Source organism: Lonchura striata, chromosome 10, assembly GCF_050655825.1.
Source record: "Lonchura striata isolate lonStrDom1 chromosome 10, ASM5065582v1, whole genome shotgun sequence".
NCBI lineage: Eukaryota > Metazoa > Chordata > Aves > Passeriformes > Estrildidae > Lonchura > Lonchura striata.
In genome coordinates this window covers 19,625,628-19,913,985 of record NC_140712.1, presented here as the reverse complement: position 1 = coordinate 19,913,985, position 288,358 = coordinate 19,625,628, and the positions used below count along the sequence as shown (strand labels likewise).

At 41.3% G+C, this 288,358-nt stretch overlaps 1 protein-coding gene and 1 long non-coding RNA gene across 15 annotated transcripts; both read right to left on the bottom strand.

Annotated features, from left to right (window-relative positions):
- Positions 1-28,087: 28,087 nt before the first annotated feature.
- On the bottom strand, positions 28,088-87,383 carry LOC110474476 (uncharacterized). Its single transcript, XR_002466077.3, has 10 exons — positions 84,009-87,383; positions 79,214-79,256; positions 74,156-74,433; positions 62,866-71,717; positions 55,960-56,056; positions 48,070-48,295; positions 47,006-47,096; positions 36,021-36,139; positions 34,934-35,242; positions 28,088-33,486 (listed from the first exon to the last, which is right to left on the bottom strand). It is a non-coding gene; the product is annotated as an uncharacterized LOC110474476 (long non-coding RNA).
- Positions 87,384-142,338: 54,955 nt separating this feature from the next.
- MCTP2 (multiple C2 and transmembrane domain containing 2) lies at positions 142,339-270,574 on the bottom strand. 14 transcript variants are annotated; one of them, XM_085588906.1, is made up of 27 exons: positions 270,033-270,574; positions 266,438-266,691; positions 264,942-265,384; positions 264,275-264,306; positions 262,575-262,653; positions 245,017-245,114; positions 243,644-244,237; positions 238,422-238,484; positions 237,217-237,325; positions 225,968-226,110; positions 225,091-225,167; positions 223,866-223,977; positions 221,928-221,963; positions 213,427-213,591; positions 211,959-212,089; positions 205,331-205,517; positions 204,467-204,560; positions 200,664-200,766; positions 198,893-198,995; positions 189,827-189,928; positions 188,813-188,887; positions 187,918-188,037; positions 164,806-164,928; positions 161,907-161,948; positions 151,672-151,781; positions 149,232-149,341; positions 144,563-146,889 (listed from the first exon to the last, which is right to left on the bottom strand). In XM_085588906.1, exons 7-27 carry the CDS (start codon positions 244,172-244,174, stop codon positions 146,579-146,581), a joined length of 2,847 nt encoding a protein of 948 aa, XP_085445032.1. In that variant the 5' UTR covers positions 244,175-244,237; positions 245,017-245,114; positions 262,575-262,653; positions 264,275-264,306; positions 264,942-265,384; positions 266,438-266,691; positions 270,033-270,574; the 3' UTR covers positions 144,563-146,578. The 14 variants fall into 14 exon arrangements, with proteins under 14 accessions (XP_085445040.1, XP_085445029.1, XP_085445032.1 ...); XM_085588907.1 differs by having other exon boundaries at positions 265,332-265,384; XM_085588905.1 differs by having other exon boundaries at positions 264,275-265,384.
- Between the last annotated feature and the right edge of the window lie 17,784 nt (positions 270,575-288,358).

Sequence of the window (288,358 nt, the reverse complement as noted above, 5' to 3'; positions counted from 1 at the left end):
AAAAATTTAAAATGTCATAAATTGAAAGAATATTTTAAAAATATGTCATCTAACTTCTCAGAAAAGTGTTGTGAAAGTGACTTTATTTTTTATTTTGCTGAAATAACAAAGAGTCATTCAAATGGATAACATGGTTTGAATTGTTAATATTTCTCAACCAGGGAGAAGATATTAAGTGGACCACTGGGTGACATTAAGAAGGGGTCACCAGTGACTATATCCATAGTTTAATCAGTTTACCCTTACTATAAATATTATGCTGATAAGGATGTTTATAAGAAATACACTTGCTCAAAGTGTGAAGGTTAAACACATGCTGTTCCCTTTGTAGGGTTAAAAGTAGTGAAGTTTCAGCTAAGTGACAATAAGATATATAAAAGACAGCAAGGGAGACAAAGAGAAGAAAAAAACACTGTGTTTCCAAAGCTGCACCTAGAAATAATCAAAAAAATGCAGAGAAATAAAACAATTTGTTTCAAAAGAATTTATATTTTTTTTTTATTTAACCAATTACTTTTTTAAAAAAAAAATATATAAAGCACCTATATTAAATAGCTTTGAAAACAGATATATTTTCTATAAACTGTGAGGAGTTCATAGGAGGCTAATGATAATCATTCTCTATTTGATCACTTCCTTTGTTCATCCATCCATCTTTTAGTGAACTGGCTTTGTTTACAAAATTAAAAAAAAACAACTCAAAATTGACTGAATTCAGATTTTTTTTTCCCCTCTCAGACTCTATTTCCTCAGTCTCTGCCTGGAGCTACAAGCTGAGCCAGGAAGGTGGTGTGAAACTAGTGAAGTATCAGAGAGGAACAGTGAAATGTAGATCCTGGATTGTTTTAATAGGGCACTTGGGAGATGAAGAAGGGCAGAAAGTGGGGGGAGTGTACATAACTGAAACAAAACTTCAAAATACAGGAGAAGCCCTGATATATACTCAGCAGCACACAGCCTTGCTATCACAGATGTCTAAAATCTTTCATATGAAAACAGTTTTATATGGTCAGAGCTTATCTAGATGTGTTCAGTTCTCACATTTGCTCCATGAGTGTCAACCCAGGAAAAAACCTGTTGGCTAATTAGAACAGAACCTGAATTCAGTATTTGTTTGCCCCACTACATCTCACAGGGTTTTGGAAGTCAGAATTTGCAGAATCCTTGGCCACACTCCTGTGTTAAACCCCTGCACAACCCCCTGCAAATCCCACAAGGGAGCCACTGTGCTTCCAGCTGACATCCATTTCCACCCCCAGGACTTATGGAATGTTCCAGAGTATTTAGGTGATTTTCTATGTGTTTCATCAACCTAAGGAGGTATTAGACAGGAATTTTTTTGCTGTTTGAGAAGATGAATAGATGACCAGAAATAATTATTCCATCATTTCCTACTGGTCGGAATTGGTAGTTGGTTAATTATTCAACAGTCCCTGGTGTTGCTGCCAAACCCATGCTTTTTTCTCAGAAGAAGCAGACAAGCTTGTTAGAGCAGCTTTCTTTGGACTGGCACTTTTATGTTGATATGGGGTTTATTGAGATGCCAGCACTTTAATTTTAGTTTATTTCTTTATTCTCTTGTCTCTTATTTCCATCATTAAAAATGTACAATTTTCCCTGCATATTTGTGTTATAGCTAAGCTACATTCATATTACCTTTGTTATAGTGTGCCATTCTTTTGCAGAAATTATATGCAGGGTTTAATGTCTTAGTGGAATTCTAGAATTAATGTGTGCCTCTTTCCTGGTACCGTATGTTGCTGTTTTCCACTCGTATGGAAATGCAGGTAATCTTATGCCCTCCGTGACATGGGCAAGTGCTTTACAAAAATGCATCTTTGACTGTTATCTTTCACACTTTAACATGACCAAAGAGTGAGGCTCTTAACCAGTAGGCCTTGTACTACTTTGGGATTGGACAAAAGGCAGGAGTCTTGTGATAGTAGTATCCATTTATGAGTTTGTATTATCATTTCATAAGGCAAAACAGAAGGTGATATAAGCCCACTGCCATTCCTTAGTTTTTGACGGAACATATTCATCAAAAAAGCATGCAGTCCCCTGAGCTTGCAGCCATATGCTACAGGAAAATGTCACCAGTTAAAGATGTATTCATTTGCTGTTTTGAAAACTCTGTTTGATATTCATGCATTCCAAGTGTTTTGACCTAGATTTCTGTAGAGGCATTAGATCCAGTACTGAACAGGAAGCTAGACAGCTGTTGCTTGTGTAGTCAAAGGAAGAATTTAAAGTAAGAGGGGGGGGAAAAAAAGAATAAAAAAATGAAAACATTTATTAATGCATGCCAACATTTTGCGCAGCCAATATGTTTAATACTAGATTAACTAATATAAGCATATGGAGATGCATTTGTTGCAAAGCTTTAAAGAAAAGAACAAAGAAAAAAGTTGGATGTATCTAAAGTTCACAGAGAATAGAATTTGCACTTTATCCTATAAATGAAAGCCTGGTGAAATGGCAACATACTTTAATTATAAGCTACTTGCTAATGTCACAACATTTAAGTTTGGAGGCCTATATTGTAGTACAAACCTCTCAGTGAATGCCTTACTTAATCTAGAAACCTACAGGTAATAATAATACTTCCTGAATTTAGCTGCAGTCTATTTTGCACTGACGTTGTATAAGCAGTTTGCTTGTTGTAATTTTAGGTTCCTTCCCTGTAAATCCAAGTACAAAACAGATATAATGTAATGTACACATCTAATTATTAAATGCTGGCATTCATTCTACAGCTATGTCAAAGTCTCTGCATTTTGTAATTCCTGAGTTTATACTGATACAGTTAATCTGATGCATATAGGTCCTTGGCCATTGGGTAACAACTGTTAAATAGCATGGGAAACAAATGTTCTCTTTGAGAGGACCTTATGGGGGAATTCATCTAATCCAGCTTTAACCAGCCAAAATTTAGATGTCAAAGCTACTTGTCCAGGTTGTCTCTTCATAGCTCTTCATAGCACCTACTGCAGATGTCTTTCTTGGGCTGGGCTGGAAAGGAGCCTGTTTCTTTCCTTTGACTGTCAAGGGGATTTGGCTGATTTGTCCAGATCAGGTGCCAAACCTTAAGACAGCTACAGACAAGACATTCTCCTTTAGCAGTAATAAACAAGCCCAAGTCTTTTTTAAGTATTAGTGGAAAAATTTTTAGCTATTACATTCAAGCATTTAACTTTTACATTCTCAATGTGTTACCGATTTCAGCATTTTCTGGCAATGGATTTTATACCAAGCCAGTTCAAAAATAGAGAAAAAAAGTGCAGATATTTCTCCAACCTGAAAACGGTCTTCATTTTCCCAGTGAAAAAAACAAAGATGGATTTTTTTTCTCAATTTCTCTTTTGCTAGGTGTTTATCAAATGCATTTTACCTTATGGTTTATTTATAAACAGTTTAATTTCATTCTTCACAAAGGTGTGGAATTGGTTATTTATTCATTTACTCATTTATGACTGGGTGAATTAAACTTTTTAAACTAGGGAAAAATGAATGAAGAATAGTGAAGAAATGATGCTGCAGTTCACAATTAATAAAACACCATGTCTAGATGTCATGCAACTGAATTCTTCAATATCTCTATGAATAGTCAGGGTACTCAAGGAGGCCTGTTGACAACTAAAAACCTGGATATTTCATGAGGTTGTTGAGCTACTCACACACAAATAAATATATGCATTTGGTCTCAAATGATGTCCCAAATAAATGTCCAGTGTCTGGGTTTGGATGTGCTGTAGATGGTGCAGCCTCTCCCCCATTAGATGTATGCCCAGGAGGTGGTGACCTCCTTGCACTCTTAGAAGCCACTTAAGGGAAAAAGACTTTTTGGGATCACCAGTCATCAAATATGATCCCACAAGTGGGCAGAAACATCATGCTACAATCCCAGAAAATGGAGTAACACAATGAAGATAGTTAAGAAAGGCTGTGGGAAGATAATGGCTGTGAGGGGATGGGTTGAACAGTGATGAGAAACATAAGCTTTGGTGGTTGGGATTGCAGGATTTTGCAACCAGAGTAAAAAGAACAAGAAAAGTCATAAATGCTTCCTTTCCTGTTGATTTATGAAAAAGTATCTTTCTGGCTGCTGGAGAAATTTCTCCTGTGAAGTAATCAGTGAAGCACTGGACTTTTTGTCAACTGTGTAACATCTGTGTAACATCTCTGTATACAGTCCTTATTTCCACAGAAGTATATTGAAAATTTGTTCCATGCAATCCTGTTCAGTGGTGATTACTGTTGACAGTGGAGTTAGTTTGATACTTTCCTTTCCCAGATCAATCAACAAAGTTTGAGGTTTTTCTAAGCCTAGCTGACCTACTGGACTAGGTTGGGTGCACAAAAGAAATGTTTGGTTAGTTTGACATATGGTCAGCTTTGACACCCACACAAATGTGCATGAATTCAGTTCTGTCTGGATCATCTAGGCACAGGACCAGGATAAAGCTTGAGCACATTTGTCTGGTAATAAGATGTTTCAATCCTTCCACCCTTGCTTTCCCAGTCAGAAGACACTTTGCATCTTAAAATGACATATTTTCAAATTTTATAGTCTACTTTTGCAAGATCCTTCCATATGGTTAACGTTAAAATTCACAGAGGCTATAGATAGCTGGGCCAGTCTTTGTATTTATCCAAAATGTGCCTGGTTAGGGAACACTACCCCTGTACAACAAAACAGAAACAAATAATTGGTTAGTTCTTTGCTAATAGCATACCTGACACAAAATGTCTTGTTATCCAGCCTGAACCACTTAGGAATTAGCAGTTGCATACTGTGCTATAGGCAGTTTGAACAGATGGATTTAGAACTGGAGACTCAAATATATCCCTTTTTGGAATTTGTCTGCCTAATTTACTCATGTTACTGTTACAGAGATACCAAGATAGCTGCTGCTACTGCTCTGCACTGTATTTACTCGGCTGCATTGCCACACAGAAATGTGATTCATAGACTCACAGGAATTGCAGATGGAAGAGCCATATTAGATCATTCAACCCATCTCCCTGCTGATGCAGAATTGCTCGCTACAGCTACAGTGCATTTTCTAGTGGTTTGTCTGGTCTAGATGTAAAAGTCCTCTGACATGGGACTTCCACTGCTTCCCTTGGGAAACTACTCCACCGTTCATCTTTCAAAATTGACACTGTCAGAGACAGGCTGGAGAACTAGAGGGACCATTGACCTGTAGTCAGCCAGGAATTCCTCCCTTCCTAATCACTAGATGACCCTGCATGAAGATGCTGCACCACCAAAATCTCACAGTGCTTGTGGATGTGTCACAGATTTACAGTAATGGACATTTTGTCTTCTCATTTGCAAGATGCACTTTGCTTTTCCAAACCTGCCAACTTCTGCTCCCTTTTTTATCCCAATCCCTCTGGTGCATCTGCCAGCCCCTAATGAGCAATGGCTTGATGCTAATAATCCATCTGAACAACCTCAGTTCCTGTCTGGATCCCTGCACTTCTCATGTAAAGTTCAAGCTTTTCATGCTCACAGATTCCTGGCCAGTTTTCAGTGCAGGACTTTTCCCTTCTCATACCAATGCTATTGTCCTTCTGGTTGCTTCTTTACTGCTACAGTAGCCTTTGGTTTATTCCATAAGAGTAAGACAAAGTAATTTTCAGTTTTCATCTTGTTCAGAAAAAGTCTGGGCAAGGAGGTGGGAACTGTTGTCAATCAACACCAGCAAACAATTTCTCAGAATATCAGAAAACCAAGAAATTAGGGGTTGGGGGGAGGAAAGACTTGTTGATTGAACAAAACATTGCACTTAAAAATGTGAGTACACTGTAAGAATGTAAATAAGTAAAGGAAATATTAGAAATGGACTTTTGAGCATCTCTTGTAAGAATAGTTTATTTCTCTGACTTCTTTATGTAAGGAGAAAAAAAGAAGAATAAAAGTACAGGGAGGCAGTTCAGTTATCTGTATGTATACTGGCTTTTCGTTCAGCATCTCTCTTAAACAAGGTGGTATGACTATCTCCCAGCCTTCCTGATTATCTACTTTCATTATGACTTACAAGGCAGGCAGTATTGAAAGATTTCATTGAAATCAGTGGGCTCTCTGCTGAAAAAGTTCAGATTTCTCTACAGTTCAGGAACAAATAGGAAATGGAGACTGGAGGAAAAAAACTTAAAAAATGAAGAACAATCAAAATTTACACAATATAAAATATACATATCTTTTTTGGTCAATTATACTTTTTTCTCATGTTCTGAGCCAGAACTGGATACACCAAATACCAAGTAAAGGGGCAGTTATGTCAGTAATTCTAACCCATCTGGAAGCAATAACTAGAGTCAATCACAGAGTAAATCCTTATCTGATGAGATTTCCAGCCCAATTCTTTTAGACACCAGAGGTTCAGATAGTTCAGATAAGGTTTGGCAGCTGAATTGGTATTTGTCCCAAGCAAACCTCCAGAGGTTCACCAGTCACTGGCAATAAATGAAAGTCTTTATCAGGTGATGGTTGTTTTGTGGTCAGCATGTGATAAATTGGTGGTGCCAGCCCAGGTCCTAGGAGACAAATGTCTCTGTCCAAATGCCATCTCCAGCCTATTCAAAACCCCAGCAAAGGCACTGGCACCTGAAGGTTTTAACGAGCCCTCCTCTAAAGGGCGGGTGGCTTTTGCTTTTGCCCTGAGGTAGAGTGGGAACCCATCTGCTTTCAAGGGCAGCAGCTCCAGCACGTTCATTCTCTGGAGCAAAAGGCTCTTTGAAGGAGACATCAGTGGAGAAAACAAGCTGCTTGGGATGCAATACACACTGTGAGATCCACATCCATTCCATCTCTTCCCCATTAGCTTCTTTGCCTGCTATGCCAGGTGTTCTCATTAGCCATATGTATAAATATTTGTCTAAATTTTTTTTTTTTAATCATTCTGGTACTGTATGTATAGGAAGAAGTGAAGTCAGTCTGTTTGTGAAAATCAATGTTTTAAGATTTTCTCTTGGCTGCTGGTAGCTGGGGCCTCTTTAATAACCCCTGTTGCACTTGGCTGTTATCTCAGAGCCCCTTTCCCAACTACTAGAAATCAAATTAGAAAAAAAAAGAAAGGATATGGATGAGATATTGACCTTCCACATGTTGTACATTTTACCAATAAGTATTAATGACAAAGGCACTAAGGAGTGTAATCTCCCATCAATGAATCAATACAAATCCCATTAACACTCGATGAGGGGATAAGATAGACTTCAAGAGTTACACACTTACTCTTTGTGTAGGACTCCCTCTAAAGGCTCTGAAAGTCCTTTTTGCCTCAGGATCACCAGTATATTGTGGGTTTAGTGAAACGAACAGTTTGCAAAAGGCCAGGAAACTCAGCTGAACACACCTTAAAAATTCCAAATCTGCTCCATACAAAAATTGATTGCTTATTTGATGTGTGTCAATTCTTTTAGAATCTGAAAACTAAGAAGCCTATGACATCAGCTGTTCAAGTTGCCAGCAAGATCAAAAAACAACAACAAAACAAAAAGAAGAAATTAACCAGAGACAATTAAACAGTTTCAAACTTCTTAGAAATACAAGTTATCAGTTTTTAATCAGCTGTCTCCCAGCTTTCTCACTTTGTGCTTTAACTTGTCCCTCCGGTTTCACAAATGATATCAACATTATATGTAAAGATCCACCCTTGACCTCTTCCCTTGTAGATCTACAATCATCTGCAATAGTGATTTAACTCACAGTCCCTGCACTGTGCAATTTCTGCATCTGCTAAAGCAAAAAACTGGAGCTAAACTTCATGGGAACTTGCAAGAGACTTGAGTACATGGATTTAGCTCACTGAAGATAGGCAAGGATAAATTAGTTAAAGAAAGCACTGATGTTACTCAGGGTAATTGGTTTAGCCATTAGACCTACTGGGCAACTTTAAAAAGTTCTTGAAATGCTTTTGACTCCAACACTGTGGTGGGAATAAGAGGAAAGTTTCTTACATATATCTAAATCCTCTGGGCAACATTTTCATACCAAACAGTCTTAATTTAGGCTGATAAATCAGAGGAAAAAAAAAGAAAAATCAAATTCTGAGCTGTACGTTTTGATTTGGAAGGATCTTTTGTTTTTTTCTGTCCTGAAGTACTTGGTGGGGTTTGGTGGGGAAATGTTCAAAGCCTCTGAGAGTAATTTGTACTGAATATTAATTTGAGGAAGGGGGCTTTGAAAGGTTTTCCATAAATCAACAGCAAATTTAGGTGCCACTGTATCAGTGAATTGAATAAAGTAGTTTTCCTTAGTCTTCTACTTACCTTTCTTCCTCCACTCTCTTGTTGTATTTATGTCTCTCTGAAAATCTGGGAAAAAAACCCTGCCTGCAATTCCATTCCTTACTCTGTTTTTGCAATTAGATGTGCAGTGTGTGTTACCAGTATCCTGGGAAGACAACCAGGCTGCCTGCCTCCTTCCTGGTTGCTCTGAATTGCTCCAGCCAGCAAAGAAAACATTGTGGGACTTTGTTCAGAACAGTAAGAAACTAAATATTTATCTTCCCTCTTATAATTCATGCAGCATGGGATTAATATGGAAAGTACCAAGTCTGAAAGGTCAAGTGAGCTTCCAAACAGTGTTTCACAATGATATATCATTGCACTTTACCATGTCCTGCTTTCTAGAAAATGAAACACCAGTAGCAGTGATGCACCTAAAGAAATTATCTGAACTGTGCCATGGTCCAGTTTCAGTTATGTATTTGTAGGTTTTATTTAAATTTGAAGTAGAAATCATTATCTTTGCTGAAAAATTTAAATCTGTGTTGGTACCAAGAGAGTCTACACTTGTGCAAGTTTTGCAGGCACCTGCTGATGTTTCAATTATTCAATGGACTGGCTATGGTATGGAGATTTTATGGTAGTGGGATTTTCTGGTGTTGGACCAAGTCAACACAGCCAAAATTCCTACCTCCCACCTGGAGCAGGCCAAGGAGTAAAACTGTTGACAATTCCTGGCTTTCCTCTCAGACATACAGTAGTAAAAACATTGTCCTTTCCCATGACAGACTTTTAGGCTGGACAATTTCCCTTTCTCCAAGCTGCTGGAGTCACAATTTTCATATTTATACTCAAAGGACATTCCCTGAAATTTCAACAATCCTTGTGCCATTCCCTTTGTATGGCCATTATTACAGAAACTTCAAGTGAGGCCAGTGCAAGCCACCAGCCAGGCTGCAAAATACAAAAATAAAAGGGGTCGATCTCTGGAAATTTCAGTTTTCTTTAGGCTTAAGTTGGTTGAATCAGATAATATCAGTCCTTACTATGTCCTTTAAATTATTCACTTAACTGTGCTCTTCTTCTGAGGCTGGAAAAAACCCTGTCCACAGCATTGCATCACGGGTCAGAACAGCACTCTAGTTTCTACTCAAAAGATATTTTAAGTGCCTTGCTTAAGTTGAGTGATCCCAGTGGATGTAGTGTGTTCTCCACTTCTTGAAGCCTTCAAATCAGGAGTGCATGCCTTTCTGAAAGATATCATTTAGCACAAAATTATTTATTAGCCCCACTACAGTGGGAAATGAGTGAAATACTACGACTGGAATTATGAAGCCGCTTAGCATAGGTGACCTGATGACCCTCCCTGGTTTTAAAAATCTAACAGCTTAGCCAAGGATCTGAGAAGTGAATACAGCTTTTTTATAGGCATGATGTAAACAAGTTTATGTGGATGTTTTGTGAACCAGGACTCACTGAGGTTTTGCTAGGTCAGATTTGAAGCACTTTAGATCATAAGGCCATTTCTTCATTAGTACAGAAGTCATAAAAGAATAATTAAAATAATAATAATACCATAGGTGAGAGCTAAATAAAGCAGTGGCTCAAATCCCTCAAATGTCACATTCTTTGGAAGAAGAAAAGTGGAAAATTATAGATATATGGCCAGAAAAAAGGGAGGGGACATGAATCAGAACTATCAGCCATCAAAATCTTCTGGTTTGCAGATAAGAGGGGAATGAAAGACTTCCTGCACGAGGGAGCAGAGGCCTGGGGGCCAGAGCCAGCTGGGAAATGCCTAATGCTGTTTATAGAAACCCTGGCAAATAAACAGCTCCTGCCTGGCCCAAAAGTCATAAAAAGCAAAGGGACGGTGCTGGTCCCGACCCCTCTGTGCCTGCCTGGCCTGACAGATTTAACAAGTCCAGCAGTCACATCAAAAACACCCAGAGTCTTTAGATGAATGAGCTGTTTGTTTTTCTTCCCGATGGCTTGATAAGAGGTCACAGGATGTGTTCAATTTATTTTCTTTTTTTTTTCTCTCTCTCTCTTTTTTTTTTTTCTTTTTTTAATATATAATGAAACAATAGGTTAAGAGAAAAGCCCCAACCCAGTCCCAATAGGTCTCTCCGTCCCCCGTGCTGCTCCATTTCCTGCCTTTTTTCGAAGCAGACATCCCGCTTTTGTTTTCCTCCGGCCCGGCCAGCGCGTGTCGGCGTGGCGGCCACCAAACAAATGGGTTTTGGCCAGTGTCACCTCCTCGCCCCCGCCTGCCCTCCCACCACCGCTCGCCCACGGCCGGCGGCTTCCTGAGGCCCAGCGGGCGCTGCCGACGCTTCGCCGGCCTCGCAGGAAGAGATGGCGCGGCCTTGGCGGAAGGGACGGGAAATCCCTGCAGCCGCCCGATTGCATGCCCGGCCATGCGGCGCACGGCGAGGGAGCCTTCCTGTTGTTGGCCCGGCCGTGGTTCTCGCCCTGACGCGGCGAGGCCGTGGCACGCCGGCTCCCACACGCACGCCGGGGGAAGTGCTGGGAGCTGGAGATAAGCGCTCCTGCTGCTGCTGCTGCTGCGGCTGCCACCCGGCTCCGCCGCCGCGGTGAAAGTGCGAAATAAGGGCCAAGGCGCCTGGGAGATTTGCTGCGCTCCACCAGAACCTGGAAGGGGACATTGGGTGTCTCCAACTATGGTTTTTGGGAAGGGCAGGAACCTAGCAGATCGCTGGACAGGAGAAAGAAAATGCGCTGGGAACCACCAGCCTCTCAGGAGAGGTGTGGATGAAGGATGCTCAGGGTCAGGTGTTGAAGTTTTCACAGCCCTTGCCAATCTGCCAGCCTGTCCAAAAACTGGGATTGTTTCAGGTGTATATGAATTCTGTGGTTTTCAGGGAGTTTGGTAATATGACAACAGGCCTTCTCAAAGGAAATGTGTCCCTAATCACAATAAACAGGACTGGAATTCAAAAAGTAACAACTGCACTAATTTCTTTTAAAGTTCATACACACCCTATTGTGCCCAGAAGGAGTTGAACAGAAGTGGGAAAAGCAAATTTTCCCTTCTGGTTGGAGCTGCCCAGAAAGAAGGACGATGGCATATGCAGGTGTTGGCAGACCCCAGACACTGTGTGAGGCATCTTCAGGGATGAGCTGCTCCTGTCTGGAACTTTTTCCATGTCAGCCCAACTTCTGATTTTGGTCTAAAATTGTAAAAATTGAAAAAAATTTGCATCTTTTAAACTGCTCATTAAGGTTTTCAATTTTCCACCTACCACCTGATGACCTCTTTATAAATCCCTATGTATGAGTGACCTTTTCTTATGCACAGAGAATGCAAAGCTCATCCACCAGGCAGTGCATGAGTTAAAAATATATTCATATAGACAAATTTGAACACTAAAATAAAATTGTCTTCCTGAGGTCATTGTCTCTGTAGACCAAATTGAGGGAGGAAGTGCAGGAATGTGATGCTGATTAAGATACCACATGCTGGGCAGGTATCAGTTTAAACACTTTAGACTGTTACCTGCTCAGCAGGGGAGACCTGAATCCACATTTGATGATTAGACCATATTTATGTCTCAGCTCAGCGAGTTTCTATACATTGGCCTGATGAGCAGAGTGTATAAAACTCACACTGGTGTCTCCATATTCATCAGAGGCGTGAAAAAAGTAAAAGTTTCCCAGGTATGTCAGATTTCTGCATATGTGGGCGTCCAGGGCCCATTTACCCCAGACTGTATTATAGGGAAATGAGATTCCACTCAGTCTGCCCCTTTTCACATTTGGGATGAATCATGCAGCAAACTGAGTCATCTCAAATTAATACTCATTCACACATGCACAGGCAACAAAACCAATAATGTGCTGCCTGAAGAAGGGGGTTTCTAGCACATGGAAACTGCAGATATAAAGACGAACACAAATATATGCACATCTATCTATAACCTCGACATGCACACCTATATGGGACCTATGTATAAATGTTTTGCAACTTTGCATGACAAGCAGTAGCTGTGTTACTTCACATGGTATTTGAAGGTCTCAAATTCTGATTAGCATTCTTGATGGGTTCTTTCAGCATGGTTTACTCAGGAAGCCAGGCTTATGCAATCACAGTCTGTGTATGTGTGTACGCGTCTGTCACCATTAGACATCAGATAATTTACACAAGAGAGAGGCATTATGAATGTCCCTAGACCAGGAAAAGCTTCCTGGAGAAATAGCTGCTGTCAGTGTTTTCACCTTAAAGAAACAGAGTGAACCCAGCTACGAGACATGCCTCCACTAAAAATCTTCTTTAGGCTATATTAAATCCTGTACTCGTGGAACTGTTTGCTCCATATCTAAAGAATTATTATGAATAAGGAGTCACCAAAGAAGGAAAATGCTTCTCATATTTCTTATTAATCTGCTATATTTTTCACTGCAGGAGATGCACTTTTAAAGGTTCTATTTTTCAGCTTACAAAATTCTTCTCTTGGCTATACACAAGTAGGTTTGCAGCTTTGGGCAGAGTTCAGCTTTCAGGATATTGCACTCGCACATGACCCAAACCATCTCACATGACACAGGGACTAATATTTCTATTTGGGAGTTAAAGCTGCCTTCCAAATGTTCATGAGTGATGAGAGGAGACTTTAGCCCACATGCTCTGTAAAATAGAATTCCAGATTAAGGTCTGATTAGCACAACTTCTGCTGGTGGACCTGAGTGCTCCTTCAGCAACAGCCCATGAAGATTAAGCCCCATAAGGCCCAATTATGAATTTAGGATTTAATATGGTATTAAATATAGGACAGTGGTTTAATTTCTTTTCCTGGTGTTCCATGTTTTGGGGATTATTATATATATATATATATATATATATATATATATATATATATACATAACCTTGGCACTGGTGTTCACACAAAAAACAGCTAATTGGGCTGTGCTGTTGCTTACACAGAAAATCCAAATCAAACAGCTGTGATTGCACCTGGAGAAGTTCTGGCTCCTGCCAAAATCCATCTCTGGGTTGGAGAGTTTCTCTAGTACCCCGTTAGGCATTTGTGCCCATGTACCCACTGCCTTAGCTCATTGTTACAGTTGGATCACAGACAATTTACTGGGGTTCTTTTGGGACAAATAATCCAGGGATATGGAGAAACCAGAAAGAGGAAGGGAATTACGGTTTGAATTGCTGATATTTCTAAAGGAAAAACAGCAGTTGCCATGACAATGAAAATGTGAAATATTCAAAGAGGTCAAAATTAAAATACATGATTTACTCTTCACAAAGAAAGTGCTACACACACACACATAGCTTGTGGATTTTAGTTTTTCAGATTCAATTTTGAATTTTTTTTCTTTTACATTGAAGAGACCATCTCTTGGAGAATCCCTCACTGTTAATACACCTTCAAACTGACCTCTGCTGTGAAACCCATTTCTGAAATAGGTTACTAGTAATTTCTAGAAAATTAGAAAAATGTGCCAAACATCTCTAGTCCATCTTTACATGTGTGACTTAATGAGTGAACAGGCCTGGAGACATGGAAAATCCCTAGCTGGGAAAAGATGAGAGCATTTTGCTTCTGGAATACCAATATGTTGACAAACAGATGTTTTGGGAAGGACAGACCAACAATCAGTGCTTTGTGTTTCTTTCTTTTCAGATTCTCTGGAAGAGGGAGGCTGATTTGTTTTTTTGTTTTTGTTTTAGTTTTAGCACCCCTGTAGCATATTTCCTATATAGCCACCTTGGCACCTCCTTTCTCCTTACTTTATGCTTCTATAAGGAAGACTAGCTTGTACCAGAAGATTGACTCTGTATCTATATAAAAAAACTGTTCACAGGCTCCATCCACAAAATTTCAAATTTGACCAAAAAATCCAATACTTTTTGGAATACTCAAGATACAAAACCAGATCTTATTTTCCTCCTTGTAGTAGCATACTAAAATGAAAGAAAATATTGCCATTAAAACCAAAACGAAATTAAAAAAACCCAACAAAATACCCAGAAACTCCTCCTTCCAGGCTGGGACTGATCTCTGTTTATCTTGGGGGTTGCAGACTGGCAGGAGAACCTGCCATCTGAGCATGGCACGTGCCAAGTTCTCCTTGCAGCTGAGTCCTTGTGCTGTAATTTACTTTCCATGGAACAGGGAAGTATCCAGAAGGATCGGTGAGGTGTAAACCTTAAAGTGTACAAGGCCTCATTTGTTCTGAGCTAATAATGTTGTTACTCGTGTGTCTTAGGTTGGAGATGTCCACTGAAGAGCAGCCAAGTCTCTGCTACCTTCACCCTCAGTCATTGTTCCAGGCATAGCGGACAGCAGTGTTTTTGTCCTCAGGACCATCAAGAACAGGGCACTTCAGGAATTCACAAAATCAATAAAGAGTAAAACCATGTGTGAGTGGGAAAAGGGAGGAGAAAGGTCAGCAGAGGGACCAGCCTACCTAATGTCTGGGGCTTGTTCAGTGTAGGGTGGGTGGACTGGGGCAAGGTTTTCTCAGAAGCTTTCCATTTACTGAAATAGGTTGAAGAGGTTGAGGTTGAGCCACTTAAAATCAGGTTAGTTTTAGTTCTTTTGCTGTGCTTGCTCAGGAAATGTCACCAGTGACCCTTAACCTGCAGTGTATTTTGAAGAGGATAGATTCTGCTCTCTGTGGTGCTGCTGGAAGTCCCAATTGCATTAATTGTGCCAGATTCCCTTTGCCCAGACCCTTACCAAAATGTACATGCATTTCATTCACTGTCATGGGTAAAACCCAATAGCATTAAAAAGCAATGATTTTGTCTGTTCAGCCTTTTTTTTTTTTTTCAGTCATGTAGAAGGCTGATTCCTTTTATTAAGAAGGTAACAATTTGCCACTAGAAACCTTTGAACCATTCATTTAAATTCCTGAATTTGGGGCAAAATATTATGTGCACAACAGATTCATCTCTCCTTATCTCTATAGCCTGAAGTATTCCAAGAGTTACCTGCTGTACAGTGCATATCTCATTGCAGTACATAGGCTCTGAAGTGTGCCAAGTAATAAGCTATAAAGAGAGAAGCAGGACTCAAGCAACACAAGGATGCAAAGCAATATTTTCTCTTGACACCCAAGGTCATGGCATAAAGAAACGTGGAACAAGGGAGCGTCAATTTTCATTGGAGAACAGGGTACAGTGCTGCTGTACCAAGCTAACAGAAATAAATTAATGTGATGGAAAACTTAGGGTATCCTCTTAAAATGTGTTTATAAATGTGTGAGTGTGCATGCAGGGAGATGATGCTGCATTGCTCTGTGTATTTTCATGGATAGCAGAAACAGGCAGCTCAGACTTAAAAAGAAACACTTTTTAAAGATAATCTACTCTGTATATACTATAAATACCAACACACAGTTTTGCAAGGAACTCTGGGTTAAAGAGCTGAGAGGGAAAAGTATGGTTTGCTGCCCAGTGAATTACTCATCAATACAGTCTCAACTTGTTTGCAATTCCTAACCAAAATATTTACCCAATGATAATTTTCTAAAATTGATTATACTTATACCTGGGCCCCTGTAAAGCTGAAAAAACTATTGTTGCATTCTTCATTCTCTTGACTCCAAGGTAGGAACTACCTGTGTATAGGGAAATAGAAGAAATATTGTTTATCTGGCTATAAAGTGGAAATAAGGAGTAAACACAGAATAATAGTTGGGTTTCTGATTGTTCTGTGCCCAATTTGTCCTGTGAAAGCAATGGAAAATCTTCTACTGGTGTAGGAAGGGTTTATATCAGTTCTTTAGACATTATCAATCCATCCAGAAGGATTCATAGCATTCACTCTATGGCTCAAACTTACTTTAATTCTTTACCTAACATTTCTGAAATGCAGACTGTAAGGGAGCATTTCTTTATAGTTAGGAAAGCACACGGTGCTTAATTTTAATGGAAAACTCTTTTTTAAACACAGAAGGATCCTGCTGTGTTTGACAAATATGTTCCAGAAAGAAGCTCAATCTAGATGTTATGTGTAACTTTATCTTATTCCCTTTTGAGCACTACTGTTCTTGCAAAGTGATCTCTCAACTGCCCAAAGTCATTACACTTTTTCCCTTTCACATTGTACCTCTGTAAATGTCAGGCATAACTACATTTTTATTTGCAGAGATACCACTGCTATGAATGAGTAAAAATTTCCTGCTCCCCCGCCTCCTTCTCTTTACCCTGTGCGCTTTCTGCTAATATGATTTGTTGAACAAATTGTTCCATTAATCTGGGGCTGTTTGACAGAGTGAGAAAATAAGTGCCAAAGTGAGAAGATTCACAAGAATCGGAAATCTCAGTCCCTCTTTCTCAAGGTAAATAGTTATTATATCAGGGTGTCAGACTGGTGAAATGGATGTACTTTCATTCTCAGTTTGTAAATGTCACTTTTCCTCAGCCCATCAGGGTGACAAATGAGGTGTGGGTTACAGTAAGAGTTCATTCCTTGACAAAGTTCTTGCTGGCTTATTTCAACGGGAAGGTAACCTCCCCTTTCTGCCCCCCACCCAAAAAGCAGGGGGAGGGGGACACCTCTTCAGTCAGGAGAGAAACAAAAAACAAGGCAACTTGGGCTTGAGTAACGCCCAAATTCCTCCCATTTGCTGCTAAAACATGGTGGAGGTTTCTTCAAAAAACAAGTCACTTTGTTTGCTTTCCTACTCTCTTCTTGCTTGTTGTTTTTAGCAAAGACCCATATGACATACTTTTACTGGTGCTTATGTCAATATTTATTGAACAAGTGGTCAAGAGAGGCCACTTTCTAAGCCCTGTGCTATCTGCTTGTTAATTACCACACTGCAATGCGTTAATGAAGAAGAACACCCACCTCTTCTGACAGGTAATTGATAAGAGATCAGGAGGCCCAATGACTGAGGAGGAACACGAAATGGCTTCTTTGATTGCCCCAAAGATCACAACTAGCAAGGAGCTCACATGGCTCCTGGGGAAGCACAGTGACAGGGAGAAGAGAAAAAGATTATCTAAACAATTTGAGCACCAGGTCTTTGTGATTTCGGAGTCTCTGATTACCCTCAGGAAAATAAGATTTGCAGTAGCTCATGAAATGCCTTCCAAGGCTGAACCATTATCTTCAGGACATAGACTGTGGGTTTTTTTCCTAATGGTTAAGTAACCATGAAAGAAACCTGTTCCTGCCAGAATTTGCCATAGTGGTAATTCAGAAAGATATTTGTTTGATGGCTTCAACTCTTTTTTTCAGCTTGTAGCAGCTCTTAACTTTTAGAATTATCAGGTCACTCAATTTGGGTTCTCATATTGAGAATGGTTTGTGACTTTACTGTGCTTGGTGCTCATGAACAAAACTGTTTTGAACCAAAAACATGTGATTTTGCAAGAAAATCAGGAGAAAAAAAGCAGGAAAAAAGTAAACGTGGATGGATTTTTTTTTCTTTTAGTTTCAAAATTAAATAAAATTTTCTTTAAAAATTAGGAAAACAAGCAAGCTGAATGGAAAAACCAGAAACAATCAGCAGACCCCACTTGTATTTTCTCAGAAGCTTATCAAAAGCAATATGTTTCCAAGCAACATTTTGCTTTTAGTGAATCAGCATTTTCTGATGAAAATACATTTTATTGCAAAATGTCTTCTCCATTGGCACATAATCCTGCACATGTCATAAGAAATGAAAAGGGTTGAGGGTAAATGGGAACAGGGACCTCCAGATCTGGATCTACTGCTTGAACTGAAAGGCTCCTAAATGAACAGCTATTATAGACTCCTGTGCGTGCTCAAACCCTCAGAGGGAGATATTAATTAAATGCATGTAGCATGTTTCTTTTCCTGACTGATAAAATGTCAGGCTTTGAATTAGCTTGACGATGACAATGCTTATGATTCAGAAATGGAAATTTGCTTTTCATTATTAAGAAAACCACTGTACTCCAACAGTCACTTGAAAGAATCTATTTCTACCAACACGTCTGCTGTTAAATTCCCATGCTAGAATATTGTTAGAAATTAACATTAAAATGGAGACTACACATAATCAAGAAAAAAATCTAATTTTTCCTCTGTGTGTGCATTTCCAATATATTTATCTCTGTAAAATCCAAGTAGCAGATAATAGTGAATTTTGTATGACATCATATGCATTTCAAACAGATCACAGTTTCATCACCATATGATTATCTTTTCCTAACAAATCAGGGACTAAAAGGCCATACTGAAAATAGAAATTTCAAAAAGTAATAGCAGAGTGAATAAAAAAAACAAATCACTTCATACTGCGACTTTATTTTTTCTTTAAAATGTTCTTCTCTTTTTCTCATCAAGCTTGCTCCTGCAGATAAATTGTTCTTTGAAGACCTATTTTCTCTAGTACTGGCTAAAATAAGCAGAACAGTTACAGTCAACAGTATTCTGCCCACTTTGCCAGAGCCTTCATAATTTATGTCTAACCTGGATAGGAAAAGCCCTTATAAATTTCAACAAATGTCTCATTAATTAACACCCCATCTCCCTAAGCCACAGAGCAGCTGGTGAAAGGAATTGTGTAGGTTGATTCTGTAGATATAAACTAGGTCAACAAGAGGGATCCATACTCACTATTGCAAGCTGATATTTCTCTGGAGGGTATTAATAGTTTCTCAGATCTTTCAGCTTAGGCTCATAACTATACAAAGTCAACAGTATAAAGCTGCTCAGCCTATGTACTTAAATTAAATAAAAATAAAATAAAAAAACCCACAATGCATTACAAGGTTTCTTTGCAATGGGTCAATTCCTGAAATCCTTCCTTAGGCCTTTAGCCAAGACAATGGGAGGCTTTCTATTGATTTAAATGAACTTTGTATTCCAAATTTTTTCAGGTTAGTACTTGATCATGCAAATTCTTTACTGATTACCCTATATATTCATGGAGAGTCTAAAGTCCTTAGTCAGACAACTCTTTCTTCTTGCCTGCATGATAAATTATCTAGAGACCATTGTTCTCTGCTCATTTCTAAATACTCCTTTAGCCTATTCAGCATGCTAATTTTAGGGTAATTTATTTTTTCTATAACTGTGCATAACTTTAATAAAATTAAATTAAAAATATAAGGCTGGACAGCAAGGAATTAATATTACAGGTCTATCTAATGCAAGGACTGAATACAAGGTGGAAAAACGAGAGGAAGAAAATGCCTGAGAAGCATTTCCCTTGCTATAGATGTCTTGCATACGAAAACCTTGTCTGAAGTCATCTGAGGAGGCAGACAGGCAATTTTCACCTATTCTTAGTGCTAGTATATACTATATCATGATGGGATGCAGGGAAATGAGAGGAGAATGCAGTGGCTAGCAGGGAAAGATTAGCATACAAAATTTAAGCAGGATCTGATAGCAGGAGGAGGGAGTCAATGGGTAGGCAGAGCAGAGGAAGACTTTTCCACGCTGGCAGACTCATTTCCAAAAGGTGCAGAACCAGGAGTGCAAGACCAAAATAAACGATAGCAAGAGGGTAGGCATTTATCAGAAAAGAGGGAGAGCAAGTAAGGGATGCAGTAGGATGTGAAAACAGCAAAGCAGTCAGGAGTGAAGCCATAAAGCTCCTCGGAGGAGATAATCCTGCCTCTAGTGAAGTCAATGGGAGTTTTGCCATTGACTTCAACAGGGTCAGGATTTCACCCAGGGAGTGTTAATATGATGTGGAAAGAGATAGGAAGACTGGGGAGATACTCAAGAGAGACAGCAACATGGTCATAGCATATAACATTAGCATATTAATGGCTATGGCTGTTTTATTTTACAGCTCTGTATGAAGCATAGAGACTATAGGAACTTTAAGAATACTAATATGTCCCTCATTATTAATGAATGCAATGTCAGGAATCCTCCAAATACAGATCCCCCACCCACCCTTACCTCCCCTTGCAATATTTCATGAAGGAGCTGGAGTCAGACTAATTTTGGTATTAAAAAAGTCAGAAGAAATATCATTATGTCCAGTAAGCCAAATTTATTGATTGAATCCAAGCTGACCACAAAATTTAATTGCAGGTCCTGAGTTACTTGAGGTTAGGAAAAGTTACATTATAGTTTCTGAGTTAAGCTAAATAGATCAAGACTTTTTGTCTTGTAAAAGAACAACCTAGAAGAGGGATAAGGAGGTCAGAGATAGGTCTTTAACATACTGACTGGCCTGGAAATGGCAAATAGATAATGAATGTTCACTGTCTCTAGTAATGCAAGATTCAAAAGTCATCAAAGGAAGCTAGCACGGGGTACATTCAAAATGAACAAGACTTCTGTCTTTGTAGCACAATGGCAACTTGCAAATTCCTTGCAAAAAGATTTAGGGGTGGTTGTATAGCTTCAAAAACAATCTATGGGGAAATTCATGGAAGAAAAACACATTGAGTGCTATTCAATGCATAGGAGAGATTTTTTTTTAAGGAGTTTCTGGGCCATGGGGATTTTTTTTCTGAAAAATAGCACAGAAGTTTAGAAAAAATATGTTTGCATTGTTCCCAAGATATCTGCTTATATCCAAATCCAGAGAGCACAAAGGTTTATACAACTCTTAGGTCCAACATGGTGCAGCGATTCTCTATTCTAAGGCAACAGAGGTAAATTTATTTACATAAAGTCTACATTTCTATTTTTTCCATTTTCTTATTCAAATATTCCGGGAGTACCGGGTGAGGGATAAAACTGACTGCAGGTAAAGTTTGGGTTTGTCCGAATAACTCCACTGGGCAGCTCTGGAGGGTTTAGCTCTGCCACTGCTCACTAAAAGGAGACAAGGGTGCCAAGAAATCAGCAGCTTTTTTGGCTGGGATTTTGCCTTCTACTGGAAATTCACTTAGGAGCTAATCCAAAGCCAACTAAGTCAATGAAAAACTCCCATTAATTTTAATGGGTTTGGGATCAGGCCCTTAAATCATATGTAGGCAGCTAAATCTGCCAGTCCTTTAAAGCTGCATAAATTTACCTGCTATTCCCCAAAGCACAACTGCATCCCTCCAACACCTGTCTGACAGAACTATTGCATATAATAAGAAAACCTTCCAGAATCACAAGTAAGCTGTGAACACCAGCCTGCCACCAATCTCTTCTGAAGCTGAGGTAGTTAGTACCTGAGACTGCTAAAAAACCATAATCAGGGATGGGGCTGAGATATGAAATACAAGCATTCCATCTGCTTAAGCTGAGCAGCTCACAAAACATTAGCCAACTGCTAAGTTGCTGCTTTTCTACAAACTGAGTCATCCTCATCACACATTACACTGGGTTTTAAATGATTGACAGGAAAAAAAGCTAAGAGAAGCAGCTATTTCTTTACATTTAGCTGGTTTGTCAGGGCATTTGAAAACTTCTGGATTAAGGTGAAAATGCTTAAGGATTAAGTGGGGAGTGAAGGGAAAGGGAATGAAAACATTTTAGTGCTGTGAATTTAGAAGTCAAGCAGACACGCTCAGGAGAGCTAGCAAGACCTTTACCAATATGCTGTATCTAATCAACAATATCATTTAGAGTTTTCCACTTTATGGAGGAGAAAAAAAGTAATGTTTGAAGGTTTCTTTTGCCAGCACTCTATCTCATCAGGGCCTTAATATACTCAGCGTGTGTTTTGCAAAATGAGATTTTGCAAAAATCAGGGTCACCCCTTGCACCCAGGCAAGAGGTATTAAAAGATATTCATCTTTACAAAGAGTGTCCTGAAATGATGGAAATAACTATAAGTCTCAAGAACTTTGGAGAGAGTTACCAGAGGTTCAATCACACCAGACAGTTGTGAACCATAACAAGAGATGTCTGGGAATGTATTATTCAGATGGAAGTGCTGATATTGACAATATTCACATTTAAAAGACTATTGTGAATTGTTTTAATGCTCCTCATCACATGAAAAACAGAGAAAAAAGAGGTACCTTTCTGTACTCCTAATTTCTTTGCACTGTGGTAGGCAAATGGTGGCTTGAGGGGGTCAGGAAATAATGATTTAATTCTTTGGCCTATTGCAAGTCTCTGGTAATGCTTTGAGTATTTGGTTTTCTGTGTTTATTTCCCCATATAATGAATGTTTTTGGGCAAGAAATTTAAAAAAGAGAGAGTTTTTACAGAGTATTGGATAATTCTATCACATAGCAGGAGATTAAAACATCTTCCACTAGCTGTGGAAGCTTGGTTTGGAGGACTATAGGAAAAATTAGGGAAGTTTTTCAAATGCTTGAAGTAAGTTTAAAGACCCCAGAGAGGAAAAAGGCAAGTAGGAAGAACAAGAAGATTTAACATTATCACTTGTAGGAAGCTGTTTCTTTTGCAGAGACCCCCAGAGCAGAAAAAAAAAAGGAAATAGTGAATCATTAATTCTCAGCTCAGTTGTTTTCTTTCATGTTTGCTATTCATAGTAAGTATTTTATGCCCATTCTGGGACTGCAAACGTTTATATACACAATAGCAGCAGCATCAACATCATCATAACTGAATAATTTATATTTTAAAAAAAAACCTTGCATATTTTATAAAACAGTATACAGGTATCACTGCATTTCCTCATGTAAAGGTCCACAGCAAATCCCTGCCTAGAAAATGTCCCAGTGTTTACGGGAAAAAAATTGTACTTAGCTAAAGACAATTACCACCTATAAATAAAAACTCTGAGGTAATTTCAGTTTATTGGAAAGGATTGATTCATGTAACACACAAAAGTAGCAGTTATGATTCAGGTATCTCTGATTATTTCTGATTTTTTTTCCTGGGGCAATATTTGAAGCTACCAGGCAGCTCAGATTTGGGGTGGTGTGGCTGCTAACACCAGGTTCCAAGGAGCAGTGCTGATTTCCTTTCTGCTCCTCGCAGCCTCGCATGGCCCATGGCCCAGTTATTTCAAGGGTCTCACTGGCAATTCTACTCTCAAGGCAGAGATGTAGAAATATGCTTTAAGGAAGATGAACCCTACCCTGAGGATGTCCCAGAGATGGCATGATCACTCTGAAACCTGCTTCCCTTCAAGCCCAAGACAACAAAAATTCCCTGGCTCATCTCTGACCAACACGAGCTTATGGGTGCACCATTGCAACAGCATCCTCCATTGAGCACCAGTACAGGGTCTGCTTTTTCACAAGAGAGGATACAGAAATTACACTGATTCTTCTTCCCCAAAAAAAGCCCATCCTGATATCTGTGTATGTCAATGAGTTTGTTGGATTTAATATTTTCAGGTACCTGCTTAAAATAAGAGGGGCAAAAAAAGCCCATACTAGGGGCTTGAAATATTACATAAACTGGATTTACTAATCATCCAGTCTGCAGCCTTCCAAGCCCTGTAAAGTACATGTAGGCTAACATTATTAAATCCCACTTAAAAATAGGTTGGTTTTGTTAAGTGTGGCATGATTTTTACTGGGCGTTCTGCCTCCTGGATTCTGGACCTCGGGAAGCACATGTAGGCACACATGTAGCTTGCTGATGCAGCCGCCTGGCTGCAACCCTCCATTAGGTTCTTAGCCATTCCCACTTATTAGTAGAGAGGATTTTTTTAATTTTAATCTGCACATGCATTTAATTTTACATAAAAATGCATGCATAATTAGGCATAGCAACGATGAAACATTCCCATTTGGAAATGTCCTGCCCAAACCCACACAATTCAGTGTCACATTTGGTACCAAGGTTTTTTAGTACATGACAGTCCATTATCCATTAGTTTTGAATCTCTTCTGTTAAATGCCTTGTTTCGGTTAGAAACTGCACAGTAGGAAATTAAAACATGTTGATAGATTGGAAAGTTATTAAGCTTCCTTACAGTGTTAAACAAGAATTTACAAGAATTCACTCTCCAGATTTATCAGGGATATATTTACAGTACTTGAGTAAGTGTGAATATTACTCACTGGAGATATTTAGTCACATACTGTATCTCTCTGAAGGGAGACCATATTGCATTAAATGTCTCCACCATGTTCTGTAATTTGAAAGATAAATCCTTGAGTGCTGATTAGTCATATATTGATACAGAACATCTATTATTTTGGGTCTATAAGAAGATTTTCATCTCTGTAATATTAATTTCTTGGCTATCATCATGCTTTTTCTTAGCAACCATCTTTCATTATCATAACTCAGGCCACTCGATATTGTTAAATTTCCTCATGTACAGTGCCAGAAATGGCATTGCAGGTGGGGGAGGTAAATCTTACTTAAATTAAATGGTTTGGTGTGGGCTTAAAACAAGAGCAGATATTGCTAAGGTTTTGTGTGAAGTTTTTCCAGTGACACATTTTGTGGCATTAAGGAAAAAGCTCAGACTCACAGGGACTCCATTTCTACATCGGAAAACTGGGCTGTAATGTAATTTCCCAGTGACATGGAGGCATGTTGTTTTTATTCCCAAATTATTATGTAATATATTAGTTAAAATAGGGTCCAATTGCTAAAATCAAAAATAGTATTTAGCACCTCGACTCCCACTGAATTCAAGTATCTGACTCTGCTTGGGTATCTGGTAAGGAAAAAAAAAAAAAAGGGTCCTCTGTCTTGCATGTGTATTTCTGTCTAGTTATGAAATACAGGCAGCAATGGTGACCAGAATAAAACTTCAATTTACCAAAATAAAAGATAAAATAATTTTGATTGTTCTGTAGGTAGTGAGAAATATCAACTATCTCTGATACACATGGGCTTTACTCAAAGCCAAAATAGCTCTCATAGTCCCATAGCCCAAAGTTAGGAGCAATTTTTAAGCATTGATTTTTGACTAACCATCAGTATAGCACTAGATTTTTCAATCCTTAAATCACAGCTGGGAATGGTATTCTCAAAATACTAAGGTTGAGTAAGAATCAAACAAAGTTCCATGGAAAGTTACTTTTCACAATGCAATATTGTTCCTATACATTAGAGAAATATCAGCTCTCCTCGTCTGTCTTCAGCCCACTTGTCAGGAAAAAAAATTGTCTTGTTTTCAGGTTTTCTCTTTTTTTTTTTTTTTTCCTTTCCATTAAAAAGCAAATAAACAAGATCCCCAGAAAAATAACTGCCCACTAACAAAATATACACAGGGACCCTAATTTACTTCTCTCCAACATAAATATTTTGCAAGTCTTTTAGCAAGAGGAAGATTTTATATTTTTTTATCCTAGACAACAAACACAGCCAAGGTATTTGGTGCCAGATGCCCTGATACTGCCCTCCTAACACCTCTCAGCTGTGAGACAGAGGGACTCAGACCCAGGATCTCATCCCTGTGCCTCCCCAACCCTCGTCTCTCCGAGGCAGAAACCATCACCACAGCGTAGCCAGCCCCACGTCCTTTGTGATCAGAGAAGCTGCTCTAACACCAGCAATTAATTTCTCCTATTGGGACATCAGGGGCTTCAAACAGTCCACAAGCACGGCAAAATAGATGGCAAGACTCCAATTTTCTTCCATGAACTTTCTAGGTCAGAAATCAGGTTTTAAGGGCACAGGAGATCATACTGTCTGGCTTGCTGTATAATCCTGGAAAAGAGACCTGTCCTAGGCTGACCAGCTTGTGAATCGAGGCCACTGTTTTTCTTTAGTTGGCCCTGCAGAAAAAATAGATTTGTCTTTGGGCTGAATGCTCAGAATTCTTATGGAAATAAAAAGGTGAAAAAAGGGAATGGAAACAAAAAGAAAAGGGAAATGGAGGGAGAAGGGAAAGGGAAAGGGAAAAGGGAAGGAGAAGGTGAAGGGGAAGAAAAGGGGGAAGGAAAAGCTGCTGTGTTAAACGCAGCTGGATATAAGCCTGCCATAATTTCACACACAATCTAAACCTTTCCTCCCTCAGCTCGACCAGACTCCTGTAGTTCACGAAATGTTATCACAAGCAAGTTGAGCTGGCTGCACACTCACGGCCCTAGGAGCATTCAGACCAGTATGAGACAAACCAGCTGTGCCAAATCCTGAGCTGAAGCACTGCCATGAGGTTCATCTGGTTTAGATCAAAGGGCTGTAGGGCGACTCTCATCAGAAAGTGCTGGGAATAGGAGACCTTAAACCTTTTGATTCCCGCAGTCCCTCAACCTCCAGATAAATTAAAATATTTAATCAAAATCTAATGGCAGTGATCTTGTTTGTAGAAATGCTTTATTATCCCGTGCATTTTAACCACAATCTGCCTGGTTCCTAATGCGACCTAAAGAACTAGTCGGCATTTATTACAAATGCAAGGCAGAAAGCTTCTGGCTCAGCAATTAATCACTGACATGGAGGAATTTCTTCTCTCCAGGTGGGGAACCCATCCAAAAACTAAGAAAAATAATCGGGCTAATTAATTCTTATCTGCAAAGAGCAATTAGATAAATGACCTAAAAACAGGCCTGTCACCCCTAGTGAGGTGCTCAGCTTCTAAATAGAATAATGTCTCTTTGCCAGGCCATCTCTGCAGTGAAATGGAGATCACAGGGAGGAAGGGGGAAAGATGGCATGTGGGGAGGGAATGGACTGATAGGGGAGTAGGTTAATTAGAGCTGAGACCAGCCATTGATATAGAAAAAAATTAAACAAAAGCTTTGCACTTGGGTAGATTTGCTATGATCCCATCACCTTCACAGCTCTGCCTTTGTGCAGCCAGAGGTACTAAAGAGAGTGAAGCCACGTCTCCAAGCTACTTTTGAAGAGGAAAACCACTCACCAGGCTTGTCCACCACTGCATTGCATTTCACCTTGGTGAGTGGCATCCCTGACATAGCATTCTTATTAACTCTGAACTGTGTGTCTGTGGCATGGAATGATGGTGCCAAAGTGAGATGCAGAGTGCTCTGCTTCAATTAGTTTGATCCAGCAGACTTATTCAGGTTTAGTTAGGAAATTTGCAATGCAAAAACCTTCAGGAGTGAGCCAAATTAATCTAAGCAGCACAAGTGAGAAGGCAGCAAGAGTATTTCCACAGTGGACCTTTGGTCATCTCTGTACCCCCAACAAAATCTTGCTGTCCTTTCAGACGTCTCATAGTCAGGCAAAAACCAGGAGGGTAATCAAAAGAGGAGAGAGAGGGCTTTGGGACACATTAGGATAATATTAAGAAATTTTTTTTGCTTTCTTGTTCACAAATAAGTTCCTCGCTCAGTAGCACAAGGTATCTTTTCCCTGATCCTGCTGTTCTGATCACTTATGTCATGACACCATGGCGTGTCCGATGGCAGGAGACAAAGGGACACATTGAAGTAATTGATTCAGGCTTATTGAAGTATTTACAGAAATAAGCCTAAATGACCAGACATAAACTACTATAGCAGTCAGATTAAAACAATCCACTCCAGTTATAGTTAATCAGGGCTTTAGCCTCCAAGGAACTGATTTGAGACTAACAAAGTGTTTTCCAGCTCCCAAACCCCATGCCAATCACGTTACTCCTGCCTTGGAGCTGTTAACAATACCAAATACAAAAGTAAATGCAAGTCTGCAGATAGTTTTACTGTTTCCAAGATCCAAAGCTTCTTACAGTAAAAAAGAAAGACTAAAAAAAATTACTATCCCCAGGGCTGCAGATGCTGGTAAGAGACCTTTGTCTCTGTCTGAAACCTTGTGTGACCAAGGTTCTTATAATTTATACAAAGCAGATGCCTGCTTAAATGCTTTACTCAAAGCTGTCATGGCCTCTACATCCAAGCAGTTAACAATAAATTACAAGGACTAATGGATTAGATTAAGATGCATGAAAACATTGTATATATTCTGAAGAATGATACTTCACCTACCAAAAAAAAAAAAAAAACTACCAGAAAAGAAACCCACCCCTGTGAATGTTTGGAAAGGAGAAGAGATATATATTCCAGTTTAGTACTTTGCTGCTTGCCTTGGCTGAAATGCGGCGGCACAACAAAAGCAACCATCTGTGTTTAAACACAAAGGAAGAGACAAGCAAGTCTGTGTCAGTTTAAATTTATATTTTCCCTCAATGATGCTAATGTGAGTTTTAAGGCAGAGCAGAGCCCACAGGATGCCTAAGGATGTTTCTGGAAGATGAATGCATGTGTGGAAGATGGACAGCTCAGGTCCAGGTGTGAGCTTCTGCAGGACTGGGGTTGTTCTGGGGAGAGGGTTTGCTGCTGGAGTACGATTCCTTCCTGAGCTTGTGTCCACTTCATAAACTTTGCCTCAATTCAGAGAATAAAGATGAATAAGTTTCAGTTTGCTCTTTTTGTTGCATATATTAAAATGGACAAGGCTCCAGGCACAGGCTGTTGAGGGGGGTAATTGGAAGATTGCTCTAATAAATATCCTTTCTTCATTGTTTGAGAAGATGCAGGAGAGTTCTCAAGAACTGGAAACTCAGACATAGCTGCAGTCTAGAGTGGATACTTGCTAATACTGCTGCATAATAGAAGTGCTGGGAGAATCTGAAAATAAAACAGGAAAAAATGAAATTTGCAGGCCAATTGGTGTTTTCAGATACAGTATCTTTACAAGAAATGCCAGTGGCAAATTATCCAAACTTCAGAATAGAAGGATGGAATTATACAAATCAACACAGATTCACCAATAATTTAATTGAATTGAGTAAAGAAAAAAATCAAAGTCTGAAACATTCAAACTGCAGTTTTCCTGCCAAAGTCCTCCCCTTTTATTTCTGAGACAACTTTGGCTCTATCAAGAGCCAAACCAAGGCTCATTCTTATCTTATCTAGAGTAAGCTGACTGCACCATATTGGTAATATTCATGCCCATAGTAAAACTGGAGCTACAAAAAGCTGAAAAATTTGGGGGCAGCTGGCACATCAATGTCCCCAACCCACCGCAAATATCTGCAAGGGCTGTTTCCTCTATATGCATCCTGTACAAGGATTGAGAGTCATGAGAAATATTCTTTTTTTTTTTTATCTTTCAACCAACTCACTTATGTTTAATTTATACAGAAGTAGGTACAGCCTCCTTCAGCACCAGAGCATTAGGGTGTTTTTAATGAATAACTTACAAGAAACAGTCACCTGCTAACAGGTCAGCCTCCCTTTTGTGTTTCAGTCTAGTTTCATTAGTAAAGAAAAAAGGGCCTTTGATTGGATTAATGGAAATAGAACCACAGGGTTTAAATTATAAAGTATCCAGTGGTTATTTCTAGTAGCTCCTACTTTTAACTGGGATCATGATTTTTATCATCTCAGGCTCAAAGCTTTTGTATTTGACTGCCTTGGACTGCAACATGGAAAGGTTTTGCTTTAGCAGAAATCACATTTCATCTTTCTCTCTTTAGTGATGCAGCTAAACAGCCTCTGGCTTTAAGGCTATCACCCCTACTTGATCCCTGAGCTGCTGGGCTTGCTCTCAACAGAAACTTCTGAGCAGGCTCCCTTTGGTTGTTTGCTTTTTTCTCCCCTCCACTCTCCTCCTCCTCCTCATATCCCTGCACCACCACCTTCCAGCGAGAGGCTATTTTTATTTATGTATTTATTTCTTTCCATTGAAACTGCAATATCTGGAGGTGGCTACAGGCAGGACACAGAGCCATATGCTCTGCCTAACTTATATAAACAGCGTCCTGGGTGACAGCCTTTCCTGGCCCATCTGCAGCTGCCAGGGAATCCATTATTTTTCTGGTCCCTGGGGAGAAAAAGTTCTTGAGCATCATTACTCCTAGGCAAATGTAACTGACTCTACCATGCACCCTAATTTGCTTGCCATAATTATAGGTCGCTCACCCCCCTTTGCTATTTATAAACCTTTTTTATTTATTTTTTGTACTTATCAATAATGAATGGAGGCTAGTGAATCATGGGGCTGTAAATTTGAATATTATGAAAATGCTAATAACAAGGTATCATAGGCAGCAGCACCCAGGTCTTATCAGCTGGTCAGATGCTCTATTAAGCAGCCAGTGAGGAGTTCAAGCAAATTGGTTATGTTAACGTCCTGTAGTACTTGGGGAAGATGAGGAGTTAGCAATTAATTTTTGTTCCCTTCTTCTTCCCAGGCTGCAAGCCGACAAGGCAAATTTATATTCCTCCTATTCTATGGGACCCCAGCTTGCAAGAGGGGCAAGGTGAAAATGCAAGAGGCTACCAAGAGCTTTCTGAGATCTAATTGAATGGTGCAACTGAAAAAGCTGCTGGGAGGGCAAACGGCTGAGCAAGGAACAAATAAAGAAATATATAAATAAGCAAACAAGCCCCAAAACAATGGGAATGAGGCATTCTCCCCCATTCATTCAGCTGACAGTGCTTTTGCAACTTAAACCTGTTTTATTAATTATGTTTGACATTTCCTTAATTAGTTTCATTTACATCCCATCAGCCCCTACCAGACGATTGCCCCATACATCATTTCACCAGAGGACTGAGATGCCTACAGAATTACAAAAACACCCCCCTCACTGCAACCCTCAGTAACTCATCACTGTATATTTCACAGATTTTGAGAATTAATCTTTTCACCTCCTATTTCTCTTAAAAAAATATATGGACATTTCATCTTTTTTTTAAATTATTATTAATTTTTAAAAGGAATATGATGTGGGACTAAATTTCTAGTTTCCTTCCATACATATAGTTTGCTTTGTTTCACAGTTCTTGTGTATCCTGACATTGACAAAATATGGACTCTAGTGAAGGATCCAATTCCATGGACTCTGCCTTGACTCCAGAGCCCTGCTAGTAACCCCAGTGCTTTTCCCAGTTAGCTCTAGAAACTCAGAATATTTTAATTTATGGAGCAATCCTTGCGCCCCATATGCAGGTTTCCATATATTGATTAATTTCTACAGGAGCCACGACAGACTTTTTACAACTTTAGTAAGAATGAAAGGATTTTTTTTTGTTGTTGTTGTTTCATGCCATTGCTCAGAGCTCTGGCGTGTTTGTCCTACCTCTCTCTCCATCCCCTCCAGGGGCTGGTGCGTGCGCTGTCACTCTGCACATCGAGCAGCCAGACACAGGACTGGCATTAGAGGCAGGCATTTTAAAAGTACGCACTATTTGAAAATCAGCTTTGTGCAAAGAGCAGAGCACCTCACAGCTTAGCACGAGGAGCATTTCTTTCTGTCTGGGAGCTGCACAGCCAAAATCAGGCGGTGCTGCCTGAGGAAATCCAATCTCCTGGCGGAGCAGAGCCCTGCGTGCCCGACCTGGAGCCACCTGGCAGGAGGCTGGCGCTGCTGGGGCTGTCAGATGTCTGGTGCAGAACGGGGCTCTGCTGCCCAGCACTCGGCACACGGCGACTGCCTGATCCTGGCTGGGGTGAAGTGACAACCTGTTTTTGCTAATCCCAGAACGTGCTACCCGGAGCTGTCATTTCAGAGTCATCACGCGCTCTGTTGATATCGCTGAAGTTAATCATGCAGAAGGAAAAAGCTTGTATTAAAGCAGATAATTATTCCCCAATTCCTTAATAATACATGCAAAGGAAAGTGATTCTTATTGTCTTGGCAGACTGTGATATTTCAGCACATTTTTTGTTCAATATTGATGCCCAGGTATCTTTCCTCCTTTGCACCACCTGGGTCAGGATTGTTACAGTGTCTGAGAGGTTTTTTTACTGTGAACTGCTACACCTTATACTCAGCCCATACTTACATTGTAACATTGGCACAGTGGGAGCTAATTGACATAAGTAACCAGGTTATCTTGATTGATTTGAGAAGTTCATCCAATTAAAAAGGCAGCTGAGGAGATGTTGTCCCTATCCAACCACCCACCCTTGCAAGGGCTGTCCAGATCTGTGGTAACAGCAGTGCAGGGATCTGCCAGCTCAAGCCCTCCCAATACAAATACCAGATGGACTTATAAGCCCCAATAAAAGAAATATTAATACAACATATGGAAATATATTCACTAAAAGAAACAGACTCAAAGAAATATTGATGTGCTTGCTTTCTCAGTGGGACTCATTTGCTAGGGCAGAGTTTGCTGCAGTCTCTTAACCACATTCTCAGCCCTTTTGGCTCTGGGGCCAGGTCACGTGAAGCCAGGCAGATATTTCTGAGCTTTCAACAGGATCCAGATGTCACAGATGCTCCTAGTGCTCTGTCCTCTCCAACCTTCACATGGATGGCCCTAGCCTGGGTTATAACCAACTGCCTCCTCAAATTAAGTCTGCCCAAAACTTTAAGCCTTCACTTTAATAAAATTCTCTCAGCCCTCAACCTTCGGAGGGGAGGCAGAGGGGAGAAGATGGGGGAATAACGTTCTCGTTTCACCACAGAGGTTATTACATCTGTGCTTTGGGAAGCAACAGACATCAGGGCTAGAGTTCCACAGTTGGACTAGACATAGAGAAAAAATCTTGCAATTTGTTCTGAAACCAGAGAAATTTCATCCTGTTTTGGAAGCCTTCCAGGTAAAAGCCATGTCTGGGACCCTCTCCAGATTTTCTGCAAAGCACTGGCTGTTTCATTTCCAGATCATTTCAACCCTCAAGATCAAAGGGAGCCTGATTTTAAAAGCAGGAATTAAGTACTGGTGAAGAAGAAGAAGGCAGTTTTAACTTCGCTGTAACCATACACACAATTCACAGAGGAGTTTCATCAAAAAGTTTGGGGGGTGCTGGCTTTGTTTTGTTGTTTGCTTCTTGCTTCATTCCTTTCCTTGTTCTCTCTTATCTGTGATCCAAGCATTTCCCCAAGACACTGCAAGAATATGGGTGTGAGAGGAATATGAAGCAGATTGTAGGGAAAAGGCTGATAAGTCCATTCAAAATTTGCTGGTGTTTTTCTTTCTCAAGAATTCAGCTCAGAAGCTGTTCAGAGGAAATTTGGAGAGATGAAGATGGGGGGTGAAATGCACATCCCTGTGGGACCACAAACAGCCCTGGGTGTTGTTCTTTGGGCTCTGGCTTCATAAAGTGGTTCTTTTTGAGCAAGGTTTGCTCCTTTTTAATAATGTCCTCTTCTGTCATTGATGCTTTTTCATGGCAGGTTAACCTCAAAGGGTTTAGATCATTTCCCAGCTTTCTTGTTTGGATTCCACTACAAACACACGAACACACACCCCAGACCCTCCAGTTCAATTGTGAATAGGTAAAAACCTCTGCTAAAGTAGTTTGGTAGATTTATCAGCTGCTGCTGGGGCTTCAGATTTATCTCAAATAGCATCAAATGACCAAAAAAGAAAAAAAAAATCAAAATATTTTTCTGTCACATGCTGTCATACATTGTCAGGGAACCTTGTGCTGTAGCTGCAGTGAAGTTGAATCTGATTAAAAGATCAGCAAACAAGGCAGGTTGAGGGGAATTTGATCTCATCATTGCTATGCCTGGAAATACCTGTCATCTTCTAGGTTGTCCTGCACTGTGACACTCTTTCTTATCCAGTTTGCCAATGGACATTCATGGTGACATTCTCTGCAAGCAAAAAAGGGGAAAATAAAAAGGAAAAAGAGGGATTTGAACCATACCAATTTTATTTTCAAGTTCTGTATTTTTATTCCTCTGAGATCAAGTCTAAACATAAATACCAATTATCAGAGCTACAGACAAATGAATAATTTGTTGTAAAACAATCCTGATTTATTCAAATGAGAGTAGAGGTGAAATTAGAGCTATGCAGGATATTATGTTAAAAAGCACACGCACACAAAAAGAAAACAAAATGTCTAATTTTAACATAGTGTTGTTATCTGTGATTAATGATTTCCGTGGGTGTATAACTCTTATGCAAAAATGCCATGTAATCATGTACATATTTGATTAAATAGCTTAATTTGTGTTCATTTAAAAAAAAAATAAAATAAAGCCAAATAAGCTAGATAATGAGTGGGCGTGTTGTAGGAAAAGCAGATGGGATTTGAGGCACTAGCTGTGTTCAAAGGAAGCCACCAATTTCACTTCAAGAATATTTGCGTATGAAAGCTGATATTTTCTAGAAACATTCATGAGTAGAACACAGAGGGAAATTTTGCCAAATTCTGCTGTTTTTAATGAAGGCAAGCGGGGGGGAAAAAAAAGTTCAGCTGAGCCCAGTTAAATTCCCACTCCATAGGAAGAGCATCTTTATTTATTTATTTTTCTATATTTACTGGCAATGTTTTCTTTCTCTGAGTCAATTATACCTAAAGCATCCTTTTGTTTACTTCTGAGCCTCTGACAACAACCTCCCCTTTCTTTGCCTTCACCTGTGGAATTAAATACTTACTTTTCATCACACAGTAAAAAAGACACCTCCCCAGACTGGAAATAATGGGATTCTTTGGTGGTAAAGCTGTGTAAATCACAGTGTCAAATGAATGGACAAAGCTTTAATGGGGCTAATAAACACGTCCCTCTGTATTGAGCAAGGGGACTTTTTATGAAAATGATCAAATAAAGTAATAAAAAAGAAGGGGCTTCCCCTCTGGGTTTATGAGCTCTCTTGTTACACATCATGTATGACACACTGACTGGCAGAATATATGATGGACTGTCATACATTGCAGAATGACTTCAATTAGGATGATAAGATGACAAGTTCCCATAGTTCATATCTGGGTTGGCTGTGAGGGTTTTTTTTCAACGGGGCTCTTACTTTGACCTCTTTCTTTCTAATGTTTGATATGAAATTTAAAGGGCCGGTTGAGGTCATAGGAGACAAAATATGACTTATGTCAGGGGAGGGAGAGGAAGGCCACTTGTTTCTTTGTTTTCTCTTATATCCATGGGTAGGATCCTGTAATTCAGCGTCTGACTCACTATTGAAAATAATTAATGCCAACAGTTCAACCCACACTCATAACTCCAGAATTATAAACCAACACGTACAGCCTGCCACTCAAAACTGACTGCAAAAATCACTGTAAACCCCCCAAAAACCTACCAGCAAATCTGGAGGCACATCCAACAAGATGACACATGATCCAACATCCACGAGTGTCACTTATTTGCTTTATACTGACCAGTCCTGCATGTGGAATCACACGGAAATGTCTGTATTTCTGCAGGGTTAAGACTGATTTGGACCCATAAAGACACACTGGAAGAAGCAGAAAGCTGAGATAATTTGCATTTCTGGGATTTTCCAGCCAAAACCTTGATTTGAATCACTCTATTTGGCTGATATAGGTAGGAAACTTGAAGGGGTTGTGCCTGAGATGGATGGTGAGGCAATGCTGTCAGCACTTTAAACCTTAGGGAAGAAGAAAAAAAAGGTATAAATTAGGAAGTACTTAGAATTTATGGACAGTTTTGAGGGTCTGAAAAACTTCACATGTTAAAAGAATAACCCCAAAAACAGCTGGTGTAAAAGCCCTCCTTTTAGGGCTATTTTAGGGTTTTTTAAAGGACCATGTTCCAATGGTCATCAAGACCAAATATTGCTCTTGTAAGACCTACATATAATGCTACTGGGTCAGGCTCAATCTCAGACTGCTTCTTCTGTGGCAGGTATAAAACAGACAGAATGAAGATGGAAAGCTGTTCATCCTCAGCAGGGCTAAGCAAGCTCCCTGATATTGCTGATGCTGAGGACCATCATCTGCCTGACCCCAGGGATGCTCCCTGGCTGGACAGCATCTCCTCACCCACTCAGCCTCTGACATTTTACATGGTTGCATGATTTGAAGCAGCCCACCAACCTGGAAAAGGAAAATGCTTTCCAATGGAAGATCGCATATTTTCCAGGTGGCCTATTCTGCGGATTCAGCGTTATTACAGAGGATTTGCCTTTAAGTCAAAAAATTGCTTGTGTACGAGTCTCAAAAGCGAATCAGTAAGTGGAAGGAGTGGGATAATGGAGGCACTTATCTCTGCACAAAGGCACAAGTTTGATTTGCATAGATCCTGGCAGGAGTGACTCTGACTTTGAAGAATGGCACATGTCATGGAACGGCCACAGCAAAGATTGTAACTCAAACACATTGGAAAAGAAAAGCCTCCCTGGGTAGAAACTGAATAGCAAAACTCACTTCACTTCTCCTTAGCTCTGAAAAGCCACAAATATCAGGAGGTTCCAGAAAGAATTTCCTGGCATCTACTCCTTGGGATAAATCGAGGTCTAAATCTAGGCTAATGTGCCCAGAAGCGCCTGTTGAAGGAAAAAGAGAAGGAGAAAAGAAAGGAATAAATGGGGAAAATTCAGCTGAGTTTAATCTGAAGAGTATATCCATCACCAAAAATGATACAAATCAGCTATTACTGGATCATGCAAAGGCAACTCCACTACCTGTGATCCTTCCTTCGCTTTCTAAACCTCTTTTCAGCCCAGCCTAATGAATTGTCAGAACTGTCAGACAGCTCCAAGGAATGACAAATGTCTATGATTTGCTGCTGCTACTTTGCTGAAAACACCTGATGTATATAGTCCTGAAATCCTCTGGTTTGTATTAAAGGCAAGTGTAAGCTGAAGGAATTGGTGTACATGTGGAGTTATTTTCTTTCCTTTTATATAAATGTAGCTTAACAAAAATAATATGATAAAAGAAAGTTCAGACTGAACATTAAAGTACTCCTAAATCAGGAAATGTAAAAAAAATAAAGCAGAAAATACAGGCTCAACCATGGCCCATTTTGAATATTTTACAATCCCATATTTAATTATATTACTTAATATTGTACATAATAGCTTTCTGTGACCTGATATAAAGCTTACAATGATATATCTCCATACTTGCTTTATGTTTTCTTAATCAGAATTATAGATAATGCAACACAAAGCATTCTAACTCCACAAAGAAATTGTTTGACACACAATAAGATCAGTCAAATAATTAATCTGACAAATATCAGAGTTTGAGTTAAACAGGCTCCAAACATTTATTAACTTGCAGCCAGATTCTGTGAACATTTGTCATTGACTTAAATGGGTCTAAGATTTCACTTCTTGACGAGTGACAGGCCCTGATGGGTATTTAGTAATTTCTGCTATACCAGATTGGCACTGTACTTAATACATTTGCTAATTCTGTCATAGAACTTACTCTCTATAACATTCCCCTGCATCTTCCCTAAAGAAACTCTTGTGAATCTGTCCCTTCAATAACACATACACAAAAAACATAGCTTTGAAAAACAGACAGTACTAGTCTTGCCTAATTAGTCACTTGTCCAGCACTGTAATGCATCTAGAAAAGGTTCCAATTGACTGGGAGAATAATTTTTGCTGGTTCAATGCTTGTTGGATATTTTCACAACAATCACTTTGTTTATATGACTTTACAGGAAGAAGAGAGAGAGACAACCGTGGCACTACCCGTGAAGGTAACAGACACTGAGAGGCTGATCTGAGTAAGGTTGGGAGTGTCACAAATTGTGTTTCTCAGCTGAAAGACTGGAGACAAAACACTGAGGTTGCAGCAAGCTGAACCAACTGTGCAGGAACCAAGTAGAGCTGATCCTTCCTCTCACTGTCACAACCTGTCTGTGACAGGTTTACTGCCACAGACTGAGCTGCCTGGGAAGAGAGTCCAGACTCAAAACACTGCTAAAAGTAGGAATCTGAATCAGAAACATGAGGACATTTTGCCATATTTCTTTAGACCACCTCATTTCCACATTGGAAAGAAAAATCTACCACTGTTTGTAGATTAAAAGGCAATGCCAACCACCCCCCTGCAAGTGTGCACAGTGATCTCCATGAATGGTAGAGCCAAGGGTGATGCTTTAAAGATGGAAAATGAGGTTGAGCTAGGTCTTGATGTTTTATCAACTTCATTAATGCGTCAGGCTCTCTGCAAGCCAAGAGCATCCTCAAGTCTTATTTCCCAATGAATCAGGCCTAGTCCAAAAAGAAAATACTTACCCAGCCCTTGTAAGTCTAATTAAAGGGAGGGGTGGGAGAAAAAAAACAACAAAAAAAACCTACAACATTTGAATTGATTAATTGACTCACATGAAAGGCTGTAAAATGGAAGGCCCCTGTGCTGTGTGTCTTATAATAAAGCTCCCCTGGCACACGCTTGCACAGCTGCTACCTTGGTGTGGATGTCTGCAGATGATACAACATTGCCATCTCTCTGGATATCATCCCAACCAACACATTCCTCCTCAAACCACTCCTTTGAGCCATTCCTGTGAGCCAGACAGGGAACTGCGGCTCAGAGAATGCAGATAAAGACCTGCAAGGCATCAAGCTTGCTGGCACCTATTGAAGTCCAGAGCAATCAAGCCTCTAAAGGGGGGTCAAGCACTGGAGAATTTCATCTAGGACGCTTTGCCCTCTGTGGTCAGCTCCAATTAATCAGGGCATGGAAAACAGGTCCCCACATATTAAGTGGCTGTCTAAATACTGGCATCCTGCCTCCTCTCCCTTATGAGCAGATGTGGGTTTGGGCCAAGCCTGCCTGAGTGAAGGTATTGGGCTGTCATCCCCCGTGCTGTCACGTCAAAGGACGTTGATGGGACTGTGTGAGGATCTCCCAGAGCATCAGTGCTGCTGGATAACAAAGGGAGGCTGGTGCTTTCTCAGCAATCAGAGATGAGCTCCCAAAAGCAGCCTCAGCAAAGGGCAGGAGGAAGCTCTGAAACACTGCTGGTCCCATAGATGCGCTGCAAATGAAGATGTGTATACCCAGGCAGCAGGAATAATGAGAAATGTATGCCAAGGAGATTACTGGGTTTCTCTGTTAGATTAACTCTAGTTTGACAGTGGTTCGGTTTGGGAAATCCTCTATGATTTAAGAATAAGAATTCTTCTCTAAGTGGCCTAAAACTCGCTGCTATATCATCACTTGCTGTTGTCAAATAAATAATCATGCGAAATCAGCTGCAGAGAAAAGTCTGCTGTAGAAGAGAGTTCATGCATGACATATGATATATCTTTTCACAGGGACAGATACATCTTTCTTACAGCCAGCATGCAGCTTCCTTCACTGCACCTTCCCTCCCATCCAAATCACCTCAAATAAATGTGAGTTCTGCTGTGTTCACAGTAATTCCTTCATTTTTAAACACATAATGGAAATGTATAACTAGTCCTCATAAAAATTTATATCTCAATTCGTCCCTTTAATTTATAACAGGCCCTCCAGGCAGTTATTATTCAAACATTAATAAAATGCCTATGGATCACCAAAAGCATCAATTTTCAGATCCACCTCCCCTCCTATTTGTACATATATAAAGCCAGATTAGAGTTAATGCCACTTCTGTGTCTAACAACAATTACGCCTTTAATAAGATAGGAACAAATGATATATTATCTTAATCATGTTAGGAATTTGAGTTCTTTCCATGAAACAAAGTTGAATTTTTTATGCCCTTTGTGACAATTGTTACTTAACAGCCTATGTGTTTGGATATTGCAGTTTATGCAAATGTTCATGTTCTATAAATTTTAGATTTATCTCAATTTATCATTCCACATGTTCTAATATACAGACATTATGGTTTAGCATCTGACTCTGCACACAGTCTAAAATATGATTAGAATACCTTTCACTTATTTATAACATGGAAAAAAGCATGGAGCTGGAGGGGGCGGGGGGGGGGGGGGGATAGCTGTTTTAGAGGAAAGATCCTCCACTTCCATAAATCCATGTACTGTGCAGAGCTGCAAAAGCCATCTTGGAATTTGGTCTGCCATTAACTAACAGCTGAATTTCAAAGGAGTGAGGTTTTTAAGGGAACTCTTCATTCTGTTCTCTAAAATCAGTCACAAGTTCATTGTATATCACACTTTAACAACTCTTACTCAGGAGAGTAATTATAACTAATATGAGCTTTCCCATAGAGAGACAAGGAGACAACTTGCATGCACAACTGTTTTTGGATTGAAGCCATTTTAGAGGATCATTAGGATCGTAAAGATTTGTAGGAAAGAAAGCCCTGGTATTTTTCATTTTTCTGCTGGGAGATGTAAAGCTCCTTGAATTTGGAGAGGAGAGCAAGAAAAGTACATCTTAGGCCATAGTTTCATTCTGCAAAAATCACTACAGTTGGATTGACCTCAAAGAAACAATAGAAAATTATGTAATCTGAGAAGCTGGACCTTTGCACAGACATGAAAAATAATAAAGAAAATACAAAAGACCCCCCTACAAAAAAAAAAAAAACCAAACAAACAAACAACAAAAAAAAAACCTAACTACACTCCGATTTGAGGTCCAAAGCAGGTTAAATTTACTCTTAGACTTCATCCACAGGAACTCACAGTGATGTTTCAAGTGGGTGCTGAGCTAAGGGGAATTTCCAGGAATGGAGCTGCTGTTGTGGTTTCTTCACACCAACACAGAGAATGGGCAGGAATTCAGCTGTACCATCTCGCCTTCATGATGGAACCTGTGTTGCACCCAGGCTTCAGCTGTCCAGGAAATCTGTGTCCTTCAGAGAGCTGGCAGCATTGACCTGGAGGGTTTTGTGGCGTGTCTCCCCACCCCTGCCAGCGGGAAATTCCCGTTTGTGCACCGAGGGGTCTCTGCATTTCCTGGGCAGTGGAGAAAAAGCTGATGGAGATCCAGGGAGGGACCAAAACTAAAGTGAACCCCATTAAGACAGGAACTGCCTTCCTGTGTGTTTCATTATTAATACTGAGTTCAATTACTCTGATTTCTTCTGTTGATGAATTAGTAGCACCAGAATCAAGTCCCTGGCTGATACCCATTTGTCTTTGCTTATAAGTGCTAATGTGATCCTGTTCCTTTAAAATCAAACCCCTGCTTCAGTCACTTTACATCTTTGCAACACTAACTGTCTTTTCGCTAATTGGTTCTGTGTAAATGAAACAAGCTGAAAAACACTGTGGCATCAATAAATATTAATAAGTTATTGTTTGTTTTCTTTACCTTGCTTATGAATTCATACAAAGACAGTGCTAAGACATTAACTCCAGTCTATTAATTGCCACCTGATAATTGCCACCTGATACTTTTCTCCTGGATAATTAGGTACCCATTAGTTCTAATCAAGTAGTTACTTAATTATTGCAGTAATTAGTCTAATGGACTAGCAAATTGAAGCTTTATCACTTTTGGATACTTAATGTTCCTGACAGAGTACTTCACAAGTGTCAGGGTTCCTGATTCAGCAACCTGCCATTGATGAACCCCCTGCTGCCATCTCCACCCACCCACGCTGCTCCCCGGACACACACAGCACAAGTTGGGTGTGTGAAGCCAGAGGCAACGTAAATTTGAGCCCCTGTTCCTTCTGGTTCCCCTTCCCACCCCTGCCTATGCCTCCCCTCCTGTGCTCTTACTGTTCAGCTCATTCCACGCCAAAAGAACTTTGTTGGGAAATTAAATAACATCTTGGCATGGAGATCATATGCATTAGGCTGCACAGCAGCGTGAGTCAAAGGAAGGAGCTAATGTTGGCAGGTGTGGGAAGAAAAAAGCAACTGTGAGGGGAGAAATAATAAGGAGTGTTCATGAATACTCATATACAGCCCTGCTTGGAAAGGGAAAGGAAGAGGAGCAAAGCAGACTGGTGGTAAATGAAGGCATGGCTCCAAGGGCTGGGACTGGTAATAGGTCTCTCCTTCATCTCCAAATTGGAGGTGCAAATATAACAAGGATTTTTAGTGAATATACAATGAATATACAAATACGGAAAGTATTTTTTATTCTGCCCATGGCCTCTGTATCCCAGAACTGGTGAGCAAGAGGCCATTTCTCTGCCCCATAGTTTTATTGTTAATATCACAGTTCTAACTAGGCTCTCAATCCCACGGTTCTACAACATTCCACTGAGAAATGCCATCCTCACCCCTGTACTCTATGTCCTCATCCAAGCATTGTCTTGTGCACTGTGCTTGCTTTTGAATATTGTGCTTGAGAAGGATACAACATGCACAGACATTTAGAAACATTAAATGTGAATTTATCTCTCCCACTGATCATCTGATGCAGATTCTCTCCTGTTTCTTCATGTCAGATTTGTATCAGAATTGATCATCAAACCCTTTGGCAAGTGTCATCTGTCCCAGACGCTGCAACGTGTAACATATAAGCATTCATTGTACTGGGAAGGGGAAAAAAAGATTGATCCTGACCAGAAATAAAGAGGCTAATTCCATTCAATAAAAGCTTGACAACTTGCTAATGATTAAACTACTTCACATATGTGGTAAGATTATGTATTCTGAAATAGATGTATTTATCTGTCTTGATCAAATAGCTCCTGTTTCCATTGCTGCTAACAGCAGAGCACAGTCTCAGATATTACCCAGAGAAACAGGCTCTGGAACATGCCCTGGGTGGGTCCTGCTGGAGCCTGCTGGGTTTCCAAACAACCAGGAACCTTTTATGGATGGCAAGGTACAGGTTGGTGGCACTGAGGAGAAATTAGTGGTGTTCACCTGGGTTTTGACCTACTATGGAATTGGAACAAGGGCAAGTTGTGGGTCAGATGTCTCTTATGTGTCAAAAGCTGTGTAATTTATAATTTAGGTTACCACACAGAGATCAGAGTCCCCTAGACTACCATTTAATCCATACTCACAGACCAAATTAAACCCTACATCCTCATAAAATAAGGAACTTATTTTACTTATTGACCTATCCTCTGTATGTTCATTTTATCAGAGCTGACAAGCCAACAGTTTTCAGGGAAAACAAGTAATTTAGTAACTTCATCTCTCCTAATTCTTCTCACTGCATAAAAAGCAGTGTCCTTTTACAGTTGCTTTGCATTCTTACCCGAAATATGATAGAAAATGACAGAGGTCACTGGCTCCTGAGTTTTCTGCCACAGCTCCACATGCATCCATCACAAGCAGCTGGGGATGTCATTTCCTCTGAAGTTACTCTTGAGGTAACAGTCAATAAAACCTCATGCTGCTGCTGGAAAATCCTGTCACAAAACTGCTTAAACACCTGTGTGGGGCCACTGAGCAATAACAATCCCATGCACTGAAAGCAAAATTAGGCAAAGCATATTTGGCCCATTAAGAAAACATATTGCTTGAAATTACAACGCCCCAGGATGCCTAGATCTTGCTTGTGGTGCTGGCTCCAGAGGAGAGGGCTCCCAGCTCTGTTCAGCAAGGGACATTTATTAACCTGATTTCAGTGGTTGAGAACACTGTCTCTGTCAAAAAAATCTGGCAGAGAAGTTTTTGGTGGTGAGAAGCAGCAACATCCTTGTCCATCAATAGCCCTAAGTTGTAACTGATGCTAAGACAATAAGAAAAGCCACCTGAGGAAGGCAGAAAACTTTGGAAAATCAGCAGTGCTGGATGCATCTGGGCTCCTGAGTACTGCAGGCACCCGAGACCATACACATGTCCCTCAGCATGCAGATGAGAGCAGGGAAACACTGACAGCCTCATCTGATTTCCCCAAATTACTTGCATTTCTTTGTCCCGCTGGAAACAACCTTGGTGCAGAGCAGCTCCTCCATGGGTGCTGCCCATGACCTGGCACTCAGGGGACCATCACAGGGGTCTCACCCAAACTGTGCCAGCTCTGAGGCTGAGCAGAGACTGTCTGTCTCCAGCACTATCGATCCTGCACAAGCACTAAATTCATTTTAAGGATGCTGAGAGACAGCAAGCAAACTATACGTGACAGATGTTAGTCACATCGCTTAATGTACTACTCGGAGGTGTTCAGATGCTCTCGTGATGAGGGTGCAAATAAAATCAAGGCAGAATAGAGTGAAACAGGCTAAAAAGATTTTTCATTTTGGAAATCTAAAAAAGGTGGGGGGTTTAGCTTGAGGAGGAGTAAATTTCACAGTATTTTTCCCTCTGGATCTGACTTCGAAGCAGACTTTTAGAATTCTTTAGAAATTACACTGCAACCAGCAAATTGGAAGGCAAACCAAGAATACCTTTTATGTTGAAAATACCAGGAAAAACAGTCCAATGGCTATTGAGAAAGATGCAGAACTCATCAAGGCCAAATTGTTCAGAAATCTTATGAAAGAGGAAAAAAACCCAAAATAATAAAGCGAGATCTTTCTTACCCTTTCCCCACTTCTCTCTGTGCTGTTTCCAGCACTTCAGTTCACAGGCTCAGTTGCAATCAATTTTAGCTTGCAACAATTCAGCAGTTTAAGATCTCCATAACAGTTTAGACCACCGCTGTTCAATGGGCTGCACTGCTTTTGGAAAAGCCTGAGCTGTGCTGAGGAGGAGAGTAAGTGCAAAAGGAAGGAAGAATCAGGGAGGCAAGCTGCTTCCAATTTGTCTATCCAGAATCCAAGATCTTTTTATGGAGTGTGGGTTATTATTGGAAAGATCTTAATCTTCACCTCTTTGAGACACTCTCTGAGTGCTTCCTTTATGAGTTTTGTCATTTTCTTGCTTGGAACACATGGAACAAATGCCAGCCTACAGGATACAGGGGATAAGGCAAGATCAAAGACAACCATTCAGCTTTCTGCCACTGAATAAAGCAGGGCTATTTGCCTGGTTGGGAAAGTCAGTAGCAAAGTATCTACGGGGTGACCACTAAGTGTTTCCTCATGAGAACCTCTGGTGAACACCAAATGCAAAACACCTTTCACAAAGGTAATGGGGATTTTGCTTAAGAGAGGCCCCTTGAAGTATTGGTGAGGGGTAACTGAGTCATGAACAGTCTGGCCCTTGCTCCCTTCTTCTGATGGCCACGAGCAGCCACATCCTGGGAAGAGTTTGGCACCCAAGAGATTCAGTGGCAAAAAGCCACTCAAGAAGCAATGGCTGCAAGCAGAATCTGAGGAAAGCAGAGTGATTAATTACTTTGGAAAGACACTCCAAGCCATAATTTCATCCAAGCCATAATTTCAGCCTTCTGGCCATAACCAGGCAGAGAGCAGGGAGCAGCAGCATGAGCAGCAAGGATAGAAAAAGCACAGCCATGCTAATCTGAACCAGCTCCCTAGAAACAGTCTGGGGGTGTTGGATGGCCACTCATTTTCCACTTTAGAGCAGCGAGTTTCCTGCTTTCCTGCTCACCCTCCTCTCCTCATCTACATCATCCTGGTGTGGAACTGAGATGGTCTGAGGGTACCAGTAAAGACAGAAGGACTGATCACTCTGAAATTTGGCTCTATGGGTGTCTGGAACCCTGGATTTGGGGTTCTTTGCTTTCTGTTGTGTTTTGGAGGTTTTTTACAGGTTGTTCTCAGCTGCCTGTCAGACGGGGCCATGATGAAACCCAACATCTTGCAGAGACATAAAATGGAAAACAGGCAACTCATCAGAAAAGTAGCAGCTGTTTTACACCATCACTAAGCAAAATCATCATACACTAAAAACTAGATTTAGCAGTTTAAAAGAGCTACTAACGCAAAATTAGCTGGAGACAACAGCGTGGTTTTGTAACTGACAGTGCTTCACTCCAACACCCTAATTCATGCAAAAACAACTTAGGAAACATTAAACGGCTGATGCTTTTGGAAAGGGGAAGAGCATCCACTTTCAATGGCTGCTTAGGAAGAACATGCAGATTTATTACATCATCTTTTTTCCTTTTACAAATTTTAAATAAGAATTGTGTCAAAACTGCCACCTCTTAAATAACAACGATGCTATAGTCCTCCTGACAGAGGGAGATACCAGCTTTTATTGGCAAGTCATTTGTATTTATGGCAGGCTGAAAGTCAGTAAAAAGGTTGTGCAGAACTTTAACGGTGAATGAGATGGAATAAGAAGGCCTTGAGCACTTTGGATCATCAAATACTTCAATAACTGGATATGGCTGTTCATACAACCATAAATTCATACACATAGAGAGGATATAAAGACACAATTGCCATATGAATGGAGTTTCTGTTGCCTTCTGGAAGCTCATGTGTGTGTGTGATCTGCTCTAGGTACAGGTGCCACACAAGCTTTCCTTTGGCCCAGCTGTGTTTCCCATTGAGGATGAAAATTTCCCTGTGTTGTAGAAACATCCTTCCCATAACCAACACATCTTATGAGAATTAGAAATCTGCCTGGCAAGAGATTCAGCTGATCACTCTACTACCAAATGATATGTGGCTTGGCTGGAGGTCTGTCATCTTGTAACAGTGAAGGGGTGAGTCCTGATTGCTTGGGCCCAGATTTAATTTGTCTGTACAATTACTAAGATAAGAACTGGGTTTATTTTCCCATGAAGTGGCTGCCCTACTCTGGCTGAGGTGCTTCCATATCTCCCATATTGTCAAGTCCCTTCATCTGTGTGATCTGACCCTGCCTGTCTTAGGGGATTCTCCCATCAAGTCCCATCAAAATCCTGCCTGAGGGAAGAATTCAGGGCTGGATACAGAGTGAAAAAGGAATAAACTTTTAGCTGAGGTCTGGCTATTTGTTCTGCACAGACAATCTCTGGCCCTGAAGAAGCCTTTTGTTACCTAAAAAATTGTGAGGGTGGGAGCATAAAAAGTGCCCTGTATTTCAAGGGTATTTTTATTTAGATGCTACTCTTCAAAAGACTATATATAGCAGTAAGAGTCTAGTGCAATCTAAAGTTTGAAAAGTTGCAGACTCTTGCAGACAGTCTGATGGATCTAAATTTTTCAGCTAAACAACATCTATGCTCTTGACCTGAGACCTAGATTTCACATTTCAGGAATTAAATGAGCATCATTTTCTAAAAGACATTAGACCAAGGCTGGGCTATCCAAAGGATGGCTTCACGATTTAGATGAAGATGTTGTCATGTCAAGGAGACTTAAAAGCTGACATATCTTTTTTTTTCTATTGAAAAGCCAGACCTAGTTTGTTATACCACATTGTAGCTTCTTATATGCAGGAGACAAAGGAAAAGTGGAGGTTGTTCTGGATTTAACATCTCTTAGAGGATTCTCTGCAGTAACAGGGCATAAGACTCAGTGCCCCTGATGATCTGGCCTTGCCTTATATTACTCTGTTTGAAATTCATCCTCAGACTGAGCCAAAACCCTGCCAAAATAGAAAGGAAATATTTGTGACCTCTGCCAAACTGTGAATCTTCTGTGTCTAAGATAACTAAGATGCTTTGATTAGACTGGAGGAGCTTATCCTGAAGAAAGGGGAGTGGGAAATGGAAGGAAAGCTATTCCTTACCTGATGCTGAAGAATTGAGGTGTGTGTCTGAGTACTCATTCTCCTTCCATGCAGAAATCCTCTTTTCTCAGGAAGGTGTTGAACACAGAACCTGCTTTTAAAAAATAAATTTAAAAAAAAAAAAAAAAAAGCCAGTAAAGGACATCTTTCTCCCTTGAAAGAGCTGTATTCAACCTCAAGGAATTGGAGCCCTCATTTTTCTTTGTCTGCAAACAGAAAAACTCAGCTTGTGGATCACAGGTACATCCCAAAGTGGGATCCTCTGGAATCTGGGCAGCCCCTAAAGCCACCCAGATATGCCAGATCTGCCACTGCTGCAGCCCTGGGGGGATGGAGAAAGAACCTCCTGGCAAGCAAGGCACAGAGCCAGAGGAGAGATTGACTGATCTTGTTTTAGATCAGATGGATGGCTCCAAGTGACCTGTAAAGACACTCCCTGAGCCCTGAGCCACAGCATTAAGAGCCAAGACACCACTAGCACTCCTGAAGTAGTTATTAGTGACTGAAGTAGCACTTGTCAACTGCAACTTCAGTTTCAAGTAATAGTTTAACAGCATCAACTAGAAGAAAGGTTATATCTCAACGTGTCTGGTGTGCTGCTGACACTTAAAGGAAATAATTGGTAGACTTAGAGCAGGGGCAGATGCCAGTGGTAGAACAGGGAAGGAGGTGGGTACTCAAAACAAAACTTCAACAGTATCATGTGATACAAGAGCCAGGAATCCATCCTAAACCATGGCATAAAAAGCATCAGGAAGCTGCAACCCAGCCCGTGGAAAGAGCTCTGTTCATCCCAGCTGAGATTTTTAAAGTTGCAGTTTGCAGCCCTGTCCTAGCAAGAGGAAAGAAAACTTGTTGCCCCTTGAAGCTGCTGGCCAGCCTTTTGGAAAGCACATGTAGTATGATCTCCATCTGATTTTTGGCTTCAGGACAGCCCAAGAGAGAAAGTTTATGTGTGTGTGTGTGTGTGTGTGTGTGTGTGTGTGTGTGTGTGTGTGTGTATTCATGTGTACTGTGGAGAAGACATGAAATAGTGTAGAATGAAGGGCAGAGTCACATCTTACCTGTACTTGGGCTCTGTGATGCTAAAATAGAGGAATTAGCATGCAAATCCAGGAATCCTCTGGCCGTCATCACCTTTCAATTAGCTGCATTTGATTTTGGTGGGTGCTGAAGGATTGTGTCAGCAGGTGAGGTGGATGTCTGAAGGGTGCTCTGGCTGCCACGGGCAGGAGGGTGTTCTGTGTGTGCAAGTTTTTGCCTTGTGCTGGTGGCTGGAATGATGCTGGCCTGCCAAAATAAAAGCACTGCTGTCACTCACTGGCCAGAGGAATGGATTCTGGTCCTGGTGACCCTACATTTCTGCCAACATTGGTGCAACAAGCACAGAATTGTAGAGTATCCCCAGTGGGAAGGGACCCACAAGGACCATGGAAGTCCAACTCCTATTTGATCCACCACTTATCAAGGCCAAAGCATGAGTGTCTCAAATACATAGTTTGGAACTGCTTTTCTGGTTCCTGTCCCGTTCTGCTGCCCTACTGCCATTAAATAACCATTTTCTAATTTATGTTACTGATTACCAGCATTGCACGAGGCATCTCTCAGTCCTCATCACTGAGGTTTGGGAGCTGCTGTACTTGGTGCTGCTGAGATAAAAAATCTTGCTCTTGTCCCAGGAAATGCTCAGACAAAACCAAGAGACGAGGAACTGGCAAAAGAACAGGAGAAACAGCAGGAGAAGATGCACCACCATGAAATGCAGCTGCATCCAGGGAAGAGAAGAAGACTTCTCTCTGTCATGGGGAGACAGTGTGTCTGTCCTAGCCAGCCAGCCTGGCAGGGTGTGCAGGATTCTGGTCCTTGGCTGCCCCTCTGACCTTCTCCTGACTGTGACCAGCAGTGTCTCATCAGAGCAAGCTAAAGAATGAGGCAGAAAAATGCCTTCAAAGGATTAACTTGCATTTGTTAAAACAGCAGGACTACCATGGATGAATATCTTCCTTCCAAGAAGGAAACCAAAACAGCAATACATTGATCACACTGATATGCTGGAGAAATTACATTTCCAGAGTAATTTGGAAAAACACATGTGATTCAATTTGTCCAGAAAAAATAAAGAATGTTTCCACAGATAAAATCCAAGTAATTCTAAACCTCTGTAAGAGTTTCATATGTGTGGAGCACCAGTAAATTCAGCATCTTTTCTATTTGTTATAACTGAAACTCAGAAAGACATAGATACATTCTGTAGGTAATAAATTAGAGGGAGGTGAGCTATATGAAAAAATTCCTTACGTTTGGAGCCTTAGTAACAAATATGAGCTCCAGATCATGATAGGAAAAAAAAAAAAAAAGAGAGAGAGGCAAAGGTGCTAGATTTTGTGGGGAGGAAACTGGAAATTCACGGTCAGCTTAAGATGACAGCTCACCACAAGTGAGTAAAAGCCAAGGGCACTGCATGAAGTTTCAGTTTTGGACAAAAAGAAACAAGTCCAGAGTAGACTTGTGAGTCATTGTCAGAGCATGGATGCTTGAGTTTGGATATGCAGATCAGGTTGCCAAGAGAAAGGTGGGGGAGCAGAATGGAAGAGAATAAGAATTTTTATTTGTGAAGCCAACATGAAATTGTAGGGTGGGGAAATTATGAAGAGCCTGGAGTCAACCAGAGCAGCATCAATAGAAGACTGAGACCTGGGTGCTCAGAAACAGAATTTATTCCAAAAGCAAGGAAAAATAAGAGAAGAATTTAAGCTGCTGTTAATGACAACAAAATATTTAACTGTGATAAGAATAACAATGGAACTCTGAGTTATACACATCTGTTTCTTTGGGTTGGATTATCTTAAGAGGGAACATGCCAAAAAAGCTTAAAAGACCCCTGCCACCTTTGGCACCTAGCTCAAATCAGGCCTGCACATCCACCCTGTGTCTCACTGAGACTGAGAGCTTCTGTCCTTGAAATGTTAAACTCATTATCTAGTACGTGTGGATGGTCTTGTGTATCACAGACCCAGGGAGAAATTTGACATCAGCATGTCACAGGGAGGAGAGAAAAACCCAACTCCTGAGAAATGCTGAGAGTGTGTGTAGTTTTGGCAGAGGATACCAGCCAGACATGTCAGCTGATAGCATCCATAGAGCTGGAAGACTGAAAATGAACTGCAGTACAACAAACACAGATTTCACAACTGAAAGCAGCACACTGACATTTATATTAGTTCTGTTTGACATGACCTGATGAGCTTGGCTGGAGCACAGCCTGTCACAGCAGCCACTGTCCACCCACTGCTGGTCCAGCCCTCCAGCCCCCCTACCCTGTGCCTTCCTCACCCTCCTGGAACAAAAGGACATCGTACCCATGCTGGTGCTCTTTCTTGGAAGGTCAGTTCCAAATGCTTGGCTCATGGGTGGAGGCAGGACTTTTACCTTGTTCTGACTGAGGGGACCTTGTGGCAGACCATGCCCACCAGTGAAAGTCAGGAGGGCTTGACAAGCTCCATCTAGGGAAGAAACGTGGTGGGGTCAGCAGAGGTTCCCCTCCTCCAGGCTGTTCTGCACTGGCCAGAGTGACTCCTTTGACTTTGGTGGAGTTACCTTGATTTTCCAGAAGGAAGTCCATCCCCATAAATTCCATCTGGTTTATGGCTTTGCGTAGAAGAGAAAGGGAACTTCAGACCTGCAGTCCCCAGGGCTACTTTGGGGGCTGACTGTCAAGGTGTGTTTTTTATTGTGTGTACTGCTTGTCTGATGATAGGAACTAAATTGAGAAGAGGCTCATTTCTCACAGGCCACTGAGCAACCAGAATGTGCTAACTGTCATACGTAGGAAGCACTCAGGTGTCGGGATTGTCAAGAGAGAAAGTGCAGTGCTTTTTATTAACTGCAAGAGCAATCAGCTCTGTCTGGGTCTGCTCAGTCTTGTGGAAACACATAGTTCACACTGGGCAATGCTCAGAGGCTTAACACAGGTATCAACACGGTGCCTGCGGTAATAACTTCACATCTGAGCTGTTGCATTACAGACTGCTGCATAGTCACAACTGTACTTGTGGTAGTCTGATCCCTCAAAGGCATTTGCCAAGCCTGAATAGGCTGAAAATTGCACTACTCGACTGCATATTTAAAATGGATTTTGTCTTGCCCTCTCAGGTCTTGTGTCTGTATGCAAAGGCTGTGTGCACCCCTCTGCCTGGTGTGGTCCCTGCTCAGGGGCTGCCTGTGATGCCTCATCCTCAGGTCTGAGCAAATGCAGCTGCTTCCAGGGCTTTGGAACAGAGCCATACAGCCAGGCAGGGTGGTGCATGGCAGAGGAGCCCTAAAAAGAAAGAGGGTGATGAATATTCAAGGTCAGATCTGAAAGGGCTTTGAGCAACCTGGTCTAGTGTGAGATGTCCCCTCTGCTCACTGTCTGTCTGCTCATGGAGTAGATGATCTTAAGCATCCCTTCCAACCCAACCTATTCCATGTTTCTGTGAAGATGATGTCAAGACACTTGAAACCTCTTTTTCCTCAAATTAAGTTCAGGTCCACTGAGTCCTTCCCTGGAGGATATGAAAATACCCTCAGATTTCAAGGGGAATTCAATCTGATCTTGATTTGAATTTGTCTAACTTGAATTGAACTAAAACTGGGTTAGATTCAAACACAATTTAAAAAAAAAATCAAATTACACATTTGAAAAGTGTTTCTAGCAGCAGCATCAGTGCCGCTTAATGGTGGCAAAAGGGTCAGATGTGGTCCAGGTTTCATTTGCATCCTGACACTGTGTCACTGATGGACTCTGTGAGAGGAGCTCAGGGACTTTCTTTTCTCAGATGGGGCATCTCCAAACATGACCCAAAGCCATGATCACAAGCAGATCCCCACAGCATGCATAGGAAAGAGGTCAAATATCTCTGAAATCCCTAAATTGCCTCCACACTGCCTGGAGCTTATCAGAAACAGTATAAAAGGTTCAATCTCTGTCAAAGAGTCCCTACATCCATAAGACCTGCTACATCCCAGGAAGCTCCAGAAGTGGGGGAAATCTCTAACCTGTTGCCTCTGCTGGGAGTTTTCTGCCTGAAGTGATGGGTCTATTACATTTCCCTAGCACAAAATCAGCTCACAATTAAATATATATGTGTGGGCAAAGTTCCAATCTGTTTACTTCCCCGCTCTACCCAGGGAGAGCCCTGAGAACAGCATTAAAACAAGAGGCCAGCTGGGCCAACAGAAATGTTCACGGCTGGCTGCAGTGCAGCACTTAGTTGCAAACACAGAAAATAGCCCACTACATCAGAGAGAGAAAAATGAAATACACGAGGCACGCTGCAGTGCCTGAGCAGCTCCCTTTCCACATGGCCAGGGGTGCCTGGTGTCCCTCCCCGGTGCCTCCAGGGTTCAACGCTGCCTCGTGGTGCTCGGGGAGATGCCCAGCCCCAGAGCCATGCAGTCCCCTGGGTTACGGGGTGGGCTGCACCTTTGGAGGACAGGCAAAGTGACACATCCTGTCACCAGAGCAGGGTGGGTCAGCTGCACAGCAGCCTGTGCCCTTAGCAGGTGCTTCAATGTCAAAGGTATTAAAGCTGGTTATTTTCAGCGCTGTGCCAAGTGCCGTGCAGGCTTGTTCCTCCCCTACCCCCATTCTAATTAAATTTATAGGCAGCAACTATGAGCTGGGCTAAGAGCGGAGCTGTCAAGTTAAGAGAGAAGCACCAGCACTGCAAAACCCTCCAGCTGGAAAGACAGAGTTTCTGGTGGTTGCTGTATTTTCTGGAAATTATCTCTCCAGTCTCATCTCTCATGTATTTCCCCACATATCTCATCTCCCCCTCTGTCTCTCACACACCCAGGTGCACGCACACACGCAGAGGCACGTGCCCACTCTCTGAGTTATGTGCTGTTTGCTCAATTTGGTGGATTACCCCTGTCTTTACAGGAATATATACAATATAGCTGAGGGCTCTATCCTTCTGCCAGCTACATCAGCATAAGGCAGGCTGTTACAGCAGTGAAAATGCCTCATTTAACCCTAGACACAGGCAATTCTGATTTTCAGAAGTGCTGGTGAGAACAGCAGGTTTGCAGCTCTCAACTGATGGTCCTGTGACTGCGTGGTGCAAAGTTGCCCCAGAGTTTGCACCTCATCCACCACCAGAAGACTTGTTAGAGAAGTGCTATGGGCATGTCCTGGATAAACTGAGGCAATCTTGGTCACTGTTCCAAGATTAATTTCTCCAGCAAGGCAAAAAACTGAGATCTTCACATGTGAACATTTCCTACAGCTTTCAGCTTTACATAAGACCATGCCTGCAGCCCTCAGCATCTCAGAGGAACTCTTTGACTTTGTTTGAGTAGTGCCTCCAGAGACAACAGCACCTTAAGGGATGAGGCAGCCCCAGGACCTACAGATGCTCTTTTTTCCCCTCTTGAATTGTTCTGCAGGGCTTCCCCTGACCTAGACTGGGAGAGGTGATAAGATTGCAGCCAGCAGCAAAATGGCAGCATGCCAAACAAATATATTTTCTGCAGCCCTTCTGAGGGTCATGTTACTTCAAACTACAGTGTGTTCTTACCTGCACACATGTGGAGTGCATTGGATGGTCCCTGTGTGGCACAGAAGGATGCTCATTCAGTTCATTTCCCTCTGGCCACATCGGAGGAGGACAATTCCAATAAAGCTATCCCATCCAGAGGTTGCACACGAAATCACCAGGGAAGGCAGCTTGGTGGAGGGTTTCAATGTGCTGTTGTACACATTGCATCTGGTTTTGAAGCCACTTAAATAAACTGGAGGATGATGTGATACTGATTGCTACATCTCCTGGATGAGATGTTGCATTGCAAAGCCCAAACCTGATCCCCAGAGCTTTTCAGAAGAAAAACTACCTCAACCATTCTACTACCACTGTAATTCCCAAGATAGTTTTCAAAATTGAGAAAAAAAATAATCAGACAAAGATGAGGTGAAGGAAAGGTAAGAGATTGAAGGACAAAAATAATTATTTTTGGTAGAGCAGGGAACCTGCAAGAGGTACTGAATGTCCACAAAGAATGGAAGATGGAGCTCTTTCAAAGTCAGGCATTAAATTTTCCCTGTTACTATTTGCTGGTTTTGTCAAAGAAAAAAAAGAACAAACTAAAATAAACTATACAAAACTTCATGGCTGATGATGTTTCAAAATCTTTCTCTAGGTGCTGGGGGTGGGTGACAGAGAAGATCAGGTACTTGTGATGCCTTGACACCATCTTTAAATAAAATCTAAGGAGTGGGACTGGGTGCAGTTTAGGTCTCCTCATGAATGGCTTAAGTTTTAAGATGTTTTGAGATGTAACCTGGAAAACTTGGCATCCCTTTATTGTCCACAGAGAGGATAATTAACACTGTAAAATGCAGCAGGTGATGTGTACCCTTCTGATGTCAGGGGCCCATTTTAAGGTCAGTGATTGAAATGCTCTGCTGGAATCAACTGAGCCTTTGTATCTTGTCCTAGGATTTTACTCAGACCATGAACACTCATTAGTTTAAAAGAAGATAGAATTACCCATCCAAGCTCACCATCTTCCATTTCCTCCTAACCTTGCTCACCTAAGTAGGTGGCAGTGAGTGTGTTTGCTAACTGGTGATAAGCTGATTGATAAACCTTCATCAGCATAACTTTTAGGGGAAAAAAGTAAAGTTATTAATGAGTTGATCTTTCACTTCACCATGAGGTAATTTTATACTAACTTAACTTGGCCAATTTATTAGGGTTGGAAAGGAGAAAGAGAGAGAGCTTGTATTCCTTTGAACTCGTACTGCAGCAGAGGCAAACAAATGGGAAATTTCTGAATGTACTCATATTTTAAAATCCACATTAATTATAAATCCACTTATTCTTTGTAAAGGCAGGGTCTGCAGCCTGGTTGGGGGAGGGAATAGGGGGTCATGTATAAATTGTCTCCCAAGGACCCCACTGAAATTTCCATAGCATTCGCCATATGACACTGATGTGTGAAAATTGACATGAAGATTTGAAAATTGGGACCGAGGGAGACCAAGCATAAAATAACTTCAATTTTGCTCTCTCTCTGTCTCTCAGAGGAATAGTGCAGTGGACTGACCAACACAACACAAACAAGTGAAGGGGAGAGAAAAAAATATTCAGGGAGAAGGATAGTAGTTATTAAAGAGAAAACACACTCCTCACTCACTGAGAGAAAGGATGATCAATGGATTTAGTCACAGAGAAATTCAAGCAGAAAATTGCTGCTGTTTTTTATCTAAGAGGCAGAAAGTTTAACCAAACCAGAATCCTCTCAACTCACATCCAAGGCAAACACAGTGAAGAAAACCATTGTGTTTTAGAACAGTGGGAGAATTCTCTTTGTGTGTTTATGTGTAAATTTTTGCTTGTAATTTTACAAGAGTTATGATGCCAAATAAACTGTAAGGTAGAATCCTCACCTCCAGAAAAGAGCTACATTTTATCCTATCTATTCTTTCACTCTTTTTATGCTTCTGAATGTGGTTTTCTAGAACTAAGTTTTGTTATTTTGTAGCCTCCTGCTAACACTTGTGTACACCAAACCCAGATTTAGAACTGGTTCCTTATGTCTCCCAATAAATAGATCATTTTCCAAAGGCAGAAGGTACCAAAACATCACTGGCCTATGGAAATAACACCAAAGTTCCTCTCCCGAATTATAGCTGCTCTTCAGGAAATAGACATCCATAATTTTCTTAGCACTGACTAGATATTCAATAGCTCACATCTTTGGGTTATTGGTCAAAATGTTAACAGGTGAGAAACTCACTTTGGACTCAGCAGGACAACCCAGATCTCCCAGATCTGCGATGTTGCACTGCAGACAAATACCTGCCCTACCTGCAAAACCATGGGGGGTGTGGAGAACTGGATTTTCCATAACCTTGGTCTGAAAATTCCACATCTGATCTGCTCTACTTTATAGAGACTCTCAACACTCACCATTATCAGGAGCTCTGGAGAAGAGCCCAGCTGCTACTGCTGCTGTTTCTCTTTTGGGTCACAAGTTGTTTGCTGGTCCCTGTTATGCCAAAGACACCTGCAAGGCAATGGAAGTGCAAGTCTGTACTTTCTGCATCATATGTGGATAGAGATAGAGATGAGACAGGCATGCAGACCACAGCTTCAGCTTTAAAACTACCCATGCTCCAGCTGCTGCAAGTCCTGAGGTCATTCTCAGGCTGACAGGATGCACTGTGCAATCCTGAACACTCAGTGCTCTCCCCCCTGACTATTTTTCTGGGGATTACTTACTTTATTTTATTTAGCTTTGTGGCACACAAGGTTCCTTGTGCTTGCTGATATGATGATCTACAAGAGCAGCGTTCACATGCTATGGATCTCATTTATTACGAAGTGAAGTATATAATAATGAAAAATAGCTGCAGCTATTCCTCCTCTCTCCAGGGTATCCCAGCACCCTTATGGATGACCGCACACACAGTCAGCTCCAGAGAACAAATGGAGGGGAAATGGCAGCACACAGCTCCGAGCTGGAGGACTGAGTGCCTTTGGTCTGGAGCACGTTTGATCCATAGCTCCTGTTGAAGGCACATTACGGAGGGTACTGAAAAAAATATATTTTTTGCAACAGCGTGCCTAGATGTGGAGCAGATTGGCCTTGTAGGAACCGGGGAGCGGGGAGAGAGGAGAATTCTCTATTACAGCAGCCCGTAGGAAGCATTTGTCAATAAACACCTTGAGGATTTTTCTATAGAGTCCAAAGCAAAATGCCCCACGATTCGCAGTCAAACACAAGAGCTGCCCATCATTGACTCTTAATGCTCTGCTGAGCATGAAAACAACAGCATGGAGACAATATGAAAAGGCCTTGCAGGTAATTTCACAGGGTAACAAGAAATGCCAGGCTTATTGTAATTACTGGCACTGGCGACAACGGAGTTAGTTTCATTTAAATGCTGGGACCTTTAGGGCAGCTTCTGTGCTTCACACGCCACCTGGATTTTACAAATTTGGTGCTTTGACTCATCTGATGTAGTTACATAAAATTAGGTGATTTGAGCTGCACTCAAAATGTGCTTTTGAACTTCTTTCTACAACTAGGAAAACTAGGATATTACATTTAAATTAAAAAATAAAAAAATTGGAAATTTACTAGGTGATCACCTGATTCCAGCGTCTGAGGCTTTAAGGAAAATAATGAGAAAACTACAAGAATTCACAATACTAGAACAATAACAATGATGATGATATTAATAATGGTTTATTATCATGTAAATAGAAAATAGAATGCAAGGACACAGTATCTAATGATTTCATTACTTTCTTTTACAGCCTGTTGCAATACACTGGCCATAAGGCAGTATTGACTTGAACTAGAGTTCTGCTATGTGTCTTTTATTGAAATACTTACATTTCTTTGTACAGTGCCTGACTATGGCAAGGTTGATGCCATCTCCCTTTTAATGAACTCATATCATTAAGTTACTTCTAATTTACAAAACTCTGTGATCAGAATACGGCTCAACACTTCCATTAACACTTTTAAATCACTCAGGAAATAATTCTAACAATTATTTCTTCACTCCAATAATAAAACTAATACTTATAATGTCTATGCTTCCTGGGTTTTATTGCAAATACTCTTTAAAGGGCCTGAATTTTTCACCTTTATAACTCCCTTAGTTTGTATGATCTCTTTGGTAAAAACCCACTCATTCCAATACAAAGGTGATTTAAAAAAGATTTTATTTCCTTATTTATGTATAATCACAGCACAGATTACATCAAATGCTTTACAATGTACGTATAAAACACTCCTGGCTGGTTTCACGCACTTGGGAGATAGTCATCTCCCTGTGAAGTTTGAGATGAAATATTCAAATAAGAAGAAAATAAAAAGGATAACACCCACCTTAAAAAGGTCTTCAGAAGCCTGCTGGGCAGAATTTGAGGAGGAAAGATAGGAACGATATAATGCCATTTTTGAGAAGGGATGGAAGAATCACCTCCATTACTACCATGGAGAAATGTTTTCAAGGTTACTTTTAACTCCAGAGCAATAGTAGCAAACACTTTGCAAGCTGTCCTGAAGATTTTAACTAGAAAAGTGATATTCACAGAAGCAAAAAAGACAGTTATAGGCCATTGGGTGCAGTGTAATTGGCACTTGGCCCCAGACACAGAGGCTGGAAGCTCTCTCTGAGTTTGACACAGGGCATATATTGAAGTTGGAGGCAGTTTAGTGAAAGCTCATTTTCTTGGACTATATAGTTCTGTCAAAATGGAAGTGCTTCACAAACAGCTTCAGAAATAAAGATGGAAGAATAAAGTTCCTACAATTCTGAAATGTCCACGTTTAACAGTTTGGAAATAGAGTTTGAGGTTTGTGTTTAGTTTTTATATATGTGCATTTTAAATAGTTTAATACCTATATATGTGAAACCCCCACAGTTTTAGACCTACAAATATGTAATTTTATATATCTGGTTTATATATATGTGCAAATATATACAGGTGTATATAAATATCTTTTCCTTTATTGGAATTTTTGGAATTAGATTTTTTTCCTTATTGGAATATTTCCCTTATTATAAAATTGTTTTAAAAGCTGAAAAGCAAAATAAAACATGGTTTGTAAAATGGATAATCCAAAACGTCAAACATCTCAGAGGGGAAAGGGGATTAACCTCAATTTTTTTTTATAAGTGCTGATCTACATTGGATTAATCAGACTTTTCCATTTGAAAGCAGAAAGTGAAGTAAGAAATTGTCTGATTAATCTTAAGGTAGATGTCACGGGTAAAATCAACTACGTGTAGAGAAGAAACAGCCCTTCTTGGCTTGTAGGCATCACTTTTTTTTTACAGACAGACAAGGCTTCTTAAGGACATTCTTGATATCGTAATACCTCAATCTTGTTCAGTGTCATTTCTGAATGAGACCATTGTTGAGGCAACAGTGAGTTGCATAGCTCCATCAACCTTCTTTAATTTGCTTGGAGATTATGGGAAAACCTCTATAAATCAGTTTTATGACCTCATGAAAAACTTACAGTTGTATGGCATCACTTGCATGAATTATGAGATAGCCACAAAAAGGACCAAAGATGTCAAGGACACCAAAGTGAAGCTTTATGTACCCTGGGACATGGCAGCACATGTCACAAATCTACACTTGGTAGAAATACCAAAGGCAGACGTGGAAGCTTAAACTCTCTGTGCCTCCTAAGCATGAAACAGGACTTGAAAAGGGTAGGAAAGAATTGTTAAAATAATCTTCATGAGAGTCATTAGTCTGAAGATGTAACAATTTAATTCTTCATTAGCATTAAAAAAAAAAAAAGAACCAGAATGTGCACAGAAAAAAATATGCTTAATGAGAAAAGAATGCAGGTCAAATACTCTTTTTCTTATTCAAATAAAAAGTTTACATAATGTCTTTTGTTAGGCACTTTATACAGTCTGAATATGCTGCAGCTGTAGCCACATATTCAGTATGTTCACAAAATAGACCTCTAGTTGCTCTTTCCTGGAGTTCCTTCTGCTTTAACATTACATCTCAATGTTTTTTTCATATTTGTCAAAGCCTAATCCAATCATCACTGAACTTTATGTTGCTTCATGCTACTGTAAACCTAAAGAAAAGCCTGAATTTTGCAAATTGAGTTGAAAGCCTGGGAGAGCACCTGGGGGTCAGACTCTTTGTAATGTTAACAGCAGAGACAGCCATACATACCCTGACTATTAGTTAGGTGCTTCCATCAACACTGAAACATTTCATAGCATCAAACTGATTTTGACACTGCTCCTTTTTGGAAGAAAACTAGAAAAAAGGTCCTGACTGTGCTAAAGTACCCATGCCAACTTTTTGAGGGGGACACAACAATATTTGACTTTACATTTTAATTTTCTATCATATAATAGAGAATTATTTTTAAAAAATTAACCCAAGTAAAATATTCTGGTTTTGTCAAAATATTTCTTTCTTTTATTGACACTAAATAAATCTTATGATGTTTCCTGGCATGAGTACTGAATGTTTCCATTGTCACTCCATCCAGAAGGAGCCAGGCTCCCAAATCTCATCCTCTCTGTGTTAAATGAAATGTTTATCCTTCACCAAGAATTGATCAGCCTAAACATAATCCAAATAAGATTTGCCAGGATAGAGGAGGCTGAAGGACCTGGGCTCAGCCAGAGTGAGCCCTGGCCAGGCTGGTGTCCTCTCACTTTCCCTGTGTCCCTGCAGCCTTGTTCTCGGGGAGGGGACACCAATGCAGCTCTGCAGCACCTATGGAGGGAGAATATTGCTGGTGCTGTGTTGGCTGTGCCCTGCAGCCACTGCAGCTGGGGCTGACACTATCTGCTCTCCCCCTGTTTAATTCCCACCTTCTCCCCTTTCTGTCCTCCCTTCAGATTTCCCTGGGACTGCTCTTATAGAGCCAGGCAGACTTTCAGTCCAGGAGAGCAGCAGACTCTGAATACAAGATATCTGTGCCTAGTGTTGTAAACTAAATGGTCCCATTTTCTATTTTAACAGGGCTCAGTGTCTCTCTTTGGAACAGAGAGCTGAGATGGAGAGATAGACTTTGCCTTCCTCCCCTCCCCTGGCCCTCTCAGCTTGATGTTCCTACTAATTCTCTCACTCAGGTCCTGCTGTTTGAGTCTCTTCTCTCTTTTTTCCCCTCTGCCATTATTTCGGGTGGCTACTCATCCCATTTGACTCCCCCCAGGGTGTCACCAGGCTGCTGCCAAAAGCTCTTCTGTTTCCTCTCCTGTTGTGTTCACTCTTTCTCTTTTTTTAACTTTTAATCTCAGCCCTCGGTGAGGTGTGCTGAGCAGTCATGATGAAGCTTTCAGGATGTTAGAAAGTAAACTGCTGGAAGAGGTCAGCAAGAGCAGAAACCAATAAAGCACCAGAAGGAAGTTTGATATGTACGAACAAAGCAATTGGTAATGATGTGAAATAGTTGGGTCAAACAAGGGCTGTGCACAAATGAAAAGATTCACCTCCAAACACCTGAAAAGTTTACCTAACCTGCTTCTCCTTGACAGGAGCTGGTCTGTTGCTGTGAACCATTGCTAACAGCTTTATACCCTGCTTTATTTGCACGTCTCAACACCCACATGAGCATCTGGCCATCAGCAGCAGGGTGGATTCTTTCTTCAAAAGAAACTCCTTAAATCCTATAAGCCTCATGTTTCCTTTTCTTTTCTATTCATTGCTGCTTATTATGTGAAAGGTGTGATTTCAGGCTGTTCCCAATACCCTCTCTTAGCACCAGCAAAAACATTGAATTCAAAAGGGTGGCCTCTGATATATGGGATTGCTCAGTGTAAAGGTGGCCTTGTCGAGCTCCTACTTAGTCAGAGAGCAATCAGATACTACAGCTCCTACTAGAGAGGCAAAATTCCCAATTTTCCAGGCAGGGGAGGTTCACTTACAAGTGGAAGATGCTTTTTTAAAATTATTTCATGTCTGAATTCCACAGAATGACCCAGGAAAAGGTAAGGGGAAAACAAATAAACAAACAAACAAACAAACAAACAGAGATATTGAAAGTAAAAAGAAAAGTTCCATTCAGATTAACCCATTTTCATAAAAAACCAAAGTTTTTTAAAATAGATAGTGAAAACCAATAGCAATAGGAGACATTTTGGCCAAAGAATTTTCAGACTTGCATTTTAGACAATTCTGCCATATCCATTCTTTGCCCAGAGCTGTCAATGGAGAAAGAGTTGTGCCTGCTTACAGCTTTAATCCTTCTTTCCTCCCTTCTGAGAGGCCAGCACTGCAAGAGGGGATGTATTTTCCCTCCTTTTACACTTGCAAGTCAAGGCCCTTTTCTGGCTTTGCTCTTGGTACAGCTCAGGGAAAATATTTTAATGAAATTTTCTCAGAAAGTAAAGAAGTCCCTGTTGGTCCCTGCTGTCTCTGTGTCATTGCTGACCTCCTCAGAGAAAGTGTTCTGGCATTTCCACAATGGCTGAGGTACACTGACCTGAAAGGAACAAAATTCTGAGAGCTGGGCTCAGATGGCAAATTGGACAGGACTTTTCCCTTCTCTGGGAAGGCAGGCAGCCTTCCAGCTGCAGCCTGGGCCACTTCAGAGCAGACCTGGAGGGCACTTTCCTAGACCTCAATGAGAGCAGCCTTTATTAAAAGGAGAATTATAATATTAATAGGAGAATTATTTTGCTGCTAATGACAAAGAACTCAGTTTCTTCATACTTGGACACAGTTATATTCCCAACTATGCCAATCTCAATATTATCTCAGATGGATACTTGTTCCCAAGAGGCCCTTAGGGGAGTGACCTTATGTCCCTCTACCTTTGATAAACCACTGCCTGCATGCATATAAATCAATTAACACCATCAGCTTATGCTAATTTTGAATTTAGATGGCATGCTGGAAATAAACAGGGGTGTTTATGCCTGTCTATAAAGAGACCACAATAACAATCTTCCTTCTTCCCCGATGTACACACAGAAATACACCCACACCCAGTGCACACACACATCAGGATCCAGCAAAACCCCAACTTCAAGGAGCCTTCATTTAGCTGCTTGTGCTCTCTGTTTTCTAGGGCAATTTGGACAAACAGAGCAGCCAAAATAACACCATGCAACATATAAATATCCCTTGTCAGCCATTTGCTTTCTGGTTTGCTGCTGTGTCATTCCCATTCCTGCTTTTGTTGTTGCCCTAGTATTGCTTTCTTTAATTTAAGGTACTCTGAGGGATGTGATGGGGAAGAAAAAAGACATTTAAAAGTGGAAAAAAATTATTCATGAATACAGGTTCCTTTTTATCATAGCCTGACTACCCACAAGAAACGGCACATCACAGCTTCCCCCCACCCCACCACAGAGCATGACTTACTGGTATTAATGGTCAAGAGCCATGCCTGAAGTGTTGGGTCCAGACAACAGCAGCTGGGAACACATCCAGGAGGGAGACAGAGCCTCAGGACACAGAGGATGATCATAGGAGCCCCAACAGCTTTTGTGATCAGACCAAATGATAATTTCCCTCTTCACCTCTCCCCTGGCAGTCTGGTAAAGGATTCATAGATGGTGGCCAAGCCACAGCAAGCAGACACCCAAGGAGCTTTAAGGTCCTCCAAACTCATCAGCAAAAGCTCCTTGTGCTTCCTTCTGAAGGACTTTTCCCTGCCCAGGCTCTGTCTGTGTCTGGACAATGAGTGGAGTATGAGGGTGCTATTTGTAGAGCAAAACACATCAGTATATGACATGTTTTAGTGCAAGACATGCAGAGCTGTGTGCTGAGAATCTATTCTCTGCCATTGACTTATCTCCGTGATAAACATATTCATGAACTAGGGGTAATTTTTATCTCTGATTAAAGCTGTAAGCAGGCACAACTCTTTCTCCGTTGACAGCTCTGGGCAAGGAATGGATATGGCAGAATTGTCTAAAATACAAGTCAAGTTAATTTCCTTGGATCCTGCAGTTCTCATCAACATGGGCATTTTCTGACGATCTGATTTACTTACCAGCAGTGCCCAGCCTCCTATGCCAAGGCAAAGAAAAACAGAGGACATATGCTGAAAAATTTGTAACATGGTCCCCTAATCAAGGGCTGGCTCCATCCTGTATCCTGTTATAAATTGTAATCTACATTGTGTCTACTGTACACATGTCATTATTCTTTCCTCCACTATGCCTGATTGCATTTAAATACTTTTTTTAAGTCATTATTGGTTCTCCTATCATTCATATGTAGCTTGGTTTGGTGGTTCTCTCCTTTTCTTTTTAGCAGAGAGACGCAAGGTTACTTTTATTCCTCATATCCGAGGAGTCAATTAATTTCCAGCATCCCCCAATGCCATCCCAATAAATAGAGGCTGCTCCAGCTGTATTTCCTTCCACAGGGAGACGAGGATGTTGAGCCAGTTCTGAATCCAGTCTTAGCTCTGCTCCATGGTTGAGATATTCAGAGGATGGTCTCAGCTGAAGCCTGTTCACCAGATTACTGTGTGTGCTGCTTTCCTTTTTGCTTTTCTATTACACTCATAGTATCTGTGTTTCACTTTCACTCCCAGCCCATGGGACCCCATTTTTGAGCAGTATTACAATGACAATATCCATGGTTGGAGAGGGAAAGTTGAGGGGGGGTTTTATTTTTAGTGGGTTTTTAGTTATTTTTAATATTTTTGCCATAGACTGCTATTTTTTCCCTTTCTGTAGACTCCTTACTTCCTCCTTATAAATCCACAAAATACCCTTAAAATTATTCATCTTTCATTTAAAACTGCTGGGGGCTAAAGTGGCCCCTGTGCAGTCTGGAGTGAGGAATTAAAACACCACAGCAGCTTTCATGGGAACAGGTGTCCTAAAAAGAGAGACGGGCACAGGCACGCCCTGGGCACAGCCCCTCCATAAATAAGAGAACTCCAGCCCTCTTAAATATCCTCAGTAAGCCTCCCTAAGAGTTTTAGGGAGACATCATATTCCTTTAAAACTGGGTAATCAAGCAGCTTCCTTGCTGCTTGGGGGCAGAGCGGCATTGCCAGCGTCAGGCACACACAGACGAGTGGTTTTTAGGGTGGCAAAGCGATGGAGAAGCAGCGTTTAGGCTGGTCTCTGCCCTTATACCGCTCTGTGCTCTGTGCCTTGTCCTGGCTTTGCCAGACTGCCACCTTTCAGTGTGGGGGGAGGCGGGGCTGTGCAGGTGGTGGCTGTCCCCAGGACAGGCAGAGGGATGTGGCTGGAAGCTGGCCCAGCCCCGGCTCTGCTTTGTGCCATCCCAGCTGGTGGCACTGGCACTGCATCATCCCTGCAGGGCCGGGCAGGGGCCTTGACGCTGGCAAAGGGGGTGGGCAGGGATCAAGATCCAGTCAAGGTCAGCAACACCAGCAGAGATGCGAAGGGGGAGATGCATCACGGGCAGCGGGGAGCCGGCTCCATGCTGAGCCCAGGAGCAGCTCGGGGAGGATGCTGTGAATCTGGCACTACCCAGCTACAGACACAAAATTGGGCTTTTCTCTCCTTGAAAAACAGGGAGGAAATAAGGCATCCTTCAGGCAGCAAAGCGCTGTTCAGGTCAGGCTTCTAGAGAAGAGTGTGCTAAACTGGAAGGCAAAGAGGTCTGACATGGGCAAAAAACACACAATGAAGGACAAAGTGCAAAATCTTGCTGGCCAATGTCAAGAAAACCCTCTGTTAGTGAATCTAATAGGCGTGTGACACACACTTGGTGGTAGTGGTTGAGCCTTCCCATCTGGCACTACTGATTAATCAAGTGCCTCTAAACCGAGGAAACCTCCAAAAATATCCATCGACAAGAGCTGAGAGTGTGAGAGAAAGTAAGACAACTCCAACTGTGTCGGCAGAGGCTGTGCTTGATGCTAACAGGTGGTGACGAACACTGCGTGATTTAGAGCTCAGAGGGGAATAGGAATCTGAAAGATCAAGTATCATTCCAAAGCACTGACAGACTTTGGGATCTGAACCTTCAGGCTTGAGGTCTTCCAGGACAGAGCAGAACATGAAAATGGGGAGAGGAAATGGAGAAATCAGCTCCAGTTCAGCATTTCCTGCCTTCAAGAACTCTTCATTGTAAATAGCTAAAAAAAGAGATTTGTAGTTCACCTGATATGCTGACATTATTGAGAATGCAGAACAATACAAAGTCTGCTTTTGTTCAGATCTTAGAGCAGCGTTCAGACCCCATTCTTTGCTATCAGTACTACCTTGCATCCTTTACACATTAAGTGGCAGTGACACCTGCACCAATACCCTACACAAATGTTGATTGGCAGGATGAAGACTGGAAAAAGTAGGATCTACAAGTGATTTATGAATGCAATTCAGTGGCTCTTGTTTATAAACAGCCTGGTTTGCTTAACTGCTGTATGCATCATTCCTGCAAAGATACACACAGGTCTCAGGTGCTCTGCACGCAGCAAGAAGTCTGCAAGGCACCAAGGAAGTGAAGGTGCATAGGTGGAGTAAATGAAATAGAAACTCTTGAGAAGAAAAAATTCATTTCCCTGAAGTTGCAAGACTGAAGTTTAGCAATGGAAGGAATTCACTGGCCTGGCAAGTCTGGATGCTGCCAGAGAAAAGCACTTTGGAACTGCCTTAGCCCTATCCCCAATATCCTTGGCAGTAACACACCCTTTTCTTCTCTTCAGGCACAGAGCTACCTTGAAAACAGTTTATCCCTCTTACATCCAGTATTAATCAATAATATTAACCAGCCAAAGCTTTGCTACTGAACCCAAATAAAATGTGATTGGAATTTGTGCTGATGAAGATCTGGTGAGGGAACTGCACAGAGAAGAGAAAGATTTGTTTTCTTTTTCCATTGTGTCAGAATGAGCCCTATGAAAAGAGGACGGTGCAGCTTTAATAATAAAAAAAAATGAAAGAAGGAGAGGAAGAAAAAAAGAAAGAAAGGTGCCTCAGTTGTCTCGGCAGCTGATCAACAAAGGAGCAGTCGTGAGCTGTAACCTCTTGGAGCTGCAGTCTGGAACATGACACATGTCAGGCTATGATAAATGGTGCGGAGTGTGTGCAATTTCAAGCGCAATGCCCTTGAGATGCTCAGGACCCCGATCGCAAATGTTATTGTTAAATTAAACCTTAAAGGAAGGATTGGGAAGGGGAGGGGTGGGTTTGTGTGTGTGTGTGTGTGTATGTGTGTATGTGTGTATTTATTTATATATATATCTATATATATATATGGATGTATGAAATGCACAGAAGAGAAGGGGGAAATGGTGAGGTGAGGAGAGAAAAACTTTATATTTCTTTTAATTGAATTGTGCATCTTCTAGGTCTGGTTGAGCTATGGGAGAACTTCAGGCGGGGTTTTTCTATCCTACAGGCATTTTATTACTTTTGCTCCATCACAATTTGATAGCTAGAGATCAGCTAAAGTAGGCAGGTGCAAGATTGGAAAACAGGTATATAAATAAATAAACACATGCCACAGATGTGCAGTTTCTCTAGCTCAAGTGCTCTGCGTCCAGGTACCTTTGAATCCAAATGAGTGAAGTTTCAGAGAGAACTGATCTTTTCAGAGAGCTGATTTTTTGGGAGCTGCTGGTCTCTGAGGGCTTTTTTGTTAGTTGTGTTGTTGTTTGATGGTGTGTGTTTGTTCTTTCTGAGACAAATACTCACACTTAAAAGCTGCTCTGAGAAAGAGGCAACATTTACATCCACATCCCACTGTGAGGAGAGCAGGGACTGAATTTTGCAAGTCCTCCAGGCAGATTTCATCCCCCTCCTGCAAGAATGGCCCTAACATGCAGCTCATTGCTTCTGTGGTGTCAGTGTCCTTTCCCTGTGGTTTTGGAATGGGAGTGGGAACAGGGGCAGTGAACAGTGTTTTAGACAAGCAATTGCAGTAAAGTGAGTGGTCATGGGGTATGGAACATTGAGTAAGAAACAAAGCAACCTTTCCCACGTGCTGAATAACCTTTTGCCAGGAGAGGTGGCAGGGAGAGCTCCACAAGGCTTACCCTCTGAATTGTGCTTCAGGTGGGTGCTGTGGAGAGCAGGGACTGGATCTCCTGGGTTCCCATCTCTGCAGCTTCCAGCTCCCTCTGAAGAGATGAGAACCAACATGCTCCTACCTTGAGGTTGTCTCTGGTCACTCTGGACCTGCTCTTGAATCTGTTCCTCTTTCCTATTCTACATCTTCCATCTTTTCCATGTGCAGAGGAGCCTCCAGTTTGAAACTCACACAGATTCCTCAGAAGTCCTCTCCTTACTTTCTCCCTCTCCACCCTCCCTCCCCCACCATGTCCATGCTGAGTGCAGTTCGTGTAGGTAGTGCAGGAAACACAGTGGAGAAGGGAGCTGTGTAAACGAGGGGGAGGACACGGAGTGGGTGAGGTACGGGGTGGGAAGCTGGAAAGTGTTCAAGGGGAAATGCTTGCATGGCTCGCATAATTGAAGGGAAGAAAGAAGCAATGAGAAGCAAAAACCCTCCACTGGAAAAGGAGATGGGAAAAGCCTTTAAATCATGATGGAAAGTAAACTCAAACAAACAGTAAAAGGTAACAAAGGACTAGCAGTGACTCATTTAGCAAGATATATTGTTTGTTCTAATTTTTACCATCTACTTATTGCTCCTGGTTGCCTCCATAGTGACTCATTGTCCATTAAAACATTCAGAGTGTCATGACAGCATTAAAACCAAGGCTCAGATTTGGGAAATATAACATATTCAAAGAACATATTAGATACCAAAGTACTAAGATTATTATTTTTAGATGCATCTTATGAACATCCTACATCTTGTTTTGTACTTTTTGGCTACTGTTGCCTAGCGTCCAGGAAAACTCACGTCCTTTTTCGGTTCTTTGGAACATTTTCCCCATGTTTCTTGTTATTAAAGAAAATAAACATTAGACAAAAGCGGACTTTATTGTATCTATAAATAATTTAATGCAGATGGATTCATGGAAAATACCAGCAGGCAGATTTCCAGAGAGAAAGAAAGAAAGGGAATGGTCTAAGGTTAGATGGTGAGGAAACAGAGAGAGTGAAGCAGCAAGAAACTACAAGATGTGATGAGTAGACACAAACAAGAAGGGAACTAATAAAGGGTAGCTGAACATAAAGATGCCTTGGGAAGATGACTCCTGCTCTTTAAAAAGAGATTATCCTTTAGTAATGAGCTTCCTGCTACCAAGGAAAAGAAGGCATTTGCTCAGTGTCTTGGGAGGGTACCACAGACTTATATTTAATCATCTCTCATACTGACGTGTTACTAACTTTTCCTTTTGGGGACAGGTGGCAGGTGATGACAATGTTGAGATGATATTTAATGATGTATCCCTCCTTTATGACCTATCACAGTATCCTGTGGACTTAGAAGCCTGTGTGGATGGATGCCTGAAAACTTGATGATACTCAGTGTTGTGTCTCATCCTAGAAGAATGCCTGTTGCATTAGAACGTGGGAAGTTATATGAAATGAACATTGAAAAAAAGTTTGGCCTGTAGGTAGGAGGAGCTGGTGAAGAAATTAGTGGTGGGAAAGAAAAAGGGCATTTTTGGGGGAATGGAGCAGCTTTGCTTGATTGCAAACAGCTGTTTCTAAGCCACCAATATTTGCTGATGTTGCACCAGAAAAGCCTTCCTTAAGGTGCTGCTTCTGCCAGGCAAAGTGGAATAAAAGCCAGTTAAGAACTCAGCTGGAGCCATTGAAGCAAACATGAAGCAAAAACCCTCCCTGCACCTTGTAAGACACACGAGGCCTCTTTGTCCAGTCACAGCTTGGACAGGGATTGTATTTTTGTGATCTATATTGGCTTTTGTATCCATGCATAACCAAAAGGCAATGGGTACTGAAGTGGAAGACAGAGGAGCTGTAAACCAGGTCTGTGACAAGAGCTGAACGTGTCTTTGCTCCCTAGGAGTGCTTTTGGGAGAGGTGTTGCAGCACTGAGCTATCTTCTGCAAACACAGGACACCAGGGGAGGGAGACAGGAAGGTTTCCAGGGAAGAGAACCACCCACCCACAGGTGGGAAGAAAGGTTTACTTCAGACATTAGAGAAACAGAAGCAGAAGCAAAGGGAGAAATCTTCTTCTTGCCATTCTGCTGCTTTGCCACATGCTGGGGGAGCAGCACATTGTTCTCCAGCTGAACAATGCCCAGTTCCCACCACGTGCAAAGGGAAAAGAATGTGAGCTTTGCTTTGCTTTATTATCAACTTGTGCAGTGCAGAGATAACTGCACAGGCTGCTCGGTCCCCGAAAAGCAAAGATGAATTTTGATCAAAATTGGATTACAGGGCATTTCATTTTTACTTAAGAATGGTTCTGAATTGGTTTCCCATTTACTCAATATCCACAAAAATAACAAAATAAAAACTGTCAAGACAGAATAATGCTGCTGAAAAGAAAAAATAAAGCTCAAAAATTTGCGAAAAAATAATTGGACTGAAACAGCTCCAAGTCAGATTAACATTAAATCTTCTTAAGAATGATGAAGGCTCTTGCAACCAAAGGCAAGATATTTCATTAGGCTGAATCTGCATATTTAATTCTCAGCATGCCAATTTAATGTAATATTTTTTTTGGTTATCAGGGATCGTTCTTTCGTGATACATAATAATGACATTGCGTTTGGCTTAAAAGTAGAAGTCCACAATCAAGGCAATCACAGACTATTAAATGCTCAGTCAAATCCCAATCAAATTTTGTTCAAATGGGTTAAAGGGAGATGATCAGAGCTGCCAATCCCAAAATACAGCCCAGCCCTTCAGCCCATCCTGTGGCCAAAGGAATAGTACTCTCTTGACTTCAGCAGACTCTATGATGGAAAATATTTCTGTCCAAAACAAAATTGGCCTGTAATCTGGGTAAGCTATTCAGAGCAAACAGTGGCAAATTTAGCCTTTTCTCCTGTTCACAAATCATCCATGTACGGACTTTGTTGTTTTAATGCCTTTGCATGTATTTGCCTGACAAACACTAAATATAGAAATAGCTCAGCAGCCTGGTGACATTGATTATATCTTGTATTATCTATGGTAGATTGTGGTATATGACTGGTCCTTTAGGTTACACTGCAATTTAGCCATAGAGCAAATATGTTAAAATACCAGTGTAAAATGTACTAAATCAGATCCTCATGAATTTTAAAGCCTGGAGTCTGAAGCTCTTCCTCAATCTGTTTACCAAATCAGTGTGGCTGCTCTCAAATTAAAGTGCAGTGCCCCATAAGCAAGATCAGGCTTATGAGCCATCATAAACTCACTCTGCACTTGTAAATGGCAGCTGATTCAGCTGTAACCTGAAAGCAGCTTTTGGGACCAGAGCATTAAGCATTTCCAAAAGTTTCTTACCATTGTCAGCCTTCTAGACTCTCAAAATCATCCAGCGTGCCAGGCTATGGGTTCTGAGTTGAGTGAAGTGCCTGTCCTCAGCAGCATATATTGAAATGCAACAGCAATGTTCCCTTTGTTTCAAAATGTTTGTTTTATAACACACGCTTGTAAATGTGTGTGTTTGTGAAGGGATTGATTGAAAATAAGGTCACAATACTGAAAAAAAAAAAATCTGCCTTTTTGCCAAACAATGTAGAAATGTTGCATGTGAGGGTCAGATACAGAGGCAAATTCCATTTAAAGGGTTCGAGGCTCAGTGTGATGGCACAGAGACCAATGTCAGTGTTTCCTACTCTGAGCCAGATTTTGTCAGAAATTGTTGCTCAAGGACCTCAGGTGTCATCTCTCCATGGAGGACATAATGTACATCTTATGGTTTAGTCTTTTCTCTGCTGCCAAAAGGGCAGAGCCAGGGCTGCAAATGTCTCCAAAACCAGACTAGAGAGGACTGTAGCCTACCTGTAGGCACAGGCTGCCCAGAGAAACTGTGGATGCCACATTCCTGACCGTGTTCAAGGCCAGGTTGGACGGGGCTCTGAGCAATCTGGTCTTGTGGAAGGTGTCCCTGCCAATTCCAGGGGGTTGGGCTGGGTGATTTTTGGAGGTCGCTTTGAACTCAGACCTCTCTGAGAGTTGACTGAAGGATATCCATACATTCCTTATGCCCTGAGTGGATATTCAGCCAAGAGAATACTTGTTCTATAGGTACACAAAACTTATTTATTACCTGTGAGAGATGTGATCCTCAAGTATGTGCCAGGGAAAGGAAAGTATTCCCTGGGTCATGTTGTCTCCTCTTGTCTTGGATGTATTGTAGTATTTCTCTCCAAGAAGAAAACTTTTCTTGCTGATGTGCCAGTCTCTTGGAAAAAAAAAAGAAAAAACCCAAAAAGACAAAAATTCCCCTTCTGCCGACATTCCCTTCCAAGTCTGGGAACCTCTATTGTCTTTTCTCTGGTAATAAATGATAATAATTAAAGGCAAATACACAATAATTAGTCACACTAGGTTTATCCATCTGGCATACCTGTATCTCATCACTGTGTCTTTGAAACAGATGACAAGCACCATATTGCACAACATCCTGCTAATGGGTCTGAGCAGGGAAAAAGAAGGTAAAAGGGTTACCACAAAAAAAAAAATAAAGAAAGTAAAAGAAAAAAAAAAAGGTTAGCAACAGGGACTGGCTGACATTATCAACATTATAGAACATTTTAAAAAATAGTGGTGGCTGACTGTCAAGTTATAAACCACTTAGTGGCAGATGGGTTTTCAACTGGGGGTTAGGAAAACATGGAAATATGCAGCCCTTGGCTTAAACTACCTCCTCCTTAAAATACCTGTACCTGACATACCTACTGTTGAAACAAGGATCACTTCCTGGAAGATTTTAGCTGGGCATGCAGATGAATGAGGAAAACAAGCCATTCTAAAAGCTAAATGAAAATTTCGTTTCATTCTGAGGATAAGACATTATAGACCCAGTAATCAGCTATTTTGGTCCCTCTTCTCTGGGTTGATTGATGCACACCAGGAGTCTCTCCATTGCTATCAGGGCTGCCTGAGAGAAGGCAGAGAAAAATTAATACAGCAAAGAATTTTCAACAAATATTTACTTATTTTTTAAAAAAATGATCATAAAAGTCTGGCATTTGATTTCTGGGAACTTGTGAGAAGCAGAGATTTACTTGTATAAATAATCACAGGGAGCCAATTTCAGTCACATGCATTCAGATTTCGATTAAACCTCCACAAGTGCTTCAACTCCTTTTCAAAGAAAAAGCAGACCCTGGCATGCTCTGAGAGCTGATTGTCTGGTTGTAATGATTTTTGGGTTGCAGTGTAGACGTGCCCAAGACACCCTCTGTGGAGCTGGGCCCAGCTATGTTACCTAGCTGCATAAAAACAAAGAAAGCAAACAAAGGCAGTGCCTGACCAAAAGCCTCCACAACCTTGGTGTAAGATGAGCATTAAGCACAAAAGTGATCTTGTACTTCCCCAGGTCTAACCTTCCTGAACCTTGCTGAGCTGATAGCTGAAAGCTACCAGATGGCACTCTCTAAAGCAATAATATTTTTTTAAAGTATAATAGATTATCATAGATTTATAATAGATTCTGAGGTGGAAAAAAAAAGTCATTTTTTAATTTACACCCACTACTCATCCAAGCTTCATGGCAAAATCTTCCTTCACAAATATCAAGCTGCCCTGTCACTCATACTCTGTGAAGATTTGTATCTGGCTGGGATTTAGGGAACATCTCAGTTCTGCCTTTGCGATGAAGGTGCATCTTCTTTAGGTGTTACTGAGCTGAAGCTCACCACAAGTCAGGGGTGGCTGATGTGATGCCAGAAGCTGTACTGTTTTCTGTCGAACATCCCAATCTCAGGAAGAGAAGAACCATGACCCTGGCCAAACTTCTGTGCACTCAGAAAATGCAGCTAGGTGTTTGTTAAAATGGTAATGGCAAATTGGTTAATTTTCATGTTGTTCTTGTGCATTAGGATCCCTGATCATAAGGAAGATAAAGAAAATAATGGAAAGGGTGAAGGGAGGTTCTACAGGTGATGCTCCCCTAACACCTCATACTAACTCTATCCCTGACCATATTGACATAGGGAATGCATCATTACCTGAATTGGGAGAACTGTTTTATATATATATATATACACCTGGAGCTTATCTTGCGCAACTTTGCCTCTCAGAAGCATTTCAGCCAAGCTAAGCCCACTGGCATACATCACACACAACAAGCTGTGATGCTTTTGCAATAGTCTAGAAATGCAAAAAAAAATTGTATTGGTCTGCAAATGAATTGACAAACTCAATCTGGGAAGAGCCATGAGGCTCTAGGATGGGAAACTTATATAAAACCAGAGCAAAACCATGGAGTTTGTCATTAATTCCTCCTAGGTAAATTAACTGGGGACAAGTTTTTCAAGATACTTCCTGTACATATTTTCTATACAAAGAGACCTTCTCTTGTTTGTTTCTCTCTTCCTCTGGACAGTCCCTAGTGATGATTTTCACAGCTCTTATGGAAGCAGCTCATTGTTCTGCAGAGACTTAATTAAAGTGTACTTCCATGTGAAATTAGGCTATTGTATTTATTTAATCTTTATGGTAATTGCTGTAGAAGGGCTGTGACTGTCTGCATCCTACTCTCACACCCACGTCCCTCCCCACCCCACGGCCACCGCTCCCCGAAGGAAATGGCAAGTTGTTCTGCCCTGCTTGAACTCCTCATCTGCTCAAGTGATGCATTTGAACTTTAACCCACAGACAGCAATATTTGCTCACCATGCCAGCGTCGTTCACAGGCTTAAGGTGTGCTGGAAATGCTCTGCAGAGAGAAACGGGTTTGTGGTTTTCTTCTCCCAGGTATCAGCTGATACTGCATTGACTTCTTACAGCTGTACTGACTTATTAGCAGAGCTCATGTGGTATTTCACACTTTCTGTGCCAGTCCACGGGTCTTTCCTAGGCTGAATTTCATCTTGAAACTATGCACTCCATTGTCATGGGAAAGCTTTTTCTCCAAATTAAAAATTAAAGGTCTGTGACTCCACCTTAATCACCTGAAATGTTAAAAATACAATGCCAATGAACATACAATTACCAGGTATCATTTATGTCCCAGTATTATCCAAGGAAAGTGTAAAATAAAGCTCTGGCACTTGATTTCTATTGTTGGCGGTAGGAGGAACTGTTTCAATTTGTTTTCAGAACATTTCTACAGTGAGATGGGTCTGTTTTCCAAAGAGATGTTGGTAAATTGAAAACAACATCAGGTTGCCTTGACTCCACTGTGCCTGGAAACAGATGAGTAGAGTTGCAGCAAGGAATAAAAATCAAATAAATGTAATTAAAGCCTCCAAATGGTGTGATGCCAGTATGATTGGCATATTTTATTTTGTCCTCAAAGACTGAGCTCCCAAAAAGGTTTGTCCTGAGATGCACCAGCAGACAGGTGATCCAGCCCCCTCTCAGACCATACCTAAAGTTCAAGTCTGACTCAAGAGAGTCACATCACAGGAAGAGGAAAATTGAGGTCTCTGGCTCATCACTGTAAAGATAAAATTGTATTTTCTGTCATACTCTAACATCCTGTTTAAATTACTATTGCTGCAATCCTCTCACATACAGAGAGAGGATTCATATTTAATATATTTTTTTCAGATTGGTTGAATAAAACACAAGAATCCAGCTTTTCATAAATCAGTTGTCTGAAGGACAGATTATAATCCAAAGCATTTCCAGAAATTCTCTCATCTGTCTTCTGCCAGGTGTGTATTTTATGCAATTGATAACCTCCACTTTGTTTCCATATGAACTGTCTATTCTCTTTCATTCTGTCCCACAGGGCTCCGTGCTGGCCCTGGTGCTTCTGAAGCTCTGAATTGGCTTCCTCTTCTAAATCAGCATGAGGAGTGAATTATTATTGCAACATCACATCACTATCACTCAGATTCACTTTGATTTATCTGCAGGCTGATCCCAACAGCCCAGCTCTGCTTTCTTGCTGGGTTGATGCAGCTATTGTTTCAAATCTGGTGGTAGAGGCACTGTATCTGTGCTCTTTCTTTGCAGTTTGCCTTTCTGGGTGGTGGGCTGTGTAACTCCATCCTGACATAAGGGACACGTCCACCACTTTGGAAGAAGATATGAGAAACCACTCACTAGGCAAAAATGGAATAATTCATCTCCACTGCACTGCAAAAGCTTTAACCTAATCCTTTGGGCACAGAGAATTGCTTCAACTCGAGGTTTTATAGCCATTCAAAACTTTTTTAGTGTTAACCCTGACTATTCCTCTTCTCCATGTAACTATCTGATGGCTGTACAGACCCCCACTGAAATCTGACTCTGGGGAAATCTTCCCACAAAATTAACTTTTCTGACACTCTAATACCTGAACTAGTATTTCTTATTCTGTTTCATTTTTTGTTGCAATGACAACAAGAAGGTAAAGAAAGGATGATTCATAACTTTTGAAGAGGCGTAATATTCAAATATCTGGAACCTCTAGTTGGGGTTTGAGGATGACCCTTCATAGGTGCTGTGTTTGCATGTCAAATGAGGCATATTCCAGTCTGAGAGGTCTTCCCCCTTTAGGAAAACACCAGATTTAGTAGGTACCTAAAACAACCAAGGGTGTTCAAAAATGAGTAATCTGTTCTTTTGCTTGCTTTTCCCTGGAGAAGACTCAGTTTTTAGGTAAAAGGAATCTAGGGTATTGTTTGTGGGACTTCAATTTGTCTTGGTTTTGCTCCATAGCTGTGACCTCAGCTATCTGCAATCTGTTCCTACACATTCCTACACATTCCCCCTTGTGCAGGTCTAGAAAATGGGGGCAGGAGCTCAGCAACTCAAATGAGTTTCCACCTGCAGCCCCTCCCGAGTTTATCTCCTTAGACCTCCACCCTATTTGGAATTCCTTCTTTTCTACAATGCCTCCTCTCCTCAGAGAATTGCTCTTTTATTGAGCTTATTTTTGGACTCCAAAGGTGCTGTCAGAAAAGGCAGAGATGACAGTTCTCTTTGATGCAAACTGGGTAATACCACTGCACTTGTTGGCGTGCTGCACCTACAGGAGTGTAGGGAATGCATTTGAGGGGATGTTTGATCTTCCATGACTATCTCTTACAATCCCTGTTTTTATATGGTTTATATACACTCCACGTCTGTCCAGGCACTGCAGCACCAAGGACTGATCTCAAACAGAGCATGTGTTTAAACTGGCCAGTGTTATCTTCCAAACCCTGAAAAATCCATGGGGCCACACCTTACAGGGCCTAAAGGAAAGAAACAAGGAAAACAAAACAAAAAGCCCAGTGACTATGAACGGGCAGAAACTTCAGCTCCATTATCACTCCCCTTCATCTGCTCAAAAACCCTCACTGCAGGGGTTGTCATGGTGATGCAGGTTTGACCTCTCACTTTTTACTCTTCCAGGAGCTAAAAAGGTAAAAATGAGCCATTCTGTCTCGAATGAAAATCAACCTTCCTCAGTCAAAGGACGCCAAATTGCTTTTTCCCTTTGTCAAACCCGAATGTTTCCATAGGCGACACAGAAATATATAAATAACCAGCACCAGCATCAAGGAGCACCCGTGGGATGTGGCAGTGGCCTTGGTGGACGGGGCTCAGCACGAAGGGTCCATCCCTAAGTTTTCTGGAAGTCACAAGGTGCCACATGCCACAGTCCCCCTTTGCTGCCTCATTCTGTCTCTACAGCCAGATCCTCACTCAGCCACTTCAGCGTGGGGTTCGTGCTTGTGGCAGCTCTAGGGCAGAAAAATCAAATTATTGATTGAACTGTGCAGCAGCCTCATAAGGCATTATTAGCAGCCTGCTATAAGCAGGACCAGAAAGGGTAAAACCATTTATTTTTATTAATATTCTTGAGAGCTGGGCTTTAGCAAACCCGCCATTTCCCTGGGCTGGCAGCAAAGTCCTTGCACCGTCTCCTTGTCCCTGGATGAAGCTGGCAATGCACATGGAGGTCCTTCTGTTTGTCTGAGGGGTGGCCTCATGTATTGGGATAGAGCCCTTGTCTGAACCACCAGCAGAAGTAATCCCCTCCTGTCAATTACTATTGAATCTAAGTCCTCTGCTTTGATAACCAAATCCTTCCCTACTTGCTCATTCCTCCCATCCAGGCTCTCCTCCCACCACTTTCACACAGTGCCAGGGTAGCTTGACATGTGAAACCAGCATGACTTCAAATCAAATATTCGGGTTAACTACAAGCTGGCCTTGAATGAAGCATTTGAAGAACCTCTGATGCTAATTCCCTGATGCTTAACACGGTTCCATCAAATCTCTTCCTGCATGAGACTCTCTCCACCAGTTCTACCTTAAACAAGAGCTACTGAATTTATTTGACAAAATCAAAACAACTTAAGGTATATATATAAATACACACACACACACATACATATATATTGCATGTGTGTGTGTATTTATATATGTCATATATATATATAAAGTGCCAGCCTTAAAATCCTACTAAACTGCAACTGAAGTCTGGAGTCATCTAAAGTTCAAATATTTCCCATGATTTCTGTATGGCAGGTTCTGAGAACAAGTGTTTTTGGATGGTGTAGCAATATGTCAGAGCACCAGACAACAGGAATTCAGCTGCTCTCCAAATATCATTGTCCTCAAACCAGGGACCATCTCTCTGAAGATCCTTCACTCCCACATCCTTGTTTCCACTTCTCCCTCCTCGCGGATAAATCTTTAGAAAAATGTGTTCAACAGACAGGGTCTGACAGTCCTTCCTCCCACCCCATGTGCACTCACCAACCCTCAGACACACTCCAGTGCCCTCGAAGGTTTTGTGCCTGAACCCCTGAGGTGTTTCAACAGAATGGAGGCACTTCTGCCTCCCATACACTCCAGAAGCAGAGCTGTGCTGAACACCAAGTGCCTCCAGGCCCAAGACTATCTCTCAGACCCAGCCATGGGACCTTCTTAGACCTTCCCTTTTTCTACTTTGCAAATCAGCCATACACTCATTGAGGCACCAGGGTCTCCTCCTTTCCCACCATTTCAGTGAGTAACTTCAAGTGTTTTGAGAGCTGAACATGGGCAGCCCCTGCCATGACCCACCCTTCTCCTTTGCCAGCCTGCCTGGGGGGTGTAACACCTTCCCTCTCATCCACACAGCAGCCTGGACTGTCCTTGTCACAGGGCTCTTGCTGCACCTCTTGCTCATTTCTGGAAACAGCCACAGACTTTCCCTTCAAATCCATCCAGCCCTAGCAGTGACCAGAGTCACCATGACCTCCTGATCCATTCAGAGGAGGCATCTCATGAAGGGAAACAGCAGATTGCTTCAGATGATGCCCTGAATTATGAAAACAGACAGTATTAGTGACAACACTTCAAGAGTACCTTGTGGAAGGGCATTCCACAGGTTAATTATATAAAGTTTTATATTATATATATAAAATATATATTTATATATATATTATATATAGTATATATTATATAGAGTTTTCCTTTACAACAGTACAGCCCAGTGAGTCTGACTGGCCTCTATAAAAGGTCACTGTCATATCCCACACAAGTCATTTCTCTAGCACAAACAGGCATTCTCTAAGAGTAAGCTTCACAGGGAAAAAATACATATTTTCTCAGACATACCCTTTTGTCTTAATTTCTGTTATGCCAAAAGTAAATGCACCTGTATTTAGACTTCCTTTGGGGTGAGAGGGATTGAAACAGTGCCCTGATCCTATTATTTTTGTAACACTTTGGATATAAGTGATGGGATGTTACAAAGGTGCTAATTTCTGTATATTTATGCTCAGAATTTCAGCCCTGAAATAGAAATGTAAAGGAACTTACCACCACTTTTTCTCTCTGTGTGTTATCCTGCATTTTCCACAGCCTGAAATATAGAAGTTATTAGATAAATGACTGCCAGTAGAATGCTATAGCTGCAATGTAAACTATGAAGACAAAATCCATAACAACAACAACAAAAAAAATAAAGTCTCACTCAGAGAAAAGTTCTGCTTTTCACATTTAAATGTACTAGTTATCAGTTATTCCTGTTCACAGAGCATTAAAATACATGTTGTTTCCTAAGCACTGGTGCAGCTCTAACTAGACTCAAGCTTGGAGCTAAAATAGAACATTTTTTACCAAGCAGTATAATGTAAAACTGTTGTCTAAACATCTCTCCTCCTTACTAGGTCTCTCTACATTTTTCTCCAGAGAATCCTGCTTTTTTTTTATAGCACCATCATTTATATCTTTGTTTATTAGTGGAATGAACTTGTCAGTAATTCTCTTCCCACCAGCCAACCTTTGTCCCAGCTCCCTACGTGCTCATCTCTCCAGCTTGGATCAGACACAATGGAGAGAGCTGCTGCCAAAGTCGTTTCAACATCATCAGCTGCTCAGCCCGCTGTGGGGCAAGGAGGTCACCCCTGGATCCTCGCCGGTGGCCTCCGAGCCCAGGGCCACTGTGGGACCCGTGGACACTGACCAGGCTGCAGTGGTCAGCCAGTGGCTCTGGTGCTCACAAGTGGCACTGTGAGGTGAAGGGATCTTGCAGGGAGCCCTGAACACTCAGCCACGGACCCAGCACAGGCATGGAGTGGGAAGAGGTGGCTCATGGAATTCCCAGGACAGGCAGATTCCTTCATGTGGAGTTCCATACTGGGCTGTAAGGTGCTGCCATGATGCTGGAAGCAACTTTAATGCCCCAAACCCCTAAGATATGAGGGTGATTCTCAAATTCCAGGACTCATCTTCTGATTTTACCACTCTAATTCACCAGTTTAACCCAGACACTGCCTGGACACATCCTACAGATGCTCCGCCCTTCAAAAAGACAAAGTTTATCTCCCCCCAATATTTTGCTTTTAACTTAAAACTTCTGCTTTCACGGCTGCAAGGATACTTGAGTCTGACTTTGAGTCCTGCCAGAGATTTCCTTCTGTGGTTTTTAGGTAAACCAGCTGGGGAAATTAGTGACAAATAAACTTTTGCCTTAAGTTGGAGCAGACGAGCAGCAGAGCCCCTGTGAACAGTTCCTCACCAACGTGGGGATTCGCTGTGGGTTGAGAAGTTGCTGCATGTCAGCTGATCCATGGCAACTGTCTGTCCATGGCAAATGTGAGATAATTTAAGGGAGTTTAATCCTTTTTCTTTGCCAGTCCACATGATGAGTTCGTGCGGGGTGGTTGGTACACAGTAAATTCACACCGTAATTTACTGTGCACTAATTTCCCAAAGCTTTTAATTTCACAGTGTCTCAGTTTCCTCATCTGTAAAAGAGAGATAATAAATACTTCCCTTTCTGGCAGGAGTGCTCGAGATCCTTCAGCAGTAAACATAAAAGGAAACATTTTTAAATAGTTACTTACAGAAACTTAATTTTTAGTGTAAACAGTTATTTGTGTCTGATCTTATACTACAACAGCATGAGACTACATGTAGGAGCAAATAAAATTTGAAAAGTAAATAACTTCTGTTAAAAACAACAAGGATACTGACCATAATATTATTTATATACAGCTGGAATTGCAAATATTTTATTAAAGCTTTCTGTTTCAATCCATCTGTGATTCCTTATAAAGAAAAACTAACATTATTCATTTGCCATAAAGATGCACTAGGCTGTTTTCTTTAAAAAGAAGCAACATGTGTCAGGAAGGCCTAAACCTTGTATTTCTCAGGAGGCCCTAAAACTTCTTTTAGAGGGAGTGATGCATGATCAGACCCAGAAAACAGTGTGGTTTTATTTCAGATTTTTCTAGACTGTAATAGCCCAAGGGTATGTGCTATAAACTGGAGGAGTTGAAGGAGACCTGTTTTTAAGAGGAACATGGTTTCTGTTTCTGATTGGAATGTTTGTTTTAAACTTTTCTTTTAGGGGAACATTTCCAAACTAGTTGCAGTTTCAATGATGACTATATTCACATCACAATCCCAGTCCCTGGGAGTTGTCCTATTCTTCCTGGTGCAGCTGAGACTTCAAGAAAGGGAAATTTGCCTTTAAAATTTATTATTCATGCTGAAATTATGCATATAGTTCTAAAACCTAAAGACTGTGGAGGTCAGGAAGCAAAATGAAAATCAGGAACTTTTTTTCATTAGCATCCATATACTGAAAATTAATATTAACATATAAAAAGGAAACACTTGAAATTTGTGTATATCGATATAGGACTCTTTTTTTCCCCCTCAGCTGCTGAAGGAAACTTTTAGATCTGCTCCTGCTCTAGTAACAAAGCAGTTTAAATTGAAAACGCTTTCCATTTCTTCCTTTTCTAATTCTTCAGGTATTTCTGAGTGCTATTTCACCAGGCAAAGAACAGCTAATTCCAATCAGCGGTTGCCTCCTTGAGAGAGTTACAACGAGGTGCAATCAGCTCTGCTCCGTTCCGTGGTATTCAACTGCCATCCACTGGAGGAGAGAGGCAGAGGCAGGAGCTCTTCTCAACTATTTAAGTCACAGCAAAAATAAAAAAGAAAGTACGAACTTGGGTCGCACTTTCCTTACTTATCTGTTCTCTTGCCTCTCCCTAATGTGAAGAACAATTGAAGTTAATAAGCCAAAGAAAATACAGCTGACAAGAAAATCCTATCACTTTCTCGACCAAGCGAATGCAGTAGTGACTGTCCTTAAGCACTGTCTATAAATCCAGTAATTCTTAGTAGCCATATGAAGAGAAAGAAAAGTAAAGGAGTGAAGGAAAACTACGATTTTAAGATCCGGTCTAGGGCAAGTAAGGATGCTTAGAGCACAGTCTTTTACACTAGAAAGCACACAGGAATCTCCTTTAGTATGCTTATGTAAATGTTAAATTCTCAAAATATCACTGATTAAATAGAAAACACTTACAATAAAAGTCTCTAATTTTTGACTGCAACAAGAGTAGCAGCAGAAAATGGGCTTGCTGCAGCCAAGGGATCTTGTCCATCTGCCCAGCATTTTGATGCCTCAGCTGACTTGAATTAGGAGAGAATAACTTGGAAGATTTTTGAGTGTATCCAGCCCCAAGTTAAGAGAGTCCTCTGAAGCAGTGACTTATATTGCTTAAGATCATGCAGGGAGCTCCCGGTTGTGCTCCTGATGGCTTTATTAGAAACACAGTGGTGGATCTGTGCGATATAAAAACCATCCAGGGGAGAGCTTCAACACCTGACCTCTGCAAGGCACAGAAATATTTGGGTGCGAGGGGGATAAAAAAAAATAGCTGTGAGTGCTTGACCGTTCCTGGTACCTCCTGTCACCATGCCCTTTCCCCCCAAGGACGCACCTCCCATGCAACACATGTTGGAATGAACTTCTGCTCCTCGGAAAACGGGATGACACAGTTCCCCGTGTGTGCACTTCCCGTAGATTCCTGCAGCTCCACACTGAAGGATGCTGTGCTGTGAGGTTGAGATCCTTGGTACCCTGAGACCGAGCTTTTTGTTCCTGGTGAGGCCCTTGACAGCTGAGATGGGCGGCTCTTGTTTGATTGTCGCTCTCCATCACGCTCAGGGGAAGCAGGGCTGGAAAGATGGGCAGGAATATCCTTCACTGCCTTCCCTTCTGCAGGAGCCTGACTTGTGCTTGACTCGTGTTCTGCAAACGCCGCAGTCCTTGCGCAGACAAAATCCTACCAACTCGGAGGTTTAGTTTGCCTGGCTAAAGGTTGCAGGATTTGACCTCTGGAAGCTCATGCTAAGTCCTCACAGCTCTGATTTTGAGTTTAAGCTTTGGCCTGGAATAACAATGACTGTGAGGGAAGCAATAGGTTATGAGCTGGGTTAAATGATACCTGCTTCTTGCCAGAAAGTCTAACTGTATTCAAGCAACTTCTGTCCTCATTTTCCTTTAAATAAATATATAAAGATGTTCCAACTTCCTATCTGAGCTGCAATAATGAAAATCATGTGCACATTAATTTGTACGGGGGTCACCGAGTCTCCCCAGCTCAACGGTTTTCAAACAGAGTGCGTAGTAAGCCCATAAAACATTTATTTTTCATAATTTATGAAGCATTACATATTGTGAGTCCACAATGCCAGCTGACGTAATACGTGATAAATTTGAAATAACAAAACATTTCTCATGTATTTTCCTCCTGATGTGACAATGTGGGACATAAATTTAAAAGAAAGTTCCCTTAGAAGACAAAAGCAAGGCAAAAGAAAAGACTGCTCTTAAATCAATAAATACTTATATTACACCAATTTATTGAGCCATTTCCCCACTCCAAGGCTGTGGCTCCCAGCTTTTTGAAGCTACCCCTGCTTCAAAGCTGGAATGAAAGGCTGCTGGGGTGGGTCACTTGTGCCCCCCACGAGTCAAGGGGGTGGCAGCGATGCCGCAGCTGCCAGTGCTGCCCTGTCCTTCCACAGCCACCAGCACGGGCTCCCAGCACAGCTGCTCCCTGTCCTGAGCCTGGAAAAATCTACCCAGGAATGATGACAGGCAGCAGGGCACAAAATCAATACCGTGTAAAGGTAATTTTCCTCCGTAACAATTATCATCTCTGTATTCCCAGGAAGAGTAGCAGTGAAAGGCTTTGCACTTTTGAAGATAACTTTCTAGTGCTAATTTAGCAGGCATGCAAATATGTAATTGCAGGATTATAATACAGAGCACAGAGCACTGCTGAAAACACTTAAAACTCACCTACGTGGCTCTGAAAGCCAGCTGATAAATTCTCATATTACAGGAAACACCTTAAGGGCTGAAGGTTGAGATTCTCAGCATCTGTAAAATTGCCAAGTGACTCCTACCAAGCACTGAGTACCTGGTGCTGAGCACGATTTGGTTTCATTTTGTTTTGTTCAATTCAGTGCACCAAAGCAATATCTGCTTCAAGAAAATGCTGCAATCCAAGGAAGTGAAAAAATGTGAAAGTTATTTGAATGCATGACGCAGAACAGGAGTGAAGGACGGAGCAGGGCAAAGAGGTTCAGGGACTTTGTCTGGTGTCAGTACTCTGTTTTAGAAATAAACACAAAAATATTTAAAGATTGTGAAAAGGCGGCTTTGCGATAAAATAATGATCTTTCCTTTTAAGTTCAGCTTTTATATTCGTAGAGATTGATTAAACTTTACACCAGAAGCCCAAATGAGAGGGGAAAAAAATTAAAATTCATATGAAAAATACTCAGCGGGAATGATGTGAAGTTCAGTGTGTTGGAAGTCACTTTTCCCAGGAAAAGACAGCACATCCACCACAGCCAGACATGCAGGGACATCTACTGGCAGAGCAGCCAGACCTGGCCTTGATGAGTACAAAAATCTCGTTTTACACAAGAAAACCCATCAGTTTTAGTGACAGCAGAAGGTTTTGGCTGATCTAGTTAGAGGAACGTGTACAGAAAAGGGAGAAAAAGCTACTGGCTTGTCCCAGGGGTGAAATTAAGAATTTGCACAACACATCTCAGAGTGGGGTGTCCTTAGCTCAGCAACCCTGGCTGCAAACCACCCCCATGGTGGGGGTGCTGGACACACAGTCAATCTCACCCTTCCCAACACTTTTCCTGCACCCCTCTCCTGCCAGTGTGGCCCTGAGCACAGGGGAACCAAGGCTCAGGTCTCACCACAGAGTTCTCCTGCATTAGCCTCGGGGACAGCAGTGAGGCTTGGCTGCTGTTTCCTCCCCCTACCCCAGGCAGAACATTCCCAGAAGTAAAAGGCTCCTTGCCTCCTCTCTGCCCTTTAATATAACCACAGGAGACAAGACACATTTAATCCCTTCTGGAAAGAGATGTACATCAGACTGATGAAATAGAGCAGGAACCAGCCTGACCCCAACATTTGGAACACTGGCTACCCTTCTTGAGACAGGGTGAGGACCACAAGCCAGGCAGCCTTACTGTAAAGAGATAAGAAGTGTTTGTTTTTCTCATCTCCAGATCAAGACAAATTTCTCAACTCCTTGTAGGAGTCCTGATTCTATAACTCATAAATGGAAATATCTCCCCACCCCCACCCATGGCGTCTTCTCCTCATACTGTTTTCTGCCCTCAGGGTATCTGTTCTATACTTCCAAAAAAAGTCCATCTGGTTATTTTACTGTAACACACTTACCAGAACTGTAAGTTCATAGAAAAAACATTTGAAAAGGACCTCTGGAGGTTTCTAGGCCAGCCTCCTTCTTCTTGGAGCTTCATTAACATCAACACCAGACCAGACCGGGGATGTTTTTTGTGTAGGTGATCCCTGAAAGTCACCAAGGAGAGAAATCCCACCACTGCCACGAATGACATGCCCTAGGGTGGTGCTGCATTCCAGGTAAAGAAGTTTAATTCTAGTTTTAGACATAAGACATTAGTCTTGAAGTGAAACACTCATCCATACTAGCTGAACCTTGTTCAGCAATATTGAAGTTCCAGCTTTTACTTGGATTTCAAAACCACCCTTTGGGTTATTTGCATTACAATTTTAGTTCAAACCATACTTCCCTCCAGCACAGACCCTCAGAAAGGCCACAACTGGACAAAATTCAGATTTCTACTACACCTCCACCAAGCAATGTGGGAATAAAAAGGTTGAGAGGGGTTGACAGATCAGGCAGGAGAGCTGGGAAGCAAGGGAGCATAGTGATGTACACTGACAATGACACAGAGACCTAAGATGGGACTCTTATAAATACCATGGTCATGTGCTGCCTTTAAGTCCCATTTCATCCACCCTAAATATACTCACTTTTACTTTGATTACATAGGGCTTTCAGCATTTTTAGGCTCTTCCCAAAAGCAGCTGCTAAAATCCAACTAAGTGTTTCTTTAGAAGTAAAGCACCTACAAAATCTTTCACTTAGCTGACATTATGAAATCAGAAAATGATACATTACGGTTGCATTCCTTACAGTTTTATACTTCATTTAAAACATTTCACCTGCTTTTATTTTTTTTTTTCTTTCCTTTTTTCCCCAGTCATTACACAATATCTGAAAGATAAGAGAGGGAAATCATTTTGTTACTTTAAATACTTATCTCAAGCTCTCATTTTGAGTACATTGAATACATGTACTGTGCTAAAAAATGCACAAGGGAAAAAATTCCAAGGATACAGCTAAGAGATTGTGAGAAGAAAAAAAATCAGAAAACAACAACAGCAGATCATAGAAGAAGAAGTGTCTAAAAAAATGAGAAACAACAAAAAAAGGGACAGAGCTATAGCATGGTAGAAGAAAAAAATAAATATACCACATAATTTATTGCAGGGAGAGTTCTGAAGAAAATGTCTTGTGAAATAAATATAATGCTCATGAGGACAAGAGATCTCATTCATATCCAATCTGTCTTGTGTAAAGAACTAGGCAATAATGTTCAAGTAAGTGAGTCACTGTGAGCTCTCCCAGTTCGGCTGAAGATTGCTCAATAGAAATAATAACAAGCCTCAGAAAAAAGACAGTGTAAGTACAGGTGGGAAAGGGAGACAAACTCAGAGCAATAAGTACATACAAAATATCGAGATTGCTGCACAAAGTAAAGGCATGATATGTGTCATTCTCTTCCTTCCAGACTATTCCTTCTGTGCCAGTGAAGCTCTGTGCCCAGGCTGACAGCTTCCCTCTGCCCGTGCTTGAGACAGCACAGATGTGAGCAAGTTTCATAAAGGGTGATTTATTTATGGATCCAGAGCCAGGGGCTTCTCAGTAAAGGATCTTCAACTCCATATTCTGTTCCTCATAATGAGCCATGGATGCCCAAGTCCCAGAAAATATCACGTGCCCTCTGATGCCACCACTGTCCTGTTGGCAGAGGATCTGGTGAGGATCAGGAAGGTGGTAGCTCAGGATGCAGACACTTTGGTAAATTAGAATGACATATAATTGCCATGAATTAGCTACATTTAACCTTTATAAAGGGGGATAGTCTTTTATATCCATGTGGTCTTCCACAGACAGACTGAGGGTATTTGAAGTCATGGCCAAGTGGGCAACCCTGGCAGTGCAAACTGCTCTTGGACACATCAGGAGAGCTCTGAACTGACACATCCTAGGGAGAGACTGGCTTGGGCAGGACAGGAACAGCATCACACAGCCCTGGGACTGTCCAAGCACTGCTGGCACAGTCACCTGCCAAAGGCAGGAGGGCCTGCCTGTGTGAGAACAGAGGGCACAGCCACCCTGCTCCCCTGCAAGCTGGCCCTGCCTGCCAGGAGCACGGCTGGATCCTCACAGAGCCCACAGCCCCCATCTGGGCACCTTGTGCAGGCAGAGGAGAAGAAACAGGAACCTTCAGAGAGTGATTCATCGTGCTCTAAAATCTGAGCCTTGTGGGAATGCTTCAAAACACACAAGTTCATTTCCTCCCAAAATGCAGCAAAACTGGATGGGTTTTTTTTTCCTTAACTGCTTCTGTCCTCACAGGTCTCTCAAAAAAAGTTTAAGAAAAAAAAAGAAAAAAAATTGGATTAGATACTTTTGATGTAAACCTGCTTTGGCAGGTGTGAGGTGGGAAGGGAGAGGGGTTTAACAGGATGGCAGAAAGATCCACTGATGAGTGCATCTGAATAGGGCTTTTTCCAGCCCAGGATTACAGGTTCAGTGAAGAGATCTCCTTGCTGCTTTTTGCTGCTACAAGTATTTGCATAGCCAGGCTAAAATACAGTAGGAAAATTGTTTTGTCTGGTATTGCTTCCACTTCTTCCTCAGTTATTGGAGGTGAGGCAGCAAGGAGACAGCAGCATGTGAAAGTCAGCTGTGGGGAGAGGCAGAGAGGATGCAGGGGATGGGACAGTACTGAGAGGGGAAGGGCACCAGTATCCAGTTATTGGACATCTGCAGTGAAACCATCTTCACCCCCAGAGCAAAACACCACTGGAGTACAGCTCTGCCTGCCAGGTGGTCCAGTTTGTCCAGGAGCTCCCAGCAGGAGCCTGAGTTGCAAATTTAAACTCTACAAATTTCTGATAGACCAAACTATTTACAGAGAAAAAGGCTATCGACTCACATTTGGAAAAATGTCCTCTTGTCTGCACAACTCTACATTTTTCAATCTAAATTTGGAGGTTTGGCTACTGTGATTTTTCAGGGTATGAGATGTGGGTGGGTATTTTTGTACAAGATAATGTATATCCAAAATGATACAGACTGTTGCTAGAGCCAGAAAAAAGTTACAATGTCAGAATTGCGAGGAGATCAAAATATGCCTTTTAAAGACTATGAAATAGAGAACAACAACACCATCTAAGTGACCTGACCGAGGTTAGAGCATGAGTCACTTACGGAGGCAGGTGGGGAACTTGCTTCTGTGATCCAAGTCAGAAGCACTTGGAACTCACTCACTGTAAAAAAAATCTCAACAAGGAGGGTCCTGGGGGTTAAAAAAACCAGAATGGAATGATTTACCATGGTTTATGGGTACAAACAATGGCTTAAATGGACACCCTGATGTCTCTGAAGCACTTGTTAGCCAGGGAATGCATTTACAGCTGTGCATCAGCAAACAGAACTACAGAAGCACTGGACTTTTTAAATATAATTAATTAATTATTTTCCCTTCTATAATTCTATAAGATCATCCATCCTGCTCTCCAACCATTGCAAATGTTTCTCTGGCAGTGGATACATTGCTGTGCTCTACAAACAAACTTTGGCTGGTCTTATTATAAATTCCAAGTATTAGGGGACATACAGTCAGTTGGTGTTGTATTGTAACATCTCAATGGAAGTCAATGGAACTACAAAACTACACAATAGTCAAGGAATTACCTGAAGATATTAAAATCATCAGCCTGACTCTTGATATCATGGAATTAAATGAAAGAGAGGATAAGCATTTTTGAGGTCTTGTTATAAAAGAATATCCCACCATCACCAAGTGACATGAATGCAGGCTGAAGAGCCAAAAAACACTGCAGAAAAAGAAAAGTCTTGAAATTCATTTTAAACATTCTGATTATTCCAGCCTGACTTCATGCTTTTAGAGAGCTCTGTGATGACAATACAAACAGTAGCTCATTTCTCAATCAAATTCCACCCACATCAGTGTGTCACACTTGTGCCTGATGAGCAGGAAAGGGGTAGTGGTGGGGTGCTACATACCCAGGGGCATGTAGATACACAGAAATACAGATACTGCAAGTCTCTTTTCAAGCTTTTTAGTGCCTGCTCTAGTCCTAGATACAGGGCTGGGCTGGCAGCAAAGCAGATTACCAATATTGTTGATAACAATACCAGAACCTTCTGAAATTTCAGAGGGGAAATGTTTACAACTCGCACATTTAATTACACTTTCTGATATGTCTCCGAAATAAATTCAGTGCCTGTGATGATTTCTGTCTTAACAGTGGGCAATTTGAGGCTGACTGACCTGATGTGCCCCCAGCCACCTTCTGTGACTGCTGGGACTGAGCTCTGAGTCCCCCTCCCCTCACACAGTCACACAATGCTCTTTTCCGGGCCATAATTGCCACATCAGTAACGATGAGAAGATTTTATTTGACTGAAAGGCTGCTGTAAGTGCCCAGCCTGCAGGTTACATCTCACCTGCAGGAACTTGGGGGCTGTACAGACATTCGATTTCATGATTCATTTAAGGCGATACGAAATGTTGCTTTGAAGCTCGCCCCCCCTCCCCGTTCCCTCTGCACATCCAGTGACTGCACAGCGAGGGGAATTATGCTCAGCATGTCAGTGGACAGAGATGGTTTGTAAAAGCTGATAAGCCTCGTTAGGGTTTGCAACTTTGTATGAACTTCAGTGATAAATACTGCGTTCGTGAAATGCCAAATACTGCTGGAATGTTGGCGTGAGCACGACAGAGATTACAGCTAATGTGGGAGCGTGTAGGTACTCTGAGCAGGAAATTACAGGCATGGTGTGCAGCCACCTTCTGTGGAAAGCACTGGGCTATGAGGCAGGGGTGTTTCCTACAGCACAGTACACAGGAATAGATAGAATACATAGATCTAACAGCTTGGAGTGAAATTAATGAGGTGGGGATGATATGACAAGGATCCTGAATGGATACAGAAGGAAGACACAATATTTGTCAATATTTGTTCATGGCTCTTACTCATGGGTTACCTGCTCTGGTGAGGTACATACCCAGCCAATGGCTAATGGCTGGAGAGACTCCTTTTACCTTCATTTAAACAAAAAAATTACAACTCCCATCAAGAGCAAACTTTCAAATTGTCTTCCTTTCTTTTATTTTCCTACACGATCAAAAGGAATTTCAGAATGATGTCCCGCACTCAGATGAAAGCAAAGTTTGATGTTCTGAAGTGCTAAACTTTTCCGCTTTGACCTGCACGATTGAGATGAAGGAGAAATTTGTCTGTAGTAATTAACATGACAAATAACTGTGAATGGGAACTTGCTGTTCTGAATGACAGCGTTGTCTTCTGCTTCAGAGTGAGAAACCCAGGGCCAGGATCCTGGGGATCTGTCCCTTGCTTCCATCTGACTCATAACAGGTTTGAAAATCTGTCTCTCACCTGATGGAGGCAAGAATAGAGGGTGGTGTGCTGCAGGAGGACAGCACCTTCGCATGCATCCTGCTACATGCTGCAAGATATTTCAGGGATGGGGGGAGAAGAGCTGATTGCCCAGAAAAAGAATAATCACCAGTGATTAAAGGTATTTCATGAGCCCTGCCTTTCATGCTGACAGTTCTGCTATAATCATTCCCAGCATACTGCTCTGCTTCTGTGCGTATTCATCTGTTGCCAATTGCCTTGTAGTTACTTTGTGAGCATGTTAGTTGGGGACTCTTCTCTTGTTCTTTGTTTTCACAGCCCTCAAACACAAGCGATCCTATGAGCAGGATCCTGGATGCTTTGAGGCACCTAATAAATAATTGCTAGCATTCCAATACCTGAACTATGCTTTGCAGTATCAGGAAGCCTGTACAGCAAGGAGATAACTGATATTAGCTAATTGTTATTGCGTGGCTTTCAGGCAATAGATTATGGAGTTTTTCTTTGTTTTCAAGTGGGCTGCTTTTCGCCTTTTTTTTTTTAATTATTATATGAAAATGCAATGCATTTTATCATTAATTTGATAGTGGATGCCTCCAGCATATCTCCAGCAGAGAATCCTAAAACTTTCCAAGCCACAGAAAGAGATTGAATTGGGTTAAGCTGTATTATCAGTGTGGAGGGGGACGTGTCGTGCTGTCTATGCTACACACACTCTGCACAAGGCATTTATATCTTCAGACATATCATTTTGGCTTTGCTCATCAGATCAGCATTATCTACAGGAGACACTCCTCAGAAATGCAGCGATCCTCACCTCATTCATTTCTCCTTTCTGCTGGCTCGTGCCTGGTGGGAAGCAAGCAGCTCCTGAAACCCTGCCCCGAGCTGCTGGTAGCAGCAGTGGCTGTAGAGCCATGTGGGAGGAGAATCATCCTCACCCTTCCCAATTAAAACTTCATCACCAGCACCAAGATAACAATGCAACAGAAAAACACTGAATGCTGTTCTCACTGGTAACCGACATGACCTCCCAGCTCAAAAAACCCAGTGCCCTCTTCTTCTCCTGCTATTCCCCTGCAGCCTCACCCACGGCGCCCATCAAACAATCAGTCACAGACCCCATCTGTCAACACGGGGTCTGCAGTTCATGGAATCTGCCCGACCATGGTGTTCTATTACTGAGACTCTCTGTAAACAGAGGTGCTTTGAATGACTTGTCGTCTCTTACAAATTGCACGGGGAGAATGAAGGCTACAGGACTGAGTGACATAATTGTAAGACAAAAATTACAAAGGCTCTTCTTTCACTTACCCTGGCAGTCTTAGAACTGAGCTAGACTTTCACACGCAGTGCCAGGGCCGATCAAAGCTGCCTTGAAAAGTTTTTTCTTGTTTTCTGGTGGGTTTTTTTTTTGGCTTTTTGTTTGTTTTTTGAGGTTTTTTTCTAGGAATCCTTGATGCTAAGTAAATTTGCATCAGGGTTGCTTTGTACATCACAGTCCTGTGTATTGTGATGGCCAAGTGTTCCCCCTCCAATGGCAGTTACTGACCGTGATGCTTAGCATGAAACTTGACAAAATACAAACTCTTAACATTATATCCTGTTGTTTGTTTGTATTTTGTGTGTACACCTTCTCACTTACATGTCTTCCACCTCTTTCTTCATCTCATCCTTTAAACAAAATTTACAGTACCTTGAGGCTCATGTCTGAAGATCCTGGGGAAACCTCTGCTCTCATATTCAGCCAAACCAGCCACATCCTGTTGAAGAAGCTCTTCTGTATCCCAGTCCTGTCCCTGGGAAGCAAAGGTCATGGTTAGACTAAGTGTCCAGATGTCAGAACAAAGGGACCACATTTGTTTAATGGATTATGGAGTCCAGAGAGATATTTGGGATCTAGTGATACTTCCAGTGGGTCATGTGTTCCATGTATTTATCATGTTTTCCATCTAAACAACATAGAGTCTAGTCAGATGCCATTGTGATGGGTGGCTGATAGCTGTGTGTAATAAATATTTTTTAAAAAGCAGAAATCAGTTACATTACCAAAAAATGAGTCTGGTTTCTAGGATGCTTTTTGTGTCCTTATGTGTAATTCTGTAAAAACTTTTTTGTTCACATGAAAAAGATTTGAGACTTCTGTAAAGTAGAAATCAGTACCACCAAAGACTTAATTATATAATGTAACATTCTCGAAGCCCTCACATTAGCTCACTGATGCTTAGTGAAAAAAGCATTACCTAGCAACAGTCACTTACAAATCACAGGAAAAGTAATGGAGATTATATGCTATACCACTCCATAGAGTCAAAATTGTTAGCAGGATGTGTTTGCCCTTTCATTTCATGTGGAAAACTCCATTGTCTATAGGCGTGAGGATGTAAGGGATGCACTTCAGGAGGAAAACAGGCCTGTTTATCCATCATTAAAAAGTAATCTTTAAATGAAGCCCAAAGATGGAGCAAGACACATTAATGTGGCCAGAGAAAGCAAACTACAACACAGACACTAGAAAAATTACCTCTAGTTTTCTTTCTCTTCAAAGAAATTGCTCTTGATATGTCATTCACTCTCAAGTGCTTAATTAAAAAGATTAACCCATTTTTAAGTGCTGACAGGCTTGAGTTCCCCAGCACCAGTGTCCTGCATCTGACTCAGACAAGTTACATCAAGGTGTTCAGCAGTTCCTCAGCCACCAAGATTTGGTGGACATTGCCTCTGTATTTTGTTTCCATCTCACTTCTGTGCACCACAGTGGCAAAAACTCTTAGAAACTGCAGGAGAAATACATTGGTATTTAAGAGACAGAGTTATTAGAACCAGCTCCATATTGCAAATGCAGCTAGCAAAGAGAGAGATGGGTTTTATTCCGAATTATGCTTTGTTAACAAGTTGTTAACTAAGTTCTCACTCCAGAATATTTAGAGCCAGCTAAATAATATGTGTCAAATCATTGATCTGACAAGTTTCACAACTTTTTTTTTTCCACTTTAAATTTCAAATATCTATTCAAAAAATAGCATGTTCAGTTTTTTCGCTCAGTTTTAATTACTGGCGACAGCAGGGGAGGGAGAAAGAACAAAGCTGAATGCACAGATCCCAGAGGGAGTTTGCCATCTCTGACCATTAGGGGAAAAGAGAAAAAACAGGATCTTTTCACTTGGAAACTGAGCCCACTTAGTGTGGAGGTCCTGGGAAGAGAGGAAACACAGAGTCCTCCCAGTGGAAGAATCCTCCTTTGCTGTCACTTTGTTGATCATTCCTGTAGGCGGCTGCTATGGCACAAGAGCTGGTACAACAGCACTGTTGGGCTGAGGCAGGAGCTCTGCAAGGGTGCAATGTTTGTTGAGTTGGGAATTATACAGCTGGCACTGGGGACAAAGGGAAAAGTTACAGCACAGAGCTCTGCTCATTATACAGAAAACTGTTCAGAGACAGGTGGCTTCAAAGGATTGTGATTCTGAGGGATGAAACTTTGCCTTTTGTGTGTGTGTGTGTGTGTGTGTGTGTGTGTGTGTGTGTGTGTGTACAGGCACACGCGTCGATGAAGATTTGTCTCAAAAAGCAATGAAAGTGTTTCTGGTTTCCCTGGGCAGTGCTCAGGCAGTCAGCTGTGGCTCAGAGCAGGCATGTGTGGAGAGAGACCCCCATCTCCCCTCATCTCACTCTCAGTCCAGGATTTTGATGATGAAGTCAAAAGCAATGTCCGTGAGACTGCACTCGAGATTATGCTTTGGGACTCCTCTCATATCACAGAGGGAGTAGCAGGATTTCTATCTAGACCTGGTAAATAAAGATGTATTTTCTAAGTGAAATACCTTAATCTATCTAGCCTAATCCAACTAAAAGCCCATCAGTGGGCACAGCCCATTAGCAGATCCAGCTGGAGAGAAGTTTAGGCAAGGCCATAACTTGCATATCAGTAAAGACTTGTGCTCTGTGACAGTCTTCTTTTCCACTTTTGGAGATCTCAGACCAAACAGGGCTGCTGTGGATATGAGGCTGCTCAGTGCATGTTCAAGTAGCACAACTGGATTCCTACCAGCTCCAGTAATTATCAGGTATACACGAAAGAGCCAATCAAGCACCCAAAAGGACAGGCTGCCCTCTGCTCCCCCCGGGTGCAGCTGGCTCCTTATTTCAAGCACAATCTTAAATTACAAGGAAAAAGGATTTGCTGCAGAAGCAATGTTGTTTGGTATCAAAAAAGATTCCTCCTTCCTTCTGCCACCTCCCCCCATCTGCTTTTCATGTTTTATACAAAACTTGCTGCTCTGAACACTCCTGGATTTTCTCCCCTTCTAATAATAAAGAAGCGAATCTGATGTCTCCCACTGATGGCTTTCTAACCTTCAAAAGCATGTGTTTATCATGAGTTTCAGCTATCCAAAATAGTTTTGACCTGAGGTTACCATGCAGGCTCAGCCTGCTTCGAAGCGGGTTAAATGGATGATAAGCAAACATTTCATTACAGACCCTTAGTTGTTGTAAGGATGTGCAAATCCCTGAGAAAGATTTTCAGCATATCCTCCTGAGCAGTGTGGGGCTTTGGACCTGGGAGGTTCACTCAATCAGAGCCCTGCTGTCACTTTGCAAATATCTCCGCTGACTGTGCCCTGCATCATCACTTTGTGAGGCCCTGGGTGAGCCACGGGGCTGGGGAGAGATTCCTCCCACCTGATGCACTGAGAGGGATGAGATTTTTAAGTCTTAATTGAAAACACTCTCTTTTTTTGCTGTCCTCCTCTGGTTTCTGTCTGAGCAGAGGAGTGTGGAGAGGTGCTGATGGAGAGTTGGGTGGCCCTGGGGGAGATCAATCCTCCTCCCAGCCCTTTCCTGCTGCCTCATGTCTCAGAGCCACATGCATCCAGCAGTTCCAAACCTCCTGCCAAAACTATTTTGAGCAGCACTATTGCTGGGTGACCTGTGTGAAGTGAAAATGGTCCAGTGTGGACATCACACAGCCTCATCCCACCAGAAGGCAAACCAGCCCTGCTCAGAAAGCAATGGTTATTCTGCATCTTCCTCAGAATCAGAGATGGCAGCTCTAGTGCCTAAGCATACCCCAGACCCAGAAAGGCACATCTACAAAGCACCAGGTACTTTGCCTCTCTCAGCTCTGTCTCTTTCCTAATTTAATCCACACAACAGCAGCCCTTTATGAGTCACCACTTGCTTTAATCCTGAGCAGGATTCACAGCCCCCGCTGCCCAGCCAAGGGCCATGCCCCATTTTCTTTATTCTTGTCTCTCTTCTACACACATCCAGCTAAAATGTTCTCAGTGAGAGAGCCTGGGCTGGTTAAGGACAGAGAAAGGTGAAGCCTGGGAGAAAATTCACAGTGTGCACCCAAAGTGGGCACATCTCATGTCTCTGCTTCCAGCAGCACAGGGGATGGAGGAGTTCAGGGCACCGTGTGCTTGCTCCATGTGCTCCAGGTTCATTCTCCAGCAAGTGGATTGTTGATCTCAGTTAAGTTTCTGATAAATGCATGAAATATATTGCACTGTTGGGGATGGAGCTTCCCAAATCTCTAATTCCAGCCTACCTGCACCAAGGAAATCAGTACCTCTGCTCTGAAACTGCATGAGTGACATGCTGACATAGCTAAGCTAAGTTTCATCTGTCCTCAGCTGGTCTCCAGAATTAGTTTCCTTCCGTTCCAATCATTCCTGGTGTTGGGCTGTACACATCAGTGTTCAGTACAGCCCCTTATTTCTATGGCATTGCTGGGATTAGCATGGATTTACCTATTTGTTAAAAGAAAAGTGTGCAGGAATACGTCTAATTATGCTTTGCTAAGTATGAAATGTCCTTCTATTTAGCAGATGCTTGGGCCCTACTTTGACCTAACACTGAGTGTTTCAAGTAAACTGCCAGCAGCCCCGTCAAACTGTTGTGGGTAATTTGGAGTATGAAATGTGTTAAATTATTCAAAGAGCTGAATAAGCATAAACAGGCAGTACAACAGGAGAGATATGCATACCCAGCGATGCTGGTGTGACATTTAATACATCATATTAGCACTCCTGTTAGTACAAAGAGCTGGATGCCTAGCACAGCAGCTTGCAAATTCACAGGCAGAGCACAGCCTAGCTGCATTTTGTCCCCCATATAGCCTTCCTTCAATGGTTTTCCTTTGAAAAGCAAAATACTGCTTGTCTATAACCAAAGGTGAAAGTTGGGAAGTAAAATTTGATTCCTTCCTGAAATGCAAAGTGCATGAGGTCCATCTAACCCAGCTCTGCTTCATGCTGGTGTCAATCATCCTGCTGAGAGCAACTGTCTGATTTAGAACAGTGGTGCAAAGACAATCAGAATTGGGTTTAAAATTCCCTGATGCTGGAAAGTGGAGTCCAAGACAGACAGACCCTGCTTAGTAATAGAGCTGAAGCAGCAGAGAACACACACAGGATCACAACACATGTCTAGCTCAGAAATACATATAAAACTCCATGTCCTAGTAAAAGCTGACACTAATTCAACACAAAACCCTGCCTTTTACCTACTGTGGAAGCAGTCCATTATTTCTTATCCTTCAAAACAAAGAGTGTTTTCAGGTTATGGAGTATTTCTGAGTTCTCCAGAGATTACACTTCAGGGGATGAATGAGATGCTTCTGTAGTCAGGATTTCGTGATGGTGAGCAGCAAGGGGGAGGTGATTCTACTTTGAAAGCTTTTTCCAATTCTCAGAAAAGAAAAAAAAAATCCAATCTGTGCTGTGGAGAAGTTTGGGCCTGGCAACCCAATCTTTACTGCTTGGTTTGTCAATGAAAATAAAAATAAAACTTAAAAAAAAGTCCATACAGCCAACTCGTAACAAATAAATGGAATGATCTCTCCTGAGAGCAGATGGAAGCCCCACTGATGGAGGTAAAGTAGCCTGGACAAAGCACTCATGGATGTGAAAATACTGTCAGCAGCATGCCTGGATCAGCAAGGGATGGACTAGCTGACCTTAAAGGCTTTTCCTTTTCCTTTCATTTCCCCCCTTTTTCTTTTTTTGTTTTCCTACCATTTTAAGTAAGGGGCTGTGGGGCAGTAGAATTCCCTTGTGCCAGGGGGAATTCCGATTTTAAGTGGTTCTGGAGATAATTTGCTGACTAGCATAGTGCCACTAGTTTTGTCCCATTTGCTTTATGCTAACATTTGATTTTAACATTCTCTTAGAAGGTGAGAAGAGACATTGGTACATTTTTTTTCACACTCCTTTGGGACAAATACATTGCAGGGTGTCTTTTGGCTCTCCTCTTCCTTGCTTCCAAACTCCATTTAGTGATAACATGGTATTGATGAGTCTAACTTCATGAAAAATATTTACTAGCTTTGCTATTATGAGTGCTGAGTGATACTAAAAGGAGCATAGCTCAGTTTTCAGATGGTGAAGGGGAGCTTGTAATATAGGCACTTGGAAAAACTCCATTTGAATTTATAATCTGAGCCAATTTTTGTTCCTTTTGGAGTGAACCACAGAAAAAATATTAAATGTCAACTTGCCAAAATCATGACCTCTGCCTATAAACACAATGGAGATGGACAAACATTGTGTGGGGAAATGTCAATTAAAATTCAAATCTTAATATAAATTTGGGGTTTGCAAATACTTCAAGACATAACATTTGCCTGTTTCCCTAGGAAAATGTATCAGTTATTTAGGAGTGGTTGTGAGAAGCCAGCTTAAATTCCTAACAAGACTATCAGTTCAAGAAATATGAATCTAAACATCAAGTTCACTGAGTCAGGCAGCAAAACCAAACCAATCTCTGGATCCAAACTGAACCAACATCTAGAACCACCTACCGAAATTATGTGAGAACCATTTGAAATTATGAGTTGATACTAAGAGTTTTTTGCCTTCTCATAAATATCTCAAAAGCAAAAAGGGTGGGGGAAGAAAGTCTGTATTCTCCATTTCCTCTGTTGCTTACACCAGTCTTTCTGATTTAGGGAGGATCACTTCTCTGAGCCAGCTCCTCTTCCTCATAAGGCAGCTGGGAAGAGGGAAACGTAGGCTGAGTCTATATTTGTATTTCTGTTTGGATTAGAAATGTGCTTTTATCTCCCAGTCACCCCCACAGTCTGCACTGTGGTGCATGTTACACAAGGTCAGATAAAAATAACAAAACTTGAGCCGAAACTGTTGAAGGAAATTCATTTTATGGGACCATAGTGGAGGAAGCAAAAACCAAATCATCCCAAAAATGTGTATAGCACAGAAATCAGGCCCACAGCATCAGCTATGGCCCTCCTTGGAGTAGCTCATAAGATGATGGATGATTTACTGATATCAATGCCATCACAAGGGAGGCAAAACCATCTGGGGAAAACTGGGAAAGGCAGCGAGACCATCTAGGGCTAGCTGTCATAGCTTGGGAGCCAAAGTGAACTTCAAGGTTCATCCACTTCCTAGCACCTCAGCAATAAAAATAAATCCTATTAACTTCCATCCCAATTGAATTCTTGTTCAACACTGCCACAGTAGCCAGCTCTTATTAGAGAGAGGGCACGTCAAGAGCCTGCGCTCAATCCCTGCTCCCAGCTCTGCGTGGCACCAACATCCTCTGGTAGTGAGAGACTCAACAGGCTGGTGAGATCCTAGAAATTGAACTGGTTCAAAGAGGCTGGAGAACATTTTTCTGACTCTAGCTGCCTGCACACAGGAGCTGAGTCCCTTTTCCTTGCTGACTTCACGTGCAACAAATCCACTGCATAAAGGCGCAAGGTATTTATTAAGAAATAAGTAAGTGCAGATTAGTTCCTTCTAAACATTTGAAGCTACCTACTGAACTAGATTTGGCAATAAAAGCTAAAGCCAAAAAACTTGAAAAACTTCATTAAGAGAGAAAAAAATAACTTTAATGGTCATTGCTATGGTTTAAATTAGAAGAATTGGGAGGGTGAGGAGAGATTACTTTGAAGTGCCTTCATCCTCCAAGGAATACGACTGTTGATGCAGTGTTTTACTGATGTTCATGCTCACAAGCCCAACTATTTTTGAGTCACCTGGAACTGGTTTCAAATTTTAAATATTGCAGTCTAGAAATCTTATTTCATCTAACCTGCAGCTTTCTTAGTTCTTCTAAATGACTTCTACAACTCTGCAGGGCTTTGTTTTGGCTTGGGTTTTTTCTTCATTTTTTGGTATATGTGTGTGTTATTTTTCAAAAAAGTTCTTCCTGCAAAGTACCTCCTCAAAGCAAAAGTCCCCACCCTTTTTAATTTTTTTCTCTTAGATATTAACATATTTGTGTCATTCTTGTGCATGCTACATGAAATATGATCAAAGAGAAGTCACAGAGCTAAAAAAAAAGTTAACTTTTCTGCCTGCTTTACTTATGTAGTAGATTTTGCAGTTTCTCTGCAATAGCCAAGCTGCACTTACTGTTTTCTTTACTTTCCAATTGCTGATGTCAGTGATGCCTTCATACACACTTCATCTAGCCTAGAAGAGTGCAAGAAGAGCCAAAGCTCAAAAAAAAAATACTGAAAGCTTTCATAATAGCCTTTATCCAGCAAGTTTTAAAGAGGGCTCATTTTGCACTTTCCCTGTATTTAATGAAAACAATTTCAAAGTTGAATTGTTCTCAAACACTTTCAGTTTTGTTTTCTTACTCTCATTCTCCTTTCTTCTTCCCCATCACTGAATGAACTCAATAGCAGTAGAAAGCCAAAATACTCAATCATTGTGCCCTTTCAATGGGCCATAATGATACTGAGGCTGCATAGAGTATTAAGCAATACAGTGTGAATAAACCTCTCTTTTTATATAATAATCTGGATTTTACAGGTCCTTCCTGGGAAAACCATACACTCATCTGTGTAAGTTTTCCACAGGAGCATACAGAGATGTTACCATTTGCCAGAACTTTCTCATTTTAGTCCTAGAACTGTCATTGTCAAACCAATCCTGTGTTTCTAAATGACTGAGAGGTAGCAAGAATCCATACTGAAAGCTCTCCAGGGCTGTTAGAAGGTTTGTGTGTTTGTAACAGCACATCTATCTAACCTGCAATGGTCTGCTCACTTAAGAACACTAACTGGTAGAGATAAGCACAGGTTTCCAGTTTCTTACCTGCAGGGCAGTGGTTGGGTGGTTTATAGGCAAGATGACCTCAGGTTGTCGCCAACTTTGTCCTGTTATTCTGGGTGCTCACATAAATGTCTGAAGTTGTACATGTCATATTAGCAGCCACCTGAAGGCTGGATGTGCTATCCATTCTCCTCCTGCACAGGAGTGGGGGAGAAAGCAGTGGGAGCACATCCAGTGCTTTCAGGAAGTGCTAAAGGGGAAAGAGGAGAACAAAGCGAGCAACACAGTGACTTCATTAATAGATTTTCATGCACTACATCAGTTTGTCCTCAAGAATCAAGAAGAAAAAAAATCTGAGTCCATGAGCATCATGCAGAAATAGTGCAGACTAGCTAAAGGGATTCTTGATAATTTTAAAGATATTTTGTATAGTCTATTTAGATTATTTAAGAGTTTTCACTAAAGAAAATGAACTGCCTTACCTGATGTGTGATGTTTTCTGATTCTTCACTATTCCTCTGTCCATCCATCCCACCTGTCATGGCAGTGTGGTTGTGTTAGATCACTTCTACATCCAATGCAAAGTTGTTGAATACAGAAAAAAAATACAAAATCAGGACAATCAGGGTAAGCTGAGCCCCCTGAAACCAGCAGCTGGAGGATTTTGTGTTGCTTTCAAGCCCAAGGCAGAGTTAATTTTTTTTTCCTGCTATAATCTGGCCAGGATCACATCAGGCTCTGGTGGCACTTCAGTATCATCACACCACAAATGGGTGACCCTGAGGTGATACAGTTTTACAGCAGGGTGCAAGGAAAAGAGTGGATCTGACTTCAGGGTTTTGCAGCTTTGACACTTAGATCAACCCCCACTCTATTAATAAATGAAAGTTTACCTACAAGAAGACACACCCCACACTTAGTATACTGAGTGTCTGCTTTGCTAATCAAAATTAAAAAGTACTTGTGATTAATTTGGAAAAATAGCATCAGGCAGGTGACTATGGCATCTGCTTGACATATTTCCCATTCCTTTTCTATCACATGATGAAGATTCTCTGTACGAGTAAAGCAAGGTATTATAAATTCAATATCCAAATTTTCCACCACGCCAGCAATTGTTTTAAGCCTGCTTCTTGTGCCTTTTATCTCTCTTACAAATCTTGAAGGGAATCGGATTCATCATTACACAAATGGCCTTTATTTCTGGCTGTTAAAAACCTGATGATAAGCAACATTTCCAAGGAAGAAAAAGCAGTCAATTTCCGAAGCATGTGCAGAGTTAATGTCTGCAGTAATTGCGACTAAGTACGGTAGAGCAGAGATGCTCTGCCAGCTGGAGCCAGGGATTAAAAAGGAAACATCTGTGCTGAGATTATAGGAACAGAGGAAGCTGTGGGAAGGAAGGAAACAAGAATGCCCATGTAGGTCCACCTACCTCATTTGAACTTCTCCTTTTCCCCATGGTTTTGTTTTCCTCTCACTAAATTCTGTGTATTTACCACCATGAGTGCAAAGAAAAGCCTGTCTGATTTCTCTGCTGTTTGACCTTTCCTTTAGACCATCCTCATGGCCACCCATCTTACCAGAATGAGTCTTAAGAGCAGGAGTTGGGCACAGCCTTAGAACTGAGCGTTTTCTGAAGTGATTTGATGAGCAAGGACACCTTTTGAGCATTATGACTTGAGATAAAATTTTGGGCCTCAACCAACAAACTACTTACAAAGGAACTAACTTTAGGCAGACAAGAAACTCCCTTAGGCTCAGTGGGACTATGCACAAACTTAAATTTACATGAGTTTAATTATTCAGCTAGACTAGGAGCTAAACAAGCAGGAAGACTACAGTCCAATAGCAAAGTATTGCCCATTATATCAGAATCAAAATGCATCAGTGTACATATTGAATACTGACTGTATGCTTAATTCTGCATCCAATAAAATATGCTGAATGTAATGAAAGTTGTGTTCTTTTCATGTATCAGAATTTTAAAACCTGTCCTTCCTTTAGGAATTTTTCCCCCTCATTCTTACTTAAATAGTGAATGAAAGCTACAGGAGATGCATTCCAATAAAATAATAAAAAACTCTGGTGGCTAGGTAATATGTTAAAGAATATGAGACACACTTAAAGCAATTTTTAAAACACAGCAAGGAGAAATGTCTATACATGCACAGGCACACATTTAGCTAGTCAGCTTAAATTCTAATGAAATATTTTATATTGCTTTTATCCCTCCCAGTACTGAAGATTTACAAGTTTGCAGCAGATTTGCAGAAATTGCCCTTTGTGCAGGAAGGTCAAAAAGAGATTAGAGAACTCTTCACATTCACAATATTTTGTTTTATTTTTATTTCTACTCCAATTGCCTTTGAACTCGTGTTCCTCTGGTGAGGTGAAAACTCAGGAGTGAAGGAATTGAAGGTGGGGAGAAGGAGGGAGGAGAGGAGGAAGAAAAGCTAGAAGGGAATTACTCCTTTCAAAAATAAATCAATCAATAGAAAAAGCACAGAAGTATTACTTAAAAAAAAAAAAAAAAAATTCCCAGAGCCAGCACACACACTCCATTTCTACTAATTGGATTGTGATGTGTTTGCCTTTAATATGTGCAGCCAGCCCCTATGCCCTGCCTTGTGCACATGTCATGTCCTTTCAGCATCAGCAGCCACTGGCCTGATTCTCAGTCCTTGATAACATGTTCCCAAGGAGTATCGTGTAACGAGGGGGAATGCACAGGGAGAGGTGGGGGAGAGCAGCCCAGGCCTGCACAAGCCATTGCTGGCCTTGCTGAAATCCTACAGACAATTCTCTCCTAATTGCTGACCCTTCCCTTTGGCTCCAATTCTTTGTTTCTTGTTGATATGTCCAGGAAAGGCCACATCAAACAAAAGGATGTGTTCGAGCACGGTTTTCCCTTAATCCGTTCTTCTTCTTTCTCCCTCACCCTGCTTTCAGCAGATTTTCAATATCATTAATGTCTCTGAGTATTTGCATTTTGTTGTTCTTGTTTAGAAAGGGAGGAGCTGTCAGAGACCACAAAAACTGTATTGGGTTCAAACCACAGAAGTCTGAAATGCTGCAATAGCATTGATGAAATCCTAAAAGACAGTGGAAGAGCACGATGGGCAAGGAGAGGACACTTGCTTGCTCCATCCTCTCTCAAAGTTCCCTCTTGCTACTACACCTTTAGACTCAATATTTTATCTATTTACTTTAAGCAATTTGCTGAAATAACTTGCAAAGGTCCCCTTTGCCTACCTGGTGGGACAACGCATCTTCCATAGAGGAGCCCCCTGTGTTACATGGGTGCCAGAAAAATCAGAAGAAATTTATGAGCTGCACTGCCATAATATTTTCCTTTCTTTTCACTCACTAACTCTGTAAAAGGCATTATAGAAAACTTTAGATGCAAGTATTTTGCTAGTTCCTTGAGAAGCAGGTCAGCCATTTAACTCTACTGCTCTTTTAGTGAGATTGCCCAGACAGAACATTCAAAATAAAGAATTTTGAAAATAATTCGCTTCCACCATCTCTAAAAGTGAAATACACTTGAATAACATTGACCTTCTTTTAAAGTGTGTAGATGCTTCTGCACAGGTTAAATGTCAGATTAAAACCTACATGGACTTTTTGACTGGCATGTGAGCAGAAATCAGACAAGACCCAGACACCACAAAACAGACTTTGCACTTATTCTGGGACCACATCTGAGTGCCTGATCATTTTGCCTGATTTTTTTCCATTTGATTTATAAAAAGAGAGCAGTGAAGTTGGGCTGGGATACATCAGACTGCAAATTACTCTGGACTTTGAGGTCTCACTGGTTGACTCTCCAGGGCTTATCTGAACTAAGTGCACATTGGGTTTGCTCAATGGAACCTTCTCCTAAATGTAGTTTCTCACCAGGTTCCTGATGTGTCCATACTGGTGTAAATAAGAGATACCTTCTGGTTCAGTGGAGATACAAGTGTGCCTGCAAAGTTACTCAGTCAACATCTCCCATGTTCACTTTCTGCTTTAAAGTGAGCTAGAGGACTTTTTGGTCTCGTTATTTCCTGAAATCTGAGATCCTGAGTGATGCTTTGCCTTTAATATTAACTGAAAAACAGTTAATAAAAGCAAACTTTCATCCCGTGGGGACCAAAAGAGAAATCAGATTCACAAATCCAAACTAGAAAAGTGAATATACTGCCTTCCTTATTTTAAGTCACAACAAATACCAAACTCTTTATATTCCATCTCCTTAAAAAAGGCCCTATGGCACTATTCCTTGTTGCACAGGTGATAGTGTGCAGTGGGGTAACACAGAGATCAGCCTGCCTTTCCTGTTTTGGATCCTCAGCTATCCCAGATCACCAGCTAGGTGATGGGTACCTGCCCTTGGCATCTTTCATTGTGTTATCTCTTAAAAACAAAAGCCCAGCAGCAGCAGCATCAGCTTTAAAATTTTGTGAAAAGACATCTGCTGATGACCATCTCTTTGGGCAAGAGCTGGTAATCCAAAGCCTTCAACTAATGACAAACACTACAGAGAATAAAAGGGTGCCAGCAGAGACCATTTCAAATAAAACCAATGCAAGCTTAAAATATTGGGATATGGCATATGGGAACTCAGTATTTACTCACTTTCCTTAAAGAAATACTAATAACAATAAAAACCCCAAATCATAAAGAGCTCCAGGAAAAAAAAATAAATAAAAGCAAAAAAAAACCCCACATGAAACCACCACCAAACTAAACCAAACAAAACACCAAAAAACAAACCTATATCCTTAAAACACTATGGATCCTGGCTGATGCACCTTAGTTCCCCCCTTGATCTGTGTATGATTAGTAGATGTGCACATCCTGAACTCTGAAACCTCTCCTACACCCTAATTGTGTGTTCCTTCATGCTCCATCCCAGTTTTGCTGCTGTGGGTTTCAGTGGCACTGGCACAAGCTGCTGGCAATCCCTGTACCTGCAAGCTGAGCCTGTGCTGAGCCATGCACCAGTAAGTTGTGCAGCTTACCAGCATGTTACTGCAAGCAAAACCCTGTAATGCAGCAGCTTGGCAAGGGAATAGTTTCCCTTTTATCTCTTATTAAAGGGGATCAGGTGTTTGCCCATGAGAGCTGCACTCTGAGCGACATGATTCTTTTTTTTTTTTCCCCTGGAATATGCCCATAAACTAGATATGTGTCTGTTTAAATAAGCATAAAATTATGAGTATCCTGCAGCAAAAATGAGACAGCAGCGTTCAGGAGTAATGTGGATAAAAAAGATCATTCTTTTCCCCTTCCATGACTTTGGGCGTGAACTTTGAGCCTATGGAGAATTTTCAAGGACACAGAAGAAGGGTCCCTTCAGCTGACAAAGCCTTTTTAGAATAAGCTTTTCAATGTATTTGATTGAGAAGCAGCAGTATAAAAGCTGTGATCTGTATTTATGTGCACAGATAACTCTCAGTATGCTGGCAGCTCGCTGTGTTGAGGAGCAGCGTCTCCCTCAGGTTTGCCATAGACCTTCCACTTCTCCAGACAACAGAGAGGACTTTACTGCTCTCTGAGTTGACACCAAAGAGCTTTATTAGTTGCACTGACTGCAGGATTCTCCTGTTCTTGAGCCTTCTTATTTTAAAGCCTTTCATTTCCCAAGACAGCTGAAAGGTGTCCCTTCAAGGATTTTGCTTTTTTGATTTATACTTTTATACACTCAAATCTCAATCGAGATATCCCAGGCTCATTCCACTTCTGACCTCATGCTATCAAACTGGCCTGACCCTCCATCTCTCAGGCCTGGGCTGGATTCCAGCCCAGTTTATGGAAGCACTGGGGCAGAGCTGCCAAGCAACCCATCAACCCAATCCCAGGGAGACACTTCACCCAGAGCCACTGCTGGCCACGTGAGCCCGCTCCACTCTCCACCCTCTGAACTCCTGACTCCTGCCTTGTTTTTCACCAAGGGTTCGTCCTGGGTTCACTTTGTTTTTCTGAGAAAACCCTGACCAAGCTGAGCATGGCGATCCCACAGATGGCATGGAAGTGGATGACATGGGGATGAGAACTGCAGACAATGCTGAGAATTGTCTATTTTGTTTTTTTCTTTCTTTTGCTTTTTGTGTTTTTTTTTTTGGTGTTTTTTTTTTTTTTTTTTTTTAAAGCAGCAATTTCAGCTAGGAGTGAGCTTGTTGGCAGTGAGTTCGAGTTCCTGAGAGCCAAGGCACCTGCTTCTGGTCATTGTTCTCCATCCACCACACCTGTAAGTGTGAGGATATCCAGGTATTCGATAAGCCCCAACCTCAGCCAAGACGATCCAGCCTGCAGACAGGCTACACCCAGGGGATGACACTTTTGTGTCACAAATCTGCAAGTGAAACACACCCAAATGAAATAAATACCTCCACATTACATCATCACGCTTTTTTTTAACTTTAAAAGAAAGGGAAAAAAGGAGATGCTTTACTGGAATAACCTTACTGTCAGTATCAGACTGGAAAAATGCAGCTGCTGCATAAACCTCTTGCTGAAAATCCTTTCACTGTCCGAAAGCCCCTGTTCTGCACAATATATTTCTCTTAAATTAACACCTTAAAAAAAATCAGTAGAAGTAAGAGAAAAGCAGCTCTTATTCAGGAGAAACTGAGGCAATTCAAGCCAGTATAGGCTGGATTAGCTTCCAGCATAGAAGCCATTTAAATAAACCTCTAAACAGTCCTTAGTACTTGCTTAAATAATAAAGGGGAGAAAAATAGAGGTTTTAAAGCTGGAGGTCTATAAAATCTCTATTCCTGTCCTATTCAAGAGCCACCCTTAGCTGCTGCTGATGAGAGCAAAATTGGGAGCAAATAATACTACCATCTTGCTTCCTCAATAATGCCTTTAAAACATATAAGTGCCAGTTGAATTAGCCTATTTATAAGACTTCTTTTTTCCCCCTGACTGTAAACTCCTAATGACTCTCCGTTACACAATGCAATTCAATATGACTCAAGCTTCCAGGGGTCTTGATCCCCTCTAGATAGTGTACCACAAAAGTGATTTATAAACTACAGTCTGAGAAAGTCACAGAGACTGAAGTGATTTGAGAAAATAGTTCAGGCTTGTAAGTGAATACAAGTGCTATGAATTCCAATGACAGAATAATACCCCCTCCCCAAATCTTTTTTTAGCTCATTTCATACAACAGAGAGAAAGGTAGTGTTGAAGGAAAGAGGGGAAAGGAATAGAAAGCCCAAAGGGGATAAGAAAATTGAGAGCTGTATGGTGAGGGCTAATCAGGCACACACTAAAGTACGATATTTATTTTTTTTTTTTTAGTATGCAGAAGTGTAATGAGAGCCTGTTTGCATTGCAGATCATATCTCTGAAACCAAGCAATTTTGAATGGAGCACTCTGGCTGGAGGAGGCAGGGAAAGAGCTAATGAAAGCAGAGACCACTGATAAGCTGAACTCAGATATCAGGTGTATCATTGGAGGAGCAAAATACATATTTCTCACCCTTCCTTCCCACCAAACAAGTGGGCAGCAAACCTAGGTTCTTGTATTTTACTTCTCAAGAAGGACTCTGTATCTCAAAAGTTATTATTTTGGATTGAGCGGGGGGGGGAAAACAGAAAGAATCCCAGAGCACACAGATCCTTCTCACAACACAGATTTTCCTACCCGTATTTCAAAAGGGGCTGTTATTTTGGAGTCTGTTCCCTTCCCCCTCCCCTTATCGCCTCTCCCAGTCTTTCATATTGAGGCGTTTGGTCTAAAGACAACCAGGGAGCTAAATATATATTAATTAGAACTCTTGAGGCTGCCATCAATGAGATACAATTATCCCAAACTGTTGCTATTACAGGCTCTGATAGCTTCATTTAAATTCCTGAATAAAACATGAAATATCTTTAATGAGAAATGAATATAGTTGTCAGGAGGGAGTAGTTGTGATATTGTTACTAGTTGAGATATAGGAGATGAAGACATAATATGAATACCTCCAAATTTATATAAAAATGATGGCTGTTAGCAAAAGACAGATACTCCTTCAGAGACTTCATTTGGGCTGCATATCAAAAAAACATGGAAAATAGCAACATATCTCTTGCAAGGAAACTCTGCTATCCAAAAGGCAGCTGGGACTGCTGTCATGCTGCAAACCATATCAGCTACAAGGTGTAAAACGGGTCTAAAAAAATCTTTACCATTAAGGGAAATATAAACAAATCATGTGAAGCCCAGTGAGATATTTCTTTTGTCTTGTTACTCAGTGGCTGACCAGGGGGCTCAGTGTGGAAAACTCCCACACACAACCACACACTCAGTTGTTTTTCTTACTTTTTTTGTCTTTTTTTTTTTTATTTTTAAGACAAATGCCAATGAGGGAGCAGAGACACGGTTCTCTCCCTTTCAAGGCAACTGAAAGGCACAAGGGCAGGCTAGCAAAGAGCAGCTCTTTAAATCACACTGTCAGGGAGAGAGGAGCTGCAGCACCTCTTCATTCCTCCACAGCTGCCTGATGGACTGCACCAGATGTACTAAAAATTCACCCCTAAGCTGCAGCCGAGGTTTCCTCATCTGCTGTTACTTTACTGCATTTAATGACTCTCTCCTCCTTTCCACACTTGTGTATTTGTCCCTTTTTTCCTTAAAGTGAGATCTCCTGTATATTTTAGATTTTTCATGCAGGAGAATTTCTGAAATAGCTCATAGAGAAGGGGCAGCTCTGACTCCACCACTGAAGTCCCTCACTTTCCTTGGTTCCACCAGATGACAAAGCTCTCCCACTCTGGTATCACTCCTGGAAAACAATGGCTCCTGGGGTGGAGCACAGCAGCTATTTAACATCATGTACCATCACTTACACTTCAGTGTAGGTCGCAAACTGGAGATGATTACCATACTAATTGAAAAGGCATGGGAAACATTAAGGAAGCAGAACATAATTATCCAAACTGGAAATTGTCAGGTCGTTCCCATTCTTGAAGGATCCTCTAGTGACCACAGAGAATGGTCAGGACCTCAATTTAAAGTCTCAGCACAAGTTTGCATCAAGCTTTTTTACATTAAATCAATTAATATGCATGTCTTGACTATTATTTTTGAGATACTTGTAGTGTCTCTGTTTCTTCTACAAGCATTGGTGTTGCCTATATTCTCTAGACACAGAGAGAAAATTATCTCAGGGATACAATTCAATTTCTCTTAATCAACACCTCTTTGCTTCATTGAGTAGAGCATGCTTAATCCATTTAGAGTTAGTTGTCAAGGAACACGCAGTCTAATTAATATTTTCCTGAAGATGTTCATACATGACAGTATAATAAATTAAACAAAGAAAGTGAAGGATTGAAGAGGTCTTAAGTGCCTCTTTCAGACTGGACCAGAAGGGAGACCTCCATGGATTCTGTTTTTTTTCCACGCAAGGTAAGACCTTATAAGAAGTAAAAGGAATTCATATAACCAATATATCTTCTATTCTTGGAAGCTCTCAGGGGTAAGTATGCTGCAGTTATGTCCATGAATTGCTGTGCCTCAAAACATGCTCTTCCAGAAATGGATCAACAATTACTGGCAGATTCGTGGGATGAGAGAAGAGCATCCCAATCTACTGCAAAGCTTATTCTGTCCTTACACTTGCTGTATTTGTGATTTTGAAGGCTCACAAGCTGACATGTATGTATTCACACCCCACAGTAAGAAAATGGTTATAATTCAACACTCCAAACCTGGCCACCAAGTACCTTGGAAGCAGAGTGGTGCAGCCACAGGACCAAGAGTACAACACAACTTCAACTGCAACACAACCAAGAGTAAATACAAATACCTGAATGTCAACCTGAATATTTATGCCACGTTCACATATGTTAGATTTATATGAATAACAACCATTAATGGATCAAAAGCCAGCTCTAAGGTGAAATATTATAACCCAAAAGCAAATAGGTTGTATTAACAAGCAAGTCCTCTTCCTTTATAGCAATTTTGGGGTCCCCTTGAGATAGTCAAGCCTGCTGAAGCAAATACTCACCCCTGACTGCATAAGTCATCCTCAAGGAACAGAATTAAGGGCCTCAGAGCCTGACACTGTGAACATCAAGTGCAATTTACAGCCCTAGAATCAATGGTACCAGAGCGATATCCAATTATACTCATTTTATTTATGTAGTTTATTTCCTCCAAAAATTAATTTTATGTTCCAAAAAATTGCTGGATTAATAGCCCTAGTAACTGAAGCCATCCATCAACACAAAATATACAAGGCAAACAGTGACTCTGCAGATTTTATGTTTCATTTAAAGCAGGACTTGGCCAGAGCACGTTTGGAGAGTGACAAGAACATTCAGAGACCTGTTCAATATTTTCACCCTTTTCTGAGATGACATCTACGGTGCCAGCCAGCTATGACCAGCTGCAGTGGTGTTATTTCTGATGGGAAAAGGCATTTTTTCCAGGAGGCAGCTGACAGCAATGACTTTTTGACTGGCCCCTTCCAGTTGCTCAAATCTTAAGCTGTGTTTAAATGGCAAAAAACAAGGAAGAAAAAAGATTTGTGTTACCCAAAAGATGGATGTTTACTTCAAAATCACAAGTTATTTTCTCTCTACACTAGATTTAACCCAAACTCTCCTTTTTTTTCCTCATCCCAGCACTGCTGTGTTTAGGTCCTGGCAGCTTTTGTCCATATTCCTGCTACATCCTGGGCAAGTCAGGGAAGTTTTCTGGGAGAAAGAAACATGAAGATGAGAAAGAAAAGAGAAGCCAGGCTGTGGCACTGTGATCTCAAGCGTGCTGACAGATAAAAGCTAAGATACATATGCTGCATGCACAGCAGCAAATCTGAGAGTTTACCATTGGATGTGGTGACAATAATTTATGTTATTTGTACCAAAATCTTGTCTTCAGTGCTCCCCCAAACTCAGATTTCACTTTCCACACCCATTGCAACCTCTCCCAGATTCACCCCTTGTCCCTGGGGCTCTCTGGTACCAGTGGGAGGGGGCAGAGTGCTCAGATAAGACACCCACTTTTGGCCCCATCTCAGCAAGATGTTGTTTTTCCCCTCTTTTCTTCCACTGTTCTCTTAATTCTTAAAATAAAATCCCTTCTGACTGAAGGTACCAGTTTGTTCCTATATCCTGAGAAGCCTAACAACAAAGCACTTGGAATTACTTATTGTTATGGCTTGGGGACAAGATTACATCTCTAAGTTTATAAAGCAGCAGCTACATTTGCCACTAAATACAAATGATTTTAATAATCAGCATTATATTTGCTTCCTTCAGCAGGGTGCCTTGTCATTACTTTAACGATAATAATACTCGCTTTTCATTTGCTAAGTGTTATTATGATTATTATTCAGAAGCTTTACTATAATTAACTAACTGAGCCTCACAACACCCCTGTGAGTCAGGTAAAGAATTATGACTCCTTGCTTTTTTTACCTGGAATTGCTGCAACAGGAACAGAGAGGAGAATTAAAACCAACAGTTCTTACCTCAAAATCCCATACACAACCCATACCCTGAATTCCCTGCCTGCAGTTCACCATCTAGTGATGCTGTCAATTCAAATTCTCCAAGATGACATTTTGGAGAGGCAAGAAAAAAAAGAAGGAGAAGGAAAAAGAGACGTAGCAATCCCTAACAACGCTGAGACACTTTGCTCTCTGCAGCTTTAACAACCTCCTCCGGCAGCTCCCGCTCCCGGGTGGTGTCAGTTCCCAAATCCTGAGCACTCGTGTTCAGTGCATGCATTACACACATCTGTATCTATACAGGCGACAGCTTCTGTCTATAATAGCCACCTGTGAGACCAGGGGAGGGGCATTAAAAATTAAAGAACTGCAGAGTAGATTGGAAGCCAGTCTTGGGTTTTATAGAGAGGGAAGCATTTGACAGGTGGTCTCTGCAAAAGAAGTGGCCTTAGAGACACATTTCTCTTGATTTTATTTTTTAATTAACTTTTATTCTCAGTATTATCGTGTCCTCCCCACACACACACACTTCCTTCACTTCTCTTTTTCAGCCTGGAATGCTGATTAACTCACCAGACTCTCACCACAGTGCAATTATAGGTACCTTCAGTGTTGAAATCCAGCAGGAACATTTTAAATATCTTTTCATCTATCTACATCCTGATGCCATCCATCTACCCAACAAGCCCAAACACCCTGACAACCACACATAGTCAAACTGCAGTGCTTATCATCAAATTAAGGCAAGTGGCTTATCCTGTAACTCTCTGTACTGACTGTCCAGAAAAGCCTGTAATTACAGGGCTGCTCGGTGATGAGCAATCCAAGCCCTGGGTCAAGCATGTGCCTGTTAAGCTCTTCCACATGTGCCATTCAGACCCTTCCTGTTTGGGTTTCATGTACTGGTTCTGCACCTCTCCCCTCACATAAAACCAGATGACCTCAGAGAGACCAGAAGGGCCATCTCCATCACTGTCTGCGGGGTGGACTTCACCTCCTGCCATAAAAACGCTTCCTCACCTTCCCTCCTGCTCACCCCTCACATTCCTGCTTTCAAGTTAATTGCAATAACACATCTGCAGCCCAACAACAGAACCCAGTGCATCCCCTCCAGGCCCCCCCTGCCCTCTCCACCCCCACCCCAGCCCCGCTTTGCTTCATTGACTCCTCCAAACCCACCGCATTTCGACAGGAGCACTTAACCTTCTGCAGAATATCTTTATGCTCCATTTTCCTTTCCATTAGGAAGGAGATGAAAGCAAGCAGAGGATGCTTTTGTACAGCTGCTGCTGCTGCCAGCAGATGTGCTCTCCCAAGCCTGTATGTGCTTGAATATTTTGGGGTGTGAGGGGTTTTGGTGTGGAAGGGATGTTAGGAGGAAGCTTAAACAACGCTGAGTTTAAGCCAAATGCAATGACTTACACCCAAATCAGAGTCACTTCTATTCATGCTGTCCTCCACGTCCTTGCCAGAGACTTTGCTAACCAGAACTGCTGCACTTGCTGTACTTTGAGTTTGATTTTCCAATTTCTAAATGCATGAAAACTGAGACTAACCGTAGTTAGTCTTTACCACCTGAGGAAAAGATCTGTTATGAACCTCCTAAGCTTTACCATGGTATTCACTTTTTTTACCAAATGAAAAATCACTTCTTAGCTTTTCTTCATAATTATTAATTCATGGCAACAATAGAAATATATCCATGTGTATATATACATAATATACATATACATATATATATATATATATATATACATACATATACACACATGCACACACACACACACACACAGATATATATATATAAACCCTCTTTCTAAATAACTTTTAGAAAGATAAAAACAACTCTTAGGAGCTTCTACACAGAGAGAAGAATATCCTGCTCAAGTGACTGATGAGCACCAGTAAATTTTTGTTCATGTGTGCTCCTGAAAGACCCTGTTGCATCCCATTGAGAACCAGTTCTGAGTTAAAGCTTGGAAAGCTCCAAGTGCAGGAAAACTGGCTCTAATAAAACTGTCCAGGTTGTGTCCTCCCAGGAGTCATTTCACCCACCAAAAATGCAAGCACATCTGGGGTAGGGAGCAGCTGAGTATAAATATAATATAGAGGGAAATGATGAGTCTTTTCTGCACCTGAACTGCCGAATGCATTTCAGGAAGATCCTGTTTGGAAGTTGTTCAGTCCCATGTCTACTCTTGCTTGTTTGCCATGCTTTAAAGCATGCCTGGATGTGACCTCTCTTTTTTATCTCAGGTTGGAGGAAGGAGAATCATGTGGGGATGGGCAGGATCTAAGTTTCCCCAGCTCAATCCTTAGCTCTGCACAGTCTTTGTGGATTTCTTGGGGCAAGTCAGTTAAACTCAATTTCCCATCTCCAAACTCACTTCTGGGGCAGGGAGGAGCAGAGAGGAGCCACTTCACCAGAGCAGCAGCAAACACCATTGTGATAATGGACTGTAAGGAAAGTGTCCCTCACTCCCTAATAACCAGTCCAAGCCAGACTGAGGTGGTGGTAATGAAGCTGTAGCACACCCAGGCTTTGGGGAGGGCATGTTCTGGTTATAGATTTCAAGCAGAAGCTGTCTTGCAGCAGGGCATGGGGGGACTGTAGCAAGCAGGGTAGTCAAAGACCCCTCAAAAATCACTTTTGTGTCTTGGCCAGCTCCAACAACAGCAATCACTCTTCCCTCCTTAGTGCCATCAGGACCAGATCAAAGCTACATGAATCTCTGTCATTCTGTCCCTTCCCTTATTGAACCAGAGGCTCAGCCTTACCAGTCTCATTGTATTAGTTTGATAAACCACCCATTTACCTATAATTCAATGGACTGTAAAAATCCTTGTGGCTATTGCACAATAAGGAAAGTAAATAATAATATGCCTTAACAAGCATCAGTCGAAATAACCAGGATTTGATGGACCCAGCGATAAACAGCAGATTTACTTCCCCGGGAATGCAGACAAACTAATCAGATTTGGTTGGCAGCTATGAAAACACAACTGATGGGAGGCTCAGCACCAGCTCACACAATCCCCTCCGTCCCTGCGAACGCAGAGGGGCATGAAAGGAACTGACATTAAAAAGATATCGTATCCTCATGTCCCTGTGCTGGATGCAATGCCCTGGCATGCTGACAGCTGGCTGGCAGCTTTCCATCCCTGGGAAGGGGGATCCTGGTCTGCACAGCCCAGACAGCAGTTTAACCCCAGGGTCAGAGGCCAGTCAGGCGTTATCTACCGACTGGGCGCATTTCCTCCGCATCTGTGGCTTCAATATTCCCGAAAAAGACACTGACAGGAGGATGAAAGCTAATGGGAGCTCCTCTGGTATTTAGAAATTTAAAGGCCTACATTCATTTTTAATGACCCTGGAAACTCAAAAATAAATAAATAAATAAATACCTAAAAACAAACAAACAAATAGTCAAAAGCAATTTATGTTTTGTGAGAGGAAGGAAATTACTCCCAGCCTGCCTTCCCTACCTGTTTTTTTCAGGACTTCTGGCTGTTGGATGAGAGGAGAATTGCTGTGTGCTTTGTTAACTAAAACCTAATTTTCAGGATAACATTCTGACTACGAGATGAATCGTACAGCTGTGCCTTGCATGTACACCATTAAGCTTTTATTGCACAGAAAATAATTCCTACCTTAGCAAGGTAAAAACCATCATTATCTCCTCCCTGTTCTTCTGCACAGGTAGATTTTGACAGACCCCTTGTCAGTCTGCATGAGGCATAGGGCCAGTTTTTGAGCTAAGCTCTTATTTGGTACATCTCTGTGATGTTTTAAAGCCACTCTTGCTTTCCAGCTGTCTTGGAGGTGCCAGTGCTGTATAAATTGGAGCAGCCCCTAAATCCGATCACATTTATGGTGCCTGCAAAAGCAACAGGGAGCTGCTCCAACACCTCATCAGCAGGCAAGCAGACGGGATCCCTGATTGTGTCCCATCTGCCAGGCACCAGGGTGGAGAGGGCAGAGATGTCCCCAGAGCCCTCCTGCTCTGCTAGGGACATTCTGCTGGGGGGTGTCCCAGCTACCAGCCCTCCCACCGGGGTGAGACCTTTGTGGCAGCAAGAGCCACCAAGCAGCTGCTGATGCTGCCACAGACCAGAGGGCCAAGGTGTGTCAAGAAGGATAAAATAAAGCCTTTTCCCGTTACCCAGGTGGAGTTGAGCTCTTTTTATTGATTATGCTACAGCATTAGTTCTAGAGGAATGCAGCTGAGGATGGAGACAAGATGACTGTCTCCAGTGGACGACGCTCCAATGTGTTTAGGTGTACTGCAATTTCATCTTTTTTCTTTTGTTGTCTTTTATGATGATGAAATCCAAACACTACATGATTGGGCACTATTAATGAACCAAATAGCTTTTCCCATGTGCTTGATTATTATACAGACCTCACCACAAAAATAGTGACCGAAAGACACGTCAGAAGGACCTTTTTTGCCAATTCTTATGAGTCACTGATATTTACTGTCTCCTTCCCAGCCGTATCACAAAACCATCTCTACAATTAATATCTTTACTGGCATCCTCTGTGGAGTGGTAGCCAACACCAACATAGCCTCTGCATTTTAAAGGTGACAGAGATGGATGAGGTCATTTTCCCATCCCTCATGTCATTTCCCTCTCTGTCTACAAGGGTGCTCCTTGGGAGAATATCCTAATGGAGGGTTTGTCTAGACTAGCCTTTAATTGACTCTAGCACAGGACTTCCTCCATTTCTCCAGGGAGATCATTCCACCACCCGACAGCCCTCACTGCCAGGAAATACTTCCTGATATTCACCCCACCAGCTCCTTCCTCAGTGTTATCCCTGGAGCTGTGCTCAGATAATGTTACGCACAACCAAAGCCGTGGACCCCACCCCTCTCACCAGGGTATTCTCACATGGACCACACTTCCAACAGGCCTGATAACTTTCTGCTTGTCAACTTTTTTCCTTTCAAAGCCCTCGATCAACATAATTATTTCAGTTTTCTCTTGGCTGCACATTAATTTGATTAGTTTATGGAAAGGAGTTTTGATAGCAGTGGCAGAGGAAATACCACTTTTTGGGTAGCCATTATAAACAGCCAAATGTTTTTAATTTACAACAGGGACAAAAAGGTGCTTGTGTGTATTCTTCAACGAATTCCAAATTCAGAGTGCAGAACAATGACTTTTCCAAATGATTGTTTAAAAAGAAATCAGTTTAGATTAATTTACTGCCAGAGCAATCACATAAAGAGTGAAGAACACATTAATAAGGCAGTAATATATATATTAATAATGAGTAAATCGATTGTTACAGGCTGTTCAATACTGTGCTTATTAGCCAGGTTTATATTCATCTACACTACTAGAACTGATGAGCTTTAAATAATCTATAACATGTTATTCATGACTTGGGCATTCTTCTCTATTAATAATTTACTAACAGTTTATAAACTATTCATAATTGCATTCTTCATCTCAAAATATGATCTTTGATCTAAAAGTGAATTATGACTTAGGACAGTCTCCACTGGTCTCACCTTACCACGCACAGGGGAACCACCCTGGAGCTGCTGGAGCACCACCTGAGCAATTCTCACAGTCCCCACCACTTGCTTCAACTCGTGTTGTGGCTCCTAGGAAACCTGATAGGCAACACAAATCTGATTTGTAATTTCAAAACTCAGTAGCAAAAGATGCTTAGAGCATGGCTAATGCTCTCATTGCATTTGCAAATCCCTTTTCATCTGCTGGTTTGGAAACATATGAGGAAGAAAAGGCTGAGGGGCTCGCCTAGACTACCATCCAGGTATTATTACTATTATCATTATTATTATTATCATCATTGTGGACATGAGACTTGTATTCATCTTACCAACTCTGTTGAGGCACAGAAACAAACCCTGCTCTGCTTGGAGCACAAGTTGTGCAGAAAATGGCTGAAGAGATGCCAAGAAGAAATGGTGTTTTAAGATTTGCCAACAAGCAAAGGTCAACAACCAAAGCACATCTGTATTGTTCCAAAGATTCACCAAGTCCTAGAAAGAGTGTTGCCAAACGCTTGGAAAAAAGTAATCCAATGTGTGCCAACAAAGGAAAGAAAGAGTCTGGCTTATTGGTCATTCAGGGAATGGCTAGCCTGTGTTAGGAGAGGTGTTTTTGATACAAAGCTATCAAAGCTAAAAGATTTGATAAAATCTTGTGGAAATATTTAATCTATTTCTGGTATTCAAGAACGGACAACTTACTGGGACAAGTGCAGAGTAGGGTATAAATATGTGATAGGAATGCACTGGCTCCCTCATGGAGAGGTTAAGGGAATTTGTCTTATTTAAACATCTAAAGATTGAAAAGAGCTTATGATGATTCTTCTTCAATGCATTCAGGATTCAGGATGGTGAGACCAGGGGAAGAGTAGAGAAAGATTATGTAATTTGAAGGACACCATTTGAACTAGATCAGTTAATTATAGATCAACCAAGAATAATCTCACCATGAAAATAAAACAACACAAGTATTTATTATTTGAGTACTGAAACTCCGTTATCATTTTCTAAAATTAAACAGAAGGGAATTGGAACTGAAATTTGATAAGCCTTTGGAAGAGGCTGTATTGTCAAGGAGACATGAATCCTGCATGTCAGTATAACCCCAAAGGGCTGAAAGGAGACTGGATTCTTTATTTGCATTGTATGTATCTTATGCATTGGATTTCTGTGGTTACTTCTGGAGAGCAAAAAGGATTTATCCTCTCCTCACCCTTTTTGTCTTCTGACAGGCCTGTGGGGTTTGTCTGGGTCCAGTTTGTGCATTTCTTTGAGCCCAAATTGCTGATCAGCCATCATAATAAACAGGATGTAGAAAGATGCAGTGATATACTTACAGATCCACATGTCCCCAGCTTAGATGGAGGCTGAAACTGATGGATGAACTCTTGAGAGAGGAATAAAGTTTCCTGAATATACCTAGATGACATAAACATGCTTTATTTCTTTAGATAACTCAATAGCACAATATATGAGTGATGGGGCAAAATAGAAAATGGAAAGAAAATTCTTCTGGGTATTTGTAGTACCTAGATTTGATTTTGAACTCAATCCCCACATGCTTGCTAGATGGTCTGTCTTAGTTTGTGTCTGAATGACCTTTGAAGGCTTGAATATCCTGGACCCCTCAGAATCAAGTTTGGGGCTGACATCCTCCCTCTCTGGAGGAAAAATAATTTCAGAAAGAGCTGGAACAGAAGAAAGATTTGTTATGGCTTGTAGATTGGGTGATTTATCCAGTTTGGAAACAGCGACAAAAGCACTATCTCCTGTTTCCCCAGAATAAGTCTGAATGGTGGAGAAAATTAGCCACCTTTTTTCAATTCTTTTTTCCCCTTAATTATTATTATTGCCAGCTCAGCTCCATCATTTGACTACACTTAGGAGCTTAATTTTTTTTTTTTTTTTTTTTTTTTTTTACCCAGCAAAGTACTTTCCAACAATACTTATTAATTTTGCTGGAGGAGTGGCCCAAGTAACTGGAGTATTCTCCTGTTCTGTCCTCCCACACACAACTCAATCTTCTCCCGTGCTCGTGGAGGAACAGCAGCCTCCTCTTTCATGCGTCTGTGCTAAAAGTGGAAAGAGAATTTGACTTAAAGGTGCACTGACAACTGGTTTAAAATCTTGAGTTAATTTGGTGTCAAAGTAATTTTTTTAATAAAACTTGGGGGTTTCGTTAGAGTGACGAGAGAGTGAGAGATTTGTTAAATTAAGAGAATTCATTATTCCCAGCCATTACTGAAAATACAAACACAACCTGGTTGCGTTAGAGCAAGTGAAATTGATTTTAAACAAAACTGAACCTGACCATTTGTGTTTCACTGCCTGCTCTGCAGCAATGACAGCCACCCTTCTCCAAGGTGGGCTGGCCTCTCCAAACTTCTCTTCTTTGACAGAATTAAGTATTAATCTGGCCACTTTTAGAGAAAGCTGAATGATAACCCTTTTGCTCAGACTGTCTCAGCTGATTAAGTCTTGTTTCCAAAGTGATTGCGAAGACAGAGGAGGGTGACAAGCTTTTGTCTTGCTGAGATCTTCATGTTCAAAGTCTGCAAATTCTCATCCCTCTCTTACCACTCCTGTTTCTCCATTTAAGCAGACACAAACCTAAACAACAAACCTGAAATTTAGGAATTGAACAGAAAGCTCTAGCTTTTCTCTTCCCCAAAGCCTTCCTAAATATTTCTGGCATGCTTTTCTTAATCTGCCACTTGACGCTATTCCTTTCCTGCTAAAAGGATACAGGTTTTATTGTTGTTTGTTTTTCATGAAAAACATACTATGAGGTCTATTTGCATAGAGAACCAACACAGCAGTAAAGGCAGAGTGGGGGGTTGCTAAATGTTGATGAGAGCTGAGGCATATTAACCAGGTATGAATATGCTGCTCTATTCTCTGGCTTTGAAATCATTGCTAACAGGCTTCAAACCTGCTCTCTCACGGCCCATAAAATAGACAGAGAGGTGCAGAGGAATGTAATTAACTCCTCACTGGCTCTTCCTTGCCTCTGTAACTGCATAAGGAAGGATGGTGTGAGACTGATTCAGTTATTCCATTAAAAACAAAAGAGATGGTGAAATGAAACCTTTCCTGGCAGGTGTTTCCAGCCCCAGAGTGCCCCTTCAGACCACACAGAGACACAATTCCTGCTCAGGGGGTGCTGTGAGGCAGCAGTGGAGAGGCAGCAGCAATGTGGGGTGTGTGGGACGTGCAGGACAAAACCCTGGCTTGGTAACACTACCAGCACCTTATCCATTTCTCCTCAGCCTCCTCCTGCACAAAAAGAAAGAGATGGTCAAGAGGTGTTATCCAAGGCCATGTAAAGAGCAGTCAGAGGAATCTAGAGCTTTGAGGATGGCTTAGTTTGAGTTCATGGCACTCTGCTGGCATAACAACAAATTCAGTGGCCATCGCATCAAAAGAGTTCCAAGGCATCCTGAGACCTTCATCAAGGCCAGGCTTGCCCCTGACAGAAGTGAGAGCTATGCTCCTCACCTGTGACACTTCTCACAAGCAGATACAATCACTCCTGGTAGAGAATTTCACAAAATATTTTCCATTGGGCACCAGCACCTTTTTAAATATTAACTGGTGAGATCTGCTGGCTGCCTCTCTGGAATTGCCATCTCTGGTCCTTGTGATCCCAGTGTGGCAGCAGAAGTCAGCAGCCAAGCCCTGCCTCTCAGCAAGCGGCTTGCAGATGTGGATTTTAATTAAAAATATTTAATTTTCAGCTCTGAGTTCCATTTGCTCTACCTGGCATTACAGTTGGTGGTGCTCATCACACAGACCGCTGCAGTGTTGCTATGAGGAATGCTCCACCCTGTAGCAGCTCCATCAAATGGCCCTGCTGAGCCCTATTTTGTGTTCAGCCATAACAACCAAAATAGAGCTGAAAAAATGAAAATAATTTGTGCCTCACAACCTACCTTATACTGAAACAATTCCCTCAGAGATCAGCAATATGGAAAAAGTACCTTTCTAGTCCCACCAAGACATATCCCTGTAGAATCTCTTTATTGTTTTTCATCTGCAGGAGGCTGAAAACTCTAGGCATTGCTCACTTCTAGGGGAAAAAAAGTTAAATTTAAATTGGCACCTCAGGCTTGTATCACATTCACAACTATCTCCAAAGCTCACCTCGTCCTGTGGCCATTCTTTCTTGAGATGAGATGCTGCATTCCCAGAGCTCCTGCATTTTCCCAGGATGGACCTCATGCGGTCCAGTGGGACCTTACATAGCTCCTTCATTGTCCTATTTTCCTTGTACAAAGAAGTTCAGACAGTTGTTCAGTGAAAAGTTGCTGTTTCACTTTTTATTACTCATCACTTAATTTACCTCTTTTCAAGTTATTTAGTGAGTAGCTTTAACTTTATAAATATTTTCACTAGTACGTTTCTACATCTACAGACATGTAATCCTTAACTGAACATTGTTCAACAGGAGTTAGTGCAGGTCTTACTCATAAAAAACATTCTACCTTTGTCCTCTGATTGCCCCCTGCAAACAACATAGACAGCATTCTTCCATAGATAAACACTTCTTCAGAATTCAGCAGGGAATTTTCAGGATTTTGAAAATTCTGCATTATGGTCGATATATAACTGAAAACCTATTTTGAGTTTACTGTTTAGGTCCCAGGTTTTTAGGGAAGCATGTGGAAAAAAAGAAAGTAAGAAAACAGCTGAAGGGAAAATTAGCTTCCCTATATTAAATATCCAAATATAAATATACTTTGAGGACTTTGAGGAATTTATAATTATTATTAATTTTGATTATGGGAAATATTTTGAAATATTATTGCAGGTTTTATGTCCTGTTTTACCTCCAGTTAGAAGGTTTATGAGAGAAATAAGGAATCCTACACCCTCTAAAGAAATTCCTGTTACAGGCCATGTCCAAGTCAGTGACTGCAGAGCCAGGGAGAGCTCATCCCCAGAGAAAGACTTTGTGAACTGTTTGTGGGAAGGACAGTACGTGGTTGTATGGCACCTGATGCAAGGGAGGCATGACATATGACCCTTACTGCAAACGGAAAAATAAACATCAACAAGACAGATTGAAGAACACATCAGAAACAGTAAAAATAAAGTTAAAAATAATCTCTGATAACATTTAGCCCGGAGTGCTTTTCGCTTTGTTATTCTATATTGACAATCCCACCTACAAACGGGTCTCTAAGACTTTTTGACTTGTAGACAGGCTGGTTTGCTCTGCAGACCCCAATGTAACCATTGTCACCCATGGGAGGGCCCCAGGGCTTTGACTATGCTGCATCTTTGGGGACGGATCAAATGGCTCCCAGACGAGAACAGAACCAGACATTTTCTAACCAAATCCCTCTCAGGTCACTGAGCAATGCTCTGGTGGCTCTGCCTTGCCAGCAAATGCCCACGCTGAGGCACGTCAATGAGCAGCTTTGCCTGAGGAACCTTCCAGCCTCCTCCAGGCTTTCTGTGCTGATGGCAGGAGGGACGTGTGCCCTGCTTTGGCCAGTGCCAGCACGGGCCAGCGAGCCCGTGAGAAACCCCTGACACAGGCTGAGATCCCAGTCTGTGAACTGGGGCACTGGCAGCACAGCACACACTGAGGTTTTGACCCACCAAAACCACTGCTGAGGTGGTGAGGATGTGAGTGGAACTTCCACTACTTGAGGAAATTAGAGAAGGTGCAGCTGGCTGAGGGAGAGCAAAGGAGGAGCAGAAAAGCTCCCCCAGTTGCCACAGCTCCACAGTCACTGCTGTGAGCACTACCAGCCATGGCAGGGCACAAACACAAGTCTGAAGGAGTTTCAAACTGGGCTTGGGGGTGAATTGTACCAGCCTGTTGCTGCTCTGAAGCCCCAGACACCAGAGCCCCTGTGTCAAATGTTGTAAAGCCAAAACAAAGCCCAGTCCCTGGTTACAACAATTTACAGCCTTGGGACATGCAATTACTCATTCAGATGAAGCTTTGTGTCAAGAGCTACCAGTTTACAAGACAATTGGGTATTGCTGCAGATGACTGCCACAGCAAGGACGTTTAGGAAATCTCTCAAAATCACCCTGTGAGTGCTGCCATAGGATCCAGAGCACAGCTGCTTCATCACTCTGTTCCAGGCTGTCATGTCGAAGGATAGCAGAATAATGTCAAGTAGTTGTTTCTGCTCCATGGAAATGAGCTGAGTTACCTCTAAAGGGAGACAAATCTCTTCTACAGCTGAAGCAGACAGGTTTTGCAGGACTCGAAACCCTCATCCCCAACCATCTCACGTGACTGAACACTGGAAGTTACATGTCCCATGCTCCACACTACAGGATGCCACAAAGACCCTCTGGCAACCACTGCTAGCTTTTCTTTCCTTGTGTCTTCAGGAGTCCACTAAAAGTGATGGATTGGGTGGGCAAAGCTTGTCAAAGGACACTCTGGATGTCAGACACTTTCCTATCCCTTCAAAGTAGCTCCAGAACATAAGCAAAGATGAACTGCCCAAGTCCCTCTATATGAAAGTCTCCAGGCTGATTCCCAAAGATCCTTGAAGCAGTCAAAGAGAAGTATTCCAAGGTGTCAGATGTATAAAAATATGTCAGAGCAAGAACATTCAGGCTTTGCCTGCCTCATCACAGCCAGTGATTTCAGCATCCCTCCTTCCTCACCACCCATGGCATGAGGAACAGACCACGTACCCAGCAAAGCCAGGAAAGGGCAGCCCCTCTCCAAATCCAAGCAGTTTTACCAACCCCAGTCAGAAATGGCATGAGCTGATGGTAATGGTGTTCTGCATGAACTCGTTCTCCAAACAAGGACCAGCTTGTCATCACACAGAAATGGGAAAAGGCTCAACCTTTCCTGCCCTTTCTGCATATAACAATTCCTCCTTTCAGGGGGGAATGGCTTGAAAGCTCCAGTTATCGAAGCCTGTTCTCCACAGAGTGACACCTCCAGATCCAGACTCCTCCTCTCCCTTTTTTAGACTATGAACAAGTCCTTGGTGTTTTGGCCAGGCCCTCTCCAATGCAGCTTCTGTCTTTAGAAAAAGAAAAAAAAACCCAAAAAACGGGGAGGGGGGTTAAAAAAAGAAAAATCTGTGCTTTTTTTGGGAAAGTTCTGCAAATATTGTATGCCTTTATTTTTTCTTTCTATTTTTTATATTTTTTGCCCTTCTTACATTCACACAAGCAAAACAACAAGAGGGTCCTCTGATGAATGTGGCAGATCGCCATGGTTACGGTTCAGAGATGCAGCAAAAAGCAATTATGGTGGGACAGAGTAGAGAAAAAAAGGAACAAAAAAAAAAAAAAAAAAAAAGAAGAGAGAAATGCACCTCTTTGTCAGAATTTCAGAACAGCTGTAATAACACTTCTGCACCCCAACCACTGCAAAGTAACTGAAATATTGTGGCATGCTAAATGCCAACGCATTAAATACCAGGATTTCAATGTCACATTATTTAAAAAGACAGGAAGCATTAATTTCCAGCTGCACTTTCAGCTTGTTAAGTCATCTAGGGGGAATAGGGAAAAAGGAGCAAGTCCATGGCACAGGGCCTCACATTTTGAGGTGTGAAATAAAACACTGTTCAGCAAGGCAGCGGAATGCACTTGTAACAGATTTAATCTGACAGCAGCTGCGGTTTCCTATTTAAGCTTTGTGTGATTTATTTTTCCCCTTGGTGTTGGAGCTCCTGGAAGAGGCAGCAATGCTCTCCTGACCTTTCCCAGTCGGAGGATCTCAGAACTCTTCACCCCCATGCACTCAGGGGAGCTGGGCTCTCCCTGTCCTCACAGAGTGGGTGAGACTTGCTCAGGTCTGACCTACCAAGGGCCACAGGTGGTTTGGCTTGGTTTGGGCTTCTGCAGTGACTGGAAAAAGAAGGAAATTCTCCTTTTACATGCTGTTGTTTTAATATTATACTGGAAATATAAACTGCATGTCACAAGTTGGGATTATGTGTTCCTAGCATTTATTTCTCTGCAGCTAATAAAAGAGTAAGATTCACCTGTGCTCTCTCTCACTTGTACTCAATCTTGATGGTTCCCATCATTGGTCTTACAGATCTATTTTTGGTGATAACAGCAGCATAAAATATTTCCCTTCCTTTTCATACCTGTTGCATACTGCAGCCTCCAGCTGTGTTCTTGTCTTCCAGGCTATGAATCACACCAGAGATGAGATCCTGCTGAATTTTACACCATGGGAAGAGGCATAAGGTGAGAAATTACTAAAATGGATCTATCTCTCATCCTGTTCACCAAGATGTTCTGCAAATTTTAGTGCCAAAGGGTAGAGGGAATCATGAAAGGGACAAATGGTGCTGTGTTTGGTACACTTTGGGAGCAACAAAAACAAAGGATGGACAGAGTAATACAACAATGAACAGACAAAGCAGCCCAAACAGAACAAAAAATAAACACTTCACAGGTTATTTACCTCTTTTCTGAGTGTTTCCCTCCAGATTTGTTTCCTGTTTCTTCACAGAAAAGAGCTCTCAGGTTAAATATCCTAATTCCAGCTTTCTTCCATCTGATCACAAGAGCAAGCTCCTCCATCAAGACATCATTGATTCAGTCAATGGACTGAGGTAAAAATTAGGTTTCCCCACCATGGCAGAGGTCCACTGTTCCTCTCTTCTTCTTTCTGTTATATTATGCCCAGCAAAATTGAAGCTCCAGACTTGCTTCCTCACAAAAGAAATCTGAGAAAACCTGTGCATGAGAAGAAGACTAAATTTGAAGGAAAATGAAGTATTGCCAAGTCTTGTGGTTATATATCACAAGTCTATTGATATTTTGACTTTTTTAATTGCTTTTTAGAGTGCTGTCTTCTAAAATCAAAAATCATCATGAACCTCTTACGAGAACAGCGGAGAAATCATGAATAATAGAAAGAAGGGACTGCTAAAGGTTTAGTAGTGAGAAGGAACCTAAAAAAAACTCAGAGCTTGAAATCCTGTTGCTTTTTAAAAGCAATTAATGATTTAGACAAACCTGTTGCAACTTCTCAACACATGTATACATCATGTTAGATAATGTATTTAGGAAGAACTGGGGTTTCACAAAAAAATTGTCATAGGAGAAAAGCTCTGTGGAGTGAATCTGAGATTGCAGATCATGCCTTTTCTGACGTCTGCAAGAGCAGAGGTCTCAAGGGCTAAACCAAGCCCCAAAGTGAATACTCCTCTAAATGCAGCATTTGGATGCACAGGGAGGCTGTGGTGTCTCAGAGAATTCCACTGCTAATGCATCTCAAGGCTTTTGTTCTCTCAGAACTGGAAATGTAAATCTGAAAACAGAAAAATTTACCTCCAGTTTAATTTTGTATTGAAAAAAAATATTAACAGCCTCAGTTTCCCTAGGCAACTCAAAAAAAAATGTGGTGTTTAAACCCATCAAAGCATTTTCCTACACATAAAATTGAAAAAGAAAACAAAAGGCCATTGGAAACTCTTTTCCAATTAAATTTAATTTTGGTCCAGAATCACTTCAATTGTTAAACTCTCAGAGGAATTATCAGCAACCCACACTCCACGAAGGTGGGATTGACCTTTCCCTTGACAATTCACACCTTTGGAGATTTGGTTTCCAATTAATTTTCTCTTTTCTCAGAGCAGTTCCAAAATCAGTTCTAAAATCAGTTCCAAACCCAGCCTAAGCAGTGGGGCAGGCTGGTTGTCTCTCAGCCAGCCTGGGGCTTCAAGAACGTGGTACATGGGCAGCAAACATCAGAGACGAAGCCAGAGATGAGGTACCAAGCAGGAAGGGTGGCAAGACAGGTGAAACAAGCTCAGTTTCTATGTGAGACTTCAGGTGAAAGCAGAGACTGTTTGCAGAAATGTGTCAAATTATGAGGAAAAAAAAAATGGGGAAAAATAAAAGGCTGGAAGTATAAACTGTTTTAGGAGTTTCAAAATCCACTTCTCTTTCCAAGAGAGGTTAGAGAGCAAAGCCTGGAAACCTGAAAAGTGAGTAATTTAGGGAGCTCTGGTTTTGAACATGGTGATGCTCAGCCCCTGAACCAACCATGGAGAGCTCCAAGAGGGAAGGACCATTAAGGTGAATGAATGCCAAGCTGCAGCTGCAGACCCAGGCCTGCAAGGGGCTGAGCTCCCCCAAACCAGCAGGATCTACAAGCACATGGAGCCATTTCTATCAAACACCCCGTGCCCAAATGGGGAACTCCCTAGGGATGGAAAGATCAGAACAACCAAAAGTGCCCCAACCCTCTGCAGCAGTGAGTGAGAGCCATTGCCAAGGCATCCTTTGTGCACTTGACATTTATATGAGAGAAGATAAAAGAAGGAAATTTAAAACAAAGATTTCATTGCAGATTGCTACTTTCTCATTGCTTTATTATTTGTTATTTGCACATGTCAGATAACTGGACTTGCAAATAGCCTTAATTAGAAATGCAGATTACACTGGGCCAGAGCACAGTGGACACTTTCACTCCAGCAATCCTGCTGAGAAAACACATGACCAGTTTGCTAAGAAACAGACTGAAAGTCAAAGTTAGCTTCATTTTTAGTCTGTGGCCTGCTCATAATCCAGCAGCTGTGAATAATTCTTCATCCTTAAAGAATTTAATTGAAGAACTGTGTTTCCAGTAGAAACTCCCACTCAAAGAGATCTCCTTGTGGTGGTTGTATGTGTTGAGGTAGAATCAGACATGATCAATCCTGAACTTGAGAGCTGCAACCAGAAAACCAGTGTGTTGTCTCAGACCTGACAACAGGCACCAATACTTGAGAGCTTGTCTCCCACAACTGAGAGTAGCATGTCAAATAAAAGGTATTAACTTTCCTCACATCCCTTGGCTTACTTGTTTACTAACACTCCTCCTAAGAGTGGGACTTCTCCCTCTGAACTTGATGATACATCTAAGTATGATTACACAAAAGCTACCAGTTACTGGAATAAATGGTCGTTTAAAATCCTTCTGGCCATTTGATGTTTTGCAGGTGATTTCTTTGAGATTGGCTCATTGCTTCTTTTGATTTTAGCAATGCCTAAAATCCTCCATGTATTACTCAAGTTGTAACTTTTCCCAGCTGCTGCTTTGCAATCATTACCAAGTTCAGAGGCAAGCAAAAATGGGAAAAAATAAGGGATGGAAATAAGATGTTTCATGTCATCACACACACTTCATTATACAGGATCCTCACTACCAGGATGAAATCTCCAGTCCATCACCTGCTTCCAGGCAGAGCTCTTGGCTGTTCTACTCCTGGGCATCAGGTGACAGAGCTGCAAGGTAGGTCCACAAGACAATGAAGTCCAGCTAAACCTGAAGACCAAATCTGGAAAAATAGCACTAATAAAGAGCCTGTAGAAATATGTCTTTAAAAACAAACAAACAAACAAACAAAAAACAAACAAACAAAAAATCTTTGGATATGGATATGGGGGATATTTTTGCTGTTTTTAATGTGTGTACTAAGGTGTCTATCTGTTGTAACTTTGTTCAGCATTCACTGAAGAAATGTAAATATTTCACTAAAGACAAAGATAAAAAGTATGTAATGGGTTTCAAATAAACCATTAAACATGTGAACCTGGAAGGAAATATAGATGTACATTAAAAAAAATTGGTGTGAAGATCAAGACTGTTCTCACAGACTCACATTTATACAGAAATCTTCATCTCCACTGGCAATGTTTTATGGGTTTGTAAGTGGCCAAAAAAAAAAAAAAAAAAAGAAAGAATCAGCACTCTGCTCAAAAGGATGCTATCACAGTTACAGAAGGCCACAACTTGATCCCTGGACATGTCACAGCTGTCTTGTGTGGCCTGGGCAATCTGGTCAGATCCATTTCAAGAGGAATTAACCCTGCTGTATCTCCAGCTCCTCAGACAGATATTACAGCCCACACTGAGTTCCCACAGCAGAGGTGTAGACAATGTTTTGACGCTCTCAAGTAAGACTAAAATTCAGGGGAGACCTGGTATTCTGAGTTTATCTAATTTGCACTTGAGTTGATATAATTTTGCAGTCATGAATCAGAGTTTTAAATGTAATGGACTGAATTTTAGACCTGAACCTGGTCAATCACACCTTGTAAATGTGTCATTTAATGCAACAACTGCGAGAAGAGTTGGCAGGTGGACAGAGGGTGAGAAGAGAATTAGCAAGCCTTCTAAAAAAAGAAAAGGTACAAGACTTTCAGCACAGAAAAGAGAGCTGTGAGAGAAAGCTCAAGGATCCAAATTGGCCTTCATGCTCCAAAATACATCCCCTTCCACAAGGCTTTGAAGGAAATTTCTGACTTTGAAACTCTCCTCACTTATTTATTATCTACATTTTTTAGTCCAGGGAGGTCTGTTGAGAGGATGTGCTTGCTCCAGAGCTTGGAAAGGAAAGAACAGAGCAGGAGAAGGGAGTGCAGCGAGCACTGGAAATGCACATTTGAAATGTCATTGAAATCCTGACCTTTCTGACAGCTCCTGCTGCCCCTCGGAGCCGTGCCAGGGCCAGGACCAGCACCTTTCAGCCTCTGCACCGCCTGCAGCACAGCACCAACTTCTTATCATCACTGGCTTCTGTTTTTCTGCATCACCATGGCACCTGGGCAGATATTTTTAGGGGGGAGTGCAGGTAGAGAAAGAACCTCAGCTGCAGAGCTGCTCAGTTTAGCTTAAATGGAACTGGTCTTGTTTATTATAACTCAGTTTCAATCCAAAATCCATCAACAACTCAACTACCCCTCTCTGCTAAGTCAAAAAGTAAGGGGTTAAACATTTCTTCCCCTCAAGTCAATGAAAAAACTCTTTCTGCCTATGGTGGGAGTAAAATGCCATTAAAGTTTTCTAATACTGCTTCTAAGAAAAGGTTTGGGTGGGAAGGATAATTGTTGAGATTTTTTTTTCTGTGATATCTTACATTGACTTGCTGTCAGAACTATTGCACTGTTACAAAATATTTTCCAAAGTCTTGCAATAAACTGTAGCTGGGGATGTAAATAAAACATATAACTAAGTTTGTGACTTTCCAATTTAGAAATGCCATGAAGGCCTCAGCATTTCAGAGAAATGTATAAATTTGTACCACAGCACTTATTATCAGGTTATGAACTGATTTTATCTTTATAAGTATCTCCAATGTATATACTCTACTAAATTTCACAAATTATCAGGTCTAGGTGAGGGTTTTAAACAATGTTTTTTAGATATTTCGAGTCACTTCAGTTGCTGCAGTGGTGCTGATGCATCTTGGGTGTTTTATAGCATCAATTTTACAAGGAGAGAATTTCATGAGAAATGAGGAAATTTTAGACACTTGGAAAATATGAGTAGCCCCAAGTTAACATCAGTGTCAGAAACATGACTTCAAAAATGTACTCAAGAAATTAAAATCTCCACTAGTAAGAGTCCAATGGATATTACATGAAATGCAAGTGGAATTGGCTATGAACAGCTGCAGAACTTCTTTACCTCAGGGTCCAGGACCATGACATTTCAATTTGCTCATGAAAATCTATCAGGACAAGGTCTCCATGGGACACCATTTAGCATTTTCAAATGTTCATTTGACAAAGTTCTGAAAAATACTTTCCAAGCTTAGTCAACTGAATGTGTAGAGGAAAAATCTAAATTACACTCTAATAACTATTAATTTCAATGGACTGTGCCAGCAAACCTGCAGAGTTCTCTCTTTGAACAGGACCACGAGATAGTGGTGGTGGTAGTCATCCTGGCTGGTGATCAGTAATTCTCTTTTCCTCCTATCTGGGAGTATCCAGACCCATTTCTTTTCCAGGAGCTGTGCAGATCTCTGAAGTCTCCTCTGCCACCATCCCTGCTCCCAACATGACCCTGCAAATGAGCCCCAGCAAACATCCAAGTACGCAACTCAAGCAGGCAGACAACATCATCCTATGCAGAAACTCTAATTTCAAGGGAATGTTGAGTTTCTCCCAGCAGGAGATGCAAAACTCTTCTCTCAGCTACCAGCCACATTAATTCTACCATGCTAGAAAATCCTCCATTAGCTTCATAAATAAGAATTAACCAACACTAAACTATCATACCCCTGTGCGTTAATATCTTTAAAATACACATGATTTTGGCTATCTTCCTGTCCCTAATCTTATATTTACTTCTAAGCTGTGATTTCAGTGTTTCAATAATTCACAAGGAAACCCAAAGTAAATCTGAGGTTTCAAACAAATTATATTATTGCATTAGTGGCATCTGTAAAAGTTTATTTTCAGCAAGATGAAAATCCAAGCATTCTTTCCCTTAGGTCTCAGTGAAGCAGGAAAGAAAGTTTACAATAATGAAGCATTTCTGCTTCAGTGTGGCTTTTCCAAAACCCCAACAACTGATATAAGGCACCTGGCCATGGATTGCCCAAGGCATCAAAGTTTCACTTCTAAAAATGAACATTAAATGTCAAAGCCACTTGATGAGGCAACTTTTTCAAATTTCCAGTCTAATATAGAACTCTGTCATTAAGGTGGCACACTTGCATAAATTTGCTCCCTAAATATTATAACCATAACAGGTATGCAGTTCTTTTTTCAGAAAGGTGACCTCAGTTGGACGACTTTTCAAAGTGTACATTCAAGCTTGTAATTCAGATATTCATGGACTTGATCTAGTGGTTGGAGTAGATGAAATAACCCTTAAACAGTAAAGGACAGTGCAAAAAACCAAAACAAAGACAAAAACCTAAAAAAACCAAACACAAGATTCAAACAACAGGTTCTGTTACCAAGGAGAAAATATTTTTTCTCCCCATTTCACACAAAGCCAGATGTGAATGTGTTAGGGATGCTGAGAAAGGAATATTGGGTGGCAACCATCCTTAACTACGCTGGACTTGAAAAACTGGAGCAGAAAAACAGAATGAATCTAATTTTTGGCAGCCCTATGGGACTGTGTCTCCCTAAAGCTTCCTGTCCCCAGCCCTGACCTCCTCAGGGGTTTCCATTCATTTGGAAATCATGGCTAAAACAAGTGCTCGGCGCTGTAGTTTCAGCACAGAACATTAGTGATGTTTCAGTTCACCAGGCTGCATTTTGGTGGCTGTGATGGCTGGGGAGGGAACCACTGGAGCCCTCCAAAGGTTAGTCACCCTCAGCTCCAAAGGATGGGAATTCATTTCTCAGCAGCATTGCTTGAGAGAAAGTTTTGCCCCATGAAGTCAGTTGTTGGATTTTCAGACAACAGGCTCCCCACCTGGGAGGGCAGCTGCTCTCAGCACTGGTATTTTGCTCTCAGCACTGGTATTTTAACTTGTGGAGGATGGAAAACATGCTAGCATAGAGTTTGTTTTGGCCCCACAATATAGGGATGGCTGAGCTCTGCGTCCAGCAGAAGATTGTTGTTCCAACAATGGAAAGCGGAAGGGGGGAAAGAGATGAACTCAGAGCAGGCAGCACAGCAAAGCCAAAACACACACTGCAGACATTTCTGCTGTGGTGGGATACACAGGTTAAGCCAAGTCAATGCTCTGCAAGTCTAAAAACTCACACTCCAACAAGCATCTGCCCTCGGTAGACCTGGGCAGAGCAGAGGTTTTTACTCTGGCAAAGCGACCAGTTGAGGCGAAGTGTGAGGTTTTTAATAAGTTGCTCCTAGGAAGATTTAATATCATACCTCCTCCTCTGCTGCATTCCCCTCTCACAGCCTACCCCTCCCAGGAGGCTGTGCAGAGTTAAATCATTTGGCTGCGAGACAAAGGAAGAGGAGGGTAAAGAGCAACTGAAGGAGCAGAAGATGAGAGGTGAGAAGACAACAGAGACAGAGGAGAATTCTCTCCCAGGGATGCAAGAGAGCTGCTGAGGGCAAAGATGGCAGAGAGATCACACAGGAGAAGCCACTGGCATTAGCAGGTTGTCCTCCCCCAACTCCACACCTCAGCCACAACACGAGGATGTCTGCAGCAAGGCCCTCTGGAAAACAGGCACTCACCTGTTGCAAAACCAGAGGAGCTGCTTGTGGCTCACCTGGCTCTGGCAGTGGGAGCAAATCCAGGTGAGTGCAGCCCTGACAGATTGCAGGGGGTGTCAATGGCCAGGGGCTGTGTCCAGCTGCTGGCTCAGCTGCAGGCAGGGGAGGATTGTTGTCAAAGCAGCCCCACCGAGCAGGTCAGCACCCCTGAGCATCTGCCTGCCCCATTCCCCCGTGCAAGCACAGAACAGCAGTGCCCTTGGACTAGGGTATCCAACCTCTCCCTTCCCTAGCTGAAGCTCAAGAGAGATAATTAAAGCAGAACAGTGGGGTTTTTTCCCTTCTTCCTCTTCTAAACAAAGGGTGTGAGTTGAGCCTTAGAAATATAAATTTATTCACCCCAAACACAGAGGACAGGACTGTGTGCATTAGCACTGCACGTACTCTGGATTTTATACCTCACTTCCTTCTTTGTCTTTGCTCCCTCTCTCTCTCTCCTTCCATCCTTTCCACTGAAATCAGCCCTCCTTCTCCCCCCTCTCTCAGAACCTTCACTTTGTCCTCCATGCTGTTACCAAACCTGATCCAACATCCCAGCATCAGCTGAGCACTCAAATATACAACTGTGAATTGGATGCAAACTCAAGCCTGGGAATTCTGCATATCCTCCATGTATTTAGCTTGTATAAACAGCAGTAGATATTTCTGTCCCTTCTACACAAGCACACACATGCTCCTGCTGCTCTCAACCCTACAGGCATTCCCCAAAAGCCATCTAAAAACTATTGCAAATGCAACACCGCATGATGGCTTCTAAAAAATTAAAAAAAAAAGGAGTAAATAAAATAAAACACTAATTAAAATAAAATAAAATAAAATAAAATAAAATAAAATAAAATAAAATAAAATAGTCAAGACCTGGTGTACCTCCAGAGAGGAAAGCATCAGATCTCAGTTGGTAAATAAGATGTTACTGTGAAGCTTGTAAAGCCAACGTTATTTCTTCTTTGTAAAGGCTCTACCTGCATAACATGAAGGGGGCTCAGTGACAGACACATTAAAACACCATTAAACTGTGAAATAGAACACAGTGTGAAAATAGATTTAACCTTCACAGCATATTGATCTCTACCCCGCGCCGTGCCTAAGTTCTTGGACAACTGTTTTATAATAGGTTTTACTTATTTTCCTGTTGCTATTCTGACTTCCTCAGAGGAGGGTGTTATTTCTAAAAGCTCCTGACAGCTAAGGGAAAAGTGGGCTTGTTTCTTAGTCATCGCTCAGTGCTCAAGCCTTGCTGCTGCCAGCTGCTCCATAAACAGAAATCAGTTTTGTGCAAGTGAAGGATGGGTCTGGGCAGCAGTGATTGCAGTGGGATGGGAGGAGGAGGAAGGGGAAGCGGAAAGGGAAGAGGAGACGGGCTGTGTGCAAGGACTCTGCTGAACAAAACTCTGCAGGATGCAGGCAACCAGGCTGAACCCGAAATGCCTCCTGGAAAGGACAGTGCCAAGATTTATTTAAGCGTGCAGGGACACGAATTCTGTTTGAGAAGATAGGTAAAATAATTGTGCACACATCTGCATATTCAGACGGGAAATCCTTCTGATGAATTGGCTGACGCGGATCACGCTGCTGCCAGCCAGTCCTTAGACTTTCACTGGGAGACAGGGATTTCTCACAGTGATGAGTTATGCCACAGGACCTCTGACCTGCCCGTCACCTCCCTCTGACCGTTCATCCATCTCCCAGAGCCTTATGCTAAGAGTTCAAACCCTTTCAAATGGCCAGGTATTTTTCTTTTTCACATCAGTTCAACAAAAATGTTCCACCCATCTCTCCACTAGGATTTCCTTTCTGACCACCCCAAAATAAACTCAGCCGGAACATAGGACAGATAATGTCCAGCCACTTCCTGTAGCCCTGAACAAGGGTTTTGTAACATCCATGCAGAAAGCAGATAAATTTTTGGGGGTGTGGAAGGGTTGTATTTACGGAAATATTTCTGATGCCTTCCCCACTGTGGTCATCTGGCAAATTCTGGCTTGGCCGGAGGTCTCTAAACACATGTGAAAGGGAGGCTGAGCCCATCCATCAGATATCCCTGACATGCTGCATAGAAATCAAACCCCTACCCTGGCTGCTGGGCACGGCTGAAGCACCCCTGGAGCAGAGTGTTGGATCCGTGTAGCCAGACCTTGCCAGTAAATTAGCACCATACCAGACACGTTTGCACACACAGTTCATGGGCAATTTGCAAATTATCTGTGAGGCGGCCGTGCAACTGCCACAGAGGTCACCACTCAGCAAGGCTGTCCAGGGCTAATTTCAGAAAAACGGCATTGACTTCAGCAGGACTGGGATGGTGCTCACTGAATTTAAGGCAAATGCCCACTGAAAATCTCAGGATACTTCCCCCTCTGGTTAAATCATCCAGTTTTCCATGATACTGAGCATTTCAGTGTAGCATGGATGCCAACCATTCCCTAAAAAATCTGCAGTCAACCATAATGTATGACAATGTTAAATTTATCTCATACACCTGAACTCTAATAACAAGGGTAACAAGTGGACAAACTCACAATCTGGCAATAGGAAGAATTATTTCTCATCAAAATTTCTGAGGCTTTTACAGGAATGTCCTGTTTTGAATTACCTTAATCCAAGTCACGCTGTGTTGATGGAAATGACTGAACATGTGAGAAAACAGTAAATAATTTTGGAAAGAGATTCCCTGTGAAGAAGCCTAACACTCTGCATGTGCAGTAGAAAAGTTGCCAAAAACTCACTCCACAGACCCCTCACTTTCTGAGCACGTTCATACCTTGCACCCAGGCACTGCCTCTGGTGGGAAGCAGCCCTGCAGAGCTTCAGAGGACAAACAAAATCCCTCAGGGCTCCTTCCCTCTGGGGAAGGAGGGAGCTGGCAAGTGGAAAATGGGTAAGAGTGACTTTTCTGTTGCATGGGGTAAGCCAGGAACAAGTGCTGGAATCATCCAGGCTCTGCTGGCACAAGCAGAACAATGCTGCCCTTTCTACTCTTAGAGCTCAATGCTGCAGTGGAGGACAGAACAAGCCCCTACTGCAGAATGTGACCTGTGCAGGAGCTCTCTCCTGACTGATTCTATGGAAAGAGGTTCATTCAGAGTGTTCTCAGCAAGCTTTTAACCTAGAAATTTTCAGAAGCCTCCAGATCTTCTGTGCTGCCCCATGCTAACCCTGGGCAGACGGGTTTTGGCTGCCTGACAGGAGCTGCATCACATCATGCTCTGGGCACAGGCACCTTCTGCTGGTTTGTGATGCAGTAAACTCACATAGTGTGGGTCTTCATAGGTCTAAATTAAAGTATTTCCTCTCTCCTCTAGAGGATCTGGGCATGGGGTCTCCTAATCCTAACACTAGCAGAATCATTTCCATGGAACACTGTGTTACTGTGAGGAATCCTCTTTCAGGGCATCACCATCCTCTCAGCCTTAGGGGCACCTAGTATATCAGCAGCAAATTTGGCCACAGTTTATCCCTTTCACACAGTTTTGAAGACTGATACAAAACCTTTGAGCTCCACAGGCATTTGATTTCAGTGCACTTCAGGTGCAGCTCATGAAGAACACTACTTTAGTACAGCATTGCAAGTGCAAAACCTCAACTGGTCATTGCTTTTTCATGCAGGGAAGTGGTTATATTTACCTACAGGAATCCTGACACTGCTTCTTTTCCCTGAGAGGAATCTACTCTTTCTCTGTGCTTTAGAGAGGGCAAACACACTCTCACCAGCACAGCAGCAGAAGTTGTTTCTATTTTTGATGATGCTGGGTCAGAAGGACAAACAATTCAGCTGTTTGACTTAAGTGCGGGGGGAAAAGAAGATTTTCACCTTTCTCTATGCTTCATCCATTCATGGACATTCCCATTCTGCTTACAGAAATTCTCCAGAAGCTTCTGTCTCACTAAACAGTGTCTTAAACAGCCCACAGCTCCTATGGATCACAGGAGGGTGGTACAACCAGTTTGCCCCACAAGCAGGACAAAATGTAAAAACAATGCAAAAGGAAGTGGACAGCTGAGACTAGGAAAGCCTGAATCAAAATAATCCAGGCTGTTTTTTCTGCCACATACTTGCTCTGTGACCATGGGCAAATGCTCCTTCAGGAAATGGCTCAAGTTTCTCCACTTTCCCTCTGGCCTTCTGATCAAAATACCAAAATCTTCAGGGTAGCACCTGAAGTTTACTCATTGTGTTTGGATCTCAAAGTTTAATCAATTAATAAACCCATTTAACAAACCCATTTAACTGGAATCTCAAGTGCAAAGCCTGAGATGCAAACATGGCATTCAAAACCGTATTTTGAAGTAACACATGGCTATGGAAAGATGATGATAATTGTGACTGCTTACATCAAATGGTATTGCCCAAATTGGTATCATATCCTGCTCAAAAGGTCTGAACAGAAATGTCTGGGCCATCACGGTAGAGTTAAAAACAAGCCCATCGAAAATGGATAAACAATTAAAAATGTATTGAAAGAAAAAAGAAAAAAGAGAAATCATTCCTAATTAATTCCAGTGCCCTGTACAACCCCAGACTATTTGTAATCCTACAGGGAACATCTTTATTGATCTGGGGGACGCTGCAGCAGACTTCTGATGCTTATCTCAGCATAAAAATAGGCTCTTGTGATGAGCAGTGATTTAATTACATGACAATCACTGCTAACAATGCATGGTGAATACCAAAAATATGCAGAGCAAGAGTGGCAGTGATAAATGCAAGGGAATGGCATTGACTTTCAGTAAAGTCGTCTATTGCCAGAGCTGGAGGGAGACTTCACCCCCCTCCCAGCCCTTCTTCTCAGGTTGTAGCTGCTGTGTGGCTGCAGATACTCACTCTGGAACAAGCCGACCATGGGCAGACAGAAGATGGAGGGAGAAAGCAGCCAGCCATGATCAAAGCAAAATTTAGCACACAAGTCACTGAATCTAACAGGCTTTTTTTGTCTGTAGGAACATATGCTCTTTCCACTGTGCATCTCCTCTTGAAAATGAGGATGAGAGATATTCTTCACTTTGGGAGGTGGCAGTACTGAGCAAATGAAAAATATGTGGTTTAGCTGTGTACAGATTCAGGCCCATAAAATCAATTGCCCTATCCCCATATATGAAAACCCACACATGACTATCACCTTATATGAAACCCAGACCCACACACCAAAGCAGCACAAAATCAAAAAAAGAAAAAAATAGAAAGCTAAAACCCAAGGTATCATGATAGTGAGAGATCAAAGACCAGTCAAATCCCATGTTCCACATACAGCAGCTAGGATAGAAGTAGCAGCATTTGCTCAAGAAACAGAAATAATTTGATTTGTTTCTTTTCACGTGATCTCATTGAAAAAAAATACCGAGGGTAGAAATAAATAGTGTCACTAAGACACTCCCCCTTATATTTGCTTGTTATTTACTGAGTGTGAAATTGAAGTACTCATCGGCATCTCTGAAGGTGCTGTAACATTACTGGCGAGCAGACTTTCCACTGAAGGCATTTAGGTCCTTTGGGACTGAAGGAGAATCAAGGCTGATTGTGCTTTTGGAAGTGGCAGACCCAAGTCCTTCGGTTTTATCACCTTCAGTTTGTAAATGACACTTCAACATTTAAAGTTTTATCCCATCATAAGAGTAACTTACCAAAATACGGAGATTTAGAGCAAAAAAATTCCTTCTTTCATCTGCTCAAAGTCTGGTCACAACAAATCCAGCACAGAGGAGAGATTCCCAGCAAAGCAGTCCCTAGGTTCCCTAGCATAGGCTCCTTACCCAAACACATCCATCTACGCCCCAAACCACTATGGGCTGGTGGTTGGGGGAAAAGAGTGACTGAAAGTCACTCTTTAAATGTGCTGGCTGAGCCATCCTAGCAGACAATAATTAAGAGTGAGAAGCAAGATCTGTTGATCATCTAAACATGACCCTCTAAGACCCAGAACTGGATGCATGTACCCTGTCCATGAGACTGCCTCACATTCCTTCTGCAAGTCCTCAAAAGTTTAGATGGCTGGTTGCACTAGGACATCAGCACAAATTTTACACCAAGTCTTCCAGCTTTTACTTTCTTCCCCTGCAAGAGGCACACCATCATGTTCAGCCACGAGGGAATTTGCAGGTGTTCAATCCAACATGCAGGAACTGACTGGCAATGTTCATTAACGTAAAATTTAACAAGAATCACCAGCCCTCAGGTTAAAGCCACGCTGAGAATTTGAACTTGTGCCTGCCCAGGTGCTGGTGCTGTTGCAAACACTGAGATCTGGATGCCATCTCCTGCTTCCCCATGCTCAGTTTCATGATTTATGTCAAATGAGCACATCTTTCATACAAAACAAAATAATCCCCTCAATTCTCATGAAATGCTGTCTTGTTCTCAGTCAAAGCATCACAGAGAAAAGTAGATTGGAAATGCTATAATGTCAATGTCTTTATTCACTCCAACGCTATTTCTAAATTAATCATAAATATATCCTTTGCTCACATTTTCCTTGAATTACTCAATTACTGCTGAGGGTCTTCCCTTCCGAAAAACTCCCAGGCAGATACTTTGTCCCAAAATCATATTTTACCTGAGTTAATTTACCCAAATTCGAGAATGACTAAAGCACTCTTATCTGCAACAAATCAACAATAATTTGGACCATCTCAGCTTCCTTCTGAGTTAGCAACTCTTAGGATGCAGAGGAGCAGATATTCTTATCAAGCCTCTGTGAGATTTACAGGGATAGATACATCAGGGCCCTGACACAGATAACACACAATATTAAAATCAGAACAGGATTCACAAGTAACACATGGCATAGTCTCTAAAGCCAAAGCTAACACTTCCAAAACAGTCTATCAGCTTAGTTAAAGGATGGAAAATCTAAAGGTTAAAGTTTGGTTAGAATGTATTTTGTCAATCTTTCAATTAAGGTATCAGAGAAGCCAAACTCCATCCTGGTGTGAACCTACTGGTCTGATGGGAAAATAACTCCAGTCCCACTTATGGCAATGCCTGCAGAATCAGGCCCACCAAATTAAAAATATAAAATAAAACATAGCCCCATATAGAGCACAGGAAATTAAAAAGCAAGCCTCTGTTTCCTAGTGAGACAGCCCAGTTCAGGGAGTTGTTGTACTCTTACCCCAGGCAGGGAATTAGCAGCAGCCAGTTTAATTTCTAGGGGAGAACCTTGCCCAGGGATGCTGGTCTGCTGGGCAGGGCTCCCCAGTGAGATCCCTGGGTGGCAGGACAAAGCCTGAGCTCTCCTCTGCTTTGTGGCTGGCTCAGGAGGTGACTGAGGGGGAAGCAGAGCTGTGGCTGAAGGTTAAAATCAGAGACTTTCAAGCAGAGAAAAAGGAAAGGTGTGTGGCATTTCCAGCTGTGCTTTACTCAGTTATTTGCTTGCTTCCCACAAAGTGTGTTTCAGTGACTGACTTTTACTAACAATCATCCATAGGGAAGCCAAGTCCTCAGTCCTAGTCATGAATATTCCAAAAAACCAAACCTTCAGCAGCACCTCATGTTTGGACAAATGTGAGTGAATATTGCACTTGCACATACATGTCAAACCCAGTTATCCATACACTGCATCATTAGTGGACATGCTTCATGTTCCCTTATCTCCACAATTCAACAATCAAAAAAATCCAGTGTTAGGCTGGAACTTCTGAATGCTTTCTGCTCTTAGAGACTTTAGACTGCAAATGCCCTGAAACAAGTACCTTGAAGTAAAAATGTAATTTTTTAATTTCACTTATACATTAAATAGATTAAAAATGTAAAACCTGAAAATTTGCATGGGGAAATGAACACAGAGGGATAGTCTTGCTTTAAAAATCTAATTACAAATCTGAATATCAGAGTTTGATAAGTGGAATGTGCAGTAAGAATACATAACACTCCTTTTCTTGAAGTAGAGCCTAAGAAATCCCACTAAAGAGTTGTAGGCAGGTGAGATGAGGCTTCACCTCATTTCCTGCTGCAACAGGAGATGCACTTACACTCCATGCAAACTCCAGTGTGAATTGTTACACTGCACTGCCAAGGGATGTCCTTGCTTACCTAGTCAGATACTAAATGTCATAGCACAGCATTTTGCAAAGAATGTGAAACATATATCCTAATCCAGACAAATTAAAAGCATCAGCTTAACCTCAAATGTTTATTGCATTTAAAACAGCATTTATCAAAACAAAGAGCTCATCACAACATATATAGGTACTGGGCCATCCAAATCCCTTCATTTGGTATGTCTCCAGCAAAACAATTAACACAAATTATTCTGCAACCCAACATATGTACACCAAAAAAAAAAAAAAAAAAAAAAAAGAAAGAAAGAAAAGAAAAAAAAAAGGAAAAAGAAAAAGGTATCACCCTGTATCCTGAACAGAAATCAATTCCACGTGGAAAAACCCAAAGAAAAACCTCCCAAACTACTAAGGTATCAATCTGAATTTCTGAATAAATAAACAGTTTTTCCTGCAGTTGAATGTTTTCACTCAAATCAGCGATCAGATCCCACACGCCTGCTTAAATATGCCTGACTTTGGTCCTTACAAAATGACAAGATTACAGTATGATAAACCAGATGATAGTTTGAAGCGAGACAATGAGGCATTGTTTACAGAGAAGATTGAGAAACTGGTTTAACAAAAGGGTTCCGTGGACATCTATTGTATGTACAAGAAGGAGATTTACTGGAGATTTTGTAATTTCTACAAGGCTCTTTCCAACCAGCTTCATTAAGTTGAAGTAAATCAAATCATGCAGAGATCTGGCTCAGCCAGAGAGACATGCCGGGAAAGATACAAAATGAAGAAGAACAGACGCGAGATGATAAGCTTTAGAATCTTTGGCATTTTTCATAAACATTTTCAAGGTTTTTAAATCTGTATATTCACCCATTTTCCCCCACACACTCGCCTATAAATACATTATACATGTACTCTTTATATACAACTCTGTATATGCATGGGTACACAAGCACACGTGCAAACAAAAAGGCATTTTTGTGGCTTTTTAAACCAGGATAATCTTTCCTCAATCCTTCCATTTGCAGCTACACACAGCTTTGCATAAGCAAAATACATTCTTTAGCCAATCAAGTGTATGAAAATGTGCCTGTCCTTATTCAAAGGCACAGTGGGACTTCAAAAAATAAACTTATGAAAAACTACTGAATCGGGCTAATAACCCAGTGGAAGATACTCTGCTGTTAGTTTTCCTTCTTCAAATTCCTGGAACAAGCCCACAAGATTGTGCTATAGAGCCACACACACAACTCCATCTGGATCACCAATCCATAAGAAAGTTTTAACCATTTTACTTTTTATTAGATGACTCAAAGATTTTTTTTTTTTTTAAATAATCCTATATCTCAGGTTTCTGTATGTCTTTGTACTGTCAATTACCCCAGGGAATGCTGGTGGTAATCCCTGCCTGGGAATCACAAGGAACAAATCCAGCTCTCGTGCTACCAATGACTTGTGGTGACAAGTCACTCCCAAAATGTCCCACAGCACCTAAAGGACCGAGGGCTGCAGTATCACCAAAATTAAGCAGGTTTTACATGATTCTGTGTTTTAGTTTCCCCAGTCAAACAACCTGACTAATGCTGGTTTTCTGAAATACATAAAGCAAATGCACAATTGCTAAAAGATTGGTAAGCAAGCAAAAAATCACATTCTCCACAGAACACAAAATGAGGTCCTTTCTTCTGTCTTTCCATTGCCATTTCCACTTGACTTCACTTTTGGGTCCTCTCCTTGTGAACCACCAGGAAAGACTGCAAGAAGATATCAGTGGTAGACCAAAGCCTGCACACTCTTGCACAACCACTTCTTTGGGCACGTGCTCTCTTTCTGCACAAGCATTTGTCTCTTTAAGGCTATAAAGTGTTGTTTTGTTTATTTTTTTTCCTCTAGGATCTGTAGTGTTGACCCCTCTGGATTTAGACAGGAAAACAACAGCTATGCTGAAAATATCTGATGAGATAGAATTATAAAAAGCAAGCCAACAGAGTCTTTTCAGGTCACTGAGTTAGCCTTTTCTCTTAATCCTTTCATGGCATAAGGTTTTCATGCATCCATTGCCAGCAATGGATCTCTGATAATTCCAGTATACAAAGAGTTAACCACAGGCTGGGCTTTAAAAAAAAAAAAAAATAAGAAAAGGGAAAAAAAAAAGGAAAAAGGAGAACCCACAAGTGCTGGATGAAATACTGAGATACTGTTGGAGCTCCTAGCTCTTTCTGCTAATTATGATAAAAAACTTTTTAAAATGTACACTGCTTGAACAGAAGATGGGTATCAAAGACTCGTTAATTCAGAGCTTAAACCTTTCTAGGCACAGTGATTTAACTCAGAAAAGAATAGCTTTCATATCTTAATGTAAATCTGTTGGATATGTTAAAAACTGGTTCAGAGCATCTCCTCACATCAGCTCAGCTGATCTGCTACACTGCAGAATTATCTGTTCCTACATAACACAGGGAGTGCTGCCACATCCAGCCTTGTCTCTGCAATCAAAGGGGAAAAAAAAAAAAGAAAAAGAAAAGGTGCAGTTGCACCATCCTCTCCCATTCTCCTCCCCATACCACAAAATAATTCACATTTCACCTTGCTCTTTTTTGGGGTTCCGTGCCAAAAAGACAACCCAGGAAAGAAACCCAAGATAGGTGTTTATCAAAAACCACATCTTCCAAGGAAGAGAAAGTCCATGGCAGTGACTCTAGTGTTGATCTGGAGCAAGGAGGGGAGGGGTACAGAGTGTGCACACGTGTGCAGGGAGGGAGGTGCTGCATTCCCAATCCCTGCTGCATCCTAGAGCGCGCTCCGCTTCTTCCTGATGGGGCTGGAGCTGCTGGATGGTTTCAATTCAGCCTGCTGCACCTGTAAAAACAAACAGGCATGACGTTTGCACTTAGGTAACTCTAGCCCACTGCAGTGTGTGTTAATGGCTCCCCCAGGACAAGCCCAGGGAAACTAAGGAAGGTTCAAAAGTAATGAATCATTTTCTAAACACAGGAACATGGGGGATTAATTGCAGGAAGGATTTGAGAAGTCATGCATCATTTCTTGAAACAAAAATATTAAAAGCAGATTTTTTCTAATGAGGTACATGGGGTTCTACCTGATTTCAGCAATCTTTTGGGTTTGTTTTGGTTTGGGAGTTGTTTTCCTTATCTTTCTGGCATTAACCTATTAGTTTAATAAACTTCTCTCAGGAGTCTCAATTCAAGTGGATCCCAATAGACAGTAAGATGACAGTTGTCAAAACCATACACAGACCCTGGGATGCTGAAATACTTAATTTCAAAAAAGGAAAGTATTCTCCCAAACAGAACCTGGACAAAGCTACCTCCACCATTCAAAACAAATTAATACACAATATAATGATTAAAACATGTGTGGTGAACTGTCAAGGATGGTGTAACCTCCAAATTGTCTGTTGTGTGAGACAAAAGTATTCCCACTGAAATCATGGGGAAAATTTGGCTGAAAGTGCCATCTTTGTCACTCCTCCTCTGTCTTTTGTCCAACACATGTGGTTGTAAATGGGTACTGTACAGACAGGAGTAATTTCTAATTCACTGCAACACCCCAGTGAAATGCTGATGCATTGATAGCACATAAAACAAAGCAGACAGAAGGACTTGGAGCTTCCGTGGATGACTTGTCCCTAAAATGTGTGGCTGTCACTATTTTCAGCACAGGTGGAAAACTCCAAGGTTTGCCCCATCCAGGGAACTTTTATCATTCCTCCCATAGAAAGTGGTGATCATTTTCCTTGGAGAGCTCAAAGGATCCCAATATGATAGAAACCACTCAAGGAAATGTTGTAAGTATAAATGTTAAATAAAGCATAAATAGAAAAGCAGCTTATCTTTAAACATAAACACTTAAAGGGCATATGCAAACCATCACTGCAAATCCAGTGGCCTCTACAAGAGCAATGACGACAAATAAAAATACACTGAAGCTTAATGGTTCTATGATTGCTTAGTATTTTTCCTCCCACCAGTCCATGGTGAGATTTCTTTCCAGTTATTAATGCTGCCACCAACCAGTCTGGTGGCCTCTTGAGATAAATGTCACCAGAAGCTTTTTCCAACTTTGCTTCAACCAGATGTCTCAACACTGCACGTGAGCAATTCAGTTTCTGTCTCCAACAGCACAAAGTCACTACAGGTGAGACTGTGATCCCCTTAAAGTCACTACAGGTGAGACTGTGATCCCTTATTCCCAGTGAGCAGCACCTACAGGGAAAGTGCCACAATTCACAGAGAAAGGTACGATGTCAGAGGGATCCTGGGCATCAGGATCAGGGCCTGGGGACACAGATTCCAGTTAGTGAAAACAAAAGAATGAATCCTTTATAGTGTGTGGCTTCATTACCCAGCAAGACTATTTTCCCTCCTCCAAGAGAAATAAACAGATCTTGACATTCGAAAGGATTTATTGTTCAAATAATTTCCAGGAAGATAGGCGAGATTGCTGAAGACAATGTTGTTGTTTCAAAGAAATGGGAGAAGAGACAAGACTTGACTGAAACTGAGGGAGGATAGATTCCGGTTAGATTAAAACTTATAATTCCATAATGGTAGAAGATTGATCTGATCGACTGTAGAGTATTTTAAACACATGTCAGGGTTTTCTTTAAAGAAAAAGATGAGCAGGGCATTGTCCAAGGGAGGCCTGGAGCTCAAGCACAATGTCACAGAAATAATTCCCCCCATTCCTCCCCCTATCTTGAGAAAAAGGAGAATTCAGCAAATCCTTTTGGATGGTTATCTCTATCAAAGAGACTATTTTTCTCCTCCCTCTGTACAAATACCGGAGCAGAAAGGTGACGAAAACCATAGCTCAGTAACCACGCTGAGTGATTTTCCAGATCATTTTTAAGTAGGTCTTTTCAGGATAATTTTTCCGCAATCATTTTATCCTTCTGACAAAAGATTTTGGCTCCCCTCTCTTCTAATACTCTCTCCCCCTCCCTTTGTGGATTTTCCCCAGATTCCTTATCTGTGTTATTCAAAAGCCTTTGGCATTGTATTCCCAAACGGAGCATCCAGCCGCTCTCAGTGTCACTCCTTGCCTCTGTTGGCCGTGGCCATTCATTACTTACCTTTTGAACATCAGATGGTACCCTGGAGAGGAAATCTAGTAGCTCATTATTGTCGATGGCATAGGGATTTCTAAGCTTCTTAGTAAATTTATTTATGCCTAGGATAAAAAAAAAAAAATTAAAAAAAAATCAAGGCAAACAAAATAATACAAGCCTTTTCTACTCCCTTCCTCTAAATTCGTTCAGGCAAGGTGAAAAAGGGAAAGGGAATTCACAAGTAAAAATTAGTGTGAAAACAGTGCCTCAGACTTAAAGCCACACACATGTTCCCTGTCACGTGGAATCACTCACAAGTGCTTCCTGGAGGAAGTAGAGGACATTATGGATAAAGGCATTTCTCTACTTTGGAGATCGTGGGCCGCCAACAATGTGGTGAAAAGAGATTGAAGCAAGAATTCATAGTGGGGGATACTACAGGGAGAATACACACACTGAAAACCAAGTGTGATGTTAAATCTGCTACCCTACATGACCAACTGGAAGGGTATGAAAGTAATTGGGAAAAAGACTTTTTTTCTTTCTATCCCTACAGAAAATTAAAGCTTCCCTTCCCCATCCCTCATGGCTTATCCCATTTTTGCAGAGCCACACTGGCCAAACTGCCCATATTATGATACTGTGGGACAATGTAAAGCCTTATTACAAGATTTACTTTAGTTTGATCTTTGTGTGAATAATTAGGCTTAACTGCAGAAATAGCAGTCCATCTCCACGGACTTAGTAAAGCTTCAGCTGGCAGAGGTGGTCCCTAGTCTGGACAGAAGATCCATGGGACTGTAATGTTCATTTTATTGTGAAGTTCATAAGGTCTTCTGGGTGAAGAAAATCAGCAAACCCATTTTAAAGAATAGCAAAAAAATTCAAATGTTGGTTGCCTCTGAGGATCATAATACAGCATTCAATTCCATCATGCCCCTGTACAAAATCTCATAGTGGTTTCCCTGAAAGTGATTTCAAATGTGCTGGCTGCTCCAGCCTTCTCCTCTCCCTGAAATGTACCTGCTTCACATTGGAGATGCAGCTTTTAAGCCATATACTTGTAGCAAAATGACAACACAATTTTCTGTGTACCTGATTTTTAAAAAACAGAAAATACCATAAGGTCTTTTGAGGCCCTGCCACAGGGTAGTTGTTTAACATGTATCATATTTGAAGGCCCTGTCACTCTAGATGATGTTGAACGGATGTATAGTTTTCATGTACTCGCCATGTCTTCCATACAAGAACAACAATATTTTGTTACTGAACTTTTTACTCCCAGCAATTTCTCCCCTTTCTTTTTGCCCTTTCTTTTGTTTGATTTAATCCTTTATTTCTTTGTTGCTGTTGCCCAAGAATGGCTGGTTTTTTAATGCCACCTTCTCATTCCCTCCCTTTTGCTACACCCAAGACAGCAGCTGATGGCTCAGCCCCAGGGGTGACGGGGGTCCCTACAAGGGTCCCTAAAACTCAGAGCTAGATCAGGGCTGAGATTATGCAGGTCAGTGAGGATTTATCTACACTATGTTCTCCACACCTTTCTACCTCAAGGCTGAGATAAAAGCTAGCACCCTAAATAAGACAGGAGGCCATTAGGAGATGTAGAAAGTGTTTGGCACCTGGAATCATAAAATTGTTTGGAGGATGTCTTAAAAGCCATCTCAATCCAGCCCCCTGCCACAGGCAGGACATCTTCCACTCGACCAGACTGTTCCAAGCCCTGTCCAACCAATCCTTGGATACTTCCAGGGATGGGGCTTCTCTGTGCACACTGTGACAGAGCCTCACCACCCTCACAAGAAATAATTTCTTCCTCATATCTAATCTAGACCTGCCCTCTTTGTGTTTAAAGCCAGTCCCCTTAGTCCTATGCCCTTGAATGCCATCTCCTGTGAAAAATGATCTCACATTTCTTCATAACACCACCAGGAAAGTTTTACTTTTTAAAAGCTCCTCTTTTAGTTCATTATGTATCTTCATACAAATACTTTCTGTACTTTCTGACCCATGACAAAAGGAGATGCTCAATGTTTCCCACTGGGCACAGCCTGTCCTGACTGCCAGGATACTCAGACCCAAAAGGCTCCCAGGGTCCAAATCTACATGGTCCAGCTCTGCAAACACATCTTGTCCACTTCCTACCATTTCCCAGCTGGAGGGTTCCAACACCAGGAATCTAATTACTTTCCTGCAGAAGAATAATAATACTGAAAGTAGCTTATCTAGGCTAATGTTCTTCTTGTGGTGCTGTTGGAAACTTATAAAGAACCCTAAGAAAAGCAAATTATCGGATAACCCGGGGGGGAAATGGTAATTTTAAGAAGTTCATAACATCTTTATTCACCACTAAGCAACAGCACTTGTTTGTCTGTGTAACAGGTCGTTTAAAGCTTGTTTGATTTCACTCTGTAGACGTATATTGTATTTATCTCATAGAAATGAGACACAGTGGAGTACTTACCCCAGATTAAAACAATGTACCTCAGTGGTATAAAATACAAAATAACTGTTGCTGCTGCCAGGACCAAGCAAGCCAGGACAGAGAGGAAAGGCACCGTCCAGTTGAATGTGCTGAAAGGAAAAAACACAATCCCTCTCAACATTTCTGTTCTTGGACACCGTCTGTGCTCTGCTACCCAATAATAATTTAATAACCCCTTTGCAGTGCTCAGTGCAGTCAGATATGCTGTAAATGGCAGGCCCTTTGGAAGGTGGATAAGTACATTCCTACATCTGGATGCTAGAATGACTGAGGAAGGTATCTGAGAGGCAGGTATCACAATAAGGAAAGAGAAGAGGAGCCCTGGGGAGCTCAGTGAAGTTGTCAGACATGTAAGTGAGTTGGTTTTTCGCATTTTTTGCTTCTTCTTCTATGTGTGGCACTTGTTGCACATCTCTGCTGGCCAGTCAGCTCTCTGTTATTGATGAGCAGATTATCTGATCTGGAGATGGGGCTGAGCCATCTCCACTGGGTCACAGTGGAGGTGACACGAGGTGTGTGTCCAGTGCACAACCCAGGCGTGGCAGGTAGCCAGAGTCAAACCCAGCAAATAACTTGCATTGGATTAATTGGGATGCCAAACTGTGAAAAAGCACTTCGACTAATTTCTCTGTATAACATTAGCACCATAGTATTCTATAAATATCTGTCTACATATATATACATTTTGTCCTGCATCTTTACATTTTCAGCAATTCTTTACTACACTGAGCATAGAAGGCTGGCTTGGATAAGCTGTAATAACCTAGCAGCAGCCCAAGCTTCTTCCAACAATCCACATTGGATTTTTCCCAAGAGGAGCACTCTTGAAAGGCTCAGTTACTACAGCATTTTAGACTTTGGGCACACTGTAGTGAAAAACAGGATTTTATTTCACTCAGACCTCTCTCATCTGCAAGCCAATGATGGACTGAAGGTGAGAAGACAGTGCTACCACATCTATGAAATGACTTTGTCCCCCTATGATGCTCTAAGACATAACCCTATGCCCTGCACCAAATGCTGAGACACCTGGACTACAAGGATGCCCATTAGTCCACAGGTGGATTTATGGATCTGGGCATCTCTGTTTCACACAATCTGCCTGCTAACTTCATCATATCACAATGATGGGGAGTAGGAAGAAGAGAGAATGAATCTGGACCACTTATCAGGCTATAAAACAAGACAAACTTCCCTTGACAGATAAAATTAATAGGACGCTTCAAGAATTACATTTAAGCTTCAATAGACGTATTAAATATTAAGTAAAAATAGGTGGGAGAGGACCCATCATTATCAATCAATGTAGCTTAAGTTAAAGCAAAAAAAAAAAATAGCAAAACAGCTCAATTGAGTTGAACTATGAAAACTCCCTGTGATTGTGTAACTGGAGTGACAGACGGAAACTGTAGCACAATTCAGTCTGTCACTTACAAAAAAAACTTTGATAGCAATTTTTTAATGGCACATCACTGCTGAGCTACAACAGAATCCTTCTGAAATTACATTGGGCATCCACATTAATACCCAACGTATTCTTTAAGACCATTGTTACCAAAATGAATACAAGAATTAATAGTGTTTAAGTGCTTTGAGTCTTCCTGCCATGCAGCTGGGCAGAACAGTGCCCTGTTCATGGACTGGAATACATCTTTGGGCCACTTCCACCCCAGCTGGGGTGTCCAGCATAGCACATGTGGTTGCTGTATTTTTAGCTTGAACCCAGCTCCTCATTAAAGTGAGGCTCGGTCACAAACCATCACTTTGTGTTCAAAACAGACAACAATATGGATCAATTAAGCTCCAACAAAGACTGAGTTATAAAAGGTCTGTGTGTGTTTGTGTGTGGGATTTTCTTTTTTTTTTTTTCAGGCTCTTCACCTCCCTCCTTTGTGAGGTCAGGAATACCCTCCCTTTGGGCTTCCTCGAGGCACCAGCAGGAAGCAGACAGCTCAAAATGGCAAAGACAGAAGAAGATCAATGTGTTGGCCAGGGACACAAGTGACTGGTAACCCCAAGAGCCAGGTCAGGATGGAGAGGGCGTGGGAAAGGCAACACTGACCATCAGTGCCCACTTTTTGTGGTGGCACTGCAAAGAAGTGCCTGATGCTTCTGGGACCACATCTTCAAGCAGTATCTGTGGCACCCATGACTCCCCACCCCATCACAAACAAGCAAGACCAGAAATTCAGGCAAATATGAAAGCTAAATTAGTAAGGAACACTGCTTCTCCTTTTCTCTATGCTCTGCAAAGATTTTCTGGAAAAAAAGACCAAGAGAAGAAGCAGTGGTGGCACTAGCCAGTTTATCCTGCTGCACCTTGCAGCCATTTTTGGAGCAAGACAATTATTTCACCTTCATCCTCCTGGTTCTGCTTCATTTCAAATCATGGTCAAGGAAGAAAAAATTATTTACTTACTTTTTAATCCTCTCTCCAAACGATGCTATTTCTTCCAGGATGCTTTGAACAGCTATGATGATCTCCTGGACCATGTGGATTCTCTCAATTAGCCCCTTTTTCTCAGATTCCTAATCAAAAGAAACCAGAAAACAAAAACTTTTAATAAATTGCTAGGGTGTTAAAATACACATGGTGAAGCTGAGATTTCCAGCACTGCTGATCCATCCATGACCTCAGGTATTTCACTGAAGGAAGGACAGAACAAACACCCTGGGTTTATCACACAGAACCAACATTATTTGTATAAATCCCTGTATTTTCTTCCTTTTCCTCAGCACATGGGCAGAGGTTTCTTCATCTTCTAACACAACTTGACTGCAGGATCTCAACCAGGATTTCACACAATTGGATGCCGAGGCACTGAGCACCCCTGGTGCAGAGTGCTAGCTGCTCAGTGCTCCTCAAGAACAAAAAATATTCTTGTGCAGAACTTCTAAATATCACATTTCTGAGTTTTGTAGGCCCCCCACAGCCATGCTGGTTTTTGTATATAAATTAGCAGCAAGATAGTGAATGCAATATTTTTTGAGCATTCTCTATATAGAGACTTATTCTTTTACTGGGAAAAAAAAAAAAAAGGATCAAAGGAAAAAATGTCATTTTCCTTTTGCAGCGGCCATCTCAACTTCATTTCTTACTGCTTATTTTAGGCAACAACATTACAGGACATTACTACACATGTGCAGAAATAAAAAGGAAGCACAGAATGAATTAAAAATCAAAATTACTTAAATCAGGCTTGAAAACCAGTATACAATTATCAGCATTCAGCATTTCTTTGCCAGCAATCTCACACACATACGGGCATGCAAATTGGCGTGGTTGCAGATATTCTCGCAAGAAATCAGCAAAACATTCACTTATTACAAAATGCAGAACCCTGGACACTGATTTTACATCACATTTTAGACACTTAAAAATCAGTCCAATTTAGGAAAAAAAAAATAAAACAACAAAAAGCAAGCCAACAAAAACATTTTAAGCTGTTTTAACCAATCTGTTCCCAAGGAAGGGAGATGATGGCAAAGAGCATTTTGTATCCCTGCTCTCCATGGCCCACACCAGTCAAGGTAGAGGAAATTGGTTGGCAATGAGCAAGGGCCAGAGATTTTTGCCTCAGCACTGCTGCAATTCTGCCTGTGTTGTCATCCACATTCCTCCTCCATGCAGGACAGGGACAGAGATTATTTAAAGTCACACAAGGCCACAGAGGTGAGGGCTCTTGCTCCAGCATTTTGGCACTACCATGCTGGGAGAGGGTTTGTATGGGGCTGAGACAGGGCACCACTCTGCAGAGGGTGCTGGAATAACCTGTGACCCATCCCAGGATGCTGAGAGGCAGGCATGGGAATACAGCCCTTACACCACTTCCAATTACTTGCTGCCCATTTCTCTTCCCAGCAATTTTTGAGTTTAAAAAGCCAGCCAAAACCACCATGGAGTTATCAAGCTCCAGACATTTGAATATTTGCCTTTAGGTTGCAAGTCAGTGCACAATGAATAGAAGCAGCATTTTAAATAATCACACATTTGGGTGTGAAAATGAGTATTTTTACATTAATAAAACAACCAACAAAAATTAAACCCTTGGGGTGTGAAATAACCCCATAACAAAATAAATAAATAAATAGTCAGTTTATGTGAAAATAGCACCAAAAAGTCATTTTCACACAGCTCCAGTTATAATCTCGTTAGGCTCAAATGTAAATGACACATTGAAATTATATTTAACTATTTCCTCACTGGAATGGCACAAAGTCCTTTAGCCATAGCTGGCTTTTTTCCCACCAAACTTGCAAGCAGAAGTTGAGGAGCAGCTCATGGAAAACCAGACAGTGGGAATTTCATTCTGTCCAAATTCAGGCAGAGGGGTAAGGAAACCACTTAAATAAAGTGATATTGCAGGGCAAGCCTGCTCTTGCTGCCCAGAGCTGCAAGGCAGATCATCTGCCAGCTCTGCCTGCATCATGCTGACTTCATTTACACGTCCTCGATGGAGCTCAGAGATGTGGTGATAACACAGTTTAACCAACACAACACAACACAACTCCTGCTGCAGCCACGAAGCAGAGCCAGAAATTAAACCAGAAACTGCCAGTCCCTAAGTTACCACAAGTGCACGCCCATGCTCACCTGGCTGCATGCTAAAATCACCCCTGGACAACAATGCTTTCAATTTCTGATGCAAAATATGGCCAACCAATGCAAAGACAGAGACAAACTGGGATTAGAAAACCTTGTAAATAAAACCAGTTATTCAAGAGGAAAAATAGGCTGCATCTCTCTGTATGTACAATGGGCATAATTGTTTGAAAGTCCTGGGAATTTGTCAATGTCATTTCTTGGTTATTGTTGTTTAGTTCTGGAAACCTGAAGTCTAAACACATGGACAGGATTATTAGGTCACTGGTTAAGCAACAGAGAAGCAGACAAATGAAGTACAACAAATGGGATTTTCCAAATTATTTAGGTTTTGGAGTGTTGTTTATGCTGTGTGAAGCCAGCACCTCAGAAAACACTGTCAGAAGCAGTAAGAGTCCATCAGGATGACAGCCTGGGCCCTATTTATTAGGAAATGGGCAACTGTCATAAAGAGAGTTGTATTTGGACCTGCCATGTGTCGTTGTGGGGTTTTTTACATGGAAAATGTAAAGAAAGAATCCAAAATACGTCTTCCACTAAACACACTTCCTCATCCATGCCAGGTCCCACCACCCAGACAATTATTCTCCATCCTCTCCAGGTGTCATGCCTTTCTGATTTCTTCTGGACTCCATGTATCATACTGCTTGAAAACTGGATTTGGATACCAATAGTTTAAGATCGCAGCTCAGAAGCTTTTGCATGAATTGAAAACAAAATATCGTGCCTGTTTCTGGCATTATTTCCCTAAAACCAGTTGTGATAACTTCCATTAATTCAAGGCCTTTGTCTCCTTTTTTTCTTAGCTGATTACAGCACTGTGGGTGGACCAAAACTAGTCTTCAGCCTCTGGGAAAGAATTAACTCCATCAAAATGAATTTACAACTGAGAATTAATTATATAATCAGTGTGTTACTTCAACTCTTCCTTGCATATTTTGATTTAAGAATCCTTCATTTCTACATTAATTGCCTGAACAAAATCACAAAAGGGGGTTTACAAAAGATTAAGCATGTCAGGGGAGGCGGGGAAAAAACCCAACACCAAGCAAGACCCAGCAATTTCAGAAATTAAGTTTTTTATCTCCAGCTGACATACATCAACTTGAACTCAGAAATGAAGACATCAAATCTCTGCTGTACTGCAAGATTCTCCTAGATTTTTCTATTTCTCAAATATGTAACAGTTAAACAGGACATATAAACACACTTAAAGAGCTACCACAGCTCTGGGATCTCCCTTCCCCAGAAGGAACTTATGCTGCTCTGAGACATTCAGGGTCAGTTGCAAAAGAAACCTTCACACAACCACAGCATGGAGGGGCTTCCAACGCTGAAGACTTTAAAGGAGTGGGAGTATGGGGCAGACCAGGACAGGACGTCCCCAGCACTCACACAGCAATTCACAATGGGTGAGCTGCAGCAGTCAGAGCTGGTCTTGCAAGGGAAAATCCTAAGAGTTATGGGGGAAGACACTGAAGGCAAAATTCTTCACTCATCTGCTCTGGAACAAAGGCCAAATGCCACCCATTAGTGCTTCTTCTCCAGCCAAGCATCCATTACTGAATTCAAAGCTTGGATGGTGGAGATCCCCTAACTTCTTTTGATCATTTGTTTCAATGATTAATAGCTTTCATCTTTACAGAAAGCTGTTTCCTATTTTTTAAATCTATCCTTCAAATATTTTTTCCTCTGGATACATCCAAAACAGCAAGCAACATTCCAAATGCACAGACAATTTTTGCTGTTGTTCTCTAAGTGTATTTCTGATGTATATTGCAAGTATCATATGCACACAAGGCTGGAAGCCATGGGTAAGTTCTACATAATACTTGCTCACTTGGATTTCATAGAAAACACTTGCAGAGAAAAATCTTGCATGCAAGTTTCAAACAAGTGGTATTCATCAGCAGATTTCTGGCATGCCAAGGGAAACTCAATATATAAAGCTGAGGAACACTTGGGGGCAAAGATGAGGAAAAGGGGAGGAGAAAACATAAATATGGATTAATGAAAAGGAGGAAGAAAACAGGATACAGGCAGCTCAGTCAGGAATGAAAATCCTGAATCTCTTCAGGGATTGGAAGAATTAGTCTGCCTAGCCCTGGGCTGGCCTAACTTTCAGGATTAGCTTTCTTACAGTAGCTGTCTCATTATGCTACTGCTGCTACAAGCACATTAGGGTGATGTTTTACCAGGATTTATCTAATGTACCAGTTATTAATTCTTCAGTGTATTAGCAACAAACAAGATTGATGGAAAGGGAAAAGAAAGGAAAATAGCTCAGGCATGCATTCTTTTTTGCTCCACTATTATTCTGCTTAAAAAAAAAAAAAAAAACAACAAAAAACATGCTGTAGTTATTTAAGGAAAAGCAGAGTTAGGCAAAGTTGGATTTCATTTGCAACTTGCTCTCTGCTGGACTACAAAACTCAGACCTTACCGGTGTCCAGCAAAAGCTGTGCCAAAAAACATCTTAGGGCCAAAACACTTGTCCATTAAGAACTTCTGACACCAAAAGGATTTTATTGGGTATAAACAGCAGCCCACTGGCCTCTATTGTCAGCAGGGAACCCTCCACTGACACTCCAGTCTAGCAGCAGAAAGAAGCTCCTGTGGGAGGTGGCAGCCATGGAGTGACAGACAGAGTCTTGGTAGCTAAAATGAAATGAATTCCAGGCAGAGCTTTGCAAACAGTCACCACAGCAACCTTGAACTGGCTCCTGCCTTTGGTGGGAGCCAAAGGCTGCTGAGAGGAGCCCAGCAATCTTCCTTGCTGAGTCGCTGCCCTGCCCTGAGCTGCAGAGTCTGCTCGGGTGCAGGAGAGCTCCAGGCACTTCCAGGAGGATGGACACGCCGAGGGGACGGCTGCCAAACTCTGAGCAACTGCCTCGTGCAGTCCTGAAACTGTGCATCACAGGATCTTTTTGTTTATTAACACCACGCTGCAAATGTGCCTGCCTGTGGAAATTTAGCGAATCTGAGTGTACTTGAAATAATTACCAAATAGAGGAAATGCAACACATACAGGTCAATTTATGCTCTCAGTTAAAAAAGGTGTGAAATCTGGAATAATTCCACCAGAGCCAATAGAATCACTTCAGACTGGTATGAAGGAGAGCAGCATCAGTCTTAAAAGGACACATTTGGAAAGCAATAGCACATCATCCTACAGCTCAGGCTGGGGAACATTCCCTGAAGGGCCAAGATGACCACTCCATGCCTTGTCCAGCACTTTCTCTGCCTGCATTAGACGAATTTCATCCGTTCACAAAGGACCAGCAAAAGTCTCCTAAGCCAAGCCCAAGAAAAACCTTATGTGAAAAACCCTAGCTCACAATTCAGTTTCTTTCTCTATGCACAGGCATGAAATGCAGGGGGCTTAAGAAGCATTTTCTGTACATGCTCACATTTTCATAGGTGTGTAAAGTAACCCAAAGTGCACTGGTATTGCCACAAGTTTTCAAGCATCACAACAAAATAAAACACAATTCAGGTGAGGAACGCATGCTTAAGAAGCAACAAGAATCAATCCTGAATGGAGATAAAAAGTCATCAGTCATCTTTGATTTAAAAACCAGAAAGGGAAAGAAAATTAATTTTGTCAAAATAAATGTTTTCTCCTGGAAACACATGAGACTTAAGAACAATCACATCGTTATTAGACTTAAAACTACTGGATCATCATCTATAATCTAGGTAATGATCTTCAGCAATTTGGGGTACAGGAGAAGGAGGTATCTATTCATATATTCATATATCTGGCCAATCCAAAATAACAACAATTTAAATAGTTGGAATTTTTAAGGGAGGAGAACTCCCTGAGGCTCATCTGCTAGGTCCAGTGACCTGCCTAGTGCTACTTAATATTTCTCCAGAGATTTAGAGAAATTGCAGTGTTGGCTTTTACCTACATTTAGGTAGGTAATTCTCTTTAAGAGGGAGAATTCTGGAGTGCCATAGGGCTGCTAAGGTTTCTCTGTGTTTCTCTGTGAGGATATCTAAAAGTCCTCTGCAAGAACCTCCTTTCAACCACGCATAAATCTATAAATGAGTGGCTCCTGGCACTGATATAAGAACTGTGCCAATTTATGGGATGCCTACAGATAAGACCAGCCCTAGACAATGCTGCTGTGCAAATAAGATTTAACAAGAGTCCAAGAAACTTCCAGTTCCTTGTACAAAGAAAGCTCCCAGGAAAAGAGCAAAGCAAAACCAAAGCAACCCCTGGGTCTTCCTGCCAATAGTTTTGTGGAGGACATGGATGCTCCTTGTCAGTCTGAACATACCCTGTGTATAATGGGGCATTTTCAAGTCCTTACCATCATTTCTCTTCAGCAATCTTAATGGGGGATGTTGAAATATTATATTGCAATTGTTGTATTGAAGAGAAAAAGAAAAAACTAATGAAATTATTTATACTTCCAGGGAAGAAAACAATGAGATGATATTGTCTTGAATGACCTTTCCTAAGTATGGGGATATAGCATCTTACACAATAGACTCTTGGTTCATGTTTCAATTACTGACCTTTACTGCGGAGAAAATTAATGCAATTTTCATCGTAATCCACCCGTACAAATAAGATCCATACGGAAGGTTTCCACATGCTGAATCTAACTCAAATGGAAAATGTCAGCTCTTTGCTACTGGATGAATTTGACTTTAATTTGTTCGGCTGAAGTCTTTTTGAATTGTGTTCATAAAATTTGTATATCTTCAGTACCAATTTTTGACAGAGAATTTCCTACATTAAAGACATTGAATTTTTATTCTTTGGTGATTTTTTGCAAATTCCTTCTTTTTTTTTTCCCAATACATGAGACTCTAAACATTTCTTGGAAGTTGCCAAATAACTTGGCTTAAAGCCACAGGATCATTTGATTCTTCCCTGTTACATTGCACGAGCCAAACAGGACTACACTGTCTCACCACAGGACAAAAAACTCTTAAAAAAAACCCTAAAAGACCAACAAAAAACCCTACACATGAATTGTTGTTGATTTAGATTTGTCTCTGATTTTCTTTTTGAATCAAAAGAAAATAGTAGTAAATTAAGCTTTGTCTGTGGTGGAGGTGTAAACTTTTATTCAGACAATGGAGAAGACTCCAAGGCTCTTTTCAGTCAGATTGTGCCATGACATAATCTGTCACAGGGTAACTGTCTGCTCTTGAAACTCTACAGTCATTATCAGAAATGAGAAAAAAAAAAAAAAATAGAAATGGTCAACAATCAGACAGCTTCAACTGAGTTGCATGCAGCTTGTCTATACCTTCCTACTGGCAGACCAAAGATGCTCCAGTGATGTAATTTTAAAACAATCTCTCCTCAGCCTGACAGAGCCCAGAGCTGACAGGACACAGCCTGAACTCCGTGTCCAAGATGGCACAAATCCGAGAAGGCATTTATCCATGGAAGAGCTGTTGCCAAAGGGACAGAGCACTGCTATCTTTTACAGCCCTCCGTGCTGGTATGTGGGGAGGGCAGAGTGGGAGAGGATGGGGGAGGCAGCAATTAAGCCCTGTCATTTAAGACAGATAGTCTAGGTGGAGGGAGTTAATCTGCTCTTGGGTTTTTGAACTAAGTGTCTGTGTATTTATAATTTGTAAACAGTTCATCTCTTCGAGGGTGTGTTACAATTCCCAGAAGCACGGTCTGTTATGTCTAACAGGCAGCAGAACCCAGAAGGGCTCTGTGTGCAAGTATTTTGATACAGCAGGATGACAGGAAACAGAAACAGTGACCTCGTACCACAACCCAACTAGCAGATTTCAACTTTGGGAGCTCTTGTATTAGGGAGGAAAAAAAAATACACAGACTTCTTTTTAAAGTAGACTTGTCTGTTTAAATGTTGACATTGCCATGAGATAGTGTCATAAAATTACATTTTTCTTACACTCCCCAGAGAGCACTGGCCACCCTCAGACTTGGAAAAGTGTCTTAGAATGTACTTAATGTAATTAAAGATGTACCTAATGTACTTAAAGATGCAAGTCATGGGAGTGCAAGCGTGGCCCATCACTGCTGCACACAAGGGGGTACACACAAGGCACAGGAAACATTAAGGCAATTCTGCACAGCACTGGCCATGGGACAAATGTAGGGGCTGGCAATTGTCTCTTCTGGCAACCCTCTGCCAGAATTCCATCCATAACAACTGTAATGCTGGGATGTAAAGTGTTATCTTCATGAGAAAGCCTGCTGGGGGTATCTGCTGTGAGAGGCTTTAGCCAGTGCTAGCAGCTTTCTGTGTCAGAGTCCTGGAGTGAGTGTGGAATGGAGAGAGAGGCATCCCATTACAAAATGGTAGGGCCAAACCATCAGCAGCTCAACACTGACTCCCAGGAGTTTTACCAAACCTGCACGTTTTGTTAAAATAAACCAAAAAAGGGAATGACAGTGAAGCTGTTTGGGGGGGAGACAAAAACCCACATTGAAGTGACCCAGCTGTATTTGTACAGAGAGAACCGAGTCACTGGATTTAAATGTAGGGTAAATGTAACCTAGAATATCTTAGCAGCAATGAATCTATTGCACACAGGAAACAGAGTATTTGATACCTATTCAATACAATCCCTTTTCCCACCTCAGCAATTGCAAGGGAAAAAATAGGAGTATTAAAATAGAAAAAAAGTAAATGGGATTGTTCCAGTTAATAAATTGCACCTTTAGGCATCACACAAATAATATTTGCAAGTGTCTAGAACCAAGTGCCCACTAAATAGAAATTATTGACTTCTACAGATACACAGTATTCTTTTGAAAAAGATGAAACTTTCATTTAGCAGCTTCTGATGAGTTTCAGATATTGGTCCATTCAGCTGACAAATTTTATGATGCAAGGAATAAATTATAAATGAGAACATTTAAACAACTACTGTGTGTTACAAGAAACCTGTAATTCAGCTGGATTGCCTAAACTTCACTTTGTAACTTTGATGGATTTCTGGTTGCTCATTAAAATATAAGCACAGCAAAAGAGTAAGTTGAATTTAAATCATTATTCCCATCAATTAGTCTGCTGAGCTTCAATCCTAGGGTCTGTGACTGAGAAGAGTTAAGGTGCACTTGCTAGCTGCATTATTGATTTGGTTCTTAATGATCAACAATTTCACTGTAGCATTTTTTAGAACATAGAATATTCAAGAAGAGTCTTATTAACTTAGTATGCAATTTGAAAGTTTCACATCCCCTCATGAACATTTTCTTCCTAACAGCTAATGTTCCTTTGCATGCTGTTGCTCGTTAAATAATTCCTCACCTTTTAGCTTTAAAGTATTTATAGATTATCAGATCCTCCTTCACTTACTTATGTTTTTTCAAGCTGTATACATTAAGTTCTCTTAATCTTTCTTCATATGTCATGCCCTCTAATCCTTTTATCATTTGTCACTGTGGTTTGATAAACTTGGAAAAAAATCCAATGAATTTTTCAGAGTGAGAAGAATGAGTAAGTATGTTCCAATAAAATAAATAACAGACTTTGCCAATTCCAATTCTTTCCACATTTCAGCTGCTGAACTAAAACTGCTTTTTTTCCCAGGCTCTGAAAGAAATGTTGAGAAAATTCTAACCAGCCCTCCACAAATCACACCAGTTCTGGCCTACTGAAGTGGAAATGCCATATTGTTTGGGGAAAGCCATTAGTAGGGAATGTCAACCAGCAGCGAGGTGGGACTACACATCCTTGTGTAGATGTTTGTACCTCGTCCTCCACACACACCCCTGCAGAAGCACATTCATGAGCGTGTGCCCACTGCAAGGCCAGGCACAACCTGGGGCTGCTCAGAGTCAGTTCTTGTTCAGGTGTCACACAGGTGAGACTGGGATGTCACACAGGTGAGACTGGGATGTCACACACAGGTACTGCCACTGTGGGACGTGACACGAACCAACCCCTTCCTACTTTCAAATCTGCCAAGCAGCAAACTGCTGACAACTGTTTTCCCAGTTAACACAGACAATAACTGAAGATTTTGGAGAGATTATTTGTTTGTGTTCTCCCAATTTCCCTCTGATTCTAGCCAACACAACTGTGAGATATGCTCACCTTATCATCTTCATCCTCGTCTTCATCCAAGCCCATAAGCTCCTGCAGAAGCAGATGTCCATATTACAAAACACAACACTTATTTTTTTAGTGACAGGCAATGTTCAAAAAGCTTATGATACTCCCACAAAGTTTCACTATACAATTTTCTCCCACTTCTATTGAAAGTCATTTAAAAACCCCACCACTTTCTCCTTTCCAAAACAGTGTTTTATATTCAAGGACCTTTCTTTTTTGTGGTATTCTGAACAAAGCATGCAATACCCTATACAAATTTTAAGTCTAAATAAAGCATTAGTGGCTGTGTCCAGTATTCTGAAGGCGACAGCCTTTCAAACACATTGCCAACTTTTACTATCTGTAAACAGCTTTGTTCTCAGTCTTGCAAATGAACCAACTGGTATGTCAAGGCTGAGGACTCTATACTCAACTTGTTCCATCTCCACTGCCACAATGACTGTTCCCTCCCTTTAGGGCCATTACTGAAACATTAGACCTTAGAAAACACATTAGTATGAACATAATCAATCTCACATAGAATCCCAGTCAGATTTCTATGCAGCATTATTTCCTCCCTTTAACTTCTGTGCTGACAGGTAGGACAGAAAACAAAAGACTTGGCGAAGGCTTGGAATTAGGAGCACTTGGCTTTCAATTCAGGTATTTAATAAACTGAGCCTTTAACAGGGTCCTCCAGGTTTTTTTCTTGGTTATTTAATAGCTACATTTGAATCTGTGTACTACAAGTTTAAATACAGCAGACATGCAAAGAATGTGAAGAATCACAATAAAAAGATGTTTTGAATTTAGGGTTTCTTAGGGGGTTGGGTGTTTCTCTTTTGGGGTTTTTAAATTTCTTTTTTTTTTTTTTTTTTTCCTCTGAATAGCAGTTTCATCTAGCACATAAAAGGTACTGGGAGTTCAGATAGCCAGATTTATTCTTTGGCTCTTTGGAATACCCTGAGCAGCTGAATTAACACTGATCATGGTTTAAATTTCTATAGAAGCTTCCCATCTGTAAATCATAAAACATTTTACCAATATTCACAAATTTAGCCTCCTGGCAAGTGGATCAGGAGTACAAGGTTAATACTGTTATTCACATTTTATAGCACAGAAATCAGAGAGAATTTGAGGTTCACTTTTGCAAAGACTCTTGCATTCCTCTGTATACACAAAATGTGTGTCCTGGCACACAAAAACCAAAGGCAGTGAATATCCAGCCAAGGCCTGAAGAAGCAAAAAACAAATAAATGACTGTGTAAAAAGCATTGGTATTCTGAAGAAAACCTTTTCTCATCTGCAGGACAGATGTGACTGGGGCTAACACCTGATTGTCTATTTTTGACCTACAGATGGTTAGAATCATAGACACACATAAAAAAGGAATCAGGTAATATTAAAGGCACTCTTTGACTACTTGTTCCATATGATCCCAATCCTGCAAAGCACTTTGGCAGACGTGTGATTTTGCTTATGCAAAATGCACCCCTGAATTTCATGGCATGGCACTGCTTACAGGAAAAGAGCCAAATTCCTGACAGACCTTTCTTTAGTTTTACCACAATTAGCTGTATTTTTAGAAATAGCCTTTTAGCAGTGTCCATCTAAATGATGCTCTGCTCAATTTTTCTGTCTCATGTGAGACTCTCTTCACCTGAACATGCAACAAACTCGCCACAGGATGAGGGAAGGGGCTGGAAGGTAATCTCTGTGGGGTTTTTTTTGGTTTTTTTTTTTTTTTTGGTAGGTTATTATTGTTATTTTTTACTGCCTTTTGTATTAAAAACAAAAACATCTGTTTGCCTGGGATTCTCCCACATGGGAAGTTCTGCTGTTCTTGATGAAATCAAGTAGTCACTGAAGACACACAGTATCTTTCTGCATTATTCTGGACTTGGCTGAAACTGAAGAAAGGCATTTATTTTACCATGTTTTCAAATGAAGTATCCCCTGGTCTGGATAATGCAACTTCTCCTGTTTTCTAAGAACCTTTCCACTTGGGAGTAGATGAAAACAAAACCAGGAGCAAATTTTCACACTGAAACTAAGAAACCAGCCATTGAATTCTTTAATTCTAGGATATTATGCCTTTGGGTCAAATCTACTTGACGCATTCAGGTAAAGGTATTCTTCATGGTCAATTATCAACATCAATTATATTTTAATCAAAAGTTAGAAGGAAGCTTTCCTTTGACTTCGATTTCATTACTGCATTTATTTCACTTTTATAAACAGAATATTATGGATATTCATTAATTTACTCTCCTTCCCAGCTCTAATTACCATTGTTAAAGACAGTGGTCAACATCAAAGAATCATTTCATACCCCAACAGTAGCACTTTCTCACACTTGGTGATTATTTCTGTGTTCAAACCTTTCTTTCTCCCAAGTTAAAAACCAAAGCCTACATTTCTGGAGGAACAAAAAACCCATTTGTCTTTTAAGAGCTGAGGACGGGAAAGACGAATAAAAGCTTCTTAAGACCTCAGATCACAGGACAAGTTTTAAAAGAACTACATCCTCTTTTGGATTCTATTGACTTTCCTCTTGTGTGAAACATGAATCATTAGTGTATGCAGAGTGCAATGGCAGGAAGGGAATGGCTTTTAGGAACTTGCTGCTTTGCAAACCTTTTTTAATTCAACTTTAAAAAGTTTGTAGTTATTTAGAAAGTGAAATCCACCTCCACTCTCATCTTCTTCTCCTACTACTCTGAATGGTTTATTGCTTTAATTGAATAATGAAAATTGAGAGGGTTGAGGTTTCTTTTCAGTAACTTTGAAACAAAAGCGTTGTTTAGCTACACAACCAACTTAACACCGTTAGAACGCGTGACACTTTGCTTGGGGCAAACCGGGGCTGCCAGAAATGTTACTCCACTTCCACTCTACTTGCCTGGGCATCCTGGGCATTGTTGACCTTCCCTGTTTTGATGAGGGAGAAGTTGTATGCAAAGAGCACCAGCAAAGCCAGGGGCACCATATACAGCTCCACGGTCCAGACGGTGACAACAAATACCTGGGAGAATACAGACAAGTGTGGAAAGAGACAGACACGTAAGAAAGGCTGTCAGTCACGACCACTCTGCACATTCCTCCTTGAATCTCTGCTAACCTCACTCAGATAATTATTATTATTGTTGTTGTTGCTGCTATTTTGGCAAAGAAATCTGCTCCCTCTGTTCTCTGTGAGTTCATTAGGCTGCTGCTCGTTGGCTTCTCCTCCTCTGTACCTGGGGAAGGAGAAACCATGAACACGAGGTCAGCCCAAGGCTTCTCCACTCTGTCCTGGGACCCCTCCAGCGTGAAAGCCTTTTGTCCTCAGTGCTGGTGTACAACAGATGCATTTAGAGATGCTCCACTCATCAAATTCTAGCTGCCAGGGGGTCTTTCCCAGGTCTTTCCCAGGCTAGGGAAGAGAATTTTCCTCTTGTGCAACAGGAGCCATGGAGCTCCCTTGTCATTCCACAGGGGATGATCAGCAAATGCATCTTCACCATTAATCCACCTATCCTCTTGGCACAGCAGCACAGAGAAAGGACTGTCACCTTGCAGGAGGCAAAGCCTTAGCCTGCACATGATTCATTGTTTTGGAAAGGGATCCAGTCAGTCCAGTCTCCATTCTCATACTCTTACCATTTTTCAGCACAGCATATTCTGATTTCAGTGATTATTTGGAGTCTCTTTTCCTAAAAACCAGTATGAGTCTGTGTGTTTGGACTGGTATCTGACAAAACCCACTAGAAGCAAAACCAGAAGCCAAACTGGAACTGAAAAACACACAAGTAAAATAATAGGGATCTATAAAGCACATAGGATTTTTCAAAAAATTTGCATCAAGCCAAACTGCAATCCTATCTTACAAGTACCAACAACACCTGAACAGACTGCAAACTTGGAGGGGTTGGCAATGCAAAGTTAATAAACTAAATCCAGAACTGCCATAAAATGTATGTTGTGATCCTATTTCCTTTTCTACTCATACATAGTGTTTCCAGAAGAACTGCCTAATGCTGGTAGCAACCTGAAGCTATTTTAAGCAATCTCCTTCAAAGACAAAGCACAAACATATTTTTCTGATTTTTCTTTCCCCAGAAGAAACTGGTTTGATCAGAAACAACATCACATTTTTGGAATAATACAGGTAAATGGAATTGAGTCAGATCTAGTAGAAGTATCTCAAACAACAACAAAGGGAAAACTCTATGGGTGATGAGGAAACTAAATCTCTACCTCCCCTCATCCTTGGCCTGCCAAATACTACATATAAAGACAATGCTGGCAGTTGTAGAATGGGATATTTATGGCAATGTATTTTGTGTTATGGACCTGAAAGTGTAACCACACTGTACCAAAGAAACACTTCCCATTGCATTCAGCAGTGTGAGAATTTACACCCCCACAAGACAGCAGCTGTTTTAACTTTTTAAACAAAAAGACTTGTCTGACATCAGACAAATGGCCAGTTAATACCTACCATGGGCCAAACATAAACCAAGAAACAATGCCTGTATCCATAACCTTGCCCAAACAGCACTTGCATTTTCTGGAGTGCACCTGATTTCATGTTAGCTGTTGCTATGCAAGGAATTAGACTGTCATCCTGTTCTTGGCATTTGTTGGCCTGTAAAGCAATCTTCAAGATATATTCATTTATAAAATGGGCTGACATCCAGGAAATATATCCCCATGGTATTGATTTGCAGCACAGGAATGTAGAAGATGATTTGGGTTTGGGGTTTTTTTTCCCTTTTTTGATCCTGTTGTTTGACATACTAAAAAATTAGAAGTAATAATGATTCACACAGACACATTTCATATGTAAGCAAGGCAACAGAAACACATGAATCCAGGCCTAGAACTGGTACTTGATTTGTCTTATAGGAGTCTTGCATAACTTTAGCTAATAAAACCTTCAATAATTTTGATATTCACAGTTAAAACATCCCCCATAAATGAAAAGCTGTAACCTGAACAAGTTCATCTGAAGCTATTCCAAGTCCCTTGGATGAATATATACTTGAATATATATAAATATATAAGACAAAGTGAAGGTGATAACAGCTTCTGTCCTACCCTAATTTTTACTTCGAAGAACAAGGAACTGTCATTGTACATATCTCCACAGGTATCCTTCTCAGGCACACACAGATTAAAAAAAAAAGACATACATATAAACATACATCCAATCCTTCCATAAATTCTTTTAATAGAATATTCGTTCAAAACATTTGCTTCAGCCCATGGGAATGGGTTGCATTTGCAACCTCCCTGGGGAAGGAGCAAACTCAGTCTTCTCTTGATGCAGCAAAAAGACCCCACCAGCAGCCAGCCAGGCAAAGTCCTACAAGGACTCAATGAAGCTCTTGAAGAACCTCTCTTCATTCACTCAATTGCAGGACTTGACCCAATTTTAGTGCATCTGTCACCATCCTATGTGAACATCACCCTGCTCAGCTGCAAGTGCAACACAACCTTGCAATCACAGGTCATTCAGGCAAGCTACAAAGTCAAGACCTTGGTGATTTTAGATCTTACAGTACATTCTGTGTATTATTAAGTTTCAGACCTCAAATAAAACTTCATTACAAAATCTCACTGTAGGCTCAATGGGTAGCTGAGGCATGCTGCATCCTCCTTTCTAATGCTGACTGGGTAATCAGCTGCTGAGTTATAACTCCGACAGTGAGGCTTTGATAGAGCTCCCACATCTCCTTAACAAGAGCTGCTTTGCTGCCATTGCCACAGTACAGGGAACTTTCATTACTGTGACACGACACAGACACAAGACAAATTGATTTAGCTATTCAGAAATTATTTAGCCTCGGAGGTATGGGAAATGATTGCTGTGAACATACAGTACATAATAAAAGTTCAGAGTGTGTTTATAGAGCGAATAGAAATATTTCTGCTCTTCTAACAGCCTTTTGAGTAGTTCTGCAGCATCAGTTTTCAAAGCAGACCCCAAGCAGGCCCATGTCCTGTTTTATCAACTTTCAGGCAGCTCCCTGACACTGACCACAGCACCAGCAGCCCTGTGACACAGATACCCACTCCCCAAATGACAAAGCCCTCAATCATGCATGTTTTTACTCTCTCAGCAGAGATACTTTATGCCTGGGCAAAGGTCTTAAATTATGCTCCCTTCATTATTTTCTTATCAATATTTTTGTGCCAGAACTCAAGAATGCTTCAGCTGCTGATGTAAATAATGGCTAATGTAAGGAAGAGTATCTTCTTGATTTTTTGTCATCCCCAGTCTGTTTTTGCCTGGTCCATAAACTAGAAAGAGAATGCATTAACAGATTCAGATCACTTTCCCAGTGCCACAGAAGTCAGGGACAGAAACCATGGCCCTGCTTCAAATGATCCAGTTTCAACAAACCATTCCTTTTTTCAATGTTTCTTGTTGTTAGACCAAGTTCTGTCAGACACAATGCATTACATTAATTGCTACTTTTTCTGCTGAGCTACACAGTGTTCATGGGAGAAGTTAAAAGCACAGCAGCCAATTTCTAAACTAAGAATTAAAGTAGTAGAAACGAGTTTTCTACACTACTCCTTTCAATGCAATTTGAGAGTATAAAAGCCTATTATAGAAGTGAGCACTTTAATTCACAGCATTCTAAAACAATGATCAAAATAGAAACAGGAATGGGATAGACGTATCTTGAGGGAAAAAAAAAAAAGAGCTCTTGAAACTAATATTTAGACTAGAGCTCTACCTAGAATACAACAGCAATATCACAGCCTTGGAGAAAGGACCACTTGATTTCAGCTGATTAATGTGTTGCTATTTCAAAGGGCCTAATAACTACAAGTTAAAGCTCTGGAGGTTTGGGAGCCGTTTCATCTGAAAATCATTGAAGAGGGGTCCAACTGTTCCTGTCAAGAAGCATGGAGTTTGAACAACCATGAGAGTGGCCCTTTTGACAGCAGTACAAAAGATGAGAGAAGGCAGTCTCAACTGAAAGTAAAAACAAACCCTTAGAAACACGTTTCAAATCTGGTTTTTCTGCCGCTCTGGTTCCAATTTAGCATCTGACTATTAAGACCAGATTTTAGACGGGTGTCTACTAAAATATGCCCATAAAACATTTGTCACCAGCAAATCCACAGTCATGGGATAGAACAGTTTTAAGAGCCTTAGAAACCCAGCATAAGATAGGATTTTCTGTGTGATTTTTCTACCCAGTAATTACAATTTTTCTAACTGTAAGATTAATAGGCTCTTTTTGACCTGGCAAGCCATTGTGGTGCAGTGAGGGATGCTGTGTTGTGTGACAGAGTAAGTCTTGGACAACACCAGTGATGGGAGGAGAGTGATACATTCCATCAGATGGAAGAAATAAAAGTGAAAGGAGATTAAATGCATGCGAGGAACCTATGGTATAAAGTTATTTTCTTGGACAGTGTTGGCTCCAATGCTAATGAAATGCCTCATCAGCAGAGCTGTGAAAAATATTGTTTGAAACTCTAAGTTTCAAAACACACAATTTAACTGAACTCTAAACTTCTAAGAGCTTCATCAAAAGTTTCCTCACGATTTATAAACACGTTCTGCTGTAACTTGCGAAGGCAGGAGAAAAACTCGGGCTGATACTGGCGTGAACGTCCAAGTTTGGTTTTGAACTAAACTACACTAAGCCAGATCAGTGAACTTGATTTGAAACAGAAAGACGTGTTCTCCCTTATTTACAGGGGAGAAGAATTTTGTATTTTTAACTTATTTCTGGGCTACACACTTTCAAGCTGCCATGTACACACAAATAAACTCCATTAAAAAAAAGAAATTTTTGAGAATAAATAGTCATGGATTAATTCTCTATTCTTTGGGTGTTTCTAAGCTTTCAGTCCCTCTGCTCCAAACAAAATACAGGATATTAGCCAATAGCATAAGATACTGGCTCCCCAAAAGGGCACTCGAATCCCTTGGAGGCAGTAAGCCTGTCAACAACAAATTATATCTGACAGATACTTATTCCTGCCCTTAGACAGGGAGAGTACAAGAGCAGAGGAGAGAATGAACACACTCACAGAGGGCAGTACATTTGTGTATATGTGCATATATAGCTGTGCATATGGAGACATCTCTTCCAGATATGGGCAATATGGATGGAGGAACACAGCAGTGCTGAGCTTCCACTGACAAAAATCAGGTTGCCTGGTGAGGGTCCAGCCTGATTGGAGTGCAGCAATGAGGCTTGTGCTCTTGGGCTGGCTTTGCATGGAATAGTGAGAGTATTAAAAAAAAGAAGTTATTAAAAAGAACGGAAATCATCTTAATGCAGCCCCATCTCAAGGCACAGCAAAAAAAGGCTGAGGAAATCAAGTAGTACATACTTCCCACTAAAATCCTCCACCAAAGATGCATTCCAGAGTCATTGTGACTGAAACTCTCCTTCCCACATCTACCTGATGCTCCCTCACCTCACTGCGTGCTCTTCCCACACTTCACAGCCACGAAACTGGAGCTCAAGGAGGGTCAGTTCTGAGCAGAGTCACTCCCTCATTGCAATGCAGTACTGGAGAACGTGGCAGGAAGAGAAATTACACTTAAATAAACCAGCAGTGGCAGAAGAAACCTATTTACTTTCGATTCAATTTGTTTTTTGTGTCCCCGGCAGAAGAACGGGGAGCATCTCAACGGCAGCGCGGAACGTGCGCTGTATTGAACGGCAACGACCAAAATCAAAAATGACCTGAAGGAAGAGAGGGCTTTAAATATTTATGCCACCTTACAAATCATCTCTGCCTTGCTCCACACACCAGCGTACAACTTACTAATTTTTTAAGGGTGTACCACAAGGCAAAAAGCTCTTTGAAGCAAGTGTGAACACAACCGGAATCCAAAAACAAAGACACAAAAAAATCCACTTAAACATCCCAAAAGCCAAAACAGAATTAAACTGTGCCCCAAAAAACCTCAGTCTGCCTAACATGTGACTGCACAGAAGTAGAAATAAAGGCTACATTTGCACAGTTTGTTACCATGTGCATGAACCTAATGGGTTTTTTCCTCAGGTAATGCTTTGGCTAACAAACAACAAGCCATGGCTGCCCAACCCAGTTGTCTGCATAAGCTAAAAGACACAAAGCCATGTCCTGCTGCCATATCCATATCCCAGCTCTTCTTTTCCCAACTGCATCTTGCTGAGTGAATGGCCTGGGATGAGCTCAAGGAAGAAAAGGGGGGCCCAACTTGCTGGGAAGTACCCAACTGGTGCTTGACAATTTACATCACGTGTGAGGGTTCAACAAGAAAAAGGAGTAAAAGGATAAAGCCTGTGGAGTCAGCATGGTCACAATTTTACCAAATATTAAAAAGCTAAAGAAAAAAAACAATGTTCCCCACTCCCAAAAAAAAAAAAAAGCAAAACCAACAAAAATAGTCCCAAAAACATGCGAAAAAACTCATACTGTTTAAGTCAATATGTGTTAGGGCCTTTTTTGTCATTGCCTGATTTAGACTCTTCAGGGGGATCTCATTTTCTCCGCTGCTGGTAGGAAGTAGAGACTCATTTGTGTTTTAAATGAAAGCTGTGATTCATGTGCAATCACAGGACTCTTAAGAAATAGTGCTTTAAGAAGAAGCATGTTCTGCAAAAGTCGCAGAGAAATCAGAAGAGCTGACAATATTGCAATCTGTTCTCCACCATCCTCTTGGGACACTGCCGTCGGAAACTCCATCAGGGAAGGTTGGGATGCTACACTCAAGACTGCAAACACTTACAAAATGTCCCCACTCTGAGCCTGAATTACTGCTGCCATTAACACGTTCAATGGATTTATCCCCTACCCATAATAATGCCTGAAATCAGAAAGAGATAGCAACAAAACAAAAACTAAGCTAATTTAAAAGCGACAGTTTTCTTGTATTCCGATTATTTTCATTACGCTAATGAGGTTACCCAGCCGAGAAAAGTGGAACCAAGATCCGTGGATATATTTCTGTAATGAGGAGGTCAGGGAAGAGGCACTCAGTCTAAATTTATTTCACTGAACTTACACTTGTAAAGTCTGTGTGCAAGTTAAGATTTCTATATCGCATTCCAGCTATTTGACAATTACCTGGCACATTGGTCAGTGTGGATGGTAATTTCCAACATGAAGGGCTGCATGCCTGGGGTGTCCCCTCTATCCTCTAAAATATGTGCATTTAACCCTCCAAGCCAACACCCATGAGTCCAGTGGTGTCCCTGTCCAATTTTCTTGTGGCTCCCGCTCTATCTCTAATCCCTATAAGAGGTTAAACCAGAATCAGCTCCAACATGAGTTTAGGGTTCTATATTTATGTATGTACAACAGTTTTAGAGTAAAAGATTTCAAATCCTTTTAGGCGGCAGACACTGAAGAAATAGCTGTTTGCCAACATGCTGACTGGTCTAATTTTTCCCTCATGCTTTTATCTAACGTATTTTACATTTCCTGTGCCAAGGAAAATACAGTTAAGACCCTCAAGCAATAAAGCTTAAAATCATAAAGAAAAGAAAAAAAAAACTAAAACAAGTATTACAACAGTTTTCTATGTTTTGGGGTAATCCTCTGGGGATGGGCCAGGGGAATAAATCTGCATGCTGTTTCTAGAGGGGTTACTATCACAGACCAAGGTGACTGGAGAGGATCCCAAAACAAAGAGGGGGCGACATGCAAGTTAAAAATAAATTTGTTGTTTTATATCATAGATAAATTAAATAGTCATTTTTAATTCTAATGTTTTGGTGTGTTTATCAGCAGGGTCATAGCTCTGGAATTATTCTCATACACAAAGTTATAATCTATTTGCAGGGAAGAAAGGCATTATGCAAGTTAAAAGCCTGATCTTATAGTAAATAATTCATCCAAAAAGCATCAGAAAAAAATATTTGTGCTATTTAAAATGAGACCAAAAAAGTAGGCAAATTTTATTTATTCTGGATAAGGTGAACACCTTAAAAGGGTCATGAAAAAAATTATCATTTGCTGAGCTGGTAAATGTCCACTTATTTGGAGATGTATTTGTTAACCTTTTGAGAAACATTAGCAGCAAGGGACAGATGGTGACGTAATTGCTCAGCAGTGGAAGGAGTGGTGGTGGAAGTGCTCCTAAATTTGGGCTCTCAACTGGCTTCCAATTGGTAACAAATGGGAGTCTTAAACGATATGTGTAAACTACTTTAATGACTCCTCCTTCATGTTCATAATGTAAATTAGAGCTGAATGAGTAAAGGAAAAAGGGCTCTCTAATAAAGCAAACGTTAAATTAGACTGTGTTCAGTGAGAATCACACATAAGGTTACTTCCCTGGCATCTCCAGCTATGGTACAGGGAGAAAAAGAAAAAATCAGGTTTGTAGAACCTGGCAGTAAACCCAGTCAAATGAGGAACAGATGATTGTAGCACCATTGGTGCAAAACTGCCTGGTACCCTCTTTTCCGAAACCTCCAGTCCTAAAAACATTTCCAGAAACAGAGCAAAGGAACAAAACAATAATTTGAAAAAATCCCAAACCAGTAAACCAAGACCACAAACCCAGAAATCTAAAAACACCTCTAAAGTACATATAAAGCTGTGAGATTATATTCTTTCAGGGAAGGAATTCCAGATTATTTATCCTCTGTCCTTAAACTCTACCTGGGATTCCCCAGCACAGCCCCATGCCAGAGCCCAGAAATTCTCTTTATCTGCCTGGGGTAGATTTCCCACAGTGAAGAGCAGAAATGCAATCAGAATTGAACCCCAGCCCTCCCCACACCTGACACACACACCCAGGACACCAGGAACAGTGTGATTACACAACACTTAAACAATTCCAGCAGGTTCATCATCTGCAGTGTGACAAAATTGCTGCATTACAGAACAAATGCATGGAGCTGACTGAGGCTCACTGTAATTATACCCTGGATATGTTACCATTGTAAGCTAACAGCAGTGACACACAAAAACACCCCCTGTATATTGACAGCATGACTATGTAATAGAGATTTTCCACCAGCAGACCTGTAGCATCTTCCTTTCCAAAACACAGAATAATCTTGAAAAAAAGAAAAAAAAAATTTAAATCGCAAGACTCCCACAATTTCAGGCAGCTGTTCAGGTAAAACTAAAGCCAGAAGATTGTTTATTTTAATAAAGCTATTATATGTGCAACTCCAAATTAGGAATGGCAGGAGACCGGGGGGTGCCTAAACCATCACCACCTGTTTGCCCTGAAAATCAATTAAAGTCACACTATCACAGCAATCCCTTCCTAGCTAATAAAAGTTATACAGCTTCAACATGCAGCTTTAGGTGCTTTGAGGGAATGTGCCTGAAATCTAAATCCTGAGTCTCACATTACTTCAACACTAAACACAACTCTGAACCACTGTAAAACTTACTTTTTGGGGGTTAGAGAAGGTGTTAAGAGAAAAGAGATCCCCAAATGCTGTTTTGATGCAGTGGTTTGAACTAATAATCAGTAAATTCTAACGATTCAGCCAAGAATATTATATAGAGTTTGAAGTAGGAGAAAACTGAAGTCCTTTATGACACATGCCTGTTCAACATATTCTGTGCTGCAGAACAGATCCAACTTTACAAGTTGAAAGCAAGGGCAGTAGAGACATCCCAAGTGTTTTAGTAATTAAACGAATATGCATAATGAACCATATGCCCAAAGGGCCTGTTCTTCATGTGGGCCAGATTTTTGTTTGAATTTTTAATTTTTATATACAGATGAAACATTTCATGTAATATAGCAACAGTGCAAAGGAACATGCTATGCAGGAAGGGAAGGAGGAACTACCCATCTGAGAACGATCAGAATACACTTGATGAATTCTGCTCCTCAATTTCCGATTCAGAGCCAAGAGGGCTTTAAAAAAAAAAAAAAGAAAGAAAGAAAAAATCTTTTTCTCCTTTGAACAGCTGTATTACTCATCTGCTCAGAGTCTAGAAAAGAGGCATTGAATATATGTATATTTATATAGGTCATATTTATACATTTATGTGTGAAATGGATTCGATGCACCAACACATTTAGATGCTGCAAGACTAGCAAAACACAGACACTATCAAATTGAAAAGCTTCTGATCCACCATAAAAGAAAAAATAACTCCAGGATGGCTCTCTGGTCGGCAGGACCTGTCACATTGTGTGAACTGCAGTGAAACAGGACACACTCACATCTGTCTGTGAAACAGGAACGGGCATTTTGAAAAAGATGGGTCAAATTCCACTCTTGTTACAGTAATGCTACCCTACTGTGAATGTGAGGATACCACAGCCTTGCTGGAGAAATAGTAAATCTCCCAAGTTCTCCTGGGGTGGAGCCATGCTTCTCCTTCGTCAGTAACATTTACCTTTTCTTTCCATTTTTTGCCCTTAAAGTACTTTCCAAGCAAAAGCAGCATCCTTTGCAAATGAAAGTTATTTCAAACATCTACACTGGTTCTAGATATATTTGAAATATCTCTATTTCAAATATTTCTACTTCAAATAATAAACTGGTTCTGACCCACTGGGAAAACTATTTTGCTTCAAAAATCCAGTGACACGACCACACTGACAGGTACTTGCAGTGTGGGCATTCTGGTTCAGAAGCAGAAAAACTTTCCTGCCTTGAGCTTTACCAGCTTTTACCTTTGTTTCAGGTTTTATGGACCAAGTGAACTCAAAGGCTAATCAGACTTAGTGAGGGAGAGGAAAATTTTGGAAGTAAATAGCAGTGTCTCACAGCAGATGAGGTGTGGCACTGCCCTGGGATAAACAAGGACTCGGTCCCACAGAGATGTGCTGGGGAAGCACCAGCCCAGCAACAAGGGATGGAGACCATAACATGAACATTTCCCAGATAAAAGAGTGACTTTTCATCAAATCCAAACTTTTTATGGAACTTCAGGAGCTCCTATAACCAAAAATAAGTGGCTTGGCAATGCAGAAGCAACCCTGGTCTCAGGACTTAAGAGTATTTAAAAGCTGAAATAGGTGTAAATAGCAGCATCCATTGCTCTCAGTCCTCACCTGGGGTCTGTGCTTTTGCCACTGCTGGGTTTGCATGATCTAGTGGTCTCCATGGAAAGACAGATAAACTTCAACAGCTGTCAGAAGACAAAAATTGACAAGGAGCATCACCTTCCCTGACTGTTTAAATCCTTTAAGGAAGTGTTGCAGCAATTAGAGAGGGAGTTTAATCTTTGCAGAGTGCATTAACACTCTCCGACCTCCCAGACAATAGATCAGACCTCAGACACATAATGCTTCCCTAAGGCTTTTTAACAGAGCATTTGATCTCATCCCACTCTGTATCTTACTATAGGTATCCGCGTGTGTGACAGGATTCACTGGGCACTAAAGGACCACTGCCTCTGCCAGTGTTCACACAACTTTCAAAAAAGAAAGCAGGAATTGCTTTCATTGCAATGCATGCTGCTGCAGAAGTACCACTTCCCAGAAGAAGGAGGGGAAAAAAAAAAAAGAGAAAAAGAAACAAAACAAGATTAAAACCATCCAAAGTAGCTCTGCAAAATGTCTTCATTTTTATTAATCTCATATTTCCTTTCTACTGCCACTGTTTATTTCCCATCTTTGGAATATAAATCTATTTTTTGAAAAAAAAAAAAAAAAAAAGCTTAGATTAGTCTCTGTTCACAGAAACAGTTATCTGATAATAATTTCAAAATACTTCATTTCTTAACCCCTGCAGAGGGACTTAAGGGAAAGGGAATTAGGAAGACAGGTCTAGTTTATTAAGGAAATTGAAATATATCACTGCAAATAATTTTCCCAAATGTGTACATGGAAGTATCTGGGGAAGTTTTCTTAACTGCTAGAACAAGTCATCATCTCATTCCTGATGGGCATGTTCAGTTAAAAAAAAAAAAAACTAATATCACTGTATCAATTATGCATTTCCCATTTAATATTCTAAACATTTTAAGAAAATTTGCTTAGTGCAAAATTTTTAATGGAATTAGACTGTCTTGCCATCATGTTCTGACAGAAGCCACATCTCCTATGGCCAGTACATAATGGGAGGGTAAAATCAGCTCACTGGATTCCCACCCACTGCTAAAAAATGGGTGCTGCAGTCTCCCTAAGCACGGGGGGGCTCTCCCCCCCATGCAGTGCATCTGAGGTACCCTTATGGCTAAAAATATTTAGATGAGGCTATTAATGCTTTTCATTACCAGCAGGATTTTGTTTTACTCTTCTAGACCTACAAAAAGTGCCTTTTTGTGGAGTACCCGCATTACAAAAAGGTTTGGCTGCTGTTGAAATGGGTATCTCAAATTTGCCAAGCCAAGTGCATCACAAATGACAAAACGGTCACATATACCCAGTATATTTAAAAACAAGCAAGCCTTCAAAGTCAAAGTGTAATGCAGTTATTTCTAATCTGAACAAACAATAGAATGCCTCTAATGAAAGCTGACAATTGGCTTTGATACAGAGATGTGCTGCTCTTCTCTTCCATTAAAAGATGAAAGCTGAAGGGAAGTACAGAAGACAGCGACTTCTCCCAAAACAAAAGCAGAAAGTTCTGAACCTGAGCTAGCAAAGTAGCTAAAGACTCTTTTAGTGAAGACTTTTGCTCACCTTTGGCACTCATCCCTCAGTAAACATGCTGACTTTACACGGGTAATGCTAAAGGTAAAATAAATCAGCATATTAGACTGGTACAAAACACTACATGTTTTACATATTTATTAACACTTCTCAAAATCACAGCACTACCTTTAAAAAGGAAAAAAGAAAACACACAGAAAACACCAAAAGAAACCAGCTAAGCTTGACTACAGTGTGGATGCCACAATTAAGAATAACAGATTTAATTATCATGAAGTTGTGGGGGAAGAGATCAAAACTCTATTGATGTTATTGGTAGCAGTGCAAACCTTTACTGGGGAAGCAGTCAAATTTATACATAATTAATAGCAAAGATTTTTTTTAAAAATCAGATTTCTGGGATTTTGCAGTCATCCCACTGCTCCACATTTATTTCCAGCTGAATTTTATTTTTTTTTGTGTGTAAGGGACACACCTTGATTTAAAGTATTTTTACTATTACTGCTACCCTCAAACAACCCAAGAACTTTCTGGTTACTTAAGAATTACCTCTAAGTTAAAGCACATCTTAGTTGCTAATAAAGTTAAATGAGAACAGGATTTTTTAAAAAGTGTATTTGCTCTACAGCTTCTCTACTAATCTCTTTTTATTTCAGAACTTGTAAAGAATCCAACTCTTTCTTATTTAAAAGAAAAAAAGAAAAAAAAAAGCCCGACAAGCAAACGCCTTAAGAGAAATCCCTCAAGGTGTATCTGCCTCCCTCATAAAACCAAATGTTGCATTACCTTCAAATAGGAAATTTCTTCCAGTTGTCACGATTTCTGCAACTAGTGTTACATTAGCACTGAGAGAAAGGGTGAATTAAATTAAAAATAAAATAGTTCAAGCAAGAGAAAGAAAACCTGCCAGAAAAATCTGACAAAAGCCTGAATGCCAGAGCTGGCTCATTCCTGAGGGTCCATCGCCATCTACAGGCTTTTCCTCCTCTCAGAAAACATGATTTCTATTCACACAGGGTTTTTGCCCAAAACGAGGATGTAGATTTTTAACTGATATTAAATAACACATGTTTGCTGAAGCTAATGGAGTTACAGTGATTTAATCCACCTACAGATGTGTCTCTACTTATTCCCTCATTTTGGAAGAATAAAAAACTTCCTCTATCTATACTTCAGGGGAATGCAGTGCTGCTCTATAACTGCATTTGTGTTAAAAAAACCCAAAAACCAAAAAAACTACCTTTTTAAAATTAAAAAAAAAAAAATACCCGCACTGATAGGGGTGTTCCACAAATGACATGGGGGATAATAGTGAATGTCTACAATTTTCCTGTAAAACTGAGTGCTTTAAAGTACTTTGTAAGAGGTGTCAGGTCAAAGTAATGTGAATAATGAAACAAACCCAAGCAGATGCTGACTAAAAGAAAATCAATACACCTGTGGATCTGGGGGGGGGAAAAGAGCACACTAAGAATTTTTAATTTTAATGGAATTTTTCTTCCTTATATATACCACCTTTTTCATCCTACATGCCACGGCTTTCCTGCCTTTTTTGTTTGTTTGTTTGGGCTGAGCCGTATGTTTTTCCCATACAGCTTGCAGAGTCTAAATCCATGCCAACTTTGGGAATTTTACAAATAAGCTTCTCAAATTCTGGTATTTCCAATAGTGGTGGGTAAGTAGCTTCTGTCTCACACTCCTGTTTAATGAGTCGCACGCAGATGCAACATTCATTCAACTCAGAATACTAATTTCATCTTTGTTTATGCAATTTCTAGTCTATGAATAAAGTGAATTTTCAGGAAAAGCACCAGGCAAATTGGGAAAATTAAAATGACTGAATCCTGACATGGAAAATCATCTCTTTAGGATCAGATAGGATAGCAAATTATTGCAGATAAATTTCTCTTGGTTTTCAACGTGCCACTCAATTCAGAAGAATTACAAGACAGAATCTTGTGATAAGAATCAAAACTTCAGAAGATGCCCATGAGTTTTAATCTGAAATTCCCCTAAAGAATTTAAGTCTGCAAAAATAAATACAGCACAAGAGAAAATCCAGCTTTCAGGCAGTAAGCATGTCAGCCTTGTCCAGATTTTTCTGTGGCAAACTCCTAAAGTCAGAATAGAGGTTTGTAAGAGAACCATAAAAATCATGAATTAAATTCACTTTTGACATAATCCAAGTTTTGCAATTTTGTTAGGAGTAAAGGAACCAGTGCTGCCTTGTTGGAGAGAGAATTTCACCTTTTCTAAAACAGTTAAATATTAACCAAAACTAGAAAAAAAAATAAAATTAAATGCTAATGCGTGATCACTCTCACAGTTGGGAGAACACATAATATCTGAGGCGTTAGATACAGGAGTTCAGCAGTGTTAAATATACAAATAAACTCAGCAACAGGCAAGAGTATTATTTTACTGTGCTGAGCAAAGCAAAATAAATACAAGGCATGCAAAAATAAATAGGAAAAGTACAAAATAGCACAAAGTCAACAACAATCTTTTGCAAAACTTCAGGACTTTGAAAGACACACAATGTTATAGATGAAGGAAAATTAAAAAAAAAAATTTAAAAAAAAAATTAAAAGGCTTTGTAATTCAAACAGTGAAAGTACAACACAATATAGCAAACTCCAGCCAGACCACAAAGAGGGTTTTGCTCTTCATAAACATCAGATCAGGCAGCTAAAATTATTACCAAAGCTCTCTTGTAACTGTCACCTGTGGTGGGTATAATTACAGGCTACTGCTGCAAGCACGCCCACGTCATATGGCAATAAAAGGACCTACAGCTTGCCAAGACCAGGCAGACAATGGAGAACACACACCACCTGATGAGAGCCCAAAAAGATCAGCCAGGGAGACTAATAAAAATGACAGCTTCGAGACAAATGACAGAGCTTCAACCACCAAAAAAACCCACAAAAAACAACAAAATAAAGAAAAAAAAAAAAGGTGATATCAAATTAGCTGGAAATGCAAGCACTGAGCAGAATTCCACAACAGGTTGCAACTTGAGCACAAAGGGAGGAAGAAGGATTTGTGGATGCCTTTAGTTCAGGTTTTAGCTAGAAAAAGCCCTTTTTCATTTGCCTTTTTTTTTTTTTTTTTTTTTTTAATTAGATAAAACATTTCCACATTTGATGTTGGCTTTGTGGGCTGTCATTTAATAGCCAAAGAGATGAAAACTACATTTCCAATCTGGTTTAGAAGACTGACAGACACATGTATTTATTCAGCTATCTTAGCACCAACACCTTCTAGGGATAAATCCACATACTAGAACAAAGCTGAATTTCTTTCTCCTCACCTTAATTCTCGACTGGATGCCTGCATACACACTCCTGCTGACCAGCTGCACAGGGGCTTATCCTGCATCAGGACTGTTCTTTTACCCAAATACTTGGACCACAGAGTTGAACACACACAGCCAAGGTATTAAAGGGCTTTGTCATCAATTAAAGCCAACAAAATGCAATTAAAGAGTGAGAGGCAGTGATTTAGGTCTCTCTCATTACCAGGGCTGAGAGAATCATTTAGATGTGATGCATTCACATTTTGAGTACATGACACAGAAAAACTCAAAAATATCAGCACAACATAATTTAAGAGGAAAATCCCCAGCCACAAAATCAAGGGAATTCCTATATAGGTAAATGCTTTGTTAAGCACACACAGAGGAAATAACTCCTCAGATGCAAAACATAGTTTTGCTTTTATTTTTATTTTGGAACATTTCACCAATAAGACATAAATCCCCAAAACTCCTGGGCTGGAAACATAAGGCCATCCATCTTTTTTTAGAGTTAAAAAGGATATTTGTACTGGTCTCTGCTCAGCTCCATCTCACCCTGACTCCAAAGCTTCAAACTCTGCTTTTTAAATCTTGTTTATTGTGTTGTCAAGGCTCAAAGTGGTTATTTCCCTATTAACTTTGTCCTTGTTTGTTCTTGCATTTTTGAAAGAGCTGGAAATAACATGTGTTTACTTTGCTGTGTGTCTCTCAGCATCGTCAATATCACTGTTGCTATTCCAGGAATTTTAACTGCTGCACCAAAGCAAAGTCTGGGATCTCGAGCTTAAATTGTATTCCCCCTCAACCACGGAAGAATAATAGTGGAAATGTAAAAATTGGAGGGGGAAAGGGTGAAATCATCCCCTTTAATTGTCTGGAGAAGCCTGTTTCTCATCCGAGCAGCCACTTGTGTCAGGTACCGTGCTCCTGACAGCTTTGCTCCAGAACTGGTGCCTTTGCACAGCCAGGGGCAAGCAGGATGTAAACGTTTCCCCCTTCATTAGGATATAATAATATATCTTCTGTTGGGATATAACAGCCTGAAATAAAAACACACCTCTCCACTCCAGCCTTTCCGTCGGAGTTCGAGACAACGATTTTAAAGCTGTGCCTCTGCCAGGGATTTGCAGAGGGGAAAAGGGGAAGAAATGTTGGGGGCTCTGAAGAATTACTTACTAGATGAAATTCTTGAAAACTGCCTCTTGCTGCTCCTCCAGCATCAGCTCTAGTGGACATGAACGAATTTCTGTAGCAGGGATATTTTACAGCTCCCCTATTTAAATAGAAACTGCCTTCCTTCCTTTGCCGACTGCAAAACACAAGCTGCAAATGGGCTGAGAACAGCCCTTAGCAAAAGCTCTACAGTAAAGCGGATGTAAAGAGCATCTCTTTTACATCAATACTTTTTTCTGTCTTCTTTTTTTTGTAAGTTTTTTCTTCTTCCAAGTTCCCTCTTCAGCGTTTGAAGAATACTCATTCTTCTCTCTTTAGGATTACATCGATTCATTTTATTTAGCTTTTTAATGTGGAGACATTTTAATCTACCATTACTTTAATGCTGTTCCCAAACAGTTTGGGAACAATGATTTATATTTCATCTTCAGCTGTGAGGATTTTAAAAAAAAAAGAGGGGATAGGGGAAGAAAAAAAGACTATACCCTTCTCATCAGTTACACATGTAGTCATGGCAGGGTGGTTTGTGTTTTGTATCAGGGAACTGCTTGTTCAAAATTAGATAATCCACAGGGAAAATAGGAAATATTTTAGGGAAGCTCATGGGAGCACATCTCGCTTCCCCACCCTATAGAAGAGTGAGTTATTACCACCTACTGATAAATACTCAGTGAAATTAAACCTCTCTCCTCTGCTTGGTTGGCCAGAAGTGCAAGAGAGGTTCAGTGACTCAGTCTCTATCTTATTCCATAGCTGCTACTGGTCTCCCTTCTCCACAGACTTCTCATGTTCCCTGTGAAATTTTCATCCCAAGAATTTCCTCTTATTGATCTATAACTCCCCTCCCATCAAGGGAAAAATACAATAAAGTAAATCACTGTGTTGCAAAACAATGCAGGAGTTAAATTGGATGTTTTACCCCTATATTGTTGTCATGTCCAGGGTTGAATTATGCTCAGTACAAACAGGGCTGGAACATTTTGTGCTTTGCTCAGGAAAACTAAACCATAACATGCAGGACACACTTGTCCACATACAGAATGAGAGATTTACCCCAAGTAAACTCCACAAGGCTCCAATTTTGAGTTAACAAATATCTCTCCTGAGGGGATAAAGAACATTTCCCTCTTACTGATAGGCAATTAGCAATTTTAGAGGACACTGTCAACAAGCCAATGGCCTTTTGCCCGTAGTTCATCGCTATAAATACAGCCAGCTCAACAGGGATCAAAAATTGTTCATGTCTAATAAGATGATTGGTATCTTCTCTTTGAGATGAGCTTAGCTGGGCTCAGATCCAGCTCCTGTGTCAGGAGCTGAAGTGCAGAGTGTTCCATCACACTCCCAGCAGAGATGCCCAGAAGTTCACAGGCTGCAGGCTCTGTCCTTTTTCTATTCCTGCCCCAGGTCAGACCTGAAGCAAACTGGCAGAGCAATGCACATCCCTGCAGCCTCACCCAGCCAGCCCTGGGGCTCCTCAGCCTTCCAAAAACTCCCACAGCCCAAGAGGGCAGTGCCCAAAATCAGACATCCTTGAGCTCCCTCTGGGATTAAAGATCTTTGGAGTATCAATGGAGAAGAGTGACAAAATCCCACCTCTGCAGCAAGGGGCACAAAAGTTTACATTTGGGCTGTGCTGCTGCATGCACAACCCCAAGGGCTTCCTCTCTCTTACATCACCCAGCTTCCTGGGAAGCCCAAAGTGCTCCAAAATGACCCCATGCCTGTCATTTTCCCAGCTGTGCACCATTAAATAGCTGCAGGGAGCTTGACCAGAAGCCCCACATTTCCAACACATTATGCTGCATCACCACACACTCCTCCCCTTCCTCCCAGTACTAAGCCACCATAAAATAATTAGTAGACACAGTGCAATGTCACTGCAAAATAAAAAAATACTGCCTGTGCCTGCTGCATTCCTTGTCTGGCTGGTCCCTGCTGCCAGCAAGGGCTGAGCTGGAAAAATCCCTCTCACCTGTCCCCACCCTGGCAGCAGCCTGGATCAGCAAGAATCCTGAACTTGATAGAGTGGGAAATGCTGGCAGTGAAAATGAAGTATTTCTGGCATGGGTGAGTGTGCAGGGACCCTGAAGGAATCCAGCAGCAGCACTACCAGCCACACCAGAGGTGCTCTGGTGGCTGGTTTCCATTCGTTTGCCTGATCCTGTCAACGTCTCTTGCAACTATCATACAAACTTTTAAAAAATATATATATGATAGTAAAAATTCCAGTCAATATATCCTTTTAATTTGCACCAGCTTATATTTTTTTAATGCAATTACTGTAATTTCATTAAATGGCATAATTACCATTAATGCAGAGAAAACTGTCAATAGAAGGTGTAATTATGTTGTATAAAATCACAAGCACAATGTGCAATGATGCATAATTCCTCATGAAAATCATTGTGACTAAAATTAACTTTTAAATATTTAAAAAATACATATAATACAGTAAGAATGATTTGGTTATTACAGACCTCACTTCCACAACCAGCAAAGGGGGAGCAGAGGAGGCAGGGAGTGTTTGCATACAGAAGGAAGGTTCAAAAATTTGGTTTAAATGTGCAACAGGAAGGTAAGAAGACAAGTTTTTGTATGCATGAGTGGGAAAAACAAACAGGTTATAATCAGACATAAAAGCTGAGTTGTGAGCAGAAGATTTCCCCAGGCACACTGCAGGACACAATCCAACTTTTGGATACCAGTAATGCTGTGTGGAAGTGATGTCTCAATGGAGAAAAGTGTGATGAGGAAGGAGAGAAGAGGACCAGGCTAAAAGTACAACACTGAGACTGCAAAATGATAGAAAATTGTCCAAGGTAGGATATGGAGTGTGTCAGGCACGAGAAGGACCATACAGGGATGTACTGGACTATGTGTCCAGGTATCTTCAAAAGAACTTTTTGTGACGTATGCTTCAACCAAAACACAACATACTGGCTTGAATACAGAGGTAACTGTACCAGGATTAAAAAGAAAGGGGTGTTTGAAGGTCTTTTTGGTCTTAAAAATCTACAAATCCCCCCAAACCCTGAACTGATGGAGAAGAATACACAAAGTGTTTAAAAGTATCTCTTGGTATATGAACATTGTCAACTCTACAAGGCAACATTTTTCACATGGGGCAATACTCCTGATATTCCCAGGTGGACACAACCATGTGTAGCCATTTTTCACACCAGATCAGTGAAGAGAGGTAAACTATGAAGAACTCAGAAATCCTGTGTGACCCTTTCCTCTGACCCAGGATGTTTTCTCTAGTTTGTAACACCATTTCCACCAAACCCTGTATGCACATGGCCAACATCACCAAAAGTGAAAATTTGCTCTTCATCTCACCTACCTTTCAACCCTCTTTCCTAAACCTCTAAGCTTGAAAAAGATACTGATTTTACATGTGCTTCAGCAGAGCCCAGTGTCCTCTGTGCCTATACAATTAACTCAGATGAAAAATCATCAGATTAAAAGCACAGAACGCTGATGAAAAATGTGATTACATTTTTATAGCCCAAAAAAATTCATCTACTCACTTGTTCTTGGGACTGTCTCCTCTCACCATTACATCCTAATAAAGAAATTTAGCCTGGGATGATGAATCTTATAAATGAGGAAACAGAGTGAAAGCATTTTTCTCATTCACTCGTGTCCTGCCTGTGCTGTCCTCTGTTTCCTCCCTCTTTACCTGTCCCTCTTTTTCTCTTACACCCCCAAAAGCAGCTGGGTCCTTGTCACACACACAAGCTGTCACACTAATGGGGAGGGAAAACTGAAACGGGAAGGTGAAAGATTCCATGTTCTTGGCTATTGCTGTCCTCTGACAACCTCACAAATATTTTATCTGTATGGCAGTGGGTTTTGTCTGATTGCTGAAGAAAACAAGGCTCTCATGATTACACTGCCTGCTTGTCTTCCTCCTCCTCCTCCCTCACTTCATTCCCCCTTGGAAGAAGGGGCATGGGTTGGTTACCTGTAGAGGAAAACCAAGGGAAATACCAGATCAGAATGGTAATTGCCAGGGGCCTGAGGGACATCATCTGTAAGGCAAAATAATTTTTAAAAACCACATTTTCTAGTTTGAGGGCCTAACTGGCATCGAACCCAATAAAGGGTTTCATGAACACAGTTGAAAAATGGGTAAGGAAGCTTTGTGCATCCTCCTCACCTCATCTTTTAACCAGCACACGAGGAGTGGATTTTCCACACAGACTGGGCAGGGAGGGATGCTGCACCTACCGTGCTCTGTGAGTATTTTCAATACTATGAACACTCACGCTGGAAATAGTGAGAGAGAGATATATAATTAGCATTTCATTTTTAGTGCCAGAGCTGAATTATCTCCATGTGAGAAAAATCAGATAGACTTAAATTTTGGGTTGTAGAAGAAGTCTGTGGTAATTATTCTTAGAGTTGAGTATTTTTATTCCTTTCCCATTACCCACTTCCTTTCAGGAAACCATGAGTATTATGGAATCCAGTAAAGATGCTATCAAACTGTAACTGGCAACCTGCTCATACTCCTTTTCACTGGGAATAAATTCCTTTTTCTGTAGACCCATTTTCCCACCTTCTTACTTTTCTGCCTCTCCACCCCTTCCAAACTTTTCCTAGGTTTGGAAAACTGAACTTGACAGTTGTAACTTCACAAGCACTTTGGTGAAAAAGAGCAATCCTTTTAAATACGTGCTTAGATTCCTGCTGTACAGTGATGGCAGCACATGGACACTGGGATTTTATCCTCTCTTTCCAGCCCCAGCATGAAGGACCATCTGATTCCCTAGGACACAATCACAGAACTCTTTTGTACAGCACTCTTACTTCAGTGAGGTACCAACCATGCTGCTCTCCAGCCATTAACTACATGTAATATGTATAATATAATATCTTCTGAATGAACTTCAAGAAACAGGAAGACAAAAAATTAGAGAGAAAAGACCCTCTTCATCCTACCCACTCATCTGTGTGAGCCATCCCTCTAACCTACAGGGTGAAGACAAATCCTCTGTCCTTGTTCTGAAGCTTCTTTCAATCAGGATTGGTCTACTTTACCCATCTGTGGCAAATACTGAAGTGTTTTCCTTAAAAAATCCTTTAAGCATGTTACAAATTCATAGACGGTAAATGCAGGAGAAAATCTTAGTGATGTGGATGTTGTATTGCTTAATAAACACTCAACTCAAAAACTTCCTTTCTGCATGCTGGACCACCACAAAACGATTTTTGCAACCTTTAATGGCATGCCAAACATTTCAAGCATGAAGAAAATGTCACACTGCAGAATAAAGAGCAGGCAAAATCTTTTCGTGCTTGAGTGGATTATGAGAAAACTGCAAATGGGGTGTTTGCTACCAAGAGGAAAAAGGAGAGAGATGAAAAGTGGGATAGGCAGGTGGAGAAGTTAGTTTTTGGTTTGCAGTGACCAGACTTCTCCTATTTTTTTTCTTTCAAACAATGTATTATTACAGTCAGGAGAATAAATTTGCAACAGGCAATGCCAACACAGGCAGGCAGAGCAGGAATTGATACCCTGCAGTGAAGTGATGCCTCAGTGCAATGGAAGATGGAAGGCACAAAACCCATCAGCTCGCTGCACCACTGAGACCAAAAGCATCTCCCTACATCACACTCTTGGCCACCACCTCCTGCCTTTCCTACCCCACAGCTGCCATGTTTCAAATTAAAAATAATCCAAAATTCCAGGGTCGCCACACATTTACAGCCTGTGCATCACCCACCATGGACATGGGCATCCCCAGAGCTCAGTGCAGGAGGTGAATGCCTCTGCTCCAAGCCAGGAAAGGCTGCTCCTCAACTCTCATTCCCATCCCCACCAGGCCCAGCGTGGCCCAAGCTGCCCTGCAGCCACAAAACAGCAACAACAGGCAAGGAGAAAGGGCTTCGTGCTGGTGGGGAGGAAGGCATGGGAACACTGATGGGCAGGAAGGCACGGGAACACTCCAGATCTTGGATCACTCAGCCCCAGGCAATAAAAGAAGAAATCCACTTACCACAAATGCTATCAGGCTCTTCACCGTGGACTCCCAGAGAAAGCAGCTCCAAAGGAATTGTATTGTATTCCATATTGCCATGGTGATTTTTTTCACGCGATCAACATTTCTTGATAAGATCTGATAAATATTGAGTGGGAGGAGGGGAGGAGAAGAGGAGTTTAATCAAACACACTAATATCCTACTATTGCTTCAGAAAAAGGGATAATTTAGGCTACAAATGTGTGCCAGGGCACATATCACAAATAAAGCCTCTATTTCAGACACATTCGCCAGCTCCTGTCTGCTTTCTGATTACATCCAAACCTTCCAGATTTTCCTCATCTCTTACAAAAAAAAAATTTAAAAAAAGGCACAAACTGATGCCAAAACTAAATAAAACAGTTATACAAACCTACCTTTATCGTCATTCAATTCTTAAAATACATCAATGTCTCAGGGAAAGGGACAGAGAGAATGTAGTCTGCTCCTCTTTTCTACATGTTTTGGACTAGTCCATAGAAATAAATAGGGATTTTTAGACTTATAAGGCCTCTCAATTTTAGAAAGAATAATGGCCATTGTTCTTAAATCCTATGGACTTTTTACATAAGGAATTTAGCTTTTCTTCACAGAGAATAAGGCTCTCATTGAGCTTTAAGTGCTGCGAAGTGTGCAAAATCCACAGCTATCATTTCCCCACTCTGAAGCACAAAGCAGAACTACTGATGCAAGCCAGATCAGAAAGCAATTTCATGTTAACACAAACAAACCTTTTAATATATACAGAAATACACTGAATTTACATGTGTTCAGCATTTTATGCATAAATAGGTTTTGTTCTTGCAACCGTGCTACAGCAATTCAAATCTTTCAGAAACAGATGCAAAAGCTTAGCCCAGACCCAATTTTCACCTTTTTAGAAAATTTGCGGTTCTCCTCAATAAAGCGCTTTTCTCGGGGCTTGAATGTTCTAATACTTGCTTTTATCTAGAAAGAAAAAAATTAATAAAAATGAGACCATGTAGTTTTAAAGGAGTTATTTCATTTTCACAGCACCAGAGCTGCTCAGGAAGATTAGGAAATTCAGCATCTCTCAATCTTTCCAGACTTTGTGTGACATAGGAGTTGCTTTTAATACATATTTGCTACAGTGAGGATGATGAGGCACGGGCACAGGTTGGCCAGAGAGTGTGGATGCCTCATCCCTGAAAACATTCAGGTGGACAGGATTCAGACCAGCCTGGTGTAGGGGAAGGTGCCCCTGCCCATGGCAGGGTGGGGTGAATGAGATGAGCTTTAGGGTCCCTTGGAAACCAAACCATTCCATGATTCCATGCTAAGGAAAATGCAGACAATTTAACTTAGATGAGGCTGGACTCACTTGAGCAGGAGCAGAGCTGTGGCACAGCCCACAATGCCCTTAATAAATAGGAGTTAAACTCAGTAAAAGACTGGAGGGCATGAAGGATTGAGACTGACTCAGCCACCTAAAAACTAAGCACTGTGTCCATGCCTCATTAATTTTCCTGTCAACACCCTGGGAAGAGAACATCCTGGGTCAGCTTTTCAGGGGAGAACTAGGTATTAAAAGTAATGTATAATAAAATGAACCTGAAGCCCTTTTTTGGCTGTTTCAACTGAAGCTGTGGCTGTAGCAATCAGCACCTCCTTCCTAAGGTGGCTTGTGGTTATCTGTCCCTCCAGGAATGCCCCTTCTCTGTCCCATCCACCTGGAGGGGCCACAGCTCAGACAGCCCAAATCTTCTTCACTCACAACATCAAACATCCCTCCACCACCAGATGCAACGGGGACAGGACTTTTCTGGCTTGGCTCCTGGTTTTAAAAGCATCACCCCCACCCTCGTCCTTGCAGATTCGCACTTTTCTTACACCAGTGATAAGCAAAAAGAAAATACTTCAACTTACAGGATTAAATAGGACATCCAGCTCCAAGTAAATTACTCCTTTTGAAGCACGTTCCAAGTCTTTATTCTTCAGTGTGTAACAACTTTGTTTACCGTTTCTAATCTATAGTTTGGGGTAGGGAGGGGAGAAAAAGCATAATATTTTCCTGGCTGTAATCCTGAATACAATTTAAAGACACTGCAAACAAATAAATAAATAATTATAACTCAAGCACAAAAGAATAAAAAATAAAAACTTCTCCCAAACCCTGATAATATACTCGGTGCCTGAAATACAAAACAACTGTTGGATTAGAGACCTATAAATTTACAGATTAAATCTCTTATGGTCCAACTTTAATTTTCAGACCTTGTACTTTATAGTAGAGCATTGCACGCAATAATCAGTCTGAAAATTCTGCCCTGGAAGCCAGTGAGTTGATGAGAAGCAATCAGCCTCTGCTATTACAAGTTTAAAATGGGATTTTTCTTCCAAAGTTTAGGAAAAGAGCCACAAACAACAACTTTACCTACCTATTGCACACTCCAGTACACGAAACCACTTCTTAATGCTTAGTTTATTGCAATGTTATCAAATTATTACCCAGCAAACAAATGCAATCCAAAGAAATGAATCGGCTGAAGTGGAGCGAATGCTAATGTAACAAATGTTCAAAATTAACTAATTCATGTAAAAGACTTCTCCCCCCACATCACCCCTGAATTTCAATACCACTTCTCTACTCTGATCAACCCGTTGGTCCTATCTCATTAAGCATCTATTAAAAAAAAAAAAAAAAAAAAAACCAAAAAAAAAACAAACAGCCCAAAACCAAAATACCTTCCTTGCCATATTGTAAACTATTTGGCTCAAAGCAAAAGCATTCTCTCTTCAAAAATGATGGCAGAAATGTATTTATTACACACAGTGGGATATGTATTGATTAAACATTTGGCTTTTTAGGAAGCAGACCAGTTAATTCTAAACAGCAGTAACACAAAAAAGTGCAGCTTACCAAAAAGCTATATTGAGGGACTGTAATGATCAAAGATTAAAGATAACGGAGGAAATTTGGGGGCATGAAATTGCAACCATATTTAAAATGGCTATTGCTGCTCTGGCATTTAGAAGAGGCACTCATATAAACCATGGTAGAAATAAGTAAGGAAAAAAAAAGGTGTAATAGGAACTAAATGATTTCACAGGACAAGGGAAAGGTCACTTTCTTTCCCAATGTTGCTCCACCCTTTCTATACCAAAACAGCCAAAAAAGGTAGATGGGATTTCTGCCTAAGGACTGCAAGAGAAGAGGGATCTCACAAGGACCAACTTTGTAACCTCAGTGGTGTACAGCCAGGAATTCCAGCTATTTCCTATTTTCTCACCCAAAGCTTTACAGTTACAGAGACCTATGTGGAATTCATTTAATACCAATAAATAAAACCAGTAACACTAAACTGATCACAAAGCACCTCTGCTTTCACCACAAGAGAGCACACACAGTGCTGGGGCTGGCAGCAAATGATGCTGCAGGAAAGGGGCAGGTAAAGAAATATTTTGCAGACCTGCAGACTCAAAGCAGAAGAGATGCCAAAGTGATTAAACACTTTCCTAGGGCCAAATGGACTGGCATCAGAAGGTCCTCAGGCCAACTGCCACATGCAGAATTGTCAACCCATCATAAAGGTTTCTGCTTTCTCACCAATTTGCTTTTCCCCTCTTCAAAAAGAAAAGAAAAAAGGCAAAACAAATTTACTGAATGAAAACGAAATTTTTTTTGGAAAATAGTGATTTTGTTAAATTTTACAAATTAAAGGATAAATTATTTTACTGATGGCAGGAATACTGAGACAGAAGGATTTGGTTTGAGGTCCTGGGTGCAAGCAGCAACAGGTTTAGCCTGAGCTTTGATTCATGGATTCTGCTGTGACAGGATAGAATGGACTTTATTCCCTGTGTGTCTGCAGAGATGCAGATGTCCAGTATATTTCACAATATCCTAATTCTGGATTCCCCATGGTTATTCATTTTGGAGCTGAATTTCTTTGTTTCAGGTATATAAATTTCTCATCACATTTCAGCCAGTTAAACCAGAAGCAACAGCTAGTAGAAAAGCCGCTTTCTGTTCTTTGGGATCTATTTCTTTCTCACATTTTTCAAGAGCATAACCCACAAGGAAAAGAAATGTGACATAGAGCTAAATTGATAGAAAAAAGGAAAAAAATATTTCTGAGTATTTGAGCCTGATACTGTGGTATTCTGCACTCAAAAAAATACTTTGGGGAAAACACTCTCCATTTGAAGAGCTGGAGCTGAATCAAACATTTTGGGTGTGCCTGCAGGTGTTTTCAAACAGTAAGTTTTAAATCACCAACAAGTAATTTCCACCTCTGTATTTGTAAATAGAAGTTGCTTGGGAAACTTCTTGAATGGTGTCATTATTATTGTTGCTGGTATTCTTAAATTGAACAGGGCAGGAAGCAATGCAGTGCAAATAAAGTTTTACAGTCAGATTTATTTGGCATATTTAATTCTAAGTGTAATTCATACAGATATTTTAGCTTCAGACTTTCTTCAGAAGGAAAAAAGCACAAAAGAATGGCAAGCTATGAAATGGCAAGCTATGAAATGGCCTGTCTCCCCTGCATTTTAATATGGATAAAAAGGAAAAAAAAACTGAAAAAAGAAGTCAAAAAAAAGATTCCCTTACAGTTTTGGCACTGTGCTAGGGCAGTGTGGTTCAACAAAAGGTACAGGGTAATTCTAAGAACCATGACTGCATGGGGATCACACTGGTGGCATGTCCCAACTGTGCCCACAGGAAAACATGCAAAAGAGCCTTGAAGACTCCTCATTTTCACTGCATCCTGTTCTTGGGGCAGAGTTCAGATTCTGTTCAGCTTCTCCCCCAACTTGAGAGACAGACAGTTACAATAATTTCATTTTGCATCTATTTCTTTCTGCTCTCTGGGTACTTTCCCCCAGTCTCTGCTGTTCTCAAAGATTGCTTAAATGCTCCCTCCAGGTGTGGAAAAGTGCAGCCAGGGCTGGGGTCATGGGATGAACCTCAATGTCAGAAAGACCAGATTTCTTCTGTCACCCAGACATCTTTTTTCTACAAACTTGATGATGTCACATGGATTTGTCAAAATGAGTAGTTCTGTTATCTGTGTCTCAAACAGCTTAACATCTACTTATGGGAAAAGGAAGGGAAAGGAATATTCAAATTAAATGTGAAAATATCTGCAGGTAAGCACCTTAAAGAGATGTAATCAATATTATTCCTTTATTGATGATGCTTTATATCCTCACTGAGTGCTAATGCCTGCATTCTGAAAGCTTCTTAATAGCTTATTGGGGCTCAACCACCAAGCAAGACTGCCATAACCCTGGGATTAACACAAAGACAGCAGTTCTTACCACACCCACATGAAGTATTTTGCAAGGTCACCATCAGAAAAATAGTCTGGATTCTCATCCTATGGGAATTTCTGATATTTGGGGCATTTCCCTCTTCTGAGCAAACACATAAAGACAAAACCATATCCATATTTTCACAGAAATAACTGTATATTCTATGTCACATCCCTTCTCCATACAGGACCACAAAAAGGAAATTATCAGTTGGAAGAAAAGCTGGAAGTCTTTTCTGCAATAAATATTTCAACCTACAGAGGCACTTGAGGCAGAACACCCCCTGAAGTTGCCTCTGACTGAAGGAAATGTTGAGGTACACAAGACCACCATCCAGTCAAGGTCCAAAGTGCACCAGGTTCCTCTCAAATGAATGAATATATTTGCTAAACTCTTTGCACAGATGTCCCCAGTAAAACAAATGTGACTAAACACAGTATTGATGTAGCCAGCCAATGCTAAATCTATTAAGCAACAACCTTCTGACCGCTTGGGAATTTTAATGAAATAGCAAAAGCCAAGATTGATATGACACAAAACACGGAGAAGACAGGACCCTTACGCAGCAAAGCGTGTTTTTTCATTGCTCTTGTCTTAAAGAAATATGGTTTAGAGGCTTTTTTTTTTACATTGATTTTAAGAAAACTTCACTCTGTATCCAGCTTTGATGCAGATTCAATGTCATATATTGATGGCCTGACAGAAGAACGCTGGGTTAAACCTCTGTACATCAACACCTGTGACGTGTGGAGAGGGTAATGGCCACTCTCCAAGGGTAATTCATCTCAAGCATTTGGGACCTCTGATATTCCTGCTTGAGCTCATTGCTGATGCACAATGTCATCCCATTTGCCCTGCATAACATAAAGCTGTCTTGTAATAGACACACACCTCCCCTTATCAAACAATGCCTTTCCCCAGGAAAAGATGAAAGCAAGCCACGTATTTGATTCATCCGGACATGAATAAAGAGACTTTTGTTCCTCCCCAGTCTTGCCACATGCACCGAACCAATTTTGTACAAAATGCTTGTTCCTTCGCCCCAAAACTCTTTAACCCAAACACTTCACTTTGAACGACCTCCTGTGGGATCCAGAGTGGAATGGAAATTTGGGTTTTTGGCAGAGGACTGCTATCCAAAGACCAAAGAGATATGGAGCTGATGGACTGGAAGAAAGCAGGCAGGGCTTTCCTATGAGGGCTTTGAGCCAGTCTGAGGAGGAGCTGAAAGCCCTGGGAGCACAAGGATCCTAGGTGATACTTGAGACAACATCCCTGTTGGTGCTTTTTCAGTGAGCAGAGTGGCTGGGGGAGAATCTAATGCCAGGAACAAGATGTTGTTGAGGTGGGGAATTTTTCCCCATTCCAAAAATCCTGGTTCATGATCAGGATAAAAGTCAGAACAGACAGCACACTTCACAGCTGCCTCCACTGCATAAACACAGCAATTTCACTTTTCTCAAACTCTAAAACTTTCTCCTGGAAAGGACTGTGCACTCATGGTCAAGTGCTAAGTAAGTGCAATCGTCAGGTGTTTGCTCTCTGAATCCAGGCCATCCTTCAGACAATCAAGCTTGCCAAAGGCACACTCCTTGTTTTCAGTGTATCACTGGCTACTGACCTTGCCTAGCACTTGAGAATATTTCATAGATCTCTTCTTGTTGGCTGGAAAAAAGGGGTGCAGCTGAGGACTACTCTGACCTGATAATCCAGCAGATAAAAAACATTCCATTCTGCGCTACAACTCCTCACTCAAAAGGCCTTTCTACATGAGGATATTTGATATACTCTGCTTTCAAATTCATTGAAGCACACTATATGCTCCCATGTCTCTAATAACTTGCAGCCTTCTAGGAGATAGGAGTCTCTTGAAGCAGAAGAAAAAAGACAGACCCTCACAAAGACACATGGTTGCCTTGACTAAGATCTAGGACACAAAGGAACACAGAGACAGAAAGGACTTCTTTGATAATTAGTTCAAGTCCCCCAGAACCTATAAAACTTCTAAAACCTATCAAACTTCTTTCTTGAAGTAATAAAGTTTTTGCCCTACTTCTCCATTACCCAGGTTCTTCTCCAGTTTTTGGCACAAAAGCTTGCTCAGTTCAGTGCTCATGGGCTTCCCTTTCACTCCCCACACCCCAAAATCTCCCTCCCAGCCCAAGGCTTACTCTATGGGTCACCTCTAGCAAGAGAAGGATCCATTTGCTGGATACTGTGATAGCACTGATCTGTTTCTTTTCTAGTGTAAATTGTGAATGTGGCTGACCAGAGCAGTGCTTGAGATGAGGTCTCACACTTGCTTTAGAGTAATTTGACAAAATGAACAGGAGAAAAAAAGTACAACAGGTTGATCAGCACAGAAAAGTTAAAGCTAAACTAAAAACTTCTCTCCCACTGTCCCCAGATTCAGTTTATTGCTAGGAAAATATGCATTTATCCAATTCTGCTTTATCACATCTACCAGATCATGAAGTTTGCAGCTTTATTCATCATTTGTCACCTTAAAACCCTTTTCAAGCTGCCCAGCTTTTTATTTTTCTTATTTGGTTCCTTCAATAACCCTAGATCACAGTCAAGGATGAACAGAAAGAATACATAATTTCACCATCCCTGGATTTTTGAGTCATAAGGTTATTCCTGTGCTAATGTGATGATGAGGGTGTAGTCATGTTTGCAAAATGCCAGCGTGGCACTACTGAACACATTTAACCCAAAATTTGGTGTCATATTAATTAAACATTTCATATCCCTCCAACACATACTTTATTCAAGGCAATTTTTCATTAAGAAAAGAATCTAGTCATCCATGAACAATTCCTGAAGTAAACTTACTTCATGTGCTGACAGCTCACAAGTCAAACTTGTGCATTTTTAACAGGAAAAAAGAATGGCAAAAGCACATCTATTTTCAAAAGACAATTCAATGCCAGGCAAATATTAGGCCTGATTACATACAGAAATTGAATCTACATGATTATGAGGCTTCCTTGAGTCTTTTGCTTTTGTTCTCTTTTAGTATATTTATCTAAATGGTTCAAAGGATACATTCAAAGTCACAGTCAAAATGACAACATACACTGAAATTCCTATTTGAAGAAAAAGATCTTAGAAAATTACAGTTCTCTGTCTAAGCAGACCAAGTTAATAGGTGCAAAATGTTTTTAATCAGAAGCAGAGATGAGTATATTTACACTAGATTTGACTGAAATAGGAGGCAGAGAAGTTTGGATGGGAAGGAAGAAGATCAGTTGGCAAGGGAAAGCATAAACAATTTTTTTTTTTTTTTTTGGTCCCAAACCTTGGACACAGAAAAACCTACACTGAATAGTTTGGACATTACCACACACATGCACTCCCCTCCTCTGCCTTGTTACATGCTTCCTAAGGGATACTTGACAAATGCCTATAAAATCAACAGAAAATCCAAATCTAACATCTTCTCACTGTGAGCCCACACAGCCTGCTGCCGATCATGCAGGCCATTTGGCAAGCACTGGGTCTGCAGGAGAGCAGCTGCTCCAGCCACTCTCTTCCAGTAACATCAGAGATATGAGGACTTGGGGAGAAATTAACCAAGTGATCAAAAATGGAATAAAAGATGTTAAGAGGTTTTTTCCTCCCTGTAAACATCAAATAATCCTCCATGCCCAACTGACTCTAATATTATTCTAAAATAGAAGATATTGACAACTCAAGCTATGAAAATAGATGAACAGTCTGAAATAACCCCAAAAAGATCACGCAGTCTGAGCCACGGAGGGAAGAACATTGCAAAGCTCACAACAGCATGTGGGCCTCTTAGAGCTCAGTATTTACTCCTCAGATCCTGTATCTTAGGCTCTTCAAATCCCCAAATTTCTGGGGTTCCCCTGTTTCAGACACAGAGTGAACAGCACAGGGTGGATGGAAGCATATACATTTTTGTGAAGAGATTCAGAAGCCACAGTGGTTTTAATTCACCTATACTAGAAATACATTTATTAAGACAAAATCACAACAAAACTGGAGCACATAGACCTTTTTCTTTACCACTGTAAAGCACTCTTTAGTTTGGGATCATATCCTCTAAGTCAGTTCAAGAGTTTTCCATGCAGTTCATTATTTATTTGGAAACACCAAATGTTTCAGTCCCCCTCTCTGATCTTGACTGGTCCCTTACCTAAACTGTGTTGATGCTGCAAGGCTTATATGGCCTGCCTTGATCAGATGGGACCTTTGCTTTCCCTCTAGAAATCTCCAATTTCTCCAGTCTCTGCTGGGACAGAGCCCCACAAATCCATCACTGCCTTTTCCTGCAGCAGCTGACCTCTAAAACTCAAACTCCTGCCTTAACCCTGGAAGATGTGTGGCAGCCTTTCTGCAGAGGTGAATCTGCTTTCACAGGGATGTTTCAAAACAAGACTGCAATTTTGCACTCTGCAGTTTCAATCAGGATCTGCCATCTGCCTATTTGACAGTGCTGTTACCCACAGCATCACACCGAAAGCATCTCACCACATCCTGTGCTGCTGGAATTGGGTTATATATGGAGAGTATAAATGTCATCATGAATACCCTAACTTGAAAGGGACTCACAAGGGTCCTTGAGTCCAACTCCTGCACAGGACAACCCTGAGAATCACACCAGCATGTCTGTACAACAAATCATCACCCCACACTCTTGCACAGGGCTCAACTGCACAAATATCTGTCACAGCATCCCCTCAGCACAGGGAACTCCTGCAGAGCATCACTGCCTCCCAACTGCCAGCAAACCCCATGCTTACAGCTGAACATGTTCACACAACTTGGCTAATTTGACACAAGAGTCCCATGATGCTTCAAGCCTCATCTACTAATTGATTTGATAAATCACAGCCTAGAAAGTTCTTCCTACATGTTACTGTAAAAACTACTAGAATCTTCTGTGACACTGCACATAGACATGGAGCTGTTTATGTCTTCTTGATCTGGTTTAATCACTAATACTGCCAGTCTTGTTTCAAAATTAAATCAGTCTTACCAAACACAAAGCTGTTTTTCCCCATTCCTCTATAAAAGTCTTTTAATGATTCTTTCATGTTCCACTCTCTTTAGCTTGGCCTTTTTTGGCTGTTTCTGAAAAAGCTTCAACTCTCCTTAATCTCCAAAGCAACCACTTTCCCCTGAGCTCGCTTTGTTTCCACTTTTGATTTTGCACTCCCATGGTAGCGCTCACTCCTCACGTATTTGTTTACAGAACAAAAGCCACCAGTCTTTAAAAGCACTGTGGAGTGGAAAACACCCCTTTTAGGTAATTTCATTCAGCTGTGCCAACAACAACAGCTATCTCTAGTCAATCCTACTGCGATGTGCAATTACTTTCTTGGAGTAAAAAGAAGCAAGACAGAACAAGGACATGCTTAAAATGTTACCTTCAGAAGATGATGTGGAAACACACAGAACAACTCAATTATGTTCTCAGACCTACGTGGCACTGATGAAGTACAGACATTTCTACAATTTGCTTTCCAATCAACCACATTTGTACTAAGATGGGTGGACAATGCTCATTACACTAAGGACAACTATAAACACTGCCAACTAAGGCATGTATAGATCACAAAACCTGTTTAAATCTGTGGGGTTTTGTGCTAAGGGGAGAAAAAAAAGCAACTTGTTCCCAGTCAACCATGATATGTGGTAACTTACAGACAGCAAAGGGATGGCAACTTTTCCAAGGAAATCAGGAGGTTTGTCTCCATCTTCATCAAACACTGTCACTTCCAGAACATCGTGAATATCTTTAATAGGGCTGGAACAAAAAAGTGCAGATGCATAAAAAATAATATTCAATACGCATGTACACAGTCTCCTCCACAAAGATCTGAGACTACTGTTTTACTAATTAAGTTTGTATTACCTTGGGGTATATAACTAGCATTTAATTAAATTCCCCCCCAAAATGAATCAAGTGATGGGTGCTCCCCAAGCTTTCCCCTCATGTTTCAGTTGCATAACTAGATGAAGAAACTACCAGACAGTGACTTTTTGGTATTTTTTGTACTGGTGATGCTATCAATGTAAAGCTCAGCTATCCAACAGAGAATGCTGGCAACTGGGAGAGGTCAAGGGCTGAATTCAAACCCAAGGTTTTTTGCATTAAAACTGCACAGTGACACACACAGATAAGTGTGCTTCAGAAAACCTGAATATAATGGGGAAGGCTTTCTAGTGGTATTGAAAGCTCCAGCTAAAATGGACTCATCCACCCAAAACAATCCACACTGCTTCAAAATAAATCTAAATCATCATTAGTTTATAAGAGGCTTAATTAATTTTTTTTAATGGACAAAAATCTAAGGAGGGAGATGAGAGTACCTGACTGGCTCTCCAGATTTGGTGCTTGGATTAGCCAGGCAACATTAGTAAGAAAGTCAGAGAAAGTCCATAGGTGACATTTCTGAGACCCACAGGAAGTACAGACACAAACTTTCTTTTTAAATAAAATAAATTTGGATTGTTATTGGATTTATTTTTCTGGCTGAACATCCGACAAGACTCATCTGCTTGGCACAGTCTCAGAAAAAACAGAGATGAGTGGAAGCTCCTTGAAAACAAAGTATGAGAAAGGACTCCAAGAGACAAGCATTCAGCTGCACCCCTGAATTAAACAGAAATATAGCAAAGTATTTCTAGTCAATAAAATCAGATAGTTTTTCTTGTGTTCTCATCCAGCCTAGTATTTATGAATGTTGCTTTAGCAAAAAGTTAATAATTTTCAAACTGCTCTTCCAGTGGACAGATGCAAATGTCACAAATGCTTCATTGCCAGCCTTTGCACAGACTACTGCAGTCCTGGGAGACATTTATCTCACTCACTTATTCACAAAAGCCTTTGTCAGCATAAAACAAGATTAAAAAATTGGGCTGACTAAAAGCAATACCTAAATTATAACTTTTATTATTAATAAAGTGACAAATAAATGAATACCTTGATTTCCATAAAAAATTCCATCTGATTTGGAGCATTTGACTAGTTTAAATTCAGCAGACAGACCAACACAAACATGAGCTCTAATTCTCTGCTTACTTCAAATTAAGCAAGGATTCTACTAAGGTTCAATGAAACATATTTTATTTTAAGTTATGGAAAATGTAGGCATGAGTATCTGGTCTCAAGTTTCTGCTACATTATCTCTTGGATGAAACTATGACTCCATTATGTCTAGTCATGATTCTTCCTATAAATATCACAGTAATTTTTCTTTTAATGACTTCTATTAATAAACTCCATGCAAGAACTAGTAAAAGGCAAAAGGCTTTAATTAAGTTATATTTGAGATTTCTCCAACATCCTCTCTGACTATGAAAAAAAATGACATATCTTAAACTTGACCTTTTCATTTCCCCAAAGTCAATAGCTTTCCTAGTTAAGCTTCTAAGTGAAGTTGCTGCATGATTTCCAAATCAATCCACTTACAATGTGAAAACTTTGTTCCACTCTGGGTTGAGGTTCTTGTAAACGGTGTGTGTTTGAAGCATGTCATTTCCCAGCTCCAAGACACAGAAAGGATCACTTTTACCTAGGGAAAGGAAAGAAAAATTAAGTGGACCAGTTATGCTATTTAGTATGCAGACTCTTTCTTTGCATTAGGGCTGAGGAAGTGATTGGTTTAATAAAATTACATCCATTAAAGCAACTGCAAAGTGCCCCGTTCTGTTGGAATGACTTGCCAAAAAAAAAACCAGTATCTCTGATCATCTCCAGTTCTGGAAACTCCAACACTTACCTTACAGCTCACTCACTCAGGGGGCTTCACTCTAACACCTGAAACATCAGACCTTCAGTGAATCACCCTTGAAAGATCTGTTCATGGTGCCAATTACTCAGCTGCCCTTGGGAGAGCAGGAGCATTGCTCTGAGCCAGGGAAGGAGTAGTGCTGCAGTCACACTCCCTGTTTTATCCTCTGCTTAGAGCCTGTGGTCTCCTTCAGTTGATTACAGGATTAAGTATCCACATCATGAGAAAAGAAGCACAACACTGACTGAAATCAGAAGCATTTCTTCAATTAGTTCCATGTGAGCAAGTCCTTGAAGCTATGAAGGATCAACACTGTGCCACAGTTGAAACAAAACCCAACATCAACTGGAGAATCCATGCATGATCCAAGTATTGTACTTACAGCAAACAGAGCAAACCCCTCACAACAAAACAAAACAAAACGGCAAAAAAACTCCTCCTCTCTAAAGAAGGATGTCAACATGGAATCTATTAGGTGAACACATGTTCACTAATGTATTTTTTGATCACTCACATTAAATGATTTTGTAGTTTTCCCAACTCATTGCAGCTCAGCAGTTTCCTTTGTGAGAAGAGTGGCCCCTTATCAGCATGTCTGGGTCAGTAACTGAATTAATCTCATCTCCAATGATCATGTACAACTCAGCCACAGACACTCCAGCCTAACTTCTATGTAGGCAAGTAAATATGTCAGCAATGCAGGGATTTAGATATCAGACAAACAAGCTATTTAAGCAAAAGCTGTCCTTTTCTTAATCCTTATTTTCTGTATTATTAATGCAGAGCTTTTAAGGGTCTTACTCTCAGAAGTTTATAAACTAAACAGGAATCTTTTCAGTATGTAAACAGTGGGTATTAACTAGTCAATATTGGTAAAGTTTAAAGACCACGTGTATTACTGGAATCTATTTGTCTTCTCCTTTTCAGCTTACATGCCCATTCCCTGATAAGTGTGGAAAATGCATGTAGCCTTTCAGAGAAACTGCTTGAAATGCAAACTGGTATATGCCAAAAACAATCCCACTGTATAATTTGGTATTCTGAATGCTATTTTTTGGTCAGTGAGCAAATGCAGTGTTTGAGAAGAACTCTCATGCGTACACAGAAAACATCCAACAAAGCAGAAAAAGTCATTTCCACATCAACAGAACTATTATCTAGGAATATAAAAGTATGGAAAGCTCAAACTGGGCTAGCTGTGGGTGAAGAGCTTCTACATATATGATACAGCTGTCTGGAAACCAGCCCAAAAATTTATGTCCAAGAGTAAAATATGGAATCCCAGAACACTCTTTGAAACCAAATCAGATAGTGTGTGTTTTCTGATCACTATTATTACAGCAGGCTAAAAACTTGCAATTAAAATTTATGATGACAACATACAGAAATCTCAATCACACCAAAATCCAATCTTTACAGTGGGAATAAGGTATAAGGTGGCATTACACTCATCATATCCACCCATCTGCAAGATTTGGGGGATTTAAGATTCCTGGCTGCCATGGGAAGGGACAGGGAGGGGACACTACCTGCTCATGCTGCTCCTTTATTAACCCTTGGAAATCTTTGTACCTCTGATTCCCTCTGTGATTTTCCCTTTATTAGATTTTTAGCTGGGACTTTGAATTTACTTTTATCAATAACAATAAATCTGAGCAGTCTCCTTGGCAATGCAGGAAATATGGCACTGCTCTAGGAGGGCTCTATTATGGAAGCCCATAATTGCTGCACTAATCATTTATGAATGGCTCAGAACAGATAATTAATCTTTATGTCTCTCATTTCATGATCAGAAATTATGCTATTTTTACCTAAAATGGCTGCATCCTTTTGCAATTTGGTGGGTCTATTACAGCATAATACTAGGATATTTTCAGCACTGCCATTGAAAAACAATTTGTCATTTGCTTCATGAATCAGGCTCAAAGCCTGGGTTATTTTGAATATAATGACAGACTGAGTAACCTTTTACTTAAGCAGAATTTCATTCTGTGCTATGCACAAGGAATGTGTATCACACACTCTGTATGAAAAGTCTTTGAATTGCAGAATCAAGAACCTGCGTGTCTCTTCCAATGTTCATTATCCACCCACATGCTCCTGTTTGAGTACTGAGGGAGAGGGGGCCAAATCCATCACTGATGCAACTGCTTCAGCATCAGCAAAGTTTTCCAGAGGGTAAATAACCTTCTGGGCTCAGCTCTTTCCACGAATTCTGTCTATATTAAAACTCCACGCATTTCTAGATGAAACTTTTGGCACATGGCAAAGCTGGGGCTGTTCTCCTGTGCTAAACATATCAAATTAAATTAGTCAGCAAGGTGCAGTTACACTCCTAATTCCATATGGACCTCTATATTATGTCAATTTAGATATGCATTTCTTTACAAGTTACTTTTGTTATTGACAAGGTTTTGTTTGTTTTTTGGGTTTTTTTTCAAATTAAGTTCTTCAGTTCTTTAAAGTACTGCTCTCTGCAGTAAACAATTTTTTTTCCCAATTGAGGATTAGCAGTAAATTGAATATAATCCTAAAATAGTACCACAATTAATAGTGGGTTTTCTCCTTTGCTCCTTTTTCAGGAGCAGCATTCTCTTATGTAACAATGCCTTCACAAAAACAAGGGAATGGGGCAAAAATGTTTTCCCTCTACCATCTTTCATGCCTTTATCAACAAGTTATCTTTAAAAAATTACTGTGTCAGCAAATACACAACACACAATGCTGTGCCTGTGAATTATGAGCTGCTGTGAGATAGAGAGGGGAATTAAAAGGTCTCCAGAATCCTGGAGAAGATGATAATAAAAATAATAATATCCAGGCAGTTGCTACAGAGAAGTATCAACCTCCTAGACTTCCCCCAGAGGCACAATATAAAGTTGTGGTTTTAAAAGGTGTTAGTGTCCACTGCTGTCAGGACCAAGCACAACCTGAGGAACAGCTCAGTGGAAAATCCATACTTTTCATGGAGTAAGAGCACCAAAAAGGTCATCCCAAAGTGAAGCCTCAAATAAGCTCAAAGAGAAAGCATCACACTCGCAGCCCCGTTGCTGACAACTTTTCTCTCAGGTGACAGCCTGTGGTGACAAACCCCCACACCCAGCACCACATCAGACTCCCCAACATCTTTCTGTCTTGCCCCAAATTCACAAGACACCTGATAGAACATGGAGAGGCTCTGCTTTGCAGGTACCATCACTGTGTATCAACTCTTACTTTACATATTCCTGATAGAAAAATCACTTAGCATGATATGCTGTCTTAAAGTTATCTGTCAGATTGCTCAGGTCTAATGGGAAATTAAGATATCCATCCACTGGACCTTCCCACACACTTTTGGCAGTCAAAGCCACTTGGTATCTCAGCTCCCTGAGGCAGGTTTCAGTGCTAGAGAGATGATGGGATGATTTAGTTTTCCTTGATCAACTGATCATTTGCAATATATTACAGCATCATATGCTGCAAAACAGAAATAAAATACCTGAAAAATCTGCTGCCATCAGGTCCACTGCTTTTAAAACTTTGACTTGTAAGAAGCCAATGTCCTTTATGTCGCGAAAGGAATTCTTAATACACTGCAAGGAGAAAAGCATAGAGATGTATTTTGCTTGTAATTCAGTAAGACACAGACACTATTGGACCACTAAATAACTTATCACAGAATCAGTTAGGCTGGAAACAACCTCAAAGATCATCCAGTTCAACAACTAACCCTGCACTGCCATGCCCACCACTAAGCCATGTCCCTAAAAGCTACATCTACCCATCTTTTAAATACCTACAGCACTGATGACTCAGCCACTTCTCTGGGCAGCCTGTTCCAGTGCTAAAAACACTTTTGGTGAAGAAGTGTTTCCTAATATCCAATCTAAACCACCCCAGGTACCAATTGAAATACACTTATTCCATCCTGACCAGTTTTTGAGGATGTGGAAGCCATCACAAAGCTTTATCTCCCAACATTTAAAGTCCAGAAAATAACCTTCCCAAAGGAGGGAATAAAGCTAAGTATATTATTATCTCTTCATGATATTCAGTGTCTCATTCCCCATGATACTCTCCTAATACAATTCAAGTTTGCAAAGAACAGCATTGTTTACAACAGTTTAAAACTCAACAAATACAAACAGCCAAATTGCTAGGGTCTATCTGCCCTGCCAATCTCCTTGTCAGTCAACATGCAACTACTCCACTTATTTGTTTTCTTTGGTAGGGGACACGTCGTTACGACTGGAGAATTTCCTTTTTCTGCAATTCTGACTATTTCAAAACAAAAAAAAAAAAAAAAAAAAAAAAAGAGAAAATAAAAAAGAAAATTAAAAAAAATAAAAAAATACAAACTCACATAACGCTGAGAAATCTGTTGCTGCTCACTGGGGTCTGCCAAAGGACAGACACACAGATCAGAGATAGAAACTCCTGTGCATGGGGCAACAGCAATCAGCATCAGCAGGGACCCTGGGTGTTTCTCCAGAGGCAGCTCCAAGCAGTTGGTCTGCTTTGTTGGCAGGGCAGTAATGTCAACATGGCACCTGGAACAATATTGCCACGGGTTAATAAGGGAAAAGAGATGGTAAAAAAAAAAAAATAAAGCAACATTATATTGATTTCAGCAGCAAGCAGGCACCAAAACCTTCTGCTTCTTCAGGATGGAAAGAGTGCAAAAAATTAAAACATCCCAAAATTAAACATGGGAATCCAATTAGGCAGATTCTATTGCACTTACTGTCAGATTTTGCTTTCTGGTTTGTCTACTGGTAAGGGGAGGTAAAACGTTTGGGCTGCAAGTACAGAAGGAAAACTAAACTCTGGCCTGCCTCACTTCCCCTCTAAAATCCCCCAGTGTTTTGTGATAGATTTGAAACACAATTCAATTTCACCTGAGGGAAAGGAAAAGGGGCAAATGCAAAATTTAAAACATTAGCCTAAAATAGATTAGTTGCTTTAAAGTCACATACTCCATTTTATGCTACATTATACTGTATGCCCCAATCTCTTTTACAAGCCTTACAAGAGCTACATTTTCAGTGTACTGTTATATTTCCCAAAGGGAAGGATTGTCTTAAAAGTCCCGTCCTCACCCACTCCTTGCACGTAATATGTATCATTAACCTGATGCTTCCCCCAAAAATAAAAATAAAGAGGATAAAAAAGAAACATTCATAAAGAGACAACAATAAAATATGAGTATGGGCTAAAGCAGAGAGATCACCAGGCAGCCAATTACACATGAAGGGAGTGGTTAAATGCAACAAAAAGTCTAATCACTTGGCTCAGTTAAATGCCTTCTATTTAGAAGTCCAGTAAATGGAGTGGAACTTTCTTGAACCTCCATGAAGCTTGGCTCGTAAGAAGAGGCTGAGCAAAAGTTACAGATGAAAAAGGGCAAAAACCAAAAAAAAAACCAAAACAAACAAACACAAAAAAATAAAAAAAAATAAAAGGAAGGAGAAGGTTTTCTGCCACACTGCAAGAGGAGGAACATTCCTCAAAGGGATGGGCAGTGGCTGATGGAGAGCGAGGGTTTTGCTTCACTTAATGCCTGCCGACAAGTTTTTATTTAAACTAAACTTGTTAAGGTGTTGTCTTAATAGGCTAAAATTCCACAGGGTTCCCCCAGGTGTGTTTCTTCTGGGTAAATGGTGCATGTAGTGTTCCTGATTGATCCCATTCCAGTAGTAGAGCTGGAGCAGTTTATGCCCATCTGCTATAAATTGCATGCTTTCCGCTTCTTAACAGCCTATTTTCTGTGAATGCTAAAGGGGGTGAAAAAAAAAGAGAAAAAAAAAAATCTCAAAACATTTCAGCCTGAGAACACAAGAAACCATGTTATGAAGTAAAAGCCACTGCTCTGATGAGTTTCTAAGCTGTCCAGTAGCTCTGTGTATTAAAACACAACTCCTTAAGCTTCCTCTGACCACAATCAACGGGAATGACTTTGCCTTAAGTGTGCTCTTATCTCTCCACTGCTCTGGAGGTACAACAGGTTTCAGATTTACTCTTATTAACTGCTTTCAAGTGCTTTGACAGAGAAGGAAAATAAACCAGGCAGAGTACCAATACTGCTCGGCACGTAGGCTGCCTCTCAACACCATTTCCAAGTGTGAGAGGTTGCATTTAAAGCTCATTGCTACACCTAGACTCTTCAGAAAAGTATGACAGGAAAAGTTACAGTGGGAAGGAAAACAAAACAACAACAGAGAGAGAGAAAAAGACCTTATTTCTTTCTGAGAAAAAGCCCTTATCACTTCCACACTGGAGGTCAACCTCACCTTGGCTGCATTAACACCACTGTGTCTCAGGCTGCAGCAATTTCAGTGATACTTTGGGTATCAGCACAAAAAGGGGGATGTATCCTTATCTTGGAGTTTAGTTTTTTGTTTTGTTTCTTTTTCTGGATGCAGAAACTGAAGGAAGGAGAGGGGAAATCTCAAGGTCACCCAGCTGCTCTGTGGTTCAGCTGGCAGCAGAGGCCATGTCTCCCACATCAGCATTTCATACACCACCCACTCAATGCAGTCCACAACTGGGAAAAGCTGCAGTTCATTTTCATGTCTAAAACTTTCCATGGAGCAAGACAAAAAACACAACTTGTTCGGACAACAGGGCATCTCCCACCAATAGATAACCTCAAACTCCACTGTATGTCAAAGGCAAAGTTAAATATAATTCTATCTTGTTTTGGCAACTTGGAATTGCTTCTCTTCTTAAAAGAATTTGATTTGCATAAGGTTAAAGAAAAGATGGAGAGCATAAGGGTGTGGGGTTCAGAGGGATGCACATGTGGAGGGGAAAACAGCAGGAGGTGGAGTGTAAATATTTCTTCCTCAAATCATGTCTGATTTCTGTGCAAACTAACTTTCCTTAAAACATCTGTGTTCACTCAAGGTATGCCTATATTTTCTTGTGAGGAGCTGAAAAGAAAATCCACGTTTGCACTGGCAAAATGCTTAAGAAAAAAAAAAAACAACAAAAAAAGACAATTCGTTTCATTTAGGTTATACAATCAGACTGCAGAGAATGCAGCTTGGTAAAACAATTAGACATTCAATTTACTATAGAAATTCAGCAATTTCCACACTAACACTTCTACACTCTTAAAACGAGTCTAATGATTTCCAAACTACTTCCCTCATTCTCGTGAAACAGAAACGTTTCCTTTCCTTCTTTCTCAGCCTTCTATCTGCAAGATCTTACTACACATAATTATGTCACGGAGAGTGGTGAGAGACTCGTGATGGGCACAGAATCAAACTAACAGAGGTAATCCCCTTTTGTTTAAAAGTGGCCTGCTCTGACTGCAAAGGGCAAAACTCTCAGAACATTTGTATTTTAGGTGATACAAGTGATCTCACGAGTTAAATTCTCTACAGTAATCCTGTCTTAGGATACAATAATCCTGCTTGTTGCCATCTTTTGCTGTATTACATATTAAATTCAGACATAATCTTTCACACAAGTGCACAAGCCATAGGGGCTGCATTAAGAATGCATTATGCACAAAACTGTATCACTTTTCTCTCTTTTAACCACAATTAATTAAATGCTTTCCTTCCTCCTCCTGATCAGTATTAAGGTCTACACCTCTGTATTAGCCTCTAGTCCTGTAAAGCTTTAGTTTTCATTTAAGACTATTCTTCTGAGTTAAAGCCCCCACCTGTAGCTTCCTTTCCCCCCATTTTTAAATACATTTTGCAGAGAAATACTACATGAGAACAGTACATAGTAAATATGGGATTAAAATATTTGTTCATCAGGGTACCACATGTTAAAATTTCACTAAAAGGTGCCAAGGCTAGCTTCTTACTAGATATGGGGTTGTGTTTCATTTTCCCAATCACAGTTAATCAAATTATGACAGGAATCTTTAAATATATATAAATACATACGAAAAAATCTGTACACAACAGTGCCAATTTAATCCCTGCAGATTTCTTGAAAGCCCATCACAAAAGAGATCAGAATCATCAGAAAGTACAGAAAGATGTATCTATGGTTAATACTTGAAATTTCAAATGCCAGGTGTCAGGGAGACAACTAATAAGGTCTTATTATGACTTATTCAATGGACAAATTTTGTTTTTTCTGATTCATCCTACAGCCTGGTGAGATTTAAGTGAAGGTTTTGGTTGCAACCATAATGGGGATTTTACTGCTCCATCCCAACAGCACAGCCTTTAAAACACGGGTTGTTTCTTATTGCAAAGACAGTTTCCTGGAGGCATTCATCACAAAGATATTGGATGCACTCCAGTCTCAGAGCTCATGGTCTTACGTTTAGCAATTTTTGTAAAATCTCTTTCTTGAAGTAAATATGTGAAGGAAAACCCTTCAACATTCTGCAGCATCTCTTTTTCCAGCACATATCCCCTAATGCAGAAACACTCTCTAACAACCCGGCATAAACAATTTAACTCAGCCTGGACAAATTCTGCACACGTTAACACCTTTGTTTATTCATATACATTAACATCATCTCCTGTTTATAGCATGCCTCTTCTCCCAAAGGACACAAAAAGCACTCAATAAACATTACGAACAGTCCTGTGCAGACTAAATAGAGGGATTATTTCAGCCAGCACCAAAATGCAGCCAGCGCTCAGTGTCAGAGCCTGCAGCTGAACCACTCAAGGCTGTGGGATTTTAAGTGAGGAAGAGAAATTGGACCCAGCTGAAACTCTGAGGAGACTGCAGGTAGGCTGAATGTAATAATTTAGCTTGTGATGTGCACTGACAGTGAGGGTTTGTTTAGTGATAGAAAGGTGACATGAAATGTTTCCTCACTAATTCAGAAGCAGACAAACACCCCAGGTGGTTGTGTTCAGCACCAGAGGTCCAAGGCATTCCTTATTCTAGGTGTTCCATGCTCTCCACAGACACTTCAGGTCCTATTTCAAGAACAATATTTTGCCTTGAAAACAAATTGTGCCTGGGAGAAGAACCATATTCCAGAGTCTTAAGGCATCCATATTATCTGAAATCCTGGGTCTAAAGGAGTTAACATGAGTCTTTGTGCCACAAAAGTTTATCAGATTTGACTCTGCTGTGAGCACCTCCAACTTCATTTAAAAATTAAAAACATGCATATATTTAAAGGTTTAACCAACGCAGCTGGAGGTTGAACCGGCTGGAAGGGACCATAATGAATTCTGACTCTATTCATAAATTGACCACAAAATTATTAAGTCAGAAAATTTTGTTTTTTCCTTAAAGCCATGCAAATTATTTGAGGGCAGTTGGCTGCACTGCTGTGTGTAATGACCGAATATAACCCACAAACATTTTACTAAAGAATATTTCTTACAATGATGTTGTGAAATCCAGAAATCTCAAAACTCAACTTGGAAATCATGGAGACAATAAACATGGCACCTCATAATGCTGTTTTTCCAACAGAATCCTTCTCCAGATTAGACTGCATCTGAACCCTTCATAAAATATTATTTATAGGGTGCCAAAAAGTTTCTACACTGTAAAAACAATACTTGTTATTATGCACTCGGTGTTTACCTATTCTTGCAAATGCTCTTCAAAACCTAGTGTATTTTTTTCCTGGTTTGATGCTACAGCCAATTTGCTGTGCTTAAGACAACAAAAGCAAAACATTTTTTCTCCACATAGACATAAAAAATAAATTTAAACATGGAATCACAGAATTGTTTGGGTTGGAAGGGATCTTAAAGATAATTTTGTTCCAATCCCCCTGCCATGGGCAGGGACACCTTCCACTAGACCAGGCTACTCTGGGTCCCATCCCATCCAACCTGGCCTTGAGCACTTCCAGGGATTTACCCTGGAAGATCTACCTTTACTTTAAGGTAAATCTACCACACAGACCTCACCAGTGCTGAACAGAATAAGCATTTCACTGATAGTTTTTGCCACACTAAACACCACCTGCCAGAAACCAGTAGAAAAAAAAGTCGGGGGAAGCCGAGGGAAAAATTAAAATAAAGGGGAAAAACCTCAGGAAGAATTGTTCCAGCATCAGAGACTGACCTGAGGCAAGCTGCAAACACTGCTTTATTTCTTAACTCTAAACAGAGTATCAGAAGTAATGGAAGTAACTGTGAGAATGGAAGGAACAGATTCATCTTCAGCCACTTCTCCATGTGATGAGCAACAGCACTCAGCCAGAAAGAATTTCCTGCTCTGCAAAACCACAAACATTTGTAGAGCCAAAGGGCATTGTTCTTCTCAGTGAATAGGCTCAAACTATTTGAATGCCTGAAGTAAGAGAATGTTCTTATGAGTTATTTAGTCAGCACATTGTGAAACCCTGGCCAGGTGAGAGCAGCAAACAACTGCAGGGAGGTTTTCCACCCTCAGGAAATTGAGAGTTGTGGCAATGATCCTGCCAGCAGAGGAGCATGGACAGACCAGAGGGTGTCCAGCAGAGTGTGGTGCTGCTGCCTGTCCACAACAGCACAGATGTTGTTTAGGGAGATGGGTCAGGGAAATGCTGAAAGCCAAAGCAGGGAAGAGAGAGGTACTACTAAGAAAATGACACTGTACAAATTCAGATAGAGTGGAATGGAATTAAAGAATCTTAGAAGAACACAACATTGAAGTGCAAAGAGGAGAAAAGGGACACTACTCTCAAAAGGAGCACAAATCTCTGGGCTGGCACCAGCACAGCACATAAAGATGTGGAGCAATAGCACCACAAAAATACAGAAAAGTCCTGCCTCTTGATGCCACTGAGCTCCCACAGTATCTCAGGTTTTAGAGGCAGCTTGGGTGTCTCTGCATTCAGATTTTGGCTAATCAATTACCTATTAACAGGTTTTAATAAGCATAATGTAAACATAACCTGGACATGACTGGAATAAGGACAGAAAAATACATTATGATGCTGATAATGAAAACAAATTGATTCATTTAAGAAAATAATCAAAATAACTTTATTTTTTGCACTTACCCCATTCTGCCTCCCCCCCCCAAAAATAAAATCTAACTCAAACCCAACTTACGTGCCCAAAAGCTCGTCATGCTTTTTGTTATCCTTTCTCCACACTTCAATGTCCAACATATCCTTCCTGTCAGAGAAGTAGTGAAAATCAAACTGTTCCCTCCACTGAGGATTTGCACTCTTACACAGTGTCTAGAAAACATGCAGTTATAATATTTACTTTTCTTAAACAGTACTTATTTTCACAGTATATCAAAAAGAAAAAAAAAATCAATACTACAGAACAAGGCTGGATGTTAGAGCATCGAGTACTAATGTCATTCCAACCAAAGCTCCCCAGCCCATTACATATAGTCTCATCTTCCTAAATATTCTCTTTCCTCCCTCTCAATAACAATAAATATACAGTTGCCATCTGAATGAATGGCTGGGAAAATTCTAAAATACAAGGTAGACCCCCACCAGCTCCACGGTCATCATTCACCATCACACACTGGAAGAAATCAGGAATAACTCTTTTGAGGACAATCACCTAGAAACAGATTTGAATGAATTAAGGAGCCCAAAGCAGTATTTTTTCACCCTTCTGTATCAAGCAGACAGCTCAGTCTTGCAGATTCACAAAACATCTATGGACCATTACAGACACACATAAAAAAGGGATTGCAATGGGAATAACATCTATTTATTGTAAAGTAACTAAACCATTTGTTATTCTTCAAAACTACTTTTCTAAATAAAAAGCATATCATGACCTTGGTTTGAGGTCTGATGTGAGGGACAGAGTGCGGGTTTCAGATGTGCCTACATCCAAATGTTATGTTCCATGAACTTGCTCTGTACATTTTGTACAGGAGGAGGTTTGTTTTCTCCTCCTCTGCACTTCCAGTTCATGACATGCAGAGCTCTTGCTCTCTCAAAAGAGTATTATTTTAATTATAGCCTTTCTTCTTATTAGACTTTCCAGATGAAATGTACATCTTTGGGAACCTCATCCATTTCTTAGAATCTTAAATAATTGAACTGTATACAGATAAATACAGCCTAGAAGAATAAAAATTAGTATCAGAACCATGGAACATTTTATCTGTCTGGGGGGCAGGTTCTGCAATATGCAACATATTTTTAAAAAAAGTACTTTAAAAGAATAATAATTTCCCCGCACTGGAAACCATTTCAGGTCTGCTTTTCCAGCACTGCAAGTCCAACTTCTGTATTGGCAGAGAACAAAACACATGTGTGATACATGTAGCTTTATTTCATTTCATATTAATGTCAAACATCCATCAACATGATGTGTATGTTAAATGCACAAAACACTGATAACACACAATATTATTAACTTCCTCTTTCTCTACTGGCATCAAAACAGAGCAAAATGTTAATGCTTCTAGTCTGGTCTCCTGATTTTGAACTCACTTATCAAAAAGAGTATCATGAATAATTCCATCTGAGGTAGCAACACCACTAAAAGAAACACCAAGCACCTTATTGACTTCAGACAACTTAAGGAAATCCTTAATACTTACCTTGCTCTTGTATCTTTGATCCCCCAGTTTGAGGAGAATAAAAATCTCTGCCAAGCCCCCTCTGGGCATGTTCTTCCCCTCCAAGAGGGTGATGGTGACCAGCCCGTTCCACAGCTGGTTCTTGCGCAGGGACTCCGAGAGCCGCAGGTTCCGCGTGAAACTCGACTGAAAAGCGAGGCACAACACGGAATGTTTCAAGATCCAAACACATTTTCATGCTCACCTTAACTGTGCTATGAAAGAACACCAGGAGTGTAAGAGACACCATGCTTCCCTAAGGGTAAGCAGGCAATGGAAGGCAGTAGGATGCTATGGATTTTCTGCCCAGTAGTACTACAGTCCCTGTGAAGGGACGGTGCTCAGTGTCACAGTAAAATCAGCAGGGTTTGCTTAAACCACCAGAGAAGTCACCTTCAGCTACCCTGGCTGAGCTCTGCCTAGAGCAGACCTCAAGCACAGAGAGCAGTCTGGTACCTTGGCTCAGGAAAGGCACAGGAGAGCCATGGGGAACAGAACAGGGGAGAAATTAAAGTAAACTCTTAAAACCTCTCCAGCTATGTCCATAAAATGTGGGTCTGTCCTTTCTGGGGAGGCAGACCTGGATCATAAAGCCCACAGCCAGGTGAAAGGCTGAGCAGCATCTTCCACCTCCCCCCATCACTCAGCCACCCGCCTTAGCTCTTTGCTAACTTTGCTGTTCCTGCTTCCAGAAACTGAGCCCACGAATCAAAAATACTGATGCCTGCTGAAAAAACACTGACACCACCAGGCTCTTTCTCTGGAGTTATGGTTACCTGGTAGCCACATTTGTTACCTTCGCAGCTTCATCTTGTGCAGCACGGCTGCGCTAACAGTTTGCTAACTGGCAATATTTTATTGGACAGAGGATGATTAAATAGGCCTTTATTTGGGGGGAGTGAGCTGGAAACATTAAAACTCAAGGCTATACCCTTCTTCCTGCAGTAAAAATCCTGCCATATTTTATTCTCCTGCAGCAACTTTTAACTCGCCACACTTTGGAGCTTCAATCATGTCATGTACAGGTGGGAGCAAGACGGAGGAGAAGATTTCACAAGTCACTTTAAAACAGGACGTGTTAGCTTTAAAAGCAAGTAAGAAAAGTTGTTGCTAAATAAAACGATTGCAAAAGCACCTGATGTCTGAAGATTACTTTTTATGGATCAATTACCCGGCAACAAAATTCTTAAATCATAGGTGGTGAACTCACAAATTTTTTACTTGCTTTTTACTGGTTAAAATACCGAATTCTGAATCCCACAAGCATATTAATATACTTCTATTTAAACACCCTGTTTGGCTTTCCTGGCGCAATGGGTAAAAATTCCTACCTTTAAAAAGAAAACGAGATTTTGATTCATAAATCCAGCTGCAGTGTAATTTCTTTTCTCTTCTTTTTTTTTTTTTTTTTTTTAAAGTTCGTCTTTTGGGCCAAAAAGCTAAAGCATGACTGTTCCCATGGACATACTTCAAAGTCCCAGCAGATATACTCCTCCCTAAACACTGCAACTATTTCAAAATCCTTTTTATAAAAAAGGGAGTAATGTCCACAAGGGATCAAAGGGCATTCTACAGTCTGGCAATCGCCTTAGAAAAATGGCAGTGCTTCCATGAAATATGCCCTAAAATAATTTTGCAGCTTGGTATGTCCTAATTTCGAATTGGATGTTTATCTTGGAAAGGCTTCTATCTAACTTGTCCATAAAACAGCTCCACTTAGCTCTATGAGCCCTGTGAAAATGGAATCCAAAGCTGGCTATTAAGGGGGCCTGGAGATTGCTTCCATATGGCGTAACAGCATGGGAGTGGAGGGCTAAGGCCTACAGCAGGCGCTGCTTGGCTTGAGCTCCCCATCTATCCATGGACACTCATTGCATTACACCATAACATCTGGATTATTGCTTGTAATGTCCCTGGGAAATATCCACTTCCCATCAAAGCCTTTATCTATCTCGCTTGTACTTTGAACATTTTAGTATTTAACATAGTCATGTTTGATGTGATGTACTCTGCTGCTTTAGGAGCAAGGATTTTTCCCTCCCCCTCCTGCTCCTTCCTTGGAGGAGGAAGAGGTATTTGATGTTAGTTCACAAAAAAAAAAATTAAAAAAAATAAAAAACAGATGAAGTTTATAATCCACGTTACAATTTCTTTTAAAAACAAAGCATCCAGCTCTCTTCAAAGCTTCCAGGCTGAACACAAAAGACAGTTGTTATCACTCAGTTTTCAAATCAAACTTGGATTCTTTTCTTTTTTTCATCCAGGCCAGTATTTCAGGGAGTCACTCAGCGTTGGGGACCTTCCTACCCCAGCTCTACAGCACACATAACCCCACCCTTGTAGCTGCTGACTTGACAGTTCAAAGGAGTGTTGGGAGGCACCCAAACCAGCCTGGATCCCACACAGCCCCTGGAAAAATCAGCACCTGCACTCAGGATTACTGGAACACATTGCAGTGCACCAACCTTGACCTCCCAAAACAGGTGGCCCCAAGAAAAGAGCCTCATGCACCCCCTGCTCTGGCTCTGCAGCTGCTCTGGGCTCCTCTCAGAAGAGGGGTGTGCTAACAGGACCTGCATGAGATCCAGCATCACTTGAGAGCATCCCACTGCAGAGTGGATCCAAGATGTTTGCAACTGGTTCAGGGCACGGTGCTGACCTGCAGCAGCCCCAAACAGGCTCCACCACTCCCAGAGCTTCCCACCTCCCCCAGTCCAGCCACTGGCACAGGGCTCTCTCCAAACTGAGCATGGGAAGTCTGCTTGTCTTACACCCCTGCAAGACACGGCACATGAGGAATGCTTTGGATTTCCTGGACATGCCCAGGTCGCCCCCACAGAGCCTGCTCAGCAGGTCTGGCACATTTCCTGTGCCTCGTAGCACCAAAGAGCCCCTCTGTACTTGCTCTGTGGCCACCTCTCCAGCCTCCCCAGGTATTTGGCAGGCTGTTCCTCTGACCACCCTGATGGAAATCCCAGTGAAACAGGCAGTGTCTCAGATTCCACTCACAGTTTCTGGAAGGAAGCACGTCTGGGGAAAATCAGATGTGTGGTAGACCCACAGACCCAGGCCTTCAATGAGTCAACTTTAGTGCTGCCTAGGGAAGTCTGCACTATGGAAAATGCCTCCCAGGTGACAAGAAAATGATATTGCCTTATTTATTTTAGATGTCTTACCTCCTCTCTGATACCCCACACCTACTCATTTCAAACTGATTTACACAGAGCTAATTGATTAAACTTCACAGCCTCCCTCTGAGTTGGCAAAACTACTGCAGAGCAGAGCACAGAGGAGCACAACCTTTAGTCCAACAAAGTTACTCGGGCAAAACAAGCACTGAAAAAAACACCCCATACACTCTTCCTTGCCTCCAGCCAGCCTCCTCACCTGCCTTCACAATGAGACCAGAAAAGCCAAAGCCCTGGTCCATGCTGGCCAGAAAATGAGGACACAACTGCTTAATCAGTGACAATTTTGAAGTGATTTATCTATTCAGCTCTTCCTTTTGATGTTACCTCCCAGGCTCCTGATGCCTCCACACTTTGGTACTGCAGCTCCTCCCCTGCTGAACCTGAGCCCTTTCCAGCTGGGCTCCCACACTGGATGCCAGGTCCTTCAGGCCTCTCCTGCTGTATTTTCCTGTAAGCTCTCTGCTCACACTCTGGCTACATCCCAGACCCAAGTAAAGGTGCCTTGCCGAAGTACAGAAAAGTTGGCTGAAGCTGGGACCAGGCTACAGGGCTGGAAATTAAGAAACAAGTGATTTATGATGGAAGCTGGCACATGTCCCAAGCACAAGGCATTGGACAAAGTTGCATATTCCTTCCCCTCATCGTTTCTGAAATCAAGGTAGCTCTGAGACCAGAATTTGAGGGCTGTCTCTAGACAGAGCTCTGATTTTGGCTGGGCTCTGTGTGCAAATAAGCAGTAACACCATAAAGGTCACCTTTATGAGTAGTTCACCGCTGTAAAATGGATAAAACCTGGAACTAAAGACATCCCTCAAACAAGCCAGCCAGGATGGCAACAGCAACAAAACAGCAACAAAAAAATCAGACAATAAGCACAAAAATATCCAGAGATCTTTATTCCTTAAAACAAACTAGATGCTTTTTAAGTCTAAGAACCCATATCCACTGCAGATTTTGGGATTGTAACTCATCAAATAAGTAAAAAGTAATCTCTGAAGAAAAAGCAGAAGGACCAGAAGATGGTTTTTCTCCCAATGGCTTAGAAAGGACATTTGTCCAGAAAACATTCCCCATCTCTGAACAGAAAAATTAAAAATCAGTGCCTCACATCACCACTCTCAATATCTTGTTCCTGGTTTCAAAATGAATATAAAAGTTTCATCAACTTTCAATTTTTTTATCACTTTCAGGTTCTGGTTTAAAATAGAAGAATAAGCAGGTGGGCTATATTCTGCCTTCACAGAGCCAAATACAGGAGCTGAACAAGAATGACAGAGCTTTGGAGGGGAAAGAACCGGCTCATTGACCCAGCTTCACAAAATCCTTTAGGAGCTCCAGTCTCCCTGATAACTCCATTTGTCTATAATGTCCCTCTATAGGCACCCAGCAAATCCCCTCTGGTGCATCAGGGCTGCTTTCAAATCTGTCTCTTTTCCTGACACACACATACATGCCCCAAGTTCAAACTTGTTTTTGAAGCAATAAAGAGATGCAGAAAAATTGTACATTTAAATGACATGGCGAGGTGGCCAAGTGTGAAGTGAGCCCATCTCTCCCATCTTTCATTTAAAAGGATGAGACAGGACAACAGAAAGCCTGCTGCAATCCCTGTGAAGAGGTCAACGTCAAAACTGGGCCACGTAATTTGCCATTTGAGAAAACAACAACACACAAATAGGAGGACTCTTTGGACCTCTCCTCATTAGGCAGAGAAACCACTTCAGCAGAGGCAGTTTCCCCTTGGGAAAGAGGAGAGGGCGGCGGGAAAGGCAAGTGAACCAACACGAGATTGGCACCACGACTGTGACCCTGTGGCGAGTGAGTCCCCGCGCTCCGCGCTGCCCACGGGGGATTGGGGGAGAGAGCCAAACACAACGAGGCAGACAAAAATGAAACCTAACAGCCCACACAGGAACACCAAAAAAAAAAAAGATAAAATAAGAAGAAAGGAGAGTGAGGGATTTTCCCCTTCGATGAGATGCTTGAGGAGTCCTTGGGTCCGGTCAGCCTTTCAGCCAATTTATTCAATCAGCTTAAGCTATCAGGGTGGCAATTCCGTCGCTTTTGTTTCAGGACTGAACTGCTGCAGGTCAATCCACCCCAAGCAGACCTGCTTATCTGCCTCCTGGATGTTCAACACTTAAAGGTTATTCAGCTGTGCAAATGCTGGAAAGAGCGTGCAGGGCACTCAGGGTGAGACTCAAGCCACCCGGGACAAACAAGGGTACTGAGCATCAGCATGCTGGGCTCCAGCAGAGAGCTTCCAACTCCCTCTGTGCCCCAGAAAAAAGAAGAACAGAGGGGAGAGCATGTCAATACACAGACATGAGTGAATATATTAATGCTGCCTAACAGCATCCTCTTCCCTTTGCAGTGCCACCCTCCACGAGGAAAAGAAGAAAGCCACACTCTTGAGAACAGCTCCCACTGAGGACAATGCTGTTCTCAGCTCCCGTGAAAAATGAGGGATCTGAATGTGCTGCCCATGCCTGGGGAATCCGCCCAAACATGCAATGATTCCCTTCCAGCAGCAGTGAAAAATATATACTCATAATAATCAAGAGACACCTAAATCATACAGTTCAACAGCTCTTGCTCCAAAATGATTTAAAAGACCATACTGAGTTGCTGGAATCCTTCCTGCATACTCCCTGTAATGACCATGAGGCTACTGGAGCTGGACTGGAGATCTTGTGTTGGCACTGTTTTTGCTGTTGTCTGAAATGCAGCTCTTTCTCCAAAAAGCAAGGGAGCTCAGAGAACACACATGAAGAGAGCACAGTATCCACAAGAGCCCTGCTGCCAGTCTGACATGGAGCTGCAACAGGTATCAATGCCATCAACATTTGGGGTAAATTTGGGAAGTCAGCAAGAATCCTGTGATTAATGTGAAAAGACTCATTTAGGACACTGATGTGCCAAATCTGCATTAAGACAACACAAAATGGTCAAATTAGAGGATAATCAGATTTCTTTCATGTAGGCAATACAGATTAAAAAACAGCTGTGAAAGTTATATTCATTTTGTCCATCCTTAAAATAAGTCATTTTCCCTGTATTTATAGAAGAGGAAAAGCTAAATATTACAATAGGGGTCAGCTGCAGTTCAGCACATTAAAAAAAAAAAATCCCAGAAAAACTATTTCAAATAGAAAACTTTTATTTGCCTAAACCTGGAGGGAGGAATGTTGCTCAAATGGAAAGTATACTATGTTTTCCTCCTGCAACACCCAACCAGAGTCAGCTCAGGAGCCAAAAAACAAACAAGCTTGTGTATCCATTACAGAGCTCTCTCCATTTCCCCTGCACTCCTTATTCCTGTATCTTTATCTCGTCCAGCAACATTGTTTTCTACCCCATCATACTCTCTGGCTATTCTTCCATAACCTCTTGTGCCTTCCCTAGACACCTATATTCCCCATGCACACAATTTTTCTTCCTAGCCTTTATGTTCTGCCACAAACTGCTAGTACTGCTTCCACAGAGCAGAGTTTCCTAACTAAAGATGGTTATTGATGTACAGTACTAGTGTTTTAGTGCAGTAGCAGAATCAATAAACCAGGAAATACTGCTTTGTCAGATTTTTTCCGGCGCATGCTGGGAAATATTTTTTACTGCCTTTGGATGGTCACAGAGGTTTTCTTTAGAGATCACACTGGAGCATGAACTGTGTCTTCCCCAGGAAGAACTGAAGCTCTCCTACCCTCTAGTGACTGGAACAGAATAGAGCACAGGGTTGAAGCTTCTTTCCTTTTAAACAATACTTTCATGTCTCCTAAATCAGCTCTACGCCTCAGCAACTTTTAATTTTATTCTGAAAGGTGGTAAGGTACAAGACAGAGTCTTGAGAGCTGAAAGGCTGACAGCTAAAAGTCCAAAAACATGTATGTAAAAAAATTATACAAAATGCACTGAGACACAGCATAAAAGCAAAAAGAAAAAACAAACAAAAAAACCTAAAGAAATGGGAAAAAAAACCCACCCCAAAACTTACAGTAATAGCAACCAAAAGAGAATTTTGGCTATTCTGAAGAAAAAGAACCTGACTTTAAAAACCCAACTCCCTTTCCCAGGTCCCAAAGCCAACCAGCATCCAGAGACAGCTGTGTGAGAAAGATGGGGATCAAGCAACACTGACCGAGCCAGGGCACAGTAATTTCCAGAGTTTTAGTTAAAAACTGAAGTGATAAGCTCTTCAGTTATTCCATCACTGTCTATCATGTGGCATTCAGGCAGTCCTGGCAGCTCTCTGCTCCAAGCACTACAATATCCCTGCAATCAGGGCTCCAAAGGCTGTACTTTGCACTTCTTCTATTGACAAAAACATTCTTGCTGGCACAGTACCTGAGATGGTTGGCTCCTCTACACAGCACACCACAGTTGTAATGAATAAAACAAGAGGAGGTTAATGATTCAATTTATTTAGGCACAAACCGATAGTTACAGAGGGAAAATATCATGAGAACACACTCATCTTAAGAGCCAAATTTTGCTTTTCAGAGGCTGAGACTGTACAGCTCTCAAGCTGGGTAGTGTGGCTTGCAGTGTCTGTATCATTGTTATTTACTCAATAGCAAATTAAAGCTTTACAGAACACATAAAAAGCCACAGTCTGTTTCCTGAACAAGTTAAAATCTAATGCAAAAATGATACAGGAATATAAAAGTAATGGAAGCCTGCAGGGATCCTACAGGAGACCAAGGGAAACAAGTTACACGGACATGTGGCAACACACAAATCTTGGAAATCCTGTTACAATGGAGGTAATGAAAACTCCCTGCTCAGCCTCCATCCCAAGAACAAAAGGAATTTCAAAACCCACAGGGGCAACTAGAAGAAATACTGCCTCACAGGATTCCACCCATGGTGAGAGGCAGCCCCAAAGACAGACGGGGATCCGGAGAGCCTCGTTCAGCTCTGCACCAGCCACCGTCCATCCAGGTGTTCTGAAACAACTCAAACCCTCCACAGCTCCTCTCGTTTTGGTTAATTTACACCCCTTTCCTTGGTACAGGAAGTTTTTCTCTCTTTCTACAGCTCTTTGTGAATGGGGTCTTATGTTCACTTGCCACTAGACACTGCCACAGCAGCTACAATTGGGAAACAACAGCAATTTCCCATCGTGATGAACAGAAACATCGAAAAAGCAAAGGTTACCACAGTCAGCACATTGTGACAGGTTACCACTTCTGAGTTTTCCTTTGTTTAGCCTGTTTCAGAGCAGGGCATAAATTACGGGAGGGGACCTTCATTTTCTTTAAGTAAAGAAAAAAAAAAAAAAAAAAGTATTACCTTGGATGAAGTTCTTTTCTTTCGACTTGACCATCTCTGTTCATGAGTCCCCATTATTGTACCAAAGAGAACCCAGGGAAAGGAAACAGGTAGGGAGTAAAACGGGGAAAGTGTTTAGTAAAACAATTCAAACAGAAGCTTGTCAAATAGAAAAGCCTATTACAAAATAGAGGGCTAAATCTACAACTACATCTCCATCTACCTTCCCTGCTTCATGGAACATAACAATCAACAAACTCAAAATACCTGCATTGCACCAAAAAAAGAGGCAATAAAAAAAAAAGTAATTGAGAATAAAAAGTGGAGGGACCCAGAGCCATTAGTAAGAAACATGGCTTATACTTTTGCTGCCATCTGGTTCTACAGTAAGCTAATTTAAAAAGGGGGAAAAAATCATCTTGCTGTTAAGTGCTAATGTGGACAGAGCTATTTCACTGTTCTGACTCCTTTGGAAATGGCCGAGCTATCTGCATTTGAAATATGAGGGCTTAAAACATTGTCTTTTAAAAAAATTACAGTGTGCACCAGCTCTTCTATCATCTACACTCTGAATGTTAACTAAGCACCCGAGAGTGCCAAAAGCTGCTATTTAAACCAATAAGCTTTGTTTCACTGGCTAGGTCCACTTTAGCCCAGGCCTTAATAAAAATCCCAGAATTCCTGAGATTCTTCTGACTAAACTGACTTTTTGCTAAAATAACTTTACATTTTTGCTTCACCCCTTCCTGCAATTCAGTAACACATGCCAACAATGTTGATTGTACAAGTTAGAGGGGAGTTCACATTCCATATAAAAGCCATCTAAAATATAGACATATAAATACACCATTATTTTAAATATTGTCATTAAGCTTTCAAATAATCACACAGTAAGGTAAAATTAGCTAAATCATTACCTTGTTATTAATTAAGGCTTTACAATTCTCAAAAAGGCATCTATTTTAAAAATAAATAATGAACAGCAGATATCCCACATTAACTTCTTCTCATTTTGTTTTCCAACCCCTTCAAACATTTATGTTTCTATAAATAATCCCATTCAGGCTGGAATTCCACACCTATAATTCATTAATGTGCTGTAAACAGCAAGTTTCATACTCGACTTTGCAGAAAACTTGTAGAAATATTTTCTCTTAATATGCATTACACATATTTAAAACTAAGTCTGGTTTTTAAGACAGTCCAAGTAACTGCCTGATCTTGGGACTCTGCCCCTTGCTGGCCAAGAGCAGGATTAGTTCACCAATATTTGTGTGTGGTGCATGCTTTATACAACACTAGGAGAAAACTTTAAAAATAGAAGAAAAAAGCCACATGCAGGACCTAAAATTAAGAAAAAAAAACTATCAGCTTCAGTTATTGTGTTCCCAGTCTCTGCCCACCTTCTCTGCATTTCTAACATCACTAATCACCACATTTCTGCATAAGGAGCCAAGTTCAATTAACTCAGTGAAGAAATTATCAGTGGTAAGATCAGGGTTTTACAAGCAACCACCTCCTCTCAGCCTGGTGCTCCTCCACAGGACTGGGGCAGTTTAAGTCTTAACATCCAAGCTCAATTTTTAGATTTCACATGGATAAGTATTTTCATTGTTGATTAAAAAAAAAAAGTATATTAAAAAAAAATATATAACAGCTTTTTTTCAACCTGTCCATTGCAGTGTTGGACACATGCCCAGAGCACAGAGAGTACTGCCACAGTGCACATCACAGTGACAAGACAGAAGCATCCAGCTACAAATGTCTACACAACTTTAACCCAGCTAAATACAAGGCTTTTTTTTTTTTTTTTTAAAGTTATGCTCCATCTCGATTTCAATATTGAGTCTCAGAGGATGAAAATAAAGGTGGCATTTCCCAGTAAATCAGATTATGCCAGCTCTTCTTTTCTCCCCCCTACAAATTCCAGCTATAAATTTGATTTCCTAAGCCACTTACATTTCTCTTGAAGTCTCCTTGCTTGACTGCTAGACTCAGGTTTAATACAATCACTCCCATGTCATCTTCTAAACTGTTGGGATCTTCCAGTTTTAAAACCTGTTCAGTAGTTCTACAAGGTAACAAAAAAAAAAAAAAAAAAGGAAAACAAAAAAGTTGTGCATTTATTGACTCCAGTTAACTTGAGTTGATTATTAAAGGTCAGGTTGAGCTGTGCAAATTTCAGCTTCTTGTCTGAAATTCCCAATATTGAGTTTAAATGTTAAAATGGGAAATCTGGAGAGTTCTTTCTTGGTTCTGACAAAACACACCCCTCTTTTAATAATGCAGCACAGTATTCCTATAGCACTGCTCAGTACTCATAACTCTCCATATGCAGGTACACACTGAATTAAGTTACTACTACCTCTATTACACAGCAAAGAAGAGTGGCAGGGAAACTCATCCGAGTGAATCTTCTAATATTAAATTGTTTGTATTTGACTCCAGAGATACTTATTCAGCCTGCTTTTAATCCCCTTCTATGACTCTGTTCCCTTGCTGAAAACAGGAATGCTGGTATTTACCTGATGGCACTATCTCATGAACAAATGAACATTTCTATAAATTCAGATACAACAGCAATGAGAGCTACAACACCCCCCACACTGAGAAAAATCATTTCCCCCCCAAAAAAAAGTCATCGCACAGCAAGGGAGTATAAAAGAAACAACTAAAACTTGAATTCCTGGCTTCCAGCTCCACACTGAGCCCAAGCAGCAGCAGCAGACAAAAGGCACAGGGCTTGCCTCGGCACTAAATCAGGGCCAGCTGCAGCTGCTGCAGGCAGGGATGGATGAGGGGGAGGCTGGAAAAGGGGCGCTGGCAGCAGCCAGGCAAAAAACGCTCCTCAGCCCCAGAGGAAGGCACCCTGTGGGGCTGAGGACAGGTCCCAAACCTTCTCCCACCTCCATAAACTGTCCTGGTGCAGCTCTCCCTAAACAATGCTGCACACAGAAATTCTTAGTCACAGAACTGGGTTCTGTCCAGGCTGGATTTGAATCCGGTGCATAAAAACGTGTGCAGAAGATTTATCTCAAATGATTTCTCTTGAAATCCCCGCTCTTCTATCAAAAATAAGTTTTCACTCATAGAAAAACTCCAAGCCAGAAAAAAAGCATTTCACCACTTCGCTCTGTTTCTCCATCAAGCTGCATTAATAACCCTTAATTAAATGAACTGTTACCTATTGAGTTCAAGTTCAGTGAGCGCCACAGATGCCGAACCCATGAAGTCTGAAGAGGTTAAATCACGATCGTACACCTGGTGGCAAAATAAGACAAATATTTCCAATTTTCACATCATAAGCCAGTTTTATCCCAGGCGATGAAAGAACAGATATTTTAAGCCCTTTCAGTTCAATTTTGTATTTGAAAGATCAAAGCTTAGATATAATTCAGGGATCACTTTCCATCTCCCCGCTTTAATTTGTATTTTTAGCTAAATATTTAACCAGCATTTTGAAAGTATCTTCTTAATATTATGTAAACAGAGACATGTGTGCTGCTATGGGTTGTGCCTGCTCCTTTATACTCCACACGACAGCATAATGAAACGCTGCACAAAAATCAGGTACTTGTGCTTACAGATGTTTTAGCAATTAGTGCTCACAACTGGTAGCTTGTGGTTCTGGTAACTGTAACGTTACTCATAACCAGAAAAGGCTTTGCTACTTGTCACGGCTGCATCCCAGGTAATAATTCTGTGCAGCCCAGCCAAATTACACTCCTAAAACGTGCTTCTGAAACTGCCCTTGGTTTCACTGAGTTTGCACAAGCACAGGGTGGGAGAGAGAGAGGGAGAGAGAGAATTCAGCTTTAAACAGATCCAGTCAAGGAGTTTTATTTCAAACTTGGGTTTTTGCAGACGGAAAGCAAAACATGCAAGTAAAATCTGGGAAAGACATATGTGCTTTTTAATTTGAAATTGCTGAAGCTCTTAAACTGGATTGTGTTTTATGCCGTGCTGCTACGGGGAATAAAAATCAATATGTTTCCAAAGTTGAAAATAATTGCTTAAAAAAATATTGGCCAGTCTTTCAAAAAACTGAGACCGAAACTTACCTTGATCCAGAGGTTTTGATCGAGGGTCTGTATGGGCAGCACAACAGTTTCATCCCAAACTGGGTTGAGGTTCTTGTAGACTACCTTACTTTTGTAAAGGGTTTTGCCATTCAGTTTAAACTTCACGTACGGGTCACTTGTACCTGTAATAATTAATTTAAAAATAGATTAGTGTCAGCACTGTATGCAACTCCACAACTTTAAATTATATTTTCATAAAATAATTTAAAAGAGTTAATGGTAATTACCTATTTTACAGATACATGTATATACTTCATTACCTGTATAAAAACTGCTCATTCATACAGGAAATCTACAGACAGAATCAGAAAGTTGCCCGAAAGCAGGCAACAAAAAAATCTTCATTGTTTGCTTGATCTGTTGTTTTATTCTTAAGAACATTAATTGCTGTTTAACAACTCTGATAAAATTTTAATTTGGTAAAAGAGCAAACAAGCAGCACTGAAGCACTATTTACAGGCCGACTAATGACACAGTGGAAGAGAGAAAATGTGGTCCTGTGACTAGGAATGTATTCAAAGGACCCAAACTCCAAAGCATCGTAACTGGGATAGGAGCTCCAAGGAAACCAGTAACAATAGCTAAAATACCCGTCAGGATTTCATCACTGGTGTCACTTTGCCAATTTACTTAAAACCCAATTTGAGGTTTCAATGAAAAAACAGCAACGTTATTCATCAGCTCAGGATAAAATCCACACAGAGAACAGACTCTGTAAAAACAAGCACTGTCCAGGTAACATGTTTTTTAATCCAAGTGGCACAATTTGCCATGGCAATAATGTCCCCTGTTTTTATGGAGCAGATGTCCATGGACAGAGCGTGAGGCTCGTGCCACTCGGCAGCAATAGAAAGACTTGCATCTGTCAAAGGAACACAGAAGAGGGAATCAACTTTTTATTATTGTTATTAAACTGGTGGCATCTGCACTGACACCAACCACCTAGTAAGAGGGGGAACAAGGCACAGGGATTTAACTAGATGATGGTTTAGTTACTCATACAGATTTTGCAAAAAAAAAAAAAAAATCTTCACAGGCTGAAAATAAAGGGGAAAAATCAAATGGAGATGTAGCAAGCAGCATCTACAATTAACTGAGCCTAGGTGCCATTCACCTGTCATATCCAGTATTTTCTGTATTTTACGTGATAGCTGGAATTATATTTCCCTCCTAACAGTTCAATTTCATCAGAAGGGTAGCAGCCAAGGTGATGGTCCTGGCTGCCCCCCAGCCTGCAGCAAGGGGAAAGGAAAGGACTGATTTCTACAGCAGACTTCAGAGTCAGAAATAATCTGAACCTGGCCTGACAAAGACATGGCAATCCAGGATAACCCGGCCTAACAGCAATACTCAAATCTTGCCAATGATTTATGCACCTGCAAGGATGTGAAAAATCCATATTTAAACATCCAAAGCTCTCATCAGTGTTATGTGAAGACAAACTCAGGAAAAAACAATTATGTGTAAGCACCTATTTGTGTAAGTACTGTAAAGAATTGTGCTCCTGAGAGACAGACATATTTCTAAGGATTATAGAAAGTTTTTATTCTGCTTTAATTTCAAAAGGGAAGAGTTGTAGAACCTAGTCCATTCTGCACATAAAGTGTGTTTCATTCACAGAAGGAAAATATCAGTTGGCTTTCAAATACTGTCTGCAGCTGATCCTTTTTCTGAATAATAATTGTTGAAAAAAATCACATTTTTTTGTTGTTTAAAAAAAAAAAAGAAAAGCACTGCAGACTTCTTAAATGGAATTTTTTTTTTCTTCTCCTCTAAGAGAGACTAATACTAAGGCCCAGATCCAAAGCCAGGAAAGTCAGAGGGCAGCTTCTCATTGTTCCCAGTGAGTTAGGACTAGACCTTTCCCTAAAAATTTCTCAGAACTATGATTATACTCTCATACAAAGCATCCAGCTTAAAACCAGCACAATGTCCAGGAGTGGGAACACACAGATAGATCACAGCCCCACAGTGTGGGGGGGCAGCAGTCATCAGAAGATGCAGAATTAAGAAATAACAGCACTGAGCTCTTTGGTGTCACTTCAAAAAGATTTTAAAATACCAAAAAAAGACAAAAAATCCCTAACCTTTATTTACTGTGCGAGCTGGACAAAACTGCATAATTAAAAGTAAGAATAGTAATAATAATGTCCACAATCTATTCTGTGCATGAAATAGCAACTGGCCAAGACAAGGAAAGCAAGTGATGAAATGAAAGCACGAAGAGACGATGGAGGCAGGTGGTTTATGGCCATAACTCATCTGCTTTTGGCATAGAAAACCCATAAAAAAGGACAAAACCTGAAAAGAGAGAAAAAAAACAGAGATATAGAAAAAAATAGCCAGCAAGTGCAATACCAACAAGCAGAAAACTCCAAGCCCTTTCTCTGAGGAGGGGAAGCAAGAAGACTATAGCTAAGTAAGCATCCCAATTGCATTATTGCTCTGAAAAGCTTTCCAGGTTGTTATACAGTAAAGGAAAATAAAAGGGAAGGGGGAGGGAAGGGCTGCCCAGCACTGCTCATGTGAGCCAGGCTTTAGCGATCATTCTCACGTATTTATTTTTAATAAACTCTTCCTTTATATTTATGCATATTTATATATAGAAACATACACATCTAAAAGGAATAGATGCAAAAAATATATATATAAAAGGAATATATATTAAAGGAATATATATAATAGGAAAATATATTTTGTTTACGTAAAAGTATATATTGTACATTAAGAGAAAAAAAGTGGGGGGGGGGGGGAAGCTACAATAAAAAGAGGCCTTTAATTAAATAAGATTGCCACTGTGGGATCAGGCCTTCATGCTTGTCAGCTTACTCTCAAAATAAACATCTCAAAGCGGGGCCTCAGTGGTGTCACTTACTCCAGCAAGGCAGCCTGGGTAATCCCTCGCTATCTTGACAGCTCCATAATGTTCCAGCGGCTTCACGGGTGAGCGGCGGCACCCGCGCCGCGGAAAATATTAATGCGGCAAATTAACGGCGAGAGAGAGAGGGGGACGGGGCGTACAAAAGCCAAACAAGGGAAAGGTGTCAAGTTAGCACCGGTGTTAATTGTGAGGGAAAATAATTGTGGCGGGGCAGGGGGGTCCTGCGGCGCTCGCCTGTCGCGCTGTCATGGGGGTGACATCTCAACTAGGCGGGCGACACGCCAGTGGTGGGATGGCAGCTCCATGCCACCCAGCAGATGGATTGTCACCTGCGTGGGGGGACACGGGGCACCTAAGGTTGGTGGTGGCCACTGGGGTGAAGCTGCGTGGCTGGTGGAGTGTCAAAATCAGTGGTGTTGATGATTCCAAGATTGTAGAAAGTCTCTGTCTTTCTGCCCCGTTGCCAAAGCAGAAGCCATAATTGGTCTGTGCTGGTTCCAAGGTTGTTTATTCTGTTTATCTCTAACATGTTCTGCTGCCCTGCCCAGCTCTGTCCTGCAGGGCAGCGTGTGGGGCTCTGCCCTCAGTGGGATGTTACAAACATTAAATACCAGAAACTCCCTGGGCTGGATTTACAAGAACGTGCCAATATCTGTCACCTACGTTGGACAGTGTGTCCCCAGCCTGAACCAACAGAAAAATGCCAACACCACAGTGAGACATGGAGGGCATGAAGAAGGATAAAAAGGACAAGACACACCCAATTTCCTCCATTTTGTTCCCTTTGAACCCCTAATCTAGAATCCTAAAATTTTACTTTTGCACCCGTGCCACACTTAATTTTACTTCAATCAAACACTCAGAGCTCGTAATTCATCCTGTAAGATTGAAAACTCTTTTCCATGGACAGAGATCCCAGACAGTGTCTCTGGGGGCTCTGTCCAGGGGGTTCCTGACCCCTGCCAGGGTCCCAGATCTGCCAGGGCAGCCAGAGGGAAGCCCTGGATTCCCACAGTGGAGAAATGTCAGGATGGACGTGGCACCACGGCCCGCCCAAGGTGGATCCTGAGATGCTGACATAGCTCTCTGCTGACTGTGGTCTGGTTCTGGTTTCCTGTAAGACACCCCAGATTGCATCCAGATGACCAAAATAGTTGACAGGGAATGAGAAATAAGCCAGGTGGGCAAGCCTCTCCTGATGGGACGAACAGCACAGACTGCAAATCACTGACTGCATTTGAATTCAGGGCTTGAAGCCTCCTGGATTCAAGCTCAGAAAGACGTCTGGGTCTATTAAAAGCTATTTATAAGAGACAATCTACAATCTAGGCAGAAAAACGTAACTTTTTTTGAAAAGAGCCATGTGATGTTAGAGATGAACCAGTCTAAAAAAAGGGTTTTTTGTTTATAATCTTCTTTTAACTGTGACAGAAATGGATAATTTTCTGAAAAAGCCAGACCAATTAAAAAAAAAAAAAAAAAGAAAGCTTTTTAGCAGTCATTTCCTAGTAAAGGCAACTGAATCAACAACTTTTAGGCACGTGCATGCAGGCTCTTCTGAAAGCAAGGTCTCACTCACATCAGCTGTAGCAGTATCAACAGGGGAATGGATTATTGTTAAAGCCAGTTGAGAACTGGGAAAAGCAAGGTGCTTTGAGGTTAATTTGTATATTGTGCAGTGAAACAAGCAGGTTCTCACACACTAAAATATATGGACAGAATATATATAAAAAACCCAACATAATCTGCTTATTGGCCTAAAGCAAACCAAATAAAGAATAAAAATGAAGTTGACCTCTTAAAAAACCAAAAATAATTTAATTTGCTAGGCCTCTTCCCCCATGCGAGAAAGAACATTCATCTTGACAGTGATGCTCCCTGGAATTCCTTTGCAAAATACCAATTTCATTTCTATTTTCTCCCACTAACACTAAAAAGCAATGAGTGCAGGCAAACCAGACATCACCTAAAACCTGAGAAAGCTTCAGTAAGCAAAAAGTTGTTGGGACAGAGCAGCAGGAGAGGGTTTAGTAGCCCAAGAAACCAAACTGTTAAAGGTGCTTTTAAATGGATACTGCTGCCCTCTAGCAGCTACCGAGAGGTGAATCACATCCACTGCTTCAGAACGAGGGAAAAAAATAACCCAGCAAACCCAGAAGACCAAATATAATTTCAAGCCACACACTGTTTTATGAGAGCAAACTTACTGGAAATGTAGCATATGAAACAAGTCTCATTCCATAAATAAATAAATAAAAATGACCACCAAATTGCCTTAAAATCTTGGAAAAAATCAAAGAGCAGTGTGAAATATAACCTAGACCATCTTAAGTTTTGGTTAAAAAACTAAATTTTAATCTGAAGAAGGAAATTAAGGATTTATTTTATAGGCATGTAAAGAATAAATATCTGAAAATCTTCCTAGAAATAGAATTACTGGAGTTATTTACGACAAGGAGTAAAAGACATTCTAAAATAGAACACACATTTTTCTTTTTAAGTGGAAAACCACTACATCCTTCCAGTGAAACAGCCAAGATCAAGGCTTAAAGGGGAAATCAGAAAAAAAAGTATTCTGCTGGCAGGAAATTCAGGTGATTTTGGAAAGTTTTGTCCCCAGCTAGTTTTACGTGGCCAGATGGAAATGAAACATTGCTTGGAAACAAGCAGTCCCAATAGGTTCCAAGGGAAAATAAAACCAACAAGAAAAAAAAAAATACACACAAGCCTAAAAAATACCACAAAAAAACCCCAATAAACTGAAAAGACCACAGAAGTGTGTAGAAAGTGTGCAAACAGTTTAAGGGAAGGGGAAGGTGGGGAAAAATTGCCAGAACTCAATAGAATGAAAGATGCAGATATAGTACTTTCTATTCAAGACATTTCAGAAACACAAAAAAAAAAAAGAAAAAAAAAAAAAGGAAAGAAAAAAGAAAATACCATGTGACATACATTAGGGACATGTGACATAAGGCATAGAATTGTCTTTGGTAAGAATTAGTCCAGCTGAACACTGCTTTAGACACTGGCAGAGGCTCCAGGATCTCCCTGGAGCTTTCTCTTCTGCGTGCTAAACAACCCCAGCTCAGCATTGTTTCTTGTATTCGGAGTCTTCACCCAAATAAAATCTTCTTACAAGGTCCCAGAAAGATGCAGTGTGACCTGTTAATGCAGGCAGGTGCCCATAAGACTCGGCTCTGACAACTGATGGAGCTAGAATAGTTTAAGAAACCTGCTTTTTAAACTACAATTCTGACACAAGAAGAGTCACGGGGTGTTCTCTGGGCCTAAAAATTCTCTTCCGATGCTATCACTCCAACATTTCCTAATTTAACATTACAAGGATGGGAAGACATAGAAACTGTTTTTGTTTGAACTCCTCCAGACACATAAATTGCTTCTGTTTGAACTCCTCCTGTTTTTTGGAGGTGCAATCTCAGTGCATTCCTTTCCCACACCAGTGAGGCAGGATGCTCACAGGGATCCCTGTGCCCAAGGCAAAGTTTCAGGCACACACTCTGCACCTCCAGAAGCTGGGCTTGGCACAGACAGACTCTCTCAGCACAAGCCCTCGTTCACACAGCCACACAGCATCCAGAAAACATCCAAAGGAGGCCTCAGCACCATCCAAAATCTCAGCACTTGTAAATTAGCCATGATTACGCCTTTCAAAAAGAAGTGCGAGAAGTTGCCTAATACATTGCAATAATTAATAAATCTGAAGGCCTAATGATCTAATTGCAGATACCCTGAAAACAGAGAAAGTCTAAATTAATCAGCGCATTTGCAGAGAGCAATTCAGCCTAATTGCTCTGAGCATTTGCTTTCCAAACAATTACTTGCTCTAAGCTGACAAATACCCAGCAGAGCACACACACATCCCCTCCTCTGGCACTCTGGTATCAGCATGGACCCAGGCAGGGAATTACAGAGTGATAAAATACCCTGAGTTGGCAAAACCCACTGGCATCACCAAGGTCTAACTTCTGGATAGCCCAGAGCTTTGAGTGGTGGGTTCCTGCAGGCTCACTGCTGCTGGAAGTTAAAAGTATGGTATTCTACAAGCTTTCTTTCCTTTTGTTTTGTCCTTGGGAGACTGATCTCCAGCACAGCTCACAGGGAGCCCCCCAGGACCCCAGGCAGAGGGGGCTGTGAGATGTGAGAGCAGAGGATGTTGTGCTGAGGACAAGGAAAGCAGGATGCACCCATGGAGGTGTTGCATCTTCTGCACTACTGCTCCTCCCCTTGCACTCTTCACACTGCCTCCATCACTGCCTCCATCAAAGGAAGGAGAGGAAAACCAAAATGCAGCAAGAGAAAACAAATGAAACCTGAAAGGAAGAAACAGAGATGGGGCACAAATGTTCTGTAAAAAAGATCTATGAAACACAAAACCAGGTAGAAAAGGGACACACATGAAGTTCAGGCTGGAACACATGGTTAAAAGGGAAAGAAAAAGAAGTCACCAACCACAGCCACATCCAAGAACTGTGTTTCTTGTAACTACACTGAGTAACAGATGAAAAATGAACTTTAAAAGCACAGGATTTGGAAATGAGAGGGGCTTCTCACCCTCACAGGCACTCAAAACCCAGTTTCTGTTTATTCTTACAGCAGCAGAGTTGGGTTTGCCACCTGAAGGAAGGTAGCCCCTCCTCACAGCTGTGGCATCGCTTTGTTCACTGCTCTGGAAGGGTGACTCGACCAGGAGCAATGTGCACAGCCAGAGCATCCCAGTGCCAAAGGGGAGCAGGACCTTGGAGATTTCTTCAGGTTGACTCAAACAACCACGAGGCACCACCCTGGCCTGTGAAGTTGAACCAGCAGGTGGAAATGGGCTCCAGCCTCTCCCAGCTCAAAGCGTGAAGCTGGGCTCACAAAGCCCTAAAACCTCTAAGGGTGTCACAAGATGCCAACACTCAGAGCACCAGTGATTTTTTTTTAATGCCAAATTAGATACAGAATAATCATCTCTCTGTTCTGCCAAGCTGCTCCAGTGCTCCACAGATTTTTAATCAAAAAAAAAACCAAAAAAACAAAACACATTTCTGGTTTATTACTACTTGGAGTAGTCAAACTACACAGATGCAAACTCCTTGCCACAAGTGAAACACATCTAGTAACAATTATACCATAAAAAATACATAAAAATACATTAAAAAATCCAACTTCTGGTGCAGTGTATGTACACACATACATAAACTTCAACGTTTGGCTCATCCTCTACAAGAAGTCTAAATGTAGGACCCATGCACTGCCTAACATTGGCCCCAGAGGGGCACACAGGTAACATGCCAAATTTACCATCTGCTCAGGCAGATTCTGCTGTGTGGCTGGGTGAGACTGTAAGCAAGTAAATCAGACTCCAAGCAAGCTGATAACCAGCAGGCAACACCTCTCTCAGCCTGCATCCCTATGCAGGACACCGATTTTGACTCAAGAAAGGAGTTTTTGGAGCTTCTCTACTTTCCACCAGAACTAAGATCCTGCTCTAGCAGCACCTGGATTCCATGGCTCCGTGTTGCTGTACAGAGGCTTTTTCTTTCAAAAAATAGATAAAAGAGGAGAAGAAAACACTGAAATTCTGATTTATTTTTCTTTTCCATATTGCTGTGCAATTTAGAAGAAGCACATGCATCTCTGAACCAGTCTCCTGGGCTGATGCACCCTCTCTAAAGACAGCAGTACAAGGAGAGGAGCTGCAGAAAGTCAGGGACTGGAGAGACACAAGAGACAGGCAAAAACAATGCGAGAAGTAAAAAGTGGAGGGAAAAATAGGAAAGAGCAGATGTTAACAGGATTCATATTATGAAGAGGAAAAAAATTGTCATTAAAATCTGGTAAAGTAAAGGAGGAATTTATATCACACCAAAGCGAACATATCCTGGAAAGAGCAGTACATAGTGAGGCAAAGAGTCAGAAAAAAATACTGGGAAAATTGGGAAAAAAAGTGAAGTCTGCAGCTCTAAGTAGAACTCCTGCTCACCTTTACTTGGCCAAGCATAATTTATTTCCTAATTAATAAGCATAATATTTATTTATTTATTATATTTACTTCCTAATAATAAACATACTATTAGTAAATTCAGGGAGAAACCTGTGAATTTAATGAGCAGTGCCAGGATGGTTTTAAGCAATACCTGTTTCCAATGTCAGAAATATTTCTCCTTGGTCACACAGCTTAGATTTATTTTTACATGTACACACAGATAAATACTCCTTACACTGGGACAAAACAGAGGCAGAAACAGACTGAACATGAGCACAGGAGACTTTACTCAGCTGCCAGGAGAGGGCATTACCCACCCACACTGCAGCTCCTAAGCCTGAGCTATTGAAACTTGTAAAATAAAATTAAGGGGAAAAATGCAAACATGAGAAGGCAGAACACCACACTTAAATACCATTTTCTTTATGTAGCTAAAGAAACTCCTCCAAAAAATGTAAACTGATGGGTTTGATGACTGCTTTGAGACTTTTTTCCAGATAAATCTCTGATTGAGTAATAAATGAAAATTAAAATTTAGGAAAATTACAACTCTTATGTTAATTCTTATTTATGCTAAAGATGCTGGGGCATAAACTCTCCACTCAGTCTCTGTGAATATTTTTCTGAATTCAAATTATTCAGAGCACACTGATACACCCCAGCACAGCAGGGTGGGGGGAGAGGAGGGAAGTCTCTGGGGCTTTCTCACACTGAAGAGATGAGCAGGGCTGACAACCTCCCACTTTCAAAGGCACGCTGAGAAAGCCCAGTGGCTGTAGGTCAAAGCTCAGCATCACACAAAGATGTCACACAGCCAGAGTGACAGCAGAGGCCTGTAACCATGGGCATCCACAGTGAGCTTTTTATTTTTTTAAGGAGCCACCACTGCAGCAATGTGGTGACTGATGAATAATCATTAAGGCACTGCTTTCTGCCCTCCTGCTGCCTGTGCAATAAAAAGCAGCAGTTTTACTGAATTTTTTCACCTCACATACTCAGTTTACTAAATGAGAGGTCATTTGCCACAAAGCAACAGAGACTCAGCAAAAGGGATTTTTTTCCCCCTTATGTTGTTTCACTATGCTGTCCCCTGCTTCACTAAGACAAGCATTTGCTTTCTTACATAACAAAACACAGCCTAGAGCAAAGTATGCTCTGTCTTCTCTAGAAAAACTACTTTGCTGGAATTGCTCATTTCTAGCATCTTTTTCCTAGGAACAGTTGGATGTGTCCTGGCTTGTGCAACCTGCTAGTAAAATCTGATCAACTGCTACACTGTTAGGAAATACAGGCTTTTTATAACCAATGAAGATCTTAATCTAAGTACTGGTTCACTTCTTCTAAAAACTGGTAGGGAAAACAACCAGAAGTTACTGTTTTGTGAAGCCATGAAAAGTCAGCATGGAAAAAGTTAACTGAGATACCAGACAACAAAATCCCAACAGCACCTCATGGGAGAACCTAAATCAGACAGGTCCCTCCAGGTGCAAACCTTCACAGGCCTTTAGGCTGTGCAAGCTTATTTTGTTTAAAAGCAAATGAATCAACCCCATGGCTTCACCTCAAAAGAAGCTGCTCAGACATTTTGCAAGACAAAACTACCAGAACTGTTTGCACATGCAGGGAAAAAAATATGAAATCAAGACTGGATATATGGAAGAGCTCTTTGACAGGCTCAGATCAAAGGTCCTGACACAGCTGCTGCCTCAGAGTCCTACACAGAGCCCCTGGCAGGACAGCTCTTCCCTCCACAGCAAGTGACTGGCTGCTTGTAAGCATTTCTCCCTCTTTCAACATCCTGAAGAAAAGCCAAGTTAAGGAATTTTCACATTTTTTTCACAGGAATTCCCTAAATATTTTATAATTTATTTGATACATCATCTTGGGGTGGGTTTTGGGTTTTTAGGATGCTGTCATTGCTCAGTCACATCCCAGGTTAGAGAGGATTGCTGCCTTACAGCCCTGCTCATGGGGTTCCCCTTTTATTAACAGATAATCCCAAAAGCAGTCCTAAGAGCAGCTGCATCATTTAATAAACTTCCAATTATTCTTTGTTTTGGGGGGGGTTTTAAGCTCAAATAGAACTCTTTGCAGTTCCTGAATGGGTGCAGGTGCTAAGGGTAGCCAAGAAGGAGCTTTGAGCTGCACAGGAGGAGTAGCAAGCAGAGGGCAGCTCCCTCCCCTGTGTATCCAGGCTGGATAAACCCAACCTTGAGTGCTCTGACCCGCAGGAGAGCCACTTGCTGCACTGCAGGTGAGCAGCCAGCTTGCTGCCAGGCTGAGATGGGTGACAAAGGGGTGAATACAGAGCTGAAGTGTGTGAATGCTGCAGGAGGGCAGGGGGAAGGTGGGGCTCACCACAGCGATCCCTGATGACCAGGTTCCTGCCCTCCCTCAGGTGGATGGTCAGCAGGTAGGCAAAGGGGCTGGGCAGCTCACTCAGGCAGTCGCTGGCTTCCTCCAGAGCCTGAGGAGAACAAAGGAATCAGTCACACACCTCTCGAAGCAGATCTTAAATAAGGCAGGTGTGCTGCTGCAAAGTTCTGCTCTTTCCTTAAGGCTATCTTTTACAAAAAGGAGACAAAAAAAAAAAAAAAAAAAACAGGAAAAATTAAAAATATTTCTTTCCCAGGTTTTACTTCACTATGCAAGTAGCTAAGTATCAGCATCAAATATGTTCAAAAAAGCAAGGTTTTTACCTGAAAATGAGTGGTGGTATAACAATCACAAATGCATGCACAGGTTTTCCAAATCCTATCAGCACATTTTTTTTCTGAGCTGTTTCTCGTGCATTTCTCAAGTTGGAAGAGACCCCAAAAGTCCTTTGTAGCCCCCTGATAACCTCAGGAGGAAGAGCAGGTTTCACACAGCTGCTGAGAGTGAGCACATTCCATTTCACTGGAAAGGCCAGTGGCAGGCAGTGCTGGCTGTGAGCTTTGGCAGAAGCAAACTCGAGAGGATTTTTGCTCATCAGAGGTGCTGCCACAGCTCAGCATCATCCTCCAGCTGGAGCACTCGGTGAAAAGAGCTCTTGCCAGCACTTGAGGGGTTATCAGAGGGCAAAGGTAGAGAAGTTCATCCACAAAGCAAACATGTTTTACATGAGAATAACATGTCAGAACTGCCAGTGCCTCTTCACACTGCCCTAAAACTGATATTGCTATCTGGCAAAGTTTACAGCTGTGTTACTTGCTGTATTTATTTTAATCCAGTTTGTTCCTACACTGTTATTTGAGTATTTATGCTGCTGCTCTCATCAGTTACCAGTACAATATAGATATTATAGAGTGCTTCAAAAAATCCAGAAGGTTTGGTGTATTCAAAACATTAGCAACCACTTTGAACTACTAAAATCCTAAACAACAAAAACACAAACCTACCACTAAATAAACAAATCCTCCACAAAACTGAAACAACCTCTTCAAAAAGAAAAAAAACCAAAGCAACACTGGGCAAATCTCTAGATTGGTTCGTCACCTGATGAGTTTTTGAATTTTTAAGGAAAGAACCTAAATCTAAAATAAATTATGTTTCTGATCAAGCTTCAAAATGACAGGACTTACCATTTGGTCTTCAAAGTTTTGAGATGATAGGGAAGAGTCAAAATCCATTTCTCCAGACGGGTACTATAAAACAAAAGATACAATGAATTAGGCAACAAAACAGGAAAGAAAATGCTCCTAGCATCAATCAAGAAATTACTCATACATACATGTAATGAATGAAATTATCTTACTTATCATATAGATAATTTAAATACGTATTTCTTTTGCCTGTTTTACAGTAACTGCTCTTAGTCTCTTGAGTTTAACCCAGAAAAATTAAGTGCCTGCTTCCAGCAAGGAATAAATTTCTTCTTCTCCTCCCCAGAACTGGGTGCTGAAGGTTCTTATCACAAACTCTCCTGATGTCTGAAGGTTGTTGTGTCTGGCTGCCTCACTTGACCACAACTTCTCCTTCACCACCCAAAAAGCAAGTTCCACTTAAAGGTTTCTATAAATCATTTTTTTCACTCAGTTTGGTGTTTGGGATATTTTTTGTTGTTGTTGTTTGTGTAGGGTTTTTTTGTTTGGTTTGAGTTTAAAAGAAAAATTGCTCAGGGGAAAAGTAAAAAAGAAATTGTCAAAGGGAAAGGTGTCCTTGCTTTGGATGAGTTAATTTTCCTTCTAGTAGCTGGCACAGTGCTCTGTTTTGAATTTAGGGTGAGAAGAATGCTGATTACACACTGATGTTTTTAGTTGTTGCTGGACAAGTACTGTCCCTCTGCTGAGGAACTGGCTGGATATCAGCAGGTAATAAACAATTGCACTGTGCTCACTTGTTTTGAATATTTTAACTGTTGTATCATTTCTATAAAAATATTAATTATTTTTAAATATTAGAAAAATATATTTAATATAATTAATTTTTTTAAAATACTTTTATGTTATAATATCTCTATATTATAATACATCAAATATTATTAAAATAATTACCTCTTCCTTTTCTGTCCTTCCTGTCTTTATCTCAACCCACAAATTTTACCTTTTACCCTCAGTTCTCTCCTGCATATGATGGTTCCCGCTGAGCAAGGAATAAGAGAGAAGCTGTGTCATATTTAACTGCCTGGTGGGCTAAACCACGACAAAACAGAAAAAAAATATACAAGTGACATGTATTTCCCCACCTTCCTGCAGTAACTGGAAGATCCAAAGGATTTTTAATCTATGGTAGAGGAAGTCAACCATTTCTTCCTAAACACTGACTCATCCAAAACCTTGAGGCCACGGTGGCCCAGCAGCGAGTCTGTCTGAGGAGACTCAGCAGCCAGGACACCTCTGATGCTCCCCTGGCTGCTCCAGGAGCCCATGACCATCACTGCAGCTGAAGAGGACCAACGTGCCTGGGAAACTCTTTGGGTCTGATGCAGGGCAACCTCAGCCCAGTCAAACACAAAGATTTCTGCCAAGGGTGAGCTCGGCGTGCAGAAATGCACACAAGGGGGAATTCGATCCTCATGTGAAAGTGTGGTACCATCCAAACCTCTCAGATGAGAGCAGCATTGTGTGCAGCACTACAGAAACATTTAAAAGTCAACCAGCTCCCGCAGCAAAGTACATAAATCTTAGCTGGGCTGACATGCTGAAATAAACCTAAATACCTTTTGTGCAATTCTTTTCCTCCTCTTCCCGCAAATGCATATATTACATATCAGGAAGTACAGTAATCCAGCATTGCAAGTAAGATTTCCCTTTCACGACAGACAAAATCTAACTTTATGGTTCCCACAGTAATCATAACTTGGCCACCTTGCAAAAACACATTAAAAGTGGAAAAATTATCATCATAAAGAGCAGCAGAAGAATTTTCTCACACAATAGAGCTCAGTTACAGCTGCTAGGGGAACCCTAACTTTGAATTTTCTGACTAGTATGCATAAAATCTCACTCATGTGCATTAAACTTAGTGTTTCTTGGAGTCTCTGGCTTCACAGGAATCTCCTTCAGGCACCATCATTGGCACTGGTAATGGTCTCTCTTTGCAGCTTGTTTTACACGGCACAAACACGGGATCAAAGAACTGCATTGAAATTATAATAATTTTTAAAGTACTGCCTTGGCTAGCTTGCTATCATTTATAAAAAAAATTACCCTCAAAATTATGATTTTTTCTTTATTCTGTTTTGTTTACTTGCATTACATCCACAGATACAGAACTATTATAATTTTAAATAGAAAAACTTGGGGTTTTAATTTTAGCTCCACATAATATTAATTACTGTTATTCTAGGTAGATAACTGCAGTGAGATCACTGAATATAGATAAAAGTCTTGGTGAAAACACGCTCATGAACCTTGATTTTATCAAACTACAATGACAGTTTTCAACTTTAAGCAAAAGTGGCCACTCCCAGGGGGGCCACAGCCCCAAATATATCTGCATGAAAATAAATCAAGCAAGAGTAGATATATGAATATACATAAATTGAAAGTTCTTCCTGACAAGTGTTCCCACCTCTGCCTCCTCTTGTTTTCTGCAGAAGAATTACTCAAAATACAAAACCGCTGAGTGCATCTGCAACTGGACAAGGCTTTGGGTTGCCTGCATTTGTCCTAAACCAGGACAGTGACTCCCTGCAAAGTACTGGCAAGGGGATAAAGAGATATCAGAGCATCTCAGCAATGACACGTGGCCATGGACAGAACCCAACGGCAGAAAAAAAAACCAAAAATGGCACCACAGGAACCTTTTACAACCTGAATCACGCAGGGATTCAACACAACCTCACTTGCTTCTTCAGCAATGAGGAACAGAGAGCAAACCTCCCAGCAAATGGTGAAATGGTCCCTGTGGGCAGAGCCTTGGGGAAGATGGGCTGTGCTGAGCACCCCCAGCTCTGCAGGGAGTGCAGACAAGTGAGAAAACCACAAGCACATGCTGATCTCACCCGCCAGGCCCAGGAGGATCTCACCGTATCGGGTGGCCAAAGACAGCCAGGAAATGAGTAGGTGGCATGTGACAAGTAAATCAGGGGGAAAAGAAGCTCAACCTACATTTCTGCTTTTTTTAGTTTGTTTTGTTCCCGGGATCTGCCTTCTTTCTGATTTACCTCCCTGGGCAGGGAGCGATGCTCACACAAGAACAATGTGAACTCTTGTGCTCCTCAAAGCAACCCCACCCAGCATTCAGGGACCAAAATCCTCTGTAACAAACTATTCCCATCCGAGGCACACACAGCACAAACCCAGTAGCTGTTCAATTAAGTATATGCAAAGCTGAATATTGAAGTTGTCATAGAATCATAGAATATTGAGGTTTGGGCTGGAATGGAGCTTACAGATCATTTAGTTCCACCCTCCCTGACACTGACACCTTCTAATATTGAATTTGTTTTTCACCAGATTCAATATTCAATATTCAAATTTGCTCAGTACTACTTATTCATTTCTACTTTGCCTCACTCTCTCCTTTTATTCTCAAGGAAAAATATCTTTGTAAGTGGCACTGGAGGGAGATTACAGCAAGGAAGCATATTCACACAGGGAGATGATTTGCCATGCAAGTAAATACCAAATGACTTACACACACCAGCAAATACAGAAATACACATTTAGGGAAAGATGTAAGTGCTGCAGAAAATAAGCCAGACTCAGACTGTGCATCTGGATGAAACTTGACTTGAGGTTAAGCTATTTCATCATTGTACAGGTACTTCATTCTCCTAGAACACTCAGGTCGCCCGAAATCAAAGCAGGAATTAGTATTAACTTTGTTGTGCTGAGGTAGATTTTAGATTAGGGTTTCACGCTTACAACAGCAGAAAAAACCTGCTGCTATCGTTAAAACAACCTGGAAAAAACTTCCAAAATCACAAGAGTCCACATAGTTACCATATACCGAGTGAGGTGCTACAACTTTTTGTGTAATGTTTGAGCAGAGAAACAAAGCACTATACTATTTCGGTCGCTTTTCCTAAGTACCCCTCAAAATAATGAGCACTCCAGCAAGATGAAACCAATTTGTGAATAATTTAGCAACCCTAAACCGCAGGTGATGGTCAGTAACTACCAGTCTGACACTCTGCATCACAGCAGACTGGAAGCCAACACCATTTGGTAGGAAAGGACCACTTTCCCCACCCACATCAATGCTAATCATCCTTTTGAATGTGCAGTTAAAAACCAATTAACTTGTGAAATCCCCATTCCCAAGGGAGAACTTGAAACAAAAATGCCCAGTTCCCAGTTTGGCATCTTGGATGACTACAGAGGCAGCTCCCACAACTGCAACAATCAGGTAATCAAAAAAGGCCTCAGAAAGTTCAAAATGTAACCTTCCCAGGGAAAACTCAACAGGAGCAGATGTATTTCCACAAAATCTAACTAAAACAAATTTTGCCTGAAGTGTTTCCTGCAGCCACAATCTTCACCTACTGTCTATAAAATGAAGTTATCACTGAGCTCCTCAGGATTCCAAATTTGCTCAGGCCAGGCAGGAATTAGTTTCATGACAGTATTGGTCTCTGATGCTCCTGGGATATTATGTCCACACAAAAATACTGACCACAGAGCAGGGGGAAGGAAAGGGGGACAAGGCAGTGCAGAGAAAACATTTTAGTTTTTCTCTTAAATCATCACCACAAAAACCAGTCCTGAGAAGATTGCAACATGTTCTGTTCCCCATCATGTGCTTGTTTTGGTTAATTCCAGGTACAGGCAGAGCTCACCTTGCTCACAGCCATTCTTTCACCTATTGCCTTCATCAGAGTCTTCAGTGGGAGGATGGCAAATTGATTGTACTACATAGCAATTTTGGTAACTATATTAACTAGAAAGCAAATGTATCAGCACCTCAATTCAGAGCTCAGAGAACTGCAACAACTTTTGATTTAAGCAAGCAATTTCCGCAAGTCTGAAAAGTCTGAATTATCCTTACAAATGACAGAAGAATAATCAAAGAACCAAAAAATTGGAGCAGTGTTATTTGCAGCCCCAGACTGACAGGAAGGATAGCTGAATAATGTGTATATAATGTAAAGTTCAGACTTAATTGTATTGCTCATTTATTCCTTGAACAGAACCCCCTCCTCACAGAATGGTTCAGGTGGGAAAGGGTCTTAAATCTCACCTCATCCCAGCCCCCTGCCATGGGCAGGGACACCTCCCACTATGCCAGGCTGCTCAGAGCCCTGTCCAACCTGGCCTTGGTTGGATCCTCCATCCCTTTATGAGCCATAAAATTAAGGAGAAGCACAAGGAGCCCGCAGGAGGTGGTGACAGAACCTCGCTGCTGCTTGAGCACCCACCTCTGTCCCCTCGTCGCTCAGCGCGGCGCTCAGCCGGGAGCTCTGCAGCAGCTCCAACAGGTCCTCGCTGGATTTCCTCTTCCCCTCGGACACAGGGCTGCCCACAGCCTCAGCCCCTCGTGAGGACACCAGGTGAACACCCACAGCTTGGGCATCTGGAGGGGTGACGGTCACCTCCGTCCGCGTCCTCTGCTGCGACGCCCACAGCCAGTCCTCTCCCGCTGCCTTCACCGAAGCGTTCCTGCTCTTCAGGGAGACCACAGACCTGGAAAAGCTCTTGGGGGAGCAGCTCGACAACACCTGAGCACTCGAGTAAGTCGTTTCTTCTTCTTCTTCTTCTTCTTCTTCCATGAGAGTCTCCACCTCCAGCATGTCAGGCACTGACACGCTGAGACAGCGGTCCAAGGAGTGCCCCTTCCTCTCCAGCATTTTGCCAGACCTCTTCTTCGTCTTCCTCACGCTCAGGTTTCGCAGGAAGGGCCGGGTCTTCTGCTTCAGAGATCCCCAGACGGATTGTTTGTCCAAGTCCATTGCTGCAGGGGGAATCTCAGCAATGCCTCCTGCACAGAACAGCTTCAGCGATTCCCAGGCTGACTAAAAGGAACGTAGGAAGGAGGCAAGTCAATCACAAAAGTGAACAGCCGCTCAAGACTATGATTCATGTTGTCTCATCTTAAAACTTTCAGTCATTTCTCTGAACAGTTAAAAGGGAGCGTGTCACATTAGTAAGTGCTTCCAAATACAATCTGGTGGGTAGGTTTGGTTATTTAGGAGGAAAACAGCCAGAGCAAGTATTTATTCCTACACAAAAATGCAATGTCTGCCCACTACTTCATTATTTCTAAGAGAGGACATTATATTTCTTCTTCTGTTAATCCCTGGTTTGTGAAAACTTGAGGTTTATCCAATTTGAAACTGTTTCTGTACAAAGCTTACTGACGGGAGTTAAATCCTGATAACGCAAGCACACAAAACACGCTGGCAAAGCTGGCACTGACATTTCTGCTGCCACTTTCCCAGGCCATGTAGGGCTTTGTTGGCTATTTCCAAAGCTACATGGATTCTTACAGGATGTGTTGTTGGCAGATATGTAAAACAGCTCCACAAACTAAGTAGCTGAGGCTGAAGAGAGGACATTGTACTTGAGGAATCCCAACTGGGACCCCAAAACACTCCCTTACATTAACCCACTGTCAGTGAAAACTGCAGAACTATTTTTTCTTGTAAAGTGGGCAACTTGAGAGAAAAATCATACAAAAATGGATGGGTGGATCACTTTTGAAAACCTGCTGGTGGACTCACAGCTGATTGACAGCAAGCATTTACACAACTGGGAGGGTCAGGAATAAAAGAGCTAAAATAAAATCACTCACTGTATGTGCATTGTAAGGGAACAGGGACAGCTCTGTGCACAGGAATATCCTCACAGACAGACTCTTCTGTGGTTAACAGCTGAGCAATCATCCTTACTCTGTGAAAAAAGGTGGTCAAATCATCATTAAAACCCAGTAAGGAAAAAGCTGGTGACACCTGCAGAATTACTCCTTTACAGTCACATACACAGAGGTACAGTACATACCCATGTCCTCAGAAATATTCACCCATTAACTACATGAGGACTGTTCCTCAAGCATGTTTACCTTCTAACTATTGTATAATCCACCAAAAATTACTTCCTACTCTTTTGCTGATTACTAGGAAAAACACCAGGACAGGCAACAGAAACACAATTGTTAGATTAATCCACACAGAGAAATTACTGCCTGCTTTCAAAGAAATCTACACTTGCATTCATTAATTTGAATGAGGCTGTATAACCAGTTACTTAATAACTTATTTAAATGACTTTATGACTAACCTCATCACACTTGCAGAGTGTTGAGGAATCTACAGAAAAATTCTCTAACTGAATTGCTGTCTAACTAAGGTGGCACAATGTTCCCCTCCTCCATTTATACTGGCAAATAAAGAATATTAGCATTATTATATTCAACACAATAAATGAATAAGTTTAATGGCACTGTATGCATTCACAAGGCAATAAAACAGGAATGTGTGTTAGTGTAGGTATATCAACTTAACACAGCCACAATATCAAAGTGCACATGGACATACTGGACTTTTTTTTTCCCCTTACAACACCACTGTGTAAAAACAGTTTTGTGAACCTGAGAGAGGAAGATTTCACACAGAAAGCCCCACCATGCCTTTGTATTTCTCAGTGAACTCAGGCTGAAGCACAACAGCATTACAGAGGGAGGAGAAAAGCCGTAATTGCCAGCCCAATGTGATGGGGATGGCTGTGGGATGCCTGTGCTGGAGCAGCACCTGATGCCCTGCACAGGCTGGATTTGCTCACACCAGCTGAGAGCTTCCACTGAGGCCCTTCCCTGCCTCCACGAAATCTTGACAAGGCAGCCACAGCCTCCCTGGCAGCGTTACTTCACGTGCCAGCAACAGAAGTTATTGGGCTAAACACGTTTGCACAAAACATTATGAAACACGCTGCTGGGAGTCATTTAAACTCTCTGCGTGGCTCGCCCACTTCTGCTGAAACCTGCTGGAGCCAAAATGTTGCAAATAAAGGCAGAGCCCAGCTCAACATCCACTTCCCAAGGCACTTACTGCTTCCCATTCCCTTCCTGTTATTCTCCACCCCTCTCACTTAGAGGACCCACTGCCGTTGTTGTTATTTTGTTTGCTTTGGGATTTTGTTACCAAGGAGCAGAATGGTTCCCGTAGGTTTTTCCAGTTGCTTCCCCCAAGTCAAATGTTCTTTTTCTCAGTTAGATTGCCTCAGCTGCTGATTGGAAATGCCCATTCTGAAAGGATGGTGCAGGGACCACACTGTGTCTCTGGTATCTACCTGCATTTAACCCAGAGTGGGCAGAGTCCTCCTCAAGCCCAGCAACAACACAGTGGAATCAAAATGTAAAAAAAAAAAAAAAAAAAAAAAATTAAAAGGGTTTTTGTCAAGACAGCAGAGATGGCTCCACTGAGCTGCCACCTCACAGCTCCTACACTGGAGCAAACATCAGTGATATTTGCTGCACAGGGAGCAGCAGGTTGCCTGAAACACCACAGAAGAAATAAACCCAACCCTGGTCACTGGATTGCCTGGAAGTTTAACCATCCTCTGCCTCTGAACCTTTACACCCACATTCCTGCTGCAGCTACAACTTCTCTCATTTAAGGGTTGTATTTACAAACAAGTTACCCCGAATGATGGCTATGATACACAATTAACAACAAATACACAGTGTGTCCTCATCTGAGAAAAGGGTAAATACAGTCTGAAGGGCAAATGCACTTTGACATCAGGCATCCACTGATGGCCCTTTTCCATTTCCTCAGTTCAAGCAGAAGACACACAGATCAGCACCATGACAAGAAATGTTCCCTAGGGAGATCCCTGGAAGACTGGGAATGGGGTCCACCCTTCTCCCCAGGGCTGCTGGAGCCAGGGGTGCCAGGATTGCTGGGGCCAGCCCATATTCACACATACAGCTCTTCTTTCTTCCCACATCCATTTCCTCTGCTTTTCTTTTCCATACAGAAGATCATCAATAGAAATACTTTATTTTAAAGAGAGACAAATTCTCCCTTGCATGTAGAAAGTCTGCCCTTGGTACCTACATGTTGTTCATGTAGTCCTTATCCTCCCCAGGCCAGAAGTTTTCCCTTTTCCTTCCTCATCCTCAGAAGTTCATGGCCAAGTGTATCACCAAATATTCTCTAAGCAACCACAGGAGAAAAAACATATTTTGCCAAATTCTTGGTCTAAGCTTGTCCTCTTTATTCTTCCCCTTTCAATGGCACATTGTAGTAAAAATCTGCAAACAGAAAACTTTCAAAGAGACACACTTCCTGTTATCAATTTAACTCTAACTCTGTTGTTTTTGATTAATTGAATGGCTCCTTGTTCTTAAGTAACAAGAAAAAGATAATGTTTTCAGTCTATCGCCTTCAGCCTTCTCTTTAATATGCTGCCAAATCTCAAATGCTCAGAAGAATCCATATACTTTAATCTCTTCCTTCAGAGACACTGCTTTTGATTGCACCTGTCATTTTTATTATATCATTTTATTTTGCCATCTCCTCTTTTGGGGGCAATGGGGACAAGACAGAAAGGATTATTGACAGAAAAATTGGTCACAGCTCACTATGATTGAACAAATACTTCTAGCATTTTGTCCTCCCTTAAGTATCTTCTAATTATGGTCCTCAGAATTTTTTAATTTTTTTATGTGCTTTGGTTTCTTTCAGTAAAACACTCCATATGCACTCCCTTAAATTCATATAATATTTAGAGATAAATGATTTTTTAGATGTTCTACTAGGTGGCTATAAGAGATATTTCAAATGCCACTGAAAGCCTAGAGAAATCATCCTTACTTCACTTACTGACTTGACAGGAAGCCAGCAAAGCCACAAGTGAGAAACACTGCAAGACAGTCTGAAAATATTATAAAAGTGCTCAATATAACCAAGCAAATAGACTGAACAAACCCAAATTGATTTACACACTATATAATTATAGAAGAAACTGTCTTTCTTCACTATGGAACCATTCCCTGCACACCCAGAAGTGCCCCAGGCACACTGAAGATGCTTTTGGTTAATATTTTTAAAGTATCACCTTCAAAGTCAGCCAAGATGACAAAAACACATCTGAGCACCATGCCAGCACTATTACAGCTCTAGATTAATTATATCTATTAATCCTTGTACTCATTTGTTTATCCAATGAAGGTGAAAACTTTGGGTCAGTGTGCATGCCAGCCACCTCTAAATTTGAAAACAGTGTGTTTTCAGCTACAACTAAATGCTAATAAACACTTAAATCCATGGCAGTTGAAATTACCAACACATGCATCAGAGGCTGTCAGGAAGGTGCTCCTCACTTGAATGCATATTAGTATAAGTTCAAATTGGAAGGAATGAATGGAACTCCCTCAGTGTAAAACCTCCATTGATTCTGGCTGTCCTGGAATAAGATATTCACCCCAGTCTCTGCCTGTCTGGCACATTCACTGACTTAAAACCTAATGCATGAGACATTGTACAAATCACAAGAAAAAGATAATTACATTTCTCTTATGCAATACAATATTTGGCTATGGACAGTTCTAATATGAGTTTATAACCTCCATTAGGTTTATAATGTCTGAATTCAGTGCACTGAGAAACAAGGCTGACAAGGTGATAAGGGAGCAGGGAGAAAAGGGACTGAGGACATTTTTTCATATTCTTCTTTTATCTTTTTGCTATATATCGAGTCTTCTGGCTCTGGGAGTCATAAATGAAACCATTCCTCCCTGGGAGAGAAAGGAAAATATCAGGGAATAGCTCTCTGCTGCCTGAACAACCACTGCATGAGCTTCTATAACAGAACATACCAATTACCCCAGGATTTTAATATCATTTTAGCTCAAACTCAGCCAAAGATAAACCATTACTAGGAATGGAATGACATTTTCTAAAGAAACCAACACTTCCCTCTTTGCAATAACTTATTTCAGTCCCTTATCTGGTAATGCTTTCTGCCAAGCACCAACAGCCAGAGAGATCAGAAAATATCATCCAAATAAAGTAATCCTTTGTTCAGAAATACCAGTTTGCCCTGGAGCATTCCAAACCCAGCAGCAAGTTATTAAAAGAACAGGGAATACTTTACCAGGGGGCAGGATGCTCCTTGGATCATCAACACCTTCAAGCAAGCATTGTGCCTCCTTTGCAAAAAAAGCCGAGTCCAAAGTGGAAGGCAGAGCTGGGTGTGATCCCAGAAGGCAGCAAGGGACATGGAATTCCCCACAGCACAATGTGGATGAACTGAGACAGCCTTTTCCCCCTGCAGCATGTGGCAAATACCTGGACTTACATTTGATAAGGCACCAGAAAAACAAGGAGTCTAATCTCAATCTGATTCTGCACAGGCTAATTACCCATGGGAAATCAGTTAGAATTATTTTTAGCACTAGCAAGCATCACAGGGAGTGCACTGATGCAGTGCAGGTAAAATCTTCACTGCACAGGTGATTTGCTGCTAAAGCAGGGTCATGGCTTGGGCAGCTTCCAAATCTTCCCACTGAGCTTAAGCTTCCCTGCAGGGCTTCAAATTATGCCAGTCTGTGGATAAAGATCCTGCTCTTCTGTTGCTCTTTTGTAACAGATCCATTTGCAGAGAGTATCAGGATACTCAACTTAAATAGATAAAATAAAATAAAATAGAGACGTGACCTGTTGCTGTCAGCCAAACTACAACAAGTGCTTCACAAATAACAATTTTACATGCTTCAATGGAAACAAGATAACCAAAACAAACCAGCTTTATATTCTTGATGTGGGATGAAAGAAATCTACCGTCTCTGCAGAAGTAACACCAAGGGTAAATACAAAGTTTAAAGAAAAGCCTATTTGTTACGTGCAGATAATAAGGGCATCTAAAGTAATATTTTCTATTTTAGGTTTGGGGTTTGTTGTTTTTGGTTGGGTTTGGGGTTTTTTCACAGACTCACGGGTTTTTAGATCCTATGCTCAGCTTTTTGATTTTTAATTGGCTCAAATGTGATGAGCTTCATCTTTCACAAACACATGAAACAAGCACACATCCTCCTCCACTTAGCAGCAACAGAGGAACAGGGACACTTTAACTCCTTAGAGGCTCTTTTGCACAATCTGGAGGGCTTTTTTCTCAACATTTATGAGCAGACAGTAACTATGAGAAATAAGAGAACAACCAGCTGCTACAAGCATCTTAAAATAGCATCTGATAGTGAAAGTTACTGAGAAAATACGGTGCACCTGCCTCCAGCTTATGAAAGTATTGCTTTCATTTTGCTTCTGTCTTTTCTAAAACAGAAGAAAAATGATGAGTATGTATAGAGGAAATGAATGAGGAAGTGTTTGGGTGTATTTTTACAAACATATTTCACAAGTTCCTTCCAGTCTTTGAGCTTCGTTCAAAATATTGTGACTTACAATTGTACCTGTGTAAGCAAAAAAATGCCCTTTCAACTTTTTCAGTCGAATTTGTGGGATTGTACCAGAATGGGGCAATCAGATATGATCTTTACATATGTACATATGTTTATATATGTGCAAACAACATCTGCTGGGCAGCAGAGCTCTCCAGGGACACCTGAGCAGACAGATCTGCTTCCTGCACTGATGACGTGCACCTCAAACCAGACTCCAAGGAAGATCCTGCAGGGGCAGATCCTTCTCCTGGAAAGCACTGTGCCATCTGCTGAGATCCCACCAGCAACTGGGACACTTCTTCCCACTGACTGAATCTGGTTTATCATTTGTCTCCGTGTTCCCAATCCCATCAGAAGATCCCTGGCACCTGGAGCAGGGCACCTGGAGGAGCAGGGGGAGAGGGAAAGCTGGTGAGCAGCAAGGGGAAGGAGAGGTGTAGGCACAAGCAGAGTAAGGATGAGATAAAAAGAGCTCTGAAGTCACTGAACTCACATGAGGGACAGCACAAAACCAGGACGGAAGCAGGTACAGACATGCTGAGGGAGCTGGTCCCTGCCAGAGGAGCTCTGGTGGAATCCAGCCCTGCAGCCTCCTTCCTCCTCACTCTCTCCTTTCAGCCCCTGCTCACCTCCCTCATAACAAAAGGTTTATTTTTATAACAAGAGGTGCACAGAAATAGATCCTCCCTTTCCAGAACTCTCAGGGAAAACAAACCTAGGAAGGAAATCGGAGACTCATTTCCACTGGAGGCCAAATCAACTCATGCCTTTTACTAGCACTTAAATCATATATTTCAATAAAAGCAGCTTGTGACTATACGCAAATTACTTGTCCATGTGCCAGCATTTCTCCCTAAATAACTACTATTACTGTCACTTCTTATCAAATTTCAGTGACTATAGAGGAGAGGTCTATTAAAAGCTCTGCGTGATTCTTTATTTAACATTTTTCCAAAATAACCCAAACAAAACACTTTTGATTCATAAAAATGCCCTGATGACAACTTGAGAAGGACAAAAACCTACTGGTTTTCCTTTTCATTTTTTTTTCTCTCCTTACTACAGCATGCTCCTCTTTCCAACAGTAACATGGCACAAGCCAGACTCAGAGCTTCAGTGTATCCAGGGGTAAAGTGAACCAGTGCTTTGCAGTCTTTTAATTCCCAAAGGGAGGAGGCTGAAGAACTCTAAAGAAAAGAGTTTGGTGTGTTGCAGCATGGCACTGAATGAGGGAATTGCATCAGTAGTAACCCTGATTTTCTGACAGAGCCACAAGCCTCCCTACAGAAAATAACAGCACTTAAATATCTAGAGTTGGGCATCACAGTGAGAAAGCTGGAAGGGGCACAGACAGAGAAAGCCCTTAGGAATATCTTGGAGAAGTGTTTGAGGGTCTCACTCTGGACAATAATTTAGTACTTTAAATATGAAGAAGCCATTGCAATACATCAAAACCAGTCACATTGCTCCCTTGAAGTCATGACAGCAAAGTGTTCAGCACACAAACCCAAAGAATCTCCTTTAAACTTCCTTTCTTTCCAACTGTAAGGACTGAACATGTGCCAGCACACATCTCTAAATGCCAGCATTGAGGTTTCTCTTTCCATTCACCATCTGAGTTTTGAGCCTCCTGGCACTCCAAATCTGCACCTTGTCTCCAGTTTCTGTTTCAGCATTGCTTTCTCACTGAGAAGATCAGGTAACATTTGTAAAATTAACTCAACATGGACTGGCAATTATACTATGGCACTTTCAAAGTCTGCCAAAGGGTTTTGGTTTGATAAAGATGAAGTCCCTAAATACAGGCAGCAGCAACACCATAAGAAAACCACCAACTATGATTTCAGTAACTATTTTAAGCTTGAATAAAAGGGACAAAAATTAAAGCATAGGAATACTCTGCTGGGGCGAATAATAAGTAACCTGTTCAGGATTTTACTTGCAGAAGTTCAGAGAACCTCAGCTATAGCAAAGCCTGGCTTTGTTAATTCTGGTTCCTGGAAGTGAATCAGAAAAGCTCCACAAAACAGAATATTGTCACTGCTGAGCTAGGATGACACCTGATGAAGCAATTTAAAATTCACTTTCAGTTTTTCTATGATTCAGTATGACAAACCTGCTCCATGAAAACCTGCAGACACATTGTGCAGTCCTTAAAAAACTATTAGGGCCTGATTTATCTGAGGCATATTTGCCATAAGCAGAGTGGGTTAGATTGCTAAACTTTAAATACCTTCCCTTAATCATATTTACAGCTCTTGCTGCCCAACCACATTGGCTGTCCCACTGCTACCACCGTGAGTTTTTTGTTTTGTGTTTCATCCTCCTTTCATGCACACATAGCTCCAGGAAGGATAGTTTAGAACAGATCAAGCTGACCACTTGTCATTATTTCATTATTTGCCCCATTCACCTATTCTCAAAGTAAATGTTAAGTGCACAAATTATGACTACTTAGCCCCTAATTAACCAACAAAACACTGCATTTATAATCATGGATGTTTAGTTCTGGTGAATACTGACTAAAAGGTATTTAATTCAGCTGTCATAATTATACCATTTCCTGGTTTGGCTCATGGATTAAAATCACATAAAGCTCAAATCCAGAGTTTTTCAGCAGGTGTCAATAAACCCTTTAAAGTTGTAGTAATATTTTTTAAAATGGATTTAAGAGCTATTCACATTCCAGTTCCTCCATCTAGCAGGTATGGACAGGAGTCACCAATCTGGCAAGTGTTTTGAAATACAAACTGCTCCCAGTCAGCTGAGCAGATCTGCAGGTTTTCTGCTTCAAACAACTTTTGCATCCAAGTAGGTGAATGTCGGATCAGCTTTCGTTTGCTTACTATCAAAGACCAGAGAGATTATTTGTTAAATGCTACTGTGAAGCATTTGCTGAATGGGAGGAACGGAACAAGAAGCCTTCCTGAATGCCTGTAGTGAGATTTGTATCTTACAGTTTTACAGAATTGAAGAAAATTCAGCCACTTATACAATAAAATAAATTAAAATCGCACCACAACCACAAAGGCACCGTTCCCACTATTTGAATTTGAGTAGGGAGCATTTATTCTAAAATAATTACAAGCAACCCCAAATAGCAGGACTTCTACAAAACCCACTAGAATATATAACTGGAATTAGATGTTTGCATTCAAAAAGGAAAACAAGACAAAACAAAACTCTCCAGTTAATTGTTTCCAAGTCGAAGAAACTGGGAACAAAGCCTGTTATTGAATGAGCATTAATGATCTGCCATTTGGATCTGCAGATGTTTCCCATGAGGGAAGACAGCAAAAAAAACACTCCTCTTCAAACCGAGGGAAGCAGCGACAAGGGGATGAGTTATGTTCATTCATTTGGATATTTTTATTTGAAATTGTCAAAACCATTAGGTTCAATAAGATTTTACTTCAAGGGGAACCTGCATCCAATAAAATTTCAAAGAACTGAGCTCTTAATCTCTCCTCACTTAAACCCAAATGAGTCAGACTTTAAAAAAAAAGAACCTTCACAACCGTGATAAAGTGAGCTGAGAGAGAGACTGCCCCATCCTCGCTGACAGCTCCTGATCATCACCACCTCCACATCAATGGCAACACAGACGAATGCCTGCTCAAATAAATTAGCATGGCCCCCTCATTTCCATTCACCCCCATTAAAAGATTATCAAACAATATAGATTATATACCCTGTCCTGCCTAACAACTTAACTTCTAGAGCAGGGCTTATCTGTTTGGGAGGAGAAAATTAAAGTGGACACTCATAAATCTTAAAGAGATAGAGCTGCTTCTGTGTCTTAATTTTTGGTGTTACGCAAAGCAGTACTGTTTTATTTCTAAACTCTGATCTCAAGGCAGTAAAGCGATACAATTCCAAGAATTCCCAAAACAGTGAAATTCTCCCAAACTTAAAGTTTCCAGTAAAGCAAAATATACTCCACAGACATCTACAGTTCTAGGAGTGGGCAACAGGAAGAATTGCCAAGGGTACAAGTGCTTCCCAGAAAGGAAGGATATGAATAAGAACTCCCTTTATTTCTCCCTATCCCAAAAGGCCAACAAAACCAAACAAAGATCTCAAAAGCTACGCTAGTATTTAGCTCACATTTTAGCAAGCTGTTTTTGTGGGAAAGTGAAAACAAGCCAGTGAAGGAGCATCTGTGTAAATACACAGGAACCAGGCACCCACCATGCAGGAGGAAAAATCATCCCCAGGTCACTGCACCCTGCCTTGCACCACACACTGCCCAAAACACCTGGGGCAAGCAAGCAAATTAATTAGTTTGAACTCAAAACCAGCAGAAATTGTTACCAAGAGGCTCTCCTTAAAGGCCAGAAGTGGTCACAGAGTACATCCAACCTGCCCAGCATGAGGATCCTCTCTGGTGGCAGGAGGGGTTGGACACCTACATGATCACACTGGAATCCAGCTTCAGTTCCACAGGCAGACTTGAAGCCTCTGAGCTCCGGGGTCTGTTTTCCTCACAAGTCAATAGGAAAGCACAGACACAATTTGTCTCCATCAGTCCCCACCTAGGGTTTGACAGGAGGCAGTGAAAGAATCAGAGCAAGGGTTAAAGAAATGCCTGAAGGTCAACAGGTTGCCTATGTGAAGGAAAGAACCAAAAGTCACCTTAGGCAAGTAGTGTGCATTTTAAAAAAAATAGAAATCAAAACTAAAATTATTACATGCTCCAGATTTTCCCACAATAATCCAATTATTTCACAATGGAGCTTTGCAGCAGAAGTGTAGCCTTGCAAAAGGTCAGCTCCATCTGTGTTCTTTACAGATTACATTTATGAATAGCCAGTTAATCAAAACTTAAGGAAACACAGCATACTATTTACTTGAGGCTTTTTCCCCCAAGTGTGGAAATTGAAGTTGCATCTAATGTTCACCTGTTTGAAATTATTCCAGTCAAAACAGCAGTGATCCCAGGAAAACCCATCCAAATTTCCATCATGCACAGGACACAAGGGAACCACATCACTCCAAATATCCACTTAGCCCAATAATCTCTGCCTCTAACTCTGACCAAAAACAGATGCTCAGGGGAAGACTAAGGTCACCAAATCATGCCATGATTCTGCCTGCAAAATAATCCTTGTTTCCAGGAATCTGTTTAGGAGCCGCTTCAGCTAAAAATTGTACCTGCATCTTTGTGATTAAGAGCCCCTGGCATTTTCTCTCTTAATTTGACAAACAATTTTTAAAATTCATTTGTATCTTTAACAGGAAGATATTGGAGCATGAACTCCACAGATAAATTATGCTTGTGTTAAAAAAAAGTAAAAGCATAATTTAGCTATGGAGGAATTTTTTTTTTTTTTAAGAGGATCTTAGGAATAAAACATCTTTGAATCTTGCTCATTTATTCTTACCTCTTCAACATATTGAATTATGTGAAATCATAAATAATTGTTCTCTGTTTACTCCACATCACTCAGATTGTTCTCACTTCTGCATTCTCCTCTCTAATGATCTCTCTTAATTGAAAGAGAGGTTCATTCAAGGAATCTGGTTTATGTTACACCATTCAAACATCTGAACTGGCACACACCACAGGTTTTTTTCTTCCCTCCAAGATAATTGATTTGTCTTAATATATAATGTATTGCAAAACAACCTAAGTTCAAAACCATCTAGGAATGTTTCAAGAAAAGGTAATTAACATGTAATTTTCTACAGTCTTTACAAATATTTTACTAAGTAATTTCTAAGTTGAAAGAATAGTTTAAAGGGTTTGAAAATTACCTCTAGCTGTGTAGCTGTTTAAAGGACTGAAGGTTTTGATTAAGAAAAATTTGTAATCCCTAAATATTAAATAAAAAAATAGAACATGACCCTCCTTTATATCACTCCAGAGTAGGTTTTTGATGAGTTATTATAAATACAATTATATTCCTGCAAGTGTTTACCCTGGCACAGCAAGGCATGAGGCCACAGGGCTGCCAAAAGTCAAATGTGCCTCAGGAGGTGACATCCTCAGGACAGGACAGACAGATTGCACATCCACAGTGCCTTGCAGCTCACAAGATACCAAATACCCAAGGAAGATGAAGAACACCTAACAGAAACAAAGTCTCCTTTCTTCCTTACTACTGATCCCTAAATTGGACCAAAACCATCTGCCCACGCAGCAACCAACCCACTCCCTGGCTATGCTGGTGAACCTGTAGTTACACCCAGGCTAATTTCCCCAGGCAGAAATTGCCAGGTATCTAAAAAGGTGATCATCATTTGATCTAACATGGTAGACGTGGCCCAGTTTCTCTTATCACTCTTGGTTCTCATTAGAACTCTCACACAGAAGACAATGGGGATTTAATTCTTATGTGGATCACAGAAAACCTTATGTGGATTACAGTGGGATATACAAAAAAAGCCTTGATATTGAGACATGTAAATTGTCCAAATAGGAATATTCCATCTGGTTCTATAGTGATTTTACAGCATCCAACATCTCAGGAAACAGAGGTGCACTCAGGATCAGCTGTTACACTGGTATGTGATTTAAAATCAGAGTTCAAGGCACTCGTGGTTCCAACATCCTCACAATCCTGGAGGGACCAGTTAAGCCTTAGGAAACAGATCCCTTGGACCCAGGAAACATTTAACTGCTTAAGTTAAATAGGAATAGATTGAAGAAAAAATGTTCTTTGTCTTATAAACAAGCTCCTATGCAAGCATGTTATCTAATAAGTACAACTGGAAGTAAAACGGGAATGTGGGAAGAGTGCCAATGTAAATCCTCCAAATCTGAGGAAATTGGGAGCAATTTTCCACTCAAGGGTGGAAACAACACAGAGGAAATGCAGAGCATACTTGGCATGCTTTGCTTTCCTCTGCTGAGGTAAAGCTTCCCTGTCCCCCTGCCCAGGCAGAGGGACCCCAGGTGATGAGACCCCAACTTTGGGAGACCAGAATTCAAAACCTCATACACTAGAATGAGCTCATGGTACCGGTGATGGATGAACAAAACAGTAAAAACTCAAAATTCTCACAATGAAGTGACAGCACAAGTTGTTACACACATCCTGCCTGAATTTGACAGCCACTGGTGGGGGCCTCATGTCAACCTTCTGCTGTCTGTGAGAAATTCAAGATGGGCAAATGTGCACAGTGTAGACTAAAGGAGGAGAAGCAGACACTCAGTATTGCCTGAAAATGTCAGTGGGACCAACCAAAAACTTCTGGGGTGAGGTTTATCCCCTGTCCCAAACCCACTCCAGCCACACACACAACCTGACTCCAGCTCCACCAAATCCCAGTGAACTTCAACATCCCAGGTGCAACCCCTGTTCTCCTCAGGAGTGTTCCTTGCCTGAGCAGGTAGATTTTTAAAAGAATCATCTGCTCAAATAAGAGGTGCAGTTGGCCCAAAAACAGCTGCTTACATTACCAAATGCAAAAGACATCGGGAAAAAAAAAAAAAAAGCTGTGAAATTAGTGACATTGAGCCAGTAATGGTTCTAATTACCTTGAATGACATGGTAAGCAACACTTCTAGCACTGGTACAGCCCCATGCACTGTCCCAGGAGGGGATGATTACAGGAATCCCTGGGCTGTTCAGACACCCACCTTCCTGTCAATGACAGCGGTGCCTCTCCTCATGCCCTTGTTTATAATTGACACCTTAAACCCACACATCTACAAACTATCCCACAGCTCCTTTAATATAATCAAAGTTAAACCTGTCTAAACTGCACAAGATTTACCATTCTTATTTTTTTTAAAGCACAGAATTGTTAAGAAATAAAATTATGTTTTCCTCTCTGCATCATTTTTGATTTTTTCCCTCCACGGGTACAGCAAAGTGAAAATACACATACTGAATCCGTCGTCAGGCTACAGCACATGCAAGTTTATTTGCTTTGTGATAAGCTATTTTATGATGGCATTGAGCAGCAGCAAGAAATCAAACAAGATTATTACTCAAACACTCATTCATCTTGACAGTTAAATTGACTCGCTCACCAGTATAATTTCTGAGAATTACTACAAAATACATGACAAATTCTACAGTTTAATCACAGTAACCTAATAGTAAGATAGCCAGGTGAGAACTTCTATTTTCTTAATGCCACATAGCAGCAATTCAGCTTTCAGTGTGCTCTGAGCAACTGACTGCCATAAAACTAAGGGCACCAAATGGATCCCTGCCAGTTGCCATAGCTGTGCTAGGAGGATATCAATGAAAATTCACACTGTTTCTCATTACAATCTTATGAACAGCTATTAAAAAAAAAATCAAAAAACAACCAACAAAAGAAACCCCACCAAAAACAAAAAAGAAAAAAAAAAAAAAAAACACAGAAGCAACAAACTATGCCTTATGCAATACATTTCCCTCAAAGTTACCCTTAAAACAACTCCGCTATGTCAATGCACTTGTGTGAATGTTCCACTTTGTTGTTTGTTTTTAGTTTAGGGATTGTTTTAATGTTACTATTAAGTGGCTTATTTATTTAGTCAAAGTCCACAGCCAACCAACTCAATTTCAGTCAGCAAGTGCACGTGGGGATGCGTCTGTTCAGTGAGAGGTGGCTGAGGACGGAGAGAAATTCCGCAGCATCATTTTCTCACATCAACAGCAACAAGAAGAACTATCCACACAAGGTGCGAGTCGCTGGAGCAGCATCACAAAAAAAAAAAAAAAAAAAAAAAAAAAAGCGAAGTAACCCCGAGCCTCCTACGGCAAAGTTCGTTCTGCGGGGTGCCTGGGGAAGCACCAGCGGCGGAACAGCGAGAGCGACCGAGCTGGCAGAAAACGGGCAAAGAAACAAACAACAAGAAAAAATCCCGAATAGAGAACCACCCTCCCCGATACAGAACCAGCCTCCCCGATACAGAACCAGCCTCCCCGATACAGAACCAGCCTCCCCGGAGCCGCCGGGCTGCCCTGCCCAGGTGTGCTCCCCGGCTGCCTTCACCTGCCGGCCGGGCCGGGGCCGCGCCGCGCCCGCCGCCGCCCATGGGACTCGCTCCGCCGCCGCTCCCGGCCGGGCACGTGTGGCTGTCGCCGCTGTCACCGCCGCCCGTCCCCGTCCCCGTCCCCTCCCGCCTGCCGGGGCGGTGCCGCCGCCGGCGCCTCCCTGCGCGCTCCGCTGCCCGCCCGCCCCCGAACTGCGGGGCCGCCGCAACCCGCCCCGCCGGCATCCGCTGCGCGCCGCTTCCCCGGGCATCCCGCTGGAGCATCCTCCTGGGGCATCCCCCTCATCATCCCGCTGGAGCATCCTCCTGGGGCATCCTGCTGGAGCATCCTCCTGGGGCATCCCCCTCATCATCCCGCTGGAGCATCCTCCTGGAGCATCCTCCTGGAGCATCCCCCTCATCATCCCCCTGGAGCATCCTCCTGGGACATCCTCCTGGGGCATCCCCTTCATCATCCCCCTGGAGCATCCTCCTGGGACATCCTCCTGGGGCATCCACCTCATCATCCCCCTGGAGCATCCTCCTGGGACATCCTCCTGGGGCATCCCGCCGAAGCATCCCGCTGGAGCATCCCGCTGGAGCATCCCCCTCTGGGGCATCCCCCCTAGGGCATCCCCCCTAGGGCATCCTCCTGGGGCATCGCCCTCATCATCCCCCTGGAGCATCCCCCTTATCATCCCCCTGGAGCCTCCCCCTGAGGCATCTCGCTGGAGCATCCCCCCCTCAGCATCCCCTTGGAGCATCCCCCTGGAGTTTCCTCCTGGGGCATCCCCCTTGGAGCATCCCCCCGCGGGTCCTGTCGCTCGGAGCATCATCCTCCCCTCCCGGACCTGCATTCTGCCCACCCGCTCCAAACCAAGACCAAAGCATCCAAGTCCCACCGAAGCCAACACCCCGAGGACATCGGGGATGGTGGTAGTAAAGCGCAGGAGACTGGCAGCACTGCCCCGGAGAGCCCTGGGCGAGGGTGGAGCTAGGAAGGAAACTACGGGAATGACGACAGGCCAAGGGAAGTGTAATCAACAGCAGCACTGCTGCCACGTAACATTTGTTCTTGGCTGCGTCTCCCAACAGGTTTGTTTGGCAGCATTTCCAGGTGCCTGCCAAGGGAGCTAAGGGCTGCAGCCACGTTGCAGACAAGGAAACTGAGGCAGGATTGGGTAAGATGCTGAGCTTACCTGGCGTGTCTGCCCATGAAACATGGTCCCACACGTGTTTCTTCATGAGTTTGCCACAGCAGGGAAAGGCAAACGCCTCCCAACAACACCTTCAGTGCCAGGGTGTTTCTGGGGCACGCTGGGTCACACAGCTTCCCTGAGAGTTCACCCAGTCACCACTCCAACCTGCGGTGTTCAACATCCCTGCAGCGTGGTATCACTGCAGCAGGAGGTGCAGAACAACAAAAAGGGCAAAGACAAGCTTGGTGGTGGAACATATTTACGTTCCATACGTGTCATTCTGATCAGAAATTACCCCTTGCTGCTGACGTAGTGACACCCATCTCACACCATCAAGTGAAACTTGGTGATGCAACCACCTTGTGTCATTGCAAAACAGAAATGGTCGTGGACCTGTGGGAAGGGTTTGTCACAGCACAAAGAATCGTTCTCTAACCACTGAATAAAAATGTGGGGTGAACATAAAAGCCATTTTTCCAGTTCTTTCAACAAGATCTGGAGAGGAAGAATTCACACCTGTGCAGGGTCTCAAATGGATTCACAAAGAGAGGATCAGGAGCCATCAGTTCAGGAGCTGGAAGCTACACATCAGGAAGATTATTACTTGTACACATGAGCAATTTTAGAGGAACTGGATAAAAAAACCTGGCAATGCTTTATTTTGCCTCCTGACTTAAAGGTCATGTTTGAAGGGCCAGATCCTGATGTTCCAGCACAAGCTCAGTGACAACACTGATTACTGCAGACAGTGTAGTGTTATAAGTATACAGCAATTCCTGAATTGCATAAACCTTCCCAAAGTTTGCCTACATGATTAATAGGACGGTTTTATTCAGCTCATGCAATCAAAAATCTAAGGGGAAGTTGGCTGAGATCAGAAAACTAATCAACGATCTCAGCTGAAAACAGAGAAGAAAGGAAACTTGTGGCACTAGTTTTTCTTTCCTTTCATCTAAACCAAGAAAAATATCAGCTTCAGATAATTAGATAAGTTTAGAACTAAAACAACACAGCCTTTAAAACACTTTTCTCTTAGGTGTGTGATCCCACAAAATGTGTATCAAATATAGTTCTGTGCATGTTTTGTCAAAGGCTGCAGCCAAGAGAGAATAAACTGTACACATGCCCAAAGGCAATCTAGTAATGGTGGCTGCTGATTTAGGGAGTAGCAAAGGAAAGCAGCTTGTGTGTGCCTCTGCCAAAATGAAATGTAACAGTGCTCCTTGGATGCAAGAGGAGAAAGAGACACAGAGATTAAATTCTCATAGCCAATATCCACCCAAATGAGAAAAGCTTGCCATGACTTAGTGGCAATAAAGAGATAAATTGATTAACTGTTACAAGATTACCCAAATATGGGCTCTGCAAAACATGAACTTGAGAAATTTTCTTGTCTTAGGCATCAAGTAGCTGTATTAAGAATGCTGATAAGGCTACAGAATGCTGAATATCAAGTTCTTTGTTACTGCACTGCTAACTAAGAGAAAAAAGGAGGACAGTACTGGGAAGATCCTTGGGATAGGAACTTTACATCACTGGCAGGTTAAGGGGAAGAGGGGAGGAAACGTGAAACTTTGGAAATGTCACCAAAACATCAATCTGAGGGTATTCTATGCATCTATCAATATAATCTGAAGTCATCAAGATATTGTTATAATAATGCATAAGTCATTAAGTATGACTTAAAGATGAGCACTAATTAAATCCCCCTGTTAAACACTTTGTCAAAAAAAAAAAAAGGCACAGTTAAAAGTACAGCAAACAGAAGCATTTCAGCATGAGAAATTGAAATATGTATGTCTAAACAAGATTTCTCATTAGCTTTCCATACTCACAAGTAGCCCCTGTACACCTCTTTGTGCACACAAATGTTTTTTTTCTTCTGGATTTTATTAAGGATGTCATTATCAATTCCTGTGAGGGAAGAGAAAATATATAATTGAGAACCATAGTTGGCGTTATCAAATCCTACTCATCTTTTGTGTGAATATCTCATTTTCTCAGAAGGCAAAGAAGATCTGTCTTCTCAGCAAAGAAAAAAAATTGCAACTTTTCTTCTTTGCCTGCATTTTCTTACCCTGTATTCTGAGATGCTGTATTACATACCCTGTATGCTGAAAGAAAAAATTACCTTCTCAGCCTTTACCAAAACCTGGCCAATGTGGTTCAATGGGAAGCTGCTGAAAATAATGAGTTTAGCTCCTTTCCTAATTACAGGTTCAATGTCAGCCTTTCAGAGAGGCAGCAAGTGAAGCATTTCTATCCAGCCCACCACTCTGCACAGCCTGTTTGCAGCAGCATTTCTTTAGGGCTGTGAGGAAGAGACTTGAGGGCACAGGGGCACAAGGAGATCAAATCACAGAAGAAAAGAGTCATAGAATGGTTTGGGTTGAAAGGAAACCTAAGGCTCACCTAACTCTTGCCCTGAGCAGGGACAGCTCTCACTAGAACAAGCTGCTCAATGCCCCATCCACTCCAGCCTGGCTTGGGCACTGCCAGGGATGGGGCAGCCACAGCGTCTCTGGGCACACTGTGCCAGGGCCTCACCACCCTCACAGGAAAGAATTTCTTCTGTATATCTAACCTGAATTTCCTCCCATGTAAGCTAAAACTCCTTTTCCTTCCCTCGCTGGTAGTGTATCTGCTAACAAGTCTTGGGAGTTCAATCAAGTTAAAAGCTTGTCAGTAATTCCTCCTCTTATCTCACCTGCAAGTGGAAGGTGCTCACTGGAAGCACCACCAGAAGCTTTGAAGATGCCCTTATCAGGATTTTGAGCAATTCTGTTTGCACCCACCTGTTCAGCACCAGCTTTACTGACGTGTTTACAGCACTTGGCTTGACAGATTGCTTGGGACATTTGTGAGCCTGGGACACAACCCCTCAGCTATGCAGCTGATAAAAGCTTTTCAAAACCCCAAAGTGAAGTCTCCTGCAGGAGTTGAGTGTTATGTTTCATGTCTTTTGGACAAGAAGGTCCCAGAGACCTGGTGACCCCAAAATACAGAATAACAAGTCCCTAAGTTGCAGCTTGCAGCTGAGCACCTGGTTTACAGGCAGGATTTGGAGCAGGACCAAGGGTGTGTTTGTTCCCAGGTCTTTGAGTGTTAAGCCATTCCCAGACCACAAACTAAGCCAACTGCAAAGTTTAAGCCATTCTGTGCAATTGCAGAAATAAATGCACTCAAGACTTTAGGAGACTTAAGCATGTCAGTAAGGCTGGGACTAATAAATTAATAATGGTAATTAGTTATGGCTTAACTACTCACTTTCAGCTCCAAGAGGTTACCTTGAAAAACCACATATTTTCAATCCCACTTAACGTCATGATGATTCACCTTATCAGTTAAATGTGTGGTACATTCTTTAGGGCTGGATTCTCTGCTCTGAAATGTCACTGACCATTTTTTTGTCTCAACTGTGGAAATGCCACACGGGCAAACCTGAGCTTAAACTCCACAGAAATTAAACCATCAGAGCCTCAGCCTTCCTCCTCACTTTTTTCAATCCCATGCCCATGTTTGTGTGCGGCCTCACCATTTGAGCATCACTGACAACATTTCCATCAGCTGTACAAGGAGAGAAAGAACAAAGATGTGAGACAATTGTTTCAACCACTCAAGATTCATTATTAGCTTTAAATGCCATTTAAGCAGGCTTTATTTTGTGACAGAAATTATAATTCAGAATCTATGCAGTCATTTTCCTGACAATCCATTGAGCAGCAATGCTGGGGACTGTTTCTTGTGCAAACAATGAGCTTTTAGAACATTTGAAAATTCAGCTTCTGATTCATCCCAGGAGTAGAGCAGAGCTGAGCAGTGGGTCTGTGGGCTCCTGAGATCAGCTGACAACTTCTAGAACAAAAGTGTAGTCAGGGATTTAAGTAATTGATTGTATCCAGGAATCTCCAAGGAATTTACCAGCATTAATCTATGCATCCTCATACATCTCAGAGGTATTGTCAGTAAAAAAGGCTGATATGAACAAAGTTTTTGGTTTTTTTATGATTGGCTCAGGATTAGACAGGAAACCAGTGAGAGTCAGGGATAAAATATGAAATCTTGATCCTTCCAATAATATCAAAGTGTTTGGTAGGGGAGGAGGTGATGAATGACTTATTTTGGTTGGGGTTTTTCTGCTTGTACTTCTGAACAGGGAAACTGGACCCTGGTGTTGGTAGCTCCCAGCCCCAAGCTCTTACCAGAGCTGCAGTAAGACATTTTGTCCTTGAGGGAGGTTGGCACCTCACAAGCTATGGTGAGTCTGAGTAATGCAAGTAGAATTTTCCCTGAATATCCTTTCCCCATTCCCTCAAGTACAGCATTGTTACAGGATGATTACTGGTGTACCATTAGCTCTGTTTTCTCACAAAGTGATCCTCCTGGGAAGAAAATACAAACACAAACTAGAGATTAATAGTGTGCTCCAGACCTAGTCCTGGATCTAGAGAACAGAGCATGGGGCTGGGAGTGAATGCAAAAAAGACTTTTATGAGTTTTATTCTTTTCCAGATTCTACCAAGTAAGGTATTCTTTTCCTTTATGTCTTTTTTCAGCAAAATGCTTGTTCAAGAAAGAGAGTCTTTTCCTACCTTGAACCATGCCTGTTGGAACTGGCATTTGCTCAAATTGTGACCTGGGGTAGCTGAAGGAAGAAAGTTACACACACAGGTTTCAACACAGCAGTTTTCAACAGTGGTTTCTAAAAATTGATAGCTAAAACTCAAGCTTTACATTCTCACAACTTACTTGAATCAGGAAAAATAGCTATTTCCTTTTTTATTTTTCCTACTGTTAGTGTTTTGTGGGTTTTTATCACTTGATAATAGCACAAAACTCTCACTAAGCTGAAATCCATAGCCAAAAATTGGAGTGCAGCAGATCCCATCCCTTTCAGTAATACATATTTCCAGTGCATTTAATCAGAATAACAAAAAACTGTTGCATTTGATCAGAATAACTAAAACTAGTGACACTAAGAGATAGTCTTTTACATACTCCTAGATGTCAAATGAGTTTTTCAATGTTAAGGTTCATGGATCAGAACAAGTGTTTACATGTAGGCATGGCCACAGATCTACTTAGAGCCTCACCTACTGTTGCTCTCCAAGTATTGTCCCATGAGCAAAGAGAAAGGCTTTGTTTTACAAAACACTGACCTATGGACCCTTCAATTTTTTAAATTCAATTACTTTTTAACATTAAAGACCCAGAAATTACCAAAGGTGAGCTGAGAATTACCATAACTAAGCCTAACTCAGTTTGAGAATGGCAAGCTAAAGGTGACAAGCCTGCAAAGCCAGGCCAGGTGTCACATACATCCTTAGAGCCACCAGCAGATAGATCCCTGAGGGTCTTGCTGGAATTGTTAAAGCCTACCATGCTTCCCATGCCAAGGACAGCTGCACTTGCCAAGGAGGTTTTCAATTCCATCTGCACACTGTGCCAAACATTATCACACACAGACCTGTCAGCAGGGCTGCAGCTGTGAGAGCTCATTAATCCTCCTCTGTCAAAATCAACTGCACTGGCAGAGCCCTGTTAATTAAACTCCTTCACCTTCCTCCCCTGGCTGCTGCAGACATGTCCCAGCTACCTCACTCAGGAGCATCTCCAGCCCCCACATCCCTCTCCTGGTCTGGGCTGCTCCAAGAAGGCTGGAGATGACTAAACCTGTAGGAGGGGTAATAAAACTCACCAGGCAGAGCACAGTTCCTGCACTTTCAGTGTGATATGATCAGAAATGCCCAAAGCCAGCAGTGCCCACGAGCAGGCCCCGTTTGGGCAGGTGCCAGGTGTGATCAAAGGCTGCTGGCACAGCACAGCCCCTCACCCTGCTCCTGCTCCCAGCCATTGCTCTCCAGGACAGCAGCACCTAACAGGAGAGGTGCTCTGCAGAGGGGCTGACAAGCTTCAAAGCAGGTCTGTCATCCAGGCAATCTTCAGAGCAACCTGAGGGGAGGGCAGGAAATGTTGTCAGAACAAGGAAATGATAAGAATAACTGCCTATTTTTGTAACTGTGAATTTGTTGGTACTGGATCATCCCACTGATCCATCCATTTCCCTGCCCTGCCTCTGTTAGGGACCAGCATTTGTCAGAGCTGAGAAAAGTGGAAACCCCACAGAAGGCATAAGGGCAATTGCATGATGCTGCAAGTTCAGGGAATTTGTCCTCAGCAGCTTCAGGAGTGGTTATGTTTGTAAATGAAAGCACAATACCCAGGAGCAATTATTCTAGCTGTGTTTTTCCTACTTCGTCAGTCTGCGTGCTCCAGAACATAAACAGGAATACTCAATTACAGTAACTGGTGACTCTCTGTTTCCCAGCAAGGCCAGTGGGCTCTGTTTCTCATTCTCTTTGCTTGTTGTGAAGCAGATCTGGTGATTTCCCTGCCTACCTAGGAAAACCTACCAGGGATGCAAAGCAAAGAGTTCTCCCTGTGAAAAGGTGAAGATCTGAGGTTATTATAGAGAGTGTTGGTGGAAGAGACGCAGGGTGGAGCGTGAAGTGCTGGGGTAAGGCCTCAGCTGCTATGAGTTAAAACAGCCCCTGAGGCTGCTCTAATTTACTTTGGAGCCTTTCCTAGAACAAGGTTGAACACTTTACAGAGAGGACACGAAACACAAAAGCCTTTTGCATAGGCAAAACCAAATGAAACAATCCTTAGGCACAAGTGTCTAATCCATCCTCTTTAAAAGGCCAGGTGTTTTTACTGGGAGTTTAAACCCTTGCTTAAATCAGGCCAGGTGGAAACCCCACCTCTGTGTACACAGCTATGTTCCCTTTCCTCTGGGTTTGACAGAACCCAGCTTGAGTGTAGATAATTAGAGGGGAAAAAAGCACAGAGCAGCCTCTGATATAACATAAAAATAAAAAATGGGTGAATTTGAGGCGTAGAAGCAAGAGGTAACACTTATCTTTGAGAACACTCATTAAAATTCATCTTCCACATGTCTGAGTTGTTTATGGAGGATCACCTCAGCCACTCAGCCCCGATAAACCACAGAGCCAGTCTGGAGATTTATGGCACTGCAGCCTGAAAAAAAAACCCACCTAACTCTTGTCTCAGCAGTTTGAGGCTGATATACAATATATATGTTAACAAAAGTACTTTGAGCTTGCTTTTTCCCCTGTCTCCCTGATAAACCCAAAAGGTTACTGTTAAGGTTTTTAATATAAACCTAGGGACCAGGTGGGTGAAAGAGCACTAAGAGTTGAGTGATGTTTCCAGGTAACAGCCACAGCTGACAGCCAGGTGCTTTACACATCCAGCTGATAAGAGATAGGCAGGCATCAATAAGCTGAGAGAAAAAAGTGTATTCTGCTTTGCACAGGGATATGAAGGAAGGTTTTAGTACAGAATGACCAAACCCATTTATGTCTCTCCATTTACCATCCTCAATACCTAGAACTAAGATGCAGCAAAAGAAAGCAGAGGAGAAAAACAACCTGTTGAGTGTGGGTGTTTTAAAGGGTTTTGTAATGTATAAATGTATTTGTAATCCATGTATGCGTTTTTGTGACATTTCAATAAACCACATTGCAAGATGTTCCAAAACTGATGTAACCTTTAAGCATCTTGTTGTTAATTTTCTTTATAAATCTACAATTGATGCAAATAATTTAGCATTGTGAAAGACTAAGCAGCCAATTTGAGAGAAACTTCATTCTTCAAAAATCAGGATTTTTACCACTATTGCAGTGCAGCCTTAGCTGCAAAATGTCTTATTTTTTCTAAACCCTGGGGACAACTGATGCAATTCCATTGTTTGTCTAGTTCAGGGGAAAACAGGGCTGCAAATCCCCCAAGATTCTGGGGAAAGTATTCCTGGATGCTAACTTTTAAAACTTCCTTTCACCACAGACAGCATTTCCATGCTGTGAGCTGTGATCTAACAGCTGGTGAAGGAAGCTGTGACATGATTCCTCTTGCACCAGGGGGAAAACACCAGAGCATTTTACTTTCCTTTTAACCCCCACATGCAGTTTCCAAGCCCCTTTCTGGGTGATGGGAGAGGAGGATGAGGAGGGAAGGGGGAGAATTGTCCAGCAGCAGCAGGAAAGGCTGAGGCTGGCAGGAGGCAGGCAGATCACAGCTCTGCTCCTGCCTGGAATCACTCTGCCATCAAGGCACTCCAGCTGCTGCTACAGCCTGCCTCCACCTATGTTTTCCAAAGGACTAAAGAGAGCAATTCTGTGGGATCAAGGAAGAGGGAAACCAACATAGACCATTTGCAAATCAAATCTCTACAGGGAACAAGGAAAGTTCATGAGTGCTTAAACACCTTTTTCACACAGCAAGACAAAAACTGCAGTGGTGTATGTCTGCCTGAATTTAGTGCTAGAAAGAGTCAAATGATGCCAGTGAAACATCCACATAAATTCCAATCAGCACGTACTATACTCAATATCCTTGAACTTCGAACAGTATAATTCACCAGGCACCAGCTGGTGAGTGCTTTTATTTGTTTTCCTATGAATATTCCTTTCTAAGAGATGAGACACTCTGTTCTGCTGAAGGCCAAATGTGAAATTATAATTGCAATGATGCCTAAGTGGAGCAAACTGGGAATCCTTCCAGACTCTTATTTTGAAAACATGCAAGTAAATTGGAGAGTTAGAGAAGGAACCATGGAGAGAAAGGGAGTATGTACTGGGTAAAGGAAACAAATATTTGTTTGCCTGTAAAGTACAAGTTCTTCTCCCCAGCACCAGTAAACACCTTAAAATTTAGTATAGGAAAGAAGGTTTGCAGTCAAAAGCAGCCCTGGAACAGGTGAGCAACCCAGGGGGATGTCCACAATTTCACTTGCTATCCCAGATGCCGCAAAACACTCTTGGTATCTTAGGACCAACCTACATCTATTTTGTAGGAGATCACAGGGTATAGAAAATAAAGTTCTGCAGAAAAACATCCAATAAAAACATCAAGAATATTTTCTTTTTTCCTAGATTCCTTTAACAGAAGATATTTTATACATGAAGATGGTAACTTTGTAAAAATAAGAAGTAGTCTCTGAAAGCAGACCCTTCTGCCACACTAGAGCAGAGACTCTAAAGGTCCATGCCAATAATGGTACCAAACCCTCCAAAAAATGAGCAATATTCTCTGGTCAGTCCCTGAATTATTTCCCATTACACCATTTCTCTGCCTGTGGCCAATACTCCAGAATGTTCCATAACTAGCTGGGGAAGGCACATTCCAAGACTGACATAATCCTGATGGAAAAGCAAAGGTACTCTGACCAAAAAACCCTGAAATGAGCAGGGATTCAGCATCCAAACACTTACCTGCTCCACCTGGGAGAGGAGAGAGAACACAGCTCTGAGCACCCAGGGTGTGGGGTGACAGGGACACGCAGGAACAGCACAGGAGTTACTGCAAAACACCTCAGTGCCTTTTCATATGGGTGCACTTGAACCTCATTAATTAGGGGATGCCTTCAAGGCTACCCTCCCACTGCCTCTAATCCTGTACTCAAGCACCCAGCACAGATCTTCCTGCCCCCTTCACTTCCTTTTGCTAAAGAATTACATGCTCCAGAGACAAAAGAAACCTGTTCTAGATCCTTTTCTTCTCCCAGAGTTCTCACAAAAGTCTTCCCAGATAGCCTGGCCTTTGAGTTCTACTCTTCACTCATCTCTGGAAGCCCTGAGGTGCAGTGAGACTCTCCCACTTTGCCTGGTTTTGCATCACTTGGGAAAACCTAAACCAGTTGCATAAATTCAAGTGGTTATTTTGGCTGACACGAGCTGACAATCAGGTTTGCCTGAACCCTTCTCCTCTGTAGCTGTGAAAGAGAAGTTGAGCTTCAATGAATTTTAAACACTGGTTTGATAGGTCTGGTCAGCAGAAGGGGACTCTGCCTCCTCCCCACCCCCTTCAGAGGCTCCTGCCCCTTGCTGCTCACTCAGCTCAGCCCAGCTGGCATCCCATCCCCACCTCCAGCACTGAGATGTGCCATGGGTCACCTGGGAACAGAAATGGTTCCCAGTATCTTAGCTCTGAGGAGAGAACCCCACTGGTCACAACACAGGGCTCATTATGGTTTCTTCAGGTCACACCTTCTCAATAGAATTATTGGTCTTGCCCTGGTTCCCAAAGACAGAGCAGATTAACTGGTTCAGATGTAGATCCTTACACAGCAAATCACTTCCCACCTGCAGAGAATTTCCCTTCTAAAAATTGTTCACTAATATTTGGGTTGAATTTGTCTGCCTAAAAATGGTGCAAGATGAAAACCTTTCCCCTTTTTGGCTCTCAATGCACAGGAAAAAAAAAACAACATATGAGTGTGGGCTATTGTTTCATTTGCCTTTATGAATATTTCACATGGCTGTATTTAACATACCTTTAAAACTTTGTGAGAAGGAGTGGGAATGCTGAGAAAGTCTGATACAGGATAAACCCTCTTAAATCTTCGAGACTGGCTGCAATTTGTGGCCGATCCAAAGAGCAACTGCTGCACCATCACCTTTTGTGCTTTTAGAAGAAATAGTGAAAACTTATCTGAGTATCAAACTTAGTTCCACTATTTTTACATAGAAATTAAATTTAAAGGGTCAAAATGTCACAATTTCAGAAGGAAATAAACTTTTTTTTAGGAGTCTGAATATCAAAAAAAAAAAGGTAAATTTGAGAGTAAGGAATGAAGTCTAATCTAAAAGTGAAGGTTAGTACACAGATTTTCAAAATTTCAACACTAAGAATGAAGGAAAATGCTGCTTCTTTACAAGTCTATCACTCCTAACAGCTGATATATCAACAATGTACACTGACAATCTTGTTTCTAAAACTGGTAGTAAAATCGAAAATATCTTTAGGAATTTGCCAAATTTCATTACATAAACCCAAAATTATCTTTATGAGGACTCAATCAAAACTGGGAAAGTTATTTTTATACCACTAGAAGAATTACAAACATCCTGTACAGACTCCAACAATCATTTCCTCCAGTAGCTATAGCAAGTCAGAGGATAAACCTCAAGGATAAAGCTTAACAGGGAAAACAGTTTCAGGAATAGTGCGTGCTCAGAGTTTCACTGTGCTTACAGTAAAACAGATCAACTTTTGAGTCATTCTTTTCCTCCATGCTATTCTGTATTCAGAGCCTGATGCTACCATATGAGTTAGTAAAGTTATAAAAAAAACATGAAGTATTTCTCTCAGGTGTTGACAACACTAGACAGACTTGATGGAAGTCCCTCCTTCTCCTCTGCCTGAAATGAATATTTCCTCTCTCTTCCTTTGCCTCTCTCTGACAGGGAGAAACCACATTATAGCCCTCTTACAGAATATTATTTCCTTCTGGTTATAGAAGGCCATGGGTTCTGCTGCACATACATGTTTTCACTATTAACTGTATTTCCATTTTTAAATGGTCACAGCATCTGAACTCTACAGAAAAGAAATAGCTGTTATGGTAAAACAACTCAGAGCTTCCATTTGTCTTGTATAGGAATTGCTCTGTATCTGAATTAAGTTTAAAAAGGTTTTTTAGCCTATACTAATTGGCATCACCACATTTCTTCCACTTTCTATACCACTAAACCTCATGCCATAGCACTCAGAACAGCACCACTCTTACATCAGGGAGCTAAAGAGAAACACACCTGGAGCATCTCCATCAGGAGGTTCCAAGGCTGGTTTTTGGCTACCTCTACATTTTGCCAAAAAAAGCCATTTCTGCAGCATTCAGGCAACAAATGGGCTTTGTCTGTCCTTGTCCCAGCAGCACAGAAACACTCCTCCCTTCTGGCTGAACTGCAGGTTTCACCCTCAGATGAGCTGGAAGGTCCAAACAGCAGAGAGAGCAGGTCTGGTGACAGAAGAGACAAAAGGTGCAGTGGATGAGAAAAGTGCAGCTGTGCAGCTCTGGTGCCAAATGGACATTCAGTGTCAGCAATAGAAATGGCAAACAGAAGGAAAAGCAAATAAATAGTCTTCTGGCTTGCTTGAGACACTAAAGATGATCAGTTAACACTCAGTAGATAGAGGACTCAGAGGAAGAATTGTGGTCTGCGAGAAATCCAGACTGAATCAGAAATCAGATGGAAAACAAATGGATGTACAGAATATCAAAAGCTTGAGCTCAAAGTGCATTTGAGGCACTATTACTGTTCAGACTCCATAAATGATTCTATATTCTGAAAACTTGGCTTTCAAGACAGTGTCAGTTTACAGTTGCCTGGTGGGAAGGTGGATAATGTTTAGAAACTTTTGAGAGGAACTGAATTGGGCAATGTGGTACCAGGCATTTTCCATCAGGATCACATCTGGGAATCTTACCTTTGTACAAATCCCAAGTACAGTGATATTTGGGATGGGGGAGAGGCCAGAAATTAAATCACAAAGTGACTAAATGGAACAAGGGGTTAAGCCCCTGGGAGACCCTGCAGAGCATGTGAAGCACAAGCCCACAGCTTTGAACACCAACTCGCCCCCATCCAGGATTACAGCTCACAAACAGATCCCAGGGCCTTGTGCCAGCCAGGAAATATGCTCCTGGTTATGCAAACAGCCAGCAAAAGTTCAGAGAACGTGTGCAAGCAGGAATGACACCAAAGAACAGGATCCAGGCACATTCAGGGAAAAAGCCTGACCACAGACTGACTGAGCTGATGGAGCTGGGCCCTGTGCAGGGACAGCTCACCCAACCCTGCTCCAAAGCTGCCACTGAGGGGCTGAAAGTCTGACCACCAACTGAGGGTGGGAAATAAGAGATTTATCATGGAGGTTAAGAGTATGCATAGAAGAGGAAGAAAAAATGGGAGATGTATGAAAATGTATGAGGTGGGATCCAGAGTACCTGTGCCACCTCCTGTAGAGGTGTTTGTACCTTCCCAAGAACAGGAAGAGGATGGTCATAGGTTCATCAGGCTTGCCTATGAATGGGGTTGTAAGGATTCTGTTCAATTCCTTTCTCTAAAAGAATATACCAACCTTCCAGGTTATCTAGGTTACCTTCATGGTCAGAGTAGCCCTCCAAAAGCTACTTGCAGTGAAATAACTACAGATTCTATGCTAGAACATTCATTTGTAAAATATAGTGGAAAATCATAAGGAGTTTGCAGAGGCTGTGCCAGTGTTCCAGGCTTGTGTTCAGCCTTGAACACAGAAAAGCATTAATTTTGATCAATAGCACCTTAAAGAAATTCCTGTTTTTCTAGCCAAGGAGAGAAACTGTAGAGATTTATGAACCAGAACATAAAGATCCATTTAGGGTGGCACTATTTTTCATTTATAATTAATGGTTAGTGATCAAAAGAAAAGCTTAAAATTTCCATACGCCCTTTATTGCATGCAGCTGTCGTAAGCTGCAATATAATTTATCTCCATCTCAGCTGTAGAATCATGGACTTGATAAGGGAGGAAAAGATCTTTTAAGATCATGGAGTCCAACCACTAATCCACCATGGTGCTGAAGGTTTTACTACAGTCTGGGTAGGCAACATCCCTTTCCTGATGCCCTGGGCAGGTCACAGGAGATCAGGCTGGTCAGGCAGGACCCTGTGCTGGCTGGGCTTGATGCCTTGGTTTTCCTGCAATCCCACTAAAGATTATCTCTCCATAAAATTCCTTGGCAGCCACATCACTCTGACAGGTGTGTGTACCTCATTTCTGGCATACTTAAAAAAAGAACAGAACAAAAGTATTAAACAGACCCCTGGTGACAAGAGTGCAAGAGTACAGCCCAAAGTGACAGCCTCTGCTCTGGGGGTACAGCACCTTGAGCTACCCCCTCCTACAGGGCAGGCATAAACCAGAGGGCTGAATCAGCCTTACTCTATTTGATGAGTCATTTTAATAAATTGCACTACATTATTTCCTATTTGAACTAGTAAATTACTCCATCTATAGGAAACGGTGTTAATTGAGGGAAGTATTCACGTTGTCTCTAACCCATTTACCAGGAAGGCAGAAAAAATTGCTGCAGAGTTCACACACCTGGTGGTGCTTAGTCCTGCTTTCCTGTATGACCACATTCCTTGGAGCAAGTGCTGTCCCATGCTGCTCCCTCATTGCTCACTTGCTGATTGCTTAGCAAACAGCTTCTCCTTTAACTAGTGTCCCATACTAATTGTGGCTGCAAATATTGAACAAGCATTTCCCTTCTGCTGAGCTGGGCATGCTGCAGACACAGCCAACATCTTTTTTTCCTGGTTGCAAAGAAGTTCCTATCCTTCTAGACAAGCAGAGAAGCCATAAGATTTATGTAGCAGGAGGCAAAAATCCATTTTGAGCTGCACTACTTTTCTTTTATCATAGATTATTAGTTGCTTTTCAAAACCCTGTCCTTACTTATTAGGTATGGCTCAGGCCATGGAGCAGCAAGTGAGTTTGGAACTGTCTGGCTGTGATAAAACTTTGCTTTCCAGTCACCTCCCAAGGATTTCCAGTGTCATTTTAGGGAATTCAAACACTTGAAGACTTTATCCCAAGGGAATTAGGCCCTTTAAAAGACTCAGTTTCTTAGTTGTCTTTAGAGAAATCCTTAGCCACAAAAAGGAAGTTTCCTCTGCCTCCGTGCTTTTGTAACTTCCCCGTAATAGAAGGGTCCTTTCTTGCTGCTTTTTATTCAGGCTTCAAGGATTAGTTAGGGGATGGTTTCATCCTGTGTCTGTAGAGCCTAACAGGACCCAGAAGCTGTAATGACAATATGATAGGACTGAAGTAAAGCACATATGCTCCAAGGCCAGACTGATTTCTGCTCTGCCTTTAATTCATCCTCAGAGAGAGGCTAGAAAAAAAAAAAAAGTTTATTAATTTCCTCGAAAAACCACGCAACTCAACCAAAACTTACTGGAAATGTCTAGAAAAGTTTCTGTCACTCCCATCCAGCCCAGTTCCTCCAGGAGCAAAACCCAAAAAGAACCGAGTACTGCTGGAGGTGAATCCCCAGCAGCAGGACTCAGCCAAGCATCACCCCTGGCAGAGCTCTCCCGGACTCCTTCCTGGAGCTTTTTTTAGGGCAGGGAATCCTGTTTGGATTTTGCTGCCTCACTGTGGCCATGGGGAGCTGTGGCAGCAGCTCTCTCTGCTCACAGAGAGCAGCACACAACTCCCCCAGGCTGGGAACAGCCTGTGAGACAATCAGAGAAAAGAATGAGAAACAATTCTTATCTTAGCCTGCTGTTGTAAACACCTAGAATGAGCTATAGAAATTTGTTTACCAAAGGATAGTTTCTTCATTAACCAATAGTGGCAGTGTTTTAAGTAAAAGACCAATTAAGTCAACCTGTAGCGAACTAGTCTATAAAAGAGCAATAAGTTTCTTAATAAAGATATTATTGATCAGCCTTCTGTAATACATGGAGTCTGTGCCAATTATTACCTGGCTGGGGCCCCGCCTATCATAATAGGGAGCAAAAATTTCGAGGTGAGATGCTGACAACTCCACAGCTACACAGACTCCAGCCTTTGCATTTTCTTACACAAGTGGCTTATGTAGTTTATTTTCAGGCAAAATTAGATATTATCAAAGAAATACACTTTTTTTTTTTTCTGGTGAGAAATCTGAGAAATTAGGGCCTGAGCATGAGCATCCTGGTGGGAATTAAGCAAAATATGATATTGGTGGAAGCTCTTGGCATCCCCAAGAAAGAGTTTTCGGCAGCCCTCAGGTGAAAGTGGACCCTAAGGGACCTAAAATGACCACAAAAAAAGGAAAAAAAAGAAAAGTCTTCTCTCTACTGTACAGTTCCTGAATAAGAGCCTTTGTGGTTTTCCTGTAGCAGTTTCTATTTTGTATCCCCTAAGTAGTTCAGTATTCTTATCATTCAAATACCCTCTCCCACCCCCAAGTATAACCATCTCTGGGTTAAACCACATGGAAATTTTGAGCAAGCCCAAAAACCAAATCAGTTGAGTGCAAAACAGTACAAAGGCAATACAAAACAAAATATAAAAAGGGTCACATTCCTTCTCATTGATGCACGAAAACAGCAAAAATCGTCTTTCAAATCCCATTTTGACTCTGGCATAGAGGCTTGTCCCCATGACACTGAAAGCAAACCTCGCTCACAGATAACTGCTGACTGCAGAGGAGCAGCACAAAGCAAAGGGCAGCTCCCAACCCATCCCATCCCCAGTCCTGGGGGCCTGCAGGAGGTGAACTGAAATGGAGAAAATTGCAGGCAGTGAGAGCAGACAGTATGAGAGCTTCCAAGGGCAGCTGCTTCCATTTGGCTCCTCAACTTTTGTTTCTATTTTAACAGCAAATCAAACCTGTGTGTTTTATAAGCAGCCAGAGCATCCTCCAGCTTTGTCAAGCTCTCCCAAAAGCTGTGCAACAAGAGTGTGGATAAGATGCTGTTTCAAATCCCATAAATGCAGGGTCTTTATAAGTTGCACGCCCATCCTTCCCATGATTTAGAACAGTCTAAAATGCCCTTTAATTTACATCCTGAAATCCTTTAAAAGGCTGTGGCACTCCCTCATTTAGCCCTGTGAGTTATACACCGTTTTAAGATGATGTCCATTGCAAGGTCTGATCACTCAAGTATTTCTCTGTATTTTTTTTATTTTTTGATTGTCCTAGAAGAACTGACAACATCCCTACATGACTGTCCCAGGATACATAAACACATCCCCTTGCAGACATTCAAATTACCTCCAAGATGGAACTGAAAAAGTTCTGTCTTAAAGCAATCTGCTCCCATTAGTGCTCCCAGCTTGCTGGCAGTTTATCATTTTTCCTGAAAACTAATCAGGCTGTTCCTGTCAAAACAATGGTTTGCATGCAAGCTGCAAGCAAATTTTAGGGAAAAGGAAGGAAAAAGTAAAATATCAATTTGCAGAGACCTTCTTAGACTTAAAGCAGCGATTCTGTGCATCCTCTCCCACCTGGCCAATGTTAAAACATGGAAAGTGATGGGTCTGAAATACCATAGAATGCAAAGTGCTTGATGAGGACTTCTTTTAGGTTAAATATAGGCTCAAATTCAAAATGGAGGCAGTATGTCAGCTACGGCTGAGTTTTTACACTGCATTTTTCAGAGGAAAATTTTCTATTTCGTAGAAAACCAACACCTGCAACTCCACTATGAATTTGCTCGGCTCCTTTCATCCTACAGGAATGTCAGAATATCTGCAATTATGGGAAACAGGGAAAGTCTCTATACAAGGAGACCCCTCCATCCAGTAATGTGAGGGCAATGCTTTTTGCATCCTATCATCTCCAAAAAATACATGCAGCCCATAATAACGTCTACAAATGCTTTTTACTGATAAATATTCTGTATTAATTTGAATCATTTTGATAGACATGACAGCGAACACAAGTAGCAATATCCCCAAGCACAAAATCAGGTATTGAGACTCACGAAAGCTGATTTATATATGTGCAAGATAGAGGAAAATAACCCTCAAATGTAGCCACTTATTGACCAGTGAGGGGGGAAAAATCCATTTCCACTACAAGGTTATGCTTCTGCTTTGGCATTAGCTATATTAATAATAGCCTGAAGGTGGAGAATTTCTTTATAATATTTCCCCAATTAAGAGAAAGAAATCTCTGGGAGATCTGTCCAGCAGGATTACTGGACTCACTTGATAAAACTAAATTACCTCATTGATCCTCACAGACATCCTTCTTCCTTTAAAGTCCATGTGAGAGGGAGGCACAAAGGCTGAAAAATTGAAGCCTAGATGTAGCTGAAAAACAGACTAGAATGTTTGATTACATTTTCCATCAAGTTACCCTGGTTTATTGCATTGCAGCCCTGGAGAATTTGATTAGCAATTTCTCCTCTTCATTCATCCTCCTGTCATCTGGATTTCAAACCTCTGATCTGTATCTGCAAACATGCTAATACAGATCCCACCTAGGTCTTGTCACTACCCACTCCTGACATACCAGAATTCAAGTGTCAGAAACTCCACTTTATTTGTGGTTAACTGCTGCAACTTCCCCACGGGCAGAAATAAGGGAGGCCCAGGGCAAACCTGGACTGAAGTCAAAGCAAGGTGCATGAAGCAAGTTTATAATATTTTTTTTTAATGTGGTGATTGCACAGGATGATATATTACCTCTAAACAAATGGAAAATTTAAAAGTGAACTGATGACTTGGCTTTGACACACGTCCTGTCTTTAGGCTTGTGCAGTGCACATGGGCAGCATCAGGACTCTGACACACCAAAATGTGCTTCCCAGCAGCAAGGAAGATAAAGAGATCAGTCCCCTTGCAGCACACACTATCCCAGAGCAGATGCTGTGATGGAGGCAGTGAAAACCACAAATTTAAAGTGCAAACTTAAAGCATAAAAACAGCTCTACTGTTTTTATCTGGAGTGATAATTGCAAAAGCCAAGGAATATCACCAGCTAATGTCGTTATCACAGCTCGTCTTTGCTTTTACAAAGAGAAAAAAAGGAGAACTTCCCTACATACTCTGTCACATGGATGGGTTTGGGCTATTTTTTAGTTTTTTTCGTTCTTCAGGCCATTTCAAAGATTTGTACAAAAATAAAGCTTCCATTGCTCTGAAAGCTTTCCAGCAGTGTCTTTACAACCCTACCTCAGCAGCATCACTGGTGTCACTCTGCACCAAAGACAAACCCTCTCCCTCAAAACCACATGGATTTAGAAGTTCAGCCTGCTAGGTTACTGCTGCCCTGATTTTTAAAAGTCTTAACTTTTCTTTTATAGTGCTTTTGAAAGTTTTGAAGTTCGCAGAAAACTTATTTGACCTTCTGATAATGTTTACATATTTCTACTGGAGTTCTCACACACTGTCCATGTAAATAATGATATTTTGTTTTTTTCTTTGTGGGAGAAGAGAGTTTATTAGTTTGACCAGTGTGGTTGGAGAGGTGGCAATTTCATCCTCCAATCTGCTGTCACTTTTGGAATTCTGTACATTACAAGGTCAGAAATAAAATTGACTCTTTTTCTCTCTTGAACTCACCAAGCTTCTGTGTACTCATTTCGTGTCCAATAGTGACAGGTTACAAAAAAAATTTCCATCTGCAGTTCCCCTTGGATCTGGGGCTGCTGCCATGGAGCAGACAGAATTCCAGCAGCACAAAGAGAGGTGTGGAAAGCCCAGGTGGCTCCAGCTAAACAAAACTCCAGGAGGAGCCACGAGCAGAGCGGTTCTGCAGGTGCTTGGCTTTGGGGAGCATTTGCTTTGCAAAGCCCAAGAAATCGTCCAGGAAGGGTGGATGGGGGTGACACCATCTGCAAGGGAGAGGAGCTGGAGGGTTCCAGCACATCCAATTCTGCTGACTGAGCTCTGTGCCAGCAGATGGCACCGGGAACCCATAAATCCAAAACCTGCAGCATCGCAGCTGCTGCTGCTGCCTCCAGCATCCTTCACCCAGCGAGGCTGCAGATAAATACACCGATAAGGGAAATTATTCTGCACTAACTCGTGCACAGGGTTTTTTTCTGCTGCAGCTCCGTTTATTTACTTCCTGCCCTTGCTGTGGGAAGGCTGCTAATAGCTATGTACAGAGAGGGGAAAAAAGGAAGTGGGATTTCAGTGGGCTGCCTGTCGATACGTAGAAAAAGTGGCATGACAAGGGCAAATATTCTCCACAGCCAAGCCAGCACTCTGCTCACTTGTCTCAGCTGCAGAAACATGATGTGGATTTGGTCTCAGCATACCTGCATATACAAGCAGGCGGGGAGACGGGTAAGTATTGTGGTTGAATGTTAATTCAATTGTTTTTCTTTATTTGCACTGTATCTAGGCACTTCTTCATGAAAATTCCTCTCCTGTTTATCATATCATGGAGCATCTAAAACTCAGCTCACATTTCCACATCCTTGTCAGAAAAATGACACCCAATACTGACAAAAGGTGGGAGGGAATCACTTGGCTAAGTACAACAAATATTTTGTTTCTAACTTGGTCCCACAGCAAGAGGCCAGCACAGTTTGTCCAGCAACATCTCTAAAAACTGTTCCCAGCAATTTCTTCAGAGGTTGGGGTATGGGAAAATGATGCCTTGGTGACAGCAAAGGGAAACACTGGGGAACAGAACAGAGCAGCTGTGATTGCAGAGCTAAGCCCTGGCCACGAGAAACTGTGCTTGCAATATCCCTTAATTTCTGGATTTTATCCATTCCAGGTACTGCTCTGTACTCTTCACCTTCAAACTATATAAAGTTTCCTCCAAATCTAAGGCCTTTTCCTCACGTTACTATTTCCTTCTATAGTTACTCAGAGGGCTTCCAGTTTTAAGAACAGCAATATTTACATTTGCTGCCGCATACCTCCTTCCAGAGCCATGTCTTGGGGCTTTTAGGAGTGTGCCTGAGCAAACATGACTCTTTATATAGACTTCAAGAAGAGGTAACTCGAGTAAACACTGTGCAACTTAAAACCTTGAAAGCTAATATTTGGCAAGCCCTTGTGTTCACAACTTTGGAAAGGCTCACCTCTGGAAATAAAGCAAGAATATATTCTCCTCAGAGAAAAAAAAAAAAAAAAAACAAACCAAAAAAAAAAACCTGTCAGAGTGGCAAATCCACACCCAGGACTAACACTGGAATTCCTGACTTCATAAATTATCCTATACTGGGAACAACCATACCCAAATGATGTTTGCTAGAGCCAGGTTTCACAGATGCAGACCCCCAGGACAAGACTTTCAAGAGGAGTCTTTGTACCTGCCTGATCTGTATGGGCAAGCTGCCCCAAGGCTTGTGAAAAAGCTGAATATCAGCACATTAAAAGTAGGAAGAGTGGAAGTAGCCAGGGAGTGATTAACAAAACAAAATGAAACAAAGGACCAAAAAAACCCCAACAACTCTCACACCAAAAGAACCCAAAACTGAGCACTCGACTTGGTGGGGAAGTAGCTGTGAATGTGTTGAGGGCTGTAAAGAGTGGCCCAGCCCTAAAACCTTGCTCCCAATAAGTTAATTCAGGTCTCTCACAGCTTTAGCAGATGCTCTAGGAAAGGCTGGGTCTCTAAAGGCACTCCTGAGCTCTTTTGCTTTCATTGCTCTTCATTTTAGCCCACCACTGCAGCAAAGCTCTCCATTCCATATTGGAATTGGTAATAAGGAGGGAGGGTCCCACAGAAGCAACCCTCAAACATTTCTTTCTTCCAGACTAAGTAATTCAAAGATCAGCATAATCTCCCACGTTTCAACATGAAAACTAAGGCACAGAGCAGGGGCTGGGCTGTGCCAAGCAGGCTGGCCAACAATTTGATTAGCAGATCTCTCCAGATTACACTAGCTGCAGATTGGCTTGGCCCCACAGCAACTTTGAGAAGAAGCAAAGCCCAGTTACCATTCTTCTGCCACTGCTCCCAAACTCCTCAGCAGAAAAGGAACACAAAAATCATTTTCCCAGGAGGATACTGATAGCAGGATAGAAATTACACAGTAAACACAATTATTTTGAGCTATCTGGCTCAATGTAGAAGCCAAAGGGGTCAATTTGCAAAACAGCTCCACTCGCCTCCATAGAGGTCTGGGGGATTAATTTCTCACACATGCAGGACTGGATATTTATCTGATTTTTTTTTTCCTGCTCTTCGAGAGACTTTGAACACAGTTCCATCTTTTCCAGTATCTGTTTAGGAACTGCTCTCAAGTTGCAGGTGGTCCTTGCTGCAGTGAATGGCACATCCACGGGACACTGAGCTGCCAGAGCCAGGAGCAAGAGCTCTGCTGAGGTCTGTACCAGGGCAACAAAAACTATTGCAATGCCACATCTTTGACAGGCTCTCCTGGGACCTTCACAGATGTTTTGGAAGCTATTTTGCAGAGACAGCTTCATTAGGAGGACTCAGCAGGAACTCTGCACTCACTTCTCTTTGCAACCTCCCCCTGCCACATTATAACAATGGTAAATCTTAATTTCCTTTGTTGTCTCTGTGACAGAAATAGATGCAGAGATGATCATGTGGAAGCACTGCTAAGAATCCCATGTGTAGATAGTTGTTTGCAGCACTGGCTGTCACTGCAGAACTATCAGCTTTGGAAAATGAGAATTTATCTCCCCCAGCTCTGGAAAATGAGAAGTGACCATCCACATCACAAACAACCCCACACCATTTTTATTTGGGCACTGGAGATCATGGCAGCACAACTCTGCTCAAGAGCAGAGGCTTTAATCCTTTTCAGCATGCAATAAAGAAGCACGACAGCAATGAGAAAAAAAAAAAAATCTCTCTGCATGCAGGTATTTGGTTAAGCACAGAAAGATGCTGGCATCTCTCCAGCCCAAATTGCTCTTTCCTTTGATGCAGGATTCCATCTAGCTCATGTAATGGCCCATTGGTTTGGCTGTCAGCAAGAACTGGACCTGAGGCACATACCTCTGGAGTAGTTGACTAATCCAATTAAGTGAAAGCAACAGAAAGGTGAGATCCCTCTTGTATCTGGACATGAGCAGGAAAGAGGCATAAACAAGGGATTTTTATTTATCAAAAGAAGTCAACTCAAGAGTTTAATTTGGGAAACTTGCCACAGACAATCATGGAAATAATTTTACTATTATAATTAATAACTTTCCTTCAGCTTATCTCCACATGTTTTCGTGGTAGCTGGTATCACTGCTTCGATTTTACAGGAAATCAAAGACAGATGAAATATCCTCTCCAAATTCCTTCTTTCTTCCAGGCCAGTAGCAGACCCTGGAACAAAACATGGATCTCAAGAAATACCTGAAAGTTTAGATCCTGCCAGGCTAACCTTCTAATCCACTTTCAAGTTTGTGTTCAGACAAGCTCTTCAGAGGCTGTTAAATAAGCCCAAAGAATTTCTGGTTACATCACTTATCCATATTTGTTCTGATGCAATTCCTTTTTGCAGACCAGTTTGGTATCCCTTTTCCCTCTATCTTTCTGCAATTATTGCAAAGCCACGCACATGGTGCCTATTTCATGGTGGACTGGATTTTCTTAGCTGGTCCCATTTCTTCCCTAAGCAAGAGCAGCCAAGCTCCAGGTGTGCTCTCGAGCTCAGGTTTGTAGAATCACAGAATGGTCTGGGTTGGAATGGACCTTAAATCTCATTCCATCCCCCTGCCATGGCAGGGACAGCTTCTCTGGGTGATGTTGCTGTTGAGGCAGGACAGGAATGAGAAGACTGACTCAGAAGCTGCTGAGAGTAAAACTCCAGTTTATTCCAAATACACTGCTCTTTATACAGAGCTTTGTGAGAACCAACTGTATTGGTCCTGAAGTGGAAACAACCCACACCATTGGTGCAGAGTGCTTGACGCACAGTGATAGAACTTAACAATAAACAATGTGAACAGTAAGAGAGATAAAGAATTATTTACATTTTCTCCAGCTCTTTCCCAGGCTTCTGCCTGGCTAGAAACTCTGAGTTTCTCTCTTTGACTGAATCTAAAACCCAAAGGGTAAGAGCAGTGCTAAGAGCAGTGGTTGGCTCTGAAAAAAAACTCAGAGGACAATAGCTGTATCTGCTTTTTTTTTTTTAATGTATTTTTTTATGTTTTTGTTGAATGCAAGTTGCCATTGATACACTTGAATTCCTGCCCATTCCTTCTGGCAAGCTCAGGTCCAGTTTCCCTCCTCCTCCAGGCACTGGAAAGGACTGCAGGAACTGGTTGAGCACCAGAGCAGGATGCATTGCTGAGCAGGTACCCAAAAGTGTCCTAACCCCAGCTGCAGTGGTAGCTGATGCCTCCACTGCATCCCAATGGAAAACACTGGGAGCACCAGGAAACACCAGAGCAGGCCTTGACCTGCCCCATTTTTCTGAAAAATAAAGTCAAAAGAAAATCAGTGTCCCAAAATCCCACACAGCCCCTTGGGGGAAACAGGATTTCAAGAAACAGCTTCTCCACCTCAAACATCATCACAGCTACCTCTGCCACCTACCCCAAACACCCCGTGTTAGAGCTCCCTGTCACCAGCTTTTCAACAAGTTGAACTTTTTGTACGCCCCACAAAAGACACCCCAGCAGCTTTGGGGCCTGACAATTCACACTCTCCCTATAAGATAACTAGCACAGCTCCTGTAGGCTTGTTAAAAGACTTATCAAACTTGAGTGAAGCTTCACCACAGGAAAAAGAAAACTTTATATCAGTAAAAGCTTCATATCAGATCAAAAAACAGTAACACGAGGCCTGAACAGGAAGTCCCTTTCAATAGAAACTTTTGATAAGAAACAAAAATTCACATAAATCCATCAGCTTTTTTATGCCCACACACTTCTGATTCTGCCAGGGGAATCCACAGCCATCACTGCAAATATTGGGCTTGAACAGTCTGCTCCAAAGGATGGGGAGATAAGCAGCAGCCACAGAAATCTGCTAACACACACAGGTAATCTGAGAATTAAACTGTCAGCAGCATGTGCAAACCAAATTTTGCATTTTCCCCATGACCTACATTTTGACATAAACCCCAGAAATTTAGGGAGGGTTCTTCCAGAGTGTTTCTGAAAAAAATCTGTAACTACCTATTCAATCATCCTTGGCCATAGTTCTCACATTTCTGTTCAGAGTTTATACACACATAGAAGAGCTGCACACAAGGGCAAATTTAGGTTTCACATTTGGACTCTGGGACTTTGGATTCTAGCTGATGAATTTTCTGTGGACTTTTCCTGCACTTATTCCTCCAAACAACTACATTATCTGTCTCAAAACAGTTAAAAATATAAGCCTTAGACTGAGCAAAATATCTTCTGTGGAATTTCTGGGGTCTAGGCAATCATCCCTCAATTGAAACTCTTACAGCACATAGGGAATGTTTGACACTTCTGCATGAGGAGCAGCTACCAGTTCATGGGGGCACAGGGCACCTGACTTTGGGGAAATGTTCAAATTTCCCTGAAAAATTATAGTGGAAGGCTCAGCCATGTCACTGAGCTCACCTTTCACGCTCTAAATCCATTCTCTCCAGCAATCCCAACTCCCTGAGAATGACTTGGCTTGTGGGCTGGGATCACCCTGTTTGACCAAAATTTTGCTCAGCCTGTTTTGGGGATATTGCTCATTAAAGAATTTGTTTGGAGAGATGGGAAAGAATCTCCTTTTCCTTTGTTATTAAATGGATCCTGACACAGCATAACCCAAGCTCTTTCCTGTGGCTGAAACCAGCCAGCACAGGTAGCCAAATGTGCTGGCAGGCAGCAGATCACCACTCAGTAAATTCACATTACTCACCCCACAGCAGCTAAGCAACCCAACTCTTCATTTCACCTCTCAAGCAGTAATGAATGGCAACAACCTGGAAATGTAATCCACAATCCCTCTATAAGCTGTCAAGTGTTTACAGAGGGCAAAAAGGAAAGTTCTAACAGAGCTGGGCAAAGCCAGCTCCCACTCCACACCCAAATTTCTGCTCTGCCTCACAAAAATCTGCTTTTATTTCATTTTTATCATCACCACGTGTTTACACCAAAAATGCCTTAGTGGGAAGTCAACAACAGAGGGGCAATAGGAATGGGCTCTTAGGCTCTTAAACTTTCAGATTTCATAGATCCCCTCCTTTGGATGAGCCATCTCAGTGCCTTTGTTTCTTCTCCCTGAACAGCCTGAAGGGAGAAAAGCCATTGAAAATTTAAGAGAGGAGGAAAAATTACTTCTGGACTTGCCTTTCCCACAAACAGCTGTGCCAACGCATCCCTGCCTGGTCCAATTCTCAGCAGACAGGGATTTGCAGCAGACAAATCTCCTCCACTCTGGCACTTCACTGGCAGCCTCAACAGGACTAGCAGCCCAAAGGCTGGAACAAGCCATCCCAATTAAACCATCGTCACCCCTGGAGAGATTTCTTCCTTTGAAGGGAGAAGACAGGCTCCAATTCCACTGGCAGCAAAGCTGCCATCTTCGCCACAAACAAACAGCCAGCCTCTTTCTCTGCAGGTGCCAGCTTTGCCCCTATGCACTCAAAAATCAGCTTTTTTTCTCTTGTTCTGTCATCACAGCTCACTGCCAGTGGCACTTTATCTCATCCCATTTTATGGGTCACATGTGCAGCATTGTCTTGTTCAAATGATGAAGGCACAAACACCACCTGCCACTGGTTTGTGGGTTGCTAATCTGCCTTATCCGTGTTCAGGTAATCCATGTGCTGCTTTCTAGGCACCAAAATTCCATGATTTCTAATTGTTTTACCCAAAACTCCACATTCTGAAATCTTGTGGTTATGAGAACCCTGGGTTTGATTTAAAATAACAGTAGAATCAGCAAATTACACAAATTACTTTTAGTCATGTGAGTCACCCTGTGCTAAAAGCAAAAATAATTTAAGGCAAGAGTCAAAAGGAAGAAATGGGGAGAAAAAAACCAGCACTGCCAGAATAATACATACTGCAGAGCAGACTACAAGGGCAATAATAAAATCCAGATACAAGGTACATCAGTCTAAGGTTAATTCCCAAGGAAGTTTCCAAATTACATTTGCCTTACATGCACACCAGCACAACTCCTCTCAGGGTTGGAATGGTATCACTGAAGGGCACAGGATCAGGCCCTGAAGGAAAAATAAAAAATTTTAACTGTTTGGAATTCCTCTTTTTTTCCCCTCTGCCTAGATTTCCTATGGCATTTATCTGGGATCAGTGCAATATACCCTGATTTCCAGAAACATATATTGAACACCCAATACATGCATTTTCTTCAAGAATTTGGTAATATCTTGCCTAGAGAATTTGGGGTCCAACCCCTTTCCATCAGGAGTGTCCCCTCTCTGTGGATCCTCCCACACTCCCTGTGTGCACTTCACTAAATGTGCCTTCAGCATTTTCAGACACCTTTACAGGAACCAGTCCTCCAGCTGAGCACATTTCCAAAAAGGAACAAAGACACATTTACCCAAGCAAAAGAAATATTTGAAAATTCAGATGATTAAATACAGCCTGCTGTTCATTTTACCTCTGTGGTCTCTGCTAAGTACCATAAATCCTGGTTTCCCTTTGAGACAAATTGTCACATTATAGCCCTGCTATACAGGCATGCACACATTCCTTGCTATAAAGAGAAGGAGAGAAATCCATGCCAGATTAGGACATATGGAATCTCTGTTTATGGATAAATCATTTTTAAACCCTCTCTCTCTCTCCCTCCATGAGTCATGTGTGAATTGCTTAAAGTGTCCTGTCAACAATAGTTTATTTACATACAGAACTAATTAGCATTATTATGGCAGATTGTAGAAGCAGGATTATAGCTGGGAGACATCATCAAATGAGTGATGCCATTTTAGGAAGGTTGGGGAATGGAGGTTTGCAGCTCTCTTGCCCAGAATTTCATAAATTGGCCACCTTCCAAGGATGTCAAGATGAAACCCATTTTTAACATTTCTTCCATTACTGATAATATGACTTCACAATTAAAAGCCTGAGTCCTAATTTGTATTATCTTGATTTTTTTTTTTTTTTGTAATATGCATTTCAGAGTAGAGCCTGATCAGCTTATTTTGCTTGTAGCCCACTTTCTCAGTTCTATATCTTAGCACCACAAAATTGAGGTAAGATTTCCAGTACTACGGATCCATTAATAATTTTTTAAAGCTTTAAATGCCCTAAAACATTTATATTCTCTATTTTAAGATTATTTAAAGTCAGCAACTAAATTTTAAACTAAATTAAATTTATATAGCCTCTTTAGATTACTGAGCATAGTACATACAGCCACCCTGGGACTTGCATGGACCTTTCATCATTAATA

Bases quoted from the DNA above. Each gene is read 5' to 3' on its own strand.
- MCTP2 (XM_085588902.1), bottom strand. From the start codon at position 260,397: ATGCAGGTCCGGGAGGGGAGGATGATGCTCCGAGCGACAGGACCCGCG. The intron at 212,090-213,426 runs GTAAGTATTAAG...CATGTTTTCTAG, and splicing joins ATCAAAGATACAAGAGCAAG to ACACTGTGTAAGAGTGCAAA. The intron at 164,929-187,917 runs GTAAGTGGATTT...GTATTCTCCCAG, and splicing joins AGAGCCTGATAGCATTTGTG to GTATTTGTTGTCACCGTCTG.